The sequence below is a fragment of the Sinohyriopsis cumingii genome, chromosome 2 (genome assembly GCF_028554795.1).
Source record: "Sinohyriopsis cumingii isolate HCF-2022 chromosome 2, ASM2855479v2, whole genome shotgun sequence".
In the NCBI taxonomy this organism is placed as follows: Eukaryota; Metazoa; Mollusca; class Bivalvia; order Unionida; family Unionidae; genus Sinohyriopsis; species Sinohyriopsis cumingii.
Genome location: NC_142962.1, coordinates 20,381,446 through 20,667,430, shown reverse-complemented (window position 1 = coordinate 20,667,430; position 285,985 = coordinate 20,381,446). Strand labels below are relative to the sequence as shown.

The window sequence follows — 285,985 nt, the reverse complement described above, 5'->3', positions numbered from 1 at the left end:
TTTGGCAGACTTCGTGGATGCCTTTTTGAAACCGAAACAAGAAAACAGCGGATATCCTTCCTAGTGCCACACTCCCGAAGGCCAAAATAAATTCAAAAAGAAATACTGGGAGCAAGAAGGCATCACTTTAGACCACGTGGAGAAAAACGAAGGAAGGCGATCGTTTGCCAAAGTGATGTTAAATTGCTTGTGGGGTAAAATGGCACAACTACCGTGTTTACCCAAGACAGAGTATTTATCCGAAACTTCCCGGTACTTCAAGATGATTCACAACAAAACCAAATACATGAAACACATGGATGTTCTTAGTGAGGACTTGATCTTAGTCAATTACGAAGAAGAACAGGACATTGTAGAAGCCGACGAATTTGGAAATGTCATCATTGCGGGTTACGTGACAGCCCATGTTCACTTAAAATTGTACGAAGCTTTGGAATTGTTAGGAGATAGCATCCTGTAGTTTGACACGGACAGTTGCATCTATATCGATCGCCTAGGTCACTGTTACCCTAAAATCGAAGGAGACTGTTTAGGCGCCTGGATGGACGAGCACCCCGACGACAAGATTCTAAGTTTTCCTAGAAGCGGTCCTCTAAAATACGGCTGAGAATGCCGGGACAAACAAAGAGAAGTGAACAGCGAGTGTAAAGTGAAAAAATTGACTCGCAATTATCGCACCAGTCGAGTGGTGAACTTTGGCGCGCTGAAAGCAGCCTTGCCGCCTAGACTGGAAAGTGACCACCTACGAACCGCACAAGATTGTACGTTTACCCACATACCAAAACCGTCAGTCGGCGTTTAGAAAAAGTGTATCAGATCGTGTACCAGATAAGAGTGCTACTTCCCAAGCACTTCACTTTGCCATACGGACACATATATTGGTCAGTATATAAAAAGGGACAAAGTCCAAGACCGATAGTCCATTTTAACTACCAAGACCAAGCTAGAAAGATGAATACTTTTAAAAATGTATCATTTAAGCATGATGATTCTCAAGTGGAGTGCGATGCAGTGCCTTGTGATGAGAGCGATGTCGTACGATGTCGTACGCTCCGACCTCATCAATTCAGTACCACATCACGGGATCTTTGCTATGACTACTACTACCACTGCACCTACCATGGAGAGTGATGCTATGTGCGTCAAACCTGACTGATGCGTAAACGATGACACTCGTTACAGAACACCTTAACTCTTTACTGGTTTTCTTTGTCAGTGTCATCCTTCACGTGACACCATGCAGCTACCACCCTACGAATGTCATCCAATCCTGAGTAAGCTTCTGCGGATGTCATCGTACCCCAGTGCTGTCTAACCCGCGGCCCGCGGGCTGATTTTAAATGGCCCGCCAGAGCTCGAGCAGCTATATAGTCGCTCCTTTTCGGTTTTCTGCTGCGGCCCCCGTCTTCAAGTAAAACCTTTTTCAGTAGCCCATGGTGTCACAAAGGTTGAACAGCACCGAAGTGAACCTGTGAAAGCGAATCTTAGTTCCTTGTGCGTTTTCCTGAATAATGCGACTTTGAAAGTCAATTCCAAACCTTCCAAGAAAAATGGCCTAAATATCTGGGAGGACCTATCCCCGAAGAATTAGCCAGAGCTGGATTTATCTACTTGGGAGAAGGGGATAAAGTCAAGTGATTATTATTATCTCTGGATGAATACTTTACAAGAGAACAGTAATGATTTGCCTGTGGAGTTGAGAGAACCCATTTACCGGGAGTTGGTCAAAATACAAGTGAAACGCAAACTCAAAATCATATCTCCATTATTAAACTATTCTCTTTTCCAAAGTAAACGAAGACTGATTATGGGAGGACACTACTTCAGTCACAAATGTAAACGAGGCTATTGGCCACCACCTAGCGATTCCTGATTCTTGGAGGACACTGAATGGATACTTTACAAGAGAACATTTGTGGTTTGCCTGTGGAGTTGAGAGAACGCATTTACCGGGAGCTGATCAAGATACAAGTTCAACGTAAGGAACAATTGCATCCGTTACGTCACTGATGTTTCAACCACTGTTATCTGAATGATATAAGAGGACTGATTCAGATGAAAGAGTTCCAGTGGTCAGGCATTGCTAAACTGGACGTGGGCGAGAAGGATTGGTTAGTTGTGACCGACTCTTTTTACTACAAGGTAGACATGCAACGAATACCAAAAGAAGAGTTAGAGGATTGCAAAAATCTTTTTTCACAATGTAAACTTAGTTCAAGAGGAAACTTTTGAACGGAGTGTGATGTGCAAGTTAGTGAGTGAACCATTAAGACTCGCCACTGGAGTACGATCATCTCTTTGCAGAAAGTACACTTAATGCCTCCGACAAAAAGAGGTACAAAAACGGGCTACCATGCCACGGTCTTTATCAGTGGTGATGCAACAAATTCCGTGGAAGGAAATCAAAGAGTATTCAGAGGTGGAGGATTACCAACACTTATTACATGAACTGTGTCCATCGAATTGGGGTCGTCGTCTGGTGTGTGTCTTAGTGACTTCCTTTCTGGGATTTCATTTGCTAGCAGATACCTTGTGGGCTTTTTACGAACAGTAATTCCACCAAATAAAACATGAAAGTGGTCCCTTTAAATGTCCACGAGAGACCCATTCTGTTAAAAGTCTTGCGTTTTCATCTGGATACTTCTCGATCTCTACGGGGGGAAAAGATTCGTCAACTTGTAGGTACTGAAGATATGTACGACTGTGTGTGTGTAGCTTGTGACTTACACCCTTACACGTGACTGGAAAAGTTGGGGTTTCGAGGCTTGGACCAAAGAAGTGGCCAACTATGCCCAAGAGTTGTGATTCTAAATTCAAACGTCGAGTGAAAAAAGTAACTTTTAAACCTGTGTTAGTGACAGTGCCAGAAGAAGAACCCGTCACCGAGGACAACCACTCCCTTCAAGACAGGACTGTCATGGACATTCCCCAAAGACCATTCCGTGAGGACACCTGTGTGACTGTACCCAATGTAGAGACTGTAAGAACATTACACACTCTCCCCAGGATACCTTTGTTACCAAAAACATGTTGTACAGTAACTTATTTATGTTCCACATTGATCGTTGTGATGTGTATTTTACCGCTGTACTTAACCATTTGGCTTTTGTATATTTTTGTATTTCGTGTTGTTCCATTTTTAAACATGTGTTGAAATAAACGTGTCCTGAAAAAAGTATAAAAACTCTTGTATTTTTTTTTTTCGTGTCAAAAGTGACATTCCCTGCACTATGGCTAAACCTACTGTCTCTGCTCCCTCTTCCTCCACTTTCAAAGTCATCGACGAACACTTAGATCGTGCCAGTTGAGAGGCCTTGTATCATCGCCATCCCTTTAATATGTTAAATGCCGGACCCAGCGGTTCAGGCAAAACCGAATTTGTCAAACGTCTGATCGAACATAAACATCATATGATCGATCATGGACATTCCCCAAAGACCATTCCGTGAGGACACCTGTGTGACTGTACCCAATGTAGACACTATAAGAACATTACACACTGTCCCCAGGATAACTTTATAAAAAACGTGTTGTACAGTTACCTCAACGGATCGTGTGGTATTATAAAGAGTGGCAGTCTGCTTACAGCCTCGTGCGAGAAAGTCAGGGTGATTCCATCGTGTATGTGGAAGGCATTCCTGGCGAAGACGACGGGATCATGTCTGACCCAATTCAAATGCATCTGGTCATCTTTGACATGTTAGGAGAAGACCAAGAAGAACTTAAACTGTTTTTTACGCGCAAAGGACATCGTCGTAATGCCAGTGTCATTTACTTCACCCAAAATTTGTTTCAACAAAGTAAAGCCCATCGCATCATCAGTCTCAATGCCTCCAAAGTCTTCCGCAAGAAAAAAGCCACTCCCCAAAAAAGCCAAACGGACCCAAAAGAAAAAGAGCAGCAGTGTCAAGACCAGGTCACAGCCCCAGAAAAAATAAAGCCCACAGAAAAAGAAAAAGAAAAGTCCCCAGAAAAGACCCCAGAAGACAGATTCTATCAGCAAGAGAGGCATTTAGGCCAGGACGCAATCTTACATTCGCAAACCACGACCTGCAGCGACGGTGATCGCGTCTACAGTAGCCTCAGGTACTTCCACTTCTCTGTTGCTGGTGATGCCTGTCAAGCCTAATTTGACACCCGTTCTTCCTCAGTTGATAAAACAACAGAATCCCGTGTCTCCAAGAACTTCTTCTTCAGTGGTAACACCCTCCTCCTCTTTATTTGCGGTACCAGCTGCTCACAGAGTACTGTCCACAAAATCAGTCCAAGAGAGATCGGGCATGTTACAGAGTTTAGTGAATATATCCTAGCAAGAACTGTCCCCATTTAGTCCGTTGCGAACCCCTACACGACGTGTGATGCCTCATGAAATTGATACCACGCAAAGACAATCAGTGGCGATGCATTCCAGTATAAAAACAGACCTGCGGTAAAGTATGGCGATCAGTATTTTTGTGCTCAGGAACACCCAAATATGTCCCTTCAAAGAAGTGCACACCGTCAACATCATCGTTGTTCTGTCCAAAAAGGAAAGGAAAATGAAAAGGACAGTCTCGTCATACGAAAAAACAGTCAAGCTTCGACATCACCCCCTGAAGAGACGCATTCATCCAAAGAAAAAAGGAGTAACCAAAAGGGAAGATCTTTTTTTCAAACCTTCTCAGACCAATAAAATAAAAGGACGCATGCCAAGCAATGGACTTAAGTGGTTTTTTTTTTTTTTTTTTTTTTTTTTTTTTTTTGCTCCTGAACCAGACAGATGTCCCTTAAAAGAAGTACACACCACTCTCTGGCCAGAAAAGGAATGAAAAGTTAAGGACTGAGTTCTCGCTTAGCCAAACATTGGGACATTTGGTCTGTCCTGTCCAAAGTCCTTTACCCATGCAAAAAGAATAATTCAAACAGCCTCCAAAGATGTAATCAATACCGTGAGCGAATGTTGTCTGACTGTTTTTTAAAGGCACGATACCTTTGTTTCCACATCAGAAAAAAATTGCTTAGCCAAACATCGACACGTTCTTGGTCCAAAAGAAAATACCCATTCGTCAAAAGGAAAAGATGATGGCGCAACGCGGAGGATATTCTTATGTTACGTGTTTAGGCTCGAATAAAGAGTAATACAAGAAAGAGTGAAAAACAACAAGCTTTGAAAAAATGCTGTATCCTGTACAGTGTTGAAGTCTACAGTTCCTTGTAGAAACACAAGAAATAACACAACGGTGTTGGATATCCGAATACAATTTTTGAGAAATGTCTTTGTTCAAAAATTCTGTATGAGCACACATATTTCCAGGAAAAAAAAAAAGAGAATTAATCCTTTTAAATCCAAATAATTCGAATAAACATTAAAATAACTCCTAACTGACACAACAAAAGAACACCTTGACATCAAGTGTTTTAAGCCGAGACTGAGATCATTTCTCTAACACAATGGTTATACAGTAATTTTGAGGCGCAGAATGGGTGCCCGTATGAGGGTCACATGATGATGTCTACATATTAAAGATTACGTAGCCACAGTATGACCTTGATAGTAACCAATCATTTTACTCCGAGAATAAAATAAAAAAGTTGTTTACTTCACTAAAAACTATTTACAAGTCGAAGGTCACGTATTCAACACAGCCTCGATCTCACCCTTATTATTCCCGTAATAAAAATGAGTAATAAAAAAGGAACTCGTTCACGTGGCTGTTACTAATTTTGAATTAAGATCGGGAACCAGGTCAGCCTTAGGTGTTTACAATTAAGAGTTGGGTCAAACAGATTTTCTGAAAAAATTCCAAATCACGTAAACACAAGATTATATTAAAATAGCATGTACAATAAAATAATTTTTTTAAAGCTGACAAACAATGAAATTAAAATAAATATGAATTAAATCAGATATACGTAACAATTTATTTTAGGACATCTTGTCAAAGAATATGGAAGCCATGCTGGGAGGACTCCTAGACGGTGTTTTACCCATGGGTCCAAGATAAAAGGACCAAGAAGATAACAGAGACCTCTCGAGTTAAAAGATCTCAGATGTGACCTTTGGAATCGAATGAAGGACGTAAATTGGCTATAATGCATTGCAAACGATGGATGGAATACCATCGGAATTGCATCGTTGGAAAGAACAACGGAGATGTCGCAGTTACAACACTACTTGCAATCGTTGTTGGATCACAACGATTTGTCCGAAACAGAAAAATCGCAAAGGTACGTTCAACTGTTCCAATGACTGCAACTCTTTCATCAGAAAGCTTTAGGCGAAACAGCTCTGCCAACTCTGAAAGATTTCAAGGCCCTGATGAAAAGTCCATCATCACCACCACCACCACCTTCACTGGTCAAGACAGACACAGTGCCACGAATGCCTGAGCAAGAAGAGGTCCCATTCCTTGTAAGAATGCAGCGTCCTTGTTGACCCCTTCCCCACACCCCAACGAGAAAAACTTAAAGCTTGGGTTAAAAAGATGATGTCCACTCCTCCTTCGACAGAAGTAATAAAGAAAGAAGGGAAACCAGAAGCGAATAAAAGAAAAAAAAAGACCAAAGCCATTCCATTACCACCACCACCACCATTATCCTCGACTTCTACTCCCGTGTTCCATCGGACACGTAAAGCCGTTTCCAAACCACCATTTCGTCCGATCTAAAGTAGCATTAGCGAAGAGTGGGTGACTTATTAAAGATCTGAGAACGTGTTAGCCAGCGTTTACTACGATCCAGCCCATCCTGCAGGTTATGGAGGAGTTCAGAAATTATATCGTGCTGCCAAAATCCATCTGAAAAGTCTCCGTTTACCGCACGTGCAGCGATGGTTACAGGAGCAACCACGTACACTTTACACAAGCCCATTCGACAAAAAATTTCCAGCAGTCGCACTCGAGTGAAGGGCATCGATCATTAATGGCAAGCCGATTTAGCCGATGTCTCTCGTTTGGCCACCTACAATCGTGGCTACAATATTTGTTTTGTGTCATCAACGTCTTTTCTAAATTTTCCTGGGTCGTGCCATTGACTTCCAAATCGAGCAGTGAATTAGTACGAGCTCTCAAACTGGTGTTTAAACAAAGTGGTCGTCATCCTCTTCGATGGCAAAACGACAAAGGCACCGAACCAAGCTTGCCAAAAAGAATTAAAGAAACGAGACATTCATTTTTTCACCACCGAGACTCCCGAAACCAAAGCCAGCATCATGGAACGTTTTCAATGCACCTTAAAAGAATCCATGTGGAAATATTTTACGCATCAACACACTCGCAAGTACATCGACATCTTACATCACCTGGTCCAAGCGTACAACCAATCATACCATCGAAGCATCGAATGTGCCCAACAAGAAGTGACCCCCCACAACGATGTGACTGTTTTTGAGCGCCTGTTTGATACGTCCTCGACGGTGGCCGTCCCCAAGAAAGATGGAGTGTTGTCAGCAGAAGATTGGGTGCGCACTGGCAAAACCAAGCGCAATTTCGACAAAGGTTACTTACTCAAATGGACCACCGAATTGTTTCGTGTCACTGGACAAGTTCCTGACCGTCATCCTGCCGTCAATAAATTGGAAGACATGAACGGGGAAGTGTTAAAATGAACGTTTTACTTGCCCGAGTTACAACCCGTGACCAAAAGGAAGACGAAATGTATGATATCGAAAGCATTCTCGAACGAAGAACCCGTAAAGTGGGAAAAACGACGTGTCAAATAAGTCAAAGTGCGTTGGAAAGGATATCATCCCAGTTTTGATTCTTGGATCGACGCTTCGCAAGTCATCGACTATAAAAAGAAGTGACCATCATGCCCTTCAACACAGCCTCAACCGCTAACATCGCAGTGACCACTCCTTCACCCAGTTCTTGTCTGCAAGATCCACAAAGGCAACTCTTGTTAGTGTGGTGAAGAGAACGTGTGCCTAAAACGCAAATGGTCTTTTTCTGCCAAATCTTTGTGGTGTATTGTGTCATTGGTGCGGCCATTACCAATTTGAGTTTGCAACAAGGAGACAAACATTTGTGGACCATTTTACTGAGCAGTTGCATCGGTTACTATCTACCCAATCCTTCCCTGAAATACTCCTCAAACGGGAACAACGGGAGTCTTGTGTCCAGCGTCAGTCACCACTCCAACAATCACCACAACATCAATCCTCTTTTAGACACTCCTCTGACTTTGAGTGACCCATCGGACAGCAGCAGAACTCTGGAATTATGAACAACAGCAACCAATTTTACTTAACATTATCAAGTGGCAGTTCCACGAAGGTGTTTCCCAACAATAATTTGTGTTGTTACACGGCCAGATTACCTCATGTCATCCAATTAGATCACGAAGCCAATTGGGAAGTGGCTTTGGTGGAAATTATTTACCTTATACAAATCAAAAACATCACTGAAATTCAAAACATTTTCCAGGTCGAAATCCTGAACGTCTAATTGCAAGAAAAGATTAATAAAATCGGGTTTTCAGGTGGCATAAAGTTAGCAAGCAATCGCATCGAGTTTGAAAGCAAAGGACAGCCCGAAGATTACATTGATATGAATAGCAGTTACTTGTACTTGAACGTGAAAGTGATCGACACATCGACAGACGGTCCCAATATAAAGTACGAAGATAAAGTAGTATCCGTCAAGAATTTCATCCATTCCTAGTTCAGTGGAGTGGATTTGTACTTGAATAACAAACTAGTCAGTAGCAGCATGGACACTTACCCTTACCGAGGGTACCTGGAAAATCTCTTGACGTACGGAAAAGAAGCCAAGAACACCCATCTGGATGCTTGTGTAGTGTGGTAACCTGACACAGCAGGCACAATCAACGATACCGATTTGATTACAGATAAATAACCAAACCACAATGTGGGATTCAATGGTCGACGAAACAAACTCAAAGGACCCAACACAAATTTAGAACCGATGGATCGTTAGCATTTAGACATGTGGTTGCAAGAGAAGTATTTGCTGAACGGAGCGGTTGTCCGCCTGAAAGTGAATCGTAGCAGTGCCGCTTTCCATTTGATAGCTGAGTCTGCCTTCTACAAAACGGTTATTCAAGAAGCCAGACTCTTCGTACGACGTTTGGAAGAGTTACCAAAAGTGGGAAACGAACCAGTCACACTTTAAGTAAAACGACCGCCGAGTATCCGATACGGCGCTGGAAGTGAAAACTTTAACCATTCCGCTGGACGTCAATCGATGACCGAAGATCATCTGTTCCAAGAAAGTTGCCCAAACATTTGATCATTGGTATCGTCAAACATACAGCCTTAAATGGAACCTTCGAAGAAAATCCTTTTGAGTTTCAGCACTAAAACGCGTCCAAGATCGAGTCAGTCGAGATGGCAAAACCTTGTATACCAGGGCTTTCAACCTGACTTTATTGACGAGAAGAATTACTTGAGATCTTACATGTCCCTGTACAAAGCCACGGAACAGTTAGGAACCAACACCAGGCACGGCATTACGTACGAGGATTATGCAGGTTACACTTTGTGGGCCTTTGATTTCACTCCAGACCAAGTCAGCGATGGGGGACATTTCCACCCTTTAAAGTGCATCCAAATTCGTGTGAAACTTCAGTTTGCAAAGCCAATACCCGTAATTAGCACGGTGAACGTCATCTTGGATGCCGAATTCGACAATACCATAGAAATCAACAGTTCGAGAGAAGTCGTTCTAGATTATTAGAAATTATGGAAGACACTTATCCCTCTTAGAATAGTAAAGAATCTATGGAAATAGAATTGGAGGACACAATGGAAGCAGAACCCCAAGACAAAAACGAAAAGGACATAGTGATGAAGTCCAGATGGCCAGAATAAGAACAACATTTAGTCTCTTGCTTTGCCAAACACCTGGCAAATAAAATTACGGATTGATCAAGAAAGATTGCTGTGGAAGTTAAAACGATCATTCCAGCCAAATTCAAACGATAAATGTATGATGCTGAGTCAAGAAGAAAAAATGGACGAGTATCCGGAGGACGCTTGAGGTTTTATCTCATAAGAAGCCGTATTGCATCAGTGGTATAAAGACTTGAGTGATCATTCCTCCCCTCTATTGATGGCTCTAGAGATCCATCACATCGAAGCTCTCTTGGCCCAGAGTGCGGAGACGAAGCGAAGAAACTGTTACCTGTCAGAAATTTTCAAGCAGAAAGTCAGGATTGAATTGATGACTTATCATTACCTGTGAAAAAACAAGAAAAAGATACCTGGGAACTTTATTACCTTTTCAACCACTGCGTCTTGGAATCCAGTGGTGTGAGCTAAAGATGTACTGCCTCCTCACAAACCTCAAGACCATCAAGCTTATGTCATCAACACGGACGACAATCATGTCCCAGGAACCCACTGGGTAGCCGTCTACTTTCCTAAAGAGGGTTGTGTGGAGTATTTTGATTCGTATGGATTGCCACCTTTGGAAGACGACATCATCGACCTTATGAGAAGAAATGACCAGACAACACGCTTTAATAATGTGAAATTACAACGTACATATTCCATTGTGTGTCGACAATATTGTGTGTATTTTCTTCATCAACGCAGTCTTGAAAATTCTTTAGAACATTTAGTGATTTATTTTGATCGTCACTCTTCTAGAAACGATGACAAAGTAGATCGATGGTTTTGTGACCATTATGACAATCTTTTGTCTTTAGTTAGGAAACGTAGTGTACATCAATGGCCCAATGACTTCCATCAGTGGAAATCTAACTTCACTTCACAACGTTGTCAACCTTGTCAAAAATAGTTTGTTTGTTTTGTTGTTAATTGTTAGTTGTTAGTTGTTTGAATAAAAATGTTGTGTTTTGAAACAAAATGTGTATGTCGTTTGTTTTCAATTTTTATTATTATACGAGCTCTTTGACTTCTCTCTATCCATCAACCTATAATCAACAATCATAGCGTTAAGGCCCAACATAAATCTTAGAGATGTTTTCCTTTACGTGCGCGCTTCACATATAAAGGAAGCGTTCGTCAGTCTGGCTACCCAGCGTTGACGTATCACCTAAAGAAGATGAACCACAGCATAACGAAACTGATCGAACTCTCAATGCACCTGGAGTATGCCAGACGTTTATTGGATGAGCTGGCTATGGAGGCCATAGTTGAACAAGCTAGGATAGAGGAGAAGGAAGAGGGAAAAAAAGAAAAACGAAGTAGAGGAAAAGAAGAGAGGGATCCTACCAAACCTCGTGCTCAGACTTCTGTGTGAGGTCAAGCCTGAGGTGAGGACACCTCAACAGGTAATAGCAACACCACAGCCTCAGCCTCTGCCACCAGTACAAAGACCAGTGGTTCGCCAGACTGAAAACTGGGAAGAGGAAATAAGAAGGCTACATCATCCATTCGTGTGGCATAGGAGAAGACAGCGGGAAGTCTTCATTATCCCTGAAAGTGAAGACTGGGAGAGTGTAAACAGTGACCCCCCACCTCTGCGTTACTAGCCACATCCTTAAAGTGGGAGCAGGACTGGAGCCAGAGATGTGTCTGTGGTGCGAGATCTGGTAGATGTAACCATTAGCCAGGTGTATTTGGAGTTCAAAAACAAACATCCCTTCGCAGGGCTAACCAAATCTCTAGAAAAGAGACTATTCAAGTTGCCAATTTGCGTGAGTGTGGAGTAGGATTATAAACACTCACTTCTTTACTGATGTGATAGTGTGTGAGTGTGTGTGTATGTTTGTATGCGTTCGCGTACGTTGTGTGAATAGTAGATTTGGGGTTTGTATGTGTGCGCGTACGTTTGTGTGGAAAGTAGATATTGGGTTTTTTATTGTAAATTTTAGGGTGTTTTTAATAGTAGATATTGTGTTCTTTTTACCCTTCCCTTCTGTGTGTTTAGTAGAGTGTGTGTTGGTATGCGTTCGAGTACCTTTGTGTGGATAATATATATTTGTTTTTAACCCGTCCCTTCTGTGTGAATAGTAGATAATATGTGAAAGTATTGTAAAGGATGTTTTCATTCAAGTCCGTGCTTGACAAATATAAAGTCAAGCGGTCGTCGTTCGCGCCATTCAACACTGAATAATCTAAGAAGATGGCTTCTAACACAATGGATAAAATAAAGACGTTTCAGGAAGTCGTGGAAAATTTGGGGATGATAGAAGAGATGCTGGTCAAACTGGATGGGGACTACTATTCTTATAACCCACATCGAGTCAAAATGGAAATAAATAATTTGAGAAAGTCGAAGGAAAAACTAAGGGAGCTGAAGAAACAAGAAATGGAGGACAAGAAGGATGAAGAAGATAGAATAAGAATAAGAGCCTGGAACGAAAAAAATAAATAAAGAAGAGGAGATTGTGAAGAGGAAGAAAGAGGAGGAGGAGAAGGAGAAAAAGGAGGAGGAAAAGAATGAGAAGAAAAAGGAAAAAAAAACGTGATGCAAAAATTTAGATGTTGGTGGAGAAAAAAGAAATTAGAAAATAGAAGAAACCCAAAGACCCCTTTCAGTGCCACTCCATTGCCTCGAAAAGATATTTATTCTCTTTGCCGATTTGTTTTAAAAGTCGATTTTATAGTTTAGGTGTGATAGACTGATGTTCATCAATCTATGAATGTATGTATGTTGTATTTGTTATATATGTCTATGTCCCGCCAGTCTTTCCCCGCCAAGCGTTCTAGGGTTTTGTTCCTGCTGTTCGGTCCGACTGAGGTCAGCCCCTTGCAACATTGTTACCAATGTCCAGTACAGTGACGTCACCTCACCTGTTCCATTTCTAGTATCCCTATAAAGCAACCCAACTTTCCCTTGTCGCTATACAGGCCTAATATTCACCATGTTAAATTTACCTTGACGCTATACAGCCCCAGGGGGTCAGTAAAAGCCCCACAACCTTTTTGACTGGGGGATTCCATTGACGCTAAGCAGCCCCCTATCACTACTTGTTACCCAACGTAACTGGAAGCCTTCGCAAAGTAATCGAATACCCGGAACTCTAAATTTAACGAATTTATATTTACTCGGCGTAGTAAAGCTCGGATTATTTAAGCAGAAATCGCTACTATACACCTACTAAGTTTTAAACTTAACTATAATTTAAGTAACATTTTATTTTCAAATTACAAACAAGTATATTTATTTCTTTCGTTGCGTTATCAAGCTATGTTTCATTGTTTTAGAGAAATTTCCATGTTTGAGAAAACAAGTCCAAGGTAATTAAAATTTTCAGCACTTCATTATTTTTTCCAGTTATCTCCCATACTTCGGCTTGTCTTAATAGACTGTCTTTTCTTTACATCATTATTTTATCAAGGCTAATATTTAGATTTCAGTCTTTATAGTATTAATGCAAATTATTCATAGTCCGCGATATTTACCAAAAATAATGTAAATCTTCTGATAACAGTGCAATGATGTTTCTGGATTTTCAATAAATAATTAAATTAGCATAGGTGACAAAACTTTACATAATCAACCTAGAGCATAGATAACTCACGTGATAATTTCCATTTCTGTTTCAGCTTCATTTTTTGTTGCATTTTGCCAATTCCATTTTTGCCACTGACACCTAGCCATGTCTGGTAATCTGTGCAAACTCCAGCACTGAAGTCACCAAGGATGATGAGCTTATTTGTATTAGGTTCTTCTGCGATAAGAGACTCCAGGCCATCATAAAATGTGTCCTTGATATCAACTGGGTATGTCATTGTGGGTTCACAGGCTCAGATGATAGTTGCATGTCTTTTTTTCTCTCTCAGAGAGTAGGTGTCTCTTTTGCATTAGTCTGCCACTCACGCCTTTTGGGAGATTTGGGAGATTTGCGAGCTTGCTGAGTAGCTGTGATCTGATCGCAGCATGGTACCAGCTTTTCGTCTCTTTTCTCGACTATGCGAGTTTCACTCCTTGCTGCTATCTGGATGTTGAATCTGGCCAGTACTCTCTCCGGTATATATATATATATATATATATATATATATATATATATATATATATATATATATATATATATATATATATATATATATATATATATTCTGATGTATTGTCCACTAGCGTAGGGTGCGAACGTTCCAGGCATCGATGGTGAGTTGCTTCATCTTTGTCTTCTTGTAAGATTATCGACCGCTAAGGTGGAATTCCCGTTATGCTGGCCAGGATTAAAGTGTAAAGCCCATATTTAAGAGAATATTTTATATCCACTTCATCATGCTACGGAGGTGAGCACTGTGAGCCTAAAATGGCTGCTCAGTCATCCAGGGGGCTGCCCAGTTCCACTGATGCTTCGGTGTGCCGATAAATCCGCTCCTCACCCGTTATGATATTGATTGGTGGTTTAGGGGCTGATATCACATATTTGTTAAAGCATGCAATAATCTGCAGCCAATTGTGGATGTTCAAATCGGTATACATTTTATACACTTACCGGTATTATTTCAGGCGGCTGTAGAGCTACCGTCGGTTGAACGGTTCTTTTGGTAGCATATTCACCATATATTGGAGCAAAACCTATGGTTGGTGACTTGTAAATCCACGTGGAATAGCACAACTATCTGTCATGTGGACATTTTGAATTTCGTGCTAGATATGGCTGTTAACAATTACCGGTATGTATCTATAGTGTACACACGTTTATTCCGGAAAGATCTGCATGTAATAAATTACACATTTTAATGAACAGGTGGCACCAGACCCACATATCTTCCTTCAATATCAACACATAATTGGGCTGGGAGGGTTGATTTATCGGACTACTTCTTTCGTTCTGTGAAATGCGACCCATGTCCTAAGCCGACTGTTACATGTCTGCAGCTACAGCTCCTCGTGTCTCCACACCTGTTGTTTTTCCGCTCGCCCATCGGCACAGAACTTGAAAGTATCTGCTGGTGGTCGTGGTAGTGGTGGTGGTGGGAATAATGACATGACTTGCGCGTGAGTTGGATTCAACTGAGGAAAAGTCACCCTCACGCTTTCGTCCAGGTCTGTTTAAATCCATGTAGAAAAGTCTGGATACGAGTCGGACTCAGCGGATGACCATCGGTTCCGACGGCGCCTGAAATGATACCCTACAATGTTTACACGGCCCTTGTCCTCTGTGTTCACAACGGGTAATGAACATGTCTGCTTCACAGCCTGATCCATTAGAAAGGATTTTACAGAGCAAGCCAGGTGTAGCTGTCCGCTCTGTGTAACAGTCACAGGTATACCGTCTACTGTTTTTACGGTAGCAGGCCTAGCCTGACTTGGCATCAGATAGACATTGGATAGATAATATAAAAAAATATTTAAAAAATAAGCGGATACTTGGCAACTTCGTCTTATCTCACATTTCAAAGGACACAATTCCGATTACAAAATAATTAGTGCATATCTTCAGCATTACTATAAAAATAAATACGATCCAGTTGAGGAAATTAGGGCCCAGATTGAGAAACTTCAGGGATTTGTGCATAAAAAAAATGATCTGTCAAAGGCTTTTAAAAATCAGCTTTCCTCTAATTGGATAAGTCTGTCCAATCCTATTCCCATTTTGGAATGAAAGATATGACATTAATGTTCTGTAAACCCTGACATCTTCCTTTTGGGAAACTGAAGTTAAAAGGCATCCATAAAATGATTATTCGAGTCGCGCCAAAATATTTTGTAAAACTTGCATGTTATGCCATCAGGGCTTGAACTTTTATTGTTGTGTATATTTTTAACATTGAAGTGCATTCTTGGCGCGATACGTTTTCATCCTCAGCAAGTTTATTTTCGTAGGTTATTGGTAAGAAATCGTTGATTGTTATATAGAATGGTTTATTGCGGTATAGATTTTTGCGGTACTTATTTCAATAGTTTTTTCATCATATATTTATTTTTCTTCAATTTTCAGTTTTCTTATGACTTTACTTTGAAAACTGGGGCCCCGAGTGGCCGAGTGGTCTAAAGCGCTCTCCGTCACGGATCACTGCCATCTCACCTCTGTCTGCGTGGGTTCGAGTCTCGGGCTCGGCAAATGTGGATATGTGAGAAAGCTTGCCGGTAGCTTCTCGTGGGTCGGTGGTTCTTTCCGGGGTTTTCCCGGTTCTTCCTCCACCATTAATACTGGCCGCCATGTATAGCCTATCTTGTGCTGAAAAATGGCGTTAAACCCTATAACAAACTTTGAAAACTGCAGTTTCCCTCTGCTAGCGAAGTATTTTCTGGTTTTCTATCCCTCTTCAACCCATTTTGCTTTCGGTCTAAGAATAACTCCTTTAATTCGCTCGTCATATATTTTTTGCCTCTTCCTCGATTGTCTTTTATAGCTTTATTTTAATGTCAGTGTCTCTTCTGCTATTTTCATAATCTAACTTTAATATTTACTTTTCTCTCTCCGTTTCTTTTTTTCCTATCCAAGTTTCTTTGTTCTGGAAGCAACAAATATTTTCGTTCCTGATAATACATTTAAACAATTCCCACTTACGTTGTTATAGTCTGTCATAACCATTTCCATAATTGCCTTCACATTATCTCTTCTTCAAATAGAAGACTACTATTAAATTTAAAGTATCCTGCACCGCTTATATCTTTAAAAGGGTGTTACGAGTCTGTGGTCTTAACTAAGTAATACAAAAAAACGAAAACCAACAAGTTTTGTAAACTTCAACAAATAATTTATTTCTCAAGAATACAAGGTGAAAATTTTAAAAAGAACTTATTGTAGTGTGAATAAAATCATAAACAGTCCTAAAAGTTCTGCGACAAGCCCCAATGTATAGAGTTCCAACTGAATTTCAGTGGTGTTACAAATAAATTCCAATACTGAACGTGTTTATGTGCCTATAGTCTTTAATGTGCTAATGAGTCAATGACCTTGAATGTTGCATCACAATAGTATAGTCCAAGAAGTTCTTGACTGAATTCACTTTATTCCATATTAATGTTTTAGTACTAGAGGTATCGAGGAACACTTTGTAATTCCAGTGAATAATTTAAATAATAAATTCACCCCAATTTAAACTGAACACAACAATACCACTGATTCCAGTTCGGATGTTATGGTAGGAATGAGTAATCCCAAAGTAAACAATTTTATATACCGCCCCCACTTGACATAAGTCGCAATTACCATTTTCTGGAAATACTGTCATCTTAAAATTTCGTTTCTATAACCTATTTTATTTTTATGTTTTAAGTGTATATAATAATTTATATACCAAATGTTTTGTTCCTTTCTTTTCCTTGTATTAATGTATTTTGTACTGGAGATGCTTGAGACAAGTCGAATTCTAAACTTTGAGGTGTAAGTGGAATTTTTAAAATAATAATCATGTAATTGTACTGGAACTTCTGTGCATTATAGTTTCCTTCATATGTTTTGAAACTATAAGAAACAAAACTAAAAACATATCCATATCATATAGGAAAATGCAAAGCAAATATAATTTAAACTCAGGCGAACACCTTAATGCCGTATTTACTGGTTTAAAATCATTTTCTTTTGGCACAAATTCCTTTATTATTCCTGTATATGATATAGAAAATGATTTGTTGGTATCACGTCGGAAAAGAAACTTAGTTAGAATGTGTCCATCTGGCCATTTCACACTCATCTTTACAGCTGTAAGGTTTCTCAAACCGAAGTGAGCCACGGGTTCTGACTGGCACATGTAGCCACAAGATCCACCAATTACGCGCATTATTGCTCTGTCATCCTCTAGTACAATAGTAACCACGGCTCCACGTGCTGGAGCACCGTGCCTTGTCCTGGGGCAGAATCTAATCCAATTATGCCCTTGATGAACACTTTGGAAGATGAACATTGTCCTTTGACCGCCAAGAACAGAATACGAGGCAAACAATTCCAACAGACCATCATTGTTCAGGTCTCCAATTGTTACGCCTAAAAGAGAAAAAGTGATTTTCAAAGATACGGGTATTTTCTCCTGAATTCATTCAGTTCCAAACTTTATTTCTTTAACTTTAATTCCAACAGTTTTAAGGATGATTGGTTTGAAAACTAGTGGCGTACTTAACTTTAAAAAAATATTTTACATAGATAAGTATCCGAGTATTCGATGCATATTTCAAGATTTATTTGGTTGACGTGTATTTTCTTGCGTTACTTTATGTTGAATATCGGTCCAAACGTAGTGGTTATTACACGTAAAATTCCTGGAAAAGGCACTCTGTCAGTAACTCTCCATTGCTAAAAGGCATCCCGTCAGCAACTTTCCTTTAATAAAAGGAACACTGTCAGTAACTGTTCATCAATAAAAGGTGCCCGTCAGTAAATGTTCATCGGAAATAGGTACTCTGTCAGTAACTGTCCATCAATCAAAACTGAATGAGTATTTAACAATTCATCCAATCTGTGCAGGTTAAAAGATTATAGACCGTTCACATTAAATAAACAAATAAAATTATATGTAGTAGTTATATAATATTTATTTAGTAATAGAAAGAAGTCGCAACCACGTCATTTTACGAACATCTTTTTCTTCCGTTTTCATCCCTCTCCCAACAGCTCAACAACTGTTTCACTTATTAAGTTGTTTCGATCCCGCTTCATTGCGACGTAACCAATATAATGTTAATGTGGCATACATTCACCTCCGCCTGATGTTTTTCTGTATGTACATATATTTGGTACGTGTTATGCATGTACAGATATCTTGGTACGTGTTATGCATGTACAGATATGGTGGAACGTATTATGTGTGTACATATATTGGCACGTGTTATGTATGTACAGATATGTTGTTACGTGTTATGTGTGTACATATAGGTTGGTATGTGTTATGTATGTATGTACAGATATGTTGGTAAGTGTTATGTATATATATATATATATATATATATATATATATATATATATATATATATATATATATATATATATGTTGGTACGTGTTATGTGTGTACATATATTTTGGTAAGTGTTATGTATGTACAGATATGTTGGTAAGTGTTGTGTATGTACAGATATGTTGGTAAGTGTTATGCATGTACAAATATGTTGGTAGTGTTATGTATATACATATATTGCACGTGTTATGTGTGTACATATATTGTCACGTGTTATGTATGTACAGATTTGTTGGTACGTGTTATGCATGTACATATATATCGGTACGTGTTATGTTGTGTACATATATTGTTGTTTTTTTGGGGTATGTACAGATATGTTAGTAAGTGTTATGCATGTACATATATTAGTACGTGTTACGTATGAACCTAACTTTGACAAACGAACACGGACAGCGGTAGTTTTGTCTAGAAGCGCGTATACGATTTACATGTGTAGTTAACTAGTCTGGCTCTGTATACGTGTGTATGTATGTGTGAGATGGATAGTGACTGATTGCTCTCTGGATGTATTTAAACGGGGGTTCCACTGTAGGTCTGAAATTACCAGGAATAACTTTTTGTGGGAAAGAGGGACCCAGAATTGAGTTTTGCGGTGGGTGAAGGGTGGATTTCTTGATACGTCACATTGTGATGTACTGTTTGCTCAGAATAACAGAGTTTTCGTGCTGTCATGATGTGTAGTTAAAAAATGTTGTTTTTTTTGTGATGATTTTTTTCTTTTCCAAAAGACTTGTAAGTTATGCTTACTCGAACATTTTGATATGATCTTTAAGCGTGGCAGTTGTTGGTTCTAGCCATCAGAGCTTATTTTGCAGTGATACTGGTAATCTGCACACCTCAAATGCCAAGAATAATTTGTTTGATATACCTATATCAATAATTTATTTCAAAGGGTTATATGCAATCATAAAACCAGAAATCCACCCAGTCGTACAGGTGCACTGATAATTGGATAAGATCTCCAACCGTTTTAACACTAAACTGACATCAGCCATATATAAGAGTGTAGATTACACTTTAAATAAAAATGGTGAACGTATGTCATGGCTTTCAGTTGTTCTCCAAGCAATAAAGACTTCTTGGTGAGTAAAGGATGAGCAGAGAAGATTTCGATAAGAAACCGCCTATTTGGTGTATTTATTGTAGAAATGAACAAACATCTCAAATGAAGTAAAACCCATACCTAGTAGAGTAACTGACGTCATCTCCTCGCTAGCTTCCAGCCTAACAGGAATGACTGTGACGTTTTCACCGTCATTCTGCATGGAAAACAAAGAATTTTCCGTCGGCTTCACCGTCATATGGCTCGCAGAGCCCAAGAAGATCTCTATCTGCCCATCGTTGTCAAAGTCCGCAGTTAACAAAGTCATTGTAGGTGCGGGAAGATTAAATTCGTTTGTAAGTATTGACTGTTTAACGATAATAATAATAATAATAATAATAATAATAATAATAAAATTAATAATTTGTCTCCGATTTCTCTCTTGAAAATGAACTTCATAACAATACATGTGTAATGGTGGGTGGATGAGCCCAACGCTTGAGTGCATTGAGACTAGAGTAAGTGCCTGTTAATGCCAATGTGCATGCAATATTTGAACATTTAAAAACAATAAGTTATTGTTGTAATTCATGCCTTTCCTCTATTCATGCTCCGATTTATTATTATTTGATAATGACACCCTGCTAGATCTCCAAGTGCAAGATACCCAGAGATTCATGTATACATATATATGGAAGCCGGACACCATACTGACATCGTGGTATGTTGACAGCTTATTGACCATGCCTCCAATAAAGAACAAGTCGACGTCGAAATCGGAACAAATCGATGTCGAAATCGGAACAAATCGATGTCGAAATCGAACAAATCGACGTCGAAATCGGAACAAATCTATGTCGAAATCGGAACAAATCGATGTCGAAATCGGAATAAAATGAGGAGAATGAGTGTATAAATTCTTCCAAGAGAAGTATGCAAACATTCATCCGCCAATTTCTCAGAATTTGGCTTCAACCTAAAATATCAGATAGAGAGAATGAACGAGAAGAAAAAAAAGAAAGATAAAACGGGATTTATAGAGGCACAGTTAGATTCTCTCATGAAATTCATAGATAAAGAGGTGTCTAAGAAATATCAGAATAATAAACTTGATCACATGTTATCAAAAGAGCATTGAAAATATCGCTGAAGTAAAAGAGGAAGTTAAAGACAACATTTTGAAAGAAATAAAAGCAGACGAGAAAATGGAGAAATTAAGGGGTGAAATGTTTTATTTATAAGTTGAAACTGAAAAGAAAAAGAAATGAAACGAAGCCATAGGGAAACCAAATGAAGACACGTCGCATAAAGTAGTGTAATTAGAACACACAATTAAGACGCTGTAAAATAAGGTGGACGACGTCATTCGATAATCCAGAGTTAACTGTCTATAGATATGTGGAGTAGATGATCAAAATAAGGATGAAACTGAAACAATGCGAAGAGAAAGTGATAAAGTTAATCGGAAACAAGCTGGGGGGGGGGGTGAGTAACAGTTTCTAACGAATACATGGACATCATCGATTAAGTTGACAGATTCGATGCAGATACAAACCCGTTATTTGTTTGTGAATTCATTAAATTAGTGAAGACGGATGCAGTAACTAATTGGATGATATTTAAAGGTTCATCATATATCGTCAAAGAAGAAATTACCAAGGAATAAGTTCTTTGATGTAAGTGTCAAAGAAGCCTTTTGAAGATTCAGCCTGATTTTTCGACTGTAAATTTTTTTGCGAAATTCACCAAAGGAAAAACTTCAGTATCCATGATATTACAGTTTTGACAATTTGAAACAAGAAGTGACGAACAAAACGAAATGCACAAATAAAGAAAACGATATTTTTTTTAAAAAAAGTGAAATGAAAAAGTGATAACTTGATTACATTTGTTACAATTGTTTCACAAGTTATTAATTATTTGGCATGATTAATGACTGAATATACTCATTACAAAGTACTAAAATGAATTTTAAAAAAGTTTTTTTTTTTAAAATAAGGTAGCTAATTCATGTATGTTTAAAAATTGGTATTTGTCAGTATTGGGTTTTTTTACGTCTACTGGCCATTCACCCAGTATTATTTTAATGTGAACGTAATCAGACATGATTCAGTTCTCTGAACCACAAGCGATTTTTGTGACAGTAGGATTAAACAGAAAGAAGTACCCTCGTTCCATTAATTTTTGATTTGCTTTGAAATCACGAGACAGCTGGCATACGTCCCCACACAGCTGGTATTTAATATCATATTCTTGAAGAGACGAACGCACGCTGAAAACTAGATCCAAACATATCGATCACTCATATAAAGTCGAGAACTGAATGAAATTAGTTTGTAGTACATTGATAGTTCCACAGACCTTAAATTGCAATGGGTTTTGATGGCCTGCTTGCTGAAGGAAGAGCCTGTTTGGTCCAAACCAGTTAGCGTAGAGCAGGTCCAGCTTCCCGTCGCCATTGGCATCTAGTACAGATGCACCCTTGCTGAATTCGTCCTGATCACGTACACCTGCAGTAGACGATACAAAATATATCCATGAGTAGCTAAAAGATGGTGTGCATTTCATTCATTCGCTCATTTTATATACAAGATATCGCTTGTGCACAATATACACGTGACTGATAGAATTATGTTATTTATCAAAGATAAACAGTATAGTTAAGAAAAAACAAACACAATTTACTCACTGATACATTTTAAGTCCATTATATTTCCTTTGTATCAGATACAGTCACAAAGTAGCGATAGTTGTTCACGATCTAAAAGCTTCAGCTAGTTCAAAACAGTTATTGAAAAAGCCTTTAATTTTTAAACATTGATCAAGGATTTCAACGTTAACTGGAAAAAATGTCAGTGATTATTGGATAAAATACGTACAGTAATGTTCAGAAGAAGTTAAATTTAAGGAAATTATGCTTCACCAAATGGATCCTAAACTCTGAAATATAGTTTCATGTATCGAAAATTCCATTATCGAAAAGGCTCTAATGCATGTTTACCAGTGTCATGAACTATATCGACGAATGTACCGTCACCATTGTTCATGAAGAGGACGTTGCTACCTTCATGGCGGAAGACAGAGCTGCCATCAAAATAGCTGGGAGTATTGGTGATAAAAATGTCAGAATGGCCGTCGTCTCCAATAAGTGGTCCCACAATAATACCTTGCCCATCTGCAAATAGATCGTTGCCATGTATTCAAGCACTGTAGCTGTGGCCGATATTCGTACTAAAACTAGATGATGACACGTACTTTATGAAAACAGTCTAAAAATGTATTAAGACACAAATACAAGACAATCAATATTGGCATGACTTGTTTGACTGTGTTCAATTGATATGTATTGTCACGTGAGGTGCTAATGATCAGAATCATAAATTAGACAAGGGAGATAATTGATACTTATGAATATATTGGCGTTTCATTGCTTCTTTGGCAATAAAAACTCTTCAAAACGAAATGCATGACACTCGTGGGATGTGTTTCATCTTGCCTTTTACTACATCAAGACCGATTGCAGATGCAACATTCCGGATGATTATGTTTCCGGAACTGACGTTATTGTCTACATGACGTGGATCCATTTCCAAAACGCGGTATCTGCCTTTCCCTTCTGGAAATAATGAAAAAAAGAGACAAGTTCCATACAAATAGATACACGTTCTAGGCACCATTGGATAAAATAAAATCTAATAACATTCATATTTTCACATTTACTAACACTTGAATTTCATTGTATGATTTGAAAGTTCGAAGAATATTTAGACTCTAGTATGCTAAGTGTCGGATGATTGGCATGAATTTTTATTTTTATTTTCTTTTTTTAATGTGATTTCAAACAGTATACTACCGATTTTTCTAACATTGCAGAGCTTACAGTGCAATGTTTTGATACATACAATAATTTAAACAAAGCAATTTGTAATTACCCCAAACTACGTGCCTTGCTGAACTAGTGAAATCAATTAATATTAAAAGAGTTACCGTAGCTACAAATGAGACCATGTGGCGTCCGCGTGAATTAACATTACGGCTGCATTTTTGATATGACAACATATGGCGTCAAAGAGAATTTAACATTAGACCATAGGTTTAACATTATGGCTACGTATGGTGTTAGCGGCCAAGGTAATGATAAAATATGTTTAATAGGGTGTGACCGTATCGACACAACCGTAAATGGCATATTAATATAATGTTCACAACAGGATGGACCGATCTCGGGTCATGGGGAAAAGGTAACTGAATAAACACTATCACCTATTAACCATCACCCATGACTCATATGATAGTGTGTGCGGATGTTGGTCAGTTCATTTAGTCGCTGGTTAGTATATGAATGTGCTGGTCGAATATGTTTATAAGTCAGTAAATGTTTGTATTTATTGCATTACATTTGGGGTCGTCCATTAATTATGTCAACAAAATGGGGGGGAGGGGGTTTGAAGAAGTTTGACAATTGTTGACATGGGGGAGGGGGGAGTTCAAGATAAATTGACGTCAACAATGTTATTTTTTTTTTTAAAAATCAGTCACTATGCCCATTATAACAACTGAGGAACATTTGGCTTCCCTATGGGAAGATGACAGAAGCTAGAATATAAACTCTCGATTTTTTCATGAATTCAAAGTGTTGTAGTCAATTTGAAATTTGTTAAACAAGTATAAAAAAAATGTATTAAAATTTATTTGTAGACCTTTTAATTTCGATAATTCTATTTTTAGCATATTTTTAGCATAAAAGCCAGCTGTATTGTTAGTTTGGGGGGGGGGTAAAATTGTATTAAGGGGGTCACTGAAAGTTTGACAGTTGTTGACAAGGGGGGGGTAAAAAATTGCCTAAAAATTGTTGACATAATTAATGGACGTCCCCTTTCCCTCCTGACATCAGATTGTCCCTTCCAGTTGTGGAGAGTTGTTAGCATACCATTTGCCATTTTGTCCATAACAATCCGACACCTTTTAGTCTACATACATTTTTATTATTACCTTTTTCCTTGATACTATACAGGTCCATAACGTTAAACAATGGACTAATGTCAAATTCGCTATGAGGCCATACTGATCCATTTCAAAATGGCGGCCGTAATGCTGATTCGCTTTAACGCCATATGGGTCCATTTGACGCTTCGGCAACCTGAATGCTTGCTCGGTGTGTCACCATATGTTTCCATTTGCAAGATTCAATTTAAAACTCAACGCTAAACGATTTTATTTCCAAGAATAATTTCACCGGGCTCCATAAAATTCTTAATAGGTTATTTTATTAGAGTAAATTCAGGTCAATATATGAATGCTTGATACGTGGCAGAAATTTTACATTATTACTGCACTGTATAGTATGTTTTTTGTACATCACTGTTAATAGCCCGAAGAGCAGGGGTTGTTTACTGTTTCGTTGTTTTTTTATGTTGTTTTTTTTTTTTTTTTTTTTTTTTTTTTTGTATTACCAGAATCAAACGTTGTTACTATTACTGAGTACATTCCTTCGCCTTGCCTGTCTACACATGCCACTGATTGACGCCCATTAGAGGGCGTCTCTGCCTGATTGTGAGGAAGGGCCAGGAGGTCGATGTAGGTGGCGTTGTGCCATTTAAACAGGCGATCGGGACGCACAGTGCTGTTAGGACCCTGCATTTGGTTAGAGTTGTGGAGGTAGATCTCCTCGATACCATCCCCGTCAATATCACAGGCACAAACTGACAGAGTTTTATCTGAAATTGTATTATATCCGTGTCATAAAGTCAGCCTTTTAGATCCAACACAGAAAGAAGATTTCGTCCTTCTAGATGAAAGATTCAGCACTGAAATTGCATATCTGTAACATTGTTGACAAAATAAAAGGAAATCAAAAGTGCGTATGGTGGTGGTGTTGGGAATCAGTTGAGTTCAAAATATAATTCGAACGAACTGAACAAAGAAAGAAAATCAAAGCAGAAGATCTGAAGTGATCCATGCTGAATGGCCAATGGTTGATCGTGGAACTTAGATTTTTTCCTATGGAAGAAAGCAAAAAAAACATGACTGGACAAAAAACCTTATAAACCAAGATGAAACATCAAGGAACTGGGAATAAAGAGACATTACTTATAAAGAAGCATAAAGCCGATGATTTCAATGATGCTTAATAAAGTGGTTTTACTTCAGATGTTTTAATTATTTCAGTACCAAAAGGGAAAATGCAGCAGAAGTTGTACGTGGTGACTGAGGGTAATTTAATAATTATATAGACGCCCAAAGGTTAACATGCAGTAGGCGGTATGGGATCATACGGGAAATCCTATTTTTAAATGGTTTACAGATTTAAAAATTGACATTATAAGATGAAAAGTGTTTACTGGGCCAATAGTGTTTATGGAGTAAAACGTTTTATATGGTCAAGGTTTTATAGAACAGACGTGTCAATCAGGGGAAAAAATGTGATCTACAATCCAACACATCACAAAAGCTGTCCAAACACACACCAGTACAATCCAGATCCTCTTTTAGATTACTATCTAAACACACACCTACAACCCAGCGTAAAGGATAGGAAGTGATCATATACATTTCCCCGCAAGCATACAGACATACTAGCGGCGAAGGGTTGGAAATGTTTATAGACACATCAATATACCTTTACATACAAACATACTATCAAACAGATGAGAAAATGGGTATAATGGGTTTAAAAATTTAGCTATCAATAACATAAACATATACAAATACATGCATACACAAACACATGGGTATGTATATCTATATTGTGTCGTTAACTGGTGATACATGATTATATATTACATTGAGCTATAAATGTGTTGTTGAAAAGTTTTAAACTCAGTCTTAACAGTGAATCCGTTTGGGGTAATTTCCCACTGGATGACTGTGTCAGTTTTTTTTTTTTTTTTTTTGCAATGTGGGGATGTAATATGAAATATGTAATGTGGGTGGTATGGCGACATAGATCGAGTAGGAAAATACTGCGATGTGGAGCCATATGGTGGATATAATGGCAAAGATATAAGGTGTTGGTTCATGCTCACTCGTGTCACCTTCTAAATCAATGGTATGCACTTGTGCTAACACTCCGTTAGTATATTAGGCGATGGTTTCGTCTTCTGGCTTCTTCTCAGCATAGCGTGATCGTTGATGATTCCCAGATTTGATTTGACTACGTTTTACACTGACTCATTACCTATATAAATATAGAGAGCCTTTCTCCCTGGGAATAAATATTCTTTCAGCTTTTACACTAGTAAGAGATTGATAGAAGGATATTCGAATTTATACTTCAGATAATACTCTCGAAAAAAGTCAAGATACTTGTTATATTTGTCAATAGAAAGGACATATGATTCCAGAATGCCCTCAACGTCAAAGCAAAGGAAAGACAGGAGAAATAAGATATAGCGGTAAAGATACGTGTAATCATTATCAGAAAAAAGGACAATGGTCTTCAGGGTATCCTAAGAAAAAGATAATTAGCAGGAGGAAAAATGGAAGGAGGAGGGTTCTACAGAAACAAAAGAAAAATAATCCATACCCATAACAATATTAAAGAAGGCAATACAAATTGAAGAAAGTAAAGAGAAAGAATCCACTTCAGTGAAGAAATTCAAAAAAGAGACTGACAGTGAAAGAAATAAAAAAGAAAATGGACATTGTGATTCTGATTGAATGAGCCTATAAAAAAAGAAAAGGAAACGTGTCTCCTTTTCATTATTTGTTTATTTGTCCCTTTCCAAGTCCTACTCATCCTCCTCTTGCTGCACATGTTTTGGTAGTGGTAGCAGTAACTTCTGCTGTTGCTGGCATCTGAGTGGTGGCGATAGTGTATGTAGTGATGAAGGGTTTAGAAATCTTGACACGTGAAGGTATCTTTCTCTTGGGCTTGACTAAAGATGACTGATAAATTTGTTTAATATAATTTAACTCAATCGAAATGTCTAATAACACACATGGCGTTTTCTTTCACTCCCTTCATTCTGTCCTTCGCAATACAAAGTTTAACTCTTCCCTCTTCTTTTCTTCTTCTTGTTTTCTTTTTCCTCTTCTTGCTGTTATTTTATATTTGCTTCTACTGCTTCTTTCTGTCATTGCAAAAGTGTCTAATTCTACCTTCTGTCTCTTCCTAAATTCATCTGACCTTGGTAATAATGGAGATGGAGTTAAAGGTAGTAATAACATAGCAGTAACAATTATTGTGGAGACGATAGGAAAATCAGCTAAAGCTAAAATGAAGTTATTCTCTTCTTGAAGGAGAGTACTGGTTACAGCTACTTTAGTAGTAGTACTGATACGATCATACTGAGTATCCCCAGCAGGTGCACGCCAATACATTATCTTCGTGTTATCAGCCATATGTATGGAATATAAACTGTTCCACAACATCCTACTCTCTCATTGAATTTTGTAACACTCCTTTTTATTGGTGAAACATGGCGATCTGTTCCTAGAAAAACGCATTATCCCATGGTTTCACCAGTTCTCAAGACAACTTAAGCAAGATGTGAACTAGTGTAGAGTAGTAATCATCCATAGTTTCGGACATGCTGTTCAACCATGAATATCCCATTTATGTGAACGTATCGTGGGCCATTACCAGGACCACAGACACAGCGATATGGAAAGAAGAAATTATGTGGAAAGGCAAAGGTCCTGAAGTGGGTCTTGTGGCTGCCGACCTTGACCTGCCGTGAGAACAAGTTTGAGATGAAGACCAGTGAAGCAATATCACGTTAACCGCCTTTGGTTAACAAACCCCAACGGCCCCTTTTAGGGCCACCCATATCTCTATAAATGAGAGATAATAAAGACCATCAGAACATAAAAAATCATTGGTCTAATATTTCTCAAGCCGAGTAATTAGCCACTTTATAGGAGCAAATGTCATCATATTCACGAGACTTTATGACAGCATTTAGTTTCGTAGAATAGGAATTTCTCTGGATATCTTCAGACATACGAGTTTAGTAATTTGAAATGTTAATAAGTATTTGTATTGGTCGTTTGGCCGTGTTTTGTATGGCATGGCGTGAAGTCCTAATAAACGGCTTTGGTATACTTAGTGAGGAATTTTAAAATTTGAAGCAAGAAAAACCATCTCAGTGAGAATTAGAGTTTAGAGGAAAAGTGCTGTAGTATTTGCACGTTCAGGAACCTTTCAGTTGACAACTACTGTTGTCTTGAGGTTCTTGGAAAAAAGGAACAACAATCAGCCTTCCTCAAGCCAGGCTCATGCAGGTGTTTCATTCATTCGGTAGAGAGACGAGAGAACCCTTGCGTGTAACAGGATGTTTGCATGTAAAGGTATTGTAATGTGTCTATAAATACTTTATATCCTTGTGTGTGATAGTATGTTTGTTGTTTTTTGGTTGGATTGTGCTGGTGTTTGTTTGGATAGTAATCAACAAGTCAATGCTGGATTGTATAGGGGTGTGTTTGAATAGATGAGTTGGATTGTGAATCCAGAGTTTGAACTTTACCATTCCCGTTGGTCCCTATACTAATTTTTACTCTATAAACACTTTAGACCCTATAATATGATTCCCATGTTAAACCTATGGACCATTTATCACAGGATTTGCTGTATAAAAAGTACCACCCCACCCCACATGTTTACCTTCGGGCGCCGATGTAATTATGATATGACCCCCAATCACCACACACAACTGCTGAAAGCTCTCGGGGTAAATTATGCTCAATGAAGAAAGAAGAAACCACGTATGCTGGTATGAACAGCAAAGATATTCGTACCAAATTCAACAGCAAACTTCTTTTCATATTTTATTCAATTTACTCTTCTTGATGAAAGTGTTTATTAATATAAAAGAGAACTAACAATCAACCTGACAAATTCCAAGTAGTGTATACTTAAGAATCTGTTAGTTTGTATCTTAGAGGTGGAGGAATGTAATAAACACGATTAGAAAAGTCCTGCAAAGAAGCAAACATCTTAGCTACCGGGACTTGTGGAAGAATGAGTTAACTGGGAAACAAATGTCAAACTTATAACGAGAAATTAATGAACGGAATTTAAAAATCTCACAAATCAGTCAATAATAGGAAATTTCTTACCTTAGTTTTGTGTTGTCAGTTTCATTTTCGCATTTATTTGTATTTTTAAGAAGCTTTTATTTGTTTTTTTAAATGCCTTTATTTGTATTCAAATATCTTTCAAAACTACAATCTCCAATTTGAAGAGTAACAGTTAAGATGTTAAGTGAGCGCAGTGATTTACACGTCATTATTGTTGACAGTGAGTATAAAGACTTACACGACAGTATTACTGACAGTGTGCACAATGATTTATACGACATTATTACTGACAGTGTGCACAATGATTTACACGAAATTATTGCTGACAGTGAGCATAATGACTCACACGACATTATTACCGACAGTGTGCACAATGATTTACACGACATTATTACTGACAGTGTGCACAATGATTTACACGTCATTATTGTTGACAGTGAGTATAATGACTTACACGACATTATTACTGACAGTGTGCACAATGATTTACAGGACATTATTACTAGGGGCCCCGAGTGGCCGAGTGGTCTAAAGTGCTAACCGTTACGGATCACTGCCATCTCACCTCTGTCTGCGTGAGTTCGAGTCTCGGATTCGGCTAATGTGGTTATGTGAGAAAGCTTGCCAGTTGCTTCTCGTGGGTCGGTGGTTCTTTCTGGGGGTTTCCCGGGTTCTTCCTCCACCATTTATACTGGCCGCCATGTATAGCCTATCTTGTACTGAAAAATGGCGTTATACCCTACAACAACAACAACAACGACATTATTACTGACAGTGTGCCCAATGATTTACACGACATTATTGCTGACAGTGAGCATAATGACTTACACGATATTATTGTTGACAGTGAATATAATGACTTACACGATATTATTGTTGACAGCGAGTATAATGACTTACACGACATTATTGCTGACAGTGAGTATAATGACTTACACGACATTATTGTTAACAGTGTGCACAATGATTTACACGACATTATAGTTATCAGTGAGTATAATGACTTACACGATTTTATTGTTGACATTGAGTATAATGACTTACACGATATTATTGTTGACAGTGAGTATAAAATGACTTATACGACATTATTATTGGCAGTGAGTATCACGACTTACACGACATTATTGTTGACAGTGAGCACAATGATTTACACGACAGTATTGTTGACAGTATTCAAGTTTCATCAAGTAACTAAGTTTTGTAGGTTATACATGATATTTTGGGGAACGGAAGGTTGTATATACGTCTTGTCGCAAGCAGTATGTCAAACAGAGATAGTTCTTTTGAATATAGGTCGAAAATGTTAATTACGGTTCATTAATTGAAGAATATAAACAATTAGACACTGCGTTGATATTTTGATTTCTCTCCGTATAAAACTTATTAAAATACAGGAAATTTAATTTCATTTGGAAATTCTGTTTCTATTAGGCCAGAAGGCCTGTGTTATTAAAATATTTATTAATTTCTTATTTAAGCGGAAAGATGCATTCAATTAATGGTGCAGTACCTTGGCAAAGCGAGTGTTCTAATTACTTAATTCTTCTTGAAGAAGGTAACCAAATTTTATGAATTAATATTAAAATATTTTGCTCCTAGTTTTAAATTTGAAACAAATTTGACAAAATAGGAGCCAGTATCTGCAATTAATTAAAGCATATAATGTAAAATGTGTATTCATGACGTACACTATGTTCCTCATACAATTATGTAAAATGTGTATTCATGACGTACACTATGTTCCTCATACAATTATGTGAAATGTGTATTCATGACATACATCATGTTCCTCATACAACATGTATGACACCTGGTACCGCTTTCATATAATGTCTCAACTTAGAATAGTGTAATACATTTAGTGTATTATTGTATTTACGACGCCGTTTATAGCTTTGTTAGTTTTTAGTGATTATTTGTTTGATTATGGGAAGTCGGTGTTATCAGCTCTAGTTATTAGCCAATTTCTAAGAGCAGAAGTACAGTATTCACAAAACCTTATGATAGCATGGATTAGAGACGTAAAAATGATATATGTGTTTAGTAGCATAAGATGGGGTCAGACCATGATAAAATGTTTCCTGTTGGCACGAGCCACTTAGTTCCTACCTTAATTAATAGGTTTTGTTATGTTGCGCCTTTCACTGTGAAATATTTATAAGGACCGATATTTATACCATGCAATAATTGAGAAGAAATCATACCTTTATTTTGTCGATGCCTTTCATTATGGTTGTGAAAACTGGTGGGGGAAGGGCACATGTAAGGTGTTTGTGTAATGCAATTAGAGGCTCTGAGATGGAACTGGAAGTATTAATGTTCGGCCCTTCGCATTGTGGAGAAGCCATGCAAATGGGAAACAAGAAGAAACCATGCAAATGTAAACAAGGAAGAGCCATGCAAATGGAAAACAAGGAAGAGCCATGGAAATGGGAAACAAGGAAGAACCATGCAAATGGGAAACAAGGAAAAGCCATGCAATTGTGAGGTTACAGCTGAGTATTTGTGGTCATTGGTTGATTGGAGAAAAATTGTGTGTAGACTGCCCGATAAGAAATCTTTCCGTTGCCAACGACTGTTGAAGTCCTCGGATATAGGGGAAAAGAAGGGACTTTCAGGCAGAACTCACGCGACTGTTTGCTTTTCACGGTAGATAGTATATCTCAATTTTTTCCCTGACATTACTGGTAGTGCAGACCAGCCTGGCCGGGCCGTATTTCGTACTGAAGCTTTCACCTTCCAGTCAGTACTGACTATCACTATCTGACGCTCGCTGGTAATTAATCCAATAACTGCACGAAGCTTGTGGAACAATGTTTGAGGTAGTGACTTTAAATTTGAGGAGATGAATAGTCTACGGATGGAGAAAATTTTGACTTGAGCGCGTACTTGACATGAGAAGTTTTACGAAGTCAGACCCTGATTTTACGATAAAATTGAATAGCCGTTATGCTTTTTATACATACATACTTGTTCAGAATTTGTACAAAATAAACAGAAACAGAAAAACGACAAAGCCTTGGAACACATACATATCACTGTTAGTTAACATGGGCATTCTTTAATTACCACGGCAGAAAGAAAATAAAACATGTAATTGTTTCTTCAATATCAGTATTTAAACAAATAGTGTTCGATATAATTGATGCAGATGACGTGTTGTACATACCAGCTTCCACCTTTAGGGACTCAAAAGGGGTGTTTTGTTCTGCAATGTTGAAGTAATATCCATACTCTTTGTTATATTTCAGGATACGGTTTGTCCCTTCGAATCTAAAATAAAGACATTTGTAGAGAATTTTCTTGCTGTTCTCGTGTTAAATAAACATAACATTTTATACTTTTTGAACAAAAATTGCGACATAAAAGTTTATAAACAAATGTGAGATGACGTTTATACGCAAATAATATATTATATTCATCTTTCCATGTGAGGTTTTGGGGATACAGAATAGTTACTGTGCTCTCGCCTACATGTCAAAAGAGGCGACAAGTGGAGACATGAGCCGCGGTGGCTTAGTGGTTATTATACTGGACAATGCGGATATAATTCCTGTCTTTAGATCATCCCATGTTGGGTGCCATGGTGTGTCCTTAGGTAAGTCACTAACTAAATTGCACAGGCAGTAAATAACTTAGTTGTGTTGCTGTACTGTGAAACACAAAACTATTTACTTTTAATTCTTGTGAAGGCTTTGCTGTTTATTCAGTGACGAGAGCAGTGCTTTATTTTTTTCTGTGTATTGTTCATTAGTGCATGGACACCTGTACATTGAGACAAGGGGGAGGTAAATACTTGCCCCCCCCCCCTCCCCCGCCGATTTCACCTCTAAATATGTTTTGGCCTACATCCGTAAAACTTAGTAGCTGACCACCATATGTTTGCCCCCCACTACCACCACGAAAATGATTCTGCGGGCGCCCCTGCATTAGTGTTGATTCACTTGCCCTTGTAATGTAACTTCCTGATTTGAAACTACACCCACAGCGTGTTAAACATGGGGTTCGAAATAAACAATCAGGCATTTATTTGACCAGTTTCCAGAGGTGTTTTCTGCCGAATGCAGAAATATAATTTGTTTGTTTTAATGGCTCTTTTAACAAAATATTGGCTATATTATGCAGAAGAAATGGAAACAGATTTTTTCCGACGGACACGCCTGCGGCAGCTGGCCTGGGTGGGTATTGAAACCCCAACGCATAGAAGAAGAGTCTGACACTCTACTATATCGCGATTTTGAAGTTAAAGGGCAAATTTCAATTAATCCTTTCTTCATATCCATACTCCGTCTTTAACACCAGGTTAGAGGACATTGAAAAATTGCACCTCGAAGAAAGTTATTATGTAGGTTGAAAAATTATTGGTCTAATCATGCACTCTGCCCGAGCAAATGTTTACAGATGATGCACTTTTTTTTCAAGCGTATAAATAGCTTATGTGATGGTCGCCCGGAAAAGGATAATGTATAGCGTTGTGGATAACACTCACCTTGAAACCCCGATATAGCGGGTTTGCTCACGGGATTGGAGTACAAACGAAGGTTAATGTCCGCTTATTTAAGATGATGCTAAGTTTCTCCAACTTTCGCCACATCCAAGTCAATCTTACGCCACCACATGCGCAGTCGAGAATGCTTGATATAACATGGAGTAAATAGCAATCTGTCGTGACCAAAAAAGTCAGAGAAAAATGACATATTACTGATAACTGTAAGTGCTGTACTGCATTCAGCTAACGATGCAACGCGCTGGACTGAATTCCATAACGTCTTTGAAAGAACCGTCATCAGTCGTGTGTCATTTTTCTGTTAACGCTTCTATTGAATGCAAAAAACGACAAACCGCTATTTACCCATTGTAAAAGTTGCAAGACTTTGAAGTGCATTTGAAGTAAACAATAATTAAAGTTTGATGGTATTAAACCAAGAGTTAATCTACTTACTCGGCAACGAAAACTTCAAATTCCCCATCTAAATCTACATCAGTTACGGCCATTCCTACCGGTTTCTTTGGAAAGGGAAGCTTCATTCTGTAGGTGAGACTCTCCAAGGTCATCGATCTCTGCTGGGCGTACGCCATGAATTGCCAGGATGATGAAACAATCAGCAGAAGGGCCAAATGTTGTATTTCCATGGTGGCTGAATTTTGCAAATCAGAGCAGGTAGTTTTTCACACACAAATATTTAAGATTTTGACTATTAAATTTACAATTTCTGTTAATGCATATAAATTTTTACAAATGAAAAGGTACTTCATGCACCTTTTCACAGCAATATCGAGCTATCAAAACTATTCACAGGTTCTGATGCTGTGGAACATGACGATCACACTTTAGGTCTTGGTGTTTTAAAGTTCAGGTATTATGTGTATGTTTTACTTACCTGAAATGAAACATGCAGCTGATAAAGGATTCAGAGTTAATGAAACGCGTCTATTTAGATGTCAGTTGCATATGCAATCAGAACGATTCACACGTTTTTTACCGGTTTCTTAAAACTCAATCAAAGCTGTGTTCTTGGGACAACTCGCCAGTAGAAGATCAATAAGTCACTTGCTGAATCTACCTGCCTCACATTTTTATTTAGGTAGAACCAAATATTATCTGACTGCAACACGGTGGGAACAAGTGAATAAATAATATATAAACCAACAGCATGCAACAGATCAATTGAGACATGAACAGATAATTACGTTCTGGATCAACTTATGAGGACAGTCTCTTGATGTGTACTTAAAATCAACGGCGTATTTGAACACACACACACAAACACACACACACACACGCGCGCGCACGCACGCACGCACGCACACACACACACTGTAACGTTGCATAACAATAAATCAACATGAAGCAAACTCATACATACATTTGTATTTAAAATATAATTTTAATTAAGTTAAAACCATGTTTACAGTATTCAACAAAAACATCGACTCGACCGTTAAAGAATCTATGTCTTAGCACAGAATCGTCAGTGACTGGGTGGGTGTGTGCGTGCGTGTGTGTGCGTGTGTGTGTGTGTGTGTGTGTGTGTGTGTGTGTGTGTGTGAGAGAGAGAGAGAGAGAGAGAGAGAGATGTCAGATAACCAGGACCTCACTCGGGGCAAACACAAATAATATAGAACCTGCGACGCTTGTGTTGTCAAGACTGAGACTTCATAACCATCATTGATGGCGTTACATATCACATTAACCTGGGCCGTGGTGGTGGTCCTAACACTATCTGGCCAGATAATGCTGCTGGTACCGTCGGGTAATGCACGCGAAATTCATATCCTCAAGCCAACCAAGAACCGTTCTCAATGATGTCAGAGCTGTGTGTAGGGTCATATACAACTACGCTGATTTTGGAATCGTCTTGGTCACCAATGTGATCCTCGGTCGAGTCTCTTCATTGATTGATTCAATCTCGTACGCGCCCTGAGAAAGCCCAACAACGTTCCAGGTGGTGCCACCTTCTGAGGAGAACACAAACGAGTTATCGAATATTGGGTTAACTGCGCTAAACGCGCAACGATGCTAGTGCGATCTCGATTGTGCAACCTTCCTCTGTGTTGATTGGTGTTTATGAAATTGTGATTATTTTGGTAACACTCAGAGATGTGTTCGGAACAACACATTGCATTGCAACATTGATTTTGCGACGAATCGCTTCTTAACTCATCATCGGTGTACGAACTTCGTTATATATATATATATATATATATATATATATATATATATATATATATATATATATATATATATATATATATATATATATATATATATATATATAATTGATGTCTTCAATAAGAGCATGCTTCAACGCGCGAAACTTCCCTGGGTCCATGGTGTCATTGGGGTGAAACCGCTGACAAATCGATGTTGCATTATTAATGACTTCTGACGCGTTGTTGCCCTCGAACCGACCCCACGAGTGTTTCTGCAAGGAAGTGGGGGTAGTACCGTCCACAGAAGCCTTCTCTTTATTCTCTTGCTCACAAACATGAACTACTCGCGCCTCGTCATCCCTTTTTGGCTGCATTTCCTACCGCTCTTTTTGTCTTTGTGGAGTTAGCGGGAAAGGTGGTCCACTTTTTCGGGCTCTAATTGCTGCGTCATGTGCACATTTTTGTTGCTCATATGCAACGTCATTCATATGTGTTTGTTCCTCTTTTTTTTTACATAGAATTTCCCCAACTTATTATCAAAGAGGTCAAAGGTGGTTGGGCCTGCGAAGACGATACACGTTTTGGTTGGTGTATAGTTGCACGTTGTTCATGGGTTTGTGGTGCTACACTTCTGTGTTTTCCCGGTGTGGGTGCAGAAGATATTTGTAGCTGTTGCTCAAGTGCACGTCTTTGTTTTGCTTCATTTTGTTCTCCTGGCAATTTAGCTAATATGCACGTTACTGTTCCTCTATTGTTTCGTTCTCTTATCTATTCTTGTTGTTGTTTTAGTGTCGGTGATAAATGTTTTTGTTTCTCTTCTGGTGCTTCAAGTTGTTATTTTATTTCCTTCTGTGTTGATGGCACAGGTTTTCGTTTCTACTGAACTGCAGGTGGTTCTGCCGCTGCTAAAAATATTTTCCCTTTCTTCCTGTTAGCTTAGCCATTCTTGTTCTTCGTATGTAGGATGTTCATCTTTCTCGTTTCTAATGGGTAAGTGTTCCCGGTGGACGTGCAGGTAAATATTCGTGTCCGACTACAAAAGCTTTCTTATCAATGGGTGGAGGTGTGGAAAATTGTATCAGTCGACATTCGTATGAGCGTTCAGGTTAATATAATGATCCTGCATTGTATGATGGTCTGGGTTCGGGTTCGTGTGGACGTGCGCAAATTCGTTTTCTGAGTCTTTCCATACATTTTCAGCAATTCGTTGCCTTCGTAAACGTTTCCATCTTCAACTCTTTTAAGCATTCTGTTATACTAATTAAACAGCAGGTCAGTGACTTGTTAAAGTCCATACGTCTTTATATTCGATGTTTTTTCTCTCTTTCAAATCGTAGTTTTTCCGTTTGGAGGATATCTCAAGAGCGACCAATAAAGGATTTTTAAAGATCCACTGACGACCTGGTTCATCGACATTTTGCAGATCAGTTTTCTGCGTTGACAGGTACACGGGCGGTGGTGGAAGATTTTCAGTTTCCGCTCTGATGTTAACGACATGATGTTGCTTATATGGCATTGTCTTATCCATGAAGGTCCACGCTCCCATATAAATCTCATCCATGACTTGAACGCAATCAACCCGACACTCAGAGAATTGCCAGACGGATTATCAAAGGAGGTATGCTTCATACAAGATTGCACGTGTAGGTAAAGCATACTGACATAAGAAACACGGATAAAATCTACTAGTCCCCGCGATTACTTGAAAGGTAAAACCGGGTTTTGAAAAGTTAGTAAATGTGGCAAATATCAGTTATGGGGCCGCTCGAGAGTGGTTAGTTAAACGACCATTGTGGCAAATTAACCTACCTGCATCAAGGAAAATTTCATGTGGATGGTTTGATATGAGTATTCCCAAAGAAGTTCATCAAGTTGATATTTTGTTTCTCTACATGTTCTGGTACACAGACGCACATACAAGTACGTGATAACTATTGTAGATATTGCCAGTAGAAACAAAAAAAGATAATATTTTATTGTGATCACGATCAGTTGAGGTATTTCTTAATTCACTCGAGGCCACGGCGAAACGCATCAGAAAATAGCTCCCCCACGGATATAATCATGATGCGTGATAACATTCGCGAGTTAAGCTCCACAAACCAAAAAGTACACGATCACTTTCACACTACTGGCATATATAGAGGAGTCGCGCACGGCGCATGGAATCTACTGCGAATTACCCAAATAAAACAAAACTCCATGTGGTACTGCATAACCTGTGTGGGTATGATGGTCACCTCGTCATAAAAAGAATCACCGTGGCATCAACGGTGTCAGTAGGCGTAATCTCTAACAACGTTGAAAAAGCTTGCAGTTTTCAATTTCTACCGATCGAGGCATTATATTCCTCGTCTCCCGGAGGTATTTCCACCAACAACTATGAACATGCAAACAAAGTCTGGTCCACATTAAAATGTGAAAACATGGGGGGCTATCATGATCTGCATTTGAAAATAGATGTGTTTTGCTCATAGATGTCCTTGAGAGCTTCGTGATACGACAATGCGTGTGTAAAAGCTCGATCCCACGCACTACTTTTCGGAACCTGAACTAGCTTGGGACACACTTCAGTCAAAAACGAAAGTAGAACTGGAGCTTCTCACCGACATCGATCAACACATTTTTACTGAGCGTGGAATTCGTGGTGGTTTATAAGTGCCGAGACACCACTGCACTAGGGATAACAACCCAAATGTGGAAGAATATAAACCCACCAGTTGCATTATGTATTTTGATACAACAATTTGTATGGTTGGGCAATGATACAGCCCAAGCCTCTTGACGGATTTCAATGGATCGATCCAGAAAATGTAAACATAAACAAATAAATTTAAAAAAACGATAGTGATATCGGGTACTTCTTTAATTTAAAGTTGACCTGGAGTAAACAGACGCGCTTAACAAGCTAATAACCATCATCTGATAGCACTGAAAGCACTCTCGGTGCCCCATGATTGGCTATCCCCACATCAGTGTATGCCAATGGACGATTCTGGAAGCAAGAACACATAATGCACCAAGCTAGTACCAACCTGAGAACTAAAAACAGCTACATAGTTCACATACGTAGTTTGCAATTATATCTGCAAGTGGGAATGCGTGTGTCACGATACCACTCGCGAATAATGCCTTGTTTGTCAACACTTTTGAGAATCTTCAGAAACATTGGTAACTAAGTTTGCTCGTCTCATATGACAACAGTATAAAAAATGCACGGAACTGATTCATCTACTTATGTTGTATTTGAATGAACAGCCAATAATCCACTGGAACATTGCTTTTCATAGATAATGCACGGTAGATTCATTTTTCGGTACACTTAAGAATGTCTTACAGGGTTCTGGCATTATAGAGCGCTGCAGCTTTTCACTTATTCTTCTGCTGTAAAAGTTATATTTATCAAGGAGCTATTGGGAACTATATGCATGCATGCAACATCTGCATTTAAATTTCTTAGCCTCGAACATATGACGGTATATCTTTGGCTGAAAACTTTTTTAATCCACGCGTAATGTTATGTATCGACTCTTGACTGTGTAACAATAGTATTAGGACAGACTTTTTTTTAGTAAAATTAATTAGATTTAAATTTTCTCTAAATGGTGTTAAAAGCAACTTTTCGTTAAATTATATTCAAAGTAATTTTCCACTGAACTATATTGAGATTAATTTCTGTATTACAACTATATAATATTTTAATAAAGATTGCGCTCTTATGAAAAAAAAGGCAAAACTCTCTTGTACTATACATTTCTCTTGTAAAGTCAGAAAAAATTACATTCGGTACGTTGTGGAGGTTGCGTGACTAACGAATTCCAAAAATTCCTCCCGAATGAGTAAGCAATCTGATGTGGTAAAATTTTCTGATGAGTAGTCAACAGTCAATTTCTGTGAGAAGAGACGGGAGCCTCGTTCTGATTCGAGACGAACGAACGCACAAAAACTAACCGTGTGTCCAGATTTGGCCATAGGTTCAAAATTGCGTATAGAGAGCAGCCTGTGCAAAATCAGAATCGTTTGTCGAGAAATCAGGAGATTCTGTCTTTCTTTTCTTACGGCGATTCCCGTACCTTCGCTTGCCATATTTCCCCCAAGATGTAGCCTATCTACACCGTCATGAGTGACACATCTTTTAAGAGAGCCCAAACTTCTTCTTCTTCTTCTTCTCTCTCTCTCTCTCCTTCTGGTCATGGAGAACAGCATTGCTAAGAGCATATGAGAAATCATTCTCATAAACAAAGCAAATCAATACTAATCTGCCTGCAAGTGTATAGTAATTGTCGAATAGGCTGCATGCCTTTATTCCAAACAAATACATTAATAGTGACTCCTAGTATTAAGTCTCTCAAACTTACTGATATCAGTAATTTATACAGGGAATTCAGTCTTGTCAAACCTATGTTCACTCAGGTGTTGTTTGTATTTTCGAGGCTGGTCCTGTTTATCACTCATGGAATGCAACTTAGACAAGAGCACCCATTCGTGGAATGCAATGCAGACAAGGGCATCCATTCATTGAATGCAACACAGACAATTGCACCCATTCAATGAATGCAATGCAGACAAGAGCACCCATTCATGGAATGCAACGCAGATAAGAGCACCCATTCGTGGAATGCAATGCAGACAAGAGCACCCATTCGTGGAATGCAACGCAGACAAGATCACCCATTCGCAGAATGCAATGCAGACAAGAGCACCCATTCGTGGATTGCAGCGCATTCAAGCATTGATTGTCAGCAATTTCTTTATTCTACAATGATTATGCCTTGTTGTGGAATAGGTGGTGGTATTAATGGGGAAATATACACCTGAATTTCTGTGCATCTTTCTACAGTCCATCCTGATCCTACTTTTGTGAATACATGTATTTCCAATGTCTCAAGAATTCTTGCAAAAGCTTTGCCTATTTCATCATTAAAGATCTCAATGTCTTTATGATTGAGGATCAAAAAAGCATTACTATTAATATTAAATGCATCATCATTGTCATGGTTAAGTGGCATAAGCAAATACACATAGAGAATAATTTCCCCCTTAAACACGGAGGTACCTGTGAGCTGTAATATCAATACGATTCTTGGATTTGTTGTTGGAAATAGTTCACCGTGTCTTTACCTAGCTTGTACTGCCAGATCTTGTAAATCACCACAACATTTATGTAAATCGAACTTGTAAATGTCAAACTTCTGCAGTAGCATCAGTAGCAATGGTATGAACAATATAGCGATGACATTCTTGTTCAACACCAACTATCTCTTCTATTTCAGCCCACTTTGCTAGTGCAGGAATATTGATTTAAAACTACTGCTATTTCATGAATTTGTTTCAAAGTCAACCGTGGTGCCTCTGGAGAAAAGTCCTATCATTACAACATATTGTCAGTTTTTTCATACTGCTTGGTATTTGTATCCTCAACTCTCGTGAGAATTGCCTTAGTTGAGTCATAGTTCACATGCTTTTACCATTCAACAATTTGAGTAGTTTTCACACTGGCAAAATAATAAATCTGCTGACTCTTGTACAAAGACAAGTAATGCATGGGAGTTTTTTTTTATTGAGTTCTGGGGTTTCTCCTATTCCTCATTGAAATCTCCTGCCTATGCAAAATTATTAGTTACAATTAATTTTTTTCCCCACTTTTTCACAGTTTTGGTTCTAGTTTAGTATATTTATGGTAATACTGACTTTGATCAAGTGACTGTGAAATAAACGGGGAAAAATTATGTACTCCAGGTGAAAAAATTATTTGCTGAATTTTACTCAACTTGTTGCTTTTTGCTTTTTTTGTTACTTCATTTAAGACCATAGAGTTGAAACAAGCAACAGAAATATCACATGTAATTCAGTAATGGTTGGAAATGGGAATTTCAGTGGATGCAATCAAGTTCAAAGGTACTCGAATATGCATTCTGCTCCTCCTGTGAAGCTGATGTTAAAGTATGTTATGGTAGCAATAATGACATCACTCATTATGCAGAAACCCCGATCTCATGAAAGGCATATTAACTGTGACAGCAAATATGCCATCTCTGAAATCAGTGTTTGTGGAATGTACATGTGCCAAGACACCATACTGGTCAACTTTAAACCCAAACATAATCTCCTGTTTCTGGAGGCCAATCATTTTTCAAATCTAGTCCAAATAATGTTCCCCGACACATAAATCACATAAAGGTTCTCAGGCAAACAAAGACAAAACTAAACACATATTAACTAATTTATTGTTCCTAAGAAATCATGATCTCAATAATAATAATAATAATAATAATAATAATAATAATTTATTATATAAACTCAATAATGAGTGACAATCTGCAGAAAATGACAAGTGATCATAATTTTTAGGCAAAATATGCATTCAACACTGCTATGAAGGAATGCATTGCAAAACTGATATAAACACTGCTGACCTATTATGTAACTTCCTTCAAATTACATCTCCTCCCTCTGTACCTCCTAATGGACAGGCTATTACGCATGTCAACAGTTGTACATATTTTGGACTATATTTTAAATCTAATCAGTCAGATGATGAACATATGATGAGACATTATAGACTTTTTGTGTACTCGAAGAAACTTCAATGTAAATTTAGATTATTCAAATCTTTTTGCTACATAATGTATTATCTCCACTATGGACAAACTTTAGTGAATTCATGCAAATAAATCTAGTTATTGGTTATAATAATAGTATTCTTTTTCTATTAAATCTTCGAAGATGGAACAGTGCCTCTACCATGTTTGCAAAATATAATGTACTCAGCTTTTTGAAGTAATGAGGAAGTATGTTCCCAATGATAACAAGAATACCTAATAGTAAAAACTGTATCTTGAAATCTTTGTGGAACTGATTTTCATTCTCGGATTATAGATACATGGAACAAATTATTATTTAAATGTTTTACATAATTTTATTGTTAACAATGCTGGAAACATACTGTAGTGTAGATGTGTCTGCATATTTGAATATATGATACCTATGATCTTATATGTTTAAAATACTTTTATATTTTATACTTTAATTTAGATGTATGGACAATGCAGCCTGAAATAAAGAATTCTTATCTTTAAACCTTTGTAAACATGAGTATAAACCAGACTAAAGTACATGCCACTATCTGCAAGTGTAATCCATAATGTCTGGAATGAAAGGAGTTTTTCTCTTCGTCTGTAAATGCTAATTAAGTGATGATCATTTTGATTTGATTGTCATTATCAAAGAGTGGTGATAGTGATGATAATGATAACAACAAAGGTGTATGCAAACTATGCTTAAAGTTACAAAGGTGTGATGGCATAATGTATGTATTTGGGCTTCATACTAGGAATCTTACTGACATTAAAACAACATTAGACCCAGACAGTACCAATCCTGAGCAGTTCTGGCAATCAGTCAGCAATCTGAAACTACCCATAGGCAGGAAATTATTTAAACTTCTCAGTGGACTCAGTAGAGTTGTATTGACCTTGCCACATTTCAATGCAAACACTAAATAGGACAATTTGCATTCTGAGGAAATTCTGGCTGACTCTGAAACCTGGATCCAGTAACAGTGCATCACCTCCTAAGTGTTAAGATCAATGATAATGAGAGCTGCCACCAATATAATCCAGCAATGATCCCCTAAGAAATAATAAAAATGCTTGTGGTACACATAAGATGAGTCTGAATGACAACATGTTACTGTAAAAGGACTGATTTGATGAGATGATGTGCATATTTTAATATCAAACAAATATAAATTTGCTCAATTATTTTTTTTCTTCCCATTTACATGCTAAAAAATCAGGTGGATGAAAATCCTCCTTCTTTTGAGGTCAAAACTCCTGACCAAACTTTGGAAATCTTCTGATCTGACCTGCCTTGACCTGTCTTTTCTGTCACATATAAGGAAACATACAATCTTGCTTTGAGATAATCTGCATGCCAAAATAAACCATTTCTTGGTTAAGTCTATTTCCCTTTGAGAAATGAATGGCAAATGAAAAATATAATTTAGTACATCCTTATATAAGAGTCTATCCTGCTCTACTGGCAAATAATACAGACAGCTAACATAAAACCGATATACAAATATATATCAGTCTGCAAGCATGTCTGCACTGATAAATGGAAACTACACAAATGTTCAAAGATTTTCTCTGAAATACAATTCCAATATTTGTTTTCATTACTACCCTCATGCCCAAAGACTGTAATAATTTCCAATAATAGCTGTCATGTGTGTGTGATTTGGATTTTTAATGCAGCTTTAAAAATATTTCAATCATATCGCTATGATGTCTACAGTGTGGCAGTTTATAGTGATGTCTAGCACTGAGTCATGTGGCATCATGTCCCATCCAGTCACATTATCCTGACACCAGGCCGACCAGTCCTAACACTAACCTCTTAATGCTGAGTGCCAAGCAAGGCAGCTGCTAGTACTATTTTTTATAAGTCTTTGGCATGACTCAGTTGGAATTCAAACCCATGACCTCCCACATCCAAGGTAGATGCTTTAACCACTTAGGCAATTAGAGCGGTCATACTAGGATTGAAGCAAATCAGGACAAAAGCCATTGCCTGATGTCACACACTTTTGGTTTCTGAGTGGTAGGAAACATGAAGGGTTTCAATGACCAAAATCAAGATCCCCAAATCAAATCAGATGGGCATGGATCATTTTGTCATTTGCATAAATAATGTGGGAGTTATGGTATCATTTGCACAGAAAACATATGAGTTGATGGACAAAATGAATCACAGTGGTATCATTTGCATAGATAATGTGTGAGTTGGGCAGGAATCATTTTGTCATTTGCATAAATAACGTGTGAGTTGGGCAGGAATCATTTTGTCATTTGCATAAAGAACATGTGAGTTGTATCATATGCACTGATAACTTGTGAGTTGATTGTACAAATGAATTATTTTGTTGTATCACTTGCATAGATAACATGTGTTGATGGACAAGATGAATTATTTAGTAGTATCATTTGCATAGATAACATGCAAGTTCTATCATCTGCATAGATAACGTATGTGTTGATGGACAAGATGAATTATTTAGTAGTATCATTTGCATAGATAACATGCAAGTTCTATCATCTGCATAGATAACGTATGTGTTGATGGACAAGATGAATTATTTAGTAGTATCATTTGCATAGATAACATGCAAGTTCTATCATCTGCATAGATAACGTATGTGTTGATGGACAAGATGAATTATTAAGTAGTATCATTTGCATTGATGATGAGTTAATGGACAAGATAAATCATTTATATGTGCATTTGCACAGATAATGTGTGAGTTTCTGACAAGATTTGGATTTTGTGTGATTTGTATTTTTTCAAATGTGCTTTAACAATTTTAGTCACATCATTACAATGTTTGCAGTGTGGTTGTTTATAGTGATGTCAAGCCACAAACATGAAGCATTTGCATAGAAAATGTGAGTTGCTAGACAAGATGAATCATTTATGAATTCATTTGCATACATAATGATCGAGTTGCTGACAGGATTAATCGTTTTGTACTTACATTTGCAAAGATAATGTGTGAGTTGCTGGACATGATGATTTATTTATAGATGCATTTGCATTGATAATGCAAGTTACCAACAAGATGAATCATTTTGTAGATGTATCTTCATACATAATGAATCATTTATAGATGCATTTGCATACATGATGTCTGAGTTGTTGGACAAATGGAAACTAAACATGTATATATGGGCAGTCTTTCGGTAAGACAAGAATTCTCTATTACAGACTACATAGTCAATACATCTAAATTAAAATACAGATATAAAGTAAAAACACTGTAAACATAAAAGAACATATATATCATACGTACAAGTATACAGATACATCTAAAGAATTAACTGCACCCTGCATTGTTAAGAACAAAATTAAGTGGCACATTTAAAGAGTAATTTGTTCCATCTGCTAATAATATGAGAATTTATATGAATGTCATAATTCCAAAGAGATTTCAATATACAGTTCTTACTATTAGATATTCTTGTCATCATTGAGAATACATATTTTCTCATTACTTCATCAAAGCTGAATACATTATAATTTACAAACTTGTTGGAGGCACTGTTCCATCTAGGAAGACCTAATAGAAAATGAAGACTATTATTATAACCAATAACTAGTTTTCTTTTCATACATTCACTAAAGTTTGTCCACAAAGGAACACAATACATAGTGCACAATAAGATATGAAAAATCTAATTTTGATATTCAATGAACAATTCTTAAATTTACATGGAAGCATGTTTGTTTGAGTACACAAATATTGGTAATGTCTCATCATATCTTCATTATCTGACCGATTTGATTTCGAAATATGACCCAAATACATATAACTGTTGACATAAGTAAGAGCCTTGCCATTAAGATGTACAGGGGGAGGAGATGGTAATTTGAAAGAACTTGGCTGAAAGACCATGCATACTGATTTTTAATAATTTCCTCAAACCTGTGATAGAAGGACTTGTCAATGACATATCATCAGTAAAACTAAAATTGTTAAGAAAAAACACATTTGGTGGCAGACGTCTATATATAGATTAAAAAACAAAGGTGAAAGAATACCCCCCTGTCTCACCCCATTGGTTACATGGAAAGCGCTAGATATTACACTTCCCCATCGCACATAATACAACTGTTTGCCATACCAGTTAACTAAAATATGAACTATGTAGACAGGTATTATAATATCAATCAACTTTTTAAAGAGTGTCCAATGATTGATCCTATCAAATACCTTACTAGCATCTAAAAAGCAGGCAAACACTGGGCTGCCATGTTCTACATAATAGCTGACAGTTTCCTTAAAGGCATATAGGCATAAATCTGTTGAATGCTGCTTTATAAAACCAAACTGATTATCAGAGATTGTGACTTCACATCTTTGCAATATGATGCATTCAAATATTTTGGAAATAATAGTCATAGGAGCTATAGGTCTGTAGTTATTTCTGTCCACCAGGTTACCAAGTTTGCTTTTTAGTAACGGTATAATTGTAACTTTTGTGAAATCATCTGGTACAAAGTGATGCACAAACATACAATTAAATAAAATCATCAATAGCACATGAAGTCTAGTATTTGAAAATGTAAAATGTTCCACAAATAATAAATCTGATCTTGGACATTTACTACCTTTTTGTCTTGTTGTTGTACTTTGGATCTCAGATAATGTGATTACCTCAATACAAGCAGATGGGGTATTCAATGCTGAAAGCACATGCTTCTTATTCAATTAATTTTTAACACCATTGTGTATGTCTTCGAAATGATTATTCTGACCATGGTTCCCATCAATGCAATATTGGTAGTTTATTAGAAGTTGTTGTAATATTTTGTTTAACTTGCTTCCAGAATTCACTCTGGTCAACATTTTCAAAATTTTGTGCTAGCAGGTCTGCTCTTTAATGTACAACAAATCTGAATCTTTATCACTTTAACACTGACCTCCAATTTTCAGTTAATGTTTACAATATACTGTTAATTTCTGTCATTCAAATAAGTTTCATATCAAAAGATGAAAAATTAAAAATTTAATCCAAGTAGTTATGCTGATGAGGATGAAAACCATATCCTGTTGCTCTCAATGGGTCCATTTATTACATATCAGTCGCTTCCCTACAAATTGGTCCATTCCCAACAAAGGGGTCCATCTATTACAAAATGGGTACATTCCTTACTTCTTTAATTTGATTGGCTCTGTCTTACACTACTAAAGCAATTGGGCCCCAAGTGGAAGAGTGGTCTAAAACGCTCACAGTTCCGGATCACTGCCATCTCGCTTCTGTCTGTGTGGGTTCAAGTCTCCGGCTCGGCTAATGTGGGTATGTGAGAAAGCTTGCCAGTAGCTTCTCTTGGGTCAGTGGTTCTTCCTGGGGTTTTCCAGGGTTCTTCCTCCACCAGTTATACTGGCTGTCATGTATAGCCTATCTTGTGCTGAAAAATAGCGTTAAACCCTACAACAACAACAATTAAAGCAAGGATGACAAAGAATATATGAACTTGAGCAAAATGTTACAGAAAATTGTAAATCATAGCAGAGAAAAAAGATTTTTTAAAACTACTTTCATAAGTTTAACACAGAGAATTTCTCATGCGTCTACAAAACTGTAGGTTGTCGGGTCTTGAAATCCATGACATCAAGCTGGCATTTGCTAGTTACAATTCTGATATGCCAGTAAATTTCTAGCTGAAAAAATTTTTTAACTAGAAGTTCCTTGCTTAGATTACTTTGTACTGAAAATATGAACGATGCAGCTTGACATTGAAAATAGTTTTATTTTTGCTTGTTGAAGATATTACTATTAAAATGCTTCCAGTGCTGAAAAAGTTAATTCTGAGTCCTGGTAGTGATTATTTTATCACTGTATTAAAAAGTAATTCTACCAAAGGATTGTTCAGCTTCTTTTTTTCTAACTTTAAACCATTCAGTACTATTTGTATAATCAATTTTTTTAACACCTGTCTTGCTGACTGTCATCATAAGCCTCCTGACCGCTCCACCAGTTCTTCAGACATTTGTCTTCACCTATATAAATAACCATCAATATATAAATATTTCACTGTTAATAAACCTTTTGGAATGTGTGAACTGTTAGAAAAACTTAAGTGTGGCAGTATTTATCTTTATTTTTCCATACACGGCTATCAGTTTTGTACTACCAACAAATGGAAAGATCTTTTTGTACAAAATCACTTAAATCTGGTCTTTTGTTACTAATGTTATCATTGCAGTGTAGAGAGCTTATGCTAACAGCTAATTTTACAGCGGGTAATTAATGTGTATCTTCATTTTCTAATATATCAAAATGACAGACATGACTCACACCAGCACATAAAAAAGACCAGGCCAAAGGTTTCAACAAGCAAATATCAGGCTGTCAAGATTGTAGACTGTTTTCTTGCCATCAACAACTGCACACACATAAGCTTGAACTTGACTGTTGTCTGCAAGTTTCCTTATGCCATGTTGTTTTGCAGAAATAAAGCATTCGGAGATAAATAATTGGCAAATAGTCACCTTCAAGTGCATTGTATCACAGTCATATTACAAACTTTAATACAAAGATTTGCAGGTGATAGTGAGGTAAATTCTGTTGTCTGTCAGCTCAAAATGAAAATACAACCCTGTCATCACAAGTGGCTGGATGACAGATGGAAGGCAAGGAAAACCTGTATGTCTGATAACATTATAGATCTATCTGATCCATTTTTCATCAAGTTATTCCTTCATAACTTGTTAACTTCCATATCTCTCTTAGTATTTGTTGTTCAGGCCACATAAACACTTCATCTCGTCCTGGTTTCCATCCTCTCTCATGTTGCAATCTGCTCTGGTAAATAAATCTCAAGGGCCAAATATTTATCTCTGTAAACAAAAAACAAGTGCCTGTTAGTGCTACTGTTCTACGCATTGTTTAATAAACATGAAGGAATAAAGAGAACTGATAAGTAATGACAGTCTTTAGGCCTGAAGGTTGTAGTTAGTATTCAATTACAAATTATATATATATATATATATATATATATATATATATATATATATATATATATATATATATATATATATATTGTTGTTGTTCTAGGATTTAACGCCATTTTTCAGCTCAAGATAGGCTATACATGGCGGCCAGCATAACTGGTGGAGGAAGAACACTGGAATACCCAGGAAAGAACCGCCGACCCACGAGAAGCTACTGGCAGGCTTTCCAACGTACCCACGCTAGCCAAGCCTTGGACTCGAACCTATATATATATATATATATATATATATATATATATATATATATATATATATATATATATAAAAATATATATATATTTCTCGAACCTATATATATATATATATATATATATATATATATATATATATATATATATATATATATATATATATATATATATATATATATATATATATAGATAGATAGATAGATAGATAGTACATCTATTGTTGATAGGAAATGTTGGTCTCAATACAATGTATGGAAAATACCATGATATATCATTATATCAGTTGTTCAGAAAATATTATTAAAATGGTTGCCAATCAGACAACTGTACCACCCTCTTTCACTTCATTCACTGATTTGCAAATCAGGTTTCTCCAACTGTCACATTCCTTTGTACAAATATAAAATTATCACAATTACCAAAATAGAAAAATTGAGCAAATTTAATAAAACTGGTCTGCATTAAAAGACAAAAAAACAATACTTATGTTTATGAACTGAACTACAAACATTGTAGACACTGATCTACTGTTGCAAAGTGTACAAGCAGATCAAATTCTATCATATTTGTTCTACTGATAAGTCCTCGCAAACTGCATAGACCCCAATATGCTGGAGCATTATGTGATGGCTTATTTTGTTCTATGCTGTTTGAAGTTGGATCCGAGTCATACCAGAACTCATGATGAATCCTAGAAAACTGTATAGACCCAGATCTGTCAGCACATTATATGATGGTTGATCTGGTTCTATGCTGTTTGCAGTTGGATCTAACTTGTACCACAACTCATGATTCATTCCAGTACCACAACCCATGATTCATTCCAGTACCACAAACCATGATTCATTCCAGTACCACAACTCAAGATTCATTCCAGTACCACAACCTATGATTCATTCCAGTACCACAACTCATGATTCATTCCAGTACCACAACCCATGATTCATTCCAGTACCACAACTCATGATTCATTCCAGTACCACAACCCATGATTCATTCCAGTACCACAACCCATGATTCATTTCAGTACCACAACCCATGATTCATTTCAGCACCACAACCCATGATTCATTTCAGTGCCACAACCCATGATTCATTCCAGTGCCACAACCCATGATTTATTTCAGTACCACAACCCATGATCCATTTCAGTGCCACAACCCATGATTCATTTCAGTACCACAACCCATAATTCATTTCAGTACCACAAGCCATGATTCATTCCAGTACCACAACCCATGATTCATTTCAGTACCACAACCCATGATCCATTTCAGTGCCACAACCCATGATTCATTTCAGTTCAATGATAGCAATGCTCAAATTATCACATGGAGCAAATCGACTGCAATAAAACTATGAAGTCTCTACCCAATTATAAATATAAGACCTGAAGGGCCAATTTAATAATAATGTAAACTAAACTTCATTATGTGTGTGGGCCAAATCAATAATAAAGTAAACTAAACTTCATTATGTGTGTCGGCCAAATCAATAATAATGTAAACTAAACTTCATTATGTGTGCAGGGCAAATCAATAATAAAGTAAACTAAACTTCATTATGTGTGTCGGCCAAATCAATAATAATGTAAACTAAACTTCATTATGTGTGCAGGGCAAATCAATAATAAAGTAAACTAAACTTCATTATATGTGTGGGCCAAATCAATAATAAAGTAAACTAAACTTCATTATGTGTGTGGACCAAATCAATAATAAAGTAAACTAAACTTCATTATGTGTGTGGGCCAAATCAACAATAATGTAAACTAAACTTCATTATGTGTGCGGGGCAAATCAATAATAAAGTAAACTAAACTTCATTATGTGTGTGGGCAACATCAACAATAATGTAAACTAAACTTCATTATGTGTGCGGGGCAAATCAATAATAAAGTAAACTAAACTTCATTATGTGTGTGGGCCAAATCAATAATAATGTAAACTAAACTTCATTATGTGTGTGGGCCAAATCAATAATAAAGTAAACTAAACTTCATTATGTGTGCGGGGCAAATCAATAATAAAGTAAACTAAACTTCATTATGTGTGTGGGCAACATCAACAATAATGTTAACTAAACTTCATTATGTGTGTCGGCCAAATCAACAATAAAGTAAACTAAACTTCATTATGTGTGTGGGCCAAATCAATAATAATGTAAACTAAACTTCATTATGTGAGTGAACATTTAGCAGTGAAAAAGTCTTATAACTACAGGTAAACCACCGATTTTCCAGCAATGGATGGTCCAGCACCTCTTTTAGTCCAAACAAAATTACGAGAGGGCACTTGCAATTCCTGACGCCACCAAATTAGTTTACTGTGAGTGCATTTATATTGGATTGCGTACACTGCAGATGGTGGTGGTGATGCTTGTATTTTGTGTGATTCTTAGCTTATTTTACTTACATTTACCCTAGCTATGGCTTCTAAGAAAGATGTGTCAATGGTGGTGTCAAGTGTAAACACCAGCCAATATTGATACAAGATAAAGTAGAACTGTTGAAAAACTGGACTGTGGTGTTTCCGTGCAAAAGCTGTGTGAAATATATGGTATTGGTTCATCAACTGCCTACGATACAAAGAATAGGGACAAAATATTGAAATTCAGTTCAGTGATTCCAAGAAATGAATGAACATTAGAAAAACTATGAAAGATGGTAAGAGTACTGGGCATGACTGAGTGATGATGGAATGATTTCGACAACGTCAGAGTGAAGGAGTGGACTTGTCTGGCAGGATGGTAATGGACCATGCTTAGTTGTGTCATAAAGAACTTAGAGTAAAACATGAGTGTGACTATAGCGAAGGATGGCTTCAAAGGTTCAAGAAGCATCATGGAATTTCCATGCATAAAATGTGTGGAGAAAAATGGTCCGCAGACCATGAAGGAGCTGCCCAGTATGTGGACAAATTTCAGAAGCTTGTAGTTGATAAGCACCTCAATCCTAAGCAGGTGTATAATATAGATGAAACTTTATTATACTGGCGATGTGTGACCTCGGTTGGTCCTGCAAAACTGTTAATCCAGTAAGGCTTTGGAACCAAACGGGCTGGAAAATCAGTCGTTTACCTGTATCCTGTATTACAGTTTGAAAATGAAATGAAAAAAGGACCTGATAGTTAGTATATTAAGTATTCCTGTACAATCATGTATAATTTTTAATTAATAAAATAAATATGGCTAAAACATACAAAACAGTTTTCTGTATCAATACTTTAGGAATATGTATAATAAATATTAATAATTATATAAATATTGAAGACAAGGAGAAGAATACTAACTCAATGCCCTTCAAGTGCTGCATCCTCAGGGTGAAGGTCATCATCTTTGCCATGTAAAATGAGTGTCTCTAATGGGGAAGCTTGATATTCTGGAAGGTTTTGAATCACCTGAATAAAAAAGTTTGTTACAATCAGTTTACTACTTCAAAAGAGTCAAGTTAATGCAGTGCAATATACAATTCAATTTCTAATAGCATCCACCTCAGTTAAATAACCATCCTCCATATTTAGTCTGTCTGATTTTCCTCGAATGTCATGATCCATTTCTAGTTAACCTCCTTTAAAACAAAAGTCACCCTTGAAAAGCCAAATTTTCTCCCCATCAACTGTAATGACAGGTCACACTGTATCACTGTAATGATGGGTCACACTGTATCACTGTAATGAAGGGTCATACTGTATCACTGTAAACATGGGTCACACACTATCACAGTGAGGTTTTACATAAACCAGCCACTAGATGTGCTCATCTCAGTGAGGTTCAACTAACACTGATGACCAAATCCAGACCAAGGTGTATGGCTGTTCTAAAAGAAACATCACATTTTAAAGGGGACACCATAACCACAACAAATGAAAGAAAAAGATATCAACAGAAGATGATGTCTCCCTTTTTCAAAGAACACTATAACATATGTTTTACTACTTGTAGGAACTTTACCTAAACATATTAACATTGTTGTTGCAGTCACCATCACTGTTGTTTTTGCTGTCTCTAGTAGAAAAGTAGTACCTTTTTCTCTTTATCTGTTGATACAGGCAACACAAAAATTGGATTATCACATGAACATGGTGCTATTTGGAGCATTATGCCTGATCATGTTTTTTCTAATTGTAACATGTAAGATAACACCTAAAGACATCACAAAATGACATCATTCAAAAAAAAGGCATACTGAACGAGGACTAAATGTATTTCAAAATCATTTCACTACCTCATACTGCCATTTTGTCAAGTGTGTGTGTGTGTTTGTGTGTTTTTAAAAAATATTTTTAATGTAGTTTTAACAATTTTAGTCATATCACAATCATGTCTGCAGTGTGGCAGTTCATAGTGATGTCTATCACTGGGGCATCAAGCCGCAGGTATGTAGTATCATGTCCCACCCAGTCACATTATTCTGACACCAGGCAGAGCAGTCCTGACACTAACCTTTTAATGCTGAGTGCCAAGTGTGGCAGCTGCAAGTACAATTTCTGTGAGTCCTTGGTATGACTCAGCTGGGGATTTTGTGAAGTAAAACCAGTATTATTACATTATGTGACAAACAGAATCTTCAATCAAGTCAAACAATTTCAATTCAATGCATACCAAGGCTAAAAAAGATTTGAAATTGACTAATTTCACAAATTTTATTTCAAATGCACATTTTAATAAGATATTCTATTTAAGATGTGTGGCTCAGTGGTTAGCATTCCAGACTCACAACCAAAAGGGAGCAGGTTCGAATCCTACCAATGAAGCATCCTGGGTTAGCCACCTTGGTGTGTCCTTGGGCAAGGAACTTTACTCCAATTGCCTCTGTACTCAAGAGTGTGTGTGTGTTTGTGTGATTTAGATTTTTAACATAGCTTTAACAATTTTATTCATATCGCTCTAATGTCTGCAGTGTGGAAGTTCATAGTCATGTTTAGCACTATGGCATCATGCCACAGGCAAGCAGCATCATGTCCCACCCAGTTACAGTATCCTGACACCAAGCCGACAAGTCCTAACACTAACCTCTTAATGCTGAGTGCCTAGCAAGGCAGCTGTTATGTTAGTACCATTTTTATAGGTCTTTGGTATGATTTGGCCAGGGTTCAAACCCACAATCTCCCACATCTGAGCTGTTCTAAAGAACCTATTTGTGCTGCTGTGTAGTAAAGCACCAAAAAAAACCAAAAGTTCCTCTATTTACAATGTGTAATGGATAGAAAGGAAACACACTGAATTATGATTCACGGCCAAAATTCAAGAATAAAATGATCAATACATAAAATCAAGCGGCTGGCTTTGAGAAATATTCAACCATGCTCTTCTGTGGCTCCAAGAGTAATTTGCTTTATCAGGGTCTGGCAAAATACCTTACTGGTCTTCAATACCAACTGAAGGCACTTTGGTCAACTGTGTCAAAGGGACACTACAATGACTGTGTCAAAGGGACACTACAATGACTGTGTCAAAGGTACACTAGAAAGACTGTGTCAAAGGGACATTTCAAAGATTGTCAAAGAGACATTACAAAGACTGTGTCAAAGGGACACTACAAAGACTGTCAAAGGAACAATACAAAGACTGTGTCAAATGGAAACTACAAACACTTTTCAAAGTGACATTACAAAGACTGTGTCAGCAGCAGGGAAGTTTAACAGACCTTAGTTTCCAGACCAAATAAACCTTCCTACGCGAACTTTCTCCGTAGAAGCCTCGGATTTCATTTTTACGGCCTTCTACGGAGATCAATTTTCATGCATTTCAGACCGAGTGCATCGGTTGGTTGCGCCGTGTGTGTTAGTAAATATAGCGTTCGAGACAGGAAAAATAAATGTCAGGGAATAATTTTTGTTTTTTGTTGCATGGTGGGGCTGCTTTTTCATGAATAAATTTGATCGAGACCGATTCGATATCTACTACGCGGATCATGAAGATTAATCGTGATGAAACCATGCGGTATTGCCTGAGCGCGGCTGAAGAAATTTTTAAATTTGTTTATGTCCATATCGCCGTTGCACCAAGTCTGATGAATATTTCTCAACGTGTGAGTATCGACGCCATTGAACACCGACAAAATATTACAATTGTCCCTAATTACCTTTGGAATTTGCGTATATCGCTGCGTCACGTAAATCACATCGGTATTCTTGTGTCGGCCACGCGAAAATATCCTAGCCGGATTAGTTTGCTTATCCAGCATAACATCATCGAATACAACAAGATTATTAACATCGCCATCTAAATTTTCCACGGATGGAGTTTCATTGATGTCTGTGATGAATTCGATTGTGCCTTCGTCAGTATTGTCGCTAAATTCCTTTAGTACTTGATAGCAACGCTGATCATCAACGGACGGTGCAACCAAATACAACTTATCCCATTTTAACCATCGCATTATCAAATTTAGCAGCAATTGCGTCTTTCCAGATCCCGATGGGCCAATAATTATCATCCTTATCGAATTCGGTAACGCCGCGTTGTGTTTCGCTTGCTCGCGTTTCTTCGTGGCGGAAAAATCAATTACATTCATGTTACTAGAATATTATGGATCTATATTGTGTTAAGTGTCGCACGCGCACAGCTACGATAAATCCAACCGAAATCGTCACACGCAATAACAGAAACGCAATTGCAGGAGAATGCAAAGTTTGTAAGACACGCAAGTTTAAATTTGTAAAAAAAAAAATAGAAGAACCGGAGGAGACATTACCGCCTCCATGAAAAATCTACCTGGGTTGCCTTGGGCGAAATATCCCGGAGAAAAGCATCTGCCAGGATACAATTACTGCGGACCCGGCACGAGGCTTGATATAAGACTCAATGATAATAATCAACCAAATCCCGACGAAGATCCAGTAAACGCCATCGATAACGCGTGTTACTATCACGATCTTGCGTATCGTAGCGGGGATTTACAACAAAGACATCTCGCTGATATTAGGCTAATTCATGCAATAGACGCGATTCCTGATAAAAGTTTCAAAGAAAAATTGGCAACTTGGTTGATAAAAGGCGCAATGAAAGGTAAATTAGTATTCGGTGCTGGTAAATAATAATGGAGCAGATATATTATTCTCCGCGAGGTTTTTGGCGAGGAAAATCAGCAATTGCCAAACTCGCCAAGGCAGCAAAAGTAAAACAATCCACCGCTGAATCGTGGCTATCGAAACAGGCAGTCTGGCAAATTTATCTTCCTCCACCTAAGAAAATATCATATGCGAGTTTCTCTGTCAGCGTCCCTAATGAAGTCCATCAGGCTGATTTAATGTTTCTTCCTTACGATACCGTCGACGGAGTCACATACAAGTATGTGTTGACGGTTGTTGATATCGCTAGCAGATACAAGGAAGCAGAACCGTTATCGAATAAAACAGCAACGGAGATCGCTAAGGCGTTTAGCGAAATTTATTTACGATCCCCGTTGACCTGGCCGAAGCTTCTCCAGGTTGATCCAGGTCGAGAATTTCTTGGCGCGGTTACTTCATTGATGAAAAAGAATAATGTTAAAATCCGTCGCGGTATTGTAGGTGTTCATCACAATCAAGCTATCGTCGAAAGATTCAATAAAACGCTTGCAGAACGATTATTCGGATACCAGTACGCGCGTGAATTTATTCAAGATAATCGATCTCATGATTGGGTATCGAGGTTGCCTCATGTGATTAACGCACTAAATAACGAGACAACGAGAACAATAGCAATGAAACCCGCAATTGCAATTACAAAATCGAATATACCCCTAAAGCGAGATTCTACTATTCCACCTGTGCTAGGTAGCGTCACGGTCAGGTATTTATATAAAGAAGGCGAGGCTGAAGGAGGAAGAAAAAGAGCAACCGATCCAAATTGGAGCGTTACGACACACAAAATATCAGCCGTAACAAGATCATCGGGAAGACCAGCAATTTATTTCCTAGATTCGCTAGCGCCACAACGCGGATTTACCAAGGAGGAATTACAAATAATACCGAAAGATACTCAACTACCGCCAGCGTCATTAATGTGAAACCGAATTCTACCTAACTGAGATAATTTTCTTACTCTTGACACGGCTAAATAAACTAAATTTGACCAGGAAATTCTATCATCGATGATCCAAACTTGGCCATCCACGGTTAATCCCTGCGATGAATGTATCGTTGTTGCGTAGCCTAGTTTCCATGGTGATCTTTCTGCGTTTATCGCGTCATTAACAAGATTAATATCAACAAGAATAATATCGTTTAGTACCAAGATCTTTTCCTCTCCACATGGTAAAGTAACACTGATATTTTGTTTTCTGGTATCAGCGGGCCTGTAACACAACGGCACCTGCAATGTTGGAAATTTCTCGCAATGAAGCTTGAATAACATTTCCTGAATAACATCACGAACAATTTTCCTACTAGCAACAATCAGATGATCGGGACGCCACAAATTAAGAAAAATATCCATCGGAGTCTCGTCGATTATTCTTCTCATCACATCGCATTGAATTTTATTCGGTTGTAATCGAATTATTTTCTTAAATTCAGTCAGTAAAATATCATCGGATCTATAATCGGCGTCGATTTCCTCATAATAGTCAACAAAGTTCCTGAGCCATTCGTGAGGAGATTCACCATCAATCGGATCAGGTTGGCCATGATCTCCGCACATTAGGAAAAGATTTTAATACAACTAAATTTACTGTGCAAATTTCATCAAATATTATAATTCTGTTGATATATTTATTTCCCATGCGAGCCGAATCCCATAATCCACCGCTGTATTTGAAATAACTGTGATACGTGCAAGAATCAACGCCGCGTTGCCTTATTTCTCGCGCTAATCTGTGAGTTGGAGTCAACACTATCATATCAGATTTCGCAAATAAATTTATCGCTCGCGTTGTTTTACCGCTACCACCAGGTCCATTTAGGTAAACGAATTTACTACGTGAAATCGGGTCAAATGCAGATGCAGCCGTTGATATTTTCTCACATTTATCCCGATGAAATTTATCGCAATCTTCGACATCGGCGTCTTCACAATAATCTAGGATATCCTCGTTTTTTATCCTCCAAGTGCCCCAAGAACCATCGGCGATTAAATTATCCAGCCTATACTGATATTTCTTATCGATATAAAACGAGTCCGTTGCGACCCTTACCGCGATATCAGAAAATTTATTTATCATCGACAGTAAATTTATACTCACATAAGCGAGCATCGATGATCTCAAATGTGTATACTGCGCTGATTCTCCATCGAGATAGCTAATTACGGTACCTAACTTTACTCCGTCAATGATAATATTTTCTCTGTTGCAGAATATTCCTCGCGATACCGTATCGGCAATAATAAAATCCATTTCGGCATCGTTGATAAACAACCTAGCGTGTCGGTGTTTATGATCAACGGATCCCCCTTGAGTAAATTTTCCAATTATTTTTCTTCCAATATCCTTCGCGTTTTCACAATCCGTCGGCAACCACACCTTAGTTTGTTTTCTGTAGGATATAATCGCCTCGCTAACCGTCAACGATATTAACATTGACGAATCCAGCATATACCTCAACAACACCGTAGGGACCCATCTGCGTTGAGATAAATGCCGACCAAACCAAATATAACAAATTTTATGTAAATTTTCAGCAAACTCGAATGAAGTAACATAAGCGAATCCGGTCATGACAAAATCAGGTAACGCCCCGTTAATTGCTACCCTTGTCATTTCGTTGGTGGGATGGCCGAATTTAGCAAAATAATCCGCACAATCGCCATATCCAAGGAAACTTCCAGGATAGCACGCGCTCATATCAACGGAGATCATATCTTCGAAATAATATTTGGTATTCCACAATCCACCATGGCCGTATTCGATACAGCTAAGTTGAATATCAGCGAGAAATTCGTTCCTTGTAGGTTTCCACGAATTTCTTTCTCTGGCAGCGTGAGCGGCAACAGACGGAACAGTAAAGCAGTTCGTTAATAACTGATCAGGATTTGACGAATATTTCACCGCGATATTTTTCATAGATTCATGTAATTTTTCATCACGGTAAATATCCCCTCGAGGCAAGATAAACTGATCATATTTTTCTTCGCTCGAGAATAACCAAACCGATATCGGATCAGATGCGGCTAATATTTTGATATATCGAAACATGGCATCGGAATTGTCTTTTGCGTCTTCCACGGGATAAAATTTAACAGCGCGATCTCGCGGGAATATCATTACCGACTGCGACCACGCATGTGAATTATGATCAACAATCTCGATTGGTACTCCTCGAGATTTATACGGCGACGAATATAATATTTCTCCTGATAGCGTTTTCACGGTAATAGGAAATTTAAGTTTCTTGCTCAACACAGCAACATCGTCAATCGATGCGCCATCAACAACTGTCTTTGCCCATGAATTAATTTTATCCAACCTCAACTGAGTCAATCCAGATCCACGTCGAGCGTTTTTCATATGCTCGATAACGCGCTCGGCAACGCAATTTATCATCGGTGATTCTTTCATCACAGGTAGATTTTTCATGTCGGGATTATTATTTAGCCGATAAATTCCATAAACAACAGCGCTAGATGGATATGCCCTGGCATAATAAGGACCGTCAATTCCCAATAATAATCCTGGCTTCGAATTTTTATCAAGAATAACGTTTTTCTTACCGCCACGCACGGGATCTCGTTTATCGCGAATAATCCAAGTGTCGTCAGGCATTTGTGCAATAAATTTTATTCCAAAGATAAATCGTTCTTCCTTGTGTTCGGATTTTATATGCTCGATTATCTTCTTGGCCCGCTCCAGATTCATCGTAGCATCAACAGCGTTAGTTTTCCATGTCGACCAAGTGTGAATCGCCCCATCATCGAAAAATTCTTTTTTGGCGCGATCAACCTCAGGAATGATATATTCTGCCTCATCAAGATCAAATACATCCATTATTATATTTTAGACAAATATCTAAATTATAATGAATAAATGTTCGTGGATACCAATCGGATCAACAAAATCATGCGACAAATCCTGCAGAGGTGATTATTGTGGCGCTCACATATATGCGATTCGACGAGGCAGTAAAGGACCACAGCGGTGCTTAGTTTGCCAAGTTGGCACTCGAGGAAAAACTCGATTGTGTCTGGCTTGTGGAGGGAAAAATTATCGGGAATTGCGGCGATATTATGAAAAAAGATCCTCGTCGATAATAACATGCGAAGAAGATTATATTAATCGATTCAAGGCAAATTACGATTTAGACAGATAATTATTATATAATGGAAATGAAATCAACGATTCCTGCAATGAAAATCACATACGAGTATAAATCTCATCCTACGATCATGGGATACGAGGCATCATCGGATGGTGTTGTCAGAAACATCAAAACGAAGAATCTTGTTGGTAGAGTTGATAACAGTGGATATCTTAAATTTTCAGTCGGCGAGAATAAAAAAATGAGAAAAATGAGTTATTACAATCACAGGTTTGTATACGAGTGCTATCACGGACCAATAGAGATTGGCCTTGTTATCGATCACATCGACGGAAACAAACTCAATAATAAACTATCCAATCTACGCGCAGTGTCTCAGAGTGAAAATTTAAAATCCGGCAATACCGGCGGCACACGATCAGCTAAGGCCGTCAAATCGATAAATCAGGCAACAGGCGAGGAGATGATACTCACGTCGATGAGCGCAGCTGCGAAATATTATAAAATTAATTCAGCATCGGTACGACATGCAGCAGAAAAAAAATACAGGGCGACGTTTTCATATGACCTCGGTGAATGGATCGAATTTTACTATATCCCAATAATATTCGACGAAGAATAATTGAATATTACAAAATTAATATAACATGGAAGAAGAAAATATAAATAACATCATCGAAGCTATCGATGACCTGAGAAAAAAAAATATAAATCTTCCCTCGGAGTTGGACACGAATAAAATCCGATCCGAATTCGAGACGATTGTTCAGGGGAAACTTGAATACAAATACACGCTACCATCCGAATACAAATTAATAAAGAAAATTCAGATTGCGATGTATCAATCACTTGCGACAGTCAGCGATGATCGCATCGAGGATTTTGTTAAATTATCGACGCTAGTGGAGAAAGCTAGATTGATTTTATCAGAAGCATACGAATCAAAAAAAATTACAAGCTCGCGCATCAGACAACTGAAAAAACTTGTCGAAGAGAGCAAGGCCAAGGAAATTTCTGATCCTTGAATCTTCCTGAAGAAATTCCACAAAAAAACAAAAATTAAAAAAATATATTAATTTTGAAAATTTCCCTGGATTTTATTTATTTTTTTGGCCCATTTTTCCCTGGCAGACAGAATCGAAGATTTTTACGATCTTACCAGCAGATTGATACTTAATGTTTCTCCGCGGATATCAAGCAAATTTCCGTCTTGATTCGTTAGTTTGAAATTTATTCTTGATAATAATCGATTGTGGCATCGCAGGTAAAACGGATTTACTGGCTCTTTTATTATCAAATATCCGGGAGAGACGTTAGGTGAAAACGAATACAAGATAAATCCCTGCTGCGCCTGATTTGACTCTGACGAATCAACATTGTAGCTGCCTTCGACAACATCCGCGTGAAGATAAATCGCGATAACTTCTGTTATATTAACGATACCAGGTGAAATATGCCGTCCTTGCCCCACTCCGTCGTTGTTATGCTGCAAAATCGATTCTGCTTGTAATTTTTTCTTAGTCCACGCATCGTGTAATTTAGGAAATAACTTATCAGTGGTATCAGTGACAAATTTTCTCATTTCATTAACGTTATAACCAGGAAATTTGTAACTTAGCAGTGTCCTCTCGGTTAAGTTATGTCTTTGCATGAATGCCGTAATAATATAACCAATACCAAAAACAGCGCTGTTTTGTATATTTTCCGTCGCTAGGTTGTTAATGAGTTCCATATCAGCGGCTAATTTATTTATTCGCTCTACTGTTATGGTAATTTCGTTACATGAAGTTTGCACGTTAAATATGCACTCCTGGAAAAAATGATCTAATAATTTTTTTTGTTTCTCGTATTCGTTAATAATTTCACCAAACAATAATTTGATACCATCCTCGAACAAATCCAGCATATACACAGAACCTGAAGAAAAATCGAGGTTTTCTTTCATTTTTTCATATTTATCGATGTAGTCCAAGTTGATTCCGTGATAGTTTTTTTCATTGCTGATAAAATCTTCTTTTTTTGGTTCTGGTGTTATTATCTCCCCGGGTGGAATTTCAGGCCAACCCAATACGGTCCTAATCGACGAATGATAAATATCTACCATGTAAGGTGATGATACCTCGATGATCGACGATAGTGTTGGTTCATGTGAGGATATCTTTATTCCTGGAGTAGCATCGCCGGTTATATTTGATATCCTGCTGGTAAATTCCTTATCCAGCTGCTCAATTTCGTAACTGCCTGTTGGTATACTAACAGTAAACCAATCAGGGGTTCCATCGGCGCGTTTTTTATTAGCGATAACAAGTGAATTGTTTGACAATAATTTACCAAATGATTTTGATCTGATATTAGGCCAGCTGTTGTAGACACGCAGCTGCGTTAACGCAATTTCTTTGACGCTGATTGGTGTTGGAAAATTAATGCTAAATTCAGGTTTGGTGGAGCTTAACGATATTAGTGTTGTTGTCGGCGGTGTCGTGTTTGTCACGATCTGGGCTAGTTCTGACATTATTAATATTCATTTGTTCAATCTCCGAGTAAATACTGATCATTGCCGAAAATTCTGGATCGGAGATAACGCCATCGTTGAGACTCTCGGAAAGCAGCGATGATAATTTCGAATACGCGTCGTTGACCTTGGATAATTTGTTTTTGTACAACGATAATTTCTCACTCGTGCACGAGGATATCTTTTTCGCTACGATATTGAGAACACCAGCGATTGTTGTTGTTGACGAGATTATTATCGTTGCTACGATCGGCGCGATTGTTGTTACCGCGGATAAAATTATTCCAGCACCAGCGACTATCGCGGATACCGTGTACACGGCGACGTCAATGATAACTAATCTACGCTGGTATTTTTTTATTTTTATCTGATACTCGTCTAGTAGTTTTTTTAGCGAATCCTGCCATGACCTCGCCTGATTGTAACGGTAGTCAGATGCGGTCATTTATTAGTATCTTACGATAACAATTACGGATTCTGCTTATATTCGGATAAAAATTCGAAAAATATAGAATAATACACTGGTCCCATGTTGGTTCTATCTGGTGGTTCTAGCACAAATATGAACTCGTAACCTGCGGTCATAATGTAATTAAAATTTTCATCGAAAGAAGTGCCACCTGCGGCTTTTATTTTAAATTTTATCGGAGCTTGAAGAAATATTCGATATACTCCAGTAATTGGCGGGGTAAATTTAAATATGTTATTCTCGGGTGTCCATGCGCCCTTTTGTGTCTCTACCATAAATGGCACACGGCATTGTAGATTTTTTGTTTCTACCTCCGCTGGTATCGAAATACGCGATAATCTTCCAAGATTCAGTGGTGATATTTTTGTGTTAATATCACTAATTTTTGTAGATGCGTCGAGAAGATCCTCGTTGATTTTTTTTATTTTCTCCTCTGTCGATTCACGCATCGCGTTAAACCCCTTAGTAAATTCGGGAACAACAAGTTCGCTGAGTTTATTAATTTCCTTGTTGATATCGTCGATTGTTGCTCTCTGACCCATCGCGGTATTTATTTTGGTAATTTCCTCGTTGATGGATTTTACTCTCTCGATGAGATCGCTGTGTGATGTTCTATCGGCTTTTTGAAAAATTAATGCGCGTGCCGATTCAATCTCTCTGTTGATTTGGGCGATATCTTCGTTTGTTTTCTTTGTTTTCTCGGTAAGATCGTTATGTGATGTTCTATCGGCTTTTTGAAATATTAATGCACGTGCCGATTCAATCTCTCTGTTGATTTGGGCGATATCTTCGTTTATTTTCTTTGTTTTCTCGATGAGATCGCTGTGTGTAGTTCAGGAGGTTTCGATGAATTTTTTTATATCCTCGTCGAGTTTTTTATTGAGATTTTTTGATGTATCGTCTAGTTTTTTAAGATCGTTAGTTAGCTTGGTAAATCTTTTTATCATTCTGTCCTGAAGATCGTCGTGTAATGCTTTATCGGCCTTTAGAAGTATCGCCGCTGATAGCTCTTTGTCGGATTTTTCTACATCCGCGATATTAGCCTTTAGTGGCAATACCGCTAATAGATCAGTAATATCAGCTATAGATTTCAACACTAATTCTGATTGACGAGTAAATTGACTGATATGATCATTATATTCTTCTCGCTTGATTATATCAGCTATTTTGACATTGCTGGTTTGTAATCGCCCTTCGGTATTTTGAAAAACAGCAACTTCACCAGGATCCACCTCTGACAGCGATAGAAGATTGTTAATATCGCTCTTGGTTGCGAACTTTGATAGATCGACGTCAGTCACTTCTGCTTTTTCCTTCCTGTAGATAAATCTACCGTAAATGTCAACCATGATATTTATCTACGGTATATTCAAATAAAATTTTGTTATAAGGGCCGGATGATTTTGAAATTGCGTCAAGAACATTAATTGACTCTGGGCCGCATATTGGTGGATCTGCTAATGTTTGTGTTGGAAGAGTCGAATACCAAACCGGAAGATTTAGTTTTGACACGTAGTTGATAAATTCTTTCGGTGGTGCTAATCCGTACGAGTCAAAATAAACGACTTCGCGAGGATTAATCGCGTAGGCAACCCAGTGCGTACCAGGGCCGGTATTTTCATCGAGATTTATTATTCCTGTCTCGGTAGGGTTTGGTTTGTCTGGTAGTTGATCTCGCATAAATACGCCTCTGAAAAATTTTATTTTTTTTTTCTTTACTTCGCTGATTAGATCTAAATTTGATAGGGGCGTGTTAATCTTAGGCCGGATCCGTACAAAGGGGGTCGTCCTAGTCTTAGGCCGGATCCGCGATGATATTTTTTTTTACCGTATCGTCCTCCTGTAACTTTTTCTATTATTTTTTTAGCCCCGAATCCACCTAAGGCCAATACTGCGCCTGTTATTAACGGAGCTAGTAAAGGAAGAAGAAAAGGAAGAAATCCGCCTATTTTGACCATGTCTTTGATTGCGCCTATTGAGAGATTCACATGAACGCCGGAATTCGCTGATTTGGCCTTGGTAAATCGTTCACGTTGACCTCTAGTTAGTGATAGTTTGTTAGGCCCACCGTGAATCTGATTGTTTTTCAAGGTTAATTTCAAACCGCTTCGCTTTGCTGTTGCTGATTGGAGCTTTTTTATCTGACCCGGGGTCAGAGTTACACTGACGTGCTCGTATGGCATATTAATAACCGCTTAATCTAAATTTAGAATTTGTCACATGTTCTCGACAGGAGCATCGATGACTCTCATTCTACCACTGATGCCTTCCAGGATCATTGTTCTATCGCTGAGGATCACCGCGATGGCTCTATATAAATTATTTCCTGTGCGAATTCTAGCTTTGAAATGGATATCAACAACGGATTGCTTTACCAAATCGAGATGCTCCAGGGAAAAGTAATAGATAGGATAGCGAGTATTAAAATCTAGCTGTGATATTTGCAATCCGGTATCGATATTTTGATCGCGACCCATAAAACTTAGCAATCGATAATACGCGCGAGCTGTCGAATAATTTTCAAAATTAATTGATATTTCCTCTGATGGTTCTTGTTGGCCATTTACTCTCAGTGACACGTTTGTTGCGTTGATACTATCGAATATCATATGGCTGTATAATTGATGATATCTTCGCGTGTGCAAAAAAGCGATAAAGATATGCCTAGGTGCAGAGGTGCGATGCAATACGCCAAGTAAAATCACCATCAATATCGGTAGTTATAGAATCTGTTGTTGTTGTTAGCCATGACATGATAGATTTACCGCCTTGGTTCATAAATGACAATAATTTTTCTTCTTCGATTATTGATGGAGTTATCGCTGGCATCCACAAGGTAAATTTGAGTAATTTTACCTGGCCGGCATTTCCCGCATCGAGAGCATTTATCACGTTAGTAGCGTAATCGATATTACCTTCTCGCCAGATAGCATCATCGCTATTTCCTTTTCTAATAAGTGTTATGGTATGTTTCGCTCCGTAAATAATTTTTCTGAAATGCCTGCAAAATCCGAATATATGGGATAACGGAATAGTACAAGAGAATCTTCTGTGAAGTCCTTGCAGCATAGATTTTCGCGTGGCAAATCCGAGATTATAATCATTATTAATGCCAACAAGGAGATCTTGGAGATTTGCAAAGGGGGCTGGATTAGCGGCGCGATCGTTGGGTTGTCTGATATCAAACGGCCTACTATCGGGACGGTCAGAATTATCTTTGGCAAACATCATACTAGGACCAGCTGATCTAGTAAAATCATCCGAGTATCTAGCTAGGCCTATTATCGTCGTTGCTAAGTCAACATCATTAGTAATTGACTCAATTTCTCTTCCATCAATCATGTAAGTGGCGCTCTTGAATAACGCCATAATACCGTTGTTAACAAATCCGACTCTAAAATCTGCTCCATAGAGGGTATTATCTGTTTTAATAATTTCCCCGATAACTTCGATATATGCCTCAGATGGAAGAAAATATCTTGTTGTATCGTGAACTTGAATTTCCAAGCGATTAGATGTATTTGGTTCAACTGCATCGTACGAGAAATACTGGAAATCTCGCACGGATGTGTCTCTTCCTACGGGCTCGTCCATGTCGAACACTTCATTTGACACTTGTGCGAACATTTATTATTAAGAATATCATCTAAAACGAAGACCACTGCCTGAAATAAAACTTGTATTAGCAACTTCATTTGCGAGATTTGTCTTAGCAACTTCCTGCGCTAAATTTGTCTTAGCAACTTCCTGTGCTAGATCGTTTATTTTTTTATTTGCCAAGTCGTTTATGACTTTGCTGATTTCGGGTGGCATTTCTCTGGTGATGGGTAATTTGACGGGTTGTTTTTTGCGCACTAAATTTAATATTTTACTTTTGACAGCATTGAAACCCTTGCTGGCCAAATTACCGATACCAGAAATGGCAGTCTCGCCGATTTTTCCTATTGCTTTTGACGCGAATTGTTTGATCGTGGGTCCGATTTTAGGTATTACTCGCGTAACGAGACTTCCAATGATATCACCGAATCCATTGCCGTGGATATATTTGTACACGGGCAATCTAGAGTTTACTATGCGGACCTGTTTGGGTCTGCGCTGATGTTTGTGAACAATCATGTTATTTCAATTGTGTTGTTTTAATCGATGAGCTCATCGACAAGTTCCTTGTAAATGTGAGAATTAATGATGCCACCGCGGAATAACCGCTGACAAATATCTGAGGCTTCGTTAATTACTTCGCGAGAGTTATTTCCGGCTCGTTTTCCTCCGATTAATACCTCGAGGCGAGATACATCGTTGACAACGCTGTCAGGGCAAACGGTATATCCGCTTCCTGTTTTTGGTTCTGAAAATGACGATGGCGATAACGCTTCCTCGAATACTTCTCCTGACGATGTCCCTGACGACGTTAATGGTGATTCTAAGGGGAGTTGAAAGGAAGGGGGGGGAAAACCCGGGATTAATATATCACTCTTCCTTGTAGATGATAGACTTTCCCTTAGCTTCGTAAATTTATAATCACCAACATCCGATATAAATTTTTCAAAATTTTTATCAGAATAGTCTATTGGTTTTCCTAAAGTGCCAAAATAAATTATCACCAGCCAATCAACTTCTTCGACTTTATCAGAAATAGGTCTTATCAAAATAAATCTTCTATTTTCAATAGAATCATCCGCAGCCATCTGAATTTTTGAATCATAATTTCTAAGTAAATGCAATATGTTCGTGTTCAAATAATTATCAGCGGTTACACTAGTATCAAGTTTTATTGGATGAAGTTCATATTCTTCCTTCATCCTTATATCTTCGGAAAGTTGTGCCTTAGGTTGTGCTGGTTTAACTATCGGTGCCTTAGGTTGTGCTGGTTTAACTATCGGTGCCTGTGGTTGAATATCTTCTTTTTTCCTTCTTGATTTTCTCTCTTTTTTCTGAGGTGGAATTTTTTGTTTTGGTCTAGCTCCTAATTCCTGTGGTTGAACTATCGGTTCCTGTGGTTGAACTATCGGTTCCTGTGGTTGAATATCCTCTTCCTGTGGTATTACTTTTCTCCTTCGTGTTTTAGCTTTTTCTTCCTTCTTCTGTTGTTTTATATCTTCCGCTAGTTGCTTATTATGTTTATATCTACCATCTGCTGCTTCTAAAAATCTTCTAAAAAATGGATCCCTTTCACTCGCCTGTGTTTTTTCCGCATAAACTTTATATAACATACCATACCAACTATTACGTTTTTTATATTTTTCCTTTCCTATTTCGGTCAAATATTCATTTCGAATATTAAACATATCTTCCGCAAATTGACCAATTCGATCTATGGTATACAGTGTCGAGAGCGGTCGTGATATTATTTTCCATCCCTCATCGGTGAAATTTTCTCTTAAATTCTCGATACTAAACTTCCCTTTTTTTACTCCCGGTTTTCCTACTTTAGGTTTTCCATTACTTGCTCCAGAATCAATTGCAGGTTGTTGCCCTTGTGCTGCTGCTGCTATTGCTAATCGATCGGGTAATGTTCGTGATTGTTCCTCAATACCTTTCAACATAGGAAAAATTCCCTTTTTCCTGGTATCTGGATCTTTTTCGTCACCAAATACAACTTGCTCGATTGTTCCGGTAACTGGCTTCAACCATTTCAATGATTCCTCGGCAATTCCATGTTGCACATCTTCGTAACCACGAACATTTCTCTTGAATAATTGTTTTGTCGGAATAAGCTTCTTTAATGCCGCTAATTGCTCTCGCGCTAATCTGGCAGAATGAGGCTCTCCAACTCTACTAGTTTTCGGACTCATATTATTTTCAACTATATTGTTTTAATGCGAGGTAAAATGGACAAAAGCAGCCCCACCATGCAACAAAAAACAAAAATTATTCCCCGACATTTATTTTTCCTGTCTCGAACGCTATATTTACTAACACACACGGCGCGACCAACCGATGCACTCGGTCTGAAATGCATGAAAATTGATCTCCGTAGAAGGCCGTAAAAATGAAATCCGAGGCTTCTACGGAGAAAGTTCGCGTAGGAAGGTTTATTTGGTCTGGAAACTAAGGTCTGTTAAACTTCCCTGCTGCTCTGTGTCAAAGGGACATTTCAAAGACTGTTACAAAGGGATGATACAAAGACTGCATCAAAGGGACATTACAAAGACTGTGTCAAAGGGGCACTAAAAAGACTTTCAAAGGGACTCTACAGTGACTGTGTCAAAGGTACTCTAGAAAGACTGTGTCAAAGGGACATTTCAAAGATTGTCAAAGAGACATTACAAAGACTGTCCAAGGGACATTACAAAGACTGTGTCAAAGGGATACTACAAAGACTGTGTCAAAGGGACATTACAAAGATGGTGTCAAAGGGACATTACAAAGTCTGTGTCAAAGGGACAATACAAAGACAGTGTCAAAGGGATACAACAAAGACTGTGTCAAAGGGACACTACAAAGTCTGTGTCAAAGAGACACTATAAAGACAGTGTCAAAGGGATACTATAAAGACTGTATCAAAGGGACACACACTGCAAAGACTGTTAAAGGGACACTACAAAGTCTGTGTCAACAGGACACTGTAAAGACAGTGTCAAAGGGATACTATAAAGACTGTATCAACAGGACACTACAAAGTACTTTGAGTTTGATTAATACATCTCTACCTGGCTCTGAAATGGAAGTAAAGGAATTGAATCAAAACCAGATGGAAATAGAATTAAGACAAATGCAATTGCAGAAAGAGAAAAGTTAGAGAAAAATGCAAATGCATTTGCAACTGCAGAAAGATGAAAACAAAGAGTAGAGAAAAATGCAGATGCAAATAAAAAAGAAATGGAAATAGAGAGAGAAAGAGAAAAAGAAGAAAAGGAAATGCAATTTAGATTGAAAGAATTAGAACTGGCATGTGGAAAGCACCCTCCCACATTACACACAAGTTTGGTTTTTAATGTTGCCAGAAATATTAGGTAAGTATCCCCTTGTAAATAAAAAGAAGTAGATCAATATTCTCCTCATTTTGAGAAAATTGTTGAAAATTAGAAATGACTATGAGAGCATTAGACTCTATTTTATTAGAAAGTGTACTTACTGGCATAGCTCATGAAGTCTATACTTCAGTGTCAGTACAAAAAAAATGCTGATTATGATGTTATTAAGGAATGTAACTTAAAACGTTACGAGTTGGTACCTGAGGCATATCAACAAAGATTCAGGAACTGTAAAAAAGAAACTGACAAACCAATGTCATACTTGCAAGAGAAAAAGAACATTGGTTTACAGCCAAGAACATTGGTGAAGTTTATAATAACCTCAGACAACTCATAATTGTTGAAGAGTTCAAGAATTGAAGTAATTTCAAGACCTACCTTGATGAAAAAAAGGTCAAAACTTTAGAAAACACTGCTTGTACATCTAATGATTATATTTGGATTCACAAAATTTAAGACTGATCAGAAATCCTAATCTCTTCCTACATGCATCTACTGCAAGGAAGGGCATGTTATTTCTACTTGGGTTTTCCTGGGTTCTCCCTCCACCAGTTATACTGGCTGCCATGTATAGCCTATCTTGCGCTGAGAAATGGCATTTAACCCAAAACAACATCATCATTGTGACACATCAAGATGGTTGGCACATCAACACTACTGGCATATCAGCACATTAAAATTTGGACTTCATTTGGATCAGCACTAATTCATTTGAAGCTCATTACTTTTGGACTTGTGATAGCACATTTAGTACTATTTGAGCTTTAGTGTACAATACTGTAAGTTCTCTTTAAATTTTCACTTTGTATTCTAGCGAAATAAATTATTAGCTGAATTTTACAAAACTTATTGCTTTTCACTCTTTTCTGTTAATTAGTTTAAGACCATAAAGTCGTAACACTATATCTTTGTTTAGTGAAGATCCACTTGAGAGTCTCACTGAATGATGCTAGGTTTGACCTAACCACATTCTCTACCTTCTTATGAGCCTGACCGAGTGAATGTTTCATCAAAGATAACAAAAGCTGACTTCGGAAGTTTGGATGGCCAAAATTAATGCTTGACAAACAAGACAAGACAACACAAGGCAAATGCAATGCTATACCCTGAACTCACCACATAGCTTCTTTTGCCAAAATTAATGCTTGACAAACAAGACAAGACAACACAAGGCAAATGCAATGCTATACCCTGAACTCACCACATAGCTTCTTTTGCCAAAATTAATGCTTGACAAACAAGACAACACAAGGCAAATGCAATGCTATACCCTGAACTCACCACATAGCTTCTTTTGCCAAAATTAATGCTTGATAAACAAGACATGACAACACAAGGCAAATGCAATGCTATACCCTGAACTCACCACAAGAATTTTTTTGCCAAAAATTATCACAAGCAGACTACATAATCCACTTCATATTTAACATCTCTCAGCAAACTTTTCATGGATATTTCAGTTTCAGTGCAGTACTGAGAAACATGTCTGAATGGCAAAAATTAACTTATTTGCACAGTAACATTTTCTAAACAAAGTCTAATCTAAAAAATCCAGTGCAAATTGTTCATTTCAATTTAGCCAAGATTTCAAATACATGAATCAGAATCTATGTGGCCTACAAAAAGTACTTCCAATAATGCCCAGCTAAGTGCTACAGTGTATATTCAGATACATGTAACTCAGATAATACTGCTCTGAATTAATTTATTACTGTCATGCATATCAAACTTTATGGCTTGACAAAACGTAACATTTTTGAGAGCAAATTTCTGTTTGCTGGATCTTTAAATTCATTGATGGCAAAATCATGAAATCCATGGAAACTGGCACTGACATAAAATAGTGAATACATTGTAAAGCAGGTAATTTTGGACTGATGTGGTACAAGTCTGCATGGCAATGATGTTCACTAAATCGCATTATATCGTACAAGTCTGCTTGGCAATGATGATCACTGAATCGCACTATATGGTACAAGTCTGCATGGCAATGATGTTCACTGAAAATCACACTATATGGTACAAGTCTGCTTGGCAATGATGTTCACTAAATCGCAAAATATGGTACAAGTCTGCTTGGCAATGATGTTCACTAAGTGACACTATATGGTACAAGTCTGCTTGGCATTGATGTTTACTGAATCACACTATATGGTACAAGTCTGCTTGGCAATGATGTTCACTAAATCGCACTATATCGTACAAGTCTGCTTGGCAATGATGTTCACTAAGTGACACTATATGGTACAAGTCTGCTTGGCAATGATGTTCACTGAAAATCACACTATATGGTACAAGTCTGCTTGGCAATGATGTTCACTAAATCGCACAATATGGTACAAGTCTGCTTGGCAATGATGTTCACTAAGTGACACTATATGGTACAAGTCTGCATGGTAATGATGTTCACTAAATCGCACTATATGGTACAAGTCTGCTTGGCAATGATGTTCACTAAATCACACTATATGGTACAAGTCTGCACGGCAATGATGCTCACTAAATCACACTATATGGTACAAGTCTGCTTGGCAATGATGCTCACTAAATCACACTATATGGTACAAGTCTGCACGGCAATGATGCTCACTAAATCACACTATATGGTACAAGTCTGCTTGGCAATGATGCTCACTAAATCACACTACATGGTACAAGTCTGCTTGGCAATGATGTTCACTAAGTGACACTATATGGTACAAGTCTGCATGGTAATGATGTTCACTAAATTGCACTACATGGTACAAGTCTGCTTGGCAATGATGTTCACTAACTGACACTATATGGTACAAGTCTGCTTGGCAATGATGTTCACTGAAAATCACACTATATGGTACAAGTCTGCTTGGCAATGATGTTCACTAAATCGCACAATATGGTACAAGTCTGCTTGGCAATGATGTTCACTAAGTGACACTATATGGTACAAGTCTGCATGGTAATGATGTTCACTAAATCGCACTATACGGTACAAGTCTGCTTGGCAATGATGTTCACTAAATCACACTATATGGTACAAGTCTGCACGGCAATGATGCTCACTAAATCACACTATATGGTACAAGTCTGCTTGGCAATGGTGCTCACTAAATCACACTATATGGTACAAGTCTGCACGGCAATGATGCTCACTAAATCACACTATATGGTACAAGTCTGCTTGGCAATGATGCTCACTAAATCACACTATATGGTACATGTCTGCTTGGCAATGATGTTCACTAAGTGACACTATATGGTACAAGTCTGCATGGTAATGATGTTCACTAAATTGCACTACATGGTACAAGTCTGCTTGGCAATGATGTTCACTAACTGACACTATATGGTACAAGTCTGCTTGGTAATGATGCTCACTAAATCACACTACAGTAATACCTCGTGCATTTGCGTTTCTGGATTCACGAATTCACGGATTTGCGAAATTTTCATTGGTATCCTCTACGTACATGTTTTCTTTATTTTATTGAATTGTACCTTCGTTATATGACTTCTGTGACATATGAAGTTTACCTAGTTTACCTTCCTGACAATGACAAAGAAAACGTCAGTCATTAAGTTTACAGTCCCATTCGTTACTTGGTTTTACCTTACTGTGAGTGCAAAAGAAAATGGCAGCCAATGAATTAGTATAGGGGTAATATTAGTACATGTATACATGTATCGTACTGTAAATGTGCATTTATTAGCATTTTTAGTGACTTGTACCAACATTTGCGATTCCTCCTGATCCGCGACTGGTTCTGGAACCTAACCTCATGAATGTTCAAGGTATTACTGTATATGGTACAAGTCTGCATGGTAATGATGTTCACTAAATCGCACTATATGGTACAAGTCTGCTTGGCAATGATGTTCACTGAAAATCACACTATCTGGTACAAGTCTGCTTGGCAATGATGTTCACTAAATCGCACTATATGGTACAAGTCTGCTTGGCAATGATGTTCACTAAATCACACTATATGGTACAAGTGTGCTTGGCAATGATGTTCACTAAGTGACATTATATGGTACAAGTCTGCAACCAATTATGTTCATTAATTCAGTAGTTCCCTCAAATCTGATGAGACTGTATTATTAAATACAAAAGCACTGCAAATACAGTAAAACATTATATATATATATATATATATATATATATATACTACAAATCAGGACACTTTGATAAGTGTCTTTCAGATAAACAATTTCTTCTGTAACTAAATGTATTACTTATTCAGGCATCCAAGCAAAATCTCCTGATGGGACTAGTTAATCAATGTTCTACCTTTATTTTTCTTTATATTAACAAAGTGACAAATGTTTTGCCATGCTTAACCATTTTGTAGTCAAGATAATTGAATAGATGTGTGACTGTTGATACATGGAGTGAACAAATACACTGCTTCAAATACAACTGGTAAAGAATTATGTCATAATGAATAAAGCATTAAAATGCAAGTATTGTTCTTATATACAAATCAAGCATTTGGTACAGGTTTGGTACAGGTACCAGTGACATGTATAAATAAATTTTTCCCACATCTCACATCTCACACAGTTCCTTAGAGAACAAGCAATGCTATGACAGCCTGGCCATCACATGAATGTTAATTTACCAATGAATTTTTAACCTTAATCATTACCACAGTGAAATTATTAGAAAGGATTCAGAAATTATTTTTCATTAAATTTGCATATTTACATACTGCCTTGTGAGCAATTAACAATGAATATGATTATTATGTTTCAGATGTATCAAACCTTAAAAAGATGAATTATTTCTTCTGGACTCGCTATATCTCCGACCACTGTGATCATAGTGTATCCCATCTTAATAAGTTCTAATCCACACCCTGGGACCAGCTCTCTGGAAACATATACAAATAAGATAAATACACAAACATTGGGGGAAGTTTTGATTACATTTATATCTAGAGCTTAACTAATTTTATGTTTATTGATAATTTTACAAGTATTGCTGACATGTACAACAGGTGATAAAATCATTAAGTAACATGCAACTTAAATTCTTACAGAAATATTAACAACATTAATCAAATGTACTGATGTTTGTGTGTGTGTGTGTGTGTGTATGTGTTTATGTGTATTTGTGTGTGTGTGTGTGTGTGAGAGTTTAATGAATGAATAAACATTGTGTCAGTAGTAAGATTGTGTGAACTTAAAGCAGTATTTTGTTTTAGCTGACTGAGAGAGAGAGAGAGAGAGGTTAAGTAACAATTTACTTTTATTGTTCAAATACCTGACATTTGTGATCTTACTCATGTACAAGTGCACAATTACATTCCATGGTCGATTAACACCACAAGAGAAACAGTTCATTCTTGTTGCAATTACGACAGCCATTGTGATGTTATATCAAGAACCACATGGCTATGCAGAATCACGGCATGTTAATTAAATATTCCAAGCACCAAATGGCAATACAGAATTATGGCATGTTAATTAAATATTCCAAGAACGATATGGCTATGCACCACATGGCTATGCAGAATTATGACATTTTAATTAGATATGCTGAAAAACACATGGCTCTGCAGAATTATGTCATGTTAATTAAAGATTCCAAGAACCACATGGCTATGTAGAATTATGACATGTTAATTAGATATGCCAAAAACCACATGCTTATGCAGAATTATGGCACATTAATTAAAGATTCCAAGTACCACATGGCTATGCAGAATTATGACATATTATTTAAATATGCCCAGGCAAGAGCTTTGGCAGGAACTATATTAACTCTCAACATAATTCAAGCTGAGGCTGGAATGAGGGTAAAATTCCCACAGATGAGGTCAAATTAGTTGGGAAATTAGGCTTTCCTTGGTGAAATGAAAACATAAAATCATATGCTCCTATTATCACATTTTATGACTCCATTTGGTAACCTTAATGAAAGAGAGAGAAATAGAGAGATAATTTTAAGAATTTTTATGTCTTGGAACTCACTCCATTCTTGGTATGAGTCTACGTGACTTGTTTGCCAACAACTGCTCAAGAAACAAAAAACACGCACTGATTTCATCAACTTTCAGCAGTTGTTGTTGCCAGAGGTTGGCCTTTGGTGTCAACTGTACAAGTAAAATTTCATTTTTTTTAATTACAGTTGATCCAAACTGTACCTGAAAAACAAAAGAATCTAGGAATTAGATATGGGGTATATTTATTAACAATAGTTATGTGGAACAAATGGTTTTGTTTTCAAACAGAGGTACAGTCTATGGTGTATGATTTGAAAAAAGAAAAGTAGGAAAAGAAAACAACAGTGTAGATGCACTCACTGCGTTTGCCTGAAATATGTTTTGCTATTTACAATTGTATGAGGCAAATAGCACGGATGGACAAGATATGAGAAGAGAGGAAGGATGGTCACTTGTCACCAATATGCTATGTGGGTGCAATGGTGAATGAAAAGATCATGGCAGCAATATGTAAAAATATTTAATGTGGACCTAATATTAATAGCGCCAGCCAGTCAAAATAACTCAACAGATCTTCATTACATGTCTCCAAATTTTCACACAAATCTGTATCATTGTAGCCCCTCTACTTCCCCCACTAATGACCCCCAAAGTTTTTTCTTAAGCTCAATTCCTCTTTAGAACTCTTTACCAGCTATAGTAGTTGAGGTTCCTGACTAGTTATCTTTTGACCACAAATGTTCTTGTTATTGTTGTAGGGTTTAACTCCACTTTTCAGCACAAGACAGGCTATACATGGCAGCCAGTATAAATGGTGGAGGAAGAACCCGGGAAAACGATGGTAAGAACCACCAACCCACGAGAAGCTACTGGCAAGCTTTCTGACATAACCACATTGGGTGAATCAGAGACTCAAACCCACGGAGAAAGAGGTGAGATGGCAGTGATCCGTAATGATGAGCACTTTAGACTACTTGGCCATCGACCACAAATACCCTCTAAAGTTTCATACATAATTAATTGTACCACTAGCCTCAAAATTTTCATACACCATTGATAATTAATAAAAAGTGTTCAAATGTACACACAGTACAGTAAATATATCCTGTAATTAAAATAGGATGGCTGAGTAGTTATGGTAAGGATCACAGTCAATAACAGAAATTACCTCCCCTTGTGTCGTTATGTTAAGGCCCCCAGTCAATAACCAAACTTACCTCCTCTTTCTTAAACTTTACATCATGTAATGGAGGGCAAAAACTGACAGCTGGAAGCTGAAACAATGAAATCAGATTTTTAAGTTATCATCCTGTTAAAAAAAACAAGTTCACATACTTAGAATAAACATACATCATTACTTTGGCACACTCCAGAATATAACAACTGATATCTCCAATTGAAATTATGGACTTAATTATCAGTCCATAGTGAATGTTTTTGGTATGGTTGAGTTACTCTCCTTGAGATGCATCCACATACCAATTTTATGAAGATGAAATAGGCTTCAAGATAATGATGGTATGATCAACTGAACACTAAATATAAAAGTCACAAAGGCATGAAAATCAAAATGACCTGATTTCAGCATGTTTAGTTAGACTCACTGAGATGTAACTACATACCAATGGTCATGAGTGCTGGATGAAATATGGTCCAAGATAGCTAAAAATGAACAAGAGACTGAGAACATTACATTATACATACTCCCTAAGTTTAACAGTCCTCTATGGTGGAATGGGTAGGGCACAGAGGGCTCTGAAGACAAACTGATCTCAATGACCTAAACCTTTGGTCAATGTATGTTGTCTTGAACTAAAGTTATTTTCTCATTAGACTTTGTCCCGGTATGTGATGTATAACTAATGCTCTTGTACAGAAACTGTTTTTTTCTTCTTTGGGTCAGAACACCTTTGACATATGATCTTTTCGGTCTTAAATCAATGGGCTTCTTCTTTACCCCATGTGCAAACTGTTTTGTGGTAGGGTGAGCTGTAGAACTTATCATATATGAAAGAAAAACTGAATGGACAGATGGACAGGCAAGGTTATAGCATAATACACACTCCCAAAACGGTGGCCATATTAAAAATTAATTCACAGGTAAGAACTATGTAAAAGTCACCTAATTTTGGTACTGCTGAGTCAACTTTCACAGGTGTTGGTGGAATAGGATCCAACATTGTAATGAATGAACACACCATGTGAGGATGCAACTATATATTCACAAATTCATGACACAAGGCAACATATCCATCTCGACTCTGTTGCTAAAGGCACAGTGACTGGTGACTGCCAAAATTAATTGATGTCTTGCGGAGATACATAACATTAATGACACTTCACATATAAATGGCAGGACCTTGCTTATGGTGTAAACTTTTTCAACTGAATAACTTTTGTTGACCATATTTCATGATGGGCATCTGGTTCTTTGCAAACAAATCTTTGATGCTTCTTCCAAACATGGAAAGTATCACAACAGTTTTTTTTCTCAAGTATATATGTCTCTTTTGGATTTACATTTACCCTGATTGATTGGATACCAAAATGCTCCAGTTTCTCAATCATATTTGCTACCAAACTTGACATATATTCTTAAATCTCATGACTGATGAAACAATAGCTTCTTAAACATTTAGAGAAGTATATATTTGCATTGTCTGAAGTTAAAGAACAGTATTTACTGGTCATTTTATATTGATTTTTGCATTATTTGTACCTGAATATACAGGGCACCTGCCAGATAAAAGACTGATTGATCTGTTTGAAGTTGGAATCATTATAATCACCCTGGAAACAAATATTAGAACCATGTGTTATCCGATAATATTTTGTCTGAAGTTGGAAATCATTATCAATCATCAAAGAAACATGATATATGAATCAAGTATGTGTTATCTGATAATATTATTATCAAGATTTTTTAATACATGGGTACAGAATTTTGAAGAATTTAGTGCTTCATCATAAATATAGACCATTACATTTCCACTAAACTTTTTACATAAGTTACATCTTTTCTGAAGCAATGTTTAAAAATAGGCAAAATTGTACCATCTGTGCTCTGATAAACTATCTAGACTCACTCATAAAATGTCGGTACTTGCCATCTGAGCTTGTTTATAAACACACAAAAAGCTGCAGTGTACATCCTGATCTATGTATGTACAGTGCAGCAGCATAAACCTTTATTTCATTGTGTAGAAGCATAAACCATAATCTGTCCATGCATTAATGTGACAACAGATCTGTATGGAACAGCTGCATGAACCTTAATATGTTAGTGCAATAATAACTGATCTGCACAATACAGCAGAACAAGCCATAATCTGTCAGTGCAATAATGACAGATCTGCATATTACAGCAGTACAAGCCAAGTACATGAATAGAATGACTGATCTGTAGGGTGTAGCTGCACGAGCCCTAATGTCACATTGCATTGATGTGAGGAAAGATCTGCACAGTGCAGCATAACCCCTAACATAAGCCCTAATGCCCTAACATAAGCCCTAATGTCATACTGCATTAATGTGAAGACAGATGTGCACAGTACTGCATGAACCCTAATGTCATACTGCATTAATGTGAAGACAGATCTGCACAGTATTGCATGAGCCTTATCTGTCAGCACATTAATGTCAGGACAGATTTGCAAAGTGCAGCATGAGCTCTAATCTGTATATACATTAATGTGAGGACAGATCTGCACAGTGCAGCACAAGACCTAATCTGTCAGTACATTAATGTGATGACAGAGCTGCAAAGTAGAGCATAAGCCCAAATCAAGCCCTAATGTCATATTGCATTAATGTGAGGACATATCTGCACAGTATAGCATGAGCCCTAATCTGTCAGTACATTAATGTGAAGACAGATCTGCAAAGTGCAGCATGAGCTCTAATCTGTATATGCATTAATGTGAGGACATATCTGCACAGTGCAACATGAGCCTAATCTGTCAGTACATTAATATGGGGACAGATCTGCACAGTGCAACATGAGCCTAATCTGTCAGTACATTAATATGGGGACAGATCTACACAGTGCAACATGAGCATAAGCTGTCAGTACATTAATATAAAGACAGACCTGCACAGTGCAGCATGAGCCTAATCTGTCAGTACAGTAATATGAGGACAGACCTGCACAGTGCAGCATGAGCCTAATCTGTCAGTACAGTAATATGAGGACAGACCTGCACAGTGCAGCATGAGCCTAATCTGTCAGTACAGTAATATGAGAACAGATCTGCACAGTGCAGCATGAGCCTAATCTGTCAGTACAGTAATATAAAGACAGATCTGCATAGTGTAACATGAGTCTAATCTGTCAGTACAGTAATATGAGGACAGACCTGCACAGTGCAACACGAGCCTAATCTGTCAGTACATTAATATCAAGACAGATCTGCACAGTCCAACATGAGTCTAATCTGTCAGTACAGTAATATGAGGACAGACCTGCACAGTGCAGCATGAGCCTAATCTGTCAGTACAGTAATATGAGGACAGACCTGCACAGTGCAGCAGCATAAACCCTAATGTCTGTGCATCAATGTGATGACAGATTCAGATCTATATCATTTGCAATTGTGTGTACTTTATACACAAGAAAGAGACAGCAAATGCATACATCAATCAAAATAATGTCTTTCCATGAAACTTTAGACAGGCAGATTTTTTTATTAAAATTATGAATATGGATAGTATATATTTATATAATGTTTCTACAATTCTTTTATGCAATATGTGTTAAAACTGTATTTTCGTGGTATCTGCCCTGTCTCTTCTGAAAATGAATACAAAAATATGAATCACTCTACCTTTTCTGATCTTGCCAAATTATATTTAATCCTGGTGTCATGATAACATTTTTCCATTGTCTATTGAAATACATTTGCAATATACCAAGGCAATGATTGACAAAATGCACTTCACTCCCTTATTCAAGAATAGGATAACATATCTTACAACAGATGTAAAACAATTAGATTATTTCTTAAAAACTGTGCTGAAAGGGATCACAAATGCTTATGTTTAAAACTAAACACTGCTTGCATGTGAGGTTCAAGTTTGTTCCACACATAAAATGATCTTTAAATCAAGAAAACATAGCACAAACACCATGTTCAGCATCTTTCTGTCACATACTGGTATGACAAGAAATGTTGGAGTAATGTATTTTAACTGCCTCATTTTTCAAAGCCAATATATTAAAAATAACAGCTTCTGGTCTAAGTATCATAAATAAGGTGGTCTGTCACTTTATATAATTTCAAGTCAATAGCAAAATAACTTGATGCTTACTGTAAAAATTTTCTTAAAAAAGAAAGTTGATGTTAAAGCTCTAAATACAAAATCAGATATGATACTTGGAAAACATCTATGTCAGTGAAAGTTTGCAGTCAAGGAGGGTGACTGAGGTTATCTAACTTTAACTTAAGTCTATATAAACTTAATTCTATATAAACTTAATTCAATATAAACTGTCAAAGTTTGCAGTCAAGGAGGGTGACTGAGGTTATCTAACTTTAACTTAATTCTATATAAACTTAGTTCTATATAAACTTAATTCTATATAAACTTAATTCTATATAAACTGTCAAAGTTTGCAGTCAAGGAGGGTGACTGAGGTTATCTAACTTCAATTCTATATAAACTGTCAAAGTTTGCAGTTATGGAGGGTGACTGAGGTTATCTAACTTTAATTTAATTCTATATAAACTCAAAGTTTGCAGTCAAGGAGGGTGAATGAGGTTATCTAACTTTGACTTAATTCTATATAAACTGTCAAAGTTTGCAGTTAAGGAGGGTGACTGAGGTTATCTAACTTTAACTTAATTCTATATAAACTTAATTCTATACAAACTGTCAAAGTTTGCAGTCAAGGAAGGTGACAGGTTATCTAACTTTAACTTAATTCTATATAAACTGTCAAAGTTTGCAGTTAAGGAGGGTGACTGAGGTTATCTAACTTTAATTTAATTCTATATAAACTCAAAGTTTGCAGTCAAGGAGGGTGAATGAGGTTATCTAACTTTGACTTAATTCTATATAAACTGTCAAAGTTTGCAGTTAAGGAGGGTGACTGAGGTTATCTAACTTTAACTTAATTCTATATAAACTTAATTCTATAAAAAATGTCAAAGTTTGCAGTCAAGGAGGGTGACTGAGGTTATCTAACTTCAACTTAATTCTATATAAACTGTCAAAGTTTGCAGTTAAGGAAGGTGAATGAGGTTATCTAACTTTTACTTAATTCTATATAAACTTAATTCTATATAAACTGTCAAAGGTTGCAGTCAAGGAGGGTGAATGAGGTTATCTAACTTTAACATAATTCTATATAAACTTAATTCTATATAAACCGTCAAAGTTTGCCATCAAAGAGGGTGACTGAGGTTATCTAACTTTAACTTAATTCTATATAAACTTAATTCTACATAAACTGTCAAAGTTTGCCATCAAAGAGGGTGACTGAGGTTATCTAACTTTAACTTAATTCTATATAAACTTAATTCTATATAAACTATCAAAGTTTGCAGTTAAGGAGGGTGACTGAGGTTATCCAACTTTAACATAATTCTATACAAACTGTCAAAGTTTGCCATCAAGGAGGGTGACTGGGTTATCTAACTTTAACTTAATTCTATATAAACTGTCAAAGTTTGCAGTCAAGGAGGGTGACTCAGGTTATCTAACTTTGTCAAAGTTGTGGGACTTTGAGCTTCCTTTTGAGTTTCTTTTCCAAAAGGTTTTGAGAATACAGGTCCAGATGTAATGAAGAATTGAACAGCAGAAGGGAAGGTCTATACTGTTTGCACATCAATAAAAATGACATACAATTACAAAGATCTCTATATCAACGTTACCTTCAAGAGAACTTTCCAATCGTACAACATATTCACCATGATTGACATAGGCTTGTAGTTCCTATAATGGTGTTCTAGTTTTCCTTTCACCAAAGACTGCAAAAAAAAGACCATAAACTGTTATAAAACAAGAACTGAATGTCTATTAGTTGCTTTTATAAAAAGTCAAATGTGAACAACAAAGGTCAGGTCTAATATGCTACAAATCATGTCATGCAAACTGTGTACTACCGATACACATAATCATGTTTATGTCAGATCCAACAGCAAAAACACTGAGGTAGATCTGCTACTGCATAATGTGATGGCAGGTCATGGTCTCTGCAGTTTGTTGGGACTACTCAGCAGAACAAACAACATGATTCTGATCTGCAAGTACCTAATATGATGGCACATCTAGGTCTATGTAGTCTGACTGGATTAATCAGCAGAACAAACAACACAGATCCTGATCTGCTGAATCATTGTATGATGGCAGATCAGGTTGTATGTGGTTTCCATCTGGATCCCACTCTACTGGATATTAAGTGTCCAAACGTTTTCATACAACTGCTCCAGTTGATGTATGTCAGAGTTTAGAACAAAACATGGTCAAGAAGACTTGTACAATGCCTGTTTGGGAATTTCAGTCAATGACAACACTTTACTGAAGACAGACTTGTACAATGCCTGTTTGGGGATTTCAGTCAATGACAACACTTTACTGAAGACAGACTTGTACAATGCCTGTTTGGGGATTTCAGTCAATGACAACACTTTACTGAAGACAGACTTGTACAATGCCTGTTTGGGGATTTCAGTCAATGACAACACTTTACTGAAGACAGACTTGTACAATGCCTGTTTGGGGATTTCAGTCAATGACAACACTTTACTGAAGACAGACTTGTACAATGCCTGTTTGGGGATTTCAGTCAATGACAACACTTTACTGAAGACAGACTTGTACAATGCCTGTTTGGGGATTTCAGTCAATGATGACACCTTACTGAAGACAGACTTGTACAATGCCTGTTTGGGGATTTCAGTCAATGATGACACCTTACTGAAGACAGACTTGTACAATGCCTGTTTGGGGATTTCAGTCAATGACAACACTTTACTGAAGACAGACTTGTACAATGCCTGTTTGGGGATTTCAGTCAATGACAACACTTTACTGAAGACAGACTTGTACAATGCCTGTTTGCGAATTTCAGTCAATGACAACACTTTACTGAAGACAGACTTGTACAATGCCTGTTTGGGGATTTCAGTCAATGACAACACTTTACTGAAGACAGACTTGTACAATGCCTGTTTGGGAATTTCAGTCAATGACAACACTTTACTGAAGACAGACTTGTACAATGCCTGTTTGGGAATTTCAGTCAATGACGACACTTTACTGAAGACAGACTTGTACAATGTCTGTTTGGGGATTTCAGTCAATGACAACACTTTACTGAAGACAGACTTGTACAATGCCTGTTTGGGGATTTCAGTCAATGACAACACTTTACTGGCACTTGACCACACATAATTATTATTTTCAAATCCAGTTCCAGCAGGCTATAACGAGACTAAATTGGTGTGAATCTGAATGAAATGATGGTCATCAGTAGGGACACCCAATGTTGAATGAACCACAGTACTTAGACATGTCATGTCATTATGGTATAATGTTGTTGCTCCTGAACTGTTTGAAATGAGGGTTCGGAAAAAGTTTAAACCAATCATCTTAGATTGAATGTCGCTTTATTTTTAAAGATTATTCTTAATAAATAATATTTTCAATAAATGCTGTGTGAATAAAATGTTGCTTTGCATACAAATACATACATCATATTAATTAAATTCATGCTTACTCATTTGTAGGCATGTTTGTTATCACATCAAGATCATGAAGAAGAAAATACATGTACGTATAGTAAATCCTGTCAGCGAAAATAAGGCCTCCAGGGTTAATATAATCCCACTCTGTTCACTTACAGGCCTTTCAAGCAAGTCTGAAGCAAATACATTAGCTCCTTTTAGAACTCTTCGATGAAATCTTTGTAAATATGATGGTTCTTGTAAGATGGATACAGATTTCCTTGGCAATGGAAAAAATCTGGTGAAGTCAACTGTGCAACAGAGGTTTTTCTTACATTCTAAAAACATGAGGTATTTTGCCCTTAAAATGTTGGCATCATGGAAATATCTAGTGAAAGTCATGGCAGTGTCAATACTATAAGCAAATCCATGCTGAGAAAATTATACGAACTGTTGAGGCTGCAAGTCCCAAAAAATGTTCAACAGTATCAAGGCTGTATCCTCTTCATTGATGTACCAATGTAAGAAAAAGTTTCTCTTGATGTGCAAGATTCCTTATTCCCTTTCAAGTATTACTTTTGTTATTTTCTGCATCCCAATAGGTCAGTTTGTATGCACTGCCACCCAGAAATTCAAAGAGATTAAAACTGTTCATAGTATAATTTTTCATCATCACTTCTTATCTAATTAAGATATAGTGGCTGCTGAAACTTCTGGCCTTCTTGTCTTTTTAAAACTTTTTATTTATTTCATCAAAATTATGCTTTCAATTCTTACATTCAACAATTCTTTCTCATGATTGAATACATTATTGTCTGAACTTTTTAATATTTCATGCTAACAATTTCTGTTTGTGCAGCTTTTACTTCCTGAACATCCAATAGGTCTCCTGAACTGGACTGAAAAAAAATTGTGATTTTTTTTGGGAAATTGTATAATAATTCAATTATACTGTTTAATAAATTCAATTTTAAACAATTTTTAATTTGACTTTTAAAAAAACCCAGCTAACCAGTTTTGTGTGAGTTATCTGTGTAGGTAAATTAATGGAGATGATTAAAGAGGAATGGGTCCATTACAATCAGTTTCTCCTTTCTTTAGCCACAATGTCACCTGACAATTTGAAAAATTCTGATGTAAACAGAATCTTCCTTAAATGATTCTATTTTGTTATTAAATGTAATTAAAAAATAAAATACTAACTGTTCCTTGTTCATTTTCTGCTTAAATTTATACATGCATTGCCTTCATTTTGTCTGATATAAAACCTATCTGGTCCCTCTTTACAGTTCACTGAAATTACAAGTACAGCCTATTTATGAACTACCGGGAAAAGTTAAAATATCCTACCTCAGATTCAACAGAAGAACTGTTTACAGTTAGTATAGTTGTTATTTGGACAACTCAGTTAGATTTGAAACAGCTAGTGTAATCTTTTAACATCAATTTTACTGGGTTGCTTCTTTGCGTTAGTGCTTTTCTGACATTTGAAAGCACTTCATATATATATATATATATATATATATATATAATAATTTCAATAATTTAATGGAGTGGAATACACCTCTCCCTCGATAACTTACACACAACAGGGTCCACAAACATAGACCGCACTATAAGTGAGGCACGATTTACTGAGGGACCTCCAAAAACCAGTAAAAATTACTTTGACAGCAAGAAAACTGGGGGGGGGAGCGGCATTAGGGATTTGGACTGTTTATTGACTGAATCCTCATTTTACAATCACGTCAATGATTTTTTTTTAATAACATAATTTTTCTAATGAAGTTTTTCGTTATTCTGTTTAAATAACATTTATTTTCAAAATGTCCAACATATGAAAGATCGTTCCAGCTGGTTTCTGCAACCATCATGTGTAGGCAAAAAAATCTGTGCATTACGTCACTGCTTTTTATTTTCTTGATGAGTCTGGTTCATGAGACAATCATCTATGTAGAAACTCAATTTTTATATTGTTCAATTAGTACAATATTGATGCCATGATTTCATTGTAATAATTAAACTTCTTATCATCCTTGATGATATCTTTAAGTGCCAGTTCAAGAGTTCTCTGAAAGTCGCTTGCCATCAATGGTCCGTATTTGTGAAATCAAGCTCTTTATTTTACGAAGTATTCATTTCACTTGGCAGCCTTGTCATTTTTTATCACAGTTATGAAAGAGTCGGTTAATTTAAGGAAGTTTTTTTTACATACACAATAACATTTATAAGTATTCGATTGATGATATGAAGTGAGTTCACCCAACATACGACCAGGGCCGCTAGATTTTAAGTTTGTTATATTTTCATGCCTTTTAACTTTTCTTTTATTTCACCTACTTTATCTGATTCAAAAGACATAATTAACATGACAATACTAAGGAGGCCAGCTTTTAATTCAGTGCAACAACACAACAAATACTTCTGGAAGTCAGTTATCAAAACATGGTCGGCACTTAATTAGGTTCTCAGATAAACGCTCATGGACATAGCTGTTATGGTAGATTGACATATTTTACGTTTAATTTCAGGAGGACACATTGCATTTATGATGATTACACTGAAAATGAAAAGATAGAACTAGAACACAAATTTCAATTGATAAAAATTTATTTAATTTGTATTTATTTATTAAGGTACTGCCTCCGCTTTCATTGATCGAAATTTCTTTACTTATCGTTAATTGTGGTGTACTAGGAATGTCTTTTGGAAAGAAAATGTAAAAAATTCTATGACCTATTTTTTTAAATTTGATATTTCATAGTGTTGATTAAAATTTCATGGTCCTATATATACCATTTTCAACGATAAAACAAGCGATACATCAAAGTTTCCATTACCAATTTTGATTTGCGATTTTCTTCAAGTTCAACAAATTGGGATCAATTTTTGGGGTATTTTCTGGTATGAAAAATGGATCCATACCTGACCCCATGATATAAGCGGGTTTGTGAGTTATCAGGGTGCGAGTTATCGAGGGAGTGGTGTATATATATATTTGACCTAATGTTAAACACTTGCGTGGTTTAGTGGCAAGAATGTCCACCTTACATGTAGGTGAACTAAGTTCATGCCTTTATTCCTTAAACTTTTTCTTTTTTTATATGTTGTTTTATGTGATGTTTCCTTAAATCAGAAGGAAAATTATGTTACTACATGTATTCATATTTTTTGTGTGAATGTACACAAAATGCAGAAGAATATGAACGGTAAACCAATGACATTATCGCACAGGATACAGTAAGAGATCTCCTACTTCAGACTGGTATACATATTTCTAGCAAGCATAAAAAATACAGGATACAGTAAGAGATCTCCTACTTCAGACTGGTATACATATTTCTGGCAAGCATAAAAAATACAGGATACAGTACGAGATCTCCTACTTCAGACTGGTATACATATTGCTAGCAAGCATAAAATATACAGAAAATGTAATTGTTCTGACTGGTATACATATTGCTAGCAAGCATAAAATATACAGAAAATGTAATTGTTCTGAGTGAATAATTGATATTTGTGACTTAAGAAAATGTGTTTTTGACCCACTCAGTGAATTATATGTGTTATTCACTCATGTCAAGCAAATATCCTCTCTCTCTCTCTCTCTCTGTGTAAAAGTTTTACTTAGATCTTTAAGATTGTATAATTTGACAGTGCAGCAAGTCAAATTTAATAAGGAGTCTAATTTATCTGCCAAATTGTGTCTGTATTAGCATTTCCTTTATTAAGTTGCATGCCTTGATACATTCTTCACATTTCTAACTCTGTTATTGGCACGGAAATAGGGATGAAAAACACTTCTTTCATTCCATCTCAGTGACTGCATCAAGTATCACTGTTACATGTCCCGTAACAACAATGTTTACCTCTTTCTGATTTGCTTTGGGGGGATCCATTTAAATGCTATACACTCATTTCATTCAACACGCCTCATGCTCATAAACAAATGACAGATCAAACTATGGCTTGGATGACATCCTGGAACTTAAACAATTACATCATTCTAAAATTAATTTCTGATCTAATAACTTGACCAGTCTTACCCTCTGTACATTTCCAAAAGAGATACTGTAATTCACACATTCTTTTAAAAAATAAATATGCAATTTTTTTTTAAAACTACATTTACACGTGTGTGTGTGTGTGTTGGGAGAGGAACCCGATAAGAACAACATCTTTTAGTTAAATTTGCCAAAAAATGGCAGAAAAATATATCTGATAGATACTGAACTAGGCTTGCTTTAAGAAAGTACAAATGCAGTAGCAAAAGTTAAATAGCTGTATCCATCTCATAAAGGAATGTAAATAATTTGTAAGTAACCCAAACTGCACAGTGCTCTGTTGTGAAAGTCTTTCCCATAAGTAAAGTTACGATAAATACAGGACATAAAAAACATTATTAGTAACGTATACCATCTAGTAAGTTCCCTGAACATTTTACAAGACATACAAAATGTTTTGGGGGTTAAAACTAAATTAAAATTTGTAATACCTACCAACTACTAACTATTGCATTGCTTTCCTTTCCTTCAATTCTTAGTCCCCAGTCCAAGCTAATTATTAGTAGTGGATTGAAAAGAACAATCCCAGCCTGACTCCTTGGCAGCAGCTGATACATGGAAGGAATACCATCCTCTTTTGTCTTGGACCAACAGTACAGGACATAAGAGAAGTGTGGGAGAAGGGAATCTTCACAACAGTAGTAAATAAGTGTTACAAAATTAAAATTAGTTTAATTCAAACTATAGTTTATTAGCAGCAATACAGTGGTCCACTCTTATTAGACAATCCCTTCTATAGCAGGAAAGTGGCCTTATAAGAGGGGTTTAATTTCAAGAGGGAGATCAAACATATGTGAGTAATAACTATATATAATGTACAGAAGTCTAACTTATTTTTAAAGATATGACTAATTTAAAATTACTAGAATGTTATATCCATGTTTTTCAAATAATTATGAACAATCAGTGATCATACTGGAAAACCACCTTGCCAATAAAATCTGAGTACAAACATCTGGCTATAACTATCATTGTCCATCGATTTCATTTTTCCCAGTAGTGATTAAAGAACTCGCTGCATCACTTTTACAGTTCATTTAAATTGAGAATGTCTAATTACATTTTACACCTTTTTGCAACAGACATTCCTTTATTGGCAATTTGTAATTATACTTTGTTTACAAAGGAAGTCAGCTTATCACATGATCCAACGGATTTAGTCTGGTATCCTTTTAAGTATATTTGGCAATCTTTAAGAAAGAAGCAATGATGACTAAAATATAATTTTTACTTTCTGGCAACCAATGTCATGCTCCGCTGAACAATGCTGTGCTTTTCAGTAGTTAGCCTTCTTGATAATTATCAGTCTTCTTGACAATTATCGGTCTTCTTGATAATTATCAGTCTTCTTGACAATTATCAGTCTTCTTGATAATTATCAGTCTTCTTGACAATTATCAATCTTCTTGATAATTATCAGTCTTCTTGACAATTATCGGTCTTCTTGATAATTATAAGTCTTCTTGAGAATTATCAGTCTTCTTGATAATTATCAGTCTTCTTGATAATTATTAGTCTTCTTGATAATTATCGGTCATGATAATATGCAGTGACAAAACATAACATCCAAGGGACACAGGAGTAAGGATAATTTAGCTCCTTCTATGGAGTAAAATTACTTTATCAGCATGCCAAACAAACGCTAATGTGTTTATTTCTCAAAATTCTACGCATATACACCATTTCGCGGCAGCCTGTAATGGGTACATTTGACAATTTTTGAATATATATGCCAGCTGGTTGCATCAAAGGGTTCGTTGTCCTTGAGGGGTACTTTTGAGCACAAACTTGTTGGTGACATGGGATTCTGGCTGAATTAATTGTGTGGCCACTGGGGGAGGGGCATTTAAGATAGGGACCACTGTATATTACCTGCTACTAATGCACTGATGAATTTATCAGTAGGAAGAGATGCCAATAGCTTCAACAATTATGGTGGCCCCAGCAACTCTGGTAAAGGAAACTACTGTCCTTACCCTTATAGTAGGTGTGCTCATGACTATAAACTGATAGGATTCAATCACATTATGTGTGATCACTTTTGGGCCCAATGAAAAACTGCCTTCAGTCTGATTTGTCAAAGATCGAAGATATAAAGGAGACGAAGGTAGTGTGAGACTGCCAAAAGGTGGCTTTCCTGTGTAGAGGGAAGATAGGGATAAAAAGGTAGCATCTGGAAGACTGATGGACACTGCCTTTTTTAACACCAGAAAGATCAAAGAATAGAAAGCCTGAGTCTGGTCATTTTCTGCCATCTCAACAGTTCCATTCCAGTGAAAAATGTGTACTTCTTCCCTCAGCTGAGCCAGTTTGGACTGATGAAAGAAGATGGGAGTCCATGACAGAAGAACAATCTGAGAAACAAAACCATTAGACATCCTTTAAGGTGGAATGGACCCATGCTTCATCCGTGATGCCCAACCTAAAACCCTTGAAAAAAGGGCTTAATGAACTCCTACTGGGATGTTGGGAGGAGAAATACACTGCAGGACAGAATGCAATTCATTGGTTGCCCCCTCTTTCCTATGGCTTTGCTGGCCTCTCAAAATCATGTGATATCATACAAGGGATGAGATCTCCAAAAGGCATCTCTGCCTCTAAAGGTGCAGACATTAAAAGGATCTTGCAGTAGTCTAGCAAGACCTCTGACCCATCCAGGCAGCAGAGGTGAAGTAGCTCCTCTGACAGTATCATTGATATGGAGAGTGTAAGATGCAACATCTTCATTATAACCTCTGGCAAAAGCAGAAGTGATACTGGAGACAATTATTCCTCATTTAAGAGACCGAAAATGGCTGTCAAAAAGAGATTGGCATTTGAGGTAATCATCAGGAGAGTATGGCTTTATGCTCCAAGGCCTTCTAGGTTCTAACCACAGTCAAGCACACTTTCAGGACCGGCAAATGGACCTGACAACTGGAGGTAGAAACCAGTGGCCAAATCACAGAAGAAGGGCCAGACCACAACTCCAGCCTGCAAATGTTTGTCCCTGGGAATACGTCTGTGCAAGCATTCTCAGACCACTGCAGACTGCTGGAGGGACAAAAAATCCAGATGTGATGAAGCCCAAGAAAGCCTGTCAAGACTAGAGAGAATCTTCTTGTTCTCAGTGCAAGAAGGCTTTGGACACATGTCTGTGGAGAGGAGATGGTAAACTGGTGATACTGTAATGAGCATCGAGCACTGAGGGCCTCAAGGTAGATTAGTTCTTAGCTAATTGTGTTACCATCTTTATATAAAGTCATATTTATTATTATTAGCATCTTTAGACATGGGGGAAATCTCCAATCCATGGTGGTCATGGCACATTCTTGCCCAACATGAGCAGTAGTCTTCACCAACATGGTTAGTAATCAAGACCACTCCTGGGAATGGAGGGGATCATTCAGTGAAGACAATGAGACAGGCGAGGAGCCATTCTTCCTTCCCCTGTTGCAGTGACTTTCTACAGTCAGATCATAAACAACAAATTGGACAGTCATCTATGCATGCACAAATAGTGCATGATAAGCAGGTGGGGTAAGTGTCCAATGGGGTCTTCCTGTACCCACACTTGCTCACTTTGTGATATTAGAAGATAAAATCTTCATGCAAGACTAAAATTCCTTAAACAAAAAAGAACTGGCAATACTTACTATAACAGAAAAACAATGAAGGGGAATACAGTTTAACAAAGGACTGCTTGCTAAGCAAGGTGCAAGAAAACCCTAATACTTACAAAAAAGAACACAGATAGCACTCAAATAAAGCAATGATTGAAGAGACAAACATTCAGTTGATACAAAAAAGGTAGGTGAAATGTCAAATAGATAAAGATTAAAATAAAGGCAAATAAATGTTATGAGCGATATAGCACATGTGTAATGTATGCATCAGCCAATGAAGAAAAAGGATAGCATTCTGCATCTTCACTGTGACTAAAGAATCAGACTGGGATAATCTTTTCCATTTTAGCCATACAATACTAACTGAAGGAGGGACAAACTAGCTTGGGCTGGGAACTAAGACTCCCAAAAATGGAAAGCAATGAATTAATTGCAGGTAATGTACCACTGATAATGTTATGTATATTTAATGTAATTATTTGTTTGTTAGTTTTTTTAAAAATTTCATTCTATTACATGCTATTGTAATGTAACTTTATTTACTGGATTTGATATTGTCTAGAACAGAATTCAGTTCTGACTGATTTTTGTAATTTTTGACGTAAACAACTAATAATAGAGGCATTGTATCTAATGCTGACCTAGTTCCTGACCTTGTTTGAAAAATCAGTGGCAGTTTTGGCAAGCAACTCATATTTTTATTTTTTTATTCTTTCTCAGAGTAAGAACTGTTAAGTTGAGCCAAGGTCATACCTGGACTACGTGATAATTTTCATGTAACAAACTTCCATTTCTTCTGGAAGATTGAACTCTTGAACCCCATCCGGGAATCTGTTTTGCATCTTATGTTAGCCTTATACCTAATGTTTTGTACAGAAGTAGTCAGTGGGCTTTAAACTTTTGACACGTTAAGTTGTGTTGTTGTGACCAGTTTGTGCTGACATTTTATCTTCTTCAAATTATTGGATTTCAAGTGATTATTTTCCCTGGAAATACTAAAGTGCTCTAAATTAATTCTTGGACAAAGACAGTTATCAAAATTTATACAGAATTCGAAAATTGGAATAATATTTTCTGTGATTCAACAAGAGACTGTTGACACTGAAGCACTTCACAGGTTACAACATCATTGTCTTCCATTCTGGATTCCAATGGGATTCAAACTTGGTTTCATTCAGGACTTATTATTACTAGGACTTCTATTTTTTTTATTCTTGGATTATTTTTGGATTTGATTCATAAAATTGTAAATTCTTTTTACTCATTTTCTCACTTTTATTCTAGGGAAATAAATTATTTGTTAAATTTTACAAAGCTTGCGTAGCTGCCAACCTTCCAGGCTCGCAATTAGTGAAAATAGGGATACAAATTAGTTAATTTGGACATGAATTAATGAAAAATACCATGACAATAACTCCATCCACTCTGACAGTCGATACTACACTATATCAAGATCGCAAAATAAAAATAAAACACTACATACGTGCAGAAATATACCCGCATTTCTATTTAATATGGTATTCATAAACTTCACTTGTTCCTGTGGTTATTTACCAGGACATCATACTTTGGCAGACTTGAACTTCCTCAATTGCTTGATCATAAATTTGCTTTCAAACAGTTCAGGCTTCTTGCCTGCTGGTTGATCTTGGTGACCAAGTTTTCTGTGGCATTCTCTGACATTGCTTTAACTAGTGCAGCACTTTAGGTTCTTCCACAGGAAAATTTGGAAGTGATCTTTGAGTCCGGGAACATTTGTCTGAACAAATGTTTAGCATGGTCTCCTGCTGATAAAGGTAGATTGTGTTCAACAAAAAAAACCTCACAAATAATGCTTCAGCATTGGTAGCTTGCAGGTCTTCCATCGATGGCTTAAAATATTCCAGAGCTGAAATCTGCATATTCTTAATTTTCCCTATCTCTACGTGTTTTTTGCAACCGATGTGCTTCCTCACATGTCTCTGCTACCATGTCCAATACTAAAATTTGTGGCACACCGTGTGCAAAAAGCATGATGTATATCAATGTTTGATGGCTGAATGCACAGCCAAGTTTTGGTATATTCCAAATTAAACTTCATTTTTTGAGCAATACATTTCTTTTTCCTTGGTGGTGAAGCCATTTTCAAGATTTTAGATGTGATGCAGAACGGTAATTCAAATCAGGGTTGGTGACACATGTGCGGAGCAAAATTCCGGTTAGGCCCCAGTTCCTCTTAAAAGCAGTTGTAAAACTACTCTTATACATATAGATTAAAATAGGCTAAAATGCTTGCTACCAGGCCAACTGTACTAATTGGCATTAGTTCTACCAATCTCACAACCAGCAGTACTAGACGTTTCGGCAACTGCCAATTTCACAACTAGCGCTTAAGGGGCAATCAGTTATTTTATTAAAGATTAAAAATAATTGAGAACTGGAGAATTCGTGAATTTTTTTATTGCGGCGTGAATCTGTGAATCGCTGAAAAACTCATGAAATTCATGCCAAAAGTGTGAGGGTTGGCAGCTATGAGCTAATGTTGTCATCACTTCTTTCCTGTAACTGTTACTTTTTGTAAGAGCCTAGACTCATAACTCTAATAAAATGCTATATTAATAATAAACTTCAACATCTGTACTAAAAACATGCCAACAGACAGACTGAATGATAATTTTTAAACAAAAACTCTATACCTATGCTGGCACCCTTAAAATCAGAATGGTAATTATAAAAAGCTCCATTTCTTGACTGGTGCTCTTAAAATGTTTGGCATATTATGGGGACTAATATGAAACATTTAACAAACATGCCACTGTATATACTCTATCTAACACTATCAAAGGGTACATTTAAAGAATGAGAAAATTAATACAGCAATGCAAAATACTGACTGTTTACTGCTGATAAATACAGTGAATGTGTACTGAACTAGGGCACTTACTAAATTTACATGGATTCATAGATAGATGAAGGTTATTACATAATTCTTACAGCAAGACTGAGACCTAATGATCCATTTGTACCTGGTAGTTCGTAGGGGTAAGGAACAGAAACCAGTCCACCCGCCCTTTAGTATAAAGGCTCCTGAGAGTCATCAGCTGGTTGATTAAATACCTAAGAAAAAACATGCCCACCATGGATCTTGGAGTAATAATTCCAAAAACTGTCAGTGGAGGATCTGAAGAAAAATTATATAAAAGACAATTATCTACCCATATATATCAAATTTCCAACTGTAAAAAGGCAGACAAAGATCTGACTGTGATATGTGCTAAATGATCTGAATAGACACAGATTTAACTGGGTGATATGTGCTAGCTGATCTGAATAGACACAGATTTAATTGGGTGATATGTGCTAGCTGATCTGAATAGACACAGATTTAACTGGGTGATATGTGCTAGCTGATCTGAATAGACACAGATTTAACTGGGTGATATGTGCTAGCTGATCTGAATAGACACAGATTTAACTGGGTGATATGTGCTAGCTGATCTGAATAGACACAGATTTAACTGGGTGATATGTGCTAGCTGATCTGAATGGACACAGATAACTGGGTGATATGTGCTAGCAAATAAGGATAGACACAGATCTAACAATATGATATGTGCCAGCAGATTAGGATTGTTATGTGTATCTATATTGTGTGTAAGTTTTGATTGTGGCTGTAAACTGTAGCGATCATAAATAAACAAGACGCATTATAGTTCATCTTTGGTCCATGGGTAAAGATTCTATTTTAAGGATATTGCATAGGATCTATAAATAGGTGTTTACAATCCTTAATAATAATATTTGTAATAAATCCTGTTTACGGGTTTGGAGTTATTTCCTACTGGATAGGTCAGTAAAGTGTGTTCTTAGAAGAATTAAGTTATTTCCCATTTGATGGAACAGTCAGGTGGGTTCTTTTATGATGTGGGGTATTTGCAAAATGTCACAGTGTCAGTAGCAGAAAATTGCATTTTAGGATTATTCTTGTTGTAACGTCAGTCTGCAGATGTATTTAATGTTGTGTTTATATCATATTTGAGAAGAAACGTTTGTTCTGATTCTTTGTTGAAATTACAAAGTATTAATTGGAATAAAATATTATTCTGAGACTAGTGTGAATTATTCACATGAGTTCTGGACAATGCCATTGTGATACATCAGGACTGTTGGCAGACTATTAAATTTGAGGATCTGGAACTTATTCAGAATATATTTATCTTTACAACTTGACAGAACTTTTGGAACTATTTTGCATTTAATTCAAAATAATATAAGTTCCTGTTAAATTTTTATTTTATACCTTTCATAATTAAATTATCTGTTAAGTTTTACAACACTTGTTGGATTAGCTTCTTTCTCTTAATTAGTTTACGACCATAGAATCATAACAAGGATAGACAGAGATCTAGCAGTGTGATATGTGCCTGCAGATTAAAATAGACACAGATCTCCTCCTCTTTTGGGGTTTAACGCCATTTTTCATTATGATAAGCAATATATGGCAGCAGTATAACTGGTTGAGGAAGAACCTGGGAAAACCACAGAAAGAACCACAGACTCACAGAAAGCTATTGACATGAGATATGAATCTAACAGTGTGTTATGTGTCAGTAGATAAGCAGAGACACAGATCTAACAGTGTGGTGTGTGCCAGCAGATTCGAATAGACACAGATCTAACAGTGTCATATGTGCAAGCAGATTAGAATAGAAACAGATCTGCTAGTGTGATATATACCAGCAGATTAGGATATCTGCTTTTCAACTGAAATCTGGTTTGCCATACATTATGTGATGACAGATCTGGGTTTGTGCTGCTTGGTGCTTTATGTGCAATATGTGATAACAGATCTGGGTCTGTCCTGTTTTATGCCATATCTGCATTATCGGATAACAGATCTTGGTCTGTGCTGTTTGATCCTAGATTTGCATTATGTGACAACAGATCTGTGGTAAATACCAGAAATGAATCAGATCTCAATTAAATTGCAAAACAAAATCGTGTACATATGTAAATACAGAAACTAAATGCAAGAACAAATAAAGACTGAATAATAATAAAATACAGTGCAACTCTGCTATAATGTGCCCCGCTAGAACGCGAATTCGGATATTTTTGTATATTCATTCGTACATGAACGAATTTTTTAATATAATACAATCGTGGTGTAGCTTCTGAACTTTAACAATATCACCAGGTTCTTGAAGTGTTATGCCAAAATAAACGTTATCGGAAATCTTACTTATTACTGGTCCATGAGTAAAGCCAGTAAGTCGTCCTTGTGATTGTCTTCAATTAATTCTGTATAAAAATAAATGTTATGCCAATTTTCTGACAAATCTGATTCTTGTTAAAATACATAATATACATAATTCAGAAATGATATTCATTTATTTGCAATATTTCACAAATATGCAGAAAATAAATGAAATTGCAATGAATTTAATGATGCTAAAATATTTTGATTAGAATCAACAACTTTATTACCCCTAAAATGACCTAAACTAGCTCACCATTACTCCATGGTTTTTGTTCAAACTGTTCCAGAATACTCATCAATTGCTGTAAATGTGCTTCATTCCCCGGATTTACTCTTGTCCAATCAAATAAATTCACCGCATGGCCCCGGACATTACAGGCTGGAAAATTTTGGGCAATTTTCTGTGCAGCAAGAAAGCAAACCAAATCAATAAAAGTGGCACCATTTTGATGCTCATAAATACATGTGGCACACACTCAGAAGCCATCTGGATGCTCATCAGTTAGTATCAGTGGCACACACTCAGTAATAATAATAATAATAATGAAGACTTTGTATAGCGCCTAATCTTTAGAAGCTCTAAGCGCTTTACAACAACAGACAACACCTATAAACATAAAAAAACATATATAATGATATTACAAAAAACAAACACCATGAAATTAAAAAACATAAAAAAAATATGCTGAAAATATTTAAGGTTGGGAACATTATTAGGTCTTTAAGTTTGTTCTTGCAGTCGAAATAAGTGAGTTTTAAGAGCACTCTTAAATGGGATCACTGTGGCTTTGTGTCTAAGTTCAGTGGGCAATTCATTCCATGTTGCTGGGCCCTGGTATGCAAAAAAACGTTGTCCATATGACTTCATTTTTAGTAGTGGGAATAATGAGTATACAATTGTCAGAAGATGAGCCAAAGTATCTTGCTGGTGTGTACACATGGGTGTGGTCGGATGGGTATGTTGGACTGGAGTCCGTCAATGAAACATAGCACAGAGAACAAATTTTGTGTTTGATTCTGGATCGAATGGATAGCCAGTGTAGGGTACAGAGCAGCGGGGAGGTGTGCTCTGATTGTGGTACTCTAAGTATGATCCGAGCAGCTGTGTTTTGAAATTTTTGAAAATTCTTAAGTAGATACTGAGATGAACCAGACAAAATTGAGTTACAATAATCCAGTCTTGAAAGTACTAATGAACATACAAGTTTATTTGCGAATGGAGCTGATGCATCTCAGCTCAAGATATGCAGCCTTGCATATGTTCATGACATGTTGGTACAACGTGAGAGTACTGTCGAGAGTGACACCTAGGTTTCGTACTGATTGTGTGAATTTAATGTTGGTGTTACTGATATTTATAGTTTGAAGTAAAGGATGTGTCTGAAAAAGTCTTTGTGTTGTGATCAGAATGGCCTCAGTTTTATCATCATTCATCTGCAGCTTGTTACATGTCATCCATGATTTCACATCAGAAATGCACCTCTCTACACCTTGGATGGTAGCATCAACTTCAGTTGGGTGGCTAGATTGGTATATTTGGGTGTCATCAGCGTACAATTGGTGAGACACTGGATGATGATTTATAACACTTGAGAGCGGCTGAGTTTATAGAATAAAGAGAACAGGTCCAAGAACAGACCCCTGCGGAACACCACAACATAAAGTACCTGGGCTGGAGTGTATTCCATTTGCAGACACAATTTGTGTCCTGTTTACCAAGTAGGACTTGAACCACAGTAAGGCTCTGGATGCTCATAAATCAATATCAGTGGCACACACTCAGTAGCCATCTGGATGCTCATAAATTAATATCAGTGGCACACAATCAGTAGCCATCTGGATGCTCATAAATTAATATCAGTGGCACACACTCAGTAGCCATCTGGATGCTCATAAATCAATATCAATGGAACACACTAAGTAACCATCTGGATGCTCATAATTAATATCAGTGGCACACACTCAGTAGCCATCTGGATGCTCATAAATTAATATCTGTGGCACACACTCAGTAGCCATCTGGATGCTTATAAATCAATATCAATGGCACACAGTCAGTAGCCATCTGGATGCTCATAAATTAATATCAGTGGCACACACTCAGTAGCCATCTGGATGCTCATAAATTAATATCAGTGGCACACACTCAGTAGCCATATGGATCCTCATACGTCAATATCAGTGGCACACACTCAGTAACAACCTCAATAGTCATAAAATTTATAAGTGATACACATACAGTAACCACTTGGATGCTCAGAAGTCAATACAAATGACACACTCATTAACCACATGAATGTTCAGAAATCAATACAAATGGCAGATTCAATAACCAATTGGATGCATCTTGGATGCTCATAAAAATTACAAGTGACACAAATCAAATGAACCAGGTTCCAATCTGCTGGATGCTCAAAAACAATTACAAGTGACACAAATCAAATGAACCAGGTTCCAATCTGCTGATCTGTTTGCAGTGGGAGTTATTCAAAGCTAAATCTACAACAGATAAGCCAAAAAAAATTATTTAATGATATACCATTTTAAAATACAATTCAAGTACTGTTTTAGTATTGCACTTAAAATGCTGGGTTAAACCACATGCAGATTAGAATACACACATATAATTATGGATAACATGCAGTAAATCAGTGGTTTGTACGAAAGTAATGGCACTTACACATTCCTTTTGTCAGATGCTAGATGGTGTGCATATACAATGGAATTTGTAGACTGGTTCTCTGTTCAGAAGCCTTTGCTGATGAGTTAAACTATAACAAATGAAGACTAAAGGATCCATAGTAAATAAATGCCACCTTTAGGACTCAAGAGTAATTTTTGGGTGAGTTCCACTATAGGATGAATGGAGTTGGAATAACAAGAATGAGGTTTAGTTAAGGGCTATGATACTGCCCTTCTTCCTTGATCCCTCATGTATCTATTCACTCTATCCTAGCACAAAATGTTCATTTACTTTGTATGATAAATGGGACTGATCATTACATTGTATTATACCTGGAACTAATTGCTACAATGTATGATAAATGGGACTGATTGTTACCTTGTATGATACCAGGGACTGATTGTTACATTGTATGATAAATGGGACTGATTGTTACATTGTATGATACCTGGGACTGATTGTTACATTGTATGATACCTGGGACTGATTGTTACATTGTATGATAAATGGGACTGATTGTTACATTGTATGATACCTGGGACTGATTGTTACATTGTATGATACCTTTGACTGATTGTTACATTGTATGATACCTGGGACTGATTGTTACCTTGTATGATACCTGGGACTGATTGTCACCTTGAATGATACCTGGGACTGACTGTTACCTTGTATGATACCTGGGACTGATTGTTACATTGTATGATACCTGGGACTGATTGTTACATTGTATGATAAATGGGACTGATTGTTACATTGTTTGATAAATGGGACTGATTGTTACATTGTATGATACCTGGGACTGATTGTTACATTGTATGATACCTGGGACTGATTGTTACATTGTATGATAAATGGGACTGATTGTTACCTTGTATGATACCTGGGACTGATTGTTACATTGTATGACACCTGGGACTGATTGTTACATTGTATGATAAATGGGACTGATTGTTACATTGTATGATACCTGGGACTGATTGTTACATTGTCTGATACCTGGGACTGATTGTTACCTTGTATGATACCTGGGACTGATTGTTACCTTGTATGATACCTGGGACTGACTGTTACATTGTATGATACCTGGGACTGATTGTTACATTGTATGATACTTGGAACTGATTGTTACACTGTATGATAAATGGGACTGATTGTTACCTTGTATGATACCTGGGACTGATTGTTACATTGTATGATACCTGGGACTGATTGTTACATTGTATGATACCTGGGACTGATTGTTACCTTATATGATACCTGGGACTGATTGTTACCTTGTATGATACCTGGGACTGATTGTTACCTTGTATGATACCTGGGACTGATTGTTACCTTGTATGATACCTGGGACTGACTGTTACATTGTATGATACATAGAACTGATAGCTACATCATATTATACCTAGAAATAATGTATTAACTCATGAATACTGAAAATGACCTTAAAATAAACATCTAAAACTTTTTATTACATTGAATTCTGTCCGGAAATTACATATTTGCTCATGAATAATAAAACAACCAGGTCTGTAGTCATATTCTGAGCAGATCAGGGTTTTCCATATCTGTGCTGCTCTAGATTTTGAGTAAACAGAATGGAGACTGGCCACCCCATCATAAACAGTTACTCTCCTCCAGATCTTATTGGAAAATATTCTGACCAATCAACAAGCTGCATCTGTATAAATGGTGTAAGTTATCCAAATCTGGAGCAACATTTATTACTCAAAATATTGAGCAAAGTGTCATATAATTGGGTGGGGGCCCTGATCTTATTCCAAAGTTGTTCAAAGATGGGTATGTGCCACCAATATTGAGGATGGGTATGTGTCACAGATGTTGAGGATAGGTATGTGACATAGATGCGTATGTGCCACATATACTGAGGATCAGTATATGTGTCACGGATATTGAGGATGGGTATGTGCCACAGATACTGCAGATCTTACATGAGTGCTCATTTCAAATATATATGAAACTTGTTTTATCAGCTTTGGCACAGCATGCAATCCTTGGTGAGCAAAAGATTAAAATTATTCTGTGAGTTTTAACAATTTAATGTTTAATGATTACAAATGTAAGGCTCTATTAATGACATGAAGAAAACTAATGATTTTATCTGATGAAACCACAGAACAATGTTGTAAAATGACTTTGAAATACATCTAGATGTTTCAATCAGTATGCCTTAGGACTTACACATTATCATGTTATATGCAATACAAATAGCTGTTACATGTGTTGCATATGAAACAATTAGAGTATGAGTATATTAACCTATAAAAGACAGTAGACGACAAAATGTGGTAACTGTTGTTAGTTATTCTGTCTGTAACCCAGTGCAACCTGCCTATATCTGCCATCACACCCTAATGCCAACAGTGTATGCCTATATTTACCATCACACCGTAATGCTAACTGTGTATGCTTACGTCTGCCATCACACCAGAATGCCAACAGTGTATGCCTATATTTATCATCACACCATAATGCTAACTGTGTATGCCTACGTCTGCCATCACACCAGAATGCCAACAGTGTATGCCTATATTCACCATCACAACCTAATGCCAACAGTGTATGCCTATATTTACCATCACATCCTAATACCAACAGTGTATGCCTATATTTATCATCACAACCTAATGCCAACACTGCATGCCTATATTTACCATCACACCCTAATGCTGTGTAAGCCTACGTCTGCCATCACACCAGAATGCCAACAGTGTATGTTTACATTTACCATCGCACCACAATGCCAACAGTGTATGCCTATATTTACCATCACATCCTAATGCCAACACTGTATGCCTATATTTACCATCACACCCTAATGCTAACTGTGTATGCCTACGTATGCCATCACATCAGAATGCCAACAGTGTATGCCTATATTTACCATCACATCCTAATGCCAACACTGTATGCCTATATTTACCATCACACCCTAATGCTAACTGTGCATGCCTACGTATGCCATCACATCAGAATGCCAACAGTGTATGCTTATATCAGCCAACACACCCTAATGTGAACCATGTATACTTATATCTGGTGTCACACCCTAATGCCAACAGTGTATACTTATATCTGCTATCACACCCTAATGCCAGCAGTGTATGCATATATTGCCATCACACACTAATGCCAGCAGTGTATGTATATATTGCCATCACACCCTAATGCCAGCAGTGTATGCATATATTGGCATCACACCCTAATGCCAGCAGTGTATGCATATATCTGCCATCACACCCTAATGCCAGCAGTGTATGCATATATTGCCATCACACCCTAATGCAAGCAGTGTATGCATATATTGCCATAACACCCTAATGCCAAGTGTATACCTATATCAGCCATCACAAAATAATCCCGTAAATGTGGGTCTATGCAATTTCATTTATATTGTAGTATCATTTATTTTCATGGGTCTCAATTTTCATAGTTTTGTCAAAGAAATGACAATTTTGTGGAACTTAAATTTGTGGGGTTGAACTGTCAAGATTTGTGTAGGTATTCAATTTTGTGGAACTTAAATTTGTGGGGTTGAACTGTCAAGATTTGTGTAGGTATTCAATTTTGTGGAACTTAAATTTGTGGGGTTTAACTGTCAAGATTTGTGTAGGTATTCAATTTTGTGGAACTTAAATTTGTGGGGTTTAACTGTCAAGATTTGTGTAGGTATTCAATTTTGTGGAACTTAAATTTGTGGGGTTGAACTGTCAAGATTTGTGTAGGCATTCAATTTTGTGGAACTTAAATTTGTGGGGTTGAACTGTCAAGATTTGTGTAGGTATTCAATTTTGTGGAACTTAAATTTGTGGGGTTTAACTGTCAAGATTTGTGTAGGTATTCAATTTTGTGGAACTTAAATTTGTGGGGTTGAACTGTCAAGATTTGTGTAGGTATTCAATTTTGTGGAACTTAAATTTGTGGGGTTTAACTGTCAAGATTTGTGTAGGTATTCAATTTTGTGGAACTTAAATTTGTGGGGTTTAACTGTCAAGATTTGTGTAGGTATTCAATTTTGTGGAACTTAAATTTGTGGGGTTTAACTGTCAAGATTTGTATAGGTATTCAATTTTGTGCAGTAACCTCTACAAATATCCCAAACTGAGAATACAAAATAACAAAACCATGGAAACAACAAACAGTGGTCACTTCAATGATTACAGCAATAATACCACCTGTATGAGTACAAATCAAACCCTGCCAAGATCAATCACTTATACTCAACATCCAGGGAGCTGACCAAACCAACACCACCAAGTTAATTGGTTATTCAAGTACATGTGATTGATCTTTTCCCTAAAACAATGTTCATGTGCTGCACCATCAATTACTTTCTTATGATCATGGCATTAACACATTGGTTTAAGAGTGGTAAAATTCAACTTAGATCCCCATCAGTTTTGATAATGTCATCATTTCATATGTGAACCAAACATGTGACCAACTGTCCCATGCTTGATGCAGTTAGCAAGCTTTAAGAAATTTTGGTGTTCTGAGCCCATTAAGGTACAAAGGTGCAAACTAAACTAAAAAACAATGGATTGACTCCTTTGTTCAAGTCTGCCTCATGTATGAACTTCAATCTCTAGACTTCAGTTAAAACTTTTCAATCAAGCAATTCATGCCAATGGATAATTGCAGCTCATGCAAACTATGTGCAAGTCCAGACCTAATTTTGAGAAATTTTGGCTTTGAGAAAGCTAGACTTGATTAATTCAATAATTTCTGGATTATTTACCTGATAAACTTTTTGTGTGTACCAGCAGACCTTATTAACAAAATCTTGATTTATTCTCTTGTAAGAAAAATCACCGTATATATTGTGTTGTTAATAATTATGCTTCAAGCAATAATTCTAGAAATTTATGGTCATCTTGTTCATTGAGATTAAGAACGCAAGAGTAAAATGAGACACGTTTCATGAGGAGTTAACAATTTTAACAACAGTTTCACCTGACTGAAGAATAGATTTGAATAAGTATTAAATCTAATTTTCATATACTAGTATTATCTATTACTCTTTCTTTCATTTTAAGTAATACTATTAATTGGATACCTTATGAATTACCCATTTCTCTCTATCCTTACTTATGTCAACAAATTAATTTAAGGCAGAGTGGAAATTACATATACCAGATACTGTATAAATATTTGTGAAGTGAAACAAAATAAACTGCATCATAATTCTGTTTTTTTTAAAGGGTTAAAATAAAACAAATGCATGTACAAGCTAACGTCTATTACCAGATTACAGAAATGATGTTGATATTTCACAGCTTTGCATGACAATGGGGAGGGGTGTTACCTTCTTTATTATATGGAACTAAGTTTTACTAAGTTTTCATGGTTTAAATTTGTTGACTGAGGCAACAATGAATTCCACAAAAGTTGGTACCCATGAAAATAAGTGATATTACAGCATCCCAAACAGAATGAACAACACTGCCAATGAATCAAGCAGATATGGGTCAGTATTCTTCCTGCTTTGTTCCTCATTAGAGAGCAGTAAAATAAATTATACAAGAAGTTACCAACCAAATGTCCTTTTAGATCTTCAATATTCTTCTCTGTAAAAATGATATCTGGAAAGCCAGCCTTCAGTGCAGCATTGGTGATGTTAGGATTTGATCCTGCAAACAAACAAAAACCTATAGTTCACAGCCAGGTGAAAGGATATATATGTTTCTCTGTGTACACACACATATAAATTAGACTCTATAAGAGAGCATCTTGCTCAGCTAACTTAAAAGACCACTAGATATTGTTACAAGACCGTAACAGAAAAACTAAAACCAACAAGTTTTGTAAAACTTAACAATTTAATTATCAATGTTATAAATGAACATTTAAGAGGAACTTACAGCATTATGAACTGAATCCAAATAAATCATGAAAAAGTTCTATTAAAGTAAAAAAAAAGAATGAAAAGTTCCATATAAATTTCAGATTCACGAATAAACTGGTCCATGAACAGTCCTGATGTGTCAAATTGGAGTTGTCCAGATTTTCTTTGAATAAGTCACAATAGTCCCAGAATGATGTTTTAGTCCAACGAGCACTCTGTAGTTCTACTGAATAATCCTAATAAATGTTTTCGTCAAATTATCTAAACACAACATTAAACACATCTGCTGGCTCATTTCAACATATGAAATAAGAATCTGAAAAAGGAATGAATCCAAAATTGGAATGAATATGATTGCTCAGTTCTCACCTTATGCCTATATGTCACAATATGCACAATGTGACAGATCTTAATAATATTTTAAAATAACTATTCATGTGACCAAGCCCATCCAATGGGAAAAAACTTAATTCTTCTAAGAACCTACCTGACTTAAATCCATTCAATGGGAAACAGCCTGAAACTTGTCATAATGTTTACCACTAATATTATTATCAGTCAATACGTAAGTAAGCATCTATTTATAGATCCTATGCAATTTTACATTCTTAATATCTTAAAATAGAACATATGCATATATAAAATTTTACCTGAAGATAATCACTGCCAGCTAGTCATGAAAATTTACAGAAATTATAGATATACATAACACCTCCCAAAAAAGGAAAAGAGCACAAGTAAACTCTTCCTCCTATTGGAATCACATGTAGTTGCAATCACCAGTGCCAAAGATAGTCTTCACATATATAATATGGTTTCACTAATTTTTGAGGGATACCAATTTTTGTGGATTGTGTTGTTGCCCAAAACCATTAACTGTATTCTCGAGTAGAGAAATAAATAAAATGTTAATAGATTAATTATCAATCACATTTTAATATTAATACAAAATATGGGGGATATATTTATTACCTAATTTTCATGTAATCACAAACTGAATTGTGATTAAAAAAAAGTAGTGGTCCATGTTCAATTCTTGATGACCCTGCTTAAAATTTTGGTGGGATGATAGCTCTATTGGACCAAATTCTCTAGAATGAACCTGCACCCACTCAACATGATAAGCAACGACCAGCAGTTTTTGTTCCTATGTACATACACTGCATAAAGTGACCAAAGATTATATGGGGTGAATTTATGATGTATTCCTTATCTGAAATATTTTTTCATTCTTTGCTTATGCCTATCTAAACATATAGCTGTATATCTAATCATCAATATATGCTTAATAATATTTCTAAAACTCCATTTACATTAACGAGACATAATAATCACTTCAAGTATGTTTTGAATTCACCATATACATGACTTCAGGTGTTTGTACTCCTTACTAAATATACAGAGTTATTATCAGCGGATAATATTTAATTGTATGGCCATTCACTCTAAAATACTTTTCACCTGTGATAGTAATTTCCAAACTCTGGGCAGTATGTTGTGAACAAACCTTTTTCATCAGGCTGCATCAATTAAGGATTACTGTCAAACTGATTTTTGTAATTGAATATAAGTTTCTTTAATTCTGTATTTGGCCAAACCACTGCAGACGGATCAGTACAAGATATTATACCAACTCATAAATTACCACCTCTTGTACAATGAAATCCAATCATAAAAAATGTCTTGCAAGTGCTTGTATACTGACTATTGTAGACATTTATCACTGTGAAAGTGTCATTGGTGATTCATATATTAAAATGATGAAGACATCTCTCCTATTTATCCTTTTGGATCTTCATTCCTACTACTATACTAACTATCTCAATAATATCATTAGAGTATTAACAACTTGTTTTATTACTATACTAGGTGGTCTAGTCAATGACAGCAACTTAAATTTTGCTTTTGCAATATCACATGACTTTCCATAATTTTTATTATAAGAAAGACCAAATTTATATCTCTTCTATTCCAAGATCATCCCCAAGTTGATTAATTAATCAATGTGCAGCAGATATCTTTTTGAAAATCATACAACACTGTTTGAGCCTCTATGACAAATCTGTATGACACATTAAACAAAACAGATTTAATTTTTTATCTAACATTACATACACTCCAGTGTTCTTGTAATCTAATCCCAGAATTGGATATACTCATAAATTCTTTCATAATACTATGCCCATCAATCTGCAAATATTTTGCCATTATAGATATGCTGCAGTATTTCCACAAATCTCTGCCACATTCAATATTAAATAGCTAAAATGATTGGGACACAAAAAACTAATATCACAAGAATATTTTATACATCAGAGTAGCAATCAATAACCTATTCCATTAGTAACATTTTAGGCAAACAGAAAAGGAATCCACACATAAAACTTTACTGACATGACTGGCAGATTTGCTCTATAAAATCATTATGTGACTACAGAGTGTAACAATTATATTTTTAAAAGAGTTAGAAATTGTATTTTAAAATTTTTTTATAACATGTACATGGTTTATGCTAGCCAGTTTTCCTACATAAAATCTTTCATGCTTGCATTATAACTATTTCTTTTTACTGTGTTATGCAACTATGCTCTTAAAATAAGTAACAGAAATAGAGTGAAAAGGAACAAGCTTTGTAAACTTCAACAAACAATTTACTTCCCTAAAATACAAAATGAAAATGAAAAAAAAAAGAAATTACAGTATTGTGAATTAAATCCCAATACAACTGAAGAATTAAAGATACAAGTCCTAATAATTTAAAGTTCTGAATTAAGTCCAATGCTGAAGATGTTAATGTGCCTGTGGTGGCCTATATTGTTTTTTGTACCAACAGTCTTTTGTTGAAACGCAGTAATACAATTCCAGATCTGAATTCGCTACAGATCCCAGTGAATGTCCCTGTCCAAGAATATATTTTTTTTAATGAGCACTCTGTATTTCCAGAATAATTAATTGAATTGAAACATTTGAAGAAATAAATTACAGCCAAATGAACTGCTGAATACAACAATAATACAAATTGATTCTGCTAGATCTTAAGCACAAATGAATAATCTTTCCAGTATCAAGAATATATAGTCTACTTGACCTCGGGTCACAATTAACATTTACTTTAAAAAAATTACCTAATGGAAAATAACCTTTAAGAAAATTTTTAATGTTTACAAAATAAAATGCTAGTTATTATTAGAAAGTCGGTTACTAAAACTATAATATATAACCTGGATAATGTCAGATACACAGGGTAAATTGTAGGGGAATTCCAATAACTTAGACACAGACCAAAAAAAACATATTTACTTCTATTAATAATGATCCTGATATTAAACCAATACACACAGAGAACATTTTAGCTATATATTATTTGTTTGCAGAATAAAATAAAAAAATCAATATTCAAGTCAAGTAGAAAATAAACTTGATTTTGGACCGGTTGTGACAAACATACAATGTTACATTACAATAACATATAATGAAATAAATGAAATAAAATAAAAGAAAAAGAACTAAAATTAAATTAACGTAACAACTGCCCCGTACAACATACACTTGTGTGTGGCAATTGGGGTAAAAGTAGAACATCATTGAGAATAGAAGGCATATTAGCTACTGAAATCCAAAAGCCCCATAATGATACTACTAATGGAAATTCTGTTCAACAGACGTCATTTTTGTCCATTTGTATGCTAATAGAGCAGGTGAAAGAAAATCCCAATGAAGTCAAAATTCGAAATTCATGACCAAATTTAGATAATTTCCTGATCTTTCTCTAGCTGAACCATTGGTTTTGTCACATGTATTTAAAATTTAAAATGGAACAAGCATCCAGATTTCAAAGCTGTAATAATATATGAAAGAAACCTACCTTGATTGGTAATAATCAATACACTGGATTTATTAATTTGGTTCTCCCGCACCAGTTCCATGACCTTCTCTGAAATAGTATTATACAAGGTCACTGATTTTGTAATATATAATCAAGGTTGCTTCCCTTTCTATTAAAATTAATCTGAACATATTTTTCATAAATTTTTATTGTTTTTGTAATATCACCACTTAGAAATAACTGATCATGTCTAATTCTATTGCCATGTTTTGAACTAAAATCTGTCAACAATGTAATGCAATATATAATATATGCAAATTTAAATGAATTAACTTCATCCTTTTTCAGCCAATTATCATGTCATTTTAAATACAGTAGAACCTATCTTGATAGACCACCTCTTTTGCCAAAAATTATGGTCACTCAAGACAGGTGGTCTCCCATAACAGGTCACAATCCTATATAATCAATAAATTTGTACATTAAGAATGTGGTCTCTTAAGACAGGTGATCTCACATAACAGGCCACAATCCTATATAATCAATAAATTTGTGCATTAAGAATATGGTCTCTTAAGACAGGTGGTCTCACATAGCAGTGGTCTTTCAAGGCAGGTTTTACTGTATTTACTTAGCAATTGATCTTTCTCATTATGTGGCAGTTCAATACATAATGTGTCAGACACTTAGGAATCCCAATTACCATCTTATATCAAGGGACGTTGTTCAAATACACGAGGGATCAGAGTATTTGAAAGATTTTAATGTCATCATGCTCTCAAATTTTGTCAAAGTCTGCTGAGATATTTGGAAGATATTTGGAGACTCTGGATGCTAGGATGCTCTGCCAATCTGACCAGGAGATCATACAACTCTAAGCTCAAGTTTCCACCATTAGCCAATCAGAAACAAGCTTATAAAATTGTCATTTGTGATTGGTTGAAACAAAATGTCAGGCTCAAACTCTTGAGTTTTATGATTGTTATCATCTGTGCAAAAATTGAAGGGCTTTGATGCCATTATGCCCAATGCCAATTCTGTGTCTAATTTTTAGTAATCCAGACATATATTATCACAGATCAGTACCTTTGTAGGAAAAATAAAAGGCCCCAGTAGCACATTATAAAGGGCAGACAGTACGGAACTGAGCATGTCTATCAGTAGCACATTACAAAGCTAAAGGACTGATGGCACACAAATGAGCATCTACAGTAGCACATTATAAAGGGCAGACAGCACGGAACTGAGCATGTCTATCAGTAGCACATTACAAAGCTAAAGGACTGATGGCACACAAATGAGCATCTACAGTAGCACATTATATAGGGCAGACAGTACGGAACTGAGCATGTCTATCAGTAGCACATTACAAAGCTAAAGGACTGATGGCACACAAATGAGCATCTACAGTAGCACATTATAAAGGGCAGACAGCACAGAACTGAGCATGTCTATCAGTAGCACAAGTTCAAAATTAGTGGTCGTCAACTAGCCCGAGGCTAGTAGATTTCCTGTCGGACTAGTAACTTTCATAATGTGAATAGTCTGATGGGCTAGTAAGTTTCGGTTGTCAACAGTCAGCCTTTGTTTATGCCATTCCCTAATAAAGACTTGACTTCAACAGATGTTCAAAAGAATAAAAGCAATGACCATTGTAAACACAGTCATAAAATATTAGCATAAGAAGATGAAGTCAATTTCTGCCTCGAAAAGGTATGTTTCTATAACAAAAAGCCATCTGACTTTGTGAATTTCACTTAACAGTGCCAACTATGGTCCCATTATTAATGGTAATTGACCCTAATTAATCTGAGAATGAATTAAATGAAAAAATGACATGGTATCACACTTCATTCTCTCGACCACAGTAACAAACTACAAAGCGATACACCACACAAAAGAACATGGCAAAAACTACTCAAGGAAATTAGTTTCATGTTTCTTTTGTTTAAGGTTCTTTTTTCTTTTTTCTGATTGCTAGCCAAATGCTCCTACAGTCACGAACGGGAAACTGCATATTTTACATCTGCATCAAAATAATTATAAGAATTAGATCAATTTATTATGATTAAGTTATTGACACATTCTTTCCAAACAACTACTTTTTCTATGATGATAAGAATAGTTTTTATATTTTTTCCATTACAAGAATAAACAAATAATTAAATACACGTGGAGATATCCAAGCAGAATGCCATACATCTGATGGGAATTAAAATCTCTGAGCATGGGCATCTAAGATTTAAAAAATTTCTGCCTTATTATTCATTTCAACAATACACTGAGGTCCGATTAATTAGGAACAATTACTAAACTTATGTTATCAATGAAGAGACTGTAATTGGAGCTGTTAAATACAACATGCCAAGTCAGGCGGCTTTGTTTGATAGGAACACACATTTTCCAAACTGAAACTAATATTATCTTCTGATGCTAATATTTTATAACAGTATTTACAATAGCCACTGCTCTGATCATGCAGAACATCCACTGAAATCAAGCCTTTATTAGGGAGAGGCCATTTGGGGGGTGGGGGGGCAAAGGCATGTTTTGAAATGTGTTTCTTGCTCTGACTTTCTTATATAAAGGACACTGTGCCATTCCATTCCTTACTTTAACTAATTCGCATCAGCTATACTGTAACATTTCGTATTTCTAAACGAGGCACAATTCCCTCCCTATAAGACAGGCAAAATGTGGAGTTTTATAGGTGTTCAGCCACTGGGAAAAAAGCAAAAGTTGAATGAAAATGACATAAAAGAGAGGAATAATTCTTATGATAGGGACAAGTGTAACTGAACATTTCAGAAGAAGATAAAAGACAGGGAATGGCTGAATTATGATAAGGAACGTTATGCGGTGTAACAGATGTACATAATTTGCAAAAACAAACACAGAGAAAACATCCAGTTTTGTTGTGGGTTGTTCGAACTTTAAAACTGAATCGGTAAACGTACATGAAAGCTGTGAGCAACACAAAAAGAGTTCAGAGAGAAACGCAGCCATGCATATACCACCAGAAGAATCAAACGTTGGTAAAATCTTGGAAAGGTTAAATCGGAATGTGTTTGACCAGCTCATTAATTTGTTTAGAAATGCACATGCTATTGTAAAGAATAGAAGACCATAACTGATTTTGTATGGATGTGTCAGCTGGATGAGATGAAAGGAGTTGGTGTTGGAGAGACTTACAGGAATGATAAACAGGTTGTTACATTTACTCACTACATGGCTGAAAGTGAAAGGCAGAAATTTATCAAAGGTGTGAAAGAAGCAAGGGTTTATGCAGACTTGGCCCACAGTTGTAAAATCATGTGCTGCTGACTGCAAGAATATCCTGGCATTGATTGACCATATCCTGACAATCCCAGCCCACTCTGCTGATGCTGAGAGGGGTATCTTAGAGATGAAAATGGTGAAGAGCAACTGGAGATCATGTTTGCGACCATGGGTTCTGTCAGATCTACTCTTTATAATGTTCCATACAAATGATATTCCAACATATGATCCATCACCAGCAATACATTTGTGGAATGTTTCAGGGAGTCATGTAAGAAGACCAGAACAAACCCCATATGGACCCAGAGTACAGGTGGAGGACGAGAAAGGACACCTGGATCCCCGTCTGGAATTGGATCCAGATTATCTTTAGAAACAAGAAATATGAACTGACTGAATGATGATTTGAAGCAGGATTTATCCTTCTGTACTTCTGCATTTCATATGATAATGCTATTTATGAAATAAAATTTGTGTTAATCTCAATACAAGTTTGTGACATTGTTTTGTGGACATGACTAGTAAAGATTTGGCAGGACTAGTACATTTCTCAGTATACTAGTCCTTCTGGCTACAAAGAAATTTTTGTTAAATTTGAGCCCTACAGCACATTATAAAGGTGAGACAACACACAACTGAGCGTGTCTCTCAGTAGCATATTATAGAGGACAGACTGAAAAACCAAGGATGTCTATCAGTAGCACATTATAAATGGCAGCCAACACACAACCAAGAATGTCTATCAGTAACACATTATAAATGGCAGCCAACACACAACCAAGAATGTCTATCAGTAGCACATTATAAATGGCAGCCAACACACAACCAAGAATGTCTATCAGTAACACATTATAAACGCAGACAACACACAACCAAGAATGTCTATCAGTAGCACATTATAAATGGCAGACAACACACAACCAAGAATGTCTATCAGTAGCACATTATAAATGGCAGACAATACAACCAAGAATGTCTATCAGTAGCACATTATAAATGGCAGACAACACACAACCAAGAATGTCTATCAGTAGCACATTATAAATGGCAGACAACACACAACCAAGAATGTTTATCAGTAGCACATTATAAACGGCAGACAACACACAACCAAGAATGTCTATCAGTAGCACATTATAAATGGCAGACAACACACAACCAAGAATGTCTATCAGTAGCACATTATAAAGAGCAAAACAGCACACCACTAAGCATGTCTATCAGTAGCACATTATAAAGAAAAGACAACACACCACTGAGCATGTCTATCAGTAGCACATTATAGAGGACAGACAGCACACAAAGGAGCATGTCTATCAGTAGCACATTAAAAAGCACCGACAGCAAACAACTGAGCATGTCTATAAGTAGCAGATTACAAAGCCAAAGGACTGGCAGTACACAAATGAAGATCTATAACAGCACATTATAAATGGCAGACAACACACAACTGAGCATATAAGCTTACTTATAAAGGGCAGACAGTGCACAAATGAATATGTCTATGATACAAGCATACTTGGCTTACAGTCAGGTAAGCTAAAATTATTTCATAGTCTAGATCAGAGAACAGCGTGTGGTCTGTATCTCCTTCCACAACATTTTCTTTCATTTCAGTTCTCAAAGAGAAATAAAATCACAGATCACATTTATGAACTGGTCTGATTCGAGTCTTGCCCTTTATTAACACAGAACTTGGTCTCAAAGGAGAAACTGGAAAAGGTGAATTTAAAACAGTAGAAGTGAAATCTGAGGGTATTCCATGTTAAACAAAGAAACTGTTATTAAAGTAAAGAAATTGAGACATCGATGGGACCAGGAAAATCCCTTTGCTACCTGCTTCTAATGACACATGGCTTTTAATCCACTGTACCTGCAACTCCTGCATCCTCAATATAGCAAATTCCTCTGTATTTTCTGTCAAGTACCAGCTGATCCTGGCAGGAAAACCTTGCAACAGACAGGATTCGAGACTGCAGTATGCCCCATTTAAAGAATGAATGGAAGCTGCAAAGGGCATTCAGTTGCATTTCATTATTTTTAAAAAACAGCTGCCCACGGGTATTTTGCCTATGTTACAGAAGGCTGAAATAGAAAACCAAGGGAAGCACTGTCTAAGAAATTGATCATGTAGATGAAATTCAAAAGCTAGAGGTTGTATCTTGGTGCTATCAAATACTGCCATGAAATTCCATGTATCATATCTTGATTATACTATTGTCTGATGTTCCATTTGACTTCTAAAAGTGAATATCTCCAAACCATATTTGCTTTGTTTAGAAACCTACTTTGAATTATTATGACTCATCACTTATAAAATGGGGAAGTATTTGACTTTGTATAAAATTTATGTTTAATAAAAAAGGGTCCAAGCACCCTAAAAGCAAATAAAAATTAATAAGCTGGTGTGCATTTTTGAAACTAAATAAGCATCTCCAAGTAGGAATTATTATATAGGAGTATGAAAAAATACTATGCGACTAATTATCCATAAAATAATAGCTCAACAATTAAGAGTCATCATATTTACACAGACTGAAGACCAGAGACACCTCTTATTAAATACTCATAGAAAAGGAAATGTAGGTGAGTTAATCTTTTGTTCAGTATCACACAATTATTCTGATCACATTCATTGTCTGCAACAGAAAGCCCAGGCAATTGATTTTAGACAAAGAATATAAATAGCAAAAGGTCTTGCATACTTATGTTGACATTATAACTTTCTTTCACATGACTGTTATTGCAATTATTAACTGTGAATTTTTTCCAGCATTATTTAAAAAGAGAGATATTACAACCAGTTTATCTTATGTCCTATCTCGCTTAGACCTGATAGTACTACAAAACCACAGAGGTAAAAAAGTGACATCATATACATCATGTCACAATTTAATGACTAGGCCATTTCACAATGCATCATATACATCATGTCACAATTTAATGACTAGGCCATTTCACAATGCATCATATACATCATGTCACAATTTAATGACTAGGCCATTTCATAATGCATCATATACACCATGTCACAATTTAATGACTAGGCCATTTCATAATGCATGGTAAGCACTGATTTTACAAATGTGGATTACCTTAAGCAACACAAATTAATTATGCCATCATCCTTCCCGAGAAAGTCTATTCCTGATAATAAACTAACTTTTGTGACATTTTGGTAAATATTTGCTATGGAAAGATTCTTGGATGATAAGCACAAAAACTGTTCCAGACAATGAACAAGGTTCCTTGCACTTATTACGAGAAACATGATGCATTAACACCACAAAAAAGCCACACAATTTCATTGTTCTACAGTGTTCTTCACAGGTTAATGCACACTAATGGTCCCTATGCCAGCTGAACTGTTCCCAATACATATTCTGGATCACATTAAACATTAATTGATGTTGCCATTATACCTCAGTAGCCCTATCACATCTCTTCAATGTTCAACCATCCCACTGGATTTTTAAAATGTAAAACCTATCTGATTTATTTGTATTCCATATAAATAAATAGCCCACCCCCACCCCAAACACAGAAGAGATCATATATGTATGAATAAAATGGTGAAGTAAACAGTAAGAACACTAATCTGCTGTATGTTTCCCACCACATCTTCACAACTTTCTGGGAGAACTCTGCAAGAGTAGCAAAGTAAGCATAACTTTTCTATGAGCTGATATTCTTCTGACCAGAATGACAAAGTACCATAGGCACAGGGTATTCCAAACAAATGAAGTAGCAGGTAAAAAAATAAAGTAACAGTTGTGGTGCTGGGGTGAAAGAGGTTCTCTGTGGGGATATGTGGGTACTGGTTTCTCTAACAGAATAAGGTTGGTAAATTATCTGGCTACCAGCACTTAGGTATATATAACACTATACCCTATGGAGTATTCCACTTTATAAGGAGTTTTTTTCTTTCTTGATTTTAATGGTAGTTTTAACAAATTATAGGCTCTATCATGCCAAGAAAGTGGGTGCCTAGTACATTTCCTAGATGGTAATGCCAAGTGCATTTCCCAGAGACACGCCAATGCAGCCAACCCACCCTACCCTGGGCAGACATTGAACCTGTGACTATTTGATTATGCGCCTAATGCTCTGCTAAGATATTGCAGCTCCCACTAATAATGAAGGACACTATGATTCTTTTGAGTTCTAGGGCATCAAAACCCTACAATATTATCTTCACACATTAGAATACAGGCACACTGACTGGACTCCACCTTACTGCTCTGATCATAGACTTAAATCCAATCATAAACAAGGGTAAAGCAACCAGACCGTGTACACTTGGTTCTCCATAGGCTTTTGCATGCTGCAGTCCCAAACTCATTCATTGAAAAATGTTGCAGCCCCAGCCCCCATACAGGGTCTCCCTAAACACAGTATGAGTAATGTACAGTAATGGAGAGTAATGGACAGTAATGGGCTGTAATGGACAGTAATGGGGACAAAAATATTGCGAAAGAAATTAGACTAATGTACATTAAATATTGTAATTTTTATTGTACGGACTTAAATATATAAATCATAAATAACAAATGTGGTTGTGATATTGTTTTATTAGTGCACAGAATATGCTTTAATTAAAATATTGCCAAAACTTGAACAACTCTCTCTCTCTCTCTCTCTCTCTCTCTCTCTCTCTCTCTCTCTCTATATATATATATATATATATATATATATATATATATATATATATATATTCTTTACTAAGACTATCCACCTTTTTTATTTTGTTTTAGTCTGACTCCGCTCAGATCTCATCCTTTTTCTCTGGTGAGGTTTTTTCCCTCCTGAAGGTGTCTTTGGTATATTGATTTTACCATTTGTCGATCTTATTGTTAACTTATTTGTACCCTTGTCTTTGAGAAACTTTCTAAATATTGGTTCTCATTCAGTTTCTGTTTCTTGACACCACACGTCAATAAAAACTCTGTGATGCATATAATTAGATGCCAGCTTGAAATTGCTGCCTCCAATCAATGATCTTTCGGCATCTTTATACTGGTAACTGACACTCGATTGTAGTATGTCTATCAGATCGGATATATTATTTTGCTTCCAGTTGGTTCCAATCTTCATGATATTATTTGCAGACTCTGCATTATTATTTGTCCAGTGGGCATCAACATTTTTTACCCTCGCAGGATAGTTAACATGATCTTTCAGTATTGGTAGCATTCGTTTTTCAAAGTTTGGCTGGAAACCCAACACTTTTTCCAAAATGACATCTGTTGCATGTTTTATTCTTGCTTCTAATACTACAGAATTATCGGCCTGTGCAATTCCTTCATCACCGAAAAGGGTGTTTAAGATTGAGACAGCACTGAAAAGACAGTATCCATCCCCAGTTGTTCTTAATGGTATTCCTTTTTCAGCATGGTACCAGAACAAGATGTCAGCAGCAATTGCATCTACTGGTAGACTGGGGTGTTCAGCATACTCGCAAGAACAATACCTTTCATCAGTCAACAAAGCCTCCTGCTCAACTGAAGCTTTGAGTTTTTCAAGTCCAATCTTAGCAGCCTGTTGTAATGAGAAAAAGAAAAATATAATATTATAAACATTTATAATTTTGTAGAATATCTATTTCAAACATAGGTTTTCTACCACGAATTTCTTGAGAGGATATTTATTTAAAGATCAAAATGAAATATAATAAATGTACCAATAAAAATGAAATAGTTCATGTCAACCAGATGTCTAATATACTGGTAATTTTATCATTTTTAAAAAGTAGATATATTGATTAAAACGAAACAATCCAACATGTACTCTGCAATAATAAATACAAGACATGTACACATATAACTATATTTAAGTAAGTAAACACGTTGACTAAAAATCAAATTTCAGTAAGTCTCAGTAACTTTACAGATTCCTAAAATTACAGATCATTACAATCAAAAATATATTTGGTCTCCTGAAAAGTTGCAAGAAATTGAAATCGAGGTTATATAATTACAAGTCTAATAATAGGACCATTATAAATGTTTGGGAGAAACTTATCAAATAGCCTAGAAAATAAACAATTAAATCCTTATAAAATAATTCATTACTTTTTGAAGTCGTGTGATACCCATCAAGTAATCACATTTGCCTCCTAGAGAATGACACTAATGACAGATGTATCCCTCATCAATGGAAGACCAGGTCTTAAAGTCTTTGCTTGTTATCACTTCGCACATAGAGTGGAACCAAGAATCACATACCTGAATCAAAATGTATAGATGCAAACTGCTGGCAGTCATAAATTGAAATGGGTAAACTATTAACGTCTATTTGTATGTAAAATAATAATAATAATAATAATAATAATAATAACTTTATTTTATGATGCTAATACAGTTAGTTCTAGGAAGGTCATGGGTGTATCTAATTTAGATCTATTAGATGGTTTAAGATTTGACATAAACACAAAAAAGTAATTTGTGATGTGGGCTTTTAAAAGAATCAAGTATATTGAAAATAATATACATAATATAGATATACAGAAAGAATAAATGAGAAGATAGTTAATCTTCTCTTGTAATATTTCCAGGGGATAATTTTGGGAGTTTAAATATAAAACTCTATGAGAAAGATAAAATATGATTTATTTAACGGCCTGATTAAAAACAACAATTCAACTATAATTCTAGGGAGCATATTACCGACATCATTTAAAAAATTAAACAGCATAATGCATTACTACAGTAAAATACCTAATATGCTTATCATGTATCATCTGACAATAAAGTTGCTGAGATTTATGAATACCATTACAAGAGAGAGAGAGAGAGAGAGAGAACATGTATTATCGAGGAAATGGAATTCATCACCCAAAATGTTATTATGACATTCAGTACATTTTCTTCTTTTAAATTGATTTTACTACATTACATTGACCATTTTCAAAATACATACCGGTATACAATTGGCAACAAATAACATCGAATTGGTGAAATTTTCTTACCAAAGACTCAGTTATAAGACGGAAAGATAGAATGCTAATTTAAAGACTAAAAATCATCATTTTGCAATCACTGACATACAGTAATCAATCTGGTAATAAAGCTAATGATAAAATGCAATTAATATTGAAAAACATCTACTTTACCAAGTTTAACTGAATTTAAGAAATGTACTGTTATTAATTAATTTTTACATGTGATGTTGTTAACATTACATAAACAGGACATATATACGTTTGGGATCATATTACTTATAATTCTAATCGCTTCTTTCATCTTTCCTTTTAACATTTGAAAGCATATTATTGAAGCACTCTGTTTATTATAAATGGCAACAACTGATACATTTTATTGGCAATTATGTATTTTATGTAGATACTGTTTAATGTTAAACACAGATAACAGGAGGTTTGCATATTCAAATGAATGATTGTACAGACAGCTCAAAGAATTTGCCGGGATGATATAATAATAATGATATATATTAAAGATCACTAAATGGAAACTAAGCAATATATAAGCAATTCAAAAGATGACATACCTCACATAAAAGACAGCCCGACTCACAAGCTTTCTTACAGTCACCGCAATGAAACTGTTTCTTGCTCTTTCCTTTTTCCATTTTGACAACATCCAAGATATCACAAACGTCCACAAAACTGAAAACTTTAACACGGTGAATAGGAAACTGTTTTTTGGTTTGACTGCAACCTTCTTATATAAGGAATATATGTCTATTGGATATTATTATTTGATAACACAGATTAGTAATATACCATTCACAAGTGCCAACATATAAATTTTGTTATACATATCTGATTCCCCCAGAAGATCACACGTTTGTATACAGAACAAATGCATTGGACAAAAGTTACCAGTTTTACTCCATTATAAACATAATTAATGAACACACATGCTTGAGGTCTCGAAAAAAGTCAAGACAGTTGACATACATACATGGAATTAAATGAAAGGGATGAAAGAATGATAAAGTCAGAGGAATAGTGATTCATGTGGTCAGGAAAAAATTGTAAATAACAATCGTGATTGAACAAAAACAATAATCAATTTCTGCATATAAATTGTATAAAACTAGTTCCAGTAATTTACTCCATTCCTGTAATTTTTCTTACATAATAGTATTTTCGTCTTCATTACTGTCCATTACTGTGTTTAGGGAGACTACCCATATATGGCAGTCATTGAAAAATGTTGCAGACCCAGCCCTAAATATGGGAATCGACATAACAATACTTTTTCCACCCTGCAATAAGTCACAACAGTCATCAGTTTGCTAACTGATTCATTTTTAAGTATTTAGGATTTATAGATGAAAAAAAAACAATTCAGACCGTAGATAATTATAAGAAATGGATGACTTTTTAACTTTTGCACAATATTTCAAACTGGTACAGATTGGTCCATCATTTAAGAATGATAATCACCTTTTATACTTTGAGTTACTGAGTAAATTGAACTCTATGTCAATATCGTGTTGTTGCCTACGGAAGCAGACATATTGTTGGCTGGTCCGCAGTTGTGTTACCTCTGACACCCAAAGACTAACCCCAAAACACAACTAGACTGTCCCAAAACAACTTCCTCAGCTACTCGGAATACATAGCTACAATTAAATAAAGTAATAATCAAAACATAGATCAATTTTCGTTTGCTGACAAAAGTAGTAAAATTATGCTTTGTATAATTAGCAAATAAGGTTGGTAGAGTATTTTCCCTTGTGGATAATCGACAATGGAAGGAAATCTTCCCCTCTTAATACAGGCCAGGCAAGAAATATGAGAAATTTAAAGAACAAAAAAAAAAAAAAAAAAAAGGCTTTGAAAAATCACATAGAAATACGATTAATGTTCATGACTTAATGAAATATGCGAGTTTCGCTGCGTCATGAAATATTCTAGTACTAATATTAGTACCCTTACTCCTACCTCGTGGACACAACAGAACAAATCAAGTTGAGGCTACGACATCGTAGCTAGAATTATGCAAACACTCTGCGCCATAGTTAGGCCGATAAATCAGCCCTTCACCCATGATGATATTAATTTTCCACAACATCGTCCATCAGTATCAACACAGATTTGTGGGGTTGATTTATCGGACTACGCTTGAAAATTAAAACTGAACAAATTCCAATTTAATCACTTTTATATAACAAATAGCGGAACACTTGTTAAGTCAGAATCAGGGCAGCAACATTCATTTTCTGAAATTGTTTAAATGCTCTTTTATAATCTTCAGTATGATAAGGAGTGGTACGCTGAATAAGTCAGAACCTAGACGCGCTATATTCATATTTCTTAAATTCTTTACAGTGTAAATTAAATCTATTTATATGGCAAACAAGTCAGAATCACAAGGCGCGCAACATTAAATAAAGGACCATGAAAACATTGTAGGGTTGTGAGTGGCTTTAAATGGTAAATGCGTATGATAATAATCTTATATGAAAACAAAACACAAAAAAAAAAACAAAAACAAAAAACAAAGATAACAGTTATGTGTGTGTGAGGAAGAAAACAACAACGCAAATCAAAACAAAAAAGACAAATAAAAACGTCCATGGAAAGGGCACCTCCTCATTGTGTGGCTTGGATACATTAGGATAAATGAAGAATATCTGGTATTCATTCAGCTCTTATTCAGTACTCATAATCAGATGCACGTATTCTTTCGTCACTGTGCGGGACTAGAAAATCAGCTTAAAAACCTGTCTTGAATTTTTGTTGCTGATCGGTAGCGTGGGAAAATGGTCTGGCATTCATTAAATTATGATATTCAGTCAAATGTTTGATAGGGATACATAGTCGAATGCCTGAGCTAAATATGGGTAGCAAACTTATTAAGCTTTGCATAACTTGGCTTGAAATATCAGCGTTTATTCTTAAATAGGTCGCGAGAGAAAGGAGAGAAGTGTCCGCCCTTGTAGTTCTTGTATATTACATGTACGACAGGTAAATTGTAAGCAAGCAATACGAGCCCCTTCGATCATCTCTACTTCTAAAGTATCCAACATGAGGATCCTATTCCGAGCCAGCCGCATAAACGTAGCAACATCGCTGAGACCATTTAGAACAGCGGTGGGCAAACTACGGCCCGCGGCCCTCCAAGGGTTTTCATGCGGCATACGGCCCGCCAAGGGTTTTCATGCGGCCTAGGAACAAGTCATCATTCGCACTGACTCTGTTTATGTTATTCTGTTTATCAAATAAATGTGCTTCTTTTGAAGTTTAAGTTTTAAAATATTGACAACATATTAACAACTGAAAATTAATTATGATGTTATTTAGAAAAACTTTTTGTTTTTGCTATTTCAGATATTAATTATTTTACTTAATGAACTATGCAACCCGCGACAAGGTGTAAATTTGTGTATGCGGCACTTGCACTGGAAAGTTTGCCCACCTCTGAATTCTAGAATGTTCAGGAACAGCTCTACGTTCATACTCCCATTCGCGAAGTTTCATAATACAACTTGAACACTGTACTGGTCTCCTTGTCCTCTGACTAATTATTTGGAAGTAGATCCTTCCAGATATTTAGACTTTTTCCCTGTGGGCGCATGGAATCGCTTTTAAATACACAGTAACCATACAAAGTCACTGGAAATATGCGTCTTCTTCTCAATGAAATTGTTGTGGTATCTAGGCTGGAAAGTCGCGCTCGTTTCTAGTAGACGATCTTTATATGATTTTTACAAGGATCAACTGACCATTTAACGGTTTGGAAAAGTTATAATTTTGTGACGATACGATGTGGTGACGCGAAAATCTTTATCTTGACCTGCGTTTAAGGCTTCTTTTAAAACGTCATTGTTGACCACTTGACTGGAACGATACTTCACTGGCAGTCTTTTTACTTTAAATTTGGTATGAATTTTTTTTTTATATCGAAACGTAGCCGTAATATTTTGGTCCACCAGTCGAAAACGCAAAACAGTATCTTCAGGATGTTCATCGGCCCACGCTCCTAAATGTTCGTCTTCGACGCGTGGGTGACAACCTCTAGTGTGTTCGATGTAAATGCAGCTATCGGCGACGAAGTAATGACTCAGTCTCCTATAGTTTCGAAGTCAATTACATTTTAAATGATCATTGGCTATTACGTAAGCAGTTACCATGACATTACCAAACAATCGGGAGGTGCAAACTTTGCGACTTTTTCGTAATTCATCAAGATTAAATCTTCACGTATGACTTCCACGTGTTTAATGAATTTACCTTTATCTTTGATGAGTTGAAAGTATCGACTTTGAAGAGGAATATTCGCAACTGCAGCAGTAGTTGTTCTGTCAATCCGAGTATAACAAGTATACACAGTCTTCATTTCAGCTATACGTATTGTACATGGGCTCTTCAGAAATGGTGGCCCCGGGTGTCCGAGTGGTCAAATGTGCTCGACTTTATAGATCACTCACATCTCACATCAGTTCGCTTTAGTTCGAGTCTTGGAGTATACTCAAAGTCTTGCCAGCACTGGTCAATGGTTCTTTCTTCTTTCTGGCCCTTCTGGGCTATTTTTCTCCACCACGTATTCCGATCACCATTAATGGCCAGTATTGTGCTCCCCGAATAAAAATATTCAGAAATCCCACAACGTAGGTTCGCTGTATTATGATTGGTATATAGGCAACACACCCTGATTTAATTGTTGTACGAGAGAGGGGAGGGGTGTCCTCGCCCATCGTGTAATCTGTTCTCAAGACAATCCCGAAATTCTGACAGGTATTGAACCATTCGCCATCATTTCAAGTATTCTATGTAATCCAGTGTACACCGTGTGTCATAGCAACGTTTCGAAAGACAAGAATGCACCGAACACGCATTAGTCTATGAACCCATCCCAACGGCCACCCAGGTCTCTTAGAAACGGGATATAGTACTCAATCATTGCCATTAGTGTGTTTCTGTGCGTGCGTGCGTGTATGTGTCAAAACCGACTAAAACTTAAAACTTGTGCGTGATAATAATTTTTTTTTTGGGGGGGGGGGAATGAGGAGGTATTGTGTGTCTATAAACACGTCCACTCTTTGGCGTATGATATTATGTTTGTGTGATCCTAATCTCTTCGTTGTATAGTAGGTACGCGGTTTTGGGCAGCACACATGTCGTGTTGGATAGTATATGCGGGGTGGTGGATATAATTTCGTCTTGCATAGTAGATACCGAACGATGTCACAACTCAGAGCCTGCTGGGTAGTAAATGCGGGGATATTGGATAGTATAAGGTTGGGTATCGGATAAGAGGCGATTAAGTATTAGTCACTACACACGGCGTGTTGGATTGTAGGGGTTGTTTGTAACATTAGATGTCCGTTTGACCCATATCCCCGTTATTTCTCTAATTATATTTTAAAAAATGTCACTCTGGGGCCATGATGTTAAGTCCCGTTAGACCCCCAAGTGCCAAATATTAGGTCTCACGTGATATTTCAGCATAGTGCATAATCAAATATTTCTTGTCGACTTGAAAGGAAATTTGTTTATCGCAAGAGTTGAGGGCGAGTTATTCGTGTTCTAGTAGTCTAGCTCTTAGACATATGAGTTGCAAGAGGATGCACAATTCAAAGTACCTAATTTGTCAACACTCATGCAAAATTGTTGAGACAGTTTTCATTAAATAGTTTTGGATCAGGTTGATTTAAAATTTTCTTGCTAAAGTAGTATTTTTCATACGAATGCTGATTAAATGTGTTTAAAACTAATAATTAAGTTCACGTTTTATAACTTAGGTACTAGGAACATTTATTTTTAATCTTGTCACATGGATGATATTTATGTTGTGATACGGTGATATTTAAGTTCGCGTCCACATACGTTCATTTTTTTTTCTACACCTCCTTGCTAATATTTCATCGTATGGAGAAGTCCATTTATCCAAAATACAATGCTATATAGAAAATTATTTTACTTATTTTCGATAAATTCTACATGTCCATTTATTTCCCTAATGGCCACCACAGAAATAGTACACTACTACTGTTCAAACTTTGATTTTGTTTCTCTTGTTCCGCAGGCATAGTATGTAACACACATGCTAGTCCCAATTAAATAGTCTACATATGTTTTTCATGTAAAAATGCAAACAAACAATTTCAGTTGTAATAAGTATAAAATAGGCTGATAATGGGATGTTAAGGACATATCGGGTGAATACAGAGTATATTTTGAATATTAATTTTTGTTCTTGTTTTAGAGGGAAATAACTGTTAATGGGTACCGTTTGCGCGCTTGGTATGACTAATTGGAGAGCTCTAACCACGTGACTTAGTTTACAGGACGGAAACGAACTGTCGGCGTGAGCGACTGATCCTTTTGTTTCAAGTAGCCCTCATATTCAGTAAAAAAAAATAACTGCTGGAGCTCTGACGTTATTTTGATTATCTGTTCTTGCAGGTAAGGAGAATTAAGGACAGATAATTGATTTTCTAACGATTTTAGCTAGCGGAGCATAGTAATACCCAAAATTCACTTATCCATAAAGGGTTTGCCCCTTTAGGTACCTCAATCGTCTGCGATGTTAATCGTTCACAACTATAGTCTGTTTATCCATTATGATGGTCACCTATCAGAGTTTTTGCGATTTTTATATAGGAATAGAGTGCAAACTTTATTTGACCAGTCGTTTACTTCGTGAAGAGGGTAATATCTTTCCATCCTAACGGATCAATATACGCTCAGTCGTTATTCATAACGTTCTGCGTGGTAATGAGTACAGTACTGTAAGAGATGTAAATATGGTTCGGTGATTTTCAGATTGATATTTAATTGGATGTTTATTTGTCACTACATGGTCTTCAAGATGGCTTCCCCACTATTCTATGATTTCTTAGTACAGTTTGCCAGTAGAGGGCGTCAGAGCCAATCAGATTTCTTGTTGATCACATGTTCTATTTTTAGCAGCATGTAACAAGGTCATGCCAGGCATACTGTGCACATAGGAATGAGTATTGAATTTACAGAAGTTTGGGAGGGCAGTTAAACTCAGGATGCATAGCAGGTATCGCTGCACGTCAGATTCCGACGAGTTGCTTTTCAGTATAATTTTGTTCGATTCGCTCTAAGTTGACAATAATTTATTTATTCAAAAGACTGTTTCTTGAACTGCAGAAAAGGCTCATCTCAATTCGAAAATTTCGTACATTTTCTAAAATCAGTTTGAGAATTTTTTATTCATAAATAATTATCAGTTGCGATACTAATTCGTGCATGAATTTGCGTAAAACGTGAAAAAATAAAGTAATTTTAATCATTTATTGCCTTCCACATGGTCTTACTCTTTTGCATGATGTTTTTTTTCCACTGGTAAGAAATATGGTTGATGCTAATTTGAAAGTGTTAAAATAACGATAAAAGAGAAAATGCTTCATTTCTTCATCGTTTGTTTATTTTTGCCTTAGAAATATCATTTGTAATTTTCATCACTTGCTACAGATATATGGAAATAATTTTGGTGCTAATTACAATTTTCATAGCGGGCTTGGATAACATCACCATGTTTTTGCAGTGGATTGCAAAAGACATGGAGCTATGAGGGGCAGTGTTCCCAAATGGGAGAAAAAATATTGAATTCGAGGCAGAGTTTGCAGATAAGAATTTAATAAATTAGGTATTTGACTCTCTTTGAGTGTTTTCACCTTATAATTTATTTCTATTTTCGAAGATTACTGAAAATTGTATTTTCTCAAAGCATGGCTGTGTCAGGGGGTTTGGGAGTACAAAATTATGTTTTTAGCATGACATGCTATGTTCCAGTTGATTAAAATCAGGTCTCCACTTCATGTAGGATAGTGGTGATCTGATTTTTAATCATGTTGCACTGTGTTATGATAGGTATGTCAACATCTTGAAAATACATTTCAACATTTCGTTAGTGCAGTCAAAATGTACTCTGGCTAAAAAAAAATTGACAAGCCAAACTGGCACCTCACTTAGAATACATGATGGGCCAGATCTGAAATTGTAGGGACACTGGGTGACAGGCTGTCAGATTTTTTGAGCACTGCAAATGGGATAAAACTGGGTGGATCATGACATACAACACTGATAGTTACCTGAAAGAGTAATGTCTCTTTGCTATTTTGGCATAGATATGTTTTTTGTACCAACTTTTGCAGTGATTCAAGAAGTTAAATTTCTGTTTCAAAAACTGTTAGAGACCTAGAAAATTTGTTGAAAAGAAAAACTTATCTGGTGCTGTATTAATCTTGGAGATTGAAGGTATCACAAGAATCTGCCCCATTGTACTTATTCCTATGCAGCCATCAAAGGAAATATATACTGTTTTAATTATGTTATTACAGATGAAATCAGGTGGCTAGTCTCAAGATATTCCCCGGTGTATAGTTTGTTTCTAAAGTCTTTAGTAATTTTTTCACTGTCACTAAGATGAAGTAAACACATTACATCCTATTCATTGTTGTTTCTCTTCCACATAATAGCTTATTTTTTTATAAAACGAACTAACTTTTTTACAAGATCGGTTAAGCATTGCTGTATTTTCTTTTCGTCAGTCGGTCGCATTCGGTATGCGTTTTGCTTCAATATAGGAGACGGAAACCTTAAGTGCGCAGAAATGCCAGACAGCATTATATATTTGTTAGGTGTGTCACAAATGGCAGGTGTTATCATGTTAAAATTTACATTGTTTTAAATTTGTAGACCCATTAAATTCATGTTGGTAATGATTAACCCTTGTGATTTTTTTTCATTCTACTTCTACCACAGTCAGATCTATCAATCTTTCATTCATGTGTTCAATCGACAATGTTTTTTTAAAAGAGAGTCGATCTTTTGTATAAAAAAATCCCTGTCTAATTTGGATCAGGCAATAAAACTAGAATGTATCCAGTTATGAGTGACGTAGTACACAGTGTGTGAAGTGGTACACGTGTTAAGCGAACGGAAACCATGTGGAATAATGTTTTTGATCTCAATTTTCTGTAATTTATCCTGAAATTAATGTTGCTGTATGAGGAAAAAAATAAAGTACACCGTTATGAAGAGATATTTATTAACAGCTAATCTCAGCATGATTATAAATTGAGTATTCAACACTATAACACCCCCCCCCCCTTTTGCCTTTATGTCGATCCCTTTATTTGTTTTGGTTTTTTTTTTTAAGGTCCTTTGATAACTGGTGCCTCACTTATAGTGCGGTTGATTGTTTTGGATCCTGGTGTGCGTGAGTTATCAAGGGAGAGGTGTACTGTATTACAGTGGGATCACACTGTATATCTATAATGTGTGTTAATTTTTATGATTTTATATTTTAAGGGTCATTTAGTGAAATGAAAACATTTTTATGTATATCAACATTAGTGTATTTTTTTCATCGTAATAGTTTATTAGGGTTATATAGTTAATAACATTTGTAATATTAATTTTCTCTATGATTGTAAGTGCATAAATTCATTCATAAAATTCCAAGGTTAAATTGTACTGTTAATCCAGGTAAACATCACATGATCTGATTTCAGGACACAAGGTCTTGAAAAACCAAGATGACCTAATTTCTTATTAGCTAGTGTAAACCAGCTGTCATTGTTTACCAGTCCAAATCATTCTGTAGCAATTATGCGTCTTTCAATTGTATTACACCTTGGTTATCTATATAAAAGATGTTTATTTAAGAAGGCATTTTAGTTGTGTTTAATTGAGAGGATTAATTTTTTAATTCATTTGTTGGAATTATAGAGAGCTTAGGTTCCTTGAAAATTAGCTGCTTGAAATTAAAGTGAATTCATTTATAGACATTTTTGGATGACATGGTTGTGTTCATCAGGACTATTGGTATATCAGTACAATTGTGAACATTATTTGGAATATCACTGGATCTTGATACTTTTGGACTTGATAAAACAGGTCTGTTTAGGAGTTCATTCACCATACTGTAAGATATGTCTACTGTTTCACTTTGTATTTTAGGGGAAAAAATATTTATAAAATTTTACCAAATTTTTCACGCTTTATGTTAGTTTAATTTTGTCCATTGTGGGTTTGTGCTATAAGATCAGTTTGTTTGGTAAACAGGTTATTGTGTCATTTTGACCTTAGGAGTTGTCAAACAAAATTTTGTTGACAAATTTGATGGGATTTGAGTTCAGGACATTAGTTTTTCCCTTGGAAATCTAGATCACCTAGTTTCTGATTGGTTGGCTGTTAAAGGACCTAGCCTTGTTTATGAGGTGGAATATTCTGGAAATGAATAATTTGACCCCCATCCTTGTTCTGGAATTATGTCTTATTTTTCAATATAAGGTAATAGGAGGGATCTTATTCTTTACTTGGGGGACAGGGGCCCAGAGTGTCCAAATGGTCTAAAGTGTATGCCTTTACCGATTAATGCCATCTCACTGATATCTACGTTGGTCTAGTCTCTGGCTCAGCTAATGTGGGTATGTTAGAAAGCTTGCCATTAGCTTCCCTTGGGTGAATGATCCTTGCCAGGTTTTCTTGGGTTCATCCTCCACCAGTTATACTGTCCACCATGTTTTGCCTCTCATGTGTTGAAAAATATCATCAAACCCACAACAATAACAATTACAATCTTAAACATCTGTAATGGAGTCATTTAATTGTGTTAAATTATTACTTTAGAGGATTTATTTATTTTATTATTCAATGGTATTACAATGTGCTCATAATCTTTAAGACTAACAACTTTAAAATACTGTGAATTAATTTAAAGCATTCTTTATCATATTATTGTGACACATCAAGACTGGTAGCATATTAACATTATTCAGGGTCATTGACACATTGGCTCAGTAGATTGGAATTCATTTGGAATACCACTGGAACTCATTTAGAATACTCTGTGCTTTACGACTTGTTTTAAAACTTTCAGGACTGTATGGGATTTAATTCACAATACTGTGAAATTTTCACATTGTATTTTTGGCAGATAAATTATTTGTGGAATTTTACAAAATGTGTTGGTTTTTCACTTTTTCTGTTATTTAGTTTAGGACCATAGAGCCATAACATCATCTTAATAGTTTAATAATTTACAGCTGTAATCCATGAAAGACTGTTAGTAGACTCCGATAGATGTGTTCTTTACCTATTTGGAATTATTGGATATACCTGCATAGCACACGATTCAGTCTACGTGAAAGAGAATCATACATGTTGAGTCTCATTGATTTCATACCAAGTGAGTCACAGTAAGAGTTGTAATCACATTCCAAGAGTGAGAGAGGACATCAGACGCTACTAGACAAATGGCTGAATAAGAAACCGAAGGATGGTTTGCAATAAAAATGATAGCACTATAAATTTTGCAGTAGGGTGTTCGTGGTTGGATGTATAGTATGAAACAGATGAAATAAGATAGGCAAGCATACTCTTATATATAGAATATATGTGTTGTCAGAGTAGAATTTCGGGTGGTGTTCCCAGTAATTTGAGATAGCATCAGAGTTCCTGCATGGTGGAATAACAAGACAACTCCAGAAATGCACGATATCAAATAGAAGTGAACAGTTATCAATGAAATAGAAAAGTAACATATTTTACATTGTATATGTTTTTTTTCTTTCTAAAATTGTGTCATTTTCATGAAAATCAAACAATGGTCTTTAAAGTTATATATTTGGTATCTTTTTTCTTCACTACCTGGAATCACTTTACTGCCAGCTGAAAGTTGATGTAATGAAAGGCCAAGTCCTGTTATACTTAACGATTTACAATATAAGTGAGTTCCCACTGTGGCAGCTGGTTTATTAATGTACTCTTGTTCCCTTCCAAGGTGGAAAAGGAACTTTCCGTTTAAAAAAGAAAAATGGGAAGAGAGTTTTTTAATGAATGTTACAAAATATATACCAAACTTTTCAGTTCTTAAATAAGTGAACTACTAAGAATGATTCTTCAAAATTAATGGAATGGTATGTTTTAATAAATAATTACAGACAAACTACACATACTCCATTCCAGTAAGAAAAGTAGTTGAGTAAGTTATGATTTAATTCTTTAAACGTTAGAGAGATAAAACATTGTTCAAAAGTTTTAAGTGTTTTGTTTTCTTGCTGTAGAATCAATTATCACTAGATGCTTGTTGGAGAAATATATCGGATATAAATGAAGGAATAATCCAAGAATTTTTCTTCACATTTTCTAAACAAGTAACATATATATATATATATATATATATATATATATATATATATATATATATATATATATAGCTGGTCATATTTGGATTTCTGGTTAGATTTAAATGCAGAATGTCAGTGATATGACATCCAATCCTAAATAAAAATGGTCCTTGTCCAATGTCCAATATGGCCACAGTGAAAGCTATCTTGAAAATCTTATAGCTATTGATCCTGAATGGATGGTCATATTCACATTGATTTTGTAATTTGTGTTAGAAGACTGCTAATTATGTCTCTGTTTCTAAATGAAAATCATACAGATCTAACATCCAGTATGGCTGCTACAATATCCCTGTCCCTAATTTCAGGTATATATGTACATGGCAGGGATGGTCCTGGCTTTTAAAAAGCTGTCGCCAAAAAAATCGCCAACCTCAATATTTTGTCGCCAATTTTCAAAAAGTGTCGCCAGAACAAGTAGTGTACATTTTTTCAAGTGTTAATTTAGTCTATTAATGTAACAGGCAATGAAAATTACAAAAGATGGGTTAGTTAATACTCTAATTACAACAAGCATTAACAAAATGTTACAAAGTGTTACATGAAGATCCGTCGCGATTTTAGGGCTGCCCACTTGTTGAACGCAGTTTCAAAGTCTAATTTTTCACATTGCTGATTCTCATTAAATTCTCGAGAGATGAGATGCAGAGTTTATTTCTGATGTCAGTTTTTATGAGGTTCATCTTACTGAATCCACATTCACCGTCTACAGTGCTGTCAGTTGACACCAGTAGTCTCTCAGCAGCCCCCCCCCCCCCACACACCCTTATGGCTAACTTCACAAAGCTTGTAGTGAATTGCTTCCTAAATCCCAAGAATGATCACTGAATGCTGTATAAATTTTCTCGACAAACAAAATAGGATCTCCATTCCCACGAATGACACTTACATGAGTCAACACCTGGCAATATTGGACCGTATATATAAGCATAAATTCACACCCTATTTAGGTATTCTTTCACTCCTGTATTTTGAGACATAAATAATTATTATTAATTATGCAAAACTGTTTTTTTTTTTTTTGCTATTTTTGTTGCGGAGTTTAAGTCTCTGCAGCCGTAACACGGGATTGATGGCAAAAGGAAAAGATCAATGAGTAAAATGCTGCACTGGCGACAGATATAATTGTGATTGAGATTTTTTCCATTTGCTTTGTATTTATAAGCAGTAGTCGGTACTTCAAAGGTTATCAGTTTTCTATGAAGGTTCAACAAAACTATTGTATTGGTATATGTATAAAAAAAACAGAAGGATTAGCCATACAATTAATTGTATCTGTTCTATTCGCGTCTTCAGAAGTCAGTCAGTTGTAGGTATAGTGCAGTAGCATGATTGACTGTATCGCAGCATACAGTCCTCAGCCCAGATGTCAGCATAAGCAGATTATGATGTAACAATGCACTGTAAAGATGGGGTTGTCAATAAGAAAAAAGGATCGTTTGTGTAACAGATTGATTCCAATGCATTGCTTAGTCAAGTTTGTGGCTTCCTTTCGTTCTGGCTTTAAATTTATTCAGTCCAAATCCATGATTGTATGTACAAATTAAATAAGCAAAAAGTCTGTCGCCAAAAAAATCGCCAGATGGGATATTTTTGTCGCCAAAAAGGAAAAAAAATCACAATTTGCGACATTGGCGAAGCCCAGGACCATCCCTGACATGGCCTCAGCTTTTTACTTAATGTGATTGTTGCTGTGAACCATTTTTTGTTGATTCTATTAAAGAATTTGAAACTTTAATCATATTGAAGGGTTGTGATGTGAGAGGATGCAAGATGTTAGCAATTTTGTTGTTCACTTTTGTGATTCATGTGAAAGCTAACAAATAATGGTAGAAGTCATACTCAAGGGAAATAACCATGGTATTCCAAATACATATTCTGATGCATAGTGGAGTAGAGACATAATAGGCTGAGGGGATAAAAGAGCTGCATGGAAAAAGTTTCCCTGCATAGAATCCCCAAGCATTTTTGTGGTTGTCAGCTAGCCTTCATTATGTTCATATTGGCTACAGATGCAAGATTTCAGCCCCAAGTGCAAAATTCCTGACCTGAATAGTCCAGCAACTATGTAGCTGATCGGAGGAACCAGGGGCACTTTGGCTATTAATTTTTCATCCCCATTTTCATTAATTTTTCAATAATACAGAAAATTTTGCATCATGGATATGGCCACTAATAATGCTTTATCTCTTTCTTTTAATGGTAAGAGTGGAAAGCAGATGCTTTTATCAATAATTAACTGGGTTATTTTTTTCTTTTCTTGTTGATTTCAGCAAGCAAAATTGTACTTAAGATTTGATGGACACAATGGTGATATAAAGAGAGATGGAGCACCTTTACAACATGAATGATCACTTTTTTGAAACATCTCAGCACAATGACAACATACGACAGCAAATGCCCCCAGACTGGCAACAGGAATCGGATGCTGTGCTCACAAGTCATTCTACTTTAGTTAAAGACCCTGATATTTCCATTAAGATAAATAGAAATCAAGATGAATCAGCTTCCAGTAGTATTAGTGATATTGAAGGGGACAATGGTTTTGACGAAGCAGCTGACTCGAGTTATGATATGCATATTGGAGTAAAACAGAATAAATATGGTAGTGATTTGAGCCTTGGAGATCCATTGCCTGAAGTTGAAGGTAATGACAATGACTTTGTAGATGGAAATCCAGTTGATGATGAAGAGGGAAGCAGAACTGGGGCAGAGGCTATGGACACAGAGGAAAATTTGGTTGGTGATGAAGAAGTAGATCTTGTTCAGGAACAAAGCTCACAGAGTCATCTAGAAAGTGGTGATATCATGCTGGAAAACAAGGCATTCAGCAGTTTGTCAGTGGAAGGTGAAGAAGGACAGAGTGATAGGGCTAGTCCGGATGAACCTTCATCAGAAGATGATGGAGTTGCAAAGGAGAATGGAACATTAGATTATGAAGGGGAAACTGAGGAGGAGGACACAATAGATTATGAAAATTCTAAAATAGGACTGACTTTCCGGAATGCCAGCATGCGTAAAACTGAGATTAAGACAGAGGAGATAAGCATCATGGATGGAGAAAATGCTATGACAGGACTGACTGTGGGAGAAGCAAACCTTCCCAAAAAAGAGATTGAAACAGAGGAGGACACAATGGATGTTGAAAATGCTAACATTGGACTGAATGTTGGAGATGTTAATATCCATGAAAAGGAGATTGAGGCAGATGCTGTAGCAGGTGACATTGTAAATGAGGCCAATAAAGATTGGACTTTCAAACCTTCAGAAGACATGGAGAAAATGAAAGAAGATACAGTAGCAGATGACACAGGGAAAGAAGCCAAGGAAGATGGGACTTCAAAGCATTCTGAAGAGGAGGGGACGGTGGAAGGAGATATAGAGGATCAGCAACAGGAGGATACAGCTGTTGACAGTGAAGAAGGGAAGGGAGAAAACCAATCTGTGGCTGAGTGTCAGACTGAACCATCATTGGATAGCAGTTTGCTGGCGGACAGTAATATTGGAATTGGGGTGAAAAGTCCACAGGTCATACAGAAGGGTGTTGCAGAAGGAACCCCCAGCTCAGATGGTCCATTGAGAAGGAGGCGAATTGTGACGCAGCAAAGTCCAGGGGAGTTGCTAGATTCCAGCATGTTTGGTAAGTATCTAATGGCAATTTTACTGCATGTACATAACACCAATTGTTTCCAGGTTGTTAGTTTGAGAAGTTGTAGTTCATCTTGTCTGTCTTTCCACTTGCTCATCCCCCAAAAATGCTGCAGCTATCACAGCACAAAAAAGAGCAGCATGTGTCCTAAGTAAACCTGGTTAGCTTGTCCTTTTCATTCTACAATGTTCCCTCAATAACTTTATCCCAAATAACTTGCAGACCTGCTGATAACATGGGAAAGGATTGGATCCTCCTTTTTTTTCCCTAGATAATACCAAAAAAATTACCCTTGTTTGTTGTATGTAAAGAAAATGATAATACAAATTAGTAAATCAAACCCATATGTATTGCTTATTTTAACATTGAAAACTGTATTTTGTGTCAGGAAAATTAAATCAACATCATAAAATTCTCAACTTTTAATAGGAAGTCCTATATTTTGTTACATTTTATTTTTGTAAAACAAAAAATGTGTACACTTTAAATAACATTTTATGGTATTTCAATAAGTGAAGATGTCACTAATGCATACGGTTACACTCAGTTAAAAGCAGGCCTGCTTTGTATTATTAAATTGATTATGTGTTTTGTATCAAATCAAATAAAGGGGGTGGAATTTTTTTAAAGGGTTAAAGGCATGGAAATCCTACCTACTAAGTGCTAGTGGTCATGTGTCTAGTCAAATCGTTTCAGTTGACAACATGAACAGTCGGGGCTCAACAGAATTTCTGGGTTCTTCACTCCTGGAACTCAGGAGTACACAGCCTATTTCTGAGACTACTTGCCTTAGTCTTTCAATTTCAAAAGGAAAATGAAAAGTACAGTAATGTCCAAATCAAACTCTGGGAAAGCATTGATTACATTCATGGTTTATATTCATGTCTTCACTAACTGAAACACCATTACAACAAATGGGGCATTGTTTATTTGCTAATCAATTGCAGATGCTTACATACACGCTCAATAGAACATGGTTTCTTATAAATATCTTAGAGTAGTCTTTGGAGGGGCAATCCTTTCTACAATATAATTACAGTGATAAAGATTAACTATTTGGTCACACTGGCTTCTTTCCTGTTTACTTCAGTCTAACCTTTAGCTATTCTGCAGATTGGCCATGGCTGACTGGAACATGATGGGGGGGGGGGGGGCATCCGAAAGGGTAAATGAGGTGTGTTGTGGGGATATTTTACAGGGGAGCCCTGAGTGTTGTAGATTTTATTCTTTAAGTAATGTAATTAAATTGCCTGCAATTATGCTAGTCATTCACAAATGTGATCATAGATAGCAAGCAAAAGGAGTGCTTGGTGAATGCATAATGTGGTTCATCATGAAGAATTTTATAGTAGACTTAAAACTGAACTGGCACTTAAGAGATTTGCTCTTTAAGTAATGTAATTAAATTGCCTGCAATATGAGTAGAAGCTTCTCTGTTACATGCATTGAAATCACAGCATAAATATTTTAATAATAACAAATGTTAAAATCAAGTTTCAACATTGACAATTGTTTCACAAAATGAACTTATAGTTTTAACAAAAGTTCTTTTGCATTGTTGTGCAAAAAGTAGTGACATAATATACAATGTTTTGCAGGTTTAGACACATGTATCATGGTGTCTTTGGAAACCTGTTTGATTAATGTGTTTCACAATCTTTCAGAGATTCATTATCTTAAATAAAAATAATAATATAAAAAAACTCAAACTATTTCATTTGAAAAATCTGTTTGTTGAAAATTACACACCCATTTTGGGGCCCATTATACTCGAGTTATCAAAGTATAGGTGTAATATAACCTAATTGAACTTTTTCACTTTTCATGTGTAAATTTGTTTAAACTACAACCTTTTCTTGACTTAGACAGTCTTTTGCAATGATTGTATTACTGTAGCAGAATAGAAACACTACAGTGCACAGTTTGTGCCAATGCCACAGAATGTGAATTGAAGAAAAAATGTTTTAGAAATGTAATGAGGGATATGATGAACAGAAATACTCAAACGAATATCTCACTTAATTCAGCCTGATCAGTCGTATGATGTTTAATAATAATTTCATTAGGACTATAGAAAGCTTTGTTTAGATTGTCTTGTTGCCATTCACTTACATCCAGACTCATTTGGTGCTAGAACTTCCCTAGTTGTTGCCAAATTGTGCCCAGAAAATGCTGATATTTTTGATTAGGCAAGAAAAAATATGTTTCCTTTAGCACTGGTTTTAAAATTATGGTAGGTAGGTAGGTTTTTTAAATATAAAAAAAACCATTATGATTAGTATATGTAATATACTGAGCACTTCAAGTACTGGGCTAAACCATCTCAGTTAGATGCACAAATCAATTTCGTGTATTAAAATTTTCTTCTTTTAAACATTCTATATATTATAATGATTAGTATACTATATATAATTTAATAAGCACTTCAAGTGCTGGGCTAAAGCAGTCTAAATAGATGCACAAGTCAATTTCAGACATTGTCAGTTTTCATCTGGCTCTTTATCAGATAAAGTCATGGTCTATTGTTGACTAGTATTTTCTTTCATAATTCCCCTCGTTCACTGAAATTTTCTAACTAATGGAAATTTGATTTATTCCTGAATTATGCATTTCTGCATGTTCCTCTGTTTAAGAAATGTTGTCCCTGCTATTATTTAGATGACTTGAAAAAAACATAACATTGGTAGACATTGTTGCCATAATGGCAAAAATTAGCAGACAGCAACAAAGGCACTAAAAATTTTAATATACCAGTATGTTGTTTTATTTGAATGAATTGTCAGCTGAAAATTTTGTCATTTGTGATTTTAGCAACCATTAGGAACAAAGGCAAGTCAGCTTTGTGATTGAACTGGCATTTGAAAATTGGTGAAATGTATAAATTTTGTTTAAAGGGTGTGCTACATTATGTATAAATAAGTATGAAAGGAATCAAATATGGTAATGGATTTCAGGTCTTTTGATAAAATTGGGCAGACCTTTGGGAAATTGACAGAAAAAGAAGCAAACGATAACATGAATTTAACAGTTATTTTTCTTTTTTTGCATAGTTTAATTATATATTGTTCAGGATGTTTTTAGAGGAATATTTAAGGTCAGTAGATACATGTTCTAGTTCAGTTTACGCCCAAATGTCAAAACAAACACTTTCTCCAGATCCTAATAAAAACATAGACTAATAAATATGACACTTTACTTGGGAATGCATCCTAAGTGATTTAACCATGAATCTGGACTAGAAAACTATTCAGAGTCTGTTAAGTGTGAAACTCAATGATAAAAAATAATGTCATCAGTTGTCACTCGTCAGTGATCTTGTGAAAGAAACTAAAATTAATTGCTGATTTTATACTTAAAACAAAAACACTGCAGTGAACTACGAGATATAAACCTCTTTCTTTTTCATTGTCATGGACTGATTTGTATGTAGTGACCCACAATTCTTTGAAATTTTGTCCTTGGACAAAATGTCTGAACAATGGACTGAAAAAAACTGAGTACAAAAATTAATCCTGTACATATACCTGCATATAATCAAACATTTAGCTTCAAGCACATAACCTTTTATATAGAAGCTTATATCAGAAGTTGAAAACGTGGAATAAAATATATATGATGATGAAGTAATTTTACTTATATGTACTGGTTATCTCAGAAAGCATGCCTGACATGTCATTTTAATTGTATTAACGGAGCTCTCAGTGGGGCAATGAAAAAAAGGAAGTATCAAGCCACATCATTTTCAAGTACTGTGCTGGAATTTCAGTGATTAAAGTTGTAGTAAACAAGAACCACATCCCAAACTGGAGGTTCATGAAACAGACTTACTGTCAGGTGATCATTGATTAGGATAAGTGATTTTATCATCCACAGTACATATAACTTTTTGTGGTTCCTGTATATTTGTATCAAGCATGCCATGTAAGATCTTGAACATGTATTGAATTAGATGCATGTGATTCCGTATCAAGCATGCCATGTAATATTTTGAACATGCATTAAATTAGATGCATGATATAGCATACACCAATCATCGCTGCATGATTTTGATGAAGAACTTTGTTCATGAAAGCATGAAAATAAAAATAAAATCTTAAACTGATGAATGAAAAGAAAAACACTGGCTTTTTAGCATGAAGCTTGAGTAAGTAAGATGTATAGCAGCATGTTCATGACAGGTTTCAGCCAATATTTATTGTATATTTGTATATGAATTGCTGCCTACAATTACAGAACATCTGCAAAGTTTGTTTTAAGGTTATATGCAGCTTCGTAATTGTTTGGGGACTGTTAATCCAGTTAAGGTTTGCATCTTATACCAGTTGATACAGATCGATCTAAGAATACAAAGAAACCAGCTTGATCAATTCAACATTACTAAAAGTGCTTGCCTGACACACAGTTCAGAGAGAACCTTAAAATGTTCAGTCTCTTTATTTTCTTGCTCAATTGATGAGGCCTAGAAGAAATAATTTTTGCTTTTGGCTTTCCAGTTGACTATTTCTGACATTAAATATTTCAGAATTTTCTGATTCGTGTGACCAGCCTGGATTTAATTTCTTTCATAGATAACAGTAAAATACATCATGCTTATTAAGATGCTTGCTAAATGCCCATATATTTTTAAAAACCTAATTGCAATAGACTTTAGAAAGCATGATTGGATTGGATATCTTTGCATGCTGCTCACTAATTGTGATCAACTTCAAATTTATAGCAGGTTGTATGAGAAAAATGCAAATTATTTATATGATTATAAAGGGGATGTATATTTAACCATTGTATTCATCATACTGAGTAATACTGACAGGGTCTTTTTTCAAAGGAATAAAATTAGGTCATGCAACCGATTCTCACTGCAAGGTAAATGGGGGAGGACAGTTTTGTGCCGTAACAGGAAGGATTTCTTGGTAGAGTGGAAGGTAGGAGTACTTAAAAAATAACAGAGCTGTGCCACCTCCACTCCATCACCAGTTCCATCCATTATGGCCAGTGCCACCTCCACTTTACCACTAGGCCGATAAATCAGCGCTTCACCCATGATTTATTGATTTTTGGGTGAGGGGCTGATATCACATATTCATTAAAAGCTGCAATTATCTGCTTGTAAATTTGACTGGACACATTGGTGTACATGTTATACACTTAACGATATTTCTCATGGCTGTGCAGCTACTGTCGGCTGAAGGGTTCTTTTGGTGACATGTAGATTATATTTCCTGAGCAAATCAAATGTTTGGTAAATACACCTGGAATAGCACAACCATCTGCCCTGTGGCAATTTTGAATTTGGTACTTGATATGGCTGTTACCAATTACTGGTATGTGTCTAGAGTGTACACAGGTTTGTTCAGGAATCATTTGCATGGAGCAAAATTGCATATTTTAATGAACAGGTGACATAAGGCCCACAACATCGTCTATCAGTATCAACACAGATTTGTGGGGTTGATTTATATGACTACTTCACCACCAATCCCTTCCATTATGGCCAATTTTTGTTAGCATTAAATCAGAGACACATTAGGCTGGATAATCAGGAGTGGTGATCACATGCTAATAGTTAAGCAGGGAAGGCACTCACTTCAATTTTTGGCTAGCTTTATAACAGATTGTCAGGTCTGTGAATTGTTTGGTATAATGGGGGACAACATGAAATAGAAATGCAATAAGAAATGCTAGCAAATGCTTAATGATACAGTATAGGAATAATGCCAGTAATGATTGTCATGTCAAACATTTTGCTTTGAGTTTGACCTAAATACCACAGATAAAACACTTTGAAAGAACTGTGTAAACATAATGAAATGCTGTAGTTCACTAGCAACATTATTGCTACACACCCACATCCCCCAAGATATGAATCATCGGTATAAATGTATTCAATTTTTTTTAATGCAAAATATGTTTTCAAACAGATTTTATAATTCTTTATGAAGGAAGGACAGTCTGACTTGAGTAAAACACTGTCATTTCAGCGGAGGCTGCTGGTATGGATGTGTTAGTAAAAGTTACTTAAAATGTTTAAATCTGAGAACAACACATTGTATACTGAGATTGCAACAATTATTTGTAACAATCTACAAGTTGAAATCTAACAAAGGATGGATCTGATTGGATCAGTTTCTATACATTTCATCCAATTAGTACAGTTGTAGATACGGTTTTAGTTAGCTAAATAATCTGAGGGTTGAAGTGGAATGAATTGAATCATTGACCCTTGACTACAGTAACAAAGATATAACATATCATCACTTTTATTCTATGCCTGATTAAATGGCTGGTTTTTCAGTATTTGTATTTCAGTTTCTGAAATTTAAAAAAAAGCAAAAGAAAATAGTACATGAATTAATTTGTTCATGTCAGCATTTTCTATCATCAGGATAAACTCTTTCATATTTGACAAGAAATCTCAGTACAGTGTGACTCCGCTATAGCACGCTCCGTTATAACACAAATTCGGATATAACACTGTTGTGGCATGGCTTCCGAAATTTTATATACGTGTATTTTTCTCGTACACGAAAAGATTTCTTTCTTAAAGTACGAAAAAACAAAAAGTTGATTATCTTGTTTGGGGAAGAGATCACCCATGAATAATACAAGACGATTGGGCATGGCTCCTAAAATGTATTATTCTCGTACACGAAAAAAGTTTTTTCTTCTTAAAAGTACGAAAAATAATGTGTAAAAAGTTTATTCTGGGATTGCGTCGGGGTTTGCCAGTGTTGCAAACTGCGTTTTTTTTTTTCTTCTTATTGGTGGCAAACTATACCATCTGGCGATTTTTGTTTTGTGCAAAGTTGTTGGCTGTTTAAACTTGTATATACAACCACATTAGTTTTTAGACTGGAGAAATTCAGAGGTCCCATGAAAAGAAGCCACAGACTTGGTATAAATTGCACTGAAATTTATCTGTTGTGACATAAACAATTTTTTGGTCCATATTGACAAACCATTGTGACAGTGCATTGTTATATCATAATCCGCTTATGTTGACATCAAGCATGAGTACAGTATGTTGTGAGATATCTGCTTTTTTGTTGTTGACATTTCTGGTAGTGGAGATCAACTGGACGAGGCATTATCTCATAATCTATCTTTTGTTGGATTTCTGGCCGCTTGCTAGTAATTAATATATTTACATAGACTGACATTTGTATGTGGATGGTAAGTAAAATTCTTCTTTTAACTCAGAATTAAATCCTTCAGAACACTCACATTTTCTGTGCTAATCCTTGTCATAAGACCAGAACACCTGCCTCTCTATTGTTCGTTAACCCTTTGTTAAGTTTCTGATGCATGCGTGGAAGGCAGCATCACTCTGCTATCACAAAAGTAAAAAGAAACAACAAAAAACAACAACAAATAACCTCTCACTTGTTGGTCTGTTCAATAGGCAGGGAGGAACAGTAACACTACAATCGACCAAATGACGACTAATTTTTTTTATAAAAACTGTTTGCTGAAATTTGAAATAAAACATTACCTTTGAAACACCGATTGTTACGAAAATGTACTAAGCAAATGGAGAAAAAAATCAGTCTCAATCATGCAGTACAGTTATTTGATGTTGCCGCCACAATAAGAAACAGACATTTGTTTGGTTCTCCAAAGCTGTCCTTTAGTGGTGACTTCAATAACGCATGCACCCTTCATCAAAGAAAGCCAACTATAATCTTCAATAAAAACAAAGAACATTTCTTCAGAGGAAGTCAGTACCAAACTTGCATAAAAGCAATGGAATCTATTTGATTTTTTTTATTTTCCAACGTGACTTGGAAGATGTTTACTGTGCCATGAAAGTTTCCTTTTTGCAGGGAAAAAGTTTATGCTTATGATTGCTACCAATGGCAGCTTAAAATGCAAACTAACTTTTACCGACTTGGGACATACTGAAAAGTAAGTGTGCTTCGTCATTCGTTATGTGAATATGCTATGTTTTTCCACTGAATTCAGACCTATATGACCTGTGACAAAATTATTGAATATTTTAAATCTCTGTGTGTGCATATTTTCGATGGAACTACTTGTATTGTGGATTCAGTGTATGTGATGAGATACAGTATACAAGTATAAGTAACAATCTGTGATTCTCTGAATAAAGTAAAATATTATATATGCCTTCTGTTTTCACCACAGGTGTATTTCTCATTTAATATGCATTGATTTAAGATGGTAACTGTGCCAATGAAGTACATATTTACCACCCACATTTATTACCTATCCACCCCCCACCCCCCCATCCCCCACCCCCATGCATCATTTTCTTCAGCTAACTGACCTGGTTGCTTATAACACGGCTCGGTCTATAACACGGTCCGGTTCTATGGCTCCCAACTACCATGTTATTGTGGGGTCACATTGCATTAATAAAGAATTTGTGTAATTATATTTACTCATTGCGTGTTGCAAGCCTTGCAAAATTATTATCGTTTTGCCATGAAAAATAATTTTGTCTCAAAGGAGTACCATATAGTTTGAGAGATAATGGTTTTGTATTTAAGGAATTAAGGATGTTAATGAGGTTTTTATTTTAAGTTGAATTCTCCCTGAGCACTTCAGCAGAAGCAAACCACTAACTGGAGGGTTTGCACCAATTGCTCCAAGAAACCAGTTACCACATGATTACTTTGTACTGTTTTTAATCTGAGCAGTATTTTTGTCACTGGTAAAGACAAAACATACAACATCTGGTCAGAAGACGAAAAGATGGTGCTCAAGGGTCCCAACCATGTACAAAAAGTTGGATTATTTATAGAAAAACAGGGTTGCAAATATTTTGAACTGTTTCTTTTTTATTTAAGAAAAATACAAAAGCATCTCATCAGTCTATAAACTTAATGCTGTTAGGTTTTATACTTGTTTCCATACTATTTTTAGCTGTATTTCTAAGTGAATGTGCATGAGTGTATCTTTACATGCTTGTTGTATGTATGTCCAACAGCTTTCCCCCATTGAAAGAACACATTTCTTTTGCAGCAAGTGCAGTTTTCTGAAGATGTATTTCACAGCTAAACTGCACTTTTTTGTACTTTCTCACTCATTCATTGGGTTGGTAGTTATTTGTTGATAGAAGAGAGAGTTGAAAAAATGCTGGAATATGGCTCTTCCTGAAGGGTTTCCTGTTTTCATCTTTGTTGTTTTTCAGATGATGATGAACATGGACATAGCAAAAGTCCGAGAAGATCTAGGTTTAGGAAAAAAAGGACGGGTAGAAAACCTACATGTATTCCGGTACAAATTGACAGTGTTGAGATTGACAGTACTTTTGGCAAGTAGTACTCCGTTCCTTTGAAACAATACTAGTACATATTATTCCTTTGAAACAATACTAGTATCATATTATCCCTTTGAAACAATACTAGTACATATTATTCCTTTGAAACAATACTAGTACCATATTATTCCTTTGAAACAATACTAGTATCATATTATTCCTTTGAAACAATACTAGTACCATATTGTTCCTTTGAAACAATACTAGTGCCATATTATTCCTTTGAAACAATACTGGTACATATTATTCCTTTGAAACAATACTAGTATCATATTATTCCTTTGAAACAATACTAGTACCATATTGTTCCTTTGAAACAATGCTTGTACCATATTATTCTTTTGAAACAATACTAGTACCATATTATTCCTTTGAAACAATACTAGTATCATATTATTCCTTTGAGCTTGGATAGAGAAGAGATATATCCTTGCAGATCAAACCTGTCTGGCTTCCATAAAATATCTCAACTACAAGTAAAAAATTTACTTGGTTTTTGCATGCTTATTATTTGTAAATAACAGTAGAATAATTTAACAGAACCTGCATCTTGAAACAAGCTAATTACTGTGGGAATTTAGATACTAAAATACTAACATTAGATCAGACTAGTGCAGGTTTCACAGTTAACATTTTTTAGTTGAGCATGTGCTAAATTTGAGTAGTTAAAATGAAAGCAAGACTTGACCTGCTGGTGCATTATGGGAAAGCATGCCAGGAAGTCATAAAACTTCTGAGACTGAGTTTGAGCATGAGATTTTGTGCCTGTCAGTCACAGAGAATTTTTCATTTGTGAAGTTGATTCTGACAGGTTGCTGCCAATCACAAAGAACTGTTCATTTGTAATGTTGGGTCTGAGTGGCTCAAACTTAAAACTTGATCTCAAACTCAAGCTTTGTTTTTTTAATCTGTTATGTGTTCTAGGTCTTCAAATCAGTGAATGTATGGAATAAAATAATAAAATCCCTAATGATTTTATAAAGACTGATTCACACTAAGCATTCCCCTTTCAATTCATGCCTTGAAAGATAATGAGGTGCTGGATTTTAAAAAAAATTCTAGATTCGCCATATTTTCATTGACAAATACTGATGTTTATTTCCTTTTCATTCGCTGTGGTTTCATTGATTTTTGTGGGTTTCAGTTTTGTGGTTTTGAATTTAAACGTATCATTTTCATGGTTACTTTAAACCACTGTCCTGTTGTTGTTTTTTGAGGGGGATAATTATCTTGTGGATAATGTCATCATTCTATATGTGAACCAGTGAAATGACCAACTGTCCAAGCTCATTGCATTCAGTAGGCTCTGGTAGCTTTTGATGTGTAGTTTTAGGATACAGCTAAAGATACATTGTGTGTTTGATTGGTACTGAATATCCATGGCATTGAAAAAGCTGAACTTGTGTAATTTTGGCAATTCCAGATTATTACATGAGAACCATATGTGTGTTTCCTTGAAGACTTGATTGATGTGATCCTTAATCAGTGTTTGTTTTTTGCTGAAAAATTGTATAAGTGAACTTTCGTACTTTAAAGTATATAGTGTAATTATCAATGTTTTATTAGATTATTCATTTAGATGGATCACGACTGTGCTTAAATCTGAAACTATAGAGATTATATTGTAGCTTTGAGATTACTGTATTTGCAGTATGTTTTTTTAAAGCAGTTTCAGATATGCATTAAATCTTTTTGGACATCGTTTAAATATTCTTTCACTATCTGTAATGCCGTTACTTAAATAGTTTATAGTCCATCTGTTTTCTGCATATTCCTACAGATCTTGTAATGTATTAATTTAAGGCATTGCCTGGAAAAGACAGCTACCGGATACTTTATAAAACGTGCAATGAAACAATGTAAACTACTTTAGGATTCCATTTTTTTTAAAAACAGGTTCAAATAAAAGGACATAAAAGATAATGTTTTATTGGATTAATGAAGTGTAATTTTCAAACACCTAAGCGATGTTGATTGCTGGAGATATATCAGTAAAGAAATAAGGGGTTTGACTCTATGCATAACATGAGGCTCATTTTTTGTGGAGCTTTTATTTTTTTTTTTTTTTGGAGCACCACAGATCCATAAAAATTGGTACCTAACAAAAAATGGTGATGCTTCAGTATTTCAAGTACATGTATGTATCAGAAAAGGAATGTTCCGTCCTGGATCTTGCTGTCATTTAACTTTGGTCTTTACCTGTTATCTACAAGCATAATTTAGTATTTGGAAGTTTTCCCATCTTTTGAAAAATAATAGATGTTTGAAATAATGTTTAAATATGCATTTATGAAGAAATTGAGTTACTTAAACAGAAATATTACCAAGGCATGTGAGTTAACATGTGACACAGACAAATTTTAAAATTTGCACACTTGGAAACTGGTAATGAGGGAGAACTCCTGCAAATTAGTTTGAAGTTGCACATCTAAACATTTACTTTGTGCAGTACAGTGTTTTTTACTGTTAAGATAAAATGAATAAGTAAGAATCTAAAATAAATTTGAAAACTATGGATAATTATTTGATCAAAATACCTGTGTCATTCCAAAGAATGCAGATCCGTGTTTAGACAATGAGTTTGGAAATCTTACAAATTGTTTAAATGAGAAAAATTAGATGGTTTCTGTAATTTATGCCCTCTACTCACACATGCACAAACATTGGTCCATTTCTGGAAGGTGAGATCATAAGCATGTCTTAGCTGAGTTGAAAACTACTGCTGGATCGAATATGCAAAGTGAAAGGCAGAATGAAGAAAGTGATGACAAAGTGGAGTTTTCTTGCCAAATAGAGGACCATTATTCTAACACACATTTAGATTCAGGTTTAGATGAACCATTGTCTGACAAATCAGACCCCAAGTATGTATCAATACTAATGGATTGCTTTTGAATTTGATCTCATCTGTTCTTTAAAATGTGCACTTGGTGCAAACAAATGTGTCTGTGTACATTTAGACACTGGTACTTCTCACAGCTCTAGACTTAAGTTGGTTGAAGGGTTCTTTCATTGATATGTACAGAGTATTTCCAGATAAGATCCTATGTTTGAAAACTTTAAATCCATATGGAATAACACAACACTACCTCCTGTGCCCATTTTTGAATTTCATGGCTACATTCCATGAAATAATTAACAAATCAGATGCAGCTTCCACATATTTTTGCTTATTTGAAATTCAGGGATGCATAAGTTAAGTCACATGACCAAAGCACCCAAAAATTTAAAATTAGATAATGAGTGGATGTTGCATCTGATTGGTCTTCATAGCTACTGATTAATATGTTAAATATTTGCAAAACTTGTGGGGAAAATTACCCTTTTACGTCAGAAATCAGCTTTTAAATTGTTTGACATCAACTCTTACAAGATGCATCAAGTCACCAGATTACATGCATGAGACAGGCATGCATATGCCCCTTCAGATGGCAGACTGGGTTCTTTGCACAGAACACTATTCATACACAGATAATGAACAGATTAATCTTAGAAACAGTCAACAGACTAGTGCTCATACAACTAGTGGGGAACTCTTATGAGGATTTTGATGTCATTAGAGACCAAACAGAGTGGAGCAGGAATAAATCAAGATGGATATTCAGGTGTTCGGTAAATAATGAACTATGGCAATTCCTCCTCCCCTCGTTTTTTCTACTCTGCTTCTTGTTTTAGTGACAAGGGAGAAGATCCATACCCCTTTAGATAAAATTGTTGTAGCATCTCTGATTTTAGTGAGAGAATGTCCTACCATTTCCAAAGTCAGGTCCAAGATCCCTAGAACTGGGAAAATTTCCACTTAAACAAACCATATTCAGAAGTTTCTGAGCACAAAAAAAAACAACTGCATGAGTTAAACATAGCATGTTTTTACTTTCTTAAGCATTTATTTAAGGAATGTTATTCAATCCAGTGCAGCAAAATTTGCTTTCCCATAAAATAAGTTATAAAAACAAATTGTGTTCATTTATTTAATATTTGTTTCTTATTATTTGCTTAGAAATGCATGGAAGGAACAACAACTTTATTTTACTTATTGTCTGAATCTCTGGCAAAGCTCTTCTCAATTGTTAATTTTGAAGTCTAAATAGGGATAATGTCCAAATTTTTCTTTGCCCAACCACAAGGCAGAGAGTTCTTTAATGTTATGATGTTCATCTGTCCATACATCCATCTGCTACCTTATTTATTTTTGCACAGTAACTTGTTCTCCACCATCTAGCATTATGAAACTTTTTAAGGGGCAAAGGAGAAATCTATTGATCTTGGGGGCAATGGGGCAAAACGGAATATTTTTTTAAATTCCCACACAATAATTTGTTTTTTATACCAGATACCAAGGTCAAGCTTTGTCAATAGCTTGCATATGTGATAAGAAAGAGATATTGATTTTGGCTCAGAGGTCAAGGTCATGGTGAGAATAAGAGGAATAAACAGGTTTTGCATATCTCGAGTTCTTTATCATCTACATTGACCACACTTTGTGGATGGCATTCATATTAGATACAGAAGACACATATTCAGTTTGGGATCAAATGGTCAAACCTCAGGGTCATAGGGCTGTGCCTTGTGTTTTCACCAAACTTTGTTGAAGGCTTGCATTTGAGACAAAGACACCTCATTGGCTGAAATGAGGCCTAGGACCCACTAAACGATCAGTATATTAAAGTTCCGGAACTATTGTGATTTGTCTTGTGGCTATATTTTTCTGATTTCCATTTATTTTCAGACATGTGCATAAAGTGAAATGTGCCTATTTGCATTGTGATTTATTTTTAAAAAATGGCAATTCTAATATACAAGTTAAAAATATGAATATCAGCCTTGAATTTTCATGACCTTTGACAATATTTTTACTTTTCAATACTGCTGTTATTTACTCTTGGCGTTTTTGACTTTTTACATGTTGAAAAAATGAACTAGAATATTCATGATGAGTCATTCAAAAGGCAACATTTCACAAGTTCCTGTAATCTTTTGATGCACATCAGGCAGCATGTGACATTTAGTGCAGACTGGTCAAGACAGTCTTATAAACATGTTTAAATGTTCTGTTTTGGAAACAGGTCTACAATACATTCATTCAACACATGATTGTGTACTTGCTGTTGATTAGTGATCAGTTTATTAGAACTTATAATCCATAAAATATTTGGATTAGATATACATTTGACGATGGGGATCCTATGCCACAATTGATGACCAACATTACGATGCAAAAGGCACATGTCAATTGAGTTGATTGGTCACAGAATAAAATCAAATCAATAATTTCAGCAAAATAACGACATGGTGTTATTGTAATATATTATTTACAGTACCCTTGTTTGGATTGGGTATGGGGTTGAAATTCAGCCCAAAGAAAGGCTCTGCTTACATGATTGATTGATTTATAATACCTTGACAGTATGGTACAAAATAGTGCTTTTCAATTAAACAAGCTTGAAATTTTCACTTTAAAAATTAATTATTTTGATTGCATCATCGTCGGAAATTTTTTATTGCCTTTAGTAATTTTGGGCAGTAGGTGGTGTCAGTTTAGATTAACAGGCACATTCTAAATTCCTAATATCTATGAAGTTAGAAACAGATCATTTAAGTCATGGGATTGCTTCAGCCTTATGTTGTTTTATGTTGATTTTCATTCGTTTACCAAGTTTGCTTGCATCGCACATGCCTTGCATTTTGATGCCCATTTGATGAAAATTTGCCTTGAAAAATACTTTCATGCATGTCTTTTTTTTTCTTACCAAGTTTCTACTACTGGTAATGATTACAGTACTGCCCATTACTGAATTACCTTTACTGTTGGGAATTCTATAAAATGGTAAATTTGATTATTCATATTTGCCTTCTCTGTAATGTTTCCTTATTTTCCCATTTTGTTATTCAGGTACACAGAAACACCTTTCAGAGGAAGAGACAGAACGATACATTGTGCCATTCTCACATGGTAAGCTTATTTTTTGTACAGAGCTAGCTCTCTTATGTAGCGAGTCAAATCTCATTTACTTTGTTATCCAGCATTTCTTTTCTGTCAATCTTTATTGATCTCAGCTGCAAATAGCCTTTTTCAAATTCCCAGACCAGGAGATCACTCCGGTGGCCTAGTGGTTAAAGCGGATGCAGGAGGTCATCGGTTCATACCAAAGACTTATAAAAAATGGTATGAACAGCTGCCTCACTTGGCGCTCACCATTAAGAGGTTGGTGTTAGAACTGGTTGGCCTGGTGTTGGGATAATGTGACTGGGTGGGACATCATGCTACATGTCTGCGGCAAGATGCCCCAGTGCTAGACATCACTATAAACTGTAAACATCGTAGCGATATGAGTGAAAAATTGTTAAAGCTACGTTTACAATTTTAATCTCACACACACACACACACACACACACAGGTTCAAAGTTCTGAGTTACTGTGAAAGAAAACAAAGTGGATTTATCACAGTAACTTTAGTTCTGCATCATACACATAGACAAAGGTTCTCTGGGACATTGAATAATGCATAAAAGTTTGCATACTTTACACTTTTGGATGTATACAAATTCCAACAGTTCAGTCCTTAGTATGCATGAATTTTTGCATGTTAAATTTTCTTTTATTTGATCCATTTCTACAAAGTGAGTATCAGTCATGTAGTATGTGAGCTGTCAAACAAAGTTCAAGTGATTGTTGTTAGATCAGGCTGGAAGACAAGAAGATTAAGACACCTGTCAATCAATTGAAGGCTTCTAATGTACATTTGATAAATAGACCAATTATATGAGCGTCTGGTTTGGCACCTCTCTTTGATAAATATTGCTCAGCAGTTTTAATTTATTATAATTCCTTACATGATGTTCGGAACACTTCCATTTCATATTATACTCTGTTGAGAAAAATAGGGCAAAAAATTTGGGACTTAATTTGTTTGAGGAATATGAACTCACTTTAAGCGTCATAAATTGTCATAAAATCAGCTATTTTGTTTTAGTGTCATTTCATTTTTGAGTGATTATCATATATATACTATTCCAATGGCAACTTAACATTATTTCTTTGGTGCCAAGTGCAAGGCTGTGAATAATCACTTTTCTTTTTGAGACTGGCTGACACAAAGTTGTAGATGCATCTAATTTTGATAATGAAATGGAGCACAAAAAAGACTGAAGAGATTTGTGGAATGAATCATAGGATAGGTTATTCCCATGGGCTGAAAAACCAGAAAATACAGAAACATTATTAGCTTTATGCACTAGGTGTTGAAGGAAATGCAATGGCATCCCAGTGAACACTATGACCCAATCTTAAGAATTTTGATTCTACAAACATGCTGTGGAGAAATTTCTTAAAAGTTTGTTTAAGAAAAAGTGAGTAAGGAGTCCTGGATTGCAACTTGAACACTTTTTTGGAGAACACAGATTAACTGAGATTTGTGGATGGCTTGCACTTGGAGTATAAAAGAAGTCTATTGATTATAGGTCTAAAAGATGGAAATCATGGTATTTGCGCAATAATTTTTTTTTCTTGACTGCATACCTGGACCAAAGGGCATGGTCATTGTGGCCCCTTAGTGAATAATCTGCAGATTCAACTATACCTACTTGTGTGTACATAGAGGACTAATAACATGGAGTAGGCCTATTATTACTGTTCACAGTACTCTTGTTGAAATTTTTTCTCACTTTTTTTAACTTAATTTTTACAAGCAAAACACAGTTAAGCAAAAATCACATGCTCAAGTTGTTTTCTTTTTATGCATAGATGACCTGACATTTAAGGCCATTGCAGAAATTCTTCAATATTTGTTCAACCATTTGAAAAAACATTTGTTCCCTGTTCTTTAAAAAAAATTGAAATATTACTAGCATGATTGAAAATCCTTTCATGTAAAAAACTGAAGTTTTTGGTGTGTAGGTTCATATTCATATGTAAATGATCTAATTAGGTTACCGCTCCGGTGGCCTAGTGGTTAGAGTGTCTGCCTCGGATGCGGGAGGTCGTGGGTTTGATCCCCGGCTGAGTCATACCAAAGACTTACAAAAATGGTACTAACAGCTGCCTCGCTTGGCACTCAGCATTAAGAGGTTAGTGTTAGGACTAGTCGGCCAGGTGTCAGGATAATGTGACTGGGTGGGGCATCGTGCTAGATGTCTGCGGCATGATGCCCCAGAGCTGGACATCACTATAAACTGCCACAGTGCAAACATCGTAGCAACATGACTGAAAAATTGTTAAAGCTACGTTAAAAATCAAAATAACACTCTAATTAGATTAACATGCAGTTATAGCGGTATTTAATTTTTTTACAGTTTTAAGTTTCGACTTAGTTACAAATATTTTTTCCCCATCTAACTAAGCGTTGCACATGCAGTTGTAAGAGAAAAACATTATTTATGTGAGGGGTGTCATGGTAGATGTTGCTTATCATGTCGATCCTATAGCATTGCAATATTTCTAATTCTAATGTATTATTCGCTGATTTTTAATGCAGTGACATGAAGTAAGTTCTTTTGCAGGTTGGCGGAGAGAAGTGGTGATAAGAGGAATTTATGAGGAAGTAACCAAGACTGGCAAGCCCAAAAAGACTCCAGCCGATGTGTACTATTTCCCACCTAAGGGATCAAAATTAGTAAGCTGGGGTGTAATTCCTTTAATTTGTAGCAAAAACATGCTTTAATCTTAAGGTAGTCTGCTTTTGCGATATCAACACTTACTGCCCAGCTTGCAATCATTACTTTATGATGTTACTTTGTGGCTGGCTTTCATTTGGGATAAGAAAGAATTCAGATTTCAGGTTGAAAAGTTCAGCACAAGCACATTAGTTAGACATCATAGACATAGACCAGTTTCTGGATGGCATGCTTTGGGGGTAAAAAATATTCCTATCAAATTCAGGGTCAAGGTCAGAGGTCAAGATCACCATGACTTAAGAAAGAAAAATTGTTTCCACACAATAACATTAGTTCTCTGGCACAGAATTTGACATAACTTTGTGGAAGACTTGCACTTAGGGTAACAAAGAAGCCTAACTAATTGTTGGCTCAAAAGGTCAAAGGTCAATGCCACTGTAGCTGAAAAAAAACAGAAGAAATGGTCTTCATACAATAACATCGATTCCATGTCACATGTCTGAACCAAACTTGTTAGGCATGTATCCACACCCATGTTTCTGGATGTCATGCACATTATTTAAAAAATGAAGCCTGTGCTGATCCTTTGTCAAATAAGACCACTGTTTCTAAAAGAAAAAACATTTAAAACACTTTCTTCTAAAAATCTGCTGTTCAGAATTTTGATTGTCCTGGTATAGAAGGCTTTAATTTTATCTGCCATAGGATATGGCCACTAGTGCTGAAGAAAGAAAAGAAAACCTGAAGAAGAAAAAAACTTTTTTCTAGAAGAAGCTACAGAAATTTGAAAGAAAGCATTCTGGTAATAAGGGCTTTCAGATATGAACAATTCAGGATTTTCAGTATTTGACTTAAGAAGCTGATGTGCCATCAGATATAGATGAAAGTTCAAAAACTTGAAAAAACTTGAAGCAGTTGTTTCTTACATATGCAGTCAATGGTATTGCAATAAATTTTTCATAAGAAAGCATCCTATTGAACTAGACATTTTAGGCCAAGTGACCTTGTGTGACAGTCATTGAAAACTATAAGAAGTCTTTGAAGAATTTTAGTGATTTATGACCCACCACAGATTGTGCATACTTGCTCTTGTGGAAAACTGATGTGATCTAGATAATTTTATCATATTAAAAAAGTTAATTGATATATCTTTTTATTTATATATTTAATAAGAGTCTGTGATCAACAAGCTCTGCAGTTTTGATGAATTCATTAATACAGATTGAAGTATTTTATGAACAAGTAGTAATGGTGTACATTTCCTACTTTACTGTTTAATGTCCAAATCTTGGGATTTGATATTCAACTAAGAGTACAACCAGAAAATGCACAACAACCTATAGATTCCTATTTTTTTGGGGGGGGATTGCTTAAACCCATACCTAAAACACAAAGTTTTAAAAAAAAGTTAGGTACTTCAGCATTTCACAAGTGATCATTGTTATCCAAGTGTAAAGTTCAAAGAGTGTGCATTATTCATGGATAGATTAGTAGGTATGCAAATATAAAGTTAGTTATGCAAGCTTAAGGTTAACTGAGTTCATTATTCATGGATAGATATTATGTAGGTATGCAAATATAAAGTTAGTTATGCAAGCTTAAGGTTAAATGAGTGCATTATCCATGGGTAGATATGTACCTATGCAAATATAAAGTTAGTTATGCAAGCTTAAGGTTAAATGAGTGCATTATTAATGGGTTGATATGTAGGTATGCAAGCTTAAGGTTAACTGAGTGCATTTTTCATGGATAGATATGTAGGTATACAAATGTAAGGTTAGTTGTGCAAGCCTAAGGTTAACTGAGTGCATTATTCATGGGTAGATATGTAGATATACAAATGTAAGGTTAGTTGTGCAAGCCTAAGGTTAACTGAGTGCATTATTAATGGGTAGATATGTAGGTATACAAATGTAAGGTTAGTTGTGCAAGCCTAAGGTTAACTGAGTGCATTATTCATGGGTAGATATGTAGATATACAAATGTAAGGTTAGTTGTGCAAGCCTAAGGTTAACTGAGTGCATTATTAATGGGTAGATATGTAGGTATACAAATGTAAGGTTAGTTGTGCAAGCCTAAGGTTAACTGAGTGCATTATTCATGGGTAGATATGTAGGTATACAAATGTAAGGTTAGTTATGCAAGCTTAAGGTTAACTGAGTGCATTATTCATGGGTTGATATGTAGGTATACAAATGTAAGGTTAGTTGTGCAAGCCTAAGGTTAACTGAGTGCATTATTAATGGGTATATATGTAGGTATACAAATGTAAGGTTAGTTATGCAAGCCTAAGGTTAACTGAGTGCATTATTAATGGGTAGATAGGTAGGTATACAAATGTAAGGTTAGTTGTGCAAGCTTAAGGTTAACTGAGTGCATTATTCATGGATAGATATGTAGGTATACAAATGTAAGGTTAGTTATGCAAGCCTAAGGTTAACTGAGTGCATTATTCATGGGTAGATATGTAGGTATACAAATGTAAGGTTAGTTGTGCAAGCCTAAGGTTAACTGAGTGCATTATTCATGGATATATATGTAGGTATACAAATGTAAGGTTAGTTATGCAAGCCTAAGGTTAACTGAGTGCATTATTAATGGGTAGATATGTAGGTATACAAATGTAAGGTTAGTTGTGCAAGCCTAAGGTTAAATGAGAACATTATCCATGTGTAGATAAGTAGGTATGCAGACATAATTGAAACACAAGTATATGATGCCAGTAATAGTTTTAATGTCATCAGACAAGATCTGGATTTTATTGTTTGCAAAACAAATTTGCTTTCTTCCAGACAGAAAATAAGAAGTCAGAATGGTTCAGTTCTGTAACAGGAGTACATCATTATGGGATTTGTCAATTGATGTAAAGTCATGTCATGCACCAAAGCATTTTAGTTTTTATCAGATTGTAATTTTTGTTATATTCTTGGTAGTCATTCAATCTATTTTTCAGCATATTCATGATACAACATAGAAACTTATGCCTCTGTTGTAATTTACAGTTCGGTTTTATTTATTAAACAACAAATAACGTATTCATTTATAAAGAAAATGGTCCAGCAATAAATACAAGTTTTCTCAAAAATGTAATTTTCTTCAGAACCACACAAATGATTCCCACAGAATAAAACAATTAACAGTATTTAAAGACACTGTGAATTTGACTGTCCATTACATTTGTGTCTGACTGGTGTTTTCAAAGTTTGGTCTAAAATGTTGTTAACATTTACCAAGTCTGTATCAGTGTCACAGTAGTTTTAGAAATGCTGTTACTTGTTGAGCGGTACTATTAACCTGTTACATTTGATACCTGATGCAGGGATGGGACCTTCCTGGATATAGTCAGAATTAAGTTTTTTAAAAATGCAGACCGGTTTTCCTTCTTCTTTTAAAATTTCCAGTGATTTCTTTTTTTTTTTTTTAAATCTGAATATTTTTTTTCCTGGATATAATTTAAATAGGAAGGAAAGTAACAAGGCACTAAAAATCTGAAGGTAGCTGTGCATTTGGGAATTTTCACTGCAGGCACCATAGGCTGTGTATGGACGGTCCCTAATGTGCCAACAGTGTTGACCACATCTAATATTCCATCAGGAAAAGGCCTCCACAGCAAAATTTATTAACATTCAAGATAAAAAACCTCATGAATAAGCTTTGATTTGTTCATTGCGGAACATGGTTTGTCTTTATGCATTGGCCCAAACTTGATAAGGCTAGCTCAGAAACTTAAAAGAGATCCCAAAACACTTTCCAAAATTCCAAAGATCGGAAAACGGGTTGAAGAACGGTATCATAGATATAGTGGACTGCTTATATGTGGATACTATAGCTATATGCATGTACATAAATGAAGTTTTGAAGTTAATAAATGATAATAATAGTTAATAATCTCTTCTTATATGTTTTGATTATTTTAAAAGTGTTGTACATGTTTTCAGTTACTTATAAAATTGCACACATTGCACGTGCCCTACCAATGCATGCATAATTTTCAGGGTTTTTTTTGTGGTGCTAATGATAACAGTTAAAAATGGGTGGAGCAGTATTGACAATAGATAGCCAGCCTTCAAAGAAATATTCCAAGTTACCTTCTAATTGATGGTTTATTTGATGAACCATTATTTCAACTAATAATTGAGTTAAATTCTTTCTTTCAGAGATCAATGGTGCAAATAATAGAGTACTGTAAGTATGTCTGTTATTTTACTATGTTGGCATGCAAACACACATATAGATTGATGTTCACAGTTGCTTCCCTTTTTTAAAGAATTTGTTATTATTTCTGTTGCTTTACCCATCTCACTTCATTTCATAAATCACTTTGGTGTTTCTGATGGTTTATCTAACCATCCAAGTCAGTTGCTTCTAACCTTAGTAGGTCATGCATTGACATGGAAATTCAGTTTGAAATGTCATGGAAATTCAGTTTTATGAAAAATAATATTGGATTAGGGGATTAAAAATGATATAGGGGATTAAACTTGTTGCTGAGAGGATTGCCTGTTTTTGTTAAAGTTTAAATATGGAGGTTTAATATAATACAACAATACATAAGAATGTTATGGTGAAATGGACTTAAAAAGTCCATTTGCATGATTAGTAAAAATTCGGTTCTCTAATTCAGATGTAAATATCATAGTAACAGGATAGTTCCCCCCCCCCCCTTCTCGACAGTAATCTCCCAACAATAACCCCCTCAGTCATGTATGCCTCGGAACAAAAATCAAGGCCTTCCATTGGATATAAAGTTCAAAGGTGTACTGACAAAATAGGTGGGGGCTTTGTTTGGGGTACCTCTGTGTCCATGTTAGAGTCAGAAAACATGACATAATTAACTGTCATGCCAGTTACAATCATTGTCAGATTTTAAAGTATTTATAGGTAACCGTGTCCTTTGATTTATAGCACAATGGTTTATATTTTTAATAAGTGTTTTCTTTCCTGATGGCAATAGTTCGTATTTTGCTGTTTTGCAGCAATTTAATTGCTTATTGCTATTCTAGTCAGCCAGTGGTTGCATGATTGCACGGTGTACCTTGAAGACCCCAAAAAAATAGGTGCCCACATGGAGGATAAAGACCAGAGTAGACATACTTACCTACTCAGTAAATTTATCAGTCAAATAATTGCTGTTTTTTTTTATGTAGCTGGTTGTAAAGTAAAAGTAGTTGGGTAAATCACCTGGCTCCTGTCTGATAAGGAAAGTACTGAACAACTCCCAGGAAATAAAAAAAATCAGTAAAAAAATATTGAGCAAAACAGATAAAAAATTAACTTCTAAAACCTGATTTCCAATGAAAGAAGGAAACATTTTGATTGGACATGGATTAACTTGTCAGTCCAGCAATTTACAAAAGTTTTAACAGAAAAAGAACATTTCTTATTCAGAACTGGTTTGCATTAATTATTGGCATGAGCTCAGTTCATCAGCAGCAATACAGTGAAATGCTATAAAAAAAAGCAGACAATGAAATTCACTGTTCACTTTTAGTATAACCATGGAGTATGTTTCATCTAATAAAGATGGAGGAAAAAAAAATCTGCATTGATTTTAGTACATTGAACAGAAATTTTTTAAGTCCTAGAACTGAAAGTCACTAACATTGGCAACTTGCAGGGTCTGGCAAATTTTGGGTCAGGTGTCCATTGGACTAATGTGCCGGCATGGTTTGTTCTGTATGTTTTTCAAAACATATCTGCAGAAAATTGTACAGATGATCATGATTGTTGATGTTACTCGTGTCGGTAAGAAGATCAGACTCCAAGCTACCATTTGATTTTGAAATATGTGGACTCTATCTTTAACAGGAGTTTTTTTTTACTTATTAATGAGGGACGGTTCTTCCTTGTTAATGAGGAAGGAATCTTTGTTGTCAATGAGGGAAGTTTCTTGGTCTTCTCCATATCAACTTGTCCATGCATTTCCATGGAAAAACATTTTATAAATGTCAAAACATTTGATCCATACTATAGTTTTAGTTCATCATATTCAGCAAAAACATGAAATAAAATTCCCTTATTGATGTTTGTCATGTCTACACATGAAAATAGCTAGACATGGGTGACACTGTGTGGTGACAATGTTTACAACTGCATTCATATCTGAAAGAGATTTTTTATTACAGGCATTTTGAAAGGCGTATACACTATACATCATTGCAAGCAAGACATTATGTTGATTGGAAGCCTCATCATATAAATTTACTTTAATGTAGAAATACAGCATTCTGTCATTACCATTTTCTTTCTTTTGCAAGTGCAAAGAACATGTAGTCCATTGACAGAGGATAATTTCTGCTTCATAAGGAAACCCATTTACAAGCCTCCATCAGAAATTGTTCGTCATGCTAATAGAGGAAGAGCATTCTTTGGTCGACATCCCATGCCAGAGGTCGTAATAGAAAGAGATGGTGAAGCTGAGCTAAATTCGAGTGTTCAGTCACTGGACTCATCTAATGTTGAACCAGAATTAGGGGAGAGTCCTGGTTTCAGCACCATAAAGACAACTCCTCCAAGTCCACTGTCATCAGAAAAACAAGAATCGTCTCCAAAGATAGTTCATGCTGAGACTTCACGGAGAAAGTCACGAGGGCGACCTAAGAAAGAAATTAAGATTGTCCTAGGCCCCAGGAAACGCCCTGCTGTTGAAGACAATGAGGAAGAGAAAGCTTTGGGTGAAAAGCCTGAAAAAGTAGTACCCTCAGAAGAGTCAGTTATTATTGCCAGTCCACCAAAAAAGAAGGTCAAAGCTACAGCAAGAAAAAGTACAACACAGAAATCCTTCACCCCAAGTGTTCAGGTCAAAAAGTAAGTGTTATCTTGCAAGTTATGTTCTTGCCTGCTATAGCTGTTCTTGGACATGAGCCTAAAACACTTTGTATATAATGAATTGCCTTCTTGGAGTGCAGGGGCCAGTTTTTAGCCCACCAGGTATTGAGGTCAAGTGAGCTTAAAATAATAGCTCTGCAAAAATTGTCAGTCATCCATCCATCAGCTGCATCTGTGGGGTCCATATTTTTAGATCCAGTTTCAATCAAATTTGGAATATGTACTAAACTCGAAATCTTGGATGAAGTCAGTCATTAGTGAGGTCCAAACATATCAATTAGATGATCATATATCTGATTGGCTGACCTTGTCACCATTTCTGATCTTATTTTGATTGAACTTGGAATAATATATACTTACATAATTCAAATCTCTGATGACTTTGATAATGAGCATACTAATGGGTTGATCTTGCATTTGATGGGCTGAGTTTGTTACTTGTCTGGTAGCCATTTTTCTGATCCAAGATCTTGGATACATTTAATAATGAGTGACATCTACACATATTCTGTTAGTAATCTTATATCTAAATGACTGACTTTATTACCACTTGGGAGTCTGAATTTCTGAATCATTTTTAATCAGACCTGGAAGAAATATCCTTCTATTGGTCAAGGTCTCAGATAAGGTTTAATGGGTAAGAGCCACACATAGTAATGAGGTCATATATTCAGATCCAGTTTAAATCAGACTTGGAATGTGGGCCTGTATCTTCAAGGTCTTGGATTAGTTTCATGATGAGAGTGATCCATGCATATTAATAAAATGATCTTGTTTCTGATTGCCTGAGTTTGTTAGGCTAAACAAAAATGTGTGGGTTTCCAGTTGGCCAACCATCCCTGTTTCTCATTGCTGACCTAGCCCCCACATGTTTAAAAAAAAAATCACATTAAATACGTTTTTAAAGAAAAGCTCTGCCTACCTTAATTTATAAACTGGTGTGATGGGCTTGTCCTTACCTGTTTTGATCCAGAGATTAAATTTCTCATCTGATTTGGCAAATGAATTTAAATTGTCAAGATCTTTGGCAACTTCACTTGTGAGCAAGAGAGAATGCATATTAATTATGCTTTTATTTTTAAAAAGAATTTTTTGCAGGATATAGTAAAATAGGTTTAATGTACATAACATTAAGTTTAGAATGTAGTTACATAGATTGTGTTCTGTTGCATTCTTTCAATACCGCTTAGTAAAATTGTCAACTGTCAAGCTAAATATAAAATGTGTGAGTGATATCACACCTACTTTGGTTTCTTGGTGAATGCCCAGATCTCCAGGTGTGGAATTCTTCAAACATTTCTAATGAAAGACTGAATCATTTACTTGAAATTTAATCTTTACAAATAGTTTCTTCCAAGCAAGGAGCCACTGTGGCTTAGTTTGAGAGTGTCAAACTTGTAATCCAAGAATCATGGGCTTGATACCTGCTCCAGCTAGTTTAGATCAGCTGCTTCAGTTGTCCTTGAGAAAGGAACTTAGATTCCTTCATATGGCCAATAATATGTTAAAAGTCAGAAAAATGAAGCTGCCAAGTAAAAGTGTTTGGGATTATTTAAAGAATGTTTGATAGAAGCAAAGTGCCATAGCTGAACATATCAACCAGTTGCATTCTTAGCTTCCAGATATTTGTCCATCTCAGTTTGAAATACCATATGAATTCAAGGCTTAATTTGCTCCAGACATGCGATATTTCCTCAGAATCAATTGAGTAGTCCGAAATTTAATGTCAGTACTATTCAGTGTTTTAGAAGACATTCTTGTGGTCATTGATAAAATTCTGTCTGCTTTTGTTTGAAACCTTAAAGTTATTTGTGTTTTTTTGTAAAGTTTAGATGTCAGTTTTCAATATATATTCTTGTACAGGGTCGTATCAAGGACGCACGATTGTGCAACCCCCCCCCCATTTAAGATTTCCTGCAAGATTTTTAATCCTTTGCAGGCAAAACGGTGCAAAAAATAAGAATTGTGTATTTTTTTGTGAAGAATGCGTTATTTTATTTCTTTTTGCTGTAAAATTCCCGGTTGTTACTGCGAATATGTTGTACTTGTATAGTTGTAAATATGTCACATATTTCTGTGTGTCATGTGCTCAGTTCTGATTGGCTAATAAGAAAGGTTAGAAGAGCATGTTTGATACAGAGGCTGGCTTGGCGGGATGTGTTAAATGGCAAAATCAGTTAAAACTCTGACACTTTTTCATTATTTTAGCAATAACACTTCTAATAACAGGGTGCAGAAGTTTCTATCAATAGGCACAACGACAGTGAACAAACACTTCCTCAGGCTAATCCCGTATCGAACGATGCTAGTGATGATGTGCTTAAAGATGGCGATGATGAAACTATGGGTCCATCTAATGCCAAGAAAAAATAGTACTTTTCCAATTCAGACTGGAAACCAACTCATTCATAGCTGGAAATGAATGAAACAAATAGATGCTTTTCAGATGGTGTGTAAAAACTGGCCAAAAAAATTCTTTCACACTTGGAAATGCTAATTTCAGGACATCAACCCTCGAGAGACATGTTGAATTACCAGCTCACAAAAAGGCGAATCAGGATTGGAAACTAAATGAAAATCTTAAAACTACATGCATGGCAGCTATCAGCAAGAAATCTGAATCAATTATTCATGCTATGTCAGTTGCCTATTAATTGGCGAAAGAGAATATTGCTTCTCTAAAATATGGCTCACTTTTGGATTTTGTTGAATTTCTGGGCGTTGGTGTTGGCAACATGAGAGTTGGAGGAAATGCAACATATTCATCAAGGGCTTCTGTAGAGGAATTTCAGGTACATTCTTTTATTTTATTTACATTTTTTCTATTGAAATTTAGATGGAAAAATGGTGTATACTAATAAGCAACCAAAACATGATCATTTAGGTTTCGGCCAGTGTATATCTTGAAGAATTCCTGTGTTACTAAAATAGCAGCTATCATCTTGATCGGCCAATGAAATTGCATTCGGTAGCTTGTCATCATAACTTCCTGTCAACATTTGATGGTGGATAACATTTTTCTTTTTTATTCAGTCTGGATTATTGGTACCTATTTCTTTTGTGATGAAATTATTTTCTGTCTAGACAGGTCACATTTCAGTATCACTAACGAGTTTTCATGTATTTCAAATGATGATATAGTCGCAGTTGTTTGAATAATTTCCTGTGTATGTAAGGAGTCAACATTGTGATACCGTACAGTGGTCAGACAAATCCCACCACTTGAAACTTATATAATGCTTTAGTAAATAAGTTATTATTATTTGCTCTGATGATTACTGCAGTAAATGACATTGACCCTGATCTGCTTACATCACAACTGCATATGTAGGGACCCATCAATAATGTATATAATACCAACGTTTTTTGTTTTTTAAATCGTCATATACAGACAGGCATAATCACTTCCTTCATTACTATAATTGAAAGACTTTAATTAAAATAGAGAGACTAATGCCATATTATTTTAGCATTTAAACACCTTGATGGGATTTTCTAAAATGACCGAATTATCACAAGGCAACATCCATAGAGACTCCATGGTCTTAGGTTAAAGTTCTTGCACAATTTGCATCTGATTTAAGTCATTTTACTTTGTTTTTAAAAATAAATAAATATTTGTTTTACATTTCTCAAATACTTTAATAATAAAATAATAATAATAATGATAATAAAATACTTTTAGACTTTGATTTATCATAGAGTTTTTATTTTTTTTCCAGGATTGCATAGCAACAGTGATAGAATCTGAGTTAATGCAGAAAGTATAATGTAGTCCATGTATTAGCATCTTAATTGATGGGCTTACAGACAATTCAAATACCAAGAAGCTGATCATTTATGCCAGAATCATTGAACCAACCATGTTTGTTTCTACAACTCATTTTCTTGGTAATGTGTCAGTGGGAGGCCAATCACACATTGATGAAGTTCTTTTCAAAGAAGTTGTCTAGTTCTTGGAAAAGAAGAAGATTCCTCTTGAAAAAGTTGTTGGTTTTGGCAGTGATGGGGTATCAGTGATGACAGGTTGCAAAAGTGGTGTAGCAACATGGTTCAAGGATAAAAGCCCTCACTTGATCAGCATTCATTGTATGGATCATGGATTGAATTTGTGTTCCTCCCATGCATCATAAAACATTCCATACCTCAAGGAAACCATTAAAGGCACAGTTAAAGACCTGTACTATTTTTTAAAACAATCTGCCAACAGATCAGCTGAATTGAAGGAAATCCAGAACGTTCTGGACAGTCCTCAACTGAAAGTCGGAGAGGTTCACGAAATAAGATGGCTGGCATTTTATGATGCACTATATGCAATTTTTCACAGCTGGAGGGCTCTCATGAATTATTTCAAAACGAATAGCAAGACAAAAGTGTCAAGACTTGTTGCATAAACTCATAGACTACAGATTTGTGGCATGCATGAATATCATGATGGATATCATACCTCACTTAGCACAGCTAAATATGCCTTTACAGAAAACTGACTTGGATATAGCAGCTGTGTCACCAGCACTTGATATTTTGAATTCTACCCTACAGAAAGCAGACACAAGTAAATCCTATCACCAGACCTGTGTGTCTGAAAAATTGAAATCATCTAAGGATGGAGAAAGAAAAAAAAAAGTTTTTGAACTCTAGTTACACAGGAGCACATTGAAAAAGGTTTCAGATGATGTGTCTAACCTTCGTCACAGGTTTGTTACACATTTGCAGGTGGAGATGGCTGCAAGATTTCCAAAGAACAGCACACAGATGGCAACAGTATTTGTAGTTCTTGGTCTACATAACCTCACATTTCCTATCTTCTGAAGAACAGAAAATGTATGGTTATGACAGGATAAAAATTCTGTGTGATCATTTTGGTCAGGAGAAGACATCAAAAGAAGCTATCAGTTCCCCTTTGTGTGCCCCAGAACATGCTTTGACAGACTGGTCTCATGCTAAGACTATCATTAAAAGAGAAATGTACCCTCGAGAAAAAATGTGTGGACTTGGGCAGATTGTACATCAACATCATGCAGACACATTTCCAAATCTTCAATTAGCATCAGTGGTCATGGTTATGCCATACCAAACCGCTGACTGTGAGAGAGGATTCAGTAGTCAAAATCAAATCAGAACTACAGGATGAAGCCGTCTAGAAGAAAGGGTTCTCAACAGACTCATGATGATTTCAGTTGAAGGACCTCCTCTGAGAGACTTCAACTTTAACAAGGCATTGGTAGAGTGGAGGATGAGGAGATGAGGAAGGACAGGAGGCTATTTAGGAAATAGTGATCATATTTGCAGAATAATGCAGTCACAATTACAGTCTGTATGGATGCAAATGTAACTATGTTCCAGTTAAGAGTTAATTGTTATAGAAACTGGTTCTGTACTTTCCCTAATTCACTTTGAGCTTTGGACTTTTCCTAAAAAAAATTTTTGTCATCCATGAAAGGAAAATATGTTCTCTTCTGATCTTTCTTAGTATGGATTTGTAACCAATCAGAATTGAGCATGTAAGAAGCAGGAAGTACATGACACTGTTTTTTAAGATTGGCCAGAGGAGTGACACTATTTGCAGTCTATGGTTTGATTCTTTAATGGTTAGTGTGTAGATAGAATAATGTTATTAGAAAACATAAGACTTTGATTTCAGTTTTAAGTGTTATACTATAATATACAGAAGACATGATATGCATTTAATGTACTTATTATACTTGCTATTGCTCTTTCTGAATACATTGAGGTTTTTTTACACCATACTGGAAGGCCCCCCCTCCTTATGGCTACATTGTTCCCCCCTTTTTTTCAGATTCAGTTGGGGCAAGGACCCACATATATCAAATCCTAGATGCAACCCTGCTTTTAAATTTTTGTGTATCCCCATAAGGCACCCGTTTGTTTAATATTTCCATTTTTGTATGAAAATGCCTACAAATCATTATCCCTTGGGTGGAATATCTCTATAGCACATTAATACACATGATAGATTCTGTTATTCCAGTATCAGCGCTTATTTTGGATATTTATACCTGTCTTGTCTATATTAAGTATTAAGACAAAGTTATATTTTGGCAGTGGTGATTTCACTGCAGTTTGTTTTTGATACAGCGGATTAGATTTTTTGGCAATCCCTAAAAACTATTGAAATTTGCTTAGCACAGTTTTCTTATATTTTAGTGAGGACACTAGCCCATCAGAGATGGAGAGCCTGTGTTCGCTGACCTGCCCTGGCATGGCAGGCTTCCCACCCACATTGTACTGTGCAGTCTGCATGTGCTTGTTTCACCCGGAGTGTGTAAACCACACAGACAGCAGTATGCCATTTATCTGTTTGGTAAGGGTATCTTAATATCTAATAAAACTTATAATTTTAAAAAAAAGTGAAACTGGGGGTGGGTGGGAACTTATTATATTTATTATATGTTCCTTACCACCCCTCCCCATTTGGCAGCATTGTTTGATTTCCATTTTTTGCTCACCTTCTCTGGGCCATAAGCTTATGATATTGTCTTGTGTCCTTTGCTTGTTCCATAACAATTGTTACTTTAAACCTCATCAAATTACTAGACCAATTTTGACCAAATTTGGCACTGAGAATCCTGTCTTAAATAACTTTAAATTTTTTTTAAAAAATGATGTCTAAAAAGTAATAGAAAGGAATTTAAAATGACCTCTTGAAAACAGCTGAAAAGAATTTCTGCCTTCAGTTATTGTCACCATTACTTAAATAGAAAAAGTTGCCATCACTGAAAACAGGAAAACCTTAAATGATTTCTTATCCAAAACCGTTGAATAGAATTTAACCAAACTTGATAGAAAGCATCCTGGCATAAAGATCAAGTTTGGTCTCCATTGCTAAAATTAAGAAAAATAATTGAATACTTTTCCAAAAGCACTGCACTGGCTAAAAGTGTCTTGACATAAAAGGATGTCTTGACATAGAAGGCTTTCAAATTCGTACTTCTGATGCAGATCTACCTTCAAATATGGCTGCCATTTGTATAAAATAGAATAACTTTAAGCAGCTTTTTCACAAAAATTGCTTGCTATTATTCTACCAAAATTTGATAGAAAGCATCTTAGACAGCTTCCAGTATTATACAAATTTGCCAGTTGGCAGTGAAATCTTGTCACTATTCCTGAAAACAACAAACTGTTTGATAACTTCTAGAAAGCTGCTAAACAGAATTTTAGGAACGTAAAGAATCCTGGCATAAATGGCTTTTAGATTTCTACAGATGATGTCAATCCACCATCAGTATAGCTAAGGAAAAGGAAAACTTGAAAGAACTTTGTCATGAACTGCATAGCAAAACTTTGACCAAATCTGAAAGCATTCTGGTAATGCCTGTTTGCCTTTAAATATGGCAGCCTTTGCAAATGATGGCAAATCCTTTAAGCAATTTCTGGAAAATCACTAGATAGAATCTGGTCAAATTTACAGAAAGCATTCTGGCATAAAAGGCTTTTGTTGTATACAAATGCCAACTTGCCATCATATACTGCTGCTGTTAAATAAAAAAGGAAAAACCTTTCATAACCTCTTCTTAAAAAAAACACTGGATCAAATTTGACTGAAAGTGTTTTCACATTAGTGTTTTTTTTTGATTTATACAAATGTCACTAAAATGACCAAAAGATTTATGCAATTTATTCTCAGAAAACTGCTGAACAGAATAATACCAACTAGACAAAGCATCCTGGCATATTCTGCACATGCAATATACTCTTGGCTAAAGCGAGTCATTCAGTCAGCACACTCTGATCTTTCACTGGAATGAGTAGGTCTAATGAAGATTTTAGTTCATGAAATTTGAACTATTTTTACAAACCATTTCTTTCAATGCAGTGTTTTAATTAAAGACAGTGGAATTTGTTTTCATGCCCAGCCCACTTTATCCACTTTCTATTTACTTTATATGGCAGCACATAATACAGTTAAATCTCCTTCGTGCTTTTGTTCCTGCCCAGACAAGAACCAGGCCACTCCATATTTGAAACAACTGCCAACATTTGCTGGATATACTAGAGAAAATGTTTGTAATGACTTGTCAAGTGAGGAAACCCACAGGGAATTTCCTTCCATAATGATACACACTAATATCAAATTATGTCAACTGTTGCTAAGGGAGTTTCACTCTTGAAGTAGATAGTTCTTTCCACGCTACAGGGTGCTTCTACAGACCTGCCAACTCTTATGATTTTGCCATAAGTGTTCGAAAATTACCCTTAAAATACATATGGCATACTAGCAAAAACAATGGAAAAATGATCATTGCTGAGAAATCCAGATAATAGGTTCATCCATGTTTTATTTGGATCTGGGTTTTATCTTAGAATTAGTGAAATTAGTCAGGGAACCAGACTAACTTTACAGCAGCACCCCAATGCTTTAAAATGCACCTATTTGTTCATGTGAAGCGTCTGCATGATCAAACTGTTGATTATAGAATTTTTATAAATAGCATCCAGAAAGTGTTAATAATCAACACAGAAGAATGAAAAGGAGTATTCAGATTCTTGTGAATAACAGCTGGAGAGGATACAATTACGTTTATTGGGCAACACATGTCAATTTGAGTATGTCTCATGGCGGTTGATATGATTGCCATCGTCATGTGAAATGGAAAATAATCATGTCAAGTTGAGAGATAGCAACAAGCCATTGAGCTGCATAGCGTTTCGAACTTGAGTTTGTGCAACTGTCCTAGTGGTAAACAAAGTATATGCGTACTTCACAAACTTTTCAGTTGAACATAATGTTTATCTTCGATGCGTCTAACTTTTAACTATGTCTTCCAGCTTTACAGTAGAAGTTATTGATGTTTTTTTTCACCTTACTGAAAACCGTCAATCTTACAGGAAAAAATAATCTGCTTTACTGAGACGGTCTTGTCAGGGTTGGCAGGTCTGCTTTTAGATAGAGGCTGGATGCTCATTTCGATTTCACTTGCCCATAGCTGCCAAGTGTCCTGTTTTTTTTTCTTCTTCCGTATTTGTCTTGTATTGTGGATCTGAATATGGGTAGGTGATTTTCTTGTTAAAAGTCCACTTTTTAATTTAAATAGATTAAATTAAAATTTCCATGCAAGTTTCTGTTTAGAACAGGCACACGGTTCCATTATAAGAGTAAATGTATCACATGTATACAGGGAAATAGGGTTCTGAAATATGATTGGTTCATTTCTAAATCGAGGCTATCATGCCAGTCTTTAACCACCATATTGGATTCACAAAACAGTTGCTGCTCTCACTGTATCTCATATTCATAATATTCAATTTCTATTGTCTTTTCAAAAAGGAAAAAAGATTCAGAATTTTCTCCAGATAAGAAAAGAAAACAGAACTGGAAGGACAGTTATGCCGTCATGTTTAGATTTGTGAAACCCATCTAGTAAAGGAAAAAAGTTTGCGTTTTGCGAATTGTATTATTGTAATTTTGCTATTGGGCATGGAGGCATCTGTGACATAAAACAGCATGAATCAGCTTGCTGCTTCATTATCAACAAATCGGCCTGAACTTACACTTATAAATACCACAGAGAATCTTGATGTAATTCGATCAAAGTTTGGTTTACTAAATTTCTTTTAGAAATGAACCTTCCTTTTTCAGTTACTAGTGTTGCTGATGATTTATTTTGCACACTTTTTCCAGACAGTAAAATCGCAAAGGAATATTTGTGTGCTAGAACAAAAACAGTTAAGTAAAAAAGAGAATTCAGACCATTATTGAAAGTTGTTACATTGTGATCGATAATGATTGAAGAAATACAAGGTGTGGAAAAGGCTCCTATAAACAGCCTGTGTCTGAGTGTGTGGTGCACTCTTGTACTTTCTGAATGGGCACCTGACTGGAACAGAATACCTGTTCAGAAGGTGCAAGAGTGCATCTCATGCATCTTTGCCATTAAATAATTACATTACTTCTTTAATGATGGTTATAGATGTAAATAGTTACATATGCATTAAAGTTTTTAAAAATCTATTTGTTCATGAAATTCAGTAATGTAATTTTTTGTCATAAGCAGTCAGTAGTTTTGTACCTTGAAGATGGCAGCTATGCTTACCAATTCTTCTAACATTAATGTGATTGAGTAGTTTATTTGACAGGGTCCATAGGGGTCGTTGAAAAGCTTTGAAATTGAACTTGTCCCTCATGGCCTTGAAAACACCTTGAAGATTCAAAATATTGTCTGGGTACCTAGAAAAGCCTTGATTTTCTTGAAACCAAAATGAATTAATAAATAGTTTTCATTTTACAGACTTAAATAAAAAAGAAAAAGAAAAAAAGATCTCTTGCTAAGTTTGTGCCGGAAGGGAAATTTCTGCAACTGGCCACTGCTCAGTGATACATTTTGAACTCCCAATTGCACTAAGCCCGGATGTAGCTGTGGTTTAAATTTGAACCATTTGTATGCTTCAAAATGGCTGGCTGCCAATTCCAACCTCAGTGGCTAGACGAAGAGAAATATAAAGTTTGGATTATGAGATCTTTCTCAGAGAGCTTTGCATAATGCCAAGTATGCCAGAAGGATATTGATTTGCATGCAATGGGAGAGAGTGCTCTAAAGTCACATGCAGCTGGGGAAAAAACACCATGCTCTTGTACTGGTGGCTAATATGGCAAAACAAGAAGCCTTCAACATGAAATCATTTTTGCTGAAAGAAGTATGTGAACACAGAGATTCAAGTTTTAAAATAGTAACTGTATATTGTCTTAATTATGAAATTAGTTGGATCTGGTTCTGTATTTTGACTGAGTGGAAATAGGACAGACAATAAGTGCAATGAACATGATGAATCTAAAAATATAGACTACAGCTAAGCTGAGAAAAATACTTATATATCTAATATAAAATAGTTAAATATCCAGACACTGTTTTTAAATAAGTGATAATACAAAAAAACAAAATATCTTTGTTACTTTTTCTTTTATGGGGGTGGATGAAGAAGAAAGGCAGGTACTGAAAAAGACGTTGAGACAATGACAGCTGCTGCTGATGACTATGCATTGAAAGCAGAGACCTATAGGAAAATTTTCTTTATCACGACATCAAGTAGTTTGAGGAAAAGTGTTAAGGACAAAATTACTCAACTTAGAGCTCTTGAAAAACAGCTTGATGACAAGCTACAAGAACTGAAAAATTCACTCTAAAATATTTTGAACTTTGTAAATAGTTTAGTGTAGACAGAGCAAAATGAACATAGTTCAGTGACTGTACATCATTCTGATGCCCAGATGTAAGTATTAATGGGAATGATATCAATGATCATAATCTTGACTTCATGTTTTTTTAAAAGAAATAAGTTTGCAAGAAATGTTCTTCGTATGAAGTAATAGTAAGTATTAACTTGTGTTTACAATTTCATTTATGTATCCTTTGAAATTATTGTAAGAATGCATCATGAAAAACATGACTTTGAACCTTGAAAAACCTTAAAAATTTTGAAAGAAATATGCTTCTAACCCTGATTTGATGGAGAAATTTTATCATAAATTAGGTTTCTCCAAAAATACTTAAACACAGTCACATGGTGGTGTACGGATTGCTATCTAGTGGATAAGGGGAGGTAATCTGAGTTGATTCCCTTTGTCTATACAAAGTATAGATGGGGTGATGTTTTTCAAGCCTATGGGAGGGCTTGATTTGGGAGGTAGCAGAAGTAATTCCTGAAGTTAATTTGACTGGGTAAGTATTTTAGAAGGACATAATTCTCTATAACATTTCCTTTTTCTACATTAGTGGATCTATGTTCTATGATAACATCACACAAAACAGCAAAATGAGCCTGAGTCAAAGGAGATAATGCAGTTGGTAATTTTGAACAATCCAACATTATTAATTTTAATAATTTCAGGATTTTGGTTGTAGTAAATTTGTTTTTAAAATCAGCCTTCTTGTTGTCTTTTGAAGTAGCTTCCTGAGAGTTAAAGTACAAGGTTAAGTCAATGCTAGATTATAATAAGAAATGTTATAATATAACAAAAGTAGATGGCTGAATGGGAAAAGCTTATGGTAATTTAGCCTGTGGCCAATTGATGATGAGGAGGCTGCATAATGATTTATAAAAGCACAAAGAATTTACAGTTTTAAGATTTTCTTTATGACTGTCCTTTAAAGATGATAGGCATTCCAGTATGATTCAACATTAAAAGTTGTTGTCTTGCTTGTATTTTGACTTGTACGTGTAAGTATGTAGTGATAAAAATATCACTATGGAAGTAGTGTGGGCATAAAGATTCTACTGTATATATTTGTGTACAAATTAGATTCAACAGCATAAATCCAAATCTGACATTGCATTATGCAACAACAGATTAAAGTGTCTGTTTCTTTTGTTTGCAGTTGATGCAACTCTTACACAAATATATATGGTTTACAAGCCAAATACAGTGGGGTGAATCACAGCATGAGGTGCGGGTGGGATACTGTGTTCTAAGGTGCCCATGTACTGTTTATTATTTACTGTTTGATTTTTTTGTGTGGAAGAAATTCTTTAAACCATATGCTTCTTTTTTTAAGCGGTGCTGTAAATATCCACCAACTACCACTGCGACAGGACCTTCCAAGAAGAGGATTCTTATGGATTCTGTTGGAACTGAGATAATGCCACACTCTGGAGAACCGTCACTTAATTCTGCTCCTAAAGATCTTCCTGTCCAGATCAAGTCGGAGCCTTTTGATCCAGAGTATGACAAGAGCAGTGGTAAATTTGGCTCTCTGAAAGCCAGTGATTTCACAATGGACAACCTGCGAAATGTGTTAGACAAAAGAAATCTTGGTTCAAAAAATGGATCATCAATTCCCAGCAGTCTGACAGCTGTATCAAATTCATCAATTCTTCCTTCAGGAATTATGTTAATTACTGTCAATTCCTCAATGCCAGGAACCTTCACTACAGCCTCATCTGCTTCTTCCTTGTTTTCAACACATTTTACTGGATCTTCAGCTTTGTTATCATCAAATAATAGTCAGAATAATTCCAGATTTATGCTGTATCCAAATTCATCAACTCATTCTGGATTAAAAACGTTATTAAACCCTGCGTCAGGTCCAAGACCTCACATAAGTGATGTTGTGTCATCATTATTACCAGGAAGTTTTCCTCCAACACGTCCCCCAATCCTTCCAATTCTTCCCGACTGGCCAAAAAATCAAACTGTGACAGTGAGTCCCATGATATCAGGGATCAGTTCAAATACAGGAAGTTTCCCAGGCACAAATTTAGGTCAGTTACCAACATTAGTTCAGCCTACCACAACAAGTAAAGATACTACCTCTAAAAAGGTTAAACTTCCATCAATAACCACATTTGTGACACCAACATCAACAACAAAAACAGTAATAACCTCACATAATTCAAATATGAGAGAGGGTCAGATTTTGACTCTTCCGCCAGCAGTTGTGAAAAGACTCAGTTTGAATCGTCCGCTGGCATTGAAAATCAATAACATGCAAATTATCGTTCCTCCGTCAGGATTCTTTCAGGGAAGTGATGGACTTAAGGTCTTTCTCCCACCAAACACATTTAATGGTGGAAACCTTGGTAATATTAGTGTAACTGTGACAAACCAGAAAGAATTGCCTGTTGCTACACAAAATATTGAGAAATCCTCAGAACACAAAGACACTCATTCTAAATCCTCATCTGAAGAGAGCAGTGATTCCAAAGTAGCCACAGACAAACAAAGTAAGCATACTCATGCGCCACTGTTCAGGAGGAAACGAAATACAAAATCAGGGATAGACTACTCTTCATGCTTTGTTCATAGACTTCATGGTGGATTTGACTGTATGCTTCAGATATTTTATTATCTTAATGTCAGGGACCTGGTTCGGTAAGTTGCAGAGGCATTTATATTAAATATAAGAAAAAAGTTGATAATATTTCAAAAGCAGTTTGAATTGATTAGCATAATGACACCAACATCAACAACAAAATGACATAACTACCTCTAAAAAAGGTTAATCTTCTTTATTTAAGTTGTATTCTATGCATCAAGTAAGATTTTATACAAATCAATTGAACAGATGATTCTGTTGATGATATATCTGCCTATGCTTTACATTCTTCAAGGAGGTTACTTGCATTATACCCCATTGTCATAGTATCTGTACCACGATGTTTGTTACTAAGAAATTCATATGAACATTATGTTATGAAATATAATTAAAGTGATGCCATCTTAGAAAGTAGGGTCAGTAATTAAATTAATCTAGCCAGAAAAACCAATCTTCATGCTAAACATGGGCAAAAATTGCTTCTTAGGCAAAATGGAGAACTGAGCAACCTTCAGGAAGGTTTGATATATTGATAGTCAATTTATGAAAGTTGTTCTATTACCCCCAGTAACATAGACAAAGGGACAAAGAAATAGTCTCTGTTTAGCTTCCATTGTCTCTGCTTTGTGAATGCACATGCATTCATATTTATTAGTATATTGTAACCAAATTTACTGTGAAGCATCACTTAACAACCACTCAAATGAGGTCAATGATGCGTACATTCTCCTCATTTCAAAGTTATGTCCCTATGACCATTTTAGCTTAGGCATTGCTTATTCACAACCTAGTAAACACTGGCTGCTACATTTATTATTAGATTTTGACCAAAAATGCCCTGAAGCTTCATCTCGACAAAAACTCAAAAGAGGTCAATGATGAGCACATTCAGAGCAAATTTCTTAGAGTTATGGCCCTTCATCATCTTAACATAATCATTGCTAATGCAGATTTGTTACACTGGGTTCCTTATTTATTATTAGAATTAAACCAGATCTGATTTGAAGCTTAATCTTGCCAAGAGCTCAAAAGAGTTTGATGAGTAGATTTCAAGGTTATATGGTAATTGATTTCCTGATAAACCAGAACAAAATTTGACAGCCCAAAGTGATTTTTTTGCCCTTGTTGTACCTGCGTACATCATAGTAGTTTGCAGACAAGAAAGTTCTTCAAAAAATGCTATTTGTATTTCAGAGCAGGACAAGTCTGTAGGGCGTGGCATCAACTGTCTCTTCATCATTCATTGGTAAGTTGTATACATGTAGTTAAGATCTGTATTGCAATAGATTCTTTTTTATTATCAATGTTGCAATATGTTCAGATATGCTGATTTTTTTTTGCAAACTACTGAAACAGAAAAGTTGTTACTCTTTCACATGTCTAGGGAAATGCAGAAGCTCTAACCCTAAAGGTTGGAATCATTGCAGTTTCCACTGCATTAGGAAACACTGAATTTAATATTTTCATTGATGCAAAAGCTTGTACAAGTTGTATTTTTTGCATCAAGTAAATTGTGGTTAATGTCAAAACAGTCTTTGTGCACAAGGAACTAGCCTGGTTTACTGGCCCTAAACAATGATTTCAGTAGTGATAATAATAAAAGGTATAGGGTGTCAGGAAAGAAAGGTCTGACTCATTGAATAGAGTTATACCTAATAACTTGTTTTAATATTTATATTGTTGTTGATAGACATTCATTGTGCAGTGATAATTGGAAAAGATGTAGAAGTTTCTGCAGGGTGCACAGTTGCTCCTGAAACCTCAGAAATTAGAGCACATAATAAATCTAAATATAATCAAGGGTAGAGAGGGAGAAATTACAATAAATGCTAGGAAAATGCATATGATTGGCTAAAGTTTGACCCGTTGGTATGCTATTTTAGCAGAATCACTGAGATTCAGTTGGAAGTATTAGAAGTTTTATAATGGTGTTCTTGTGGAAATAGTTAAAGTTTCAATACATGTGTGTTTAGAAATGGCTTGCCAGCTTCTGCGCATGATTTCTCTTTGCATATTGCCTATGTCAACAATACATGTACATTCCAAAGTCAGTTTAAGCAATTTACATGTATCCTACCAGTTTTACATCATGTTCATTGGAGAGTAGACATCACTGACAGTTTTAATTTAATTCAAAGATATCATAACTGCATGACTTTATGAGAGGCACAGATTTCAGAGCAGCATCAAGTTAACCATTGTTTATAACAGCATAAAGTTATCTATTGTTACATAACAGCATTATGGTATAAATTGTTACATAACATCATAAGGTATCCATTGTTACATAACATCATAAATGTATCCATGGTTACATAACATCATTAAGGTATCCATTGTTACATAACATCATTAAGGTATCCATTGTTACATAACATCATAAAGGTATCCATTGCTACATAACAGCATTAAGGTATCCATTGTTACATAACATCATTAAGGTATCCATTGTTACATAACATCATAAAGGTATCCATTGTTACATAACAGCATTAAGGTATCCATTGTTACATAACATCATAAAGGTATCCATTGTTACATAACATCATAAAGGTATCCATTGTTACATAACAGCATTAAGGTATCCATTGTTACATAACATCATAAAGGTATCCATTGTCACATAACATCGTAAAGGTATCCATTGTTACATAACAGCATAAATGTGTCCATTGTAACATAACATCATAAAGGTATCCATTGTTACATAACAGCATAAAAGTATCCATTGTAACATAAAATCATTAAGGTATCCATTGTTACATAACAGCATAAAGGTATCCATTGCTACATAACAGCATAAAGGTATCCATTATTATATAACAGCATAAATGTGTCCATTGTTACATAACATCATAAAGGTATCCATTGTTACATAACAGCATAAAGGTATCCATTATTACATAAGAACATAAAGGTATCCATTGTTACATAACAACATTAAGGTATCCATTGTTACATAACAGCATAAATTGTTACATACCACAAGACCATCTTGATCTTTCAATAGAAGACTTGTTCAGAGTTGCATATTAAATGCAGGCTGATGGGTTTCCTGAAATTTCCTGAAGGCTTTCTGTCTGTTATCATCATCTGCAAGATGCATACAAGCCCTGGCTGTATGTCTGTTATCATTATCTGCCACACACTTATCAGCCCAGGCTCTATGTCTGTTATCAAATGCCATATGCCTATCTGCCCAGGCTCTGTGTCTGTCATCATCATATGCCATATGCATAGAGAACCTGTTCAGCTGGTTTAATGATTATGATCACAAAATTATTCACATTGGAGAGGTTTTCATTGATACAGGGATGTGATTTTAACATACATGGAAGATAATCTTTATCGTCATAGTAGCAACATTTTGACAAGGAAATGGAGCTAATTTCCTTTCCCAAGTATACACTGAGACAGCTGACCTAGGTTGATATCAGCCAGTCATTTATCACCAGTTGATGTAGGATGTTTGACAGTTTATAACCAATTATAATTGGATTTCAAAACTTAACATTTATTTGCTTCTTTAATTTTTAACTTGAAATAATTGCCATACTTTAACTATTTATTCCATAAATGTTCTTGAGTATACAAATCAGTCATTAATTCTTCTATTTCTAGGAGATAGGTTTCTTGTCATTGAAACAGTGGTCTATGGCAGGTGAGGTTTGATAATGTGTTTTATGAACAATGTGTAGAGCAAGTGAAAATGATGACTTTTGAACATGCCACATCAGTACCATAAATATATGAAAGGTTTCATGGATTTCTTTTCAGTGGAAGGATGTTAGTTTTCATGGAATGACTGTTGCCAACTGGCAAAAAGCACTTCAGGGATTGAATCGACATAGAGTAGAAGGAATTGTAAGTCTTTATTTCATTTTTATATACTTCTCCCGCTGCTTGTATCAGTGATTCATAATTTTGATTTGGTCATGTATGCCCATCTGTCCATTCCATGAAGTTTGTTAACAAGATTGCACATAAACAACTCTCTGTAGAGTTCAGAAATGTACTAGCATATTTATATTCATATGTTGATGGCTTAGTTAGATTACATCAGTTTTTCGATGTGTTCTAAACAATCAACAGTAAGAGGTTAGTGTTAGGACTGGTCAGCCTGGAGTCAGGACAATATGGCTGGGTGGGACATCATGCTACATGTCTGCGGCATGATGCCCCAGTGCTAGGCATCACTATAAACTGCCACGCTGCAGACATCGTAGCGATATGACTGAAACATTGTTAAAGCTATGTTACAAATCCAAATCACACGCACACAATTCAACTTTTCAGTGTGTTCTTTATGACAAATAACCTTGTTAGCATATTTAAGCAAAAAGCAGTTGACAAATGAAATTTGTTAGACATGTTTGCAGAGATGGTACAATCAATCAAAAGTCGATCTCCATTGCATTATTATGTTAATTAGACTTTTGTATCAAATCAAGTAAAGAGAGTGGAAATAAAAAGTTTAAATGCAATTAGAGCCTACTTAGCAGTCACAGTTATGTGTTAAGTCAACTCATTTCATTTAACTATTCAAATAATGAGAATGCTGTAAGTACATGTAATTTAAGTATTCAGCATTAATATAGTTTACTCATTCAAAAATAGTTCTACAGATAGGGTTCATTATAGTGAAGCAAGTTCAAATTTTGTAGTGAATCTAAGTTTCCCAAATTTTCACTTAGATGTTTACACAAGTATGGACATAAATTTTGCTATAACTTTGCAACAAAATCACAGCATCAGTATTTTACTAATATAACAATAAAAAATAATAATTTTTCCTGAATCAGCAGTCATTCTAAAATGTATCCACATTCACATTGAAAAAGAAATGACATAATACAATGTTTTCAGTGGTACACAGGTTACTTGTGTTGAAGCCATTTGTATTAATGTTTTAAATGATCTTTCAGAAATTGGATAATTGAAAATAATGGTAGTTTTTACCAAAAAGCTAAGAGCTTTATTAGAGAAGGTTACAGTTAATGACATTTATGTGATTTTTACTATTTAAACACTTACCTCTTCTCCCTGTTGATGTCCATGCCTGCTTGCTTAATTTTTTCAGAGTTCCATCAGTAGCCCATGTTTTTATGCCATGGTCTATTTATTTGGACCCCGTTGTATGCAAATTGTTGATGGAGAGATGAACATGGGTATAATTCTGGTCATAGGGACATTTTTCATACTGTGTTGATCTATTTGGGGCCAAAAAGGGGTTGTGCATTTAGGTAATTTGTAAGAAAGCGTGGGAATTTGTGATTGTAAACCATCAAAAATTATTTTGGTTGTGCCTTGTCTGATCCATCAGCAATAGACGGGTATTATTCACAATTTAATATACAGATGAAGAAAAATTTTGCACTAGCAGTTTTGCAGAGAGGCGATAGTGTTATAGGATTCACACATTTTTGTTACCTGCTCCTGCAAAAGATGTGCATGGAGGACAGGAGAAATTGTGCAGAAATTGTTATGCTCTCATACATCTCAAATATGTTTGTGCAAAACTGAAAGAACATGAAAATAGAATGATTACCAATGTCAATAAAGATAATTTCAGTTCATGTAAAGTTAAGGAAACTCAGGGTGCTTTTGCCCAGAAGGGTTCTACAGTTCCAGAATAACGTCAGTACTGAGGCAGATTACTGACTTCTTTGCTATGGCTGAGATACTAGGAAGGATTGAAAAATGACTGCAGAAACATCAGTTAGTAAGTTTGTGTTTAGTTCAGTGCATTACCCTTAAATGTTTTACTGCTCCCCACATTTTCAGAACTTTAATGTTCATTTCAGAATTTGATTGGTCTGGATCATTCAGATGACTGGAATCGCACATGGCATCAGTTAATCTCATCCCTTCAGGAATTCCGCACATTGCGGAAGATAAAGTTCTGTCACATTCCAGCATCAGTACTTCACTCAGTTTGTGAAAAGCTGTCTCATTTGGAGGTGCTAGTAGCAGAAATGATCAGTGACTTCAATGATGATGATCAAATGTGGTAAGTAGGCATATTAATTTACATGGTTTGACAGTATTTAATGTTCATTGTCCTACATTGTGTGTGTTATTATTTTAATTAGTTTTTCAGTTGCTTATGTTATTGCAATTGGTTAAATGTATCATTTTTCAGAAAACTCATGATATCATAGTGGTTTCATTTGGTTTTTGAAAACCTGCAGGAAACAGGATATTGTACATGATGCAGTTAGCTTTTTTATGCTTTTGGTTTCGTAATTGTGCTGTTTTTGAACTTCATCACTTTCCAGAATCCTTATGATATTCTGATCAATTTATTTCTGTGAACTTACACAAGATTCCAGATACACTTTTCTCAGATTTGTTTTGCTGACCAATCTTTGACATGACAACATTGTACTTTTGCAGCAAATCTAATGTGATGAAATTTTTTGCAACCAGTTTGGAATTGCAAGTAGTAGTACTGCTGATCACTTTTTGCAAGTGGGTTACTGTGATCTGTTTTTTATTATACACAAAGGTTATTTTGAAGGTCATAAATTGGATGCTTTTTATTCATTTGCATGTAGATATTAGTAAGAGATGGAAAATGTGTCTTGTATTATAACTGTGTTATTTAACACTAAATTTTATGCTACTTTAGTTACAGTTGAATTTCATATTCATATATTATAATATAATATCATAAAAATATGCTTTTTTTTCTTTGGTACAGGACAACTCCCACAAAGGTAGATATTGGGAAGTTTTCCTTGCTCAGCAACCTGAGAGAACTGCGGCTGCGTGGAACTGCAGGGATTATGATGCCTTCCTTCTCTTTCACAGGAGGTCTGGGAGATCTCAAGTTACTGACCCATCTGCAAGTAGTGGCAAGTATACCAATGATGTCAGGCATTGTCATTGTTGTGTTTTGAAGTCAGCATTTTTGAAAGTCTTGTAAATTCATTTTGCTGTAACAAGGAACCAGTTCCTTTAAAAAGCAGGTGGTAGAACTTCAGTAGTTACTCATGATTTTTGGTTTTCCCTTGTTTTAAACCCAGAATGAAGAAAATTCTTGTTGTCCATTCATTAACCTTGCCATCTGTCTGATCTGTTACTCTTGTTTCATAGCACTCTTACCATGATCCATGCTTTTAAATTAGAAGACAAAAAAAAAGAACCTGTTGTTTTTAGTCTCAAAATTTTAGGACATAAGTATCACCTTTACAATTGTGATGTCATTTTTGGTATAGGTGCCAACATTAAGATTTTACATTTAGCTCACATTCTCAGATACTGTTGCATGTACATTCTTGAACTCTATGGGTGTATTGATTTTGGAGGGTACTGCTTATCACAGGCAAACGGAGGTCACTGATTAACTTTAAACATTGCCTCACAGATCAGGTGAGACTTAGCATTCTGTAAAATCTTGTTTATTTTTAAAGTTAAAAACATGCATCTGAGAGTGGTTCTCATTTTAGACATAATATTTTGTATAGCTGTTGTAGCTGACCAATAATTATATAACTTTCAGTCCCTGACAAGTCTGAAGGGGCTGTTGGACTCTGAGTGGAGCTTCTTGTGGGAGATGGACCACCTAAGAGAGTTGCAGATAGGGGAGTGCCTGGGTTGGACACCTGAGGTATAACACAATATATTCCACTGATGTTTTCCATCTATAACTTTATTTTGCCTTATATTTTCATATTTTAATGAATACCTCATTATCTGTTTACCGTTAGCATGGTATATTGATTCTTACATAGACCCTATTCAGGAGGTTTACATGCATATTGTTAGATCCATTAGTTCCATTTTGATTTTTTTCCAAATTTGCTGCATTATTTTTCGACTCTGGATTTTCAGAAATGGGATACATTTATATTGTAGAAATTTTCTTACATGCTCATGGGATTTCATTAAATTCACATAGGTATGCCATTTAATCTTCTCCCCACACCAGTGCATTCCTATCTATAGCCATTCTCAGCAATTTCTGCAGGAGTCCTCAGCAGTTTTCATGTTTCAAATGCTCTCATTTGGGAAAGGAAGAATATGCCTTCTGCATAGTTTGTTCGAGTGACATCATTGTGTCTCTTGGGGAAAAGCTGACCTATAGTATCATGCTAAAACAAAGGCACACTGATTTGGCCAAATCAGCAGTGTTCTGCCTGAAGTTTCTGTAATGTTTCTACAATGAAGCATCACCACAGTCATTAAAGCTTAGATGGTGTTTTACTTGAGAACAATCTTTCATCATCAATTTCTGATTTATGGAAGGAAAATTCTTCAGGAATATGTTTCCAGATTCTATCATTGCCACTTCCTATGGTTATAAAAGAACATAACAAATAGCAACACATGGAAGAAATGATAACAATAATTTATCATCAGCAGAAAGTGTACTGCGTAGAATGGTGCAGAAGCAGTTCCTTTTAAAGTATTTAAATATCACAATGACTTCATTAAAGCATTGTTTATTGAAATTAATGTTTTATAGCACAGTTTGGTTTCATTCTTAGAAATTAAACAGTCAAGATAAAAAAGAAATTTATTTTTACCTGCAGTGAAATAGTCTATTATAAGCAACCATAAAGTAGGAATAAAAGACATCTCAGAATTAAGATCAATCCACTTAATGTATCACTGAATAAAATTAATATGGACTCTTACATTATTTATAAATCCACACAAGATTTCTCTCAGGTTCATTTGATCATCTTTGTGTGATATATATTTGGGAAGGTTATTCTTCAGGTGTCAGAAGATGCAGTTTTGACCCTAAAAAAAGGACATGGTCCCTGAAACTCACGAGACCAAGGAAGCTATCATATCCCTGACCTACAAGGACTTCATTTTAATATGCAGCTAGATGTATTGTCACTTTGCTGTAGTGGAAAACTAATTACATTTGCAAATGAATGACTAATTTACTAAATAATATGAACTGACTAGTAAATGCTGTGTTTATAATTCAAAATTCAAAATCCCACTTTCCATAACTGTTGGAAATTATTGAAACCTTCTTGAAAAAACCTTCAAAAGAACTTCCAGGGCTGTATTTTCTTAGTGCTGAGTGATAACTTTTCATTCCTATCAACACAAGAATTGTAGCAGTATTTCATGAAATTTTATAAAAGTTGATGAAATTTTAAAACACCTTCGTCATTTTAGGTGTTTTGTCATTTAAATTAATGTTAACGATTTGTTTAAGTAATGTTTGATTCCAAACACTGACAGTCCTCACTGGTGGCCTAGTGGTTAGAGTGTCCACCTCGGATGCAGGAGGTCGTGGGTTTGATCCCTGACCAAAGACTTTAAAAAAATGGTACAAACAGCTGCCTCACTTGGCGCTCAGCATTAAGAGTTTAGTGTTAGGACTGGTCAGCCTGGTGTCAGGATAATGTAAGTGGGTGGGAGATCATGCTACATGTCTACGGCATCATGCCCCAGTGCTAGACATCACTCTAAACTGCCACACTGCAGACTGAAAAATTGTTAAAGCTGTGTTAAAAATCCAAATCTCACACACACACCAAACACCGACTAAAATCTCCTTAATCAAATATCAAGTTATTTCTTGAGTCATTGAAAGTTTGCCCCTCTTTAACACCACCCCTTCTGCAACGGTAAAGTTGCCTTATAAGACAGATGGCCTTTCCAGAGGGTGACTACATTTTTTGTGAGAATTATATTTAATGTACATAGTAAGAAAGCTACATACTTCAAAGCATTTAATATCTTCATTTAATATCTTCGTTTAAAATCAACATTAGTTATTAAAAGGTTCTTCTTGTTATAATAATAGACTTATTTCAAATGAATATATATTAATAGTTCTTATTCCTGGCGTAAGCATGATATGCAAGCGGGTAATGTTGTCATGCACATTGCAAAACCATTAAAAAATGTCATTTAAATCTTGGTACATACATAATTCTTTTTCCATTTGCTCCATTTTCCCACTGCTGATGAACAACCTCCTTATTGGTAACGACGTTATTTATTCAAGTCTTTTAATCATAAAATTGTTTTATTTGAGTCATTTCTACATAAAATTGTTTGGCAAGTCTACCCTCCCCACCTCACCCGATGTCATCAAGTAGAATAACCACTTCTAAAATAATACGTCTCCATTTATGTGATGACATGTTAATGTTTGGTAATGATTTATTCAGATGTTGCAAACTGTATGCAATTTAATTATGCAGAGGGGCCCTAAGTGGCCGAGTGGTCTAAAGCGCTCACCGTTACGGACCACTGCCATCTCACCGCTGTCTGCGTGGGTTTCGAGTCTCGGGCTTGGCCAATGTGGGTATGTGAGGAAGCTTGACGGTAGCTTCTCGTGGGTTGATGGTTCTTTCTGGGTTTTTCCTCCACCATTAATACTGGCCGCCATGTATAGCCTATATTGTGCTGAAAAATGGCGTTAAAACCTATAACAACAACAACAATAATTATGCAGAAACTTTTGTCGAGTGGACAAAATGCCTTCTTCATAAAGGAAGCGATAAATGTGTTGTCACTTGATTTTTCAGTCTTTGGTACCCTGTTTTGTTCAATGTTAAGTTCTCTGTGTGCGTGTGTGTTAATGCACAAAATCTATTTTTAGCCTATGCTGACCCTGTATGATCTTGGCAATTATGTCCAGTTGTTATCATCAAAGAGAAGAACTCGACAGATGTGTGAAGCCCAAAACTCTTTTATATTATTGCTACACCCATCTCCTGTAAACATTGGCTTTTATAGACAATGATATAATATTAATTTTACTGTTACATGTACTTTAGTCAACACTTCTTTTAGTAACGGAAACTTGACATTGGAGACATGTATCGACGATAGAGATAATCTGATTACTTACCTTACATCACAATATGAATTAATTATTGGTTTGGATACATTTGAAGGAAAAAGAGTGACCGCTCATGAGGGGAACATTTTACATTTTTTTACTAATATGCTAGCTGCTGGTCATGTTAAAGGGGTGGCCATTCTTGAGGGGTACTTTTGAATACAAACTTGTCAGTGCCAAGGGATTCTGACCATAAGCAGTTGGCCACTGGTCGGAGGTGGGGTTCAAGTGGGGGACTACTGTATATGAAGAAATCACATTTTAGAAATTCCTCCAGCTGTGATACCGATATTGCTCTAAATTTTGTTTTCATTTCTGATGTGTAGATTTCAACACAAGGAATTATACGAATGTAGTGCTTGAACTGTTTGTATATTTTGTTTGTGAATATAGCTTGTACTTTGAAACATCTATTTTTACTGGCCTCATTAATAAGTGATGGAAACTACTTTCTAACATTGAAATAGCTGCTTTTACATAATGTACCCTTCGAAAGATGATGGAAAGGCTTTGGTGCTGCATCATCTGCATATCTGATTATTACAAATTTCTTTTGCAAAACAGACATACTCTTATCTGGGTCATTTGAAGAACCTAGAGAAGCTGAGGTTAGAGGTTGGAGGTGATGACCCTGATCCAGGTTTTGGGGAAGCTCTCTTGAATATGCAGAAGTAAGTTTTTCCGGCGGACATAAAACAGTACTAAATATTCTTATGATCTTATTGGATAATTCAAGCCTGGTTTTGCAATAACCCTTGTGAAAAAATTAGCAGGAAACGTATGCTTGTCACCCATTATCAGATTTCATCTGCATTATATTAGATACCAACCAGTTATGTGTGAAACACTAAAACACTGTTATTTTCTGGCTGAGAAAACAAGAGGGACATGCCAATGGCCCAAATTCATGAGAGCTCTTTACTGTGGGGCTTGTTTAAAAAGGATATAGTTTTTAAAATTCAGTAGCATATTAGGGCATTAACTTGAGATTCATTAGTTAGATATTTTTACAGTAGAAAGCTGCAGCAAAGCAGCATGTATCCAGTCCCTTTTCTGTCATCTGCTATATCATTTAACACATTAACCCCTGGTGACGAGTTTAAGTGGCATGAGGTTGTAGCCTACTGCCGAGCTCTGTAGCGTCAAGGTCATGTATGATGCACTAAAGTGGGTGGTATTATAGGAAGGTAGACAGATGTAACTCTACAATGATACCAAATAATCTCGAATTTCTAGTTGCACTACAAAATACAGAGGTCTCATATCTAAGGCAAACCAGTATGAACTGCAAACAGACAGATGAACCTTTGCAAAAAGTAGTATAAGATAGGCATTTGGAATAAAGAGTGGTCTCGATACAAAAATAATTGGTCCATTAAGCAAAAAAAAGAAGAAAAAAGAATTCCAACTTGTACCCTTCTGCTCATGCTCGAGCCAAATAGCCAATGAAAAACGATGTTTTAACACAACTAGGCACTATTTTATTGGAAGATCACATGGAAGTTGGTGTTTTCGGATGTATTCAGAAATAGCTTTCAAAACGTGTTTCCTACTTGAATTTCAGACAAAAACGACAAAAACCTCCAAGGGTTAATGTGTTAAGGCAGCATGTAATGTTATACATGTCTGTCATGTCATGTCACATTATTTTGTTTCCTAAGAACTTTTGAAGATCTTGTGGAATCAAGCCAAATCTGCTTTGAGGTTTTGCAATAAACAGACTCGGGTCAAGATAAAGTTTTACCATTTTCCAGCAAAATTTAATATAGGTAATGGCCCTTGTTGACATAGAATTCTACCATAATTTTGTTTCTGAACAAACTTTTGAAAAACAATATGGACTTAAACCTAATTTGGTGTAAATCTTTACTTTAGGAAGATGTCAAGTTTGATTATTTTTTTAGGTGCTCAGCATTAAGAGGTTAGTGTTGGGACTGGTCAGCCTGGTGTCAGGATAATGTAACTGGGTGGGACAACATGATGCATGTCTGCATCAACAACATGCCCCAGTGCTAAACATCACTCTAATCTGCCACACGGCAAACGTTGTAACGATATGACCAAATCACACACAAACACATACACACACACATAGAGTTTGATTTTTCATCATTTTTTTCATATTTAATGGGACTGCTCTGGTGGCCTAGTGGTTAGAGCGTTCGCCTTGGATGCGGTAGATCATGGGTTCAATCCCCGGCTGAGTCATAACAAAGACTTACAAAAATGGTACTAACAGCTGCCTCATTTGGCGTTCAGCATTAAGAGGTTAGTGTTAGGACTGGTCGGCCTGGTGTCAGGATAATGTGACTGGGTGGGACATCATATTACATGTCTGCGGCATGATGCCCCAATGCTAGACATTACTATAAACTGCCACACTGCAGACATCATAGCGATGTAACTGAAAAATTGTTAAAGCTATGTTAAAAATCAAAATCACACACACACATATTTAATGGCGTTAAGGCCTCTATTTGATTTAGAACTTTGTCCTTTTAAGTGTATTATAATTTTATTTCCATCTAACTATTGAGGAATTCATGGAGGCAGACCAAACTTGGTGTGAGACTTTTCATTAAAAATATTTAGGTCAGTTGGATTTTCTCATTTTCCAGCAAAATTTAACACAGTTATGGCCCAATTTGATATGGAACTTTGCCCTTTGTTTCTGTATTTTATTTTTGTTTAGTAAGATTACAAGAGCTACATCAACTGAAACCAAGTCTTGTATGAGGATGACCTAGTTTGAGTTTTACTATTTTCTAGTCGTCATTTGTCCATCACCAATACCTATCTACCACTCCCTACCTCTAGTCCCACCCTTAAAAGATGAATTTAATTGCTCTACTGTCATATATATCTATAACAACACATACACACCCTTAAGTAACATATATTGATATCTGATTTTATTATATATTTCATAATGAGATACGTAAATATCTTAGTGGGAGAAAAATTATATTTCCACTTTTATCACCACAGTGGCAGTATCACTTTTGGAACTCTAACATTTTCCATATAGAAAATATATGTGCCATATATATGTTATTCAAACCTGTACTTACATAATTAGGCCTATTTCTTTGTTCTTTTTCTTATTCTTCCTCACTCTCTCTTTCTCTCTATCTCTATCTCTCTCTCTCTCTCTCTCTCTCTCCTACATCAGGATTAATAGATCTTATAATGTGTCAGTATGTAATCTGTGTAATCTTTGAGGGGATACAATCAGAAAGGGCCTAAAAAGAAACTTAAGGTAAGAAAATGTATGAAAGAAGCATTAAATTGGTTAGGATTAGTTTTCCATATGAATCACTTGTTTTAAATGGCACACATTGGAAGGAAACTCTTGATTAAATATAAGTATAACATTGTTACGGTAGCAGTTATAACTCTTCAGTAATAATTATGTTTGAAAATGATGGAGGAATCAAGTATTGATATGTATTGATTGCAAATCGAAATTTGCATGCAGTGTCTTTTATCAGAATGGATTGCAAGCTTTCCAGGGCCTCCAAAAATTCACTCTTGAACATAGAAGTAAACAAAATAAAGAAGCAAACTCCTTATAAGTAAACCCATAACCATTAAAATCTTTTTAAAGATGGTATGCTCTGACCATATAATAAAAAAATTGCGCATATTTCTGGTGATCATTCTATTTTAACAGACAATTTTAGTCCAAAATAGCAGGCTGCTTCTTTTTTTATTACTGTGAGCATCATTCCTCAATACATCATTTCTATATTTAGCTACTCTTATCCAAGTATTCCAGTTATTATCTGTGTTTAACAGTTATTTCAATTTTGCTTAAAGAAACGTACAATGGCATTTTGTGTTACTCTGAAATGACACCCAAAAATTGTATAATGATGAAAACAGCTTATGTTCTAAGTTACACATTTTATGTTCATTTTCTTCTCATTGGTATTGAGCTCAACCAAGGCATTGTATAAAACTTTTTTATGCGTTAGACGGTTACAAAATTTATCTTCTGTCAAAAAACTTACGTATTGTCAAATGTGCTGTTAGTTTTTGAGGACTTCATAAAAGCTGAAATCTGATATAATTTTTTTTTTTACATTTAACACAGGCCTGTTTCAGAACAAAATTAACTGCTGAGTTCTCACTTTTAATTGTATCAAGTGTACATATTTTGCAGTTGATATATACTGGAAATGGCATAACCATCACACATACCATAAATAAACCTCAGATTTCGAACACTGATTCTGTATGTGAGATTGAACATGGCATCAACACCTGTTAATTAGGTAATGTCTGCTTTAGAATGATGCCATTTTCTTTAATATACCCCACATTAGTGAAGCAACATAAAATTTTCTTCGATTTCAATTTGTCTAAAAATGAAAACTTCTTGAAAGTTTCCTGTGTTGTGTCAGTGGGGATAAATTAATTTGTATAAATACATTGCAGTCATCTGCACTTTTCACATTTTCCACATTCTACACCTCATGTGCAGGCACCATTGACATCACACACAATAAATATGACAAAATACATGATATTTTTAAGGATGAAGGTATGTCTATACAAAATATATAAAACAACTTTTAAAGTATAGAAAATAATTTTTATATATTTTGTGAGGCGAACAGAGAAATCTAAGTACCTATTTTTTTGTCTTCTTCATGTTGCTGTATTAAAATGAAACTGATATATTACTATATACATATAGCTGGTACCCACTTATGCTGGTTAAACAAAAACTTTGATATATTACTATATACCTATATTTGGTACTCTCATATGCTGGTTAAACAGAAAGCAGCAATATCATAACACTGTTCACAGGCAAGACTGAGTTTCATGGAACCCATGTTTCACTTGATTTTGAACCACTTTTAATATCGTTTTACATCAATAGAATGTGATTTACTATTTTCACATTGATACAACGTGATGTACTGACAATGGCAACCATAACATGGTCAGCTAGATAATGAGAAGGAAGGTGTGGTGGGGATGCATCTTCCCTAGACATTGCTGGAAGCACAGTGTTGAATGGTTCAAGAAAGGATAATGTAGTTGCTGACATGATTTTCTTTTGTCCCTCCTTCCATCACATGGCAATAATGAAGGCTTAGATAAAATGGGAGATTGTCATCCTTCTGTAATATAGCCCAGCAGGCATATGTCCCACTGCATGTTCAAGCATGGCCTTTGGAGCCTATATGTCAAGGTGCATGGATATATCTTATGTTTTGATAATCCATCTTTATGACACTACTCTGGCTGTTGAACAGCCCAGCCAGCTAGTTGTAATGGGAGATGAGAGACATAGAATCTGTCGTTTTAGAAAACCTTGCTGCATTTTGGCAAGCCTTTCCCTGAAATGCAGAGTTAGACAGTGAACTGTCTAACCTGTCCATCTGTTTTGCCACACATTTTGTCCAGGCAGTGCCTGAACCACCCTTCTAGCTGCCCATCCATTTGACTACCCACCAGCTCCACCAGTGGGTCACTGTTTAAGGCACTTATCATTTGAGGAGATACATTGCCACTCAAACTGATGATGGTACCATCTCATCCATACCATCAGATGTGGTTTATGCTGACATAAATACATTGGCAGATAACCAACACTTGCAGTGAGTGTAGGAAGAACCTTGATGACTTTTCATACTTGGATGCCACTGGAGTGGATACAGTTGAGTCTCAAAGTGACCATGGATGAAATTTATTGGGTTTTGTTGATTTCTCTGTACCTAATGGTGCAGTTTGCAAGCCAGATTTACAAGGTGATGACTTCAGTGGACTTCATCATAAGACAATTACCCTTCCTTCCGTCTAATGCTGCAGTCAGCAGATAGGAAGGAGAATACAGGCTGCCTTTTTCCAGGCGATTTCATGGCTTTTCTCTCAGAAAGCAGCATCTTTCTTGTCATGCTGGTATCAGACAAACTTGTTGACATTTTGCACTGAACTTAACTGCCATGGACAAAAACAGTACAGTATTAAGCATACAGACCCCACAGTTTTATAAAGTGGATAGGAGTGTTTTCCAGGCTACCTTGGAGCTAGTACTTAATATAGTTACAACTTCTTCCATGCCAGATTTGACATCACTAGCAATTTTTAAAAGATTTGGTGTTTTTTAATATTTTTTATAATACTCAAATCCGTTTTTTGTGCCCAAAGCCACCAGGAAGCTCAGGCCAGTTATAGTTGTCAGCCAGCTCAACAAGTACATAGCTGTGCCAAGATTCGAAATGGAGATGGCACATTGTCACGCCTTCTTTCGAAAGGGACAGATTCACATTTACTTTAGACCAAACCAATGTTTATTTTCAATCCCTATCCACCCAGCTTCATGCAAGTTCTAGGTTCTGGTTCAAAGAACCGCTATATTCACAAACTTTCATTCAATCTCACATCTGTCATTAGGTGTTCACAAAGGTCATCAGTTGCATGGTCACTTTCTAAATTTCAACATCATTATCAGTGACAGTGTCAATTGATGACATCCTCTAAAAACACAGTCTAAGTATCTATTTGGTGAAGGGTAAAAAACAATCTCCATTCCCATTATAGTCAGTTAGGGTACCTAATGAACTTCAACAATGATCTTATCCCATTCCAGCATTTTATCCACATTGGCATGGAATTTTTCATAAACCTCAATGTCATTTGCCTTCATCACATATGCATGGCATGAATTGTTAAACTTAAAAGAGACAATTTCCCATGGAGTTGATTTCTGCAAAAGAGTTTATGCAACTCCATAGTCTTTTAAATGTGGCAGCAGACTTAATCCTTATCAGCTGCTGTTTGATTTACATGTTGTTCATGTCCCTGCTGGCCCATCGGCAACCCATTTTCAGTTGAATCCATCAGTGTGTTACAATACTGACTGAAATAATATCAATCGTGAATCAGTGGCACAAGAAATAGTTGCTAACAGGAGGAACTCGTATCCAGATTGTAAGTTACTTCACAGCCAGTTCATTTTGTTGGGGAATCCACATGTTATTCATTTTTACCTTGGTCAGTGCCAAATGGGGGCCAGAAGAGCTACCTCTTTCAGTAAACCTTAAAGAAATAAAGACCATAGTAAATGTCTGAATGAATAAACTTTTCAGGAAGGCAGTTGTCATCTTCTCAAAGAACTCGGTTTTGGTTGCCTACTTTAGAAAATAATGGGCAGCTAAATCACCTGACCTATGCTTTCTGGTTTGGAACTTTCTGCTCGATGCTCCAAGCTGAAGATAATGGTCAAGCTGAAGATAATGGTCCAGATCATGCATATCTATGCCAGGCTTCATGTCCTGGTCAACTTGCAGTTCCGAAGGGGCAGACCTTCACACATTGAGTGATTTGTCCATGTATCTGTCATTGAATTTGTGTATTTTGGGGGTAGTCCAATGATAGACTTTTTGTAGCGAGATCGAGTCAACAAAATCAATTTCAAGGCGTTTTGGGTGTACCCTAACCACTGTAGTTTGGGTACTGAGAATAATACTGAAAATATGGGGTCATATCTGAAAAGTGATTCAGGCGGAACAAGTCTGTGGTGAATGATCTGCTGGACATTAGCAAAATAATTATGACGTCCATCCTGCTCAAAAAGCTGTGGTCAAAGGTTTTTCGTTCCAGCCAATATGAGCTTTACCTTCATGCCAAGCACTAGTCAAAGGATCCTTGTGTCAAAAGGAAGTTCCCCTTTCTATGGTAGAGAGGATTTAGAAGGCCCTCCACTGTGAAGTCTTTCTATGGTAGAGAGGATTTAGAAGGCCCTCCACTGTGAAGTCTTTCTATGGTAGAGAGGATTTAGAAGGCCCTCCACTGTGAAGTCTTTCTATGGTAGAGAGGATTTAGAAGGCCCTCCACTGTGAAGTCTTTCTGTGGTAGAGAGGATTTAGAAGGCCCTCCACTGTGAAGTCTTTCTGTGGTAGAGAGGATTTAGAAGGCCCTCCACTGTGAAGTCTTACGAGGTTAAGTGACAGGTTTTCTGGGACTGGTGCAACATAAACAGCATCTTCATGCAGAGTACCTAAATACAACAATTGGCTCCATGATCAAGCATGTTCAGGCATCATGGTAGTGGGGATATTGGGCATGTTAAGGATCTGTCAGACCAACCATCAAATTTTGACGGAATGGCCCAAAATCTCAAGTATGGTTTCCTAAATGGAATTCATTGTGGGTTTGACATGTCTCAGTTCAGATTAGTTTGAACCTTTAGCCATGACCTTAGTGAAGTTGCTATCATTCAAATGTGTTTTCTGGTAGCAGTAGCTTTACTTTGCTGGGTGAGTAAGGTGCATGCCCTTTCAATGGAACCGACCTATACTCAATTCAGAATGGATGGTTCCATAGTTAGACAAAGCCAGGCTTCTTAATTAAGAATAAGTTGCCATCAGCAAAAAGTGGTCATCCAATCCCTCTTCATAACACATTAACCTCTGGAAGTTTTTGTAATTTACGTCTGAAATTTGAGTAGGAAACACATTTTGAAAGCTGTTTCTGAATAAATCCTAAAACACCAACTTCGTGGTGATCTTCCAATAACATACTGCCTAGATGTGCTAGAAACATTGTTTGTCATTGGCTATTTGGCTTGAGCATGAGCAGAAGGGTAAAAGTTGGAATTTTTATATGTATCTTATCCTACTTTTTGCAAAGGTTCATCTGTCTGTTTGCAGTTCATATCGGTCTGCCTTGTATCTGAGACCAAAAGAGTCCAAACTCCAGACACAAAATCGGATTCCAACCATGGGTGAATTTGGGTAGAAAAAAATCTGGTCCAAAAAATGAGGTTTTTCCCTCTGTATTTTGTAGTGCAACTAGAAATTCTAGATATTTGGTATCATTGTAGAGCTACATCTGTCTACCTTTCTATAATACCACCCACTTTAGTGTATGATACATGACCTTGACGCTACAGAGCTCGGCAGTAGGCTACTACCTCCTGCCACTTAAACTCATCACCAGGGGTTAATGTGTTAATTGATAATCAATAGAGACATAAAATCACAAAAGCTAGTCCATTGAAGTGCACAGAGAAACTTTTGGGATTCAACATCATCTCTTTCTCCTATTGAAGGCCAGGAAATGATATCACCCCACAAGGGTTCTCAAAAGATCAGATATACATTGTGAAGAACTTATAACAATATTTGCAAGCCTTGCTTTTTAATGCAGTGTTTTGATACCCAATAGAAGTAGTTGGTATGCATAGTTAGCCTTCTCAGTCTCTACCTGCATGATCTTGCTTTGCAGAGAAAAGAGTTTAAGCTGTTGGGTCCAGTGGTGGTAATCGAGACCTGACAGCCATCAGTTAAGCACTTTTGCTGGATTCAGTTTTTTGCTAGATAAGGAAAAATTGCTCTTTTCCCATATAGGAGTACAACTGTGATGGGTTACATAGCAGAGTGCCGTATCCTTCTTATAGAGAATTTAGTCATTCTTTCCTTGAGGGTGGTAATGATAGGATGCTCATGCATTCCTTTCTCCTTTCACCTGCTTAACTAACATTAATGTGATTCGGAAATTTATTTACTGGAGAATGCTTTTTTTTAGTAAATTGTTTTCTAAGAATACTTACCAACTCACATTACTATTAACTCATTATTTCCTGGTGCCATGTTGAGCATCAGGGGTTAGTCCCCTACTTCAGAGCTTTTTATCATCAAGGTCATTTAAGATTCACTGAATTGGATGGTATTACAGAAAAGTAGACATGTAGCTCAACAAGGATACCAAATAATCTGGACTCTCTACTTGCATTACAAAATACAAAGGGAATAACTTATTTTTTGAGACCCAATTATTTACACAAAAATTTGCCTATTGTTGGTATCGGAGTTTGTGTTCAGATTTGAACTTTTTGGCCTAAGATCTAAGGCAGACTGGCCTGTACTGCACACAGACAGGCAAACCTTTGCATAAAGTAGGATGAGTTGGGGAGTTTTAGTAAACAGTGGTCATGATATGAAAATGATGGGTCCAATGAGCAAAGAAAAAGAACTCCTACTTTTACCCTTCTGCACATGTGCAAGCGAAATAGCTTATGAAAAACAATGTTTCTAACACAACTAGGCATTTATCAGAACTCAGATCTCATTGAAGAAGATTTATTTGGATGTATTCATAAACAGCCCTCAAAATGTGTTTCCTACTCGCATTTCCAGCAAAAATGACAAGGGGTTAATGAGTTAAACCTTTACACCCATCGCTGCAAATGCAAGCATCCTCATTAGCTGGTAAGCATTTAGCTGAGTAGTGGCTGCTTAGAGGTGGCAAGGGGAGGTAATGAGTAGGTTGTTTTTCCCTTTGTAAATTATATAGATGCTAGAGATGATATTTTTACTGTCTGTCCAAGATTGCTGGAGTTGGGTAATAATGAAGTTTTTTTTCTGCTAATGTTCGTATCTTTATGTAAGTATTCTTGAGAAAATATAATTTATATAAAATTTACATTCTTTGGCATGTCATGTGTAAAATTTATGTGTACTCTGATTTGTTTTCCTGCCATAAGCCTAGAAATTTAAAGACAAAATTATTAAATATTTTAAGAAAGTGTTGTCACTTTTTTACACTGCTGGCATCATTGTTACAGTCCCATGTTCAGGTTATATACATCTTCAGTACCTGTGCAGTAAGGTGTATAATGGTATATATGAAGCTGAGATACCATGTTCTTTAGAACTCTCGTGTTCATTAATCTTTTTTGTTTCCTTTCAGACTGAAGAGGTTGGAGCTGTACATGTACAGAGTCTCTAAAAGCCTGGAGAATATTCTTCCTCAACTTTCCCATCTCAAAACTCTCATCATTTGGCCAGACACAACCACAGAGGTGACCCCAACCCCTTTTTATATTACCTTTTGTAGTCTAGATAATTCTTCATATGAATTAGTATACATTAACACTAAAACCTGTTTAAATTTATGTTTTATTAATATCCTGAAAATTCCATTAAAATTGGATGCATGTTTGAGGTTGTCAGTATGGTATATTGACGCTCATCCAGGCATTCAAACTGCAGATTTTATAACCCTTGCATCCTTGGGTGTAGATGTAGCATAGTATTAATGACCTACAGCTAGTTAGTGTTGTGATCAGTGTTTTATTGGAATTTGCAACTTACTGTTGGGTTGGAAGTTATTGATTCTTCAGTGCAGGGACAGGAGTTGCAACACAGAATTCAATTTTTTTTAGCTAGTTATGGAAAATATTGTCAACTAAATTGTTATTTTGCATCTATAGCATTTACCTGTAACCCTTTTATATAATGTTAATTTTAATAACATCTGAAACTTGAATTGGAAAATTTATTTAATGTTATGAAATGATTATGTACACCTTACTGAAGAATTTATCTCCTAACATTCATGTGTTTGTGATGGCCAGTCAGTCCATTCTAACATTCATGTGTTTGTGATGGCCAGTCAATCCATTCTAACATTCACGTGTTTGTGATGGCCAGTCAGTCCATTTTAACCTGCATGTGTACATGATGACCAGTCAGTCCATTCTAACATACACGTGTTTGTGTTGGCCAGTCAGTCCATTTTAATATGCATGTGTACATGATGACCAGTCAGTCCATTTTAATATGCATGTGTACATGATGACCAGTCAGTCCATTCTAACATGCATGTGTATGTGATGACCAGTCAATGCATTCTAACATGCATGTGTTTGTGATGGCCAGTCAGTCCATTAACATTCACGTGTTTGTTATGGCCAGTCAATCCATTCTAACATGCATGTGTTTGTGATGGCCAGTCAGTCATTTTAACCTGCATGTGTGCATGATGACCAATCAATCCATTCTAACATGCACATGTTTGTGATGGCCAGTCAGTCCATTTTAACCTGCATGTGTGCATCATGACCAATCAATCCATTCTAACATGCATGTGTATGTGATGACCAGTCAGTCCATTCTAACATGCATGTGTATGTGATGACCAGTCAGTCCATTCTAACTTGCATATATATGTGATAACCAGTCAGTCCATTCTAACATGCATGTGTATGTGATAAACAATCAATCCATTCTAACATGCATGTGTATGTGATAACCAGTCAGTCCATTCTAACTTGCATATATATGTGATAACCAGTCAGTCCATTCTAACATGCATGTGTATGTGATAAACAATCAATCCATTTTAACATGCATGTGTATGTGATGACCAGTCAGTCCATTCTAACATGCATGTATATATGATAACCAGTCAGTCCATTCTAACATGCATCTGTATGTGATGACCAGTCAGTCCTTTCTAACATGCATGTGTATGTGATAAACAATCAATCCATTCTAACCTGCATGTGTATGTGATAAACAATCAATCCATTCTAACATGCATGTGTATGTGATGACCAGTCAATCCATTCTAACATGCATGTGTATGTGATAAACAATCAATCCATTCTAACATGCATGTGTATGTGATGACCAGTCAGTCCATTCTAACTTGCATATATATGTGATAACCAGTCAGTCCATTCTAACATGCATGTGTATGTGATAAACAATTGTTTATCACATACACATGCATGTTAGAATGGACTGACTGGTTATCACATATATATGCAAGTTAGAATGGACTGACTGGTCATCACATACACATGCATGTTAGAATGGATTGATTGTTTATCACATACACATGCATGTTAGAATGGATTGACTGGTCATCACATACACATGCATGTTAGAATGGATTGATTGTTTATCACATACACATGCAGGTTAGAATGGATTGATTGTTTATCACATACACATGCAGGTTAGAATGGATTGACTGGTCATCACATACACATGCATGTTAGAATGGATTGATTGCAATCAATCCATTCTAACATGCATGTGTATGTGATGACCAGTCAATCCATTCTAACCTGCATGTGTATGTGATAAACAATCAATCCATTCTAATCTGCATGTGTATGTGATAAACAATCAATCCATTCTAACCTGCATGTATATGTGATGACCAGTCAGTCCATTCTAACATGCATGTGTATGTGATGACCAGTCAGTCCATTCTAACTTGCATATATATGTGATAACCAGTCAGTCCATTCTAACATGCATGTGTATGTGATAAACAATCAATCCATTCTAACATGCATGTGTATGTGATAAACAATCAATCCATTCTAACCTGCATGTATATGTGATGACCAGTCAGTCCATTCTAACATGCATGTGTATGTGATAAACAATCAATCCATTTTAACATGCATGTGTATGTGATGACCAGTCAGTCCATTCTAACATGCATGTATATATGATAACCAGTCAGTCCATTCTAACATGCATCTGTATGTGATGACCAGTCAGTCCTTTCTAACATGCATGTGTATGTGATAAACAATCAATCCATTCTAACCTGCATGTGTATGTGATAAACAATCAATCCATTCTAACATGCATGTGTATGTGATGACCAGTCAATCCATTCTAACCTGCATGTGTATGTGATAAACAATCAATCCATTCTAACATGCATGTGTATGTGATGACCAGTCAGTCCATTCTAACTTGCATATATATGTGATAACCAGTCAGTCCATTCTAACATGCATGTGTATGTGATAAACAATCAATCCATTCTAACATGCATGTGTATGTGATGACCAGTCAGTCCATTCTAACATGCATGTGTATGTAATAAACAATCAATCCATTCTAACCTGCATGTGTATGTGATACACCCTATTAATTTTGATTTCTGTATGTGAAAAGTTTTTATTAAAAAGATGTAACTGAGCTTCTTTTGAAGGACACAAAATGACCTGATGTACAATTCAACACAAATGACATGTGATTCAGTACTAAAAATGTGATATGTGATTGAGTAAAATTTTGGCAAGATTATTTTAGGTATGGAGATTGCCATAATTGATTGCATCGACAAAGTTTTATATATTTCTTTTTGTTACAGGCCGCCTTTGTGAATTCCACCACTATGTCCATTGTGACCAAACTGCCTAATCTAGACAGGCTTGACTGGATCATTCTCAACAGCAAAAACTCCTCTGTCATTCTGAACAATGATGAGAATCCAGACAAGCCAGCAGATGAAGATTTGGAAAAATCCAGTTGTAATCAGTGGGTTCCATTTCTTTATGCGTCTGATGATTCTGATGACCCTGATCGGAGCTCCCGTAAAGAGTATGTTGGGGTACAACAGCTTACCCAGAAACTGACTAAATTCTTGCCAACCACAAGGATCAAGGTGTATTGCACAGAACCGTCCACAAGAAAAACCAAAAATACCAGCATTGACAATATTCATTGTGTGGATTTTGGAAACTTTAATAGAATTTCCTGATTGCACCATCCTTAGCAAAGTTATTTTCTGAATCTAAAAATGTTGATAAACTTCAAGCAGAAACCACTTTTATGTGTTCAGCATATTTTTCAGTGAAACTTTGTAGGCATTCATGAGTAAATGACATTTTGTCCAAAGAGTTTTCACAACTTACATTTTGGTCAGGAAAGACTGCCATATGGGTATTAGTTTTCAAGGATGGCGCTTGACCTTCTTGTCATAGGGTGCCAACTGTTGCTGATGAAATGTTTGTTTATATCTCAGTCTTGAAACAAATTGTTACTTTGGATCTGTCATTATTTGTTAATATGATGGAGTATATCGTCATCTTCATCAGGATCTGTGAATGTGATTCTTATAAATTACATTGTCATTAACCTTGCAGAGTTTTTGTGGAAAATCACGAGTGTTTAATAGTTATTTCATATACTTTGATTGTCTTGTGACATCTGATTTAATTAAAGCCCCCAGTGACTAAAATGATGCCAAGTGAATTGGTGTCAGTTTTATGTAACAAGTCAAATTGACTACAGAAACTGAGATTGCAAAATACCCAGTCTGCAGTAATAAGAAGTCTTGTTTCTCCTTTGAATACATTCTTCAATCACCTTTAGGAATATTAGCCTTCAACCTCATGAATCCAGCCCTACTAAAAAATAAAAATTGTCTTTTCCTGTCTATTGCAATAGACAAAGGGCAGTAACTATTGCCCATTAGCTCACCTTGGCACCATCAGGTGTCACTAGTTTTTAGCTTTGCTGCTGTACTTGATAACATCATGCAGTTTATTCTTTGACAGTCTGAGCCATTTTTGTGTACTAATTGACTCATCCAGCATTCCTTTGGGATTTATTGTGTGAATTAATCATTTTGCTGCAGGTTGTATGGATACTTTTTTACAATTTTAGCCAGTTTGGGTGGTTTTATCACCTTTAAGGACTTTTTCCTTTTAAGACCACGTCACCCATGCAGTCATTGATAGTGCAAGGTCATTACAATTTAGCATGATTTTTACTTTGTTTGCTTGCTTCGTTTGTAATGGAGTTGGTTTTAGCAAGTTATTTACATGCTGCATTGCTAACTTGTGCGTGTTTTCTCTTTTGTATTATGTTTTGTTAAAAAGGACAATTAAATACAAGACTGCATAAGTTCACAGCATAGTTGGCAAGTTTCTTCTGCGACTATGACTTTTTTTGTTACTCCATTAGTAATGGGGTATACAAGGCTTTTATTAAGGCTGGATTCACAAGGTAGCAGGCTAATGTTCCTAACGCAATGTGATTGGGTAATAATTTGTAGAGAAACATAATTTACTGAAAAAATTTGTTTTCTTGCATTTACAATAGAGTCTTGCATATTCTTGGAGGATGGAACCTTTTGCTTTTGATTGGTGTTTTCTGAATTCTTTACTTGTGAGTATCCACTAGCACCACATCAGAAATGTGTAGTTGTTGTATGCATATCAAATAAGAGAAATCCTGGATTTATGCACTGTGTATTTTAATTTGCTGCTAGATCTAGCTATTGTATAGCAGTGCTATACATTTTCCCATTAGGTTTGTGTTAGTATCATGGAATAACTTTGTTCAAGTGTCAAATATGGAGGTTTCAGATGAGACATTTTGGAATCTTCAGAGCTTTTAACCCGATTTGCACTGTTTCTATAAAATTGTGTTGCACAATTCTCCTTGTCACTAAAATTTGGGCATGTATTACCTCCCCTACATACTGTACCTGTGCGGAAATGACACAGCTGTGGAATGATGAACTTACTATAGCAGAGATCATAGTATTATAGATACATGAAAGAATAAAGTATTTTTCGTGGAGAAAATTTCAAATTAATTGAGTAAACCTTCCACATATAACTCATATACATTCTAATTAGCCAGTAATGGCTAAGATGTGAAAATAAAGTATAAGAAAATTTAAAGTGAATGTTGCACATTGTTGGATAGAATGAGGATGATACTGTCCATTGCAACAGCATGATTTTATCAATGAGAGAATTGATTTTCTAAGCTTTTTCTGATAGTTTCGATGAGAAATAAGTCACATACAAACCGATTTTCTCTTCATTTTTATTGATATGTCATGAGATGAAATCAGGTAAAATGAGACCAATGATGAAAAAACTTTCTCACTTGGCATAATAGATTTCTTTCAGTAATTTTTCACATATTCTACATGATATTTACCACTTTAAATGTAAATTCTTAAACTCTTACTACTGGATCGATGTAACATATACTTCTTTGTATTCAAGTTTTTACAAGTCTGACTGCATGCAGCACACACAAATCATTATTTCCATCAAAATGTTCATTCCATCAGTACACTTATGTATTAATGGACAGTTTAATTTTCCTGTAGTATCACGCATAGCGGAATCCAACTCTGTGTCAGGGGAGATAAGGCAGTCATGGATTTTGTAATAAGTAACTCTAGATTAACTTGGATGCTAAATTTACTGTGAGGATCAGTTGTACAGGAAAAGGTTTGGGTTTTTATGTCTGGAAATTGCAATAAAATATGTTGAAGATATTTTCCCTATTTGACTTTTGACCATTGTCATTGTTGTATCAAAAGCATTTATTACATTCTGTTGCAGTAATACTTTTAAAGTGCCAAAAGTTTTTTCTATTAATTTAGCAATCATATTGTTAGGTATATTTATTTAATATATAGCAAGTTGTCAATACTGAGCAGACTGGCTACAGTATGTGTCCCATTTTGCTAATACATGTTATGCATATACAGTTGCGATCAGTTTACAGATGTACAGTCAAATAATGTGCAAGTAGATAAAAGTGTGCAGTTGATTCTGCTTATGATTTCAGTTCTGGAGACTAGGTTCAGATCTGCATGTGCATTTTTTTAATGACACATCTCTGTTAGTACTTGATGCTGTTGGGTACATTTTACATAAGAGTAAATACTTTGCTGTTGGGTACGTCTTGCGTAAGAGTAAATAATTTATACTGTTGACTACCCTTTACATCAGAGTAAATAATGGGAATGATGGCTTAATTACAAAGTTTCTATAATAGCAAGAGAATCCAAATATATAACAATACAGGTTACCTTCTGCTTCTGATTCTCTTTGCTGAGTAGATTTCTGTTTCTATAATAGATAGTTCCTGAATAACGTCATCAGCCACCATATTTGTGGTCAGCAGGCAGATTTTCCGTTGACTTTATATGGTGTTTGGAAGCTGAAATAAATTTATTAAATCTGAAGATACTTTTGCAAACATTACATAAGCAGAACGCAAATCAAGCTTCTGTTAGTATCTATACTTGTGATTTATAAGTTGACTTTGCTTCAGTGTGCCTTGTTAAAAATGGTAAATTTTGGTGATCACATATAGGAGAAACTGCCAGATCGCCTGTCATCCAGGTAAAATGTGCAAAAATCGTCTGCTAGTGACCTTATCAGGAAACATCTTTGACCAAGATTTCAGGTGATAAGAACTCAAATGTCATTTTCTCCTTGCTTTTTTTGGGTGGTCATGTTTCATTTTTATGTTTATTATTTTAATTTTGAACCTTACAGGTAACTGTATTTATGGTAGTTACACCTTTCTTGAAAACTGAACAATTTATATGGCCCCACCAGTCGGGTATTCAGTTCTGTTTTTGTGTTTGTTGGCTTTAGGGCGCTTTTATTAGTTACCAGCTTTGAAATGGGAAGTAAATACCTTTTGCAAAGACATTCTGAGCCAGCTGATCTGGACTGGCTTGGGTGAGTATTAAATCTTCATGCATTGGATTGGGTCTGATGCTCTGCCAACTGAGCAACAATGAATATAGTGATGATTGTGTCCATCAATTTATCCATCCGTCCTTCACAGTCGTGTGAATCATGCCAGTCCCACACTTTTTGATGGGTTGGCTTGAAGTTTGGTAAATACTTTAGTCATCTTTTGAAGATGCATATGTCAACAAATAACTTTACTGCTGCAATTTTTATAAAAGTTATTGCCTTTGCTGACTTTTTGCTGAATGTACTTTATGACAATCATGTAAACACAACTAGTATTACAGATTTCAGGGGGCCCCGAGTGGTCTAAAGCGCTCTCCATCATGGATCACTGCCATCTCACCTCTGTCTGCATGTGTTCGAGTCTAGGGCTCGGCCAATGTGGATATGTGAGAAAGCTTGCTGGTAGCTTCTCATGGGTCGGTGGTTCTTTCCGGAGTTTTCCCGGGTTCTTCCTCCACCATTAATACTGGCCGCCATGTATAGCCTATCTTGTGCTGAAAAATGGCGTTAAACCCTATAACAACTATAACAACAATAACAACAATAACAACAGATTTCAATGTTTTGCAGTGAACTTGGTTGGTTGGTTAGTTTTCAGGAGCACTTTTGGAAAATGTTATGGTTTTCATATGAATATATTCATATTGACAGATCAGTGCATTTCTGCATTTTTTGTTGTAGTTAATGCCTTTTTTATGTAAAACCTGATGTAGTGCAAAACAGACTCCGGAGAACACAACTAGTCCAAGTTTGTAATGAATAGCCAATTTAAGATTACATCTTGACAAATATTTGTTCTGCAATTTGAAATCAATTTTTAAATAATTTTTTTTTGCAGCTTAATGTAGTGTATGGCATAATCTGCTGAATATGTCAACTAGTCATCCACTATTTGATTGACCTCAGTGAAAAATGGCACTATCATGGTCATCGACTGAAGATGGACATATTGAAAGATCAATATTTCTGTAATTTTTGTATGTGTTATGGCTTATTTTGACTTGTAGTTTGATGTAGTGTATGACACAAGCTTTGAACATCATTAGTATCAGTGTTCATTGATTATCATCATCTGAAGATGCAGATATTGGCAAATTACTGTGCTCTTAAGTTTTGTCAAATTTTTGGACCATTTAACGTGCACCTGAAGACAGAATCTTGCAAACGAAACATGCCTTGCAGTTTTGTTACAGATCAAATTGGTCAATATTATGGTCCTCATCTATTAACAAGTATTTCTGCTTCTTTGATTTTCGAAAGAGTGATTGCCTATTTTTACGTAAGTTGGGTGCAGTATTTTAATAGAATTGTGCGACTGCAGCTAGTCTCAGTTTCAGTGGATTGCTGTGAAATTTTATATATCTTAATGGTCATCATCTGAAGATACATATGTTGACCAGGGATTACACTTGCACTATTTTTGGAAGAGTTGTGCAAAAACACACTGATCTGCATCATAGGGTAGGGGTGCGATGTGGGAAAATCTGAGGTATATTTGCATCAGCATAGTGCTGACAATTCCTCAGGTTTAAATACTTTTCAATATTGAAGCTGTTCAGCTTGTGTAAATGAATCTGAAGGTGAGCCACCATATCACAGAAGTGTAAATACGAGTGAATGTGAGCCACTGTACCATAGCAGTGTATAAATGAGTGAGGGTGAGCCACATTATCACATATATATATATATATATATATATATATATATATATATACATATATACATACACACACACACAGAGGTCTGAAGGTGATTCACAGTATCTTTCAACACAATTTGATCATTCATTAAATCCAGTGACTAAAATATTTCAGTGAACAAATTACTGCATTTGTCACTGTCACTCAGGCCTACTCCCACTAATGACCGCTATAAATCAAATTTGTTATGGGTTTAACACCATTTTTCAGCACATGATAGACTATATGTGGTGGCCAGTATATTTAGTCAAGGAAGGACCTGGAACAAACCCAGGAAAAACTTCCAATCCATGGCAAGCTACTGACAAGCTTTCTCGCATACATTTGCCAAACCCGAAATTCAAACCCACACGCACAAAAGTGATATGTCAGTAATCTGTAAAGGCATGTGCCTTAGACCACTCGGCCATCCAGTGCTCCTTTGTGTGAATTGCCAGATGAACAAATAGATGCAGATTGCATGTTTAAATTTTTAGCTCCTGTACATTATTCTCAGAATACATATTTAACTTTAGCAACAAATGGAGTTTAATGCTCTTAGAATTGAGTTTGAATCTGGTACACTTGTTGGTTTTATCCACATTTCATCACTGGGTGACAAGCAAGATGAATTGCTGTTAGAACTGAGTTTGGCTCCGATTCGCTTATTGGTTTTGTCCTCCATTTCATCACTGGGTGATAAGCATGATGAATTGCAGGTGGAACTGAGATGGACACAGATGTACTTGGGGGTGAGAGGGTTGTCCACCATTTTATAATTGGGTGACCAGTACTGTCTTCTGCATTTTAATTAACTAGTAATTTCTTGAAGAACACAATATCATGAAAGCATGTGCTGACTGAAATGATATCATTGTCAGTTTTGGATCAAAAATGTATTTTTTTTTTTTGTTCTGTTTTAAGAATCAAAACTACACCATTTGATCACTTGAACTGTTTGTGGTTACTACTTAATTCTCATCGTCACTGTTGGGACATAAGGCTGCAACAACCAGTTAAATGTACACTGATGTTTGTTGCAGTTTCTTGACCAGTGGATTTTATGTGGTCTGGTTGTTATCCCTTTGGATAACTTCACTTTTATCTGGACTTGGAACTGGAAGCAACCCACGAATTGTGATGAGTTGATGATACTGGTACAGATATTTTTTATTTGCCATGTCTTTATCTTTTGCTATTCCTTTTTTAATGTACATTTTTGTGTCTTTTAGACTTCACCATTTATGACAAAAATGGCATGATTAAGCAAAATCCACGTGAAGTAGACAAATTAATTTTTTTTGGCTTATTTGTATTTATGTACAGATGACATGAATAGATTTTCAGGCCATTACAGCAATTTTTATCTCACCTTGCCAAAGGCCTAGTGAGCTTACGGTAATGCCTTGCATCCATCATCCATCTGTCCATCAACACTATGTGCATACTCGGGAGGTTTCGTTTCTGATCAGGCTTGGTATTAAATTTTATATTTAGAATGTCTTAGTGAGTGTGATCAGGAGTAACATCCAGGTATATTAGTTAGGTGATCGGTGTCTTATTGGCTGAGATTTTGAATACTCTTGAAACCATATATTTTTTAGCAAAATGTGATTAAACTTGGTATGTAAGCTTGTATCATCAAGGTCATGTATGATTTCAGTTATGAACCTGCACATACTAATGAGGTATTGTTGCATTTGAACACTATATAAACCAATTTCTGAACAGATTTTGATTACACTTGGCGTGTAGGCTTATAACATCAAGATCTCAGATGACTGGTATTGTGAGCAACATCCATGCATATTAATGAGGTGATTTTGCATTTGATTTATTTGAGTTGCTGAACTTGTCACCACTCAAGAGATCTTGTTTCTGATGAGATTTTTTTTTTATCAGACTTGGTTCAGAAGTTTATATCATGACAATATATACTTGGATTTGTTGTTTATTGCACTTACAGAATATCAAGAGATTCAATTCTAGTAATTTTGTATTGAAATCTTGTTTGTCTAGACACATGGTGTAGTGCATGCAATTACTTTATAATTTTTATTTTTTAGAGGAAAGCAAGTGACCTAAGATAAGGACCAATTAGGATGATAGATTTGAGGTTTTGCAGAGTTCTTCGCCATGCAGAGAAAAATATAACCAAAATAAAATGAGTACAAGATTTTGATATTCAGTTCAACAAGTTAGAAAATATAAGAAAATAATAAACATTTGGGATTATAATGAATAATTTGTAATTTAAACTAAAGAAAAATATAAAATAACAATAGAACACTTAACACTCTATCTTAACACAGTGTAATTATATTGTTAGACTACTTATACAGGTACCAGTGAATTATTACAATGATGGATGGAGAGGTTTTACTGAGGAAGAAAGCTGTGGGGGAAGTTATGAATAACAGAATGTAGACTCCTGGCAAATAACTCACCCTGGGTTTAACCAAATCAGGCTTGTTGTGAGTCTGCACACCAGTAAATATATCTAAATGTCAGAATTTCTTTACATATTTAAATTATGTGTTAGAAAAAGATTTTGCTTTAAAAGGAACATATTTCTTGTAAATACTATGTCCACTTATGTAAATAGGTTTGGAGAGAAGTATTGCTAAAAACTTGACAACATTTAAAATTGTTGAATATTTTGAGGCAAGTTTGATATGTTTGGTAAAACAGATTTTGCCATTTGCAAATATTTCCATATTAAAGTGCCTGAAACAATTTTCATTTATGTCTTATCAGATTTATTACAAATTATTTTATGGCGTTTCATATATTCATTGTCATTACTCACAAGTGATATATTTTGTATTTGGGATTTTAGTTGATACAAGTAACTTTAATATGCTTCCTCCTCAAAGATTTAATTGCTAAGAGCGAAGAAACCCAAGACCTTAAGCAAAACAAATCCTAAGAAATTCTCCAGACTGATTAGGTGATGGGAATGGTGTCAAACAATAAAAACACTCAACCATTTGATTATGAAAAAAGGCATTACAGTAAATATAGGACAGCATTTAGATTTGAATCTGTGCAACAGTGTTGGTATGGGCTGCCAATTATGTGTAGATAATTCATCTCCTAGCTCCCCTGTTGACTGACCTGGAACATGTGTCATGGCAACACTTGTTCTTGCATTAAGATATTACCCCAATATTATAAATATCAGGGTGAGTGTCTTACTTTGTAGGACTAACACAATTAAGGCTCTTCTTTGATTTTGTACACAGTTTGTTTACTTTTTTGGACTTTTTGATGAAACCCTGTTAGCACTATTGTACAAAAACCAACTGAGGTAGACAGATTTAATGATAATGTAAATATAAAGGAGGAAGAGACTATACATAGTAATTGTGCCATAATGTTGAAACAGATTTTTCAGACTGTTCTAAAATAGTTAAAATCAACATGAAATTAAGTTTTGGAGATTGTCTGCTTATTGAAATGGTCAACTGTTGTGTTAGCTAGGTGAGTAATAGCAGGCTCATTTAAGCCTCTTGTTTATGCAGATTCTTTATTTTTACCAGCTGCAATGAAACTTCATTGTACTGAATAATATTTATAGTGTCACAGATAAGTTGTGGTTAATATTTATAATGTCACAAATATGGTTAATATTTAAATTGTCACAGGCAGTTTAATGAAACCAGCATTCTTACATGTACGTTAGCTATAGTTGTGCCTCTGTTGGACCAGGATTTATCATCTTTAACTTGGGAACACTGACCCATCATTATCCATGCAAAAGGCCTTTGCCTTGCAGTGAATCATGATTGGTATTTTACTGTACAGCATTTAAATTGTATTAAAGAAAGCAAGGTTTTTAACAGGAATAAGTCATGTGGTTGGCTTTGATTCCTATATTTAATACCCACTGTATATTTTCTTCATCGGATATTTTCAAATCATATATTTTCATAAAGACAAGGAATGTTGTGTCAGAGTAGACAACATTTTATTGCAAGCCTTAGTTTCTTTTTAATTTGCAGTAGTAAATATACATCATATATGTAGTTTTAAAAAAAAATTCTTTTGCACATTTAAATTGATTAGAAACTGATTACTTTGCTGCTGTTAGAATATAGGGTTGATGTTCATAACATTAAGTTTCTTCACTGTACCATATCCATTTTTTTTATTCATAACTGAGGGTCTGTGGCTGACACGTCTGGAGCTTCAGTATTTTGCACTGTATTCTGCCAAGGTGTAGGTTGAATCTTGGCTTAATCAATTTTTTTATATAAAAAATCCCAAAACATTTTGTGTTCCCTTTGTGGCTGTAATGCTGCACAGACTGTACGCTACTAACATTTTGTATTTAGAAATAATAGCATAATTGATTATATTATTAATGAGATATTTTCTCAGTTGTGCTGATCTTGCCAACTAATTTTTTTGTAACACTATGCAATCAAAGAGACGTTTTACTACATTTCTCAATAATATGGATTGTCATATCAATAGACAATATATTGTGTAAAGAAAATAAATAAAAGATATAGCTTTTTTATCCATAGTTATCATCCTTCCACTCAGTTGTACAGTTTGTTGTTATACTAAACAAAACTGTTCAATCTGGATGGAATTGCTCTGGTGGCCTAGTGGTTAGGGCATCTGCCTCGGATGTGGGAGGTTGTGGGTTCGATCCCAGACTGAGTCATACCAAAGACTTTCAAAAATGGTACTAACAGCTGCCTCGCATGGCGCTCAGCATTAAGAGGTTAGTGTTAGGACTGGTCGGCCTGGTGTCAGGATACTGTGACTGGGTGGGACATGCTACATGTCTGCGGCATGATGCCCCAGTGCTAGACATCACTATAAACTGCCACGCTGCAGACATCGCGATATGACTGAAAAATTGTTAAAGCAACATTAAAAATCCAAGTCACACACACTCATTCTGGATGTTTGAGGATTTACTGTCATTTTCTATTACTTAGATTTTGTGTGTGGTGTGGTCTCATGGGAATACTTTAAAATCATTTAATACCAATTAGCTGTGTTTTACGAAAATATAAATCATTTTTAGTTCTACAGATCATAGATCAGTATGAGGTGGTCTGTCATATGTTGTCCATCTGTTAGTTAAAAGAAGTTTGAAATAAATTCTACTAAATTGCTTGGAGTATTGTCAAGAAACTTTACACACACACATTCATCCAAAGGACCAGTTGGCCCTAAATGAAAATGGTGCTGCAATGGAATTCAGTATGGCCATCACAGCAGTCAGCTTGAAAATCTTGTTGTCAATACTCTTCAGTGGATGGTCATATTAGCATGGGATTTTAAACTAAAGGCCTTATTATGATGTCTAGTTGGCTGTAAATGAAAACTGTACTGATCTATCATCCAGTATGGCCATGATGGCAGCCATCTTGAAAATGTTTTGCTACTTGTCCTGAATTGATTTTCACCAGAAAACTTGTGATATCCATCTAGTTGGTCCTAAATGAAAAGGGTGCTGCTCAGATTCAGATATCTGATATGGCGACAGCAATGGCCAGCTTGTAAATCTTGTTATCGATGCTCCTCTGAAAGGATGGTCATATTAGCATAGGGTTTTCATCAGAAGACTTTGACGTCTGGCTGGTCCTAGAATGAAATGGTGCCAATCTAATATATAATATGGCCACCACAGCAGCCGTCTTGAAAATCTTTTTAATTGTTACTCCTGATGAATCGATGGTCATATCAACATTGGGTTTCCACTAAAAGACTTTTTATCATGTCTAGTTAGTCCAAAATGAAAATGGTGCTGATCTAACATTTATATGGCTGCAAGAGAAGCCGTCTGGAAAATCTTATTGCTACTTCTCCTGAACAAAAAATCATAATGAGATGGGGTTTTCACCAGAAGACTACTTATAATGTTTAGTTGATCCTAAATATAAAGGCCACTTAACACATCCAATATGGCTACCAAAATGGGTATCTGGAGAAGCTTTGTGTCACTACTCTCAAATGGATTGTCATATCAACATGAGTTTTTTTAAAAGACTTATTATAATGTCTAGTTGGACCTAAATAGAATGGTGCTGCTCAGACATCCGTTATGGCCACCATAGTTTCCATCTTGAAGATCGTATCACCACTTCTGAATGAATGGCCAGGTCAGCATGCGGTTTTTATTGTTGGTCATAAATGAAAATTATACCAGTCTGAACTCCCTTGATGCCACCACAACGGCCATCATCAAATTCTTGATATGGTTACTTCTCTTAGATGGTTAGTCATACTGACATTGTGCCTTCAGCAGAAGACCAAACATACTTTTTAAAATATCTTGTTCCTAAATTAAAATTGTGCTGACCTGATGTCCAGTGTGCGTGATTAGAATTTTTAATGTAGCTTTAACAATTTTTCAGTCATATCGCTATGATGTATGCAGTGTAGCAGTTTATAGTGATGTCTAGCACTGGGGCATCATGCTGCAGATATGTAGCGTGATGTCCCACCCAGTCACATTATCCTGACATCAGGCCGACCAGTCCTAACGCTAACCTCTTAATGCTGAGCATCTAGCAAGGCAGCTGTTAGTACCATTTTTGTAAGTCTTTGTTGTGACTCGGCCGGGGCTTGAACCCATGACCAGCTGCATCCGAGGTGGATGCTCTAACCACTAAACTACGGGAGCTGTCCCCCAATATCCAGTATGGCCACCATGGTGGCCAGCCTGAAAATATTATTGCTACCTTTGGATGGAAATTAGTATTTGCATGGGTTTTCATCAGAAGAGTTTTTATACTGAGTTTGGTCAATATGATGCAAACTGACCCTCAATACGGCCACAATGGTGGACATCTTGAATCTCTGCTCCTCCCAAACAGATGGCTGTATTCACTTGGGTTTTTTCACCTATAGACTTCTTATGATACCTACGTCAGCCTACATGAAAATGGTGCTAATCATACATCCAGTATGACTGCAATGATAGCAGGCCAGAAAATCTTCCTGTCACTACCCTGAGTGGATGGTCATATTGACATTGGGTTTTCACCAAAAGTCTTCTAATGATCTCTACATAGTCCTAAATGAAAATGGTGCCAATCTGACATCCATTATGTCGACCATAGCAGCTAATTTAAAGATCTTGTTATTGCTGAAGAATGCCAGAGATGGTTTCAACACTCGGCAGTTAAAAGGAAGAAATGGTCATATCTTGAATTCCTGCCTATTATTTTTCCCCAGTAGAGCATCAGTCCCTGTGAAGGACTCTTGTTATTTAAAAATATGCACCAATATTTATAATGTGAAATTTATTAATTATCTGGTTTTTATTTGTGTGTTTTCATTCTTAATATGCTAGTATGTTATTTCAAGTCCATAGTAGTGTTGCATGTATTTTTTCTTGATTTTTGTGAAGGTTGAACAATTACACAGTTGCACATCAGTTTTCAGCAACAGTTTTTTTATAATTGTAAATATTGTAAATATTCAAGTTTTAATGGATCAGTCATTACATCTTTTCTTATATTGTAAATTTCACTTGCATTTGCGGGCGTGATCATTTTCACTTTCATATATTATCATACTTATGGAAATATTTTGCATGTTTCTGGCAAACATTTATCTCGCTGTTGAAATCATGCATGTTTTTATGTACTAGTATGTTTTGGTTAAATATATTCTACAAAACCTACCTGAGAATCTTGTTCTCTTTATTCCTCATCTCAAGTGTGGTAGGGGCGAATACTTCCAATGTCCATTCATGTAGCCATCTTTATAGCCAGTTATGTTTTGTTTCTCATGCACTGTGCACTGGCTATTGAATACTGTCGAACACATTTCTTTCTTCGAGTGCTCAGGTAAAGCTGACAACTTTTGCATATCTTACAATGACAGCATTGATTTTTAAAGCTCAGCAATACCACACATTCAGTTCAGCATTTCATCACCTCTGTTGAGAGTTGGAGACAGGAAGATGTGGAAACAAATTAACAAAAGTGTGGTTTCAATAGAAACTGACTTATTCAAAATAGCTGAACCAGTTTAAATTCAAATTATTAGTTATGTTCCTTGGGACATGCTGTCTTTAAATTTTGTCTAGTGTAGCTTTCAAAGTAGGCAGGTGTAAAATCTAGTTTTGACATACTCTTCAGCAAGGCTGAACCAAATTAAACTCAAAGCTTTTTGGCATTATTTCTTGAGATATATATTATATACTTGTATTCTTACAATACTCCTGTTTCTTAATCTCTTCTGCTTCACACTTTTCGTTTCTTTCTTGCATTTTATCATTTCCTAATACTGTTTCATATATATATATATATATATATATATATATATATATATATATATATATATATATATATAGTCGTGTTTCTTCAGGTTATCTTCTTTTGCTCTTGTACTTATTCTCCATTTAAATAGTTCAAAGTTTAGTTAATTACCACTTATGTATGGGGAACATTTAGAAGAAAAAAAAATATGTTAGTCTTACTGGAGAATTCATTTAAAAAAATTTATTTATAACATTTAATAACAGCAGCTGTTCTGAATGGCAACTTAGCTTCATTTATATATTTGTGTGAACGTAAAAGGTTTTCTTACCAGGAGTAACTAAAAATACATAAATGCCTTGTACTCATCAGCAATCTAACTTATTTTTGCTTCTTTGGTAGGAGCTTCTTTAGAAGAATGCTGTAACTGACAGTAGGAGTTTCTTTAGAAGAATGCTGTAACTGACATTATGAGTTTCTTTAGAAGCATGCTGTAACGGATGTAACGAGCTTCTTTAGAAGCATACTGTAACGGATGTAACGAGCTTCTTTAGAAGCATACTGTAACGGATGTAACGAGCTTCTTTAGAACCATGATGTAACTGACGGTAGGAGCTTCTTTAGAAGCATGATGTAACTGACGGTAGGAGCTTCTTTAGAAGCATGATGTTACTGACGGTAGGAGCTTCTTTAGAAGAATGATGTAACTGACGGTAGGAGCTTCTTTAGAATCATGCTGTTACTGACGGTATGAGTTTCTTTAGAATTATGCTGTATCTGACAGTATGAGCTTCTTCAAAAACATGCTGTTACTGACGGTAGGAACTTCTTCAGAAGCATGCTGTTACTGACCGTATGAGTTTCTTTAGAAGCATGCTGTTACTGACGGGATGAGCTTCTTTAGAATCATGCTGTTACTGAAGGTAACTTCTTTAGAATCATGCTGTAACTGACAGTAGAAGCTTATTTAGAAGCTTGCTGTAACTGACAGTAGGAGCTTATTTAGAAGCTTGCTGTAACTGACAGTAGGAGCTTAATTAGAAGCTTGATGTAACTGATGCAAGGATCTAATAGCTGCATCAGCATGATAAATAGTGCTAGTTATGTTGCTTGTTGCATTTGCCATTACTAACTTTCACAACATTTATGGAACTGGATGCTTGTCACATTGGTCATTACTGAATTTCACAACATTTATGGAATTGGATTTGGTTTTTAATTTGGCACAGAACGGACCTAAATAGTTGTTCATTGATATATTTTGGCTCAAAGGCAAAGTTTTTTTTGGTACATTAACATAACACCTAAAATAATTATTTCACTTTTATTTGTAAGGCAAAGCTGATATCTCTTGCTTCAGTCTAACCCTCTTTCACTTGTCAGGCAATTTCTCTTGCTTCAGTCTTACCCTCTTTCACTTGTCAGACAATTTCTCTTGCTTCAGTCTTACCCTCTTTCACTTGTCAGGCAATTTCTCTTGCTTCAGTCTAACCATCTTTCACTTGTCAGACGATTTCTCTTGCTTCAGGCTTTATCTTTAAGCTGCTTCAGGCTTTCTCCGTTGCTTTGGCCCGTTTAAATTGCCGTGAACCTCTTCGACGTTGTCAGCCAAGATTAACTACTATAGCCTCCTTGTATTTTTGGTGAAGTTGTCTGTCCTCACTGGTGATTTATCATTTTTTTTCATTCATGTTTTTGCCTTTATACTATCTTTCGGTTATTTCCAATAAAATTACCAGGTTAATATTACTAGGCTTTGTAATATATGTATAAATTATTATACGCTCTCTTTCAAGTAATTGTTACTAAGACTTAATTTTATGTTGAAAGTAAAAGTTAGATATTTTGAGTCATTAAAGTTGATTGAAAATAAATCTAGTAAAATGCTTGCCAACAGTTCCCATCATCTGTAGATATCTGACAGTTTTAAATATGCTGGTCATGGACTAAAGGAGCTATAGGGGTGGCCTGTTGTTTGCAGGGCCACGGACGGGTAGGAAAACTAGGACGAAATGGGGGGGGGGGGGTACAACAGTCAGGGGGACCTCCGCCGAAGATAAGAAATTTCTTTGTAATTTATAAGGGCCTACTGGAGAAATTTTCCTTGAGTCCACATATCCAGTGCGCGGTCCTGGTTGTGTGTCATCGATCTTTCATCTCTCCATTATCACAGCTTTATTTAAAGTGTTTTCACTACTCCTCGTGGATGGATGGGCATATCAACCTGAGTTTGTTTTTTTTTCAGGGCTTTTTCTGATGTTGAATTTGGTCCTAGATAAAAAAACAATATTGATGATTTTCCATCCAGTATGACTGCCAAGGCAGACATCTTGAAAAGTTTGTTATTACTTCTCTAAAACAGAAAGCTGTATTGACATGGGCTTTTCACAAGAGGACTTCTTATGATTAGTTGAACTGAAATGGTAATGGTGTTGTTTCGAGATCCAATAAATGGCTACTAAGTGAAAGACTAAAACAAATATTTAAAGAAAAAGGTGTAAAACTTGCTATGAATAATACAGTTATAGGCACGATTACAGCAAATCTTGAACATTTAGATTTTTTTAAACAAAGTTTCACTGGATGTAATGGAGAAAAATGTGCTAACGTTATTAATAGCGGGAAAGGTAGCACGCAATCTGCCGTTGACAAAATCAAACAAGACATTAAAATATTTCGTATTATTTGTTCGTGCAATGCAAAAAGGCAGTAGCAGCGTTGCATGGTATTAATGACATTGTAATTGGCTGGATTTCTTTTGAAAACAGCTGGACGCACATCTTTCTTGTCTGATCTCAGCATTTTTATTGTTCTAGCATTAATTAGTTTGTTGTCTGCATTTTTGATTAGACGTGCAACTAAAGCCAACCCACCCCAACAAAGATGCAAAATGAATATAATATAACAGACCATAGTCTTCAAAATCACGTGCAGTTGCGATATGAAACTGTCGCTATTTTTGCCCTTTGCATCCACATGTTTTTACTCACGTACTCTTCTTCTGTTTTCCGTTGTCTATGTTTTTGACCAATCGTTAGAGACGGGTTTTCTGCTGCTGTAAATTTATTTTATAACCAGGTTTCTATTTTTAGCAGTTTTCAGCTTGGTTTAAGGCTATCTGTTATGTATATTTAATTTAATTGTTTGTTAGTTTTTTTCTATTTTATTTCATTACCTGCTATTGTAATGTAACATTATATGTTGGACTTGACCTTGTCCAAAATCGAGTGTTCATTTCTGCTTGGCCCAAATTGATTTTTTTATTTTATTAATTGTAAACAACTAATATATAGCTAAATTATTCTCTATTTGTATGTGTTTAAAATCAGTATTATTATTAGAAGAAGAAGTGAATATGCTTATTAGGGTCAAAGTTTTGGAATTTCCTAAGTAAATTATACGTACTCCAGGTTATTGTTTTTAAGCATTCTAGAAGCTTATTTTCCATTAAGTTATGTTTGTTTTTCATATAGAAAATGCTAATTGTGACCTGAGGTCAAGTAGAGAACTATATATAGTGTACCTGAGAGGATTTTATAATTCGTGCTTTAAGTTTTAGCAGAATCAAATTGCATGTTGTGTCCATTTTTTATTATTATTTCGGGCTGGAATCTGTTTCTTCAAATTACTGAATTCAAGTCATTCTTTTCTATGGAAATGCATAAGTGCTCTGATACAATTCTTGGATGAAAACGTTCACTGGAATGTATACTGAATTTAAACCTGGAGTTATATTAATGTGATTCAACAAAAGATTGTTGACACATGAACACTCAATAAGCCATCACAGACACGTAATCGCCTTCAGTTTTTCGAATTTTTCTGAACTTGTAATGAATTTTATTCATAACTTTAAATTATTAGGACTTGTGTCTGTATTGGATTATTGTGGATTTAATTCGCAATACCGTAAGTTTTTTTCTTCTCATTTTCACTTTGTATTCTAGGGAAATAAATTTATTGTTAACTTTTAGCTTGCTGTCTTTCACTCCTTTCTGTTACTTATTTTAAGAGCATAGACTCGTAACATATCTGAAGACGTTTTAGGTTGCTATAGCCGACAATTCTACCCGTTGTCATCACCATAGCACTCGGTCATGAAAACATCATCGCCAACATCATATTCTTACTTTTGAATCTTATATATATATATATATATATATATATATATATATATATATATATATATATATATATATATATATATATATATATATATATATATATATATATATCATATGTCTAAATATATTTTTTCAAATGACTTTTTAAGTGTCTGGAATACTGGGAACTTCAATTCTATCTCTTTTTCCCTTTTTCTGTCAGACTAACTCACGTTTGCAGAAGCTCGTCATGTTATTTGTTTATTACTGCCACCAATGAATTCATTTCAGCAGCCAGCAATTTTCTCCAGTATTGAGTAATATCTACTCCGTACTTGTGATGACATTTGTAAGCATTTAGAAAATTAGAATGTGCATTCCTGAAGTACCGTTTTATGTCATCAAGTCAACTACTAAACAATTATTTTTCTCTTTTAATGCATCAGCAATCATGATTTAGGTACATTTTAAAGTTATTACAGGTTATGCTAAATTGTTCAGATTGATGTTGTTGGTTGCATTAAAAGGTTTTGTTCATCATGTTACAGTTTTCCTATTTGAAGGTAAACATGAAATCTGCACACAAATTTTACTAACTCGGGTACACTTTGATGTGAAATGTCAGTACAACATTCCGCATCCAGCTGTTTTCATGCATATTATCCAATTAAGCTTCTTTTGCCAAAACTTCGTATAGTACAGTGCTTTGTGCCTATTAATAGCGTTAGTAATGTCGAGGTTTAAAGTTATAAAATATATTTACTGAATCCTACATAAAATAATTTGCTACAGTGTAGCACATTCTCATTTCTTTAAATAACTGAACTGCATGACAATAGTAAAGTGCACTGCTTCCTAATTTGTTAAACCTTAAGTTCATTATTTAATTGTCGTAAATTTCCACACTAAACAATAAACTAGAACACACTCTCACTCTTTTGTAATCTTTTTTCTTGTCCTCTTTCAGCAATTCTTCTCAAGGATTTTCCATCTCTTTACTGCATATATTTTTTGTTGCGATTCTCAATATCTTTTTTAATATCTTCCAAGATTTCTTGCAGATACCTGTGGTGTACTTGTTTTCTAAAATGTTTGTTCAACGATATTTTTCTTTCGTCTTACCATACTTACATGTGTTTGTTTTATCATCCGTGATTTCCGATATGTAATAAAAAGTCATAAAATAGCCACAGTCAGTTTCTTTGTCTTGTATACTTTGTTGAACATTGTTACACGTGTGTGTGTGTGTGTGTGTGTGTGTGTGTGATTCAGATTGTTTAACGTCTCTGTAACAATTTTGTCATATCGCATCGATGTCCGCGGTGTGGTAAATTATAGTGATGTCTAGCACTTGGGCATCATGCCACAGTCGTGTAGCATGATGTCCCCACTCAGTCACATTATCCCGATACCAGACCGACCAGTCCTAGTACTGACCTCTTAATGTCGAGTGTCAAGTGAAGCATCTGCAAGTGCCATTTTTATAAATTTTGATATCATTCGGTTGGGGCTACAACCCGCGACCTCCTGCATCAGAGGCGAATGATCTAACCACTTAGGACACCGGAGCGGTCTGTCTCACAAGTTAAAACATATAAAAAGTGTAAAATATGTTGACATAAATATCGTATAACGTTGTTTGACAGAACAGCTAAAAGTATAGCATAAATACAGTATTATGAAGCGTAAGGCCTTTGCATTTATTCGGCAAAAGGAATTGCGCGTGTGTGTGTGTGTGTGTGAGTGATTTTGACTTTTCACGTAGCTTTATCAAGATTTCAGTCATATCGCTTTGATGTCTGCAGTGTGGCAGTTTATAGTAATATCTAGCACTGGGGCTTCATGCCGCAGACATGTAGCATGATGTCCCACCCAGACACATTATCCTGACACCAGGCCGACCAGTCCTAACACTAACCCCTTAATGCTGAGCGCCAAGCGAGGCAGCTGTTAGTGCCATTTTTATAAGTCTTTGATATGACTCGGCCGGGGATCGAACTCACGACCTTCCGCATACGAGGCAGATGCTCTAACCACTAGGCTACCGGAGCGGTCAAAAGGAATCGTAAAGTTGCATTTATTTGACATGGTTTTAATGAAAATCATTGAATAATACAACACTGCATTCACTTCAGTCAAAATGTGGCATAGTCGTTAAGTCAGTCCAGCTTCTTACGCTATCTTATGAAGCTCACCGAATAAAACTCAACTACACACATCACAAGTACCTCTTAGTGTATTGGAACACACATCACAAGCACATCTTGGTGTATTGGAATATTCAGCTCGTTTAATAAATCCATATTTAGTAAACACTTACGTCATAGTTTATACAACTGAGATCGATATTCAGGTCTCTATTTTCAATGTCTCACAAGTTAAAATGTATACTTAAAGTAAATTCTGTTTATGACAAATATAGCATAGCACAATTTGACAGAAATCAGCAGTTTAACTACTACATTATTAGGAAGTGTAAAGTCTTTAAATTTATTCGGTAAGTATAATCTAAAAATATGCATTAATTTGACATGAATTATATGAAATTAATTGAATAATACAATGAATTCACAAGAATCACATTGTGACATATTATATTATTCAACTTTGTCATAAGCTTGATATCTAATGGACACATGTGAGAGCTTCTATTAACAGTTGTCAAACAATTTCGTCTATTTCCATCATGTGGTCTGGTTTGGGTCCATGTGATCTGAGCATTCATGATAGCTATTTTTATGTGCACTTTTTTTCTTCAAAATGAAACATATTTAAGGAATCTGGGAATTCTATTTTCTTAGAGTAAGTTCTTGTAGTGATTTCCACCGTCTTGCAAGGTTCTAAAATTGGGAATTTTACATAAAACAATATTTACAGGTACATACAGATGCCAAATATAATACATGTTTAATATGTTAAAGAAGGAACAATAGATTTTCAAAATAATTTGACATGACATCACTATCAACATCAGAAGTAGTGTCTTTTACCTAAGAAGGCGAATAGTTCTCAGAAACTGGCTTAACAAAATGAGGGATTTTTCATTTATTTCAATCTTGATATCATCACACAGGCATAACAGTAATTGCTTCACAATCTCTTTTGGTCATTTGCAGTGATTTTCAGTCCACTGATTGAAAGCAGCCAATCAAATTCAGACATGGTGTGCGTCACTAGTAAAGTTTTTATTGATTGGACGCATTCAATAGCTAAGAAATTCCATCGCGTGTTGATTTTAAATGCGTGCAACTACTATGCTGGCCACAGTTCATCAATCACTATCACCAGCATGGAGAATCTTATAGATGCTTTCCTTTTTCCAAACTTTACGAAGAAACATTTGCAACAAATATACCATCTGAATATGTTATCATGTACAAAAATGTATTTAAATTCATATAAAAATAGTATCAACTGCGATTTCCATACTATCATATCCAATTGCACTGTGAAAACACGTATAGTCTATTTACAAAATCCTCCTATATTTACTTTTATAAATTTGAATGATACGTGGCAATTCGAGTAAAATCACAAAAAATCTTCACAGTTATCTTCCCCATCTTCAATCCCAAAATGCAGTTTCCCATCCTTAACCCAAGCCCAGGTCATGCGCGGTGTGGTAAAAAATTTGCCTATGTCTCCATTTTTTCCAACAACGATCACGCCGCCATGTCCGTTCACTCGTTGATCCATCTTCATTAAGGCTGTTTCTGCCGCCTCTTGTGCCGTCATGCCTACAAAATGACATTTATAATTATTTTTCTATAGAATTCTATAATTCTTCTTTGTTATTCTTCTCCTTTGTTGACAGTGCACATATGCCTTCTTGGTGTTAATTAAATTAATTAGTTAAATTTAGGTAACGTTTAGAAACAGAATGTTGAAAGGCAGTCTCACTGAAGTATATAAACCACCCATACATCAGCATCCAAAGAGAGAGAGAGAGAGAGAGAGAGAGAGAGAGAGAATTCATTATTGTGTTAGAAATTGATACACATAGATTGACGTATGAGTTTGAGGAGATATTTCAGCAAATTTTTCAGCATGCATTTGTATGATTTGTTCAGAGAAAGATAACCTTATGAAACAACTAAACTTTTAATTCCTCACAGCTTAATGTGGATTTAAAGTTATGAATAAATAAGCACATTCAAGGGAGGATAATAATAATAATAATACAAAGGAAAATGTGTTTTTTAATTTGGATATTGTTAAGCTAAACGTAAATGTAGTAATTCAAGAGAGGACACATGCTCACGACATAATGTAATAATTAAATATAGACACAGATGCTCACGACATTAAGTAATAACTAAAGATAGGACACAGATGCTAACATCAATATGTAATGATCTCTGCGGCGACTGAAGTATTTAGAGAGTCCGCCTCGGATGCGAGAGGTCGCGGGTTCAAGCTCTAATCAAGTCATACCAATGACTTATAAAACTGGCACTAGCAGCTGCCTTGCTTGGTGCTCAGCATTAAGAGGTTAGTGTTAGGGCTGGTCGGTCTGGTGTCAGGATAATGTGACTTTGTGAGACATGATGCTACATGTCTACGGCATGATGCCACAGGGCTAGATATCGTTATAAACTGCAGACATGGTAGCGATATACCTGAAACATTGTTAAAGCTAAGTTAAAAATTAAAAACACACACACACGACAGTAGGTAATAATTAAAGATTGGACATAAATGCAGCGACAATGTGTAATATTTAAAGATTGGACAAATATTAAATAGCTGAAACGACATTACTGGACAGACGGTCGAACGTACGTAAGATATAACAAGGTGTCAACATCTGCTCGCTCTTAGAATATATAGGGGAAACAAAAACAGTCTTCAGTGGCATCTTGAGAATAGTAGTGTTTGTTTATTTATACATGCACTGAAGCTGAACACATATTACCTTCCTCCATGTAGGATATAATTGAATGAGCTAGACACACTTTCATGATAGACTCGCCATGTCCGGTGCACGATATTGCTCCCACTTCGTTATCTGCGTAGCCACCGTTTCCTGCAGTTGGAGGGAATATTTATCAACATGGCAATTCAAAAAGAGCCGTTCTTAAAACAACCTCTGCTTTCTGTTAGGTAAATATTGCGTGAGTCCATGTTTAATGTAATGTATCAACAGAGTCCTTTTACGACAGGTTCCTTTCGAAGACAAAAGACAGGAAATATGTTAATATTTTTAGAAACAATCATTATTTAAATTCGAACAAGTAATCTAGCTCCTAGGCTTGATAGGAGACATAGCTAAAAAAAATTAAACCAAAGATTAGATTGCGGAAGTTTGAAAACGTAATCAAAGATGCTTGAGGTCTCACTTATTTTTTAATATGTTTCAGAATTACATTATATTTGCTAAAATTTGATTTATTTTAGTCGATTGCAAGAGTTTTGATAACTTGTGAAAACGGCCGTCTAACGCTCGGGTTTTATTATGAAGTGATCCTGGGGGTGTAGGAAACTCTGAATCTCCAAAGAAACCATGAATCTTATATGAGTAGCACGTGCATGTACACTCGCACGTTCCGTATCCGGAGATATCACCCAGAACCGGAGAAATGCAAAACAAGTACAATACAACTCTGCTATCCAGATTGATGACTAATGTAAGCGAGTACAATTTGGACTAGAATTTGAACTCTGATGGATAATACAGATTAATTTATAGAAAGTTGTTTTTCATGGTATCTCAGTTAGTAGAGCGTCGAACTCGTATTCTAGGAGTCGAAGTTTGTTACCCGCCAAGGTCAGATTGTGTTTGCTGCCTCGGCGTGTTCTTGGAGAAGGCACTTGGCTCCCATTTTCACCACATGATATAGCCAATAAGGTGTTAGAAGTGCCATTTAAACCAACCAACCTACAACAGGACTATCCCCAACCCTGCCGGGCCTTTTTGCTGTGATGCCTCCTGTTGATGTTCCGCAAGCGACATTTCCGTGGATGTCCAGTGCCACCGCCCCAACCGTGTCGTGACCAAGACCATCCCTGAGATACAGAACGGGCCAGAGAATAGATATATAGCACTATAGCACTATGTGTATGAATCTGATACGAAATGATTTATTGGTGTTTTTCTGTGTAATATTTGATGTAAGAAAACAAGTAAATGCTAGTAATAATGTATGCATTCAAATAAGTTATTATTAATCCTCCTCGTGGACGATATTGAGGTAGATCATCATAACATTCAAACAAGTTATTATTAATCCTCCTCGTGGACGATATTGAGGTAGATCATCATAACATTCAAACAAGTTATTATTAATCCTCCTCGTGGACGATATTGAGGTAGATCATCATAACATTCAAAAAATGGGAATTTAAAGATTGAAAGCATTCGTCTTTAAACTTAAACATTGTCAACATAGTATCATAAATCATCGTAAATCCCTGAAGAAAATAGTCTCGCTGATTAGAGTGAAGTGAAGTTTATATGAATCCATCATGGCTTCATCCGTCACGGCATAAAAGGGATCTTTGAAAGACAGGGGACATAATTCAGATGACTCATCAAGGCTTTCTAATGTCTTCAAGCTGCAGTTCCATTAATTTTTTAGGAAGGTTGACAACTGACCTTTCTTACATGACTTCACTGGAAGGTCATCTTACTCAGACATTTGAACCTCGAGTGTACTTAGTAAAAGGCTCTACAAACGACGTGAATTGCAATTCTTTTTAGACCTACTTTCTCCCAAAAAGCTGGTTTACGGCGTTCCCATACTGCTTGAAACTCTCAAACTCCCTCATGGCTTCCTCTGTCACCAGCTCTGACATAGGTACCGTCTTCATCCCTACCTCCTCAGCAAATTGGTTGGCTCCCTTCCCTACTAGTAATACATGCTCGGTCTGAAATGGAGTTACATACTAACATGCATAAACAAGTACCTAAAAGAAGACGATGGTTTTATTTTCTGGACTAAACTGACAGTAATATTACGCCTGGGTCGTAGCATCTTCGCATGCCAAGGTTTCGATATGTTAACCCTATCTACCTCTTGGAGGATCGAACAGATATTCTGTGCTTCGGGTCTGTGAATTTCATTTGAGGCGGAGCCGCCGCATCCAATCAAAATTAAGTTGTTCAAATTTGAACACTGTTCCTACATGAATGGGAGAAGGAAAGAACACAACTTGAATGGACTCATAAATAAACAATGTTCCACTGCCGGTCCGTGTTTGTACAAATACCTTTCACTCAAATACACCTGTAATGGCTTCTGTCTGGTATGTAGTCATACTTTCAATGTTAAACTTACAAAGTATCTTTTTTAAATCATTTGCATCCACCATTTTCGGCCGGTACAGTGCACCGCGGTTACACGATATTGGATAGTTTGCTTTACATTGGGGGGGGGGGGGGGGGGCAACTCATGAAATCCAATAGATGTCGCACTGACAAAGCACTAAAATATCTGCTCGATTCGCCAAGGTGTAAATAGGGTTAACATATCGGAATCATGGCTAGCAAAGATGGGGCCCTGGGCCAATCGACTAATTTTCAACGCTATAGTCCAGCAACCTAACTTTCATTATGAGCCATTTGTTTATAATTTGTTCTAATGTTCCAAATTGTTGCTCTTTTAAATACTTTATCGATTAAAATTCTCCTTTTTATTTACCTATTTTTACAAACATTAAAAAATATAGATATTAAGACTATTTTAGCACAAATTTATAACTGTTGAATCAAAGGCCTAATTTTGACCCTAAATCCAAGGCTATCCCCGTCCCATTCTCAACAATTTGTGTGAAAAGCTCAAGCCACTACTCTTTAAAAGCTTCTAAAAAACATTGCTGTTCAAAATTGTTCTTACATAGAACCCGTAGCCACCGCTCATCAAAACTGAAAGGAATAAACCCGAAAAGTCTCAAAATAATTAGTCGCTTGGTCCGGAATCTAGGCCAGCGGTCTTCAAAAGAATTATTTTAACAACAAAACCATACAGTCAAGCACACCTTGTTTACACAATACCATATTATAAGAAGCGCGTATCTCACAAATTTATTAATTTTATTAATATATTAACTCGCTATTTAGTGGTAGAGGCCGCATCATCATCATATCTCGCTATGAACATAGTACCGTATACACCTTTATAATAAAGTCAGGGGATACTAATTCGCTTTTATGCTAGACTTTTTTTGGGGGGTGGGTGGGTAAAGCATGAAGGGTGTATACCCCCCCCCCCCGCCATATGACCGCTACGGTGGCCTGGTGGTTAGAGCGTCCGCCTCGCGGGTTTGAACCCCATCCGAGTCATAATAAAGACTTATAAAAATACAGTTGCCTCGTTTGGCGCTCAGCATTAAGAGGTTAGTGTTAGGACTGGTCGGCCTGGTGTCTGGAAAATGTGACTGGGTGGGACATCATGATACAGTGCTAGATATCATTATAAACTGCCACACTGCAAAAATCGTAGCGATATGACTGAAAAATTGTTCAAGCTACGTCAAAAATCCAAATCACACACACACACTATATATATATATATATATATATATATATATATATATATATATATATATATATATATATATATATATATATATATAACATTATAGAGAAATAGTTGAGGAAAGTAATCTTCTAAAGTAAAGGTTAAGGAATTATTGCAGATAGACAATTTTGAATTCTATCCCACTCACTCAGACAAAATAGCGTCTGTAGTACACAAATTTAATACAACTCTCTTAAGACTAGAATGTGAAAGTAATTTACTGTAAATCAAACCTTATTGACGGATACAACAGACCGTATCACTGTTATATAGACATGTCACAAAAGATACGTTAGTTTTGTTAAAGGCTATTTTCACGTAAGAAATGTTATAATCGGAGAAGTTAATAGTAGTAGTACTCTGTAGTATATAAATTAGAAGAATGTTTGATTGTTTAAAGTTGAAATGAATGACACGCGAAAAGATTAATTTTGAATCATTAGAAGTGTTTTATTTCTGACGAATAACATGACATATACGTTTGCATGGGTATTAAACAAATATGTTGTTATAAAAAGTCTCAAACTAGTTATGTACAAAGATTATTCTTAGTCAAAAAATTAAATTGTTTCAAAATTGTCCCCAAATATGAGTTGTTACATTTATTAAAAATAAAGAAAAATTAAATGAAGAAGAACCCAAATAAAAGTAACTTCACTGCATTTTCGAAGATGCCATTACACGTTTCATTCATCTATTAATGATACAAAAGGAAAAAGTGGTTTACAAATAATGCGACGTAGATGCTTGTTTTCTTCTTTAATAAACAAATGTTGATTTAAATTGTGCGGAAATCCGATTTCACATCTTCGATGCCATAATATGCTTTTTCGAAATAATATGTTAATAAAATGTGATGTTGAAGTATCATGAGAAAATTCAAGATTGAATAATAATATACATGATCATTCAATAATATTTATCCGTTTTTCTATTGATTGAACTTACTGATAAAGCCTGTAAATACTTTTAAAGTCATAAAGTAATATACAATCAATTAAGTTTTATCAAATGTATCATAGGTTGGTTGTTTAAGTTTTTCTTCATTCATTTAAATTATTTTTGTGGAATTCTTCTAAAGTAGTATAATCGTAAACAATTTCTCGAGTGTTTTCTAATGAACGCTTAAAGCATGCATTAACTATCAACCTTATCTTTAATGTCGTCTATCCTTTGCGAAAACTGAAAAATCAATTATACAAATTATTGTTTTTAAATTTCATTTTTAGCGTCTGAACTATCGCTTTTATATTCAAGAATCTTTTATTGACTTATAGTTTAGTTTTATACTCTTATGGGCTTATTTCCCTCATGTTTTATTATCTTTCTAATTATTATTCTGCCAAATCTTTCGCATTTGTCCATCAACACGTCCCTGTATGAAACCACCTAGTAGATGCATTAATTAATTAATACTACAGGTAAATTTGTAATACGGTTGTTATTAAGTTTAGTTCATTACTTATTGAAGTATGAACTTCCCCTGCATTGAATTCAAACCACAGGACAACGTAATGAGAATGAGGAGGATATGGGCCAGGAAACACACCATGGTGTCCAGTACCTCCAAGTTCAAGAGGATTGAACGAGTTCAGCGTTGATGTAGATAGTTGCTTTAGTACTAATTATCATTAGTGACAGATAGGTTCAAGGTGACCAAGAACAGGTGATTATGTTGAAAGACAGCGCAGATGAGAGAGAGAGCGCGCAGTGGAGGTACCGGGAGGAAATATGTGGGTGGCAGTAAGGATATTTGAAGAGGCAGAATCCAGACAGAGACACAGTGAGATATTAGTCACAGTATCAACAGAAAGGTTGGGTCTGCGACATGTAAAAGACATACGTGGCAAGCAACGAACATCAAAAAGAAGCGTGACATGGTCCAGAAAGAAGAAAGTATTGCAGAAGAGGAAGACAGGCCTGGGCAGTTTAGACTAACTTTTGAAGCTGAAAATATTTTCTTAAAATCGTATTGGTATATTTTCATCTGTCTCTTATCCTTGCTGGCCCAAGATTAAATTTTCATTTTATTTAAAGCACTGTATATAAAAACAGAACCTGGTCTCCTAATATTTATTGAATTTTGTTACAAGACCAACTAAAATAGGTATTATATTTGATCTAATATTTTTATTTAAACGCGGTGTTCTTTCATTTATTAGTCCTTTGATATATTGAAGAAAGAAATAAGCACACCATATTTCTTCATAGGACGATACCATTTTATTAATATTTTTAGGAACCATTTTTCTGTATTAAACTGTTACGGCTCTTTAACCATAGCGTTGGTTGAAAGGACTTAGTATTGTAGATGCTGTATGTTCTCCAAAGCTTTGATGCCTACAGTTAGGTTCTACAAACCTATTATTAGTAAATTATTTTTCCGATAATATATTTCCAATCAGTATTAATAAAAATCTTAAAGTTATTGCAAATCATTAATAATTGCGTTTGATCTTTAACGTTGTTTGTTGATTTAATTACGCTATCATACGGTAACAGTAATGAAAATTCAGACATCAGTACCTGAGAGTAAATGTGAAAACCATCATCGTTTTTTTTAATATAGGATTAAATGATTATTATTGGGTATTTATCGATATTTTATCTAATCACTCACAAAGTAAATAAAGTCCTTCGGACTTTATGCAAACTTTGTGAGTGATTAGATAAAATTTACACATCGATAAATACCCAACAAGAATCATTTAATCCTATAATATTTCGAATTTGTGTGAATCGACTGCGTTGTCTACGTCTTGATTGGATGTAAACGGTCACGTGTGTAAGTTTTGTCCTTTGAATCTCAATAAGATTTTCTTCAGCTTGTTGGTGTTTAACATCTATACTGCCCGCTTAAATTATTGAAACATGTATATTACTGTATTGCGTCCCTATTAAACGAATCATCGTTATTAAACTTTAAATTGCAGTTTTTGAAAATACTTACTGGTTGCATGTAACTTTCAAAAAATGCTTAATGGTTTGTGTATAACAATAGTTATTTTCGATGTAACATATTTTTGTATGGCATTCAATTTATTTGCTGTACTATCTTGTATAGCAGTAATTAGAATATGTAATGTGCTAAGCTAAGCTGGTATGTAGGGCAGGGGTAATATGCACTACTTGTTAGTTTTCCAAATCTGAAGTCCGTGATTTACTTACATAAAATGTTTCAAAAGTTACTCTGTATTCATTGTGAATTCAAAATTACAAAAAAATTGTGGGTATGCGCTGTCTTTTTTAAAATCCTTTTTGTTTTTCATGTATAATCGGGGTAGGTAGCCGTGTGGTTTTGTAACTATAACTATTATTGTTGAATGTCACTGGCCTAGCTCCAGGCCCAATCAACTGGCTTCTATTTTTAATTTTTAAAGACAAGTGGCGCAGCTTTTATTGTTGGTTTTACAACTATTTTGATGAAAAGTTTTCATACAATTTTAGTAAACGTTTTAACGATGAGAATGGATGGTTAAGGTTTTATGGTCATACTTGGATGGTTGCTCCGAAATTTGTTTGTTTTTAATTTATTTTTGTTGTTGTCGTTTTTCTAGTAGAACAAGAAGACAACTTTTATTCGAGCAAGTCTTGTAAAAAGAGTTTTTATGTAATACATTGTCAGATATCGAAAAAAGCAGCAAAGAAATTGGCCAGAAAGTTAAATGGCTGCCCGCTGTGTCTAGGCTTTAGTGTTAAAAATTAGTCGGTTGGTCCACGACCTAAGCCTATATTATTACTACTGACCACTAAAGCTAGCATTGCTACACGAGACTTACCTCCTTCTTAGGTTTTGACATGAATAGCCCCGCCATTGCAGTAACTCGATTCAAATCCTTTTCAAGAGCTTTGGAATAATGAAATGGCATGGTTATTATCGACTTGGGCTATGTTAAAAACGCACTGATGGTAACCTAAAAACAAACTACGTACACGTTTGTTTCGTAGTTTACTAATATATTAATTGTCGATGACAGGTGTTCTGGTCTCTTTTGTCTCAGAAAATCTAAGGGGGTGGGGATATATTTGAACCTTTAAGTTACAAAGGTTACCTCACCTTTTCCATGACAAGTCTGGCCAGATCAATCGGGTTCTTGATATTCTGGACACACGCGACACAACCTGCCTTTAGCGTCTCGCCGTCCATAATCATGGCGTCCATTTCGACCTCTCCAATCGAGTTAAGCACCGAACCTGTTCCTAAAACAGAAAATGTGGGAAATCTAGTTCCTTAATTGCCAATACTAACAAGAGGAGCATGAAGTGCCTCGTCATTTTATACGTGAAACACGACACATAAGTTTCTTCGAGACGACCTGAACTTCTGTCAATAATAATAATAACAATAATAATACAAGTTGTAGGGAAAGGTTGTAAATCTATGCTATTTCAGTATCGGCTGTGCTAATTTATACTAGACAAAGAGAGAGTTATGTTACAACCAACAGCGCAAAGTCTCGTGGTCTGCCTGAAAAAGAAATCTACTTAACTGATCCATTCTACAACATAAATGGTAAACTATCAAATATTAACGGCAAACATTGATATCGTTGCAAATAATTGATGTCGTTGTTGGGTATTATCAATAAACGAAAAAAAAAAACTCAAGATATTTTACAATATTTGGGCAGGAATTAAACAATGCCTGCTTTGCTCCTTGTGAGGCTCCTGGATAAAGGCAAAGAGGAAATTATTGCTAATAACAAGAAGGAAGAAAGTAAACATTTTTAAAAAGAAATGTTCGAAAAGCAACTCAAACTTTCAAATTACCCGTGTAATAATTACACAGTATATCACCAACTACAGGGTAAACAGTTGAATTTTAATAGTCAGGCATCTACTTTGGATTTTTTTAACTTAAATTTACAAACACTTACCTTGGTCAAATCTATAACGTAGAAAGCTATTTCAACAGTAATAATTCCAGTTTGTTATAATCTTCAAATGTAATTTTTTTCTTCTCACAAAGACATTTTCAAATAATGTTAATAGTCATTACAAACAATTGCAGATATACCCTATTTACGTGTTGAATATAAGCAATAAAGATGAAAATGAAATATAAGCATGTAACACAATGTTTCGCCACAGATAAAAAAAATAAATTAATGATGACATAAATGTATCTAAAAGGTCGTAGAGACAGATGTTTTCCTTTTAACAATGACACAAAATCAGAGGAGAAAGATGTAACGCCAGGTTAAACAATTAAACCTAAACAACAATGATATGGCAATTTACGTGACACCATTCAATTGACTAATACAGCTACCAGTAACTTTTTTATTTTGCACAGACGTAAAGATGTCAAATACGATAACTTTGGAGAATGCTAATCTTAAACCAAAACATGTGAAGAGAAAGAGAGAACATCTTTCCACATTAACAGGTTGTGAACAGAGCGTTAAAGAAAGAGCTGCCAAAATTCAAACTAAAAAAGATTCTTAATAGCATATAAACATTTTAGATGCTCAGGACGTATTTAAACAATGACTAAGCAGATTGCCTAGTGCTATAACTATTTGTAAACAGCATGAAAAAGTGCTGAGGAAAGTACCAAACATTCAACAATATTTATAGTCAATTGAACAGAGGATATATAGTGATTTAGACTGGTAGAAAAGCGATATGGGATATAAAGAAATTTCAACTGGAACAGCTAAAAAAAACCTGAATAATGAAAAAACAAAACAATGAAGGGATTCAAAGTCAAATGAATGATTTTAACACAAAAATTAATGATTAAAACAACCAGATATTTCTTAACACTAAAACACTGTCAGAATTGACAAAGATTCCACTACAATGATCAAAAGACAGAGGATAACAGAATGTATAAATGATAACTTCCGGTAAATACCTTGCTCCAATCAATTTATTTAATTACACTTATTCCAAGCAAACGTAAATTAAAAGAAAAATACAGATAGCAACAGCAATGCAAAGTCGTATTATGTTTAGTATACCGGTTGACTTTTTGATTTGTTTTTTTGTTTTTGGTGTGTGTGTGCGTGTGTATGTGTGAGTGTGTGAGTGTACTTTAACATGCTGACAAATAGCGAAACTAACAATCCAATAGTAAATAAAATATGTTTGTGAAAGAACATACTATCCTAATAATGAGATTATCTTTTCAAACTGAACGACTCAATATCTTCATTACATGCACATATTTGTTGTTACCTAATTTGGGTAGAATAAATAAGACTGACCATATATCATAGATGATAAATTGAGAAAGTTGCGATCTGGGGCAGGTATTGCACTCTGTAATGTTACTGAAACCATACAGTTTGCGGTACATGGTAAAAAAGTTAAGAATGCACCCGACTTTCAGACATTAACTGATCATAGTCCACTGCATCCATGTACTCTTTCATCAGGATTGTAGATTTAAAAAAAAAAAGACACGTGTAAAAGCCTCAGAAAGTAACAGAAAGTACGAATCAGAAACAAGTGCTGAAAAGCATTTATTTACAGCTCAAGACAACTAATCAATTATACAGTCAGTCAATGGTTAGTACATACACAGAACACACGATTACATTAACAGAGAGAATTATCGACACGGTAGCCAGTTCCAGAAAATGTTTCAAAACAGAGAATGAACAAAAATCTCAGTGACTAAAGACGATCTGCAAAATGATTTATCTCCATGATTTTCAATTGACATAACAGTATACAGAAGCCGCAAATTAATCCTTTAATAAGCAGGAAAAGCGTGCAGGAGTCAATAATACAGCGCTGACAAGGTTTACATTGATTATTTTTGCATCTGGCTTCATGTGAGAAGTTCATAAGAAAACACATTGCATAGTAGTGGTCACACTTTAGTTGGTGTTCACCTACAGATCAAACGAAAATAAAATGTTGGTGTTCAGAAAACGAATATAGGCTTTGTTTTAGATGCTGAGGTAAACGAACAATCCAAACAGATGAAAAATAACATCATTTATGTCTTAGGTATATAAACATATTAATTTGTGGATTAATTAATTGTAGAAAGACTGTTAACCTAAATCTGAAGGAAACGGAAGATAACAACTTTTTCGATTACACCGTTATCTTCTGTCTAACTATTGCGTTAAACAAGACCTATTTCGATTACACCGTTATCTTCTATCTAACTATTGCGTTAAACAAGACCTATTTCGATTACACCGTTATCTTCTGTCTAACTATTGCGTTAAACAAGACCTAAGGGGAAAATGGTTAGTCGATGATGAATATGTGATCTTGATATATCCCGTTCATAAATTAGACAAATGGTTGAAATTACAAGCTGATGTTTACCAAGGCACAACTAGTTTATTTCTGACAGATGATTTATTTTTACCAAGGCACAACTAATGTAGCTCTGAATGATGATTTATGTTTAGACAACTAAATATTTTTTACCAAGGTACATCTAGTTTATTTCTGACGGATGATTTATTTTTTATCAAGGCACATCTAATTTGTTACTGACTGATGATTGTGGCAACATTGATAAAGTAAAAAAACGAAACACTCTCGATTGTACACATTTTCAAATATATGCATGTAAAACAAACACTCCTATCAAGAATATCAGAGGGAATAGTCACATTTATTAGTCGTGTTTATAGTAATGGCACACACGGCAATATACTCTATTTTCCTAGACACCAATCGTATCATATATGATTTACAAGGAGAGACTGTAGCTAGGCTAAAATATTTGAAAATTCTTTCAATGTATCTATTGTTTCGTTAACTTGCTCATTTTGAAGCCACATAAATCAAGATTATCCGATCTGTGCGGATGCATCATTTTGAAGCCACCTATATCAAGATTGTACGATCTGTGCGGATGCATCATTTTGAAGCCACATATATCAAGACTGTACGATCTGTATGGATGCATTTCGTGCTAATTCTCCTTGTTGTTGAATGAACTATCTTTCCGAATTTCAGATTCTCTTTAATTACAATTTTAATATTCCTTTAAGAACTTAGTTTTCGTCTTTAGAGTTCTGAATCGGTAATGTTTGGAACTTTTCACCAGATAGGCCCAAACAAATGTATCTTTCATTTTATCTTAAAATAATCTAACAACATTTTTATTCTTGGTGGGATGACAAATATATTCTCCTCTTAGAAGTTAGTACTGTCATAAGGCTTATTGTTATGATTTATGTCACTGAGAAGTTTTCTGCCTCAGCATGAATATCACAAAACCTGATGTCATGATTCATGTCACTGAGACGTTTTCTGCCTCAGCATAAATATCACAAAACCTGATGTCATGATTCATGTCACTGAGACGTTTTCTGCCTCAGCATGAATATCACAAAACCTGATGTTATGATTCGTGTCACTGAGACGTTTTCTGCCTCAGCATGAATGCCAAAAACCTAATGTTATGATTCATGTCACTGAGAAGTTGTCTGCCTCAGCATGAATGCCAAAAACCTGATCTTATGATGTATGTCACTGAGACGTTTTCTGCCTCAGCATGAATATCACAAAACCTGATGTTATGATTCATGTCACTGAGACGTTTTCTGCCTCAGCATGAATATCACAAAACCTGATGTTATGATTCATGTCACTGAGACGTTTTCTGCCTCAGCATGAATATCACATCACCTGATGTCATGATTCATGTCACTGAGACGTTTTCTGCCTCAGCATGAATATCACATCATCTGATGTTATGATTCATGTCGCTGAGAAGTTTTCTGCCTCAGTATGAATATCACAAAACCTGATGTCAAGATTCGTGTCGCTGAGAAGTTTTCTGCCTCAGTATGAATGTTAAAAACCTAATGTTATGATTCATGTAACTGAAAAGTTTTCTGCCTCAGCATGAATATCACAAAGAATCGGATGAGTAATCTCTGTCTATTTGTGCTTCAATATGTAGCATAATTCATATATCAACTGTTTGGATAACTCTGACATTTTAAATTCACTGTAAATTAGTCTTGTTAATTTGATTTTCTTTGTTATAAAACTGACTAGCACTCTGTCTCCTTTTTTGATAGCCTGTACAAAACTTTTTGGGAGAATTAAAACTGAAGCTCACGGCATATAAAACAATTTGTTCTATCCTGTTTTATAAATGTTATATCATGTGCTTTAAAAGTTCTATCATGTGAAACACTCATCTTGTACTTTCACGTATTTCCTGCTAAAATGAGGCACGACCATTTCACCTATGATGAATATATTTAGTTGTCTAGTCATGTGGTTAACATGTATGGAATATACTTGTCCTCGCTCTAAAATGGGTCGTTTCATTAGCAAGTTTTCTGCGACCACTCATTGCTGGATCTGTGATGGTCCCTTTGCGACGCACGGGTATGATGCCTCCAAAATGCGAAATAATTGCCGTATCGCTGGTGTCTACAGAAGAGCCACGCATCCCACAACTGCAAATTTACCACGCCGAAACAAAAATTCTGGTTGTGCTTCATAACCGGCGCGGTCACGGTGGTTGCTTGATGATGCAACTAAGTTACCGAAGTGCATATACGAGGGCAGCATGTGGTTGCAAATACAACCCCGAGCGTCACCTCGATGATGAAGATCTCGTCAACGAATCCGGAATTCTACTTTGTTTTTCCGACGATGATCATCGCAAGGTAAACGAAGACACTCGAGATTGCACTAGCATCGCTACGCGTGTATTACAGTTAGCCTAATATTCGAATATTCAGAGAGCTCAACTCTTTCCTTTTTTTGGCAGGCTCGGCCGAAAACTGTAACACTGGTGGACTTTCTATAGGCGCGCATAAATGAAAATCTTGTTGACGACTAGCAAAAACTTTACCATTTCCATACGAAAACACGGACCAACACTCAGCACTGTAATCTCGATTAAAATTACACTGTACGCAGTTGTCATCGCACAATCATCGCTGAGATCTATCTACAATGCAGTGCGTCGCATATATATATATATATATATATATATATATATATATATATATATATATATATATATATATATATATATATATATATATATATATATATATATATAGTTTTAATAATAGTTTTATCATGTATAATGCACATTTAAAAAAGATATAAAAAAATAAATATGAAAATTTAAAAAATCAAAATAAAAAATAATAATATATTATATTATTGACGAATGTTCAATATTTCATCAGAACTCAATTTATATAATAAAAAATTACGGTGTGCATAATACTTATAATCAAGTATTTTATTGATAATTACTCATATTGCACTGAGAATTATTGTAAATATGCACTTTCATTTTTAAGGAATTAGTAAACTTATTTTTATGAAATTTGTTTATACTTTCACTAGTTAAGTTATTCTGTAAATTAGAATAATATAAAAACATTCTTAACTAATTGTAAACAGGAGACATAATTAAAAAAATAATTATTAATGAATATCGTACAGTGTTTTGGAATTTAGACCATTTGGATATACCGTATTAATCCAATAGGTTTCCTTTAGCAGACGTTCCATCTCAGAATCAGCTATAACAAAAGTTTGAAAGGAGAAATCTTGCAAAGTATGGGAACTCTTGTTAAAATGTGCGGCAACATGAGATAAGAATGATTGATCAATATAATTTTTATGTCTGATCTATGTTGGTTCATACGTTTAGATATGTGTTAACTGGTTTGTCCAATATATTGGATGCCATATTTTTTGCATGTGATCAAATAAATAACATCTGATGTTGCACAATTAGAATCACAACGCATATTAAAAGTTTTATTCGTATTGTTACAAGCCAGGGGTCTTTACTTGACCGAGCGGTGTCAAAACCCTGGCGCGATTCTCGCTAGAAGTCATAAGTTTACCCCAAATTTCCAAAGACTTCTATACAACTTCAGTTGTAAATCAGAAAGCCCGACGTGTCCATTCTATCCTTCAATTTTACTCTAATCAATGCAAGACAACAGATAAAACAACATGCCAAATATCTATCAACCGCACGTCTGCATGGTTTCCCTTCTTCAGGTTTCCGTACCACCAGCCGTTCATGCCGTAGAAACTATACGAGTATCCCATAACACTGGGAACTATTTTAACTCCGCCACCTTAGGCCAGTCAATGTATGCTTTCCAGGCACATTTCGCCAATATAACTGCACCACATTTGCCACCATGGCGACATAAACGGTATCTGCCGAGTCCCTTCTTATTTATTCCTTCGTGCAAGTTACCGGTTTCCTACCGTAAATACTGCCACTGCAGGCACACAACCAATGTACACCACTAGATTTTAACATGGACTATCTTACGACAGGGACATTCATTCGGTTTTGGCCTGAATTCACTACTAGTGAACCATCGCATCATGGAAACTCACTAACACTTCACTCCGTGACGTTCGCTCCTAGTAATTGGCTAATTATTTCGGTCTAGGGATATTTCCATTACAGCGAATTCCAATAATCACACAAGTAATCACACAAATCTAAGAATTCCTTAAAACGGGGCGCTATAACCAAATGCGCATACTCCATCTTTATTACAGTATTATTACTGTTGAAATATGTATTTTCATTAATAAAAGAACAGTGCGAACATCTAGGTCTATTAGATTTAGTTGATGATCCTTTTTAATATTATGTTTTTTTCTAATTTAGAGTTAATAAGGAAATCTTTAAGATTTTTTGTCCTCTTTTAGTCCTTGAGTTTGAATTCAGACTGATGAAGCAAAAAAGCGAAACCGGTCACACATTCTACGCGAAACCGGTCACACATTCTACGTGTTGGTGCGAAACCGGTCACACATTCTACGTATATGGCTTTCCCCGAATACTCACCCCGTGCATTTGCTCACGATTCCTCCCGTGAAACCCGAGTATCTTCTATGTCGCAATCCACGATCAACGCGCATAGAGTTTCCTTTTGTTGACCAGAATGGGCATCTGTTATATCTCCGCGACGATGACGATATAACTGAACATCAGAGATCGACGACAAGGTCAATACTGGTCAGTAAAGTAATCAATGAAGCTGTTTATCGATGTCTAACTGAGCTGGTACTAGCCAACAATAATTAGATAGCAATGGGAAGCGTATTACGGTTGAGGGCTGGACGCAAATGATATTATACGAAAGCAATAATGTATAAAGTTTCGCCATGGTTCGATTCAAGGCTGCATCCGGTGTTGCGTTCAACATTTGCGTATCTGTGCTAGCAGATCAAATCATTCGAGATTTTCAACATGATTCATACCCGGCTCTGGACTATAACCAATTAAAAGTAGAATTACATGTACAGGACACGTCTCAGTATTTTCTCCAGTGTGAGGCTTTCTTGGAAATCGATAGAAACTTAAACGCGCCGATTACGGTCACGATTACGACGTCAACGCAAGATTGGATTTCTTAGCAACACCATCAAGGTATTGTTCACCAACGCACGTTATCCATTTATGAATAGGAAATCGAAGTAACTGTCCACCACGATGGCGCTGCAATAACGATTCTTGGACTAGCCAGATACATCGACGATTACGAAAGGACTATAATATTTCAAAAGGACGCAAACGATCATGCATATCATATAACGTTTATAACATGATAACCTGCCAACCGCGCAGATCAAACCGTCACTGCAACCGTATAAGATTTTACGTTTTATAACCCAAGTTACAAACCTGGATTTGCGCAGCGTGGAGCACAACTTCACGAAACTCATTAATGTTCTCAACTATAATATATGCGAGGGCCAAACAGAAATCTACTATTGTACTAGTGCGTGTTGTATCCGGCCGGGGTGCGTCTGGACTAGGCCTGCCTTCTGAGTATTTACACCTCACTGTATTAATGGAAAAACTATGATGGACACACAAGGCTACCTACGAGAACAAACATAATCAAGTGGAACAACGGCTGATAGAAGAAATCACAAAGAGAACCAATATATTTGCAAACTATAGGCGCATGTGTAACGTTATAGATGCTATTTGGGACTTGCCGAGACCACCATTGGCATGTGCGTTGCCGTAATCGTGACCACGAAACTGTCATAGGTACAGCAGTCGGAAGTACTGTCCGAGATATAGCGATAACAACCGGTGTGTCTGGTGGTGTTGCCAAATAATTTAACTACAGCCTCACAAACCCACACTGCACAAACGAAATTCTCAACATAACATTGCCCAAACTAATCTAGATATATTTATCAAGCTGTGCTAGGTGTCCTTTAAAGGTAAAACAATTACCACGGTGGAGTTTGAGATCATGTTGGTGGAAAAGGAAAACTTCCGATGAGTCATTATAAACGGTAAAAAGTGTAGCTTCCAGCGAGACGTAGCGGTGGATTCACTTGCGACCTGCACGCGTTCTTTTAGGAGTGAAAAAAAGTTAAAATAAGCAAAACCATGTGGTATAAAAAGGCGTTGATCCGGATCTGTAAGTTGGTCTAAAACCACACTTAAACACTACTTATTTAAAGGGGCCCCGAGTGGCCGAATGGTCTAAAGCGCTCTCCGTTACGGATCACTGCCATCTCACCTCTGTCTGCGTGGGTTCGAGTCTCGGATTCGGGCAATGTGGGCATGTGAGAAAGCTTGCCAGTAGCTTCTCGTGGGTCGTTGGTTCTTCCCGGGGTTTTCCCGGGTTCTTCCTCCACCATTAATACTGGCCGCCATACATAGCCTATCGTGTGCTGAAAAATGGCGTTAAACCCCACAACAAGAACAACAGCTTATTTAAAATGTGACAAAACTGAATGTCAAACACTTTTTACCTCTCTTGAGTCGATCTGTTCACCGTACTAAGGGACAAAATCAAACAGGTGGGCCCATGACGAAACTTTTCGGATTTCATGCACTTAAATGACTTTGCTTGTGAAACACTTTATAAAAGGTGTAGCAGTTAAAGTAGTAAATGTACAATAGCACATGATTGAAACAATAGGTGATCTGAGGCCATATGGAACTATATGAATGCCCTCTGTTTCTGTTTGTAAATTTAATGAGTTTCATTTTTTCTCTTTTCATTTCATTAACATGAGAGAGAGAGAGAGAGAGAGAGAAACTCTGATAGAGAGCTTGTTAGAGTAAAAGCATAACCTAAGCGCGTGCTTACGTGTCGCGAATCACTCAGATAACTCGCACATAACAAAATCTCCTCTACTTCGGCCCACATGTATTCAAACGTTATGTATATTTGTAGAAAAGCATAGTTACGTAGCCTTACTGGTAAAACAGTGTCGTCAGTAAAATATAATCTCTAAGTTAGAAAACACACATGTTCAGGGTAGGCTTTTATTATGTTTTACTCCGAATTTTGAATTGAAATCAGCAGATATTTTGGCTTCAATGATTCTTAGTTATTGCCAAAATAAATTTTAAATTTGGAAACTGCATTTCATTCGTAGTGAAAGTTGATTTTAATGATTTTGTTTGTATTTTTGTTTGGGTAAGCATTACAAATTATACATGAGAATATCGAATGATACATTTCGCTCAGTTCTTGTTCCCAAACACTGCATATGGTTTGATTAATTTTTGTTTGGGGGGGTGGGTGGAGGAGGCAAATGTATATATTCAAAACACAGTTTGGCACCACTTACAAACTTATTGTTCTTCTCATATGCGACCAAGAGTAGTCTCAGGTTTAAATACAAAACAAAAGATTTTGCCGTGCCATGTTTTCTGCAGTCCCTGACTCGATCACATCAGTGTAATTATCTGTAACAAATGTCTTTATAATGTGTTTATTAAAAAACACAATAGAACTTGATCGTTTTTCAGCGGAATTCGACATAGATTTCGCGCCAAGATTATGCCCTAGGTCGGAAAGGCCGCCAAATGACTTTATATAATGCCTGCCAACTAGGGCATTCATTGTATAGGACAGACACTCGATACTGAAGGAACAGAAATGATCTGGTATGTGTGTACTGTTATGACTCTATGTCCTTAAACAAAGTAACGGAGAGAAGTGAAACTAATAAGTTACTGAACTCAACAAATAAATCTATTTCCCCAAGTTACTAAGTGAAGAGGAACAAATATTGTGAATTAAATAACAAATAATCCTAAAAGTTCCATCACAAGCCCAAAAGTTTAGTGTTCCGAATGAATTCCAATATTCCAAATTATATCTGAACACAACAGAAAGTAATTATATGGATTGAACTGGATAATTTTGTTGACATCAGCTTTATTTAAAAACCTAAGACACAATACAATTACCATGATGTGGGCCAGACGTGATTTTCTAGAATATTCCAAATTACTAAGGAAAAGAAAGACCTTGAACTCAAATATCAGTAAACAACCAATTTATAACTTACAAAAAGGACAAAAGGCAGGTATACCCCAAAAACTCTATCCTCAGCCATAGACAAAGGTGTCTGTATGTATATGTGTGTGCGTTCGTTCGTGCATGCGTGTGTTCATGCATGTATGTATGTATGTATGTACTTACGTAAGCAAGGTACATCGTTTAACGGCACATCAACAATATCATGGTTATATAGTGCCGAGTAAATTTGGTTATCTCAAAAGGTAATGCAAAACAAAGATTAAAGCCGAAAAGTGTAAAATCATCAAAATACATATTTATATTTTAAAACGTAAACTACACTCTTTGAAAATGTTATAGACCTTCTTAGCTGGAACATCAGCACAGTACGTAACCAGGGCAAAAAGGTTGCCCCATTAGTCGGCTCAGGAAGGTAGGGATTTGGAGGGGGGGGGGAGATATAGAACGTAAAAGACATTTGTGTATACGGTCTTATAAACCATATACATGCACATTTTAACTTGACTTACACATGACACCCAATTTCGGATGAGACCCAATGTCGGACAAATCAGTTCTAGTTTTGCACTCTGTAAAGTGTGGAATTTTGAACTGTGTTAAACCTTGAAACTGAATGCATTGAGCATTAAAATTTTATCCAATTTAAGCCAGAAAAGTCTTTGTGAAGGGTAACTTCGACCTTTCTTCTTTTTCTCTGCGTGTCAGTGTTAAACCTTGAAAGGCTAGCATTTATGACTCAGTGAGATTTGCACAGGGCATTGCAACGCTGTCCTGAGAAAGTAAACATTTGAGCTACCAACCATAACCGCTTGTTAGGAACCCATGTCAAATTATCATTTTCAAAGGGAAATTGATACGCACCGTAGTTCAGAGATTCCAGGCTATCTAAAAATCTGACGAAATAAATGATTATCTTGGGATAATTTAGGAACCGCTGATTACGATTGGGCAGAGTAAAATAATGCGTACACTTTGAAAGCAATGTGAATTTAAAGTGACGACCTTGGTCGAAATTCTTTAGTCCGAAATCCTGAGACAGGAAAAGTTGGATCCGAGGAAGCCTAAAAAGAATAGTGCCTTCCTCGTTAAACAAAAAAGGGGAACAGGTGGCTGTCTTGTAAGAAAAGACAACGTTTAGTGCTAGGATGCACAATTTCTGAAAGAGAACAACATTACGGTAAGCAATTTTAATTTTCCACCTAATCTTCTTTTTTTATTGTTTGTTTTGTGCAACTGTGATATGACTAGGATCCATATTATGTGCCGTTTAATCAATTTCATGGAAATCTGTTGATGCTCGAGTTGTTATGCAATTTATCTCTTTAATTTTACAGTCACTAGTTCATTGATAGCATTGACGAGTGCATGCTATCCAAGTTTTCATATGTGTAGGGTTTCATAGGGTTATATAAAATAATTTCCTTTGTCTGTTAGGAAGATACTGATTATCGTGAGTTAAGGATATTCGCATATTTATATCTGATTTTGTAATGTTTAAATAATCTTGTAAGTTAGGGATTGTCGTGAATTTTATGCAATAGTAATCGAGCATGTGGTAGCGTACATAAAGGGATACGGTAATGCTGGATATACCTCTCACGTGTTAATTTAGGGCCGGTCGCTGTGAAACGAGGCTGGTATTCTATCGGATTAGTTCAGAGTTTATGCAGTGTGGATAGCTAGTATGCTTCTGAGTAACGTAAATAAGTGAATTTATGTAAGTGTAGAAAGTGGTACCTATAGAGATTTAGGGGCAATTTTGTCCTTTAAGGAACTGCTTTCTGGAGAGAGACGGGACAGTCCGAAGACGGATGTCCGAAAAAAGGAGTGACGAGTTTAGAATACAGGACTAGGAAGTCCAGAAAGGGATGAAGCGTTCGGAATAGGAAGACTTGAGGAAATAGGAAGATGTTGATATATGGTCAAGGGAGGAAGGTGATGCAATCAATCTTGGACATTGCGCTCTTTTCACTACTCTTTATTATGATGAAAATAAATCCAAATTAGACACTGCTATTCAATTCTGTTGACATAACTTAAGTTGAATTGGAATTACTGCTATTAATTTGTTTGTTTTTTCTTTTCTTTTCTTGTCAAAGGGGCTCGTATTGCATTATTTCTTCCTAATAGTCTTGCTCGGTTCTCTGTTGATATTCTATGTATCCACTTCATCGGGCTATAAAATCGAGGGAGGTCATTCCCTAGATAACGCCAGCCAAATCCAATTAAACAATCCTCCTACTAAGAGGGCGACGTTACACACTCCATTATGAAATAAAACTTTGTCTTCACATGGAAACGAATAAGCAAAACTGTATATAAACATCAGTACTTATAGGTTGCCGCATTTGTATGGGAACATATGAACGAGTTTTCTTTCTTCTTCTGAGTAATACTGCCCGACCTTGAGAGTGCATTATTAGTCCGAGAAAAAACACGTGTTCATATTTGCATATACAAATACAGTAACCTCATTGTTACATGCTCATTTTGTATTGGTACCTAAGGCTTAATTATAAAAAAAATATACCAAAAAGAAAGTAAAAAAAAATGTATGCTGTATTCCAAAATAAATACTCAACGTTAGATTTATCAATACACAGTAACTATATTAATACGCAAATAGCCCTTGGCCTCAATACGCTTTTCTATGCTATTTATATAGACCTAAGAAAGCACTGGTCATAGTCGGAACAATTCTATTTGTGAACAGTTATGAATATTTCTCCTAATAACTGTTGAAGTGATCAGAATGGTATTTTCAATTACTGTGTATCTCACATTTGTTGTTGACATTGCGAATATTACATTGTCTCGTTTGCTTGTTGAAAGTTTTGTTTGTGAACTCATCCACATCGTTAACTTTATTATTTGTACTTTCAAATGGACGAAATAGCTTGTTTAGTTCATTCACAAGAAAATCTAATCAACCAAAAGCGTCTATGACACGAGTATACATGGTTTGTTTAAAAAGTATTTCCTAACACAAGATACTACTTTTGGACACAGGTGTCGTGTATTATACATTTGTTCATTATTAAAAATTACTGCACGGTTCTGACAAGGTAAAGTTTATGAGCATATAATAATATATATTATTTGTACAGAGAAGAAGAAGAAAGTGAAACATGCCAATATGCAGAAGTTAATCTGCTGTTACTGCAGTCATGAATAAAAACTGAATTTTACAGGATTTTACTTTTTGCGTCTTTAATACTTTCGGGTTTGTTTTATGTCTTTTTTGTCTAACCTGGGGTTATTTTAGCCATGATGTATCGTACGTATGGTTGGGAATTTATTAATACAGTTTCAATTACTTTCTGTCCCTGTAACGGCTATCACTTCACTGTCATGCTCTCGCATTATAGGTACTTCAAAATATTGTTTAAGTCTTCTTCCTTTTCCTTTATTATTATTATTATTATTATTATTATTATTATTATTATTATTATTATTATTAATGCTGTTGTTGTTGTGAGCTGAATAGATAGTTGGGTGAGCTGGAGAGATCGTAAGGTTGTGGTTGTGGCTTTGTGGAACGAACTTCATTTTAGCACATGATATGGTATTTATGGCGGCCAGTATTTCTGGTGGAGGAAGAAGCTGGGGAAAAACCCCAGAATAAACCACCGATCCACGGGAAGCTACTTGTAAGCTTTCTCACATATAACCCAAGCGAAAAGAGGTGAGAGGTCAGTCAGTTGTGAAGGCTAGCGCCTTAGACCACTCGGACACCCGAACTGGAGAAATCGTACGGTGAGCAGAAGATATCGTATGGTAAGCGGGAGTTATCATAGGTGAACTGAAGAGATCTTAGGGTGATCTGGAGAAAGCAAAATGGATAGATCATCGGGTAAGCTGGAGAGGACGATCTGGGGTAATCGATAATTAGTGGTAAGGAGAATAAAATGATGGACAATTCTATCAGAAAAATGTAAACCAAGTGCTTCCAAAATTATAAGAAATTTGCCTCCAATGAATCAGGCCAAAAAATCCTGACTGTTATTTCACATAACGTTCATTCTGAAATCATATTGTGATGATACAAACAGTCAATCTTCAGTTTACCCTATGATCTTTCCAGCTCAGGCAATAAATACTCCAGCTCACACTACGATCTCTACAGGGGGCCCTGAGTGGCCGAGTGGTCTAAAGCGCTCACCGTTACGGATCACTGCCATCTCACCTCTGTCTGCGTGGGTTCGATTCTCGGATTCGGCTAATGTGGGTATGTGAGAAAGCTTGCCAGTAGCTTCTCGTGGGTCGGTGGTTCTTTCCGTGGTTTTCCCGGGTTCTTCCTCCACCATTAATACTGTCCGCCATGTATAGCCTATCGTGTGCTGAAAAATGGCGCTAAACCCTACAACAACAACAACAACGATCTCTACAGCTGATCCAGTTTGATCAATTTGGCGTGCCATTTTGTAGCTCACTAAAAGATTTACACACACATTTCCCACCACCCACCCACCGTCCATACTGACATGAAATGTTAATGCGAAATTTGAGTCAAGCATCACAGGCCAAAAAGCTTGTGGCATCACATATATGTTCTGTATTTGTTTAAATAAGATAAAAGTATGCATTTGGGAAAGCTCAACGAAAAGCTCGTGAATCTCTTCTAAGCAATTCACTGAATGCAATTCAATAAGCCACTGAATGCGATTTACGCCCTTTCTGGGATCTAATTAAAAAGAGCGTGCCAAAGAAACACAAATAGTTTGACATTTGTTCTTCATAAAGGAACTGGTCCATCCCGTCGGTCTTACTTGGAATGCTACTGATATATTCCATTTCTTATCGTTCACCAGCTTCAGTTTTGTTTAAATACATGTTATGTTATAGTATTTGACATTTTTAAAGCAGTCAATGCATTATATAATTTATTTTGAAGGAGAGATTTGCTGGTTGTGTGGGTTTCAATGGCAAAATGATTAATTGGTGGGGCATTGCTAGCCAGATAAATCAACCCTCCAAATCTGTGCTGATACCGACGGACGATAATTAATACCATCAAGGGAGAGGGGTTGATTTATCGGCCTATGTTATTGTGTATTCGCAATTCTCGTCAAAGACATTACCTCTTTTCTTCCCCGTCCTTCTTACCAGTAAAGAATCAGTCCAAGAGCTAATTATTGCTAACTTCAACAAAAATATTTGTTTGAACTATCGAAGAATGGATGCTTGTTTCGCTTTGGCTTTTCTTTGATGAGATGCTACAGTAACTGAACAGCTAAATAATTAGGAATCTCGAAGTGAATAGCTGATGCTAAATATGTCAGTTATTGTTCCCAGATACTGTATATATATATATATATATATATATATATATATATATATATATATATATATATATATATATATATACAATTTCTTCTTGCAACCAAAAAGTGCCTTTAATAGAGCGTGTTAAAAACACAATATTTCACCGCTCATTAACTATTTGCTCTTTTCATATGCGACCCAAGTATTTGTTCTCTTATGCCACCCGATTTTTTTCTTTTCTTCTTTCCAGTTCTCAGTTACAACTGGATTTGGCGCCAAGATTAGGCTATTGCTCGGGACCGCAGCCAAAATGACATGTATTATCTGCCGACTGGGTATTATTTGCATTGTACAGTAACAATACTATCAGCGCTGTGATATTTTATCACTGCGTCAGGCAACACCTGTTTGTAGTATAAAAAACAACATAAATTGCTCCCTGTTCACAGAGGTACTAGTTGCTGTTTTGATGAAAAGTTATTAATGTTTGCCTCATTATGCTTGTCAAAGACAGGTGTAATAAATAGGTTGTGTATGTTAACATATCAATTGTTGCGCTTTTTAATGGGTTTGTTAAGTCTTTATCTGAATGGTGTATTAAAAGCTTTCTTTCCAGGGTGAACGATTTAAAATTATTATTCTTTTTTAAGTATTTTTTCCTCTTCATTATGTTAAAATGTATCTTTTCAGGGTAAATCGTATTAATTATACCCTTTAGGATGAAAATGTTTATGTCCACTGCAAAACAGATGTAAATGTACAGTAAATTCACTATGTAATTTTATGTTATTATATTCACTAACATGGGAGCTAATCATGCAATGTACACTTTGATCCGTAATAATAGCATTCTGTCTCACACAAATGCTAATTATTTGTATACTTTATACGTATTATGGAATTAGGGCCTGAATACATTGCATATATAAAGACGGTCTAACTAATCTGCTGGAAATTTGATAGTCAATATTGCATATAGCGGGAGCTCATACATTACGTACTTGTGACAATGACAGGTGTATGGTGAAAGTTCTTTGCATTTGTAAGGTGCACATTGGAGAGACCGTTGACACATCTCATTTCTACTTTCATGTACTTCGCTGTAATTGCTTTACATGCTGTATGTAGTAGTTAAGATTGTGCATAATCTAAGCACACCGCTGATCTGAGTGGCTGCCCCCTGTCGTCGAGAAATCAGCCTGAATGAGTGCAAAATACATTAACTTTGGCAGGCATTAAAATATGGAAATGCATAACAATTTATATTTCAAAAGTATAAAAAGTTATCGGCTTCTTGTTTTAACAATATTTTTTTTTTAAGTCTTGGAAGAGGGGCCCCGAGTGGCCGAGTGGTCTAAAGAGCTCTCCGTTACGGATCACTGCCATCTCACCTCTGTCTGCGTGGGTTCGAGTCTCGGATTCAGCCAATGTGGGTATGTGCCAGAAGCTTGCCAGTAGCTTCTCGTGGGTCGGTGGTTCTTTGGGGGGGGGGGGGGTCCCGGGTTCTTCCTCCACCATTAATACTGTCCGCCATGTATAGCCTATCGTGTGCTGAAAAATGGCGTTAAACCCTACAACAACAACAACAACAACAAAGTCTTGGAAGAGAAAATTACCAAGTGGATTATTCGTTGCTTTGATAGTTGCAGAAGTAAGACCAAGCTCTATACGCCATAACCCAAACAGTACTTATTAGTCATTCACCGTAATAAAGGAAATTAAAAGTTCTTTTAATAATACATAAGATATACACGGTCTTTTTATAAAAAAAAATAGAAACTCTGACAACCAGGAAATACTAGTAATATAATTTTCTTTAAAAATAAAACTATATACAAAGCACGAAATTACAGAGAGCCTCCATACTCGTTCATGCCATCCAGTTTGATTATTATCAATGAGCTCCACTGGTAATTTGAGTGATCTGTGTTATCTGCTATACCGTATAAACTCGCATATGCGTCGGATCCATTGATAAACAACATAAACAGGATCTGTCGTCACTAAAAGCGTCGGCAGATTAAGGTCAAAGTTATTTGTTTGACTGCTTATTTCTAACAAACTGCAAAGTCCCAGATCTGCCGGCGCAGTATGCGAAGGCAGGTCTGGGTATATACAGCTGGATCGGAGTTATACGCTAATATAGACGGTAATTCTTTCAATACTGACATTTTACAATATAATTCCTGCCCTGTTTAATATTCTCCACTGACTGACTACAAATCCTTTTTGGTGGACGTGGGTATTATCTATCTATCTATCTATCTATCTATCTATCTATCTATTTATGGTAAGCGCTGAAATGTAATAATAATAATAATAATAATAATAATGGTGATGATGATGACTTTGTATAGCGATTAATCTTTAGAAGCTCTAAGCGCTTTACAACATTAGACAACACAAAAAAAACCCAAAAACATATATAATGGTATGATTATAAAAAACAAACACCATGAAATTAGAAAACATAAAACATGCTGAAAATATTTAAGGTATGAAACATTATTAGGTCTTTAGGTTAGTTCTTGCAGTCGAAATAGGTGAGTTTTAAGAGCACTCTTGAATGCGGTCACTGTGTCTTTGTGTCTAAGTTCAGTGGGCAATTCGTTCTACGTTGCTGTGCCCTGGTATGTATATATATATATATATATATATATATATATATATATATATATATATATATATATATATATATATGAAAACATACTCTTCTGCTTTTAATTATTTTAAAATCATTGATCATTGTTCGAATAATGTAAATGACACATTTTTGATTTTCACATGTAAATGACAGCACTGTTTGAAAAAGTCCATTAGACTAATTTTTAATCCAGCTCAAGTCAGGTATTACATGTATTAATAATCTGTGTAATTATACGGTACTACTGAGAAGTACATTGCTGTTTATATGATCTGCCGTAGATAATCAATGCATAGAAATAACCAAGACAAGAAAGATCAAACGGACAGGTGAAATAATATAATTAGGCACGCATCCATGCGACCTTCTTGTACTCGTAAAAACTAATTACCATAAATGAAGTAAATACATTCCCCGGTACCTGCAAAATATAAACAGTACTGACTAGCAACTGCTCCAACTAAATCAGCAAGAAACTTGAGCAAATTACAAAAGGGATCCCAGGGTAGGCAGACATGTTGCAGAAAGTTAGGGGCCAATCGATTATTCTTCAGGTGGGAGGGGCCTGTGATTTTTTTGAAGAAAATTAACTCCGGCCTCGAAATGGTTTGAACAAAATATTCGTTCTCTGATGTTTTTTTTAAAAAAAATAAAGAACTAATTATATTCATTATATTAGTGTTAACAAATTATCTTGAGGTAAAGGAATTAAAAACAAATATTATATTATCCTAGTTTGAAAGAAAACCCCAGCACCCGCTCCCCCTCACGATCAAATCATGAAATGGTCGGTCCCTCACAGACAAATGAAGAAAGAATACCAAAATATCTCTGACGCTAGTAAATCATGGGGATGAAATGTTGACATTGGACAGTAGCTTCACAAAACTGAACAATGTCAGATGTGAATTGAAAGGCTCTAGGAGTATTATGTCCAGGTCTATAACGTATCCCTATCTGACACGTACCATGTACCATTGATTCGTAATCTTACACAGTGAACTAGCAAACGTGATTACCTATTTAATTTTCGTGTGGGAGTTGAGGTCTGTTTGGGCGGGGGGGGGGGGGGGTTATTAAAAGAAATAAAGATCAGGAAGTCAGATGGTTATAAAAGAATATTCTTGCTCTGATTTTTTAAATAAAAATCTACATTGAAAATAATAGTATGCCCATGTAAAGGAAGCAAAAGTTATCCCAGCTCCAACAAAATCCGCGTTTTACCTGATTTTGCGACGGTTTGCAGGCATGATCATTTTGAAGTCATATTTACTATTTACACATATTCTTTAGAGTTACATATACAATAATTTGCCTTGGTTTGGTCCACACTTCATAAACGCAGAACATTTTTCCATGTCGTTATTTGTTCCCCTTTTCACTGGCAGTTTAGACCAGCTGAGGGTCTTAAACTTGTGACGACCGGAGTCGGCCTAAATATGAGCATATGTAATATGTCGACCTAACCATTATGACAAGGTTAGGACGGCCCTGTCAGGGGAAGTGAAAAATAACATCGCAAATGCGCTTTGCCATGTTTAAAACTAGTTACGAGTGTTGCTATGGTATTTAGATCACTCCATGGTGAAGTATATTTTATCAAGTTTTATTAAAAGTGAAACTGTTAATGATGCATATGGTCACATTCGGGACAATGACAAATTTACTATTGTGAAGTTAAAGCCGACAGTATGCCGTCTTTTTAACGTTATAAGTTAATGTGACCGAAATTCTGGACTGCCTTAGACTATATGCAAGTGCATGCCTGGTTTCAAGTTATTTTCACCCTTTAAAAAATTATAAATTTCAGTTCTTCGTTGATTGGAAATGAATATTCAAAGCTGTGTCTTGCAATTGAATGTCGAAACTAGTTAAGTGATCTGATTTTTGTTATATTTTTTAAAATATAAAACAATGAAAACAGAGACCAATGCATTTGGGGCACAATGTGATAATGCATAGGTTTTCCAACTATGGATCGCCGGCCCACTTGCGCTCCGCGGGCTTGCTGCGAGTGATGTATTGGCCATACATAGAATACCCAGAAGTGGGTCATGAGCTTCATGCAGGTAATACTGTATTAGCCAGGTATAAAATACACAGGAGTAGGTCATGGACTTGTTTGTTGTTGTTGTTGTTGTTGTTGTGGGGTTTAACGCCATTTTTCAGCACGATAGGCTATACATGGCGGCCAGTATTAATGGTGGAGGAAGAACCCGGAAAACCCCGGAAAGAACCACCGACCCTCGAGAAGCTACTGGTAAGCTTTCTCACATGCCCACATTGGCTGAATCTTAGACTCGAACCGCCGCAGACAGAGGTGAGATGGCAGTGATCCGTAACGAAGAGCGCTTTAGACCACTCGGCCACTAGGGGCCCCGGACTTGTTTGTATTAGCCATATATTGAATACCCAAAAATGGGTGTTGGCTTGTTTGTATTAATTATACATAGAATACCCAGAAGTGGGTCATGAGCTTCATGCAGGTAATACTGTATTAGCCACATATAAAATACACAGGAGTAGGTCATGGACTTGTTTGTATTAGCCATATATTGAATACCCAAAAATGGGTGTTGGCTTGTTTGTATTAATTATACATAGAATACCCAGAAGTGGGTCATGAGCTTCATGTAGGTAATACTGTATTAGCCACATATAAAATACACAGGAGTAGGTCATGGACTTGTTTGTATTAGCCATATATTGAATACCCAAAAATGGGTGTTGGCTTGTTTGTATTAATTATACATAGAATACCCAGAAGAGGGCCATGGCCTTGCTGCAAGTGATGTATTAGCCACATATACGTCTCCCAGGAGTGAGTCATGGGCTTCTTTGTGTTAGCTTTACATAGAATACCCAGAATTGGGTCATGGGTTGTTTGTATTAGCCAGACATAAAATACCCATATTTGACCCATGCGTTTGCTGCAGGTGACATCAACCATACATATAATACCAAGATGTGACCCATGCAGTTGCTACAGGTAACATATTAGCCATACACAGAATACCCAGAAGTGGGTCATGCATTAGGTGATGTATTAGCCACATACAGAATACCCAGAAGTGGGTCAAATGTGGTATGATAAGCGTCTCCACTACAATACCACAATACTGTCGAACCTGCCTTGAAGGTCACGTTTACTTGGCAGTATCCTGTGTTGAACAACCAGTGCATCAAAACCCCGTTAACCTAGACACGAAAAAAAAAATGAATCTATTAACTTATAGTTAAACACCTTTTGGGAGGACACTAAACTCATTTCAAACGGATGCGTTAGTATGGTTAGCTGCTGAACAAGTGGACACACTCGTTTCTGTAAAATAGATTCTTCCTGGAAGGAAATTACCATTCTATGATATAGTTTGCCTACCTTTTGGCATATAACATTTGCATATGAATATAATGGTGTATTTTTTAATTAGGTGACATTTGTCGCTTCAGAAGGCAGGAGCAATGGCTGTATATACTTTAATAGAGACTATGGCAGAATTATTTTAATTCATCTTTTTTGTTTAACCAAATAATTTCTAAAAAGTGAAAGTTTATAACTTTCGCTATTGGGTAAAAATACACATATATGGATAGATTTTAATAATATATCAGAAAATGTGAAAAGCACAAACGAGCAAGCTACAAGCGTTTTCTTAAATACAACAATCAGTGATACGGCGCCCCTTATGATACGCATTTTTCTGCATCCTTCTCCTTCCGTTTGGAGATTATCCCTCATTAAAAAAAAACAAGCTTGAAAACCTATATACAAACGCCATGTCGTTAATACCAACAAGATGAAGTTAATACCAAAAACTTTTACTTAATACCAACACGATGTACTTAATATCGACAACTTGTAGTTAATATCGACAACTTATAGTTAATACCAACAAGTAATTAATATGAACAAACCATTATACCGGCAACAAGTCTTTAATACCAACAATATGAAGTTTATACCATAAAACATGAAGATAAAACGAACCTGGTTGATCAAGTTTCAATTTTGTACAGTGTGAAACATATAGGCAAACCGCAGCTTCTAAAACAAGAACTTGGCAAAATAGTGTTTGTACAATGTTCGTGTATTTGGGTAAGCAGTAGTTATTATTTGAAAGAGGATGATTCCATGTAAATGTTCAAGTATATATATATATATATATATATATATATCACAGGTTCCTTTACATGCAAAGCAAACTCAGACCAGATAGATATACACTATTTAATTCGAGTTTGCAATGTTTCTTTGCATATAAAAAAAATAGTTGTTGATGTGAATTCAGCTGTAACTGCTTTTTCACTCTTTATTTTGAAATCCTATTTATTTCTATCTTATTATGCGATATGATGTGAAAACTCAATTATCCACGATTATCTATATAAATATTTATTTATCCATCTTCTTTCTTTTTTGTTTCAAATTTTAAAAAAGGAATGATACTTGCCAGCATCGAAACATACATCATCTTCTAAAACCCGTACCGCAGCCACATCCGCATCCAGCGCGGACCCTCCCGTTCTTAAGATCTGGTATGCGGCCCTTGCACTCTTCTTGGCCCCTTTTATGGATCCCTTCAAAAGTTGATCTGGAATATTCCATGCTCCACCATGCACAATGACAATAGGATTACCTGGCCCAGTACCATTTAAAGCCATTCCTCTTCTCAGCGTTGTTAGTATAGGTCTGTTCGCTGGGATTAATTCAAATAAATGACGGACTGCGCATGGCTATTTCCAGATGGATACTAGTCAGATGTGTTTTCCATGTTGAGAGTTGAGTAGCTAGTCAAATCCAGTCAGAGCCAGTTATAAATATATTCCAATTACGGTGTGAATACTAGTATTTATTACATTTCCGTAATTTATACTTTCTACTGCTCTAGGTCCTCATCAGTGTGTGAGTGTGTGACTTGGATTTTTAGCGTAGCTTTAACAATTTTTCAGTCATATCGCTACGATGTCTGCAGTGTGGCAGCTTATACTGTCTAGTACTGAGGCATCATGCCCCAGACATGTAGCATGATGTCCCACCCAGTCACATTATCCTAACACCAGGCCGACCAGTCCTAACACTAACCTCTTAATGCTGAGCGCCAAGCGAGGCAGCTGTTAGTACCATTTTTGTAAGTCTGGTATGACTCGGCCGGGGTTTGAACCCACGACTTCCTGCATCCGAGGCGGACGCTCTAACCACTAGGCCACCGGAACGGTTCATCATCAGCATTAAGTTTTGGATAGGACCTCGTTAATATTTATTATGGACCATAATGCTACAGTATCCATTAGTCAAAGTTGTTGTTGTTGTTGTTGTTGTAGGGTTTAACGCCATTTTTCAGCACATGATAGGCTATACATGGCGGCCAGTATTAATGGTGGAGGAAGAACCCGGTAAAACCCCGGAAAGAACCCACGACCCCCGAGAAGCTACTGGCACATTAGTCAAAGTACAAGCATCCTACGATGAATTGACTTTGAATATTACAAACCTTTTTTCTTCCTTAATAAGGTTTAATTTGTTTGGTTTAAGCACTTTTATAAGTCAAATAACAGTAAATTTATTATGATTATATGAATCACCAACTCACTATATACAGTACTGTGTATAAAACTTACACGTTTACTTCTAACTAGTAGCGGCTGTATATAAGTAAAGGTAGAAATAATTTACCAGTGGAGAGTTTACGTCAAATTTGCACCAGAAATATGAATAGAAACTGAAATAAAATATCGTTCGACTACGGACACTTGATTCTTCAAGTGGCCTTTTCTCAGGCCGTCAATATGTCACAACGCCATTAAAACAGTTTTTAGATGTACTTTCCCACCTTGTTATTTGAACCATGTAATTTTGTTATATGACTTCAACTGAAAGTATTTTCTAACTGCAAGGAGTATTAATAGGAAAACATCTCGAATAAACAGACACATAACAATTTTTGATTGTGTCTACAACCTCACCTAGGGGCCCCGAGTGGCCGAGTGGTCTTAAGCGCTCACCGTTCCGGATCACTGCCATCTCACCTCTGTCTGCGTGTGATCGAGTCCAAGGCTCTGCTAGCGTGGGTACGTGGGAAAGCCTGCCAGTAGCTTCTCGTGGGTCGGAGGTTCTTCCCTGGGTTTTCCAAGGTTCTTCCTCCACCAGTTATACTGGCCGCCATGTTTAACAGAAGCGAAAACAGAAACGTTGTTAAAAAGTTGGCCGGTGTAGAACAGGAAGAAGAATCCCAACACTAGACCATAACGATTTAAAGAACTACCACCCTGTTTCTAATCTCCCATTCATATAAAAAATCTTAGAAAAGGTTGTTCTATCCCAGCTTGTATCTCATCTAAATTCAAACAGTCTTTTTAGCAATGTACAATCTGCATATCGCCCTTGCCACAGCACGGAAACTACTCTTCTAAAAGTAGTTAATGACATTCTCTCTGCGTTGGATAGCGCAAAGATTACAGTCCTCACCCTCCTTGATTTGTCTGCAGCATTTGACACAATAGACCATGATATATTACTTCACCGTCTCCAGCATGTATTCGGCATTCATGATACAGCCTTACTGTGGATCAAGTCCTACTTGGTCAACAGGACACAAATTGTATCTGCAAATGGAATACACTCAGTCGCTCTCAAGTGTCATAGATCATCATACAGTGTCTCACCAATTGTAGGCTGATGACACCCAAATATACAAATCCAGCCACCCAACTGAAGTTGATGCTACCATCCAAGGTGTAGAGAGGTGTATTTCTGATGTGAAATCATGCATGACATGTAACAAGCTGCAGTTGAATGATGTAAAACTGAGACCATCCTGATCACAACACAAAGACTTTCTCATTCACATCCTTTACCACAAACAATAAATATCAGCAACACCAACATTAAATTCACACAATCAGTACAAAACCTAGGTGTTACTCTGGACAGTACTCTCACGTTGCACCAACATGTCATGAACATATGCAAGGCTGCATATCTTGAGCTGAGACGCATCAGCTCAATTCGCAAATATCTTTCAGTTGATGCCACTAAAACACTTGTGTGTTCATTAGTACTTTCAAGACTGGACTATTGTAACTTAATTCTGTCTGGTTCATCTCAATATCTGCCCTAGAAACTTCAAAAAGTTCAAAACACAGCTGCTCGGATCATACTTAGAGTACCACGATCAGAGCACACCTCCCCGCTGCTCTGTACCCTACACTGGCTATCCATTCGATCCAGAATCAAACACAAAATTTGTTCTCTGTGCTACGTTTCACTGTCGGACTCTAGTCCAACATACCTATCCGATCTCACCCATGTGTACACACCAGCAAGATATTTACGCTCCTCTTCTGACAATCGTATACTCATTATTCCCACTATGAAAACAAAGTCATATGGACAGCGTTCTTTTGCATACCAGGGCCCAGCAACGTGGAATGAATTGCCCACTGAACTTAGACACAAAGACACAGTGATCACGTTCAAGAAGGCTCTCAAAACTCACTTATTTCGACTGCAAGAACAAACTTAAAGACCTAATGTTTCCTACCTGAAATATTCTCTTCCTGTTTTTTAATTTTTAATGTTTTTCTAATTTCATGTTGTTTGTTTTTGTAATAATATTATTATATGTTTTTTTATCTTATAGGTGTTTTCTAGTGTTGTAAAGCGCTTGGAGCTTCTAAAGATTAGGCGCTATACAAAGTCCTCATTATTATTATTATTATAATACTGGCCGCCATGTATAGCCTATCCTGTGCTGAAAATGGCGTTAAACCCTAGAACAACAACAATATAATCTCACTAAAATGACCAAGTCCAAAAGGTTACAAAGCTAAAGCTACTGGTAACAACCTTATGCATGTACTGGAGAGCACACGCACAAATGTCTTCAAACCATAGTGGTAAATAGTAATGCATTTAAATAGTCGTCACTGTTGATATGAGTTATGCAGTCACATGACCGGGTATAAGTGACATCAGTAGTGAAAGGGGTCACCCTACGGACAATGGGAATTAGCATTACAGGGACCCCTGGGTCACTCTACGGACAATGGAAATTTAACATGGCGAAAAATCGTGGGTCACTCTACGGACAAGGGGAATTTAACATGGCAATAAATCGTGGGTCACTCTACGGACAAGGGGAATTTAACATGGGGAATAGAGTTTGGGCTTGTTTAGGGACAAGGGGAATGGAACATGGGATTTTTTTTTTTTTTTAAATTTTAAAAAAAGGGTAGGCAATGGAAAGGCTATCTCTTTTCGAGAAATATGGCTGGCCCTGAAAAGGGCCTTTGGGTTTTCTTCTTCTAATTTCTTCTTTTTCTCCACCAAGTTCTTATTTTATCTCCTACACTCTTCTTCCCTTTCTTTTTTTTCTTCTCCTCCTCTTCTTTCTTCCTCTTCTCATTTTCTTCTTCTTTTTCAATTTTTTCGTTCCATTTTGTGACGATCGTGGATAAATACCTATGTATCTATAATCAGCTGAAATTCCTATGAAATCCCACTATCTATTTATAGCTCCAACTTGTGGGTTTTTCCTTTGGAAAATCCCACTATCTTTTTATAGCCTCAGCTTGAGTGACGTTCCTGTTTATGAATTCTAGTATATATGTATAGCTACAAAATGTGGAAATCCCCAAGTCGATATTTATAGTCTCGAAATTTCCAGCGTCAGTGACGTCACTGTACTGAACACTAGGGATAAATATCAACAGTGTTGCAAGTGGCTGACCTGAATACGCGCTACTGTAGGTAGGTAGGTAGAGTGTATCTGATAGGGATAAAGTGAGTTTTATACGGACAAACAGAGACCAATAGACACACACAACGTACGCGCGCAGACACACACACACACACACACACACACACACACACAAACACACACACACACAACGTACGCGCGCCGACATACTCACACACACACACACACACACATACTCACACACACACACACACAGAAACACACAACGTACGCGTGCAGACATACTCACACACACACACATAAACACACACACTATAAAATAGATAAAATTAGTAACTACTTACAATATCAACTTCTGTGACGATCGTGGATAAATACCTATGTATCTATAATCAGCTGAAATTCCTATGAAATCCCACTATCTATTTATAGCTCCAACTTGTGGGTTTTTCCTTTGGAAAATCCCACTGTCTTTTTATAGCCTCAGCTTGAGTGACGTTCCTGTTTATGAATTCTAGTATATATGTATAGCTACAAAATGTGGAAATCCCCAAGTCGATATTTATAGTCTCGAAATTTCCAGCGTCAGTGACGTCACTGTACTGAACACTAGGGATAAATATCAACAGTGTTGCAAGTGGCTGACCTGAATACGCGCTACTGTAGGTAGGTAGGTAGAGTGTATCTGATAGGGATAAAGTGAGTTTTATACGGACAAACAGAGACCAATAGACACACACAACGTACGCGCGCACACACACACACACAAACACACACACAACGTACGCGCGCCGACATACTCACACACACACACACACACACACATGCTCACACACACACACACACACAGAAACACACAACGCACGCGCGCAGACATACTCACACACACACACATAAACACACACACTATAAAATAGATAAAATTAGTAACTACTTACAATATCAACTTCTGTGACGATCGTGGATAAATACCTATGTATCTATAATCAGCTGAAATTCCTATGAAATCCCACTATCTATTTATAGCTCCAACTTGTGGGTTTTTCCTTTGGAAAATCCCACTGTCTTTTTATAGCCTCAGCTTGAGTGACGTTCCTGTTTATGAATTCTAGTATATATGTATAGCTACAAAATGTGGAAATCCCCAAGTCGATATTTATAGTCTCGAAATTTCCAGCGTCAGTGACGTCACTGTACTGAACACTAGGGATAAATATCAACAGTGTTGCAAGTGGCTGACCTGAATACGCGCTACTGTAGGTAGGTAGGTAGAGTGTATCTGATAGGGATAAAGTGAGTTTTATACGGACAAACAGAGACCAATAGACACACACAACGTACGCGCGCACACACACAGACACACACACAAACACACAAACACACACACAACGTACGCGCGCCGACATACTCACACACACACACACACACACATACTCACACACACACACACACACAGAAACACACAACGTACGCGTGCAGACATACTCACACACACACACATAAACACACACACTATAAAATAGATAAAATTAGTAACTACTTACAATATCAACTTCTGTGACGATCGTGGATAAATACCTATGTATCTATAATCAGCTGAAATTCCTATGAAATCCCACTATCTATTTATAGCTCCAACTTGTGGGTTTTTCTTTTGGAAAATCCCACTGTCTTTTTATAGCCTCAGCTTGAGTGACGTTCCTGTTTATGAATTCTAGTATATATGTATAGCTACAAAATGTGGAAATCCCCAAGTCGATATTTATAGTCTCGAAATTTCCAGCGTCAGTGACGTCACTGTACTGAACACTAGGGATAAATATCAACAGTGTTGCAAGTGGCTGACCTGAATGCACGCTACTGCAGGTAGGTAGGTAGAGTGTATCTGATAGGGATAAAGTGAGTTTTATACGGACAAACAGAGACCAATACACACAACCACACAACGTACGCGCGCAGACATACGCACACACACACACACGCACACACACACATACACACATACACATACAGAGGGAAGAGGAAAAAACAAACCCCAAATATACTATCAACACAGAAGGGAGATGATACAAACCCCAAATAAACTATCCACACAAACGTACGCGAACGCATACAAACCCCAAATATACTATCAACACAGAAGGGAGATGATACAAACCCCAAATAAACTATCCACACAAACGTACGCGAACGCATACAAACTCCAAATATACTATCAACACAGAGTGAAGAAGTAAAAGTTTTTTGAAAGCACCTAAGCCCTCACCTGCAATGACCAACTCTGCCAAACACCTACACCCCACCCACCCCCACTCCCAACACTACAAAACCCATTTAACCCGTTATTTTATGGCATCAGTGTGTGATTTAGGAAACATCAAGACACAAAATAATGGAGGAATAGACTGACTATTGTTTACCGACTTGCATGCCTAAAGAGCGTGCGTGAAGGAAAACATCCTTCCATTTCAATTCTAACTAAAACATGATCCAGAGGGATAGAGATAGGTGAAAGGGCACAATTTCATAAAGTGTGAGTAGAAAACAAAACACGCCATCCTTATTATACAATGTCAAGACCAAGAGACACTTACGTGTTCTTTCTGGTCTATTCTCTTTTAGAAGGTAGTATGAAATTTCACATCAGGGCCAACGCATCGGCTCACATTGTCAATTTTTCCATTTCCATGTCTTTACTGGCACAAGTTCTTCATCATCTTCAATTTCTTCTTCTTCTGAATCCCTCTTCTCTGTTTCGTCTTGTTTTTGTTTATTCTCTTTTCTCGTAGGGCACTCTGAATTCCAGTGTCCTTTCTCCTGACAACGATATTAGGTATCTTGACTTTTGTCTCTCTTTCTTAGACGAAGCAGGTATTCTGGAGACAAATACCCATTTACCTTTGCAGATATAGCAAACTTCATTAGCACTTACACACTTTCGTATGACTCTTATCAAATCAACGACCAAAAGAGTAAGTTTTGTTGCCACTTTCGCATGTGAATTATGTTTTCGTATGACTTTTAGCAAATATTTGACCAGCAGGTCGATCTGTGCTGACTCTTCCATCTTTGATCGTTTGAGAGCGAAATGAATACTCTGACGCTAAGACACTCTCCTTATATACAGAGACCTGCTGCGTATGAAACCTAGTCAAATGTAATTTTGCAATAAGATGAAACGATTTCATTGAGGAAGTAAAAGGCAATGATGTACCGTATCGCCTCACACAAAACCTGAAGTGTTAGTTCAAATCCGTGTCAGCGATTTCGAAGACGACATAACTGGGCTTTAATCAATGCTCTCCATTTCTGCCACAAAACCACGAGTCCTGATTCACGCCAAAAGAAATTTCGTTCGGTCCATAAAAAATAGTATCACATCCGAGAAACGCAAAAACGAACTTCCAGAAAACTGAGAACGACGGCTTACACCTACAACGTGAAATGTATGAGTTCAAGTAGTGCGTAAAACTTAGTCAAATTAAATTTTTATAGTCAAGACGAAACGATCTCTTTTCGAAGAAGAAAGCAGACACCAAGCGACAATGGCGATCCGTGTCACACAACACTTTTCAAAATGTATATGATCAGAGGTTTGTTCTAGCGATCTGCACGGTTAAATTAAATGTTGATGTATTTTGCAATAAGACGGACAATGGTCGCCCATGGAACCATTGTTCGTGCATTAGTTTAAATTTTTAAAATATTTTTTTTATATAAATCGCCTATAGGATAGACCCAATAAAGCATGGCCATTCTCGTCACTGTGTGAATAGCTGCTCAAGTCAATTCGAAGTGAACGCGGTAAGAAAATAAGTATAGCCAATGAAATGGCTTACAACGGGTGATGCATTGTTTTGTTCTAGGACTGTGTGGCATAATAATCCCTATGTTCTTGCGTTGTTACCATTACAGTGCAGACAGACTGAAATGTGAACTTACAAGCCCTCTTTGTGTGTGTGTGTGTTGTACCATTTCTTCTTACCACATCAAAAGACTGAGCGTCACAGTATTGGTTCGCGTTTTCAAGCTGACCATTTTTTTAAAATCTCACTTAAACATTTTAACATAAACACTCACACTCACATCGGTAGAGTCAGAACAGACGTGTTACAGTACTGAGGGGCATGTTATCTTTTTTTTTCAAACTAATAAATTTGGGGTTTGTATGAAGTAAAGAACCGAAAGTACAGTGAAACTCAAGGATGATGACCCAATCTGTCTGTCTATTGATGCGTGTATTTACTTAAGAAGAAATATGACCTCTAAAACACAAAGAGATACGGCAAGCATGATTAGAATGAACATAACGATGTTTTCCTTCACGTCCGTGTAATTTAGAGTTTCAATCCTCTTTGAAAACAAACTTGGTCTCCTTTTGTAGGGCTTGAAATAATAAAAAACCTGAAAAAATCTTAAGCACTTTGCTATAGATAATTTCATCAACAGACTAAACAACATAAATGCCGTTACAACACTAGAAAGCCTTAAATCTTCTATCAAAAAGAAATGTATCAAAAAATTAAAGATTAACGATAACTAACCAATGAAACCGAATTTAACAAAGGCAGTGACATGTGAAGAAATGTCTCTCACTTTGGAAAGGTAGGCGAATGTACTCTGTCATGCACCATCAACTTGAAAAAAAATTATAAACAGAGAGAAACCTGAATTCAAAATTCAGTTGTTTTTTTTTTTCAAAATTGTTTCGTTTCTTTTTTCTTTTTTTGGAACAAATCTAAGCACTAATATAGAGTGGAAAAGGGAAAATGCACATACAAGCTTTGATATTTCTGAAAAAATGAGGGGATATTCCTAACGTTCATAACCACCTATGGACTTGGACTTGTCTGTGACTTATCCACAAAACAAGATGTACATATTTCTGGTCAAGCTGCAAGTGTGTGCGTGTTTTTGAAAATGGTAAAAATGGGATATACAATTTTCTCGTGATACTTATAAAGTGAAGAGTCTGTGCAAGTGTCAAAAGCCAAAGTCATATAAGTTTTGTATTTTGTACGGCTTGTAAAGATTTCCACTTTAGAAAATGTGAAGTATCACAAGTTATTATCACAAACAGAAGTGGAACATAGGGGCTTGCAAGAAAGAAAATAACCCAGACAGTTGGTGTCATCAAGAGTGCTAGAGACGGTACCCGAACTTGCTTGCTTGCTTACTTGAATTAAAGTGATTTTCGCCCTAATGGAGCATATATCACTGGTTTAATAACGCACCGCGTGATTTTTAATTACTCCTAGGGAAGGAAAGAGAGCCTCATCTCCCAGGCTTTTATGTACTCACAGACTACTTTTAAATTTAGCCACTCAGGTGTAGGACTAACTAGTCCTTAACAACCTGACTGAAAGGCTTTAAACATGAGTGGGAATAGTCTCACCACACACTCATATTTCTGTCCGAGCGTGGTAAAGGAGGAAAAAGGTGCTCAAAAAGACAGCCATGGGTGTTAAGTACTCAACAAAACGCTAGCCCGTACTTATTTCAAATCAAGTCCTGTTTTTGCTAATGGACAGTAAAAAGTACCAATAATGTGTTAACCACTTGTGCAATTAGTTCAAATCTAACGAGTCTGTTAAATTTCCTACTTCCTAACATATCTATCTAATATTAGTACTTAGTGTACATAAAAATAGCCATACTGATCTTATTTAAATTATTATGTCTAAGAGACATATACCAGTTTGGTCACTGTTAGGTTTAAAAAGTTAAATTTGTTGCGGTGTTCCAATGGGTCAAGTTTGTTTCGAGAATAGTTTAGTCAAGGAGGGATACCAAGCCAAATATGGTTCCCTATTTAATAAAAAGCAATCTTTTGGAGCCCTAAAAAAGTTTGTTTTTTTCTATTAGAAGGTAACACGTCTCTCTTTTGCTTTCACGTTCTTTCCTGCACTCCTAGTCTCATGATTCTTGATATCAGGAAATGCGTAGCCATGATGGGCGGCAATGTAAGCAGCGGCTTCTACCAGTTGACTGAGGGGGTATCCAGTGTAGGTTTGTCTGTAGAATTGGGGAAGAACTCTGACCCTAATCCCCATTGAGAAGGTCTTGGTTTAAAGGTGTCTAGAGATTTGTAGGCAACGTATTGTATGGCTCTAATAAACTGCCCTGATTTGTTGACGTCATACAATGCTTGATCTAGTCCCATTTCGGTGTACTTCTCAACGAGGGTCAGCGTCCCCCTCTTCCTCCTCAACCGCCTCAATTTCCTCTTCTGGTTCTGATACTAATTCTTTAGTTGAGGTAGATAGTTTTAAATCCGCTGCTATGGCGTCTGTCGCTGTTATTGTTGTTGTGGTTGTTCTTTCAGCTGAGATTGCCTGTAGTATCGGAGTGAGAAAAGAACGTTGTTGTTGTTGTAGGGTTTAACGCCATTTTTCAGCACGCGATAGGCTATACATGGCGGCCAGCATTAATGGTGGAGGAAGAACCCGGGAAAAACCCGGAAAGAACCACCGACCCACGAGAAGCTACTGGCAAGTTTTCTCACATACCCACATTAGCCGAATCCGAGACTCGAACCCACGCAGACAAAGGTGAGATGACAGTGATCCGTAACGGAGAGCGCTTTAGACCACTCGGCCACTCTGGGCCCCAGAAAAGAACGTAGTGCCTCCGATAATTACATTTTCGTTTGCCATACCGTTTGTCTAACATAATTGGCCCTTTGTTTTGCCACCACTCTTTCCGGGTCAGGTTGTTTGTTAGGTATAGTCGGCTGTTGACTAGATGTTATTTGTGTTCTCGAGGTGGGTGGAGTGCTAACTGGCTAGGTCTGCATTTCTTGCTCCCGCTACTGTTGCGTATATTTCTTCCCTCCACACCGAGTTCTGGGCCTAATTCTTTTAATTTCGTTGTACCCGAACTTACATTATCCATATTATCACCAACAAAAAAAACAAAAACGCACAAACCTAAAAGAAACACTCACTCACTTTTTTACAGAACATTACTATTTTTAAAATTTTGATAAGCGACGGAAACGAAGGACTTAGAGTCGCACTTTCTAACCAAGATAAAGAAATCATGTGCTGATAGACTCACTTCTGTATTTTTTCTTCTAACTGACTAACATATCATAGGCAATGGAATGTTTTTTCTTTTCGAGAGTATGGGGTAGCCCTGAAATTTTTTTTTTGGAACTTGAAGCTATGGCGATCGCTTAGGTTATAAGATGGCGGCCTCCTCTGATGAGAGGCTTTCTCATAGGATAAGGTCTGCTTCTTCGGAAAAGAGAAGAAGAACTCTTTGGTGTCGATACAACTGTTGACAAAGCCTCTGTTAGGTTCATGCTGCTGCTGTTGCTGCTCTCTCTGCTGTTTATGAAGTCTGTACTTCTCCATCCATTCTTCTTTCTCCTTCTTGAATTCCTCCTTGAAGAGCTCTTCTTTCAGGTCTTCAGTGACTTTTAGCATTCTCACATTTTCTATCTCTTCTGGCTTCGGTATCAGTCTGTGTCTGACCCTATGTAAATTCACGTAGGCTTCGTTTAGCTTAGCTAGTTTGGAGCACATCTTCGTAGGAGGATGAGTTAACAATGGATGGGCAGACTGGAAACTTCCCCGGTTCTTAAAGTCAAAGCGCGGACGTGAAGGAAAACATTACTACACGGTTTTCTAGCCGGAACGTTCAAATAGTGTTATGGGAGGGATAGAGAGAAGTCAAAGAGCATGAATCAAGATTCCTATAGCCAGAAAAACCACAAAGGCATTTTTTTCTTCAAAACACAACATTTTTTATTCATACTAACAAACAACTCTAACATTTTTTAACAATAATCCAACACTATAACATCAAACATTTTTTTCAAATACCAAACATTTTTTTTCAATTCACACTCTACTTTAAACAGGGCTGACAACGTTGTGAATGAAATTGTGATTTCCACTGTCGGAAGTCATTAGGCCATTGATGGACACTACGTTTTCTAGTTAGAGACAAAAGATAAGCATACTGGTCACAAAACCATCGATGTACTTTCACATCGTTTCTAGAATAATGACGAGCATCAAAATGAGTCACTAAATGTTCTAAAGAATAGCCCAGGCTGCAATCATGCAGAAAAAACACACACAGTACTGTTCACACACCAAGGAATATGTGCCTTGTTATTTCACATTATTGAATCGTGTGGTCTATGCATTTCTTCTCATAAAGTCAATGATATCGTCTTCCAAAGGGGGCAGTCCATAGGAATCAAAGTATTCCACACATCCTTCTTGAGGAAAGTAGACGGCTACCCAGTGGGTTCCTGGGAGATGACTGTCGTCCGTGTTGATCACATAAGCTTGATGGTTTTGAGGTGTGCAATGAGGGAGTTCATCTTTAGCACAGACGACAGGATTCCAAGAAGCAGTGTACAAACTGTGGTTCAAAAGGTAATAAAGTTCTCAGGTATCCATTTTTTGTTTTTTTTCTCTTCTTCTCAGGTAATGATAAGTGGTCAATTCGATCCTGACTTTTTGTTTGAAAATGTCTGACGAATAAACGGTTATTCGTTCTGTTTCCTCACTCTGATTCAGGAGAGCTTCGATGCGATGGATCTCTTGTGTGGTTAATGGTGGACAAGAATGTTCACGCAAGTCTTTATACCACTGGTGCAACACGTCTTTGTTCGAGATGAGACTCCAAGCTTCGTCCAGATACTCGTCCAATTTTTCTTCTTGACTTAACATCAGGCATTTATCGTGTTGAATTTGACTGGGATGATCGTTTTGACATCCATAACAATTTTTCTTGATCAATTCCTTAATTTTTTTCTGTCAAGACTATAGCATAACAGGAAACTAAATGTGGTTCTTGTTCTGGCCATCTAGACTTCATCATGATGACTTCTTCGTCTTTGTCTTGGGATTCTCCTTCCTCAGGGATCTTCACATTCCATGTCCAAAGAATCCCTACTATACAAACATTGATAAAAATCCTCCATGACTTCTAATAGTCTAGAATGACTTCTCTCAAACTGTTGGTTTATATCGTATTGTCCAATTCAGCATACAGGATGACGTTCACCGTATTATCTGCGCGTAGATTTTCTGCAAACTGAAATTCCACACGCATCTGGCCGGATTTTATAGGGTGGAAATGTCCCTCCTCGCTGTCTTGACTTACAATTCGTTAGAGAACCGTTTTCGAAAATGGAGTTTCACTGTAACTTTCCCTTTGGAGAATGGAATATTTTGTCCCAGATCTCCTTTTATAGCAATGTTGACAGTGTCTAAATACGACTTACTGACGGGCAAATAGTGAGGATGTACAAATTCACGGTGTACGTGATAGATGTTTGCACCTTCCTGGTCATTGTTTGTGGTACTATCCACTTTGAAAGGAATGACACGCAGTAACGGAACAGAGGTGTGTCCCACCACGTTGTACTCCACCACATCGGAATACACAAAGATCAAATTAAGTCCTTGGTTCAGTTCTACCGGGTTTCCAAAAGCTCTGTAAAAATCCATATTACTTTTGATCTTGGGGCTCATATTGTTTGCGACCATTTCTGCATGTCCGCCCAAAATTTCAAACAAACTACCATTGAACCTGAGGGACAATGTGTCCGTATCTTGAAATTTGATCACGAGACGATGAGCCACTTTATTGTACTCAATCTTCACACTTTTTTTGGCTCTGTTCAGTGCTTTGCCAAAGGCTAAGTTGAACCTGTCCGCAATAGTGTCCACCAAATGTTCACCACTAAAATAATAACCTGAAGGAATTTTCAAGGTGTAGATAATGAAGGCTGGATTGCTGGCTGGTCTTGTGTCCCCTAAAAACCCTATTTTGTTGATTTCTTCCTCCAATTGGGCATTCAGGATTTCCACCTCGAAAGTGTCTTGCTTTTCGGTGATGTTTTTGATTTGTGTTGGGTGAATGATTTCCACTAAAGCCACTTCCCAATGGGCTTCGTGATCTAACTGGATGGTCTGAGGTAATTTGACCGTGTAACAGCATAACGTGTTCTTGGGAAACACCTCCATGGAACTGTCACTGGGTAAGGTTAAGTAAAATTGGTTCTTATTGCTCATAATTCCAGAGTTTTGTGGCTCTCCGAGGCGATACTGGAAGTTAGAGGAGTGTCTCCGCCCAAAATGGGGTTGTTGTTGGAGTGGTGACTGGCACTGACACTGGACACAAGGTTCCCGTGGTTCCCGTTCGAGGAGAATTTCAGGGAGGGATTAGGAAGCAGGTAACCGATGTAACTGCTCAATACAATGGTCCACAAGTGTTTGTCTCCTTGTTGCAAACTCAAATTGGCAATGGCTGCACCGATGACACAATACACCACGAAGGTTTGGCAGAAAAAGACGATTTGCGTTTCAAGCACACGTTTTCCATACCACACCCACAAGGGTTGTGTTTGTAAATCTTGCAGAGAAGAATTGGGTGAAGGAGTGATCGCAGTAGCTGAATCTGTGTGAAAGGGCATGATGGTCACTTCTTTTTATAGTGCGAAGCGTCGATGCAAGAATGAAAACTGGGTGGATATCCTTTCCAACGTACTTTGACTTCTTTGACACGTCGTTTGCCCACTTTACGGTTTCTGCGTTTGACAATGCCTTTGATGTCGTACACGTCGTCTTTTTTGGTGACACGACTTGATTTGAAATAAGTACGGGCTAGCGTTTTGTTGAGTACTTAACACCCATGGCTGTCTTTTTGAGCACCTTTTTCCTCCTTTACCACGCTCGGACAGAAATATGAGTGTGTGGTGAGACTATTCCCACTCATGTTTAAAGCCTTTCAGTCAGGTTGTTAAGGACTAGTTAGTCCTACACCTGAGTGGCTAAATTTAAAAGTAGTCTGTGAGTACATAAAAGCCTGGGAGATGAGGCTCTCTTTCCTTCCCTAGGAGTAATTAAAAATCACGCGGTGCGTTATTAAACCAGTGATATATGCTCCATTAGGGCGAAAATCACTTTAATTCAAGTAAGCAAGCAAGCAAGTTCGGGTACCGTCTCTAGCACTCTTGATGACACCAACTGTCTGGGTTATTTTCTTTCTTGCAAGCCCCTATGTTCCACTTCTGTTTGTGATAATAACTTGTGATACTTCACATTTTCTAAAGTGGAAATCTTTACAAGCCGTACAGAATACAAAACTTATATGACTTTGGCTTTTGACACTTGCACAGACTCTTCACTTTATAAGTATCACGAGAAAATTGTATATCCCATTTTTACCATTTTCAAAAACACGCACACACTTGCAGCTTGACCAGAAATATGTACATCTTGTTTTGTGGATAAGTCACAGACAAGTCCAAGTCCATAGGTGGTTATGAACGTTAGGAATATCCCCTCATTTTTTCAGAAATATCAAAGCTTGTATGTGCATTTTCCCTTTTCCACTCTATATTAGTGCTTAGATTTGTTCCAAAAAAAGAAAAAAGAAACGAAACAATTTTGAAGAAAAAAAACAACTGAATTTTGAATTCAGGTTTCTCTCTGTTTATAATTTTTTTTCAAGTTGATGGTGCATGACAGAGTACATTCGCCTACCTTTCCAAAGTGAGAGACATTTCTTCACATGTCACTGCCTTTGTTAAATTCGGTTTCATTGGTTAGTTATCGTTAATCTTTAATTTTTTGATACATTTCTTTTTGATAGAAGATTTAAGGCTTTCTAGTGTTGTAACGGCATTTATGTTGTTTAGTCTGTTGATGAAATTATCTATAGCAAAGTGCTTAAGATTTTTTCAGGTTTTTTATTATTTCAAGCCCTACAAAAGGAGACCAAGTTTGTTTTCAAAGAGGATTGAAACTCTAAATTACACGGACGTGAAGGAAAACATCGTTATGTTCATTCTAATCATGCTTGCCGTATCTCCTTGTGTTTTAGAGGTCATATTTCTTCTTAAGTAAATACACGCATCAATAGACAGACAGATTGGGTCATCATCCTTGAGTTTCACTGTACTTTCGGTTCTTTACTTCATACAAACCCCAAATTTATTAGTTTGAAAAAAAAAGATAACATGCCCCTCAGTACTGTAACACGTCTGTTCTGACTCTACCGATGTGAGTGTGAGTGTTTATGTTAAAATGTTTAAGTGAGATTTTAAAAAAATGGTCAGCTTGAAAACGCGAACCAATACTGTGACGCTCAGTCTTTTGATGTGGTAAGAAGAAATGGTACAACACACACACACACAAAGAGGGCTTGTAAGTTCACATTTCAGTCTGTCTGCACTGTAATGGTAACAACGCAAGAACATAGGGATTATTATGCCACACAGTCCTAGAACAAAACAATGCATCACCCGTTGTAAGCCATTTCATTGGCTATACTTATTTTCTTACCGCGTTCACTTCGAATTGACTTGAGCAGCTATTCACACAGTGACGAGAATGGCCATGCTTTATTGGGTCTATCCTATAGGCGATTTATATAAAAAAAATATTTTAAAAATTTAAACTAATGCACGAACAATGGTTCCATGGGCGACCATTGTCCGTCTTATTGCAAAATACATCAACATTTAATTTAACCGTGCAGATCGCTAGAACAAACCTCTGATCATATACATTTTGAAAAGTGTTGTGTGACACGGATCGCCATTGTCGCTTGGTGTCTGCTTTCTTCTTCGAAAAGAGATCGTTTCGTCTTGACTATAAAAATTTAATTTGACTAAGTTTTACGCACTACTTGAACTCATACATTTCACGTTGTAGGTGTAAGCCGTCGTTCTCAGTTTTCTGGAAGTTCGTTTTTGCGTTTCTCGGATGTGATACTATTTTTTATGGACCGAACGAAATTTCTTTTGGCGTGAATCAGGACTCGTGGTTTTGTGGCAGAAATGGAGAGCATTGATTAAAGCCCAGTTATGTCGTCTTCGAAATCGCTGACACGGATTTGAACTAACACTTCAGGTTTTGTGTGAGGCGATACGGTACATCATTGCCTTTTACTTCCTCAATGAAATCGTTTCATCTTATTGCAAAATTACATTTGACTAGGTTTCATACGCAGCAGGTCTCTGTATATAAGGAGAGTGTCTTAGCGTCAGAGTATTCATTTCGCTCTCAAACGATCAAAGATGGAAGAGTCAGCACAGATCGACCTGCTGGTCAAATATTTGCTAAAAGTCATACGAAAACATAATTCACATGCGAAAGTGGCAACAAAACTTACTCTTTTGGTCGTTGATTTGATAAGAGTCATACGAAAGTGTGTAAGTGCTAATGAAGTTTGCTATATCTGCAAAGGTAAATGGGTATTTGTCTCCAGAATACCTGCTTCGTCTAAGAAAGAGAGACAAAAGTCAAGATACCTAATATCGTTGTCAGGAGAAAGGACACTGGAATTCAGAGTGCCCTACGAGAAAAGAGAATAAACAAAAACAAGACGAAACAGAGAAGAGGGATTCAGAAGAAGAAGAAATTGAAGATGATGAAGAACTTGTGCCAGTAAAGACATGGAAATGGAAAAATTGACAATGTGAGCCGATGCGTTGGCCCTGATGTGAAATTTCATACTACCTTCTAAAAGAGAATAGACCAGAAAGAACACGTAAGTGTCTCTTGGTCTTGACATTGTATAATAAGGATGGCGTGTTTTGTTTTCTACTCACACTTTATGAAATTGTGCCCTTTCACCTATCTCTATCCCTCTGGATCATGTTTTAGTTAGAATTGAAATGGAAGGATGTTTTCCTTCACGCACGCTCTTTAGGCATGCAAGTCGGTAAACAATAGTCAGTCTATTCCTCCATTATTTTGTGTCTTGATGTTTCCTAAATCACACACTGATGCCATAAAATAACGGGTTAAATGGGTTTTGTAGTGTTGGGAGTGGGGGTGGGTGGGGTGTAGGTGTTTGGCAGAGTTGGTCATTGCAGGTGAGGGCTTAGGTGCTTTCAAAAAACTTTTACTTCTTCACTCTGTGTTGATAGTATATTTGGAGTTTGTATGCGTTCGCGTACGTTTGTGTGGATAGTTTATTTGGGGTTTGTATCATCTCCCTTCTGTGTTGATAGTATATTTGGGGTTTGTATGCGTTCGCGTACGTTTGTGTGGATAGTTTATTTGGGGTTTGTATCATCTCCCTTCTGTGTTGATAGTATATTTGGGGTTTGTTTTTTCCTCTTCCCTCTGTATGTGTATGTGTGTATGTGTGTGTGTGTGTGCGTGTGTGTGTGTGTGCGTATGTCTGCGCGCGTACGTTGTGTGGTTGTGTGTATTGGTCTCTGTTTGTCCGTATAAAACTCACTTTATCCCTATCAGATACACTCTACCTACCTACCTACCTGCAGTAGCGTGCATTCAGGTCAGCCACTTGCAACACTGTTGATATTTATCCCTAGTGTTCAGTACAGTGACGTCACTGACGCTGGAAATTTCGAGACTATAAATATCGACTTGGGGATTTCCACATTTTGTAGCTATACATATATACTAGAATTCATAAACAGGAACGTCACTCAAGCTGAGGCTATAAAAAGACAGTGGGATTTTCCAAAAGAAAAACCCACAAGTTGGAGCTATAAATAGATAGTGGGATTTCATAGGAATTTCAGCTGATTATAGATACATAGGTATTTATCCACGATCGTCACAGAAGTTGATATTGTAAGTAGTTACTAATTTTATCTATTTTATAGTGTGTGTGTTTATGTGTGTGTGTGTGAGTATGTCTGCACGCGTACGTTGTGTGTTTCTGTGTGTGTGTGTGTGTGTGAGTATGTGTGTGTGTGTGTGTGTGTGAGTATGTCGGCGCGCGTACGTTGTGTGTGTGTTTGTGTGTTTGTGTGTGTGTCTGTGTGTGTGCGCGCGTACGTTGTGTGTGTCTATTGGTCTCTGTTTGTCCGTATAAAACTCACTTTATCCCTATCAGATACACTCTACCTACCTACCTACAGTAGCGCGTATTCAGGTCAGCCACTTGCAACACTGTTGATATTTATCCCTAGTGTTCAGTACAGTGACGTCACTGACGCTGGAAATTTCGAGACTATAAATATCGACTTGGGGATTTCCACATTTTGTAGCTATACATATATACTAGAATTCATAAACAGGAACGTCACTCAAGCTGAGGCTATAAAAAGACAGTGGGATTTTCCAAAGGAAAAACCCACAAGTTGGAGCTATAAATAGATAGTGGGATTTCATAGGAATTTCAGCTGATTATAGATACATAGGTATTTATCCACGATCGTCACAGAAGTTGATATTGTAAGTAGTTACTAATTTTATCTATTTTATAGTGTGTGTGTTTATGTGTGTGTGTGTGAGTATGTCTGCGCGCGTGCGTTGTGTGTTTCTGTGTGTGTGTGTGTGTGTGAGCATGTGTGTGTGTGTGTGTGTGTGTGAGTATGTCGGCGCGCGTACGTTGTGTGTGTGTTTGTGTGTGTGTGTGTGCGCGCGTACGTTGTGTGTGTCTATTGGTCTCTGTTTGTCCGTATAAAACTCACTTTATCCCTATCAGATACACTCTACCTACCTACCTACAGTAGCGCGTATTCAGGTCAGCCACTTGCAACACTGTTGATATTTATCCCTAGTGTTCAGTACAGTGACGTCACTGACGCTGGAAATTTCGAGACTATAAATATCGACTTGGGGATTTCCACATTTTGTAGCTATACATATATACTAGAATTCATAAACAGGAACGTCACTCAAGCTGAGGCTATAAAAAGACAGTGGGATTTTCCAAAGGAAAAACCCACAAGTTGGAGCTATAAATAGATAGTGGGATTTCATAGGAATTTCAGCTGATTATAGATACATAGGTATTTATCCACGATCGTCACAGAAGTTGATATTGTAAGTAGTTACTAATTTTATCTATTTTATAGTGTGTGTGTTTATGTGTGTGTGTGTGAGTATGTCTGCACGCGTACGTTGTGTGTTTCTGTGTGTGTGTGTGTGTGTGAGTATGTGTGTGTGTGTGTGTGTGTGAGTATGTCGGCGCGCGTACGTTGTGTGTGTGTGTGTTTGTGTGTGTGTGTGTGTGTGTGTGTGTGTGTGTGTGTGTGTGTGTCTGCGCGCGTACGTTGTGTGTGTCTATTGGTCTCTGTTTGTCCGTATAAAACTCACTTTATCCCTATCAGATACACTCTACCTACCTACCTACAGTAGCGCGTATTCAGGTCAGCCACTTGCAACACTGTTGATATTTATCCCTAGTGTTCAGTACAGTGACGTCACTGACGCTGGAAATTTCGAGACTATAAATATCGACTTGGGGATTTCCACATTTTGTAGCTATACATATATACTAGAATTCATAAACAGGAACGTCACTCAAGCTGAGGCTATAAAAAGATAGTGGGATTTTCCAAAGGAAAAACCCACAAGTTGGAGCTATAAATAGATAGTGGGATTTCATAGGAATTTCAGCTGATTATAGATACATAGGTATTTATCCACGATCGTCACAAAATGGAACGAAAAAATTGAAAAAGAAGAAGAAAATGAGAAGAGGAAGAAAGAAGAGGAGGAGAAGAAAAAAAAGAAAGGGAAGAAGAGTGTAGGAGATAAAATAAGAACTTGGTGGAGAAAAAGAAGAAATTAGAAGAAGAAAACCCAAAGGCCCTTTTCAGGGCCAGCCATATTTCTCGAAAAGAGATAGCCTTTCCATTGCCTACCCTTTTTTTAAAATTTAAAAAAAAAAAAAAATCCCATGTTCCATTCCCCTTGTCCCTAAACAAGCCCAAACTCTATTCCCCATGTTAAATTCCCCTTGTCCGTAGAGTGACCCACGATTTATTGCCATGTTAAATTCCCCTTGTCCGTAGAGTGACCCACGATTTTTCGCCATGTTAAATTTCCATTGTCCGTAGAGTGACCCAGGGGTCCCTGTAATGCTAATTCCCATTGTCCGTAGGGTGACCCCTTTCACTACTGACATCTGACGAAGCGATTCGCGTTCTCTATAACGACATGGAACATAAACAGGAATTGATATAATTAAGATTCCTTAATCTTGTGGAATGTTTGGAGATCTTGTTGAACATGCCTGATGATTCTATTGTGGATCCTTGGGTGGAGAGAAAAATGCACCAAGAGAGAAGAACATGTTGGTACTTGAGGGATTTCATAAACGTAAAAACAAATTTTGCAACTTTCGGTTCTCCATGCCGTAACAGAAAATTAAACGGCAGTGGATATATGTAATCAAGATTCACCAATCTTGTCGAAAAAACGTGTAATACATACCTGGTGATTTTGCAGTTCATGGTAAATGGACACATAGAGAACAAAAGTCGACAATCTTGAGATATCATTATACACACAAGTAAACGATTTTATAATAAAAACAGCTAAATACAATATAAGCTTTGTTTTCCTTAGATATTTTAACTAAATGTTAACATTGTAATAGGTCGATTGGGAATGATTATATTCTATTTCAGTTTGACCATTCCGATGTGTTACAACCTTTGTTTATTAGGTTCAATAAATGTCTGAACACATGTATTTTTGTCGATTATTCTGTATCATTGCTCCCTCCCTCTCTCTCTCTCTCTCTCTCTCTCTCTCTCTCTCTCTCAGGGCTCAATAATATCGAATTGTCCAGTGTGTCGTAAGAAGTGACAAGAACGACATCTTCCTGCCATGAGATACTAGTCGTAATAATTATCCATCAGAGAGAGGCTTGGTTTATGCAAATAAAATGCTGACATTCTGTCAACAAAGGAAGAGAGAAAGGTAAACCAAGAATTCGATGCTATCAAAATATTTCTAATTAACTACCATATCACACAGACCAATTAGCTTAATAGGAATAATTGTATCTATCGGAAAAATCGTCCCATCTAGGAATACAATTGACCCAGTCAAAACCCATTCTGAATCAGTTGCAAACTATATAACAAGTAATAATGGATCTGCGATACCATTATGGCGTCAAATCGTACATTTATCAACAGATATGACTGATATATCGATCTATCAACATGTATCATCAATGTATATAATTTGTCAACAGATATGATCGATAAATAGATTGATAATCAATGTATTACTAATCAACAGAAATTATTAATGCATAGATTTATGATCAATCTATTGTTCATCAACAGTTATCATGTTGTATCTGACCGATTGTCGCACATATAGTGATATTGAATTTTAGGTTCAAAACCTATATATTGCACCAGCACATATGATATTTATGTCGTGTCATCCATGAGATAATCACGAGATTCCAATTCCAAAGACTTCGACAAGTGGTGAAGGAACGATCTCTCATGGTCCGCTCTCCCAGCTTGCCGAAGGTTCCTCCAAGAACGCCCTCTATTCCGCTGATCCGTTTCTTCAGAACCTTTGTTCCAACCCAACACAATGAGTTAACCAGTATTGCCACTCGAACCAATATCACAACTGACCGCAACATCCGAGTTAAAAACAACACCCTCAGAGTTCGACGATTCCCCGTTACAGCTAAAATGCAGTGAACAAGCCGTGTAATACACTGAGATATTTTCAAGTGCCAGTACAATGTATACATTACACATGCGTGCACACGAAATCACTTTGTTACACACGAAATTAGTATTACAGTAGCCATATTCATACAAGAAACTGTCTTCAACAAGAATGAAGGCATTGGATCATAAGGATTCTAAGATTTCTCATCATTTAATGCGCACGATATATAATTGAATCCTACTTAGGTATAAAATGTCTGTTTTCGAAACATCCACTATATAAAACAATGCTATAAAACAGAACGGATAATAAGAATATATTTTTTTCCGGCAGGTTTACATTCCTCTACAGCTGAAGAGTGCCTCCGTGCACTGGAAAGCTTTTTTGAAAAGAGAACCGAATCATGATGATACAGAGAGGTATAAGTACTTTGATCGGCAAGAGAAATCGCGGTAAAAGTAGTTTCCCACTCCCTTTGCTTTCTGCGTGCAACAGGTAGTGAACAGAAATCAGTACTACAAAATCACCAAGGACAAAACTAATCCACCCAGAGATAGCGTTAAACGCGGCAGCGAAATCAACATACAAACAATTATATATAATACAAAGGCATTTCTGTTCTGTGTCAACAGTTCCGTGATATAAAAAATCACACCAGGTTCAGATGGGCCACCGCACCGAAGTATTGGTCCCAAAGATTCAAACGTGAAGATCGGTTATGTTTGAGGCAAAGAGGGCTACGGCAGAGCTGGCTGAGCGTGAGAATATCAAAATGGCATAGATTGTTGCATCTTTTCTGGATGGGTCAGCTTGCATATGGTACAATTTACGTTGATATTCAATATACGAGAGGTCATACCAGGGTGGTTTTTGGATTAATTAAAACTCGGACAGAATCAAAACATGTACATACAAATCAGAACTTGATTCAGACGCAATATATGTACACAGAACCCACCGCATTGAAAAACGGCCAGGAGTTACCAACAGAAATACTAACAGTCGTTTCGTTAAAGTAAGACACTGACCAACGATAGCCGAGGGCTGTTTTTTGTTTTTGTTTAAAGAAGTCTTTGTCTTCCTTTGGAATTGTCAATCAGTCTGATTCGGGTTACATAATTTTGTTTAAAATCTGGAAAACTGATTTTATAACTGACGATGACGTTTGTTTGTGAGTCGTCAAGGTTCCTCCATCAGATTCAAGATTTTGTAGTAAAGATGAAATTGAGATGTATGTTTGCATCTGAAATTACTAACAGGTGTATTTCGAATAAATATATGTCTTAATGGATGCATGAATGCCAGAACTCATAACATAAATTAGTATTTGTTAGCATATGGGTTCCGTCTCAACACTTCGATTTTTGTGCCGATTACATTCAATTTTCAAAGATACAGTGAAATTTCTCGGAACTTTATCCTACAAAGCGTACAGAAAATATCAGAGAGAGAGAGAGGAAAACGCAAAACAATAACGCAACACAAGCTAACAAGACGGATCTTGTGAGTACAAGTAAAATATACAAAAGAACCAAGAATTACATAAAGAGTTTTATCCTACCACACTCGCCTATTACGAATTATTAAAAGTAAAACACCCAAGCAATTATTGAGAACTGTTAATAACGTAGAAAATTGTGGGGAGGGGGCTGGGTGGTGTGGGGGTAAAATGTTTAACTCAAAGAACTGTCAACATAAACAAGGAAATATTACAACTTAAATGAAAAGGATGAGTCTAATGTAAATATTAAATAAATATTTCTGCACTTACTGAGTAAAGAAATACTGTCTACATTAAAACTCTTAAGAACATCAAAGTACGTCGTAAAATAATGTATTAAAATATACGAAATGTAGTTCTGATAAGCTAATGCTTTTGTATGACTCTTTTTTAATATAAAAATATGACGCTGGTCTGATTCCGGACGCATGGCTTGAACGAATAATTTACCAATATATAGGGGAAAAAAGGAATCCAATCTTACCTGATAACTATGGACCTATCAAAATTTCAAGCCGTTTTAGTAAAAGTCCTGCATCCGTACTTGAAACAAGTTTGTAATTTTTTACGATAATCTTAAAGAAAACCAAGCCCGATTCAGGTAATGCTATTCAACTACAAATCATATATTTTGTCTTCACGTTCCTACTGAACTTGTAAAACTTGAAGATGAAACCATTTTGTGCCTTTATTAACTTTAGTAGCGCTTTTGACAGTGTTTGGAGGAAGGGCCGTGGATGAACTGTTAGAGAACAATTTAATTTGGAGAATCTCATGAATAATATTTCATATTACCACGAAGTCAAGTTTGTATCAGTTTTGCTGATGAGTAATCTGCTTTCTTTTAACCTATTAAGGGTGTGGCGCAAGGTGAAAACCTTTCGCCAATCTTATTCGCGTATTTAGATGATTGAGAAAACTTTTTAAAAAATCGGTACACTTGTGCACATATCTACATTTTTCTGACCAGTCTGTCAATTTCCTGCAAATCGTTTTACTACTTTACACCGATGACATGACTTTTTGGGTACTGACGAAAAACCTTTCCAACATAATTCAAATGTGTTTTTATGCATTTTGAGAGCTATGGAAATTGAATGTCAATTTCACAAAGACAACTTTTTATTTAATTTTGGCAAACGAAAGATTACAATGTCTGTACTAAATTGTCAATTTGTGTGATACCTGTTTCATTAAACAAGTGAAAGCTGTTGATGAACTCGTAGCGAGATGCATTTTTACGTAGGAATTTTGGTTATACTTGTATCCGATTAAACCATTTTGTAGTGTCAACAGATTTATCATCTAATGATATGCTAGTGCTTCAAATGAATGTCTCATGAATCTATAGCTATCAACAAATCTAAATATGTATAATTATGGACCTGTCAAGATTTGAAGCCGATATATATCGTTTGGTATAGGTACAACTTTTATTTCTGGACCAGAATCTTGTCCAAGTAGCCCCTTGAACAGGTGACTGTCGTAACCAGACAGATTGTGGGTGAAAAAATGGAGTTACATGATAATGGTCACGCACATTGTGGCCTTCAATGTTTTGTATTCTTTACATATACGATAAATGTCGGTTGACTTAAAATGCTTTTAGTCTTTGCATGTGCAGATTATAGGTTTTATATAATTGGTTTTTAATTCATATTTCCTAATGTCTAAACATTTTCCATACTAATCATAGAAAAAAATCCATGCAATCTGTACCTCTACATCTGATTGATTTGTATGTAATTCGTTTGTAATGTTTTGAGGACGATGCAGAACTAAGAACGATGGGCTTACATGTTTTCTGTGTTGTCAACAACATTATAGTATATTTAGCAAGTACGTATTTGAAGTTAAAATTTGTATTTTAAGAAGATGCTAAAGTGTTTAAATTTATCAGATGTTTTAATATAATTTGACACTTCCAACAAGTGTACTTATATTTTTCGTATTTGTTAAACTGATTTGATATTAGCATTGACAATTCTAGAATACATACATGATGATATCTTTTCTGTCTTCTTAAAAATGATTAACACTTGAATGTCTTGTTCTTTTCTCTTATCTGAAACACTAAGATGCCTAATTGTACTATCCTCCACATTGCAGTAGATATTTGCAGACATATTAAAATCGTCTTCAGAGTTGCGTCTGTCTGTAAATTATCGAACAAAATTGCATACTTTATTTTGTAAACCTCTCTGTGGGGTCTTAATTTTTGTTGTATTCAGACTTAATTCCATGGCAGATAAATAGCGATTGTTATCTTCATTTTTTATGTTGATGAAAGATTTTCTTTGATTACTCACTCTAATTCTTTTGACTGTGTAAATTTTGTAGTGGTAGAGGGGTGGATATATTTTTAGCACTAAATGTACTTGGACTCTGAATGTACTCTTCAGGGGAGAATCTAAATTTAGAATGCATGCTTCAATATCTTCACTCTAAATGATACCCAGAATCTTTCACATTATAACATCAAATCATAAGGATTTAAATTAAGTATTGTTTTCAAGATTTCAATAAAAATTATAAAAAAGACTTTGTTTCTACATTTTGCATACTTAACTTCAAAAGACATAAGTGTCCTCCTAATATTAAATCTGATTAGGAGTTTTAATTTAAATTATGTGTCAGTATGAACAAATGTTTTGTTTAAAATTTGGACCCACTTGTTGTTTATTTATGTGGAATATGTAGCAGAGGAACGGTCAATTGTCAAGGGTATGTGTAAATGTTTAAACATTATTTATTTAACTTTTTATAATCATAACATATCATAAATATCGTTCAACACATGTGACATAACACCTTGCTGCGTAAGATGGAACCGCTCCGGTGACCTAGTGGTTAGAGCGTCCGCCTCGGATGCGGGAGATCGTGGGTTCGATCCCCGGCCGAGTCATACCAAAGACTTACAAAAATGGTACTAACAGCTGCCTCGCTTGGCGCTCAGCATTAAGAGGTTAGTGTTAGGACTGGTCGGCCCGGTTTCAGGATAATGTGACTGGGTGGGACATCATGCTTCACGTCTGTGGCATGATGCCCCAGTGCTAGACATCACTATAAACTGCCACACTGCAGACATAGTAGCGATGTGACTGAAAAATTGTTAAAGCTACGTTAAAAATCCAAAATCACACACACACACACACACACACACACACACACACACACATATTTCGCTATTAGGAAGTGAAAACAGAATCTTAGTCTCGTATTGATTTGAGATAAACTTTGAAACTCATTAAATATAATATTATACTCACCACAAGCACCTTATGGTGTATTGATTGTGACATGAATTTTGAAACTCATTAAATACAATGTTATACTCACTACAAGCACCTTGTGGCGTTTTGTACTATTCAGCTCGTTTCATTAATTTCATTATTAAATGAATACTCGCTGTACGTTTTGTAAGAGCGGTATGAGACATCAAAGATAGCGAAATAACAATTTTTTTAAACCAGTCAGAGGATTTGGGCTTTTACATAGAACGAGATATGAATAATTTACTCAGTCCTATTAAGTACTGAGATAATATTTGTGTAACACAAACAAATAACTAATGTGTCGCAGAGTGGCAAACATGATAAAGCTTTGTTTCGAACTTCAAAAGTTTTAATTCCTGATAGTTTTAGGTACATGCAAATGCAAAATAAAACTTTTGGTACATATTTCACATTAAAATGATATGCATACCAACGTAGGAATGACTGGTTCTTACCCAAGCAGGTGAACTTTCCTCCTTAAGTGGATAAACAAAGTATTTGTATTTATTTTCCACAGTAAAATCGACATAAAAATATTAAAATTATGCAATAACAACAGATGCACATGGTGCATAGTCCATAACAACACATGCACATTGTGCAATATTCTATATCAACACTAATGTTATGTCATTAACCCACCCCCCACGTTCTTCAATCATCCCCACAACGAAATAATTGTTTCAGTCTCTTCTGGTCATTTGAAGCCATTACCATGATTCTAAACTTAAAATGATCTATCACATTCTAATCTGGCATGCGTCACAAGTCGAGTTTAAACTTATCCTACAGTTTCTATGATTGGTCCTGTTCTGACCGATCCGACAGTTTCCAGTCCAGTCCAGTTATAATTGCTCCTATTTTGTTTCCATGACTATACAATGACGTCAGTTAAATGCAAATCAGGAAGTGGTGTTTAAAATGTATGTAACTGATATGCTGGTCACCTGTCCATCTTTTCGGCACAAAACTGCCAATCCCTTTCTGTACAAAAAGATTTAAAGGTTTCTCACCAATGTACCACATTTGAATACCATATCTCAGCATGAACAAATATTTTGTTAAAAGTCACACGAAAATGCAATAATTTGAGATTAAATCAAATCAAATAGTTACGAAAATACTCGTATTTTCAAAGTCACTAGTCTAGCACAATAAAATTCCTGAGGTATTTTGGTCTTCGAATACTAGATTCTCGTGCTAATCATGTTTTGGTTGTAAATAGGACTGAAAGACAAGGGACATTTCCGATGAAATCATTCAAAATCTTCACAATTATCTTCATCATCTTCAATCCCGTAATGTAATTTGTTGTCTTTGACCCAAGCCCATGTCATGCGCGGTGTAGTGAAAAATTTGCCGATGTCTCCATTTTTTCCAACAACGATAACACCTCCATGTCCGTTAACTCGTTTATCCATCTTCATTAATGCTTTTTCTGCTGCCACTTGTGCCGACATACCTAGAAGTATACAGTTATTATATTATTTTGTATTTCTTATTCTTGAACTTGTCTATTTATTGACAGTGCACACTGGCCTTCTCGGTGTCAATTTAATTTTGAACAAGTTGAATGTTCAAAGTCAATCTCGCACGGAAAGGCATTGACCATGAGAGAGAGAGAGAGAGAGAGAGAGAGAGAGAGAGAGAGAAAGAGGCTTCATTAATGTACCAGAAATGTGTGCATTAGTAACGTATACATTCAACTTATCATTTCAAGAAAGTTCTTCAGTAAATGTCGACAATACGACTTGTACAGAAAATTAGAAGCTTATATACATGTAGTGTTTTACGGCATCTTAGCATCAATGTGACTTTATGGTTCTTACTAAAGGTAAATTTCGAAAACTATAAATAGGAAGGACTGCATAGAATACCTTGTGAAGATAAACCTTCAGAAATCAATGCAAACATGTGGTACAGAGAGAAACGTAAAGCTGTTAAAATATGATAAATGTATACAATTTTAAAGATAAAATTAACATGTAAAAATCAATAAAACATATGGTCAACATTTCTTTTTATATAACAGCATTCTCTCAAAAACTCAAAGATCTTCTCAAGTGGTACATCATCATACAATTTCTTCATCGAGTTAGCATGAAAATACTTGTCTCACTGATTGAACGTCGATACAATCGAAATGAATGTGTCCCATGAGTCAGGTATACGTGTCTGATGTATGATCGGCACCAATACCTCATCTCTGCGATTTGTTCTATTCAAGGGATGCCACTCTTCAATAATGGGACTGATGTTCTTAAGTTTGTTTGTGGTGTTCACATCCAAATATTCTGCCGTGTATGATGGAGTTGCTGATTTATTCAGTATTAGAAGTCAGTGTATAGAATCTTCCATTCTGAAGCGGGTGACTGCAGTGCAACTTTGGATTGATTCATCTACACTTTAATTGCCCTTAATACCAGTGACACTGGGTAGCCAACAGTACAGAATACTATTCCCAGAGTGTATGAGCACATCCAGGCCCGGCCCTAGGGCAAGACGAACGAGGCATCCACCTTGGGCCCAGCGCTCTCAGGAAATCAACTTCGCAATGCAATTTTTTTGCTTGGGGCCCCTCTCATCGCTTTTGCTGCCTTGTACCCTGCATGCTGCCTTGTGACCCGCACATCCTAGGACAGGGCCTGAGCACATCATGTTTATGTTATATCTAGAATATTACCAGGTTGTCATATCTATAGTTTTACAAGGCCTTCAATATGGAAAGGGAATCCGAAAAGATGAAGAAATTTAGTTTTGAGAGGTTTCAATATAGTTCAAAGCTTTTCGTATTGCTGTGATTTCTGCAGTAAATAATGAAACTTTATCCAGCAATCGCCTTGACAATGCAAACTGTCTTTGGAACAATCAGTATACAGCAATTACTGCAGCTAAACCCATGTTACCTTGCTCCATATAGGATATAATTGAATGAGCTAGACACACTTTGATGATGGATTCGCCATGTCCGGTGCACGATACTGCTCCTACTTCGTTATCTGCGTAGCCACCGTTTCCTACAGTCAAATTGAAAGAGGATATATAAACATGGCATTAAAAAACGGTCTAATTTTTAAGTTAGATATACTTCCTTTTTGCATAATAATGCGTGAGACCAAAGTCAGTGCATTGCATCAATACAGTCTGGATGCGATAGGTTACTCTGAAAGATATCAAACAGGACTTGTCACAGAAGTCAATATTTTGAGAAACTATCATCATTTAAAATAAAACACGAATATCTCTAAAAGGACTCGTATTCTCAAGAGGACATAGAACTCACATCAAAGATTAGAAAGGGACAAAACTTAAGACGAGAACAAGTCAATGTTTCAGAACTTAGTTATCCAAACAAGTTTAATGTGGATTTATGATTCCATTTTATTTATTTCATACAAATTTCAAATGTTCTGAAAACTTTTAAACAGCGAAGTGGAAGGCCCGCTGTGGCGTGAGGCTGGTCTTCGCCTGGAGGAAAATGAACCCTTGGAAGAAGAAAAAAAAACAATCTTAGATGGGGAACAAGTACCGCTCGCTCTGAAGAAAAAGCCAGGACCGCAAAAGTGCAAAGCACGTTCATTCCTACTGCGATGTCCAGATAAATAATACTGAGGGTGTATTATTTGAGACAGATGTAGCAACCAAGTTGATCAGATCAATAAATACAGCACCACTTCCTTACCTACAATAGGGCTAT

General features: G+C 36.1%; 6 protein-coding genes across 6 annotated transcripts in view; 1 reads left to right on the top strand and 5 right to left on the bottom strand.

Moving 5' to 3' along the window:
* Positions 1–16,629: 16,629 nt before the first annotated feature.
* LOC149804433 (cartilage acidic protein 1-like) lies at positions 16,630–23,077 on the bottom strand. Its single transcript, XM_089932679.1, has 4 exons — positions 22,811–23,077; positions 22,171–22,319; positions 19,951–20,176; positions 16,630–17,799 (listed from the first exon to the last, which is right to left on the bottom strand). The coding sequence occupies exons 1-4, from the start codon at positions 22,854–22,856 to the stop codon at positions 17,225–17,227; spliced, it is 996 nt and encodes a 331-aa protein (XP_089788805.1). The 5' UTR covers positions 22,857–23,077; the 3' UTR covers positions 16,630–17,224.
* Positions 23,078–24,908: 1,831 nt separating this feature from the next.
* LOC149804432 (cartilage acidic protein 1-like) lies at positions 24,909–35,592 on the bottom strand. The gene is made up of 3 exons (XM_089932666.1): positions 34,775–35,592; positions 33,002–33,105; positions 24,909–25,526 (listed from the first exon to the last, which is right to left on the bottom strand). Exons 1-3 carry the CDS (start codon positions 34,963–34,965, stop codon positions 25,219–25,221), a joined length of 603 nt encoding a protein of 200 aa, XP_089788792.1. The 5' UTR covers positions 34,966–35,592; the 3' UTR covers positions 24,909–25,218.
* A 7,104-nt stretch (positions 35,593–42,696) lies between these two features.
* LOC149804431 (dimethyladenosine transferase 2, mitochondrial-like) lies at positions 42,697–123,038 on the bottom strand. Its single transcript, XM_089940258.1, has 12 exons — positions 122,951–123,038; positions 116,414–116,625; positions 111,301–111,369; positions 107,126–107,220; positions 99,140–99,287; positions 96,653–96,807; positions 84,185–84,280; positions 78,530–78,586; positions 77,341–77,513; positions 76,132–76,237; positions 53,544–53,651; positions 42,697–49,888 (listed from the first exon to the last, which is right to left on the bottom strand). The coding sequence occupies exons 2-11, from the start codon at positions 116,568–116,570 to the stop codon at positions 53,544–53,546; spliced, it is 1,164 nt and encodes a 387-aa protein (XP_089796384.1). The 5' UTR covers positions 116,571–116,625; positions 122,951–123,038; the 3' UTR covers positions 42,697–49,888.
* Positions 123,039–127,807: 4,769 nt separating this feature from the next.
* On the top strand, positions 127,808–214,065 carry LOC149804430 (uncharacterized). Its single transcript, XM_089940251.1, has 16 exons — positions 127,808–127,918; positions 135,954–137,320; positions 152,503–152,562; positions 155,109–155,221; positions 159,380–159,407; positions 161,480–162,029; positions 168,219–168,375; positions 174,566–175,881; positions 177,020–177,071; positions 179,603–179,689; positions 181,630–181,835; positions 182,529–182,682; positions 183,330–183,437; positions 187,215–187,321; positions 197,361–197,472; positions 200,577–214,065. Exons 2-16 carry the CDS (start codon positions 136,006–136,008, stop codon positions 200,964–200,966), a joined length of 4,755 nt encoding a protein of 1,584 aa, XP_089796377.1. The 5' UTR covers positions 127,808–127,918; positions 135,954–136,005; the 3' UTR covers positions 200,967–214,065.
* Positions 214,066–221,630: 7,565 nt separating this feature from the next.
* LOC149804429 (isoaspartyl peptidase/L-asparaginase-like) lies at positions 221,631–255,229 on the bottom strand. Its single transcript, XM_089940238.1, has 6 exons — positions 254,873–255,229; positions 231,325–231,467; positions 225,455–225,615; positions 224,627–224,754; positions 223,664–223,774; positions 221,631–222,485 (listed from the first exon to the last, which is right to left on the bottom strand). Exons 1-6 carry the CDS (start codon positions 255,081–255,083, stop codon positions 222,280–222,282), a joined length of 960 nt encoding a protein of 319 aa, XP_089796364.1. The 5' UTR covers positions 255,084–255,229; the 3' UTR covers positions 221,631–222,279.
* Positions 255,230–282,615: 27,386 nt separating this feature from the next.
* Positions 282,616–285,985, bottom strand: part of LOC149804427 (isoaspartyl peptidase/L-asparaginase-like) — an 18,448-nt gene continuing 15,078 nt past the window's right edge. The window contains exons 4-6 of the mRNA XM_089940226.1: positions 285,971–285,985; positions 285,195–285,305; positions 282,616–283,750 (exon numbers count right to left, since the gene is read on the bottom strand). The exon at positions 285,971–285,985 is cut by the window's right edge and continues 113 nt beyond it. Of these exons, the coding sequence (XP_089796352.1) occupies positions 283,545–283,750; positions 285,195–285,305; positions 285,971–285,985 (332 nt within the window). The 3' untranslated portion in view covers positions 282,616–283,544. The remainder of the gene's footprint in view (positions 283,751–285,194; positions 285,306–285,970) is intronic.

Excerpts from the sequence above, each read along its gene's own strand:
- LOC149804431 (XM_089940258.1), bottom strand. The coding sequence starts at position 116,570 with ATGCAACTGAATGCCCTTTGCAGCTTCCATTCATTCTTTAAATGGGGC. Across the intron at positions 76,238-77,340 it reads AGACTCATACCAAGAATGGA|AGAGCTGGTCCCAGGGTGTG; the intron begins GTGAGTTCCAAG and ends ATATGTTTCCAG. Across the intron at positions 53,652-76,131 it reads AAATAATTCATCTTTTTAAG|GTGATTCAAAACCTTCCAGA; the intron begins GTTTGATACATC and ends TTTTTTATTCAG.
- LOC149804429 (XM_089940238.1), bottom strand. The coding sequence starts at position 255,083 with ATGGCTTTAAATGGTACTGGGCCAGGTAATCCTATTGTCATTGTGCAT. Across the intron at positions 231,468-254,872 it reads TGATGTATGTTTCGATGCTG|GAACAGGTTCGGTGCTTAAC; the intron begins GCAAGTATCATT and ends TTTCTGTTTTAG. Across the intron at positions 225,616-231,324 it reads CCAGACTTGTCATGGAAAAG|ACCGAGCATGTATTACTAGT; the intron begins GTGAGGTAACCT and ends ACTCCATTTCAG.
- LOC149804433 (XM_089932679.1), bottom strand. The coding sequence starts at position 22,856 with ATGAACAATGGTGACGGTACATTCGTCGATATAGTTCATGACACTG. Across the intron at positions 22,320-22,810 it reads CGATATAGTTCATGACACTG|GTGTACGTGATCAGGACGAA; the intron begins GTAAACATGCAT and ends CGTCTACTGCAG. Across the intron at positions 17,800-19,950 it reads GACGTCAGTTACTCTACTAG|GCGTAACAATTGGAGACCTG; the intron begins GTATGGGTTTTA and ends TTTCTCTTTTAG.
- LOC149804432 (XM_089932666.1), bottom strand. The coding sequence starts at position 34,965 with ATGGAAATACAACATTTGGCCCTTCTGCTGATTGTTTCATCATCCTGG. Across the intron at positions 33,106-34,774 it reads TTTGAAGTTTTCGTTGCCGA|ATTCGAAGGGACAAACCGTA; the intron begins GTAAGTAGATTA and ends TCTTTATTTTAG. Across the intron at positions 25,527-33,001 it reads GTCCCTAAAGGTGGAAGCTG|ATAAAACTCTGTCAGTTTGT; the intron begins GTATGTACAACA and ends ATACAATTTCAG.
- LOC149804430 (XM_089940251.1), top strand. The coding sequence starts at position 136,006 with ATGGAGCACCTTTACAACATGAATGATCACTTTTTTGAAACATCTCAG. Across the intron at positions 152,563-155,108 it reads CATTGTGCCATTCTCACATG|GTTGGCGGAGAGAAGTGGTG; the intron begins GTAAGCTTATTT and ends GTTCTTTTGCAG. Across the intron at positions 179,690-181,629 it reads GACATAGAGTAGAAGGAATT|AATTTGATTGGTCTGGATCA; the intron begins GTAAGTCTTTAT and ends TGTTCATTTCAG.